The sequence below is a fragment of the Oncorhynchus gorbuscha genome, linkage group LG09, assembly GCF_021184085.1.
Source record: "Oncorhynchus gorbuscha isolate QuinsamMale2020 ecotype Even-year linkage group LG09, OgorEven_v1.0, whole genome shotgun sequence".
NCBI lineage: Eukaryota > Metazoa > Chordata > Actinopteri > Salmoniformes > Salmonidae > Oncorhynchus > Oncorhynchus gorbuscha.
The window spans coordinates 85,488,648-85,700,656 of NC_060181.1; the positions used below are offsets into that span (position 1 = coordinate 85,488,648).

General features: G+C 44.9%; 3 protein-coding genes across 3 annotated transcripts; 2 read left to right on the forward strand and 1 right to left on the reverse strand.

Annotated features, from left to right (window-relative positions):
• The first annotated feature begins 5,633 nt into the window (after positions 1–5,633).
• On the forward strand, positions 5,634–16,937 carry ecrg4a (ECRG4 augurin precursor a). The gene is made up of 4 exons (XM_046361173.1): positions 5,634–5,865; positions 8,900–8,947; positions 9,044–9,213; positions 16,011–16,937. Exons 1-4 carry the CDS (start codon positions 5,796–5,798, stop codon positions 16,158–16,160), a joined length of 438 nt encoding a protein of 145 aa, XP_046217129.1. The 5' UTR covers positions 5,634–5,795; the 3' UTR covers positions 16,161–16,937.
• Positions 16,938–21,853: 4,916 nt separating this feature from the next.
• Positions 21,854–123,140, reverse strand: uxs1 (UDP-glucuronate decarboxylase 1). Its single transcript, XM_046363743.1, has 15 exons — positions 122,279–123,140; positions 112,854–112,881; positions 107,270–107,318; positions 105,948–105,991; positions 95,393–95,453; positions 93,390–93,570; positions 85,008–85,112; positions 83,434–83,493; positions 77,157–77,278; positions 53,202–53,321; positions 41,308–41,351; positions 24,650–24,710; positions 23,990–24,047; positions 23,718–23,821; positions 21,854–22,724 (listed from the first exon to the last, which is right to left on the reverse strand). The coding sequence occupies exons 1-15, from the start codon at positions 122,367–122,369 to the stop codon at positions 22,590–22,592; spliced, it is 1,263 nt and encodes a 420-aa protein (XP_046219699.1). The 5' UTR covers positions 122,370–123,140; the 3' UTR covers positions 21,854–22,589.
• A 46,657-nt stretch (positions 123,141–169,797) lies between these two features.
• On the forward strand, positions 169,798–206,633 carry LOC124044463 (opsin-3-like). The gene is made up of 3 exons (XM_046364095.1): positions 169,798–171,192; positions 205,938–206,262; positions 206,624–206,633. The coding sequence occupies exons 1-3, from the start codon at positions 170,826–170,828 to the stop codon at positions 206,631–206,633; spliced, it is 702 nt and encodes a 233-aa protein (XP_046220051.1). The 5' UTR covers positions 169,798–170,825.
• Positions 206,634–212,009: the final 5,376 nt, after the last annotated feature.

A 212,009-nucleotide genomic window follows, 5' to 3' on the forward strand; every position in this document is an offset into this window, starting at 1 on the left:
ACCTTGTCCAGGTTGTCCATGCCTGTCCACAGTCTAGGATGATGACTGGCATCCTGTCCTCACAATCAGTGATCTCAGCTGTTTTGTGCAGTGTGCTCAGGAGGACCACATTCTTGTTCCTCTTTGGGAGGTAAGAAACTAGAGTGGTGGTGGGGTGAAGGCAAACTTTGATGAGAAGGCCTCTCTCCACCTTGTTGTGAGGAATGCAGGGGGGAGCTCAGGCTTGTTCTTTCTAACTGTGCCAACCATGGTGATCTTCCTCTTCAGGAGCTGCTGGCTGAGTGCAATCAGTAGCACACAATCGCCATTTCTCATTGTGTGTGTGTGTCTTTGTGGTTTTTGTGGTGTGTAGATGATTTTATAACTGCTGGGTCAAAATGACCCTAAGACAATCTTTGTACCCCGGTGGTGTACAGCTTTCATGGAAATATGAACACAGGAGATGTTTCACTTTTTCTAATGTTGGGGTCACTCTAGGACAAGTCATCAAATTTCAAGTTGAAAAAATATAATTTAAGGGGTTTTCTCTGCTGTTAAACATAGTAGCGAGTCATGTTTTACACGTAAGGGTTCATTCAATTCAATGGCTTTATTGGCATGGGAAATGTGTTTACATTGTCAAAGCAAGTGAAAGAACTAAAACAAAAAACAACTAATCAAATAAAAACAAAGACAAATACAACCAGACAATAACAATAAACATGAAACAATAAAAATGTTTCACAACATTTACATTTATATTATTAGCGGATAAATGTTACATAAGTGACATTATGCAAATAGTAGAATGTACGAATAATGGGGAAAAATAGGCAGATAAATATAGGTTATATTTACATTGGTTGACCTTTTCTTGTGTCAGCAGGTTACACATTTTGTGGCTGGGATTGCACACAATATAGTAGCCAGATCTAGGAAAACAGTTCCAAAGGCTGGGTATACGACCGTGGCCAAAAGTTTTGAGAATGACACAAATATACATTTTCACAAAAGTCTGCTGCCTCAGTTTGTATGATGGCAATTTGCATATACTCCAGAATGTAATTAAGAGTGATCAGATAAATTGCAATTAATTGCAAGTAATCTTTGCCATGCAAATGAACTGAATCCCAAAAAACATTTCCACTTAATTTCATCCCTGCCACAAAAGGACCAGCTGACATCATGTCAGTGATTCTCTCGTTAACACAGGTGTGAGTGTTGACGTGGACAAGGCTGGAGATCACTCCGTCATGCTGATTCAGTTCGAATAACAGACTGGAAGCTACAAAAGGAGGGTGGTGCTTGGAATCATTGTTCTTCCTCTGTCAAACATGGTTACCTATAAGGAAACACGTGCCGTCATCATTGCTTTGCACAAAAAGGGTTTCACAGGCAAGGATATGTATTGCTGCCAGTAAGATTGCACCTAAATCAACAATTTATCGGATCATCAAGAACTTCAAGGAGAGTGGTTCAATTGTTGTGAAGAAGGCTTCAGGGTGCCCAAGAAAGTCCAGCAAGCGCCAGGGCCGTCTTCTAAAGTTGATTCAGCTGCGGGATCAGGGCACCACCAGTACAGAACTTGCTCAGTTCTATCAGACAGATAGTTACACTCGACAATCTCTGCCTTTAGTATAGCATGATCAACTGTATCAAAGGAGAGATCAATAAAAAGTCAGACAGAGTGCTATTTTTTGTCAAGGGCTTCAGTGTTATCATTTAAAACCTTCATGGCTGCTGTAATTGTGATATGCGTCTTCCTGGTACATTGATAAAACTGTTTTAGCTGTTCACTCACAAGGGTTTAAAGTATTTTCACCAGGGGTGATAGCTTTGAGATTGGCCTATAATTATTGAAAAGAGTTGGATCTCCCCCTTTTAAAAGTGGTCGGACAAATGCTGATTTACAGATCTTCAGGATTTCATTCCATTCCAGGGTTAGATTGAACAGAGATGTAAGTGGTTCAGCTATGAAATCAGCTGCCAGATTTAAAAAGCAGGGATCCAAAAGATCAGGACCTGCAGGCTTTCTCTGATCTAAGGATTTCAGGGCTTTATGTACCACCTGCACTGAGAATTTGCAGGCTTCTCTGTTCTAAGGATTTCAGGGCTTTATGTACCTCCTGCACTGAGAATGATCAGGACCTGCAGGCTTTCTCTGTTCTAAGGATTTCAGGGCTTCATGTACCACCTGCACTGAGAATGATCAGGACCTGCAGGCTTTCTCTGATCTGATCTAAGGATTTCAGGGCTTTCATGTTCTAAGGATTTCAGGGCTTCATCTACCACCTGCACTGAGAATGATCAGGACCTGCAGGCTTTCTCTGTTCTAAGGATTTCAGGGCTTCATGTACCACCTGCACTGAGAATGATCAGGACCTGCAGGCTTTCTCTGTTCTAAGGATTTCAGGGCTTCATGTACCACCTGCACTGAGAATGGCAAAAAGCTCAAAGATTGACCAGCTCTCACTGGTTCATCCACACAGGGTTGTACAGAGACAGAGGACACTGAATCAAACAGCCTACCAGATGATACAAAGTGCTCATTGAAACAATTCAGCATTTCAGTTTTGTCATATACAGCAACAGAGTCCTTCAAAACACATGACGGTAATTCATTAACATTACTGTTACCAAACATAGACTTAATATCCTTCCGAAACGTTCTAGGGTCATTCAGGTTATCAGTGGTAACAGACATAAAATATTCAGACTTGGCCTTCCTGAGAAGAAAAGACGTGTTTCATAACAGCCTAAAAATAAGCCAATCAGCATCAGAACATGATTTCCTTGCTTTAGCCCAGGCTAGTTTACAGTCGTGAATAATACAAGACAGCTCAGAAGAAAACCATGGATTATCCCGCCCTTTAACCCTGAACCTGCAGAATGGGGCATGTTTGTTTACTATTGGGGAAAAACCATCAAGAAAGAATTTCCAGGCAGTTTCCACATCAGGGAAAAGCTCAATCTTGCCCCAGTCAAAATAAAACAAATCATGAAAGAAAGCCTGCTCATTAAAACACTTCAAATTTCTCTTACGAATAAAACGTGGGTTTGTCTTAGGAACCTTAGTATTTCTAAAAGCAACAACAACACAATGGTCACTTAAATCATTATAAAAAACACCAACCGCAGAATATTTATGTGGAACATTTGTCAATATCAAATCATTCAGGGTAGATTTATCTGGGCATTTAAGATTTGGGTGAGTTAATAGAATTACAAAACATTTTTTACCTGATAACTGATAACAAAATAGTGCTATATGAAGGGTAAGTAATCAGGAATGAATGAAGTCAAGGTGTGGCTGATGATGAGACGCAGGTGTGCGTAAAGATGGGTTGCCAGGACCAGTGCTTAGTAGACTGGTGACGTCCAGCACCAGGGAGCGGGAGTAGACGTGATGGTGGTGTTGATGTTTAGGCCAAGGTAGGTATAATTATTTGTGTGCTCTAGGGCATCGGTGTCTAGATAGATAGAATTAGTATTTGTTGTCCTGGCAACTGGAACTTTTTTTGGAACACCATTACTTTTGTTTGACTGAGATTTACTGGCCCAGGTCTGACAGAATCTTGCAAGGAAGATGTAGATGCTGCTGTAGGCCCTCCTTGGTTGGTGACAGAATCATCAGATAATCTGCAAACAGTAGACATTAGATGGTAGACATTTGATTTCAGTCTAGTAGGGTGAGTCCGGGTGCTGCAGAATGTTCTAGTGCTCTCGCCAAATCATTGATATAAATGTTGAATAGGGTGGGGTTCAAGATGCATTCCTGTAGAACCCACACCCCTTCGGGAAGACACACCCCTTCGGGAAGACACACCACTTCGGGAAGACACACCCTTTGGGAAGACACACCCCTTTGGGAAGACACACCCTTTAGGGAAGACACACCCCTTCGGGAAGACACACCCCTTCGGGAAGACACACCCTTTAGGGAAGACACACCCCTTTGGGAAGACACACCCTTTAGGGAAGACACACCCCTTCGGGAAGGCACACCCCTTTAGGGAAGACACACCCTTTAGGGAAGCCACAGCCCTTTGGGAAGACACACCCCTTCGGGAAGACACACCATTTAGGGAAGACACACCCCTTCGGGAAGACACACCCGTTCGGGAAGACACACCCCTTCGGGAAGACACACCCGTTCGGGAAGACACACCCCTTTGGGAAAACACACCCCTTCGGGAAAACACACCCCTTCGGGAAGACACACCCCTTCGGGAAGACATCTGTGTGTTTATTCTGATTGCACACATATTGTTTGTTTAAATTTCATAATATTGTAGGTTTCCTCCCCAACACCGCTTTCCATCAGTTTATAAAACAGGCCCTCTGCAAAAATTGAGTCAAATACTTTTTTTGAAATCAATAAAGCATGAGAATACTTTGCTTTGGTTTTGGTTTGTTTGTCAGTTAGAGTCTGCAAGGTGGTGGTTTGTTGTACGGTATTTTAGTAAGAAGACAATTTGACATTTGCTCACTGAGGAAATGTTGGAGTCTGCTGTTGATGATACTGTAGAGGATTTTTCCGAGGTTACATTTGACACAGATCCTGCAGTAATTATTTGGGTCAAATTTGTCTCGACTTTTCTGGATTGGGGTGATCAGACCTTGGATCCAAATATTGAGCAAGATGCCAGAGCTGAGGATAATATTGCAGAGTTTGAGTATATCCAAGTTGAATTTGTGGTCTGTATATTTTTTACCATCAACACCACAGGGCTTTTTGGGTTGGACAGTTTGTATTTTGTCCTGTCGTTCAGTCAATGTAATTGTAGAATCCAAGGGTTTCTGGTTTCTTTAATAGCTGATTCTAAGATGTGTTATTGATCCGGCAAATGTTTTAGAACACCTACTCATTCAAGGGTTTTATTTTTACTATTTTCTACATTATAGAATAATAGTGAAGACATCAAAAGTATGAAATAACACATACAGAATCATGTAGTAACCAAAAAAGTGTTAAACAAATCCAAATATATTCTATATTTGAGATTCTTCAAATAGCCACCCTTTGCCTTGATGACAGCTTTGCACACTCTATCATGTTTATGCTTCTGCTCTTGTCCAAAAAGGTTGGAGAAGTGGTTTATCCATAGATCTCCATGTTGCATAGCTAGTTCTTTGTGCTGATATTCTCTCTCTCTCTCTCTCTCTCTCTCTCTCTCTCTCTCTCTCTCTCTCTCTCTCTCTCTCTCTCTCTCTCTCTCTCTCTCTCTCTCTCTCTCCACTGCTGGGTGCACTTACTCGTTCCACCACTACAGCCTCCATTTTGACACTCTCAGCAACGTTAATTCAGTCGACTTAATTGGGTGGTAATAATTCAGAGGTTTATCGTTGGCTCAAGTTTGCAAGTTCACCTTTGGTATACACTGTATAAGGAGAACAGCAGCTATACGGTTAAAATTCCTCTCTCACTGCTGCTGCTGTACTTACTGGATGGAAAAGAACCCCAGGCACACATTAACATTCCTCTCTCACTGCTGCTGCTGTACTTACTGGATGGAAAAGAACTCATTAACATTAACACACGTTAACATCCCTCTCTCACTGCTGCTGCTGTACTTACTGGATGGAAAAAAAACATTAACATTAACACACATTAACATTCCATTAGAAGAAAAAACACTACTTCAGTCAGGCCTGTTTCTGTGGGTTGGATTTTGGGATAAACGACATTAAGCCACTACGGGCCAGTTTCCGATCGGAACGTTTGGCTCGCGGCCCCAACTGCGCCCCCTGTATCTGTGTGTTTGTGGTGTGTGTTGCCATTAGACGGGTCAGAACGCGAGAGCGAAGGGGACACCATGGCTTCTCAGCGGCTTTATCTGAGGTTGGTAGGGCTCACCGCTCTGCTCACATTGCTGGCCTTCGCAGGTGAGGTAACTCTCGCTTTCTCTTCCTGTCTACCTCTCTCTCTAGCTCCTTTCTTTCAACAATCTTTCTGTCTCCATCTCCTCCCATCTATCACTCTGTCCCACCAAACCTCCTACTATGCTAGATAATTTGATTTCACCCATATGGAACCAGACTTAGATTAACAAAGCTTCTGAAGCACTGAATTGTTTATTCATATAGTTATTTAAAAACTTAAAGTTTGAAGGTTGATGGTATGTTTTATGAAGTTTTATTGGGTATTTGAATTATCTAAGGTGAGTTATTTCTGCATAATGCATGAATGCGTAACACATTTCTTTCTCTTGTGTGGTTGTGGAATCTAGCTTGAAATAAATACTTATTCATGTTACTATACCAGAACTAGTTGGTATTGTTAAATCTCATGGCTCCTGGGGGGGGGGGGGGGGCAAAGGGCAACAGTCTGGTTTCAGTCACTGATAGTGTAGGACTGCCAGTGGAGTTGGGAGGAATGAGGAATTCATCCCGAGTTCTGCTGGTCTGATGAAGTGAGAAGGAACATTCCTATGACACACATATAAGAGGCAGGACCGTGACGACACTAATGAGAGGAACCAATTCATTTCCTGACTTAGCAGCAGAGATGGATTGGCTGTCTAGATGTGCAAGGAGTTGACTCCTCCTAGTAGGAGGGTATAAATATAGGTGCTTGTGTAAACATTTCTTTGTCTTTGCAGTTGTTTGAGACAGTGGGGAATAAAATTTCCTGCTGAAAGGTGAATTTGTCTCCCAGTGTCTGTTGGAAAGCAGACTAAACCAGGTCTTCCTCTATGATTTTGCCTGTGCTTGGCTCTATTCCGTTCGTTTAAAAAAAATCTTAAACAAACTCCCTAGTCCTTGCCGATGAGGAGCATACCCATAACATGATGCAGCCACCGCCATGCTTGAACATATGAAGAGTGGTACACAGTAACGTGCTGTGTTGGATTTGCCCCAAACATAATGCTTTGTATTGAGGATAAAAAGTGTAATTCTTTGCAGTATTACTTCAATGTCTTGTTGCAAACAGGATGCATGTTTTTGAATATTTTTATTCTGTACAGATTTCCTTCTTTTCACTCTGTCATTTAGGTTAGTAATCGTGGAGTAACTACAATGTTGATCCATCCTCAGTTTTCTCCACTATCACAGCCATCGAACTCTGTAACTGTTTTAAAATCAACATTGGCCTCGTGGTGAAGTCCCAGAGCAGTTTCCTTCCCCTCCCGGAACTGAGTTAGGATATACGCCTGTATTTTGTAGTGACTGGGTGTATTGATACACCATCCAAAGCGTAATTGATAACTTCACCAGGCTCAAAGGGATATTCAGTGTCTGCTTTTCTTTGTTATCTAATAGGTGCTCTTCTTTGTTATCTAATAGGAGCTCTTCTTTGTTATCTAATAGGTGCTCTTCTTTGTTATCTAATAGGTGCTCTTCTTTGTTATCTAATAGGTGCTCTTCTTTGTTATCTAATAGGAGCTCTTCTTTGTTATCTAATAGGTGCTCTTCTTTGTTATCTAATAGGTGCTCTTCTTTGTTATCTAATAGGTGCTCTTCTTTGTTATCTAATAGGAGCTCTTCTTTGTTATCTAATAGGTGCTCTTCTTTGTTATCTAATAGGTGCTCTTTGTTATCTAATAGGAGCTCTTCTTTGTTATCTAATAGGTGCTCTTCTTTGTTATCTAATAGGTGCTCTTCTTTGTTATCTAATAGGTGCTCTTCTTTGTTATCTAATAGGTGCTCTTCTTTGTTATCTAATAGGTGCTCTTCTTTGTTATCTAATAGGAGCTCTTCTTTGTTATCTAATAGGTGCTCTTCTTTGTTATCTAATAGGTGCTCTTCTTTGTTATCTAATAGGTGCTCTTCTTTGTTATCTAATAGGTGCTCTTCTTTGTTATCTAATAGGTGCTCTTCTTTGTTATCTAATAGGTGCTCTTCTTTGTTATCTAATAGGTGCTCTTCTTTGCGAGGTATTGAAAACCTCCCTGGTTTTCATTCACAGCTCGACTGAGGGACCTTACAGATAATTATATGTGTGGTGTACTGAGATGGGATAGTCATTTAAAAATCATGTTAATCACAATTATTGCACACAGTGAGTCCATGCAACTTCTGTGACTTGTTAAGCACATTTTTACTCCTGACTGTATTGATGATACTTATTGACTCAAAGTCAGTTCAGCTTTGCATTTTGTATTCATTTCTAAAAATTCCTAAAACTAAATTTCACTTTAGCATTGTGGGACCTTGTGTGTAGATCAGTGGAACAAAGTGTAAATGTAAAATCCATTTTAAATTCAGGCTGTAACACAACAACATATGGAAAACGTCAGTGTGTGAATACTTTCTGAAGACACTGTATATTCTAAAACAGGAGACACGTGACAATGGACTTAATGTGTCACTGAAAACTAGCTGGCCATGGAAATTCCATGAATCCCTTTCACCTCAAAAGGCTTTTCTAGCTGTCTCTTTCCCACCATTTTAATGAGTGAGACAGGTTGCCTAGACAGGGAAGAAGAGAGAAAGAGGGAGAGCGAGGTACGGAAAGAAAGCAGACCAGGCAGATCTCTCAGTGGAAAGTCTCATTCATCATTCATGTAAATGTGAGGTAGCAAATAGCAAACACCCCGCCTCCTCTCTAGACAGAGTACTACTGTCGGCAGATTAAAAAAAAGTTTAGTGGGGAAATCGCTGATTTGCAACTTAGACTCCTGCAAACCATTTCCTATAATCTCATCCATGTGCTCCACTTCTGGCTGTTTGTGTGTGTGTGTGCTAAGCCTTTACTGAATGAGCTGGGATTTATCACACCACAATCTAACTTTATAATCACAATAGACTTACAATGTGAATGCACCAATTTGTAAGTCGCTCTGGATAAGAGCGTCTGCTAAATGACTTAAATGTAAATGTAAATGTACAGTAGTCTCCATTACTTGCTAAAGGGATTCTAGGCTAAACATTAACCCACATTAACCCCACTAAGTGTTCTATTGACTCTCTTTATCAGATGTTTCCAGTGAGAGCAGCCTTCACAAGATCCTGAAGAAAAGAGATGGTAATATTCACAGATAGTTTTTACATACACACATTTAACACTGCACCTACTTTACATTCTACTGCCATTACAAGTCTCCTCTCTGCCTCCCCCCAGTGGTGGGTGACGGTAGCGCTTCACCTAAGTACAGGGTGGCTGTTGCTCCCGCCAAGGCCAAAGAGTTCCTGGCCAAGCTACGGCGGCCCAAGAGGAACATTTGGGACCGCAGCAGGCCAGATGTGCAGCAGTGGATCATGCAGTTCATGTACATGGGCTTCGACGAGACGGTGAGCGGGCCAAGAGGGTTGAATAATAAATAATAATAATAATTTGGCAGGTGCTTACATTTGCCGTATTTCACACATGTACAAGTGTGTACTTGTGTGAAATGGGAATGTGTTTTTTTTTGTGCATATTCCAACCCCCTGAAACAGCGAAGAGAGGGGTCACGGAATGGGGTAAGGCCTTGAGTTTAATCTGACACTGTGACCTAACCCTACTATGGGCCATTATCATAGTATTGCATATGTTATATGATTAGGTCACAAGGTTGTAAAAACTCCTGGCCCCAGATATGGGATAGGGTAAACAGTACTACGCTCCGTAGAAGAATAGGCCTATGAGAAACAGTCCACTGCACAACACACTAGTAGCCACCCACAGCTACATGGGGGAGAACAGACATTATACAAAGCACTAAGATCTAAAGTAACTGTGTGAGAAAAACTCATATTATGGCAAAATGCCAGTGTACTAAGTCGAATCAAATCTATTCATCTTATACACAGTTTACCGCTGGTAATAAAGGCCCAGCGAAATGCCTACGTGCCTACGCCCACAACAATGCAGTATATTAATCAATGACAAGTAGTAGAAGAGGCAGCATAGTAATAATGGACTGTACATACACACAGGCAACAGTGCTGTGCAATTGTTTTCTATTGATTCTACTACCGTGTGTGTGTGTGTGTGTGTGTGTGTGTGGGGGTGTGAGCAAGAGGGTTGGATGTGTGGTTAGTCAGTGCAAATCATTTTTAAGGTGCAAATTGTCTCTAAGGTACAGGTCTGTGCAGTAAAGCCATACTGCCCAGTCATAGGTGCAAGGACATACACTACGTAGGTTGAATGATGGAGGACTTGTGCAATGGAACACGTTCAACAACTAGGCAAAACTGCAAACACAAACCACATAGCTACGTCACATGACATGACGCTGGAGAGACGAAGGTACGGGGAGTAAAACATTTAATAAAGACGGACATGGAAAGAGACAGGAACAGCATCAGCAAACTAATATGAACGACAAAAACAATCCAATGCAGCAGCTGGGAACAGAGCTGAGGAACTGACAAATATAGAGGAGGAAATGAACAGAGCTGAGGAACTGACAAATATAGAGGAGGAAATGAACAGAGCTGAGGAACTGACAAATATAGAGGAGGAAATGAACAGAGCTGAGGAACTGACAAATATAGAGGAGGAAATGAACAGAGCTGAGGAACTGACATATAGAGGAGGAAATGAACAGAGCTGAGGAACTGACAAATATAGAGGAGGAAATGAACAGAGCTGAGGAACTGACAAATATAGAGGAGGAAATGAACAGAGCTGAGGAACTGACAAATATAGAGGAGGAAATGAACAGAGCTGAGGAACTGACAAATATAGAGGAGGAAATGAACAGAGCTGAGGAACTGACAAATATAGAGGAGGAAATGAACAGAGCTGAGGAACTGACAAATATAGAGGAGGAAATGAACAGAGCTGAGGAACTGACAAATATAGAGGAGGAAATGAACAGAGCTGAGGAACTGACAAATATAGAGGAGGAAATGAACAGAGCTGAGGAACTGACAAATATAGAGGAGGAAATGAACAGAGCTGAGGAACTGACAAATATAGAGGAGGAAATGAACAGAGCTGAGGAACTGACAAATATAGAGGAGGAAATGAACAGAGCTGAGGAACTGACAAATATAGAGGAGGAAATGAACAGAGCTGAGGAACTGACAAATATAGAGGAGGAAATGAACAGAGCTGAGGAACTGACAAATATAGAGGAGGAAATGAACAGAGCTGAGGAACTGACAAATATAGAGGAGGAAATGAACAGAGCTGAGGAACTGACAAATATAGAGGAGGAAATGAACAGAGCTGAGGAACTGACAAATATAGAGGAGGAAATGAACAGAGCTGAGGAACTGACAAATATAGAGGAGGAAATGAACAGAGCTGAGGAACTGACAAATATAGAGGAGGAAATGAACAGAGCTGAGGAACTGACAAATATAGAGGAGGAAATGAACAGAGCTGAGGAACTGACAAATATAGAGGAGGAAATGAACAGAGCTGAGGAACTGACAAATATAGAGGAGGAAATGAACAGAGCTGAGGAACTGACAAATATAGAGGAGGAAATGAACAGAGCTGAGGAACTGACAAATATAGAGGAGGAAATGAACAGAGCTGAGGAACTGACAAATATAGAGGAGGAAATGAACAGAGCTGAGGAACTGACAAATATAGAGGAGGAAATGAACAGAGCTGAGGAACTGGGTGGGTGGGTGGGAGGGAGGGAGGGAGGAAGTGTGGGTGGGTGGGAGGGAGGGAGGGAGGGTGGGTGGGTGGGTGGGCGGGAGGGAGGGAGGAAGTGTGGGTGGTAGGGTGGGTGGGTGGGCGGGGCGGGAGGGTGGGTGGGCGGGTGTGCGGGCGGGCGGGAGGGAGGGAGGGTGGGTGGGTGGGTGGGTGGGCGGGAGGGAGGGAGGAAGTGTGGGTGGTAGGGTGGGTGGGTGGGCGGGCGGGAGGGTGGGTGGGCGGGTGTGCGGGGGAGGGAGGGGGTGGGAGGGAGGGTGGGTGGGCGGGTGTGGAGGGAGGGTGGGTGGGTGGGCGGGCAGGAGGGAGGGTGGTTGGGCGGGCGGGATGGTGGGAGGGTGGGTTGGGTAGGTGGGCGGGCGGGCGGGCGGGAGGGAAGGAGGGATAATGCCCAGGCTAATTTGTTGTCGTTATTAGACTGGATAAAAGCAGATGGATGTTTCTGTCACAGCGGGACCTAGAGACTCTATTCAAAGAAGATAATTATTCTCCACCACTATGGACATCACTGGGCCTGACACACCTTGAATACACACACGCACGCAAACACTTTCAAGCTTTTTTTCCCCTCTCTAGCTATGTTTCTTCCAGATCAATGATTCCAATGGAGATCTTTAGAAACACCAGGACCAGGGAGAAAATCTTTGGCAAAAACAAGTCAGAAAGATTGACAGAGATTGGGGGAGACGAAACAGAGAGACAGACAGAGAGAGAGAGAGGTATTGAGAAGTAGAGGTTATGAATAAAGTAAAGGAAGGAGAAAGTTGTTTGCTCCTCAGTTTTGTAGACAGTTGACAGCTGCTGTAGACAGTTGACAGCTGCTGTAGACAGTTGACAGCTCCTGTAGACAGTTGACAGCTCCTGTAGACAGTTGACAGCTCCTGTAGACAGTTGACAGTTGCTGTAGACAGCTGACAGCTCCTGTAGACAGCTGACAGCTCCTGTAGACAGCTGACAACTCCTGTAGACAGCTCCTGTAGACAGCTCCTGTAGACAGCTGATAGCTCCTGTAGACAGTTGACAGCTGCTGTAGACAGTTGACAGCTCCTGTAGACAGCTCCTGTAGACAGCTGACAGCTGCTGTAGACAGTTGACAGCTCCTGTAGACAGTTGACAGCTGCTGTAGACAGCTGACAGCTCCTGTAGACAGCTCCTGTAGACAGTTGACAGCTGCTGTAGACAGTTGACAGCTCCTGTAGACAGTTGACAGCTGCTGTAGACAGTTGACAGCTCCTGTAGACAGCTCCTGTAGACAGTTGACAGCTCCTGTAGACAGTTGACAGCTCCTGTAGACAGCTGACAGCTCCTGTAGACAGTTGACAGCTCCTGTAGACAGCTCCTGTAGACAGTTGACAGCTCCTGTAGACAGCTGACAGCTCCTGTAGACAGTTCCTGTAGGCAGTTGACAGCTCCTGTAGACAGTTGACAGCTCCTGTAGACAGTTGACAGCTCCTGTAGACAGCTGATAGCTCCTGTAGACAGTTAACAGCTCCTGTAGACAGTTGACAGCTCCTGTAGACAGCTGACAGCTCCTGTAGACAGTTGACAGCTCCTGTAGACAGCTGGCGGCTCCTGTAGACAGTTGACAGCTCCTGTAGACAGCTGGCAGCTCCTGTAGACAGTTGACAGCTCCTGTAGACAGCTGACAGTTCCTGTAGACAGTTGACAGATCCTGTAGACAGTTGACAGCTCCTGTAGACAGCTGACAGCTCCTGTAGACAGTTGACAGCTCCTGTAGACAGCTGACAGCTCCGGTAGACAGCTGACAGCTCCTGTAGACAGCTGACAGCTCCTGTAGACAGCTGACAGCTCCTGTAGACAGCTGACAGCTGCTGTAGACAGTTGACAGCTGCTGTAGACAGCTCCTGTAGACAGTTGACAGCTCCTGTAGACAGCTGACAGCTCATGTAGACAGCTGACAGCTCATGTAGACAGTTGACAGCTCCTGTAGACAGTTGACAGCTCCTGTAGACAGCTGACAGTTCCTGTAGACAGTTGACAGCTCCTGTAGACAGCTCCTGTAGACAGTTGACAGCTCCTGTAGACAGCTGACAGCTCCTGTAGACAGCTCCTGTAGACAGTTGACAGCTCCTGTAGACAGTTGACACCTCCTGTAGACAGTTGACAGCTCCTGTAGACAGTTGACAGCTCCTGTAGACAGCTGACAGCTCCTGTAGACAGTTGACAGCTCCTGTAGACAGCTGACAGCTCCTGTAGACAGTTGACAGCTCCTGTAAACAGCTGACAGCTCCTGTAGACAGCTGACAGCTCCTGTAGACAGTTGACAGCTCCTGTAGACAGTTGACAGCTCCTGTAGACAGTTGACAGCTCCTGTAGACAGCTGACAGCTCCTGTAGACAGTTGACAGCTCCTGTAGACAGCTGACAGCTCCTGTAGACAGCTGACAGCTCCTGTAGACAGCTGACAGCTCCTGTAGACAGCTGACAGCTCCTGTAGACAGCTGACAGCTCCTGTAGACAGTTGACAGCTCCTGTAGACAGTTGACAGCTCCTGTAGACAGTTGACAGCTCCTGTAGACAGTTGACAGCTCCTGTAGACAGTTGACAGCTCCTGTAGACAGCTGACAGCTCCTGTAGACAGTTGACAGCTCCTGTAGACAGCTCCTGTAGACAGTTGACAGCTCCTGTAGACAGCTCCTGTAGACAGTTGACAGCTCCTGTAGACAGCTGACAGCTCCTGTAGACAGTTCCTGTAGGCAGTTGACAGCTCCTGTAGACAGTTGACAGCTCCTGTAGACAGCTGATAGCTCCTGTAGACAGTTGACAGCTCCTGTAGACAGTTGACAGCTCCTGTAGACAGCTGACAGCTCCTGTAGACAGTTGACAGCTCCTGTAGACAGCTGGCGGCTCCTGTAGACAGTTGACAGCTCCTGTAGACAGCTGGCAGCTCCTGTAGACAGTTGACAGCTCCTGTAGACAGCTGACAGCTCCTGTAGACAGTTGACAGATCCTGTAGACAGTTGACAGCTCCTGTAGACAGCTGACAGCTCATGTAGACAGTTGACAGCTCCTGTAGACAGCTGACAGCTCCGGTAGACAGCTGACAGCTCCTGTAGACAGCTGACAGCTCCTGTAGACAGCTGACAGCTCCTGTAGACAGCTGACAGCTGCTGTAGACAGTTGACAGCTGCTGTAGACAGCTCCTGTAGACAGCTGACAGCTCATGTAGACAGTTGACAGCTCCTGTAGACAGTTGACAGCTCCTGTAGACAGTTGACAGCTCCTGTAGACAGCTGACAGTTCCTGTAGACAGTTGACAGCTCCTGTAGACAGCTCCTGTAGACAGCTGACAGCTCCTGTAGACAGCTCCTGTAGACAGTTGACAGCTCCTGTAGACAGTTGACACCTCCTGTAGACAGCTGACAGCTCCTGTAGACAGTTGACAGCTCCTGTAGACAGCTGACAGCTCCTGTAGACAGTTGACAGCTCCTGTAGACAGTTGACAGCTCCTGTAGACAGTTGACAGCTCCTGTAGACAGCTGACAGCTCCTGTAGACAGCTGACAGCTCCTGTAGACAGTTGACAGCTCCTGTAGACAGTTGACAGCTCCTGTAGACAGCTGACAGCTCCTGTAGACAGTTGACAGCTCCTGTAGACAGCTGACAGCTCCTGTAGACAGTTGACAGCTCCTGTAGACAGCTGACAGCTCCTGTAGACAGTTGACAGCTCCTGTAGACAGCTGACAGCTCCTGTAGACAGCTGACAGCTCCTGTAGACAGTTGACAGCTCCTGTAGACAGTTGACAGCTCCTGTAGACAGCTGACAGCTCCTGTAGACAGCTGACAGCTCCTGTAGACAGTTGACAGCTCCTGTAGACAGCTGACAGCTCCTGTAGACAGTTGACAGCTCCTGTAGACAGCTGACAGCTCCTGTAGGTCAATCAGTAGGACTGCTTTAATGACTTCCTGGGTATGTGTGATTTCCTGTTGCCTGAACCTGCCTCTCTTGCTGTTGGATCCGACAGCCTCTGCATTTTAAACCATGTTGGTTTATACTCCCCATAGCAGCTGTCCTGTTCAAGTCATCTCCAAAACATCTGCTGACTAGCAAATCAACCCCATAGTCCCTTACACCCTATCTCCTTACCCCCTAGATCCTAGCTCCTACCCCCTTACCCCCTAGCTCCTTCTCCCTTACACCCTCGCTCCTACCCCCTTACCCCCTAGCTCCTTCTCCCTTACCCCCTAGCTCCTTCTCCCTTACACCCTCGCTCCTACCCTCTTACCCCCTAGCTCCTTCTCCCTTACCCCCTAGCTCCTTCTCCCTTACACCCTCGCTCCTACTCCCTTACCCGCTAAGTAATCAAGTAGATCTGAAAGGATCTGATGGGTATGAGCAACAAGTTGATTGCATAACCCTGCTCTCTAATGAGTGGAGTGGAAATGTTACGATATTTTTTGCACATTTCCAATGTTTCAGATCTTTTGAGTTGGGCTAAAGTTGAGAGGTTGTGGTCGTGTTTCCCCCACCAGAGACTGGAGGCGGACCTGTCCTACTGGATGGACCACGCGCGGTCCAGCGATCAGGGTCGCCAGCACCATTATGATGAGAACTCTCCCATTGGACCCCGAGACAGAGGGGCACACCGTCACGGAGCCGACGTCAACTACGACTACTACTAACTCAACATGCTGTCTCACTCCCCCTCTCAAAACGCAAGACTAACCTCTGTCTTCCTTCACTACTTCTAACCCCCTCTATTTCTCCCTCATATAGTGTGCAACTTCTTTTCTTTCTTTGTATACAGTTGACTTTCCGTTAAACAACACCTGGACAAACATTTTTGGGTTGTGCATCAGCTCATGCTTTTCACTCGTTTCTAACCCATCCCTTAGGGCCAAGACATCCTGTGGCGTGCCATGGGACCTTTGTACCTTTGTTATTCCTAATCTATATCAATGACCTTGCTGCTGTGTCTTCTACAGTACTTCCCATTCTCTTTGCCGAGGATACCAAGTAGATTTTTTCCACACAATCATTTGTATTCACTAATTAACGAAGCCAACTCAGGCATGGACACATTTTCTGAATGGTTCCAGATAAACAAATGATCTTTAAATGTAAAAACCTCTAACTTTATTTTATTCACTAGTAAGGATAAGAAATGTGGTTAAAATAAAGAGCCAGAATCTCAATTGGTGGGAATTAAATGGAACAAGTCACATCCACTAGATTAGCCTGAGTTATAATTGATGAACAGTTGTCCTGGAAAGGTCATATTCAGTTTGTCTGCAGCAAAGTGGTGAAATCTGTTGGTATTAGTGGTTTGGTTCATCAGGCTTGCTTTCTAACTCTATACTATATCGTAGCTTAATTTACCATATCTTATTTACTGTAATATTGTCTGGGCCAGCACATATGCCTCCTATCCACACAAATTACTCATCATACAAAATACATTTGCAAGACTAGCCTCCTCCTCTAATTACCTGGCTCCATTTGCACCTTTGTTTAAGGAACTCCAGAACTTGTATATTTACAACATTAACGTACGCAAAACACGCACTTTCATCTACAAATACTCAATCAAATTCAATCAAATGTATTTATAAAGCCCTTTTTATATTAGCCGATGTCACAACGTGCTGTACAGAAACTCAGCCTAAAACCCCAAACAGCAAGTAATGCAGATGTAGAAACATGGTGGCTAGGAAAAACTCCCTAGAAAGGCAGGAACCTAGGAAGAAACCTAGAGAGGAACCAGGTTCTGAGGGGTGGCCAGTCCTCTTTTGGCTGTGCTGGTTGAGATTATAACAGAAAATGGCCAAGATGTTCAAACATTCATAGATGACCAGCAGGGTCAAATAATAATAATAATCACAGTGGTTGTAGAGGGTGCAACAGATCAGCATCTCAGGAGTAAATGTCAGTTGGCTTTTCATAGCTGAGCATTCAGAGTTCGAGACAGCAGGTGAGGTACAGAGAGAGTCGAAGACAGCAGGTCCGGGACAAGGGAGCACATCCAGTGAACAGGTCAGGGTTGAAACAGTTGGGGGAGCAGCAACACGACCAGGTGGATTGGGGACAGCAAGGAGTCATCAGGCCAGGTAGTCCTGCGGCATGGTCCCAGGGCTCAGGACCTCTGGGAGGGGAGGGAGAGAGAGAGAATTACAGGGAGCATACTTAAATTCACACAGGACACTGGGTAAGAAATACTCCAGACATAACAGACTGATCCTAGCCCCCCGACACAAACTATTGCACCATATATACTGGAGGCTGGTACAGGAGGGGTTGGGAGACACTGTGGCCCCGTCCGACGATACCCTCGGACAGGGCCAACCAGGCAGGATATAACCCCACCCACTTTGCCAAAACATAGCCCCCACAACACTAGAGGGATATCTTCAAACCACCAACTCACTACCCGGAGACAAGGCTGAGTATAGCCCACGAAGATCACATCCACGGCACAAACCCGAGGAGGGCGCCAATCCCGGACAGGAAGATCACGTCAGTGACTCAACCCACTCAAGAAATGCACCCCTCCTAGCGATGGGATGGAAGCGCACCAGTTAGCCAGGGACTCAGCCCCTGTAATAGGGGTAGAGGCAGAGAATCCTGGTGGAGATTAGGGCTCCGGCCAGGCAGAGACGGCAAGGGCAGTTCGTTGCTCCAGTGCCTTTCCGTTCACCTTCACACTCCTGGGCCAGACTACTCAGGCTAGCACTGGAGTAAGTCAAGATTCTAGCAGCCATGTTTAGCACTAACTGAAGTTTATTTAGTGCTTTATCCGCGTATCCAGAAAGTAGAGCATTGCAATAGTCTAATCTAGAAGTGATAGAAGCATGGATTAACTTCTATGCATAATTTTTTGATAAAAAGTTTGATTTTTGCTATGTTACGAAGATGGAAAAAAAACAGTCCTTGAAATAGTCTTGATATGTTCTTCAAAAGAGAGATCAGGGTCCAGAGTAACGCTGAGGTCCTTCACAGTTTTATTTGAGACGTCTGTACAACCATCAGGATGAATTGTCAGATTCAACAGAAGATCTCTTTGTTTATTGGGATCTAGAACTAGCATCTCTGTTTTGTCCGAGTTTAAAAGTAAAACATTTGCCGCCATCCACTTCCTTGTGTCTGAAACACATGCTTCTAGGGAGGGCAATTATGGGGCTTCACCATGTTTCATCGAAATGCACAGCTGTGTATCGTCCGCATAGGAGCGAAAGTTAACATTATGTTTCCGAGTGACATCACCAAGAGGTAAAATATATTGTGAAAACAATAGTGGTCCTAAATCGGAACACCAGAACTTACAGTTGACTTTTCAGAGGACAAACCATCCACAGAGACAAACTGATATCTTTCCGACAGTTAAGATCTAAACCAGGCCAGAACTTGTCCATGTAGACCAATTTGGGTTTCCAATCTCTCCAAAAGAATGTCATGATCGATGGTATCAAAAGCAGCACTAAGATCTAGGAGCACGAGGACAGATGTAGAGCCTTGGTCTGATGCCATTAAAAGGTCATTTACCACCTTCACAAGTGCCGTCTCAGTGCTATGATGGGGTCTAAAACCAGACGGAAGCATTTCGTATATATTGTTTGTCTTCAGGAAGGCAGTGAGTTGCTGCGCAACAGCTTTTTCTAACATTTTTGAGTGGAATACCGCTCGGTCAGTTTAACTAAACCCTTCAATGGATTCTTCCAGGTTAATTACTGAGATCCATCTGTAGTCAGGTCCATAAGTATTTGCATCATTTTGGCTGTGTACGCCACCACAAAGGATTTTGAAAGGAAACAGTCAATATGTGATTTAAGTGTAGACTTTCATCTGTAATTTAAGGGTTTTGTCAAAATGATTATGAACTGTGTAGGAATTAAAAAAACATTCATACATAGCCCCCAATTTTATGGGCTCAAAAGTAATTGAACATATTAACATAATCATGAAATAAATTGTGAGTTTTAATACTTGGTTCCAAATCCTTTGCAGTCAATGACTGCCTGAAGTCTGGAACCCATAGACATCATCAGATGCTGGGTTTCTTCCCTGGTGATGCTCTGCCAGGCCTTTACTACAGCTGTCTTCACTTCCTGCTTGTTCTTGGGGCGTTTTGCCTTCAGCAAGTGAAATGCATGCTCAATTGGATTCAGGTCAGGTGATTGACTTGGCCATTGCAGAACATTCCACTTATTTGCCATCTAAAGGTATTGGGTTGTTTTCGCAGTATGCTTCGGGTCATTGTCCATCTGCACTGTGAAGCGCCGTCCAATGAGTTTTGAAGCATTTGGCTGAATCTGAACAGATAATATATCCCTAAACACTTCAGAATTCATCCTGCTGCTTTTGTCAGCAGTCCCATCATCAATATATACAAGGGAACAAGTTCCATTGGAAGCCACACATGCCAATGTAATAACACTACCTCCACCATGCTTCACAGATGAGGTGGTATGCTTCGGATCATGAGCAGTTCCTTCCCTTCTCCACACTCTTCTCTTCCCATCATTCTGGTACAAGTTCATCTTTGTCTCATCTGTCCACAGGATGTTGTTCCAGAACTGTACAGGTGTTTTAGATGTTTTTTGGCAAGCTCTAATCTGGTCTTCTTGTTTTTTGAGGCTTACCAATGGGTTACATCTTGTGGTAAACCGTCTGTATTTTCTCTGGTGAAGTTTTCTCTTGACTGTTGACTTTGACACAGATACACCTCCCTCCTGGAGGGGGTTCCTGATCTGGACAACTGTTGTGAAGGGGTTTTCTTCACCAGGGAAATAATTATTCTGTCATCTACCACAGTTGTTTTCTGTGGTCTTCTGGGCCTTTTAGTGTCCCGGAGCTCACCATTGCGTTCTTTCTTTTTAAGAATGTACCAAATAATTGATTTGGCCACACCTCAGGTGTTTGCTATCTCTCTGTTGGGTTTGTTTTGATTTTTCAGCCTAATGATGGTTTGCTTCCCTGGCAGGGACAGCTCTTTGTACTTCATATCGAGGGTTAACAGCAACAGATTCCAAATGCACACTTGAAATCAACTCCAGAACTTTTGTCTGCTTACTTGTAAATGACCTAATGAGGGAACAACCCACACCTAGCCACGGTGTAGCCAATTGTCCAATTACTTTTGGTCCCTTTAGAAGGGAGGCAAATATTTGCAGTGCTGTAATTCCTACACCGTTCACCCTCAAATTAAAGCTGAACGTCTGCACTTTCAGCTCATATTCATTATTTCATTTCAACTCCAATATGTTGTGGTAGACAGCTAAAATAATAATGACTGTATATAACACAAGACACTGCGATAACCTTTACCCCCTCCACTGCTACATCTCAGTCAATTCTCTGTCAGATACAGAGGTGCCATACTCTGAAACTTTTATTTTTACATTGCCAAAGCATAATCTCTCAATAACTTCAAGTGAAGACTGGGGGTCAGCCTGATGAACCAAACTACACAGTAATCTCCATGTATGCTAACTCTCACACATTTAAACAAAACACTTTGTGTGTGATTACTGCACATTTCATTTATACATTTATAATTAGGTTTTGTTATGTTTTAACAAACCAATTTTATTTGTGTACTTATGTCTAGTAAAACAATGTGTAGGGGTGTGGTTTTCAAATAACACATGCACACAACACCTTCCAACAACACCTGCACACAGTTTGTATTTTCTCTATCACTTGTTTATTCGATGCAAAGAAATTCAACTAAACTGTCCCCTCTCTCACACTTCTCCCCAGTCTAATCGAATGGCCCCCGGCTCCTGCTCCAGATCTGGCTTTTCTCTAAACTGTCCCCTCTCTCACACTTCTCCCCAGTCTAATCGAATGGCCCCCGGCTCCTGCTCCAGATCTGGCTTTTCTCTAAACTGTCCCCTCTCTCACACTTCTCCCCAGTCTAATCTAATGGCCCCCGGCTCCTGCTCCAGATCTGGCTTTTCTCTAAACTGTCCCCTCTCACACTTCTCCCCAGTCTAATCGAATGGCCCCCGGCTCCTGCTCCAGATCTGGCTTTTCTCTAAACTGTCCCCTCTCTCACACTTCTCCCCAGTCTAATCGAATGGCCCCCGGCTCCTGCTCCAGATCTGGCTTTTCTCTAAACTGTCCCCTCTCTCACACTTCTCCCCAGTCTAATCGAATGGCCCCCGGCTCCTGCTCCAGATCTGGCTTTTCTCTTCCTATCGCTTTACACCAGCTGCTGTTCTGTTTGTATTGTTTGTTTGTCGAGGATCAGTATCAATAAAGACTGACTCATTGCTCAGCCTCACATTATTGACTAACCTCCCCACCTCCAGATTGGAACAACTACCAGAATAGTAACACCAAGGTTTTTAGAAGTGACACACACACACACACGGGAGACATTTATTGGAAATATTTTATTAAAATACCATTTTCACCTAAAATTGATTATATAAGATTTCTGGATTTCCGATTTGACAGTAGAGCTTTCACAAAGGTTATCCCAAAAGTCACTCAGAACCACAAGACACACACACACAGTGACACAGAAACACACTCTTGAGTGGCGTGTGTGTGTCCAGGCTTACAGCTCACTGCACAGCACCAGAGCAAGTGTAGAAGGGGGCGGGGCCTAGTACACCCATCTGAGGCTTTGAACAAACCAACTCACTCTCCTTCATCCCTCCTCGCTTCTCATCTTCTCGCTTCTCCTCTCCGCCAATGTTGCAATGGTTGGAATACAAAGCAGTCTTACGTAAGAGCCAGGAATCAATGCAGGTAATAAAATAGACCACGTCAACCGAGCAAAACAAATGACAAACTGCACAGTGTAAACAATGCAACAAAACACTTCTCTCAAGCCTGATCTTAAATAACAGCCTGTATTGACAAAAAAACCCAGAGTGCAAGACTGGGTTCTGATCATTGTCAGTTTTTTTAATTATCTGTTTGTGATTCTATTCTTGCTTTCAGGCATGTTTGTGTCTGAAAACATCGCCCCGGGGGAGTGTAAAAACCACAGCAGACACAGGAACATTTCTTCTTTGCGCCAAACTCAAGAGAGTTCTGAGGGTCCTGGGTCCTCCTGTGTCACAGCAGCCTTTGGGGATGGTGTGACCCTTGACCCCTTGAGCTCAGTTGTGTTGTCTTGGTCGTCCTTTCTTCTGGCGGGCTGCCTTGGGCTTGGGGATGTACTGGTTGTTGGCCTGGTGCTCCAGCTCCCGGCTGAAGTACTGGATGGTCTTGTTCAGGCCCTCCTCTAACGGCACCTGGTAACACAACAACACACACGTGTTACAGAACATTATCGTATGTGTAGTAGACGTATGATGAAATGCATTAGGAGTGTGTGTCTAGCCACGTGTGTATTTGGCTAAGGTGTATGTAAACTTCCGAATATATATATTTGAAGTCGGAAGTTTAGGCATGTTTGCCAAATACATTTAAACTCAGTTACACAATTCCTGACATTTAATCCCAGCAAAATTTTTATTTGTCCTTTTAATTGTTTAAATTGGGTCAAATTTTTCGGGTAGTCTTCCACAAGCTTCCCACAGTTAATTAGGTGAACTTTGACCCATTTCTCCTGACAGAGCTGGTGTAACTAAGTCAGGTTTGTAGGCCTCCTTGCTCGCACATGCTTTTTCAGTTCTGACCACAAATGTTCTATGGGATTGAGGTCAGGGCTTTGTGATGGCCACTCCAATGCCTTGACTTTGTTATCCATTTGGAAGATCCATTTGCAACCAAGCTTTAACTTCCTGACTGATGTCTTGATGTTGCCTCAATATATATCAACATCATTTTCCTTCCACATGATCCCATCTCATTTGTGAAGTGCACCAGTCCCTCCTGCAGCAAAGTACCCCCACAACATGATGCTGCCACCCCAGTGCTTCACGGTTGGGATGGTGTTTTACGGCTTGCAAGCCTTCCCATTCTTCCTCTAAACATAACGATGATCACTATGCCCAAACAGTTCTATTTTTGTTTCATCAGACCAGAGGACATTTCTCCAAAAAGTATGATCTTTGTCCCCATGTGCAGTTGCAAACTGTAGTCTGGCTTTTTTAATGGCGATTTTGGAGCAGTGGCTTCTTCCTTGCTGAGCGGCCTTTCAGATTATGTTGATATAGGACTCGTTTTACTGTGGATATAGATACTGTGGTACTGTAAATACGAAGTTGTGTATGTACGCACGTTTGTGTCTAGCGTGTGTGTGTGTGTGTGTATCTATCTAGTGTGTGCGTGTTCATACTGACCACAGGTTCCCAGCCCAGCATCATCTTGGCTTTGCGAATGTCGGGACGGCGTCTCCGAGGGTCGTCCTGCGCCTCTGGAAGGAATTGGATCTGACTGCGGCTCACTAAGTGTGTGTGTGGCGGGAGGAAGGAAGGAGACAGAAAAGGGTACAGGTAGGTACAATCCAGACAGAGAACAGCAGCGATCTGGTATATTTGAAGAGAAAGGGGAAGAACAAGAGTAAGAGAGCAAAGGAAGAAGTGGATGAGTGGTCTGTTGATCTGACACTCACCGACCAGACTCCTGATGAGCTCAGCAAACTCCAATATGGTGTGTTCTTCCGGGTTCCCCTACAGGCAGATTACATGAACCAACACAGAAGATCAATACACACACAGGAAGACGAAAGTACACACACACCCTTTCAGAAGCAATTTAGCTTCTGTGTGTTGCAAACAAAAACAATAGTTGTGTCTGTGTGTGTGTGTGTGTGTGTGTGTGTGTGTGTGTGTGTGTGTGTGTGTGTGTGTGTGTGTGTGTGTGTGTGTGTGTGTGTGTGTGTGTGTGTGTGTGTGTGTGTGTGAGAAAGCAGGGCAATGTGGTGGATCAGAGCCAAAGTGTGTGTCAGTAATGCACGTCAGTCAGCCCTCTACAAGAACTCTCCTACTGCTCTGAGATCTCCATCCATTCCATTTCCAGACAGGTACTACAGAAAACTGGTTGGTTGTACTGCTACAACATGAAAAACAACTATTATACTCTGGCCTAGATAGTTGTGTGTGTGGAGAGGTCTTAGGTTACCATATAATGTATTCAATATCAAAAATTGATAAAAGTAGTACTATAATATGGTATTGTTTTTTTTAGCCAAACATCAGACATGCATCAGTTCTTTTTGACAATTTGAAATACATGTAATGACAGACAGAGGATACCGGTAGGTTGGATTTACCAGGTTGACTGGGCTGCTAATGTTACTGTTCATCAACGACACCAGACCATTCACTAGATCACTGGAGGGAGGGAGAGAGGGAGAGAGGGAGAGAGGGAGAGAGGGAGAGAGGGAGAGAGAGAGAGAGAGAGAGAGAGGAGAGAGAGAGGAGAGAGAGAGAGAGAGAGAGAGAGAGAGAGAGAGAGAGGAGAGAGAGAGAGAGAGAGAGAGGAGAGAGAGAGAGAAATAATCAGTTATAGAACCCATTGCCCTTTATGGTTGTGAGGTCTGGGGTCCGCTCACCAACCAAGAATTCACAAAATGGGAAAAACACCAAAGTGAGACTCCGCATGCAGATTTCTCCAAAACACCAAATAATGCATGCAGAGCAGATTTAGGCCGATATCCGCTAATGATCCAAATCCAGAAACAGAGCTGTTAAATTCTACAACCACCTAAAAGGAAGCAATTCCAAAACCTTCAATAGCAAAGCCATCACCTACAGAGAGATTAACCTGGAGAAGAGTCCCTATGCAAGCTGGTCCTGGGGCTCTGTTCACAAACACACCCCACAGAGCCCCAGGACAGCAGCACAATTAGACCCAATCAAATAATAAGAAAACAAAAAGATAATTATTTCCAATGTGTCAGTAATTAACAAAAAAAATAACAGAGCAAACTAGAATGCTATTTGGCCCTAAACAGAGAGTACACAGTGGCAGAATACCTGACCACTGTGGCTGACCCAAAATTAAGGAAATCTTTGACTATGTACAGAGTCAGTGAGCATAGCCTTGCTATTGAGAAAGTCAACCGTAGGCAGACCTGGCTCTCAAGAGAAGACAGGGTATGTGCTCACTGCCCACAAAATTGTGGAAACTGAGCTGCACTTCCTAACCTCCTGCCAAATGTATGACCATATTAGAGACACATATTTCCCTCAAATTACACAGGCCAAACACAGAATTCGAAACAAATTCAATGTTGATAAACTCCCATATCTACTGGGTGAAATACCACAGTGTCGAATTACAGCAGCAACATTTGTGACCCGTTGCCACAAGAAAAGGGCAACCAGTGAAGAACAAACACCACTGTAAATTCAAACCACATTTATGTTTATTTATTTTCCCTTTTGTACTTGAACCATTTACACATCATTACAACACTGTATATAGACATGATGACATTTCAAATGTCTTTATTCTTTTGGATCTTTTGTAAGTGTAATGTTTACTGTTAATGTTTATTATCTATTTCACTTTCTTTGGCAATGTAAGCATATGTTTCCCATGCCAATAAAGCCCGTTAAATTGAAATTGAATGGAAAGAGAGAGAGAAGTGAGAGGTGTGACAGAAAGATTAATACCCCCAGGCTGTGGTGTGAAAACAGAGATCACACTCAGTACAATGTTACATCAACTGCCATGGTGCTAAGATGAATACCCAGTCACTGTTTCAACGCTCCTAAACTTCATTGGCTTCGCTTTGACCAAAAAGAATCTGACAAGGCCGGTAAGAGCTTTTAATTATCTCCAGATAAAACATTCAACCATTAGCAGGTATGTAGATGGCACACAGTACATTCAGCCATTAGCTGGTATGTAGATGGCACACAGTACATTCAGCCATTAGCAGGTATGTAGATGGCACACAGTACATTCAACCATTAGCAGGTATGTAGATGGCACACAGTACATTCAACCATTAGCAGGTATGTAGATGGCACACAGTACATTCAACCATTAGCAGGTATGTAGATGGCACACAGTACATTCAACCATTAGCATGTATGTAGATGGCACACAGTACATTCAGCCATTAGCAGGTATGTAGATGGCACACAGTACATTCAGCCATTAGCAGGTATGTAGATGGCACACAGTACATTCAACCATTAGCAGGTATGTAGATGGCACACAGTACATTCAGCCATTAGCAGGTATGTAGATGGCACACAGTACATTCAACCATTAGCAGGTATGTAGATGGCACACAGTACATTCAACCATTAGCAGGTATGTAGATGGCACACAGTACATTCAGCCATTAGCAGGTATGTAGATGGCACACAGTACATTCAGCCATTAGCAGGTATGTAGATGGCACACAGTACATTCAGCCATTAGCAGGTATGTAGATGGCACACAGTACATTCAACCATTAGCATGTATGTAGATGGAACACAGTACATTCAGCCATTAGCAGGTATGTAGATGGCACACAGTACATTCAGCCATTAGCAGGTATGTAGATGGCACACAGTACATTCAGCCATTAGCATGTATGTAGATGGCACACAGTACATTCAACCATTAGCAGGTATGTAGATGGCACACAGTACATTCAACCATTAGCAGGTATGTAGATGGCACACAGTACATTCAGCCATTAGCAGGTATGTAGATGGCACACAGTACATTCAACCATTAGCATGTATGTAGATGGCACACAGTACATTCAGCCATTAGCAGGTATGTAGATGGCACACAGTACATTCAGCCATTAGCAGGTATGTAGATGGCACACAGTACATTCAGCCATTAGCAGGTATGTAGATGGCACACAGTACATTCAACCATTAGCAGGTATGTAGATGGCACACAGTACAGTCAACCATTAGCAGGTATGTAGATGGCACACAGTACATTCAGCCATTAGCATGTATGTAGATGGCACACAGTACATTCAGCCATTAGCAGGTATGTAGATGGCACACAGTACATTCAGCCATTAGCAGGTATGTAGATGGCACACAGTACATTCAGCCATTAGCATCTATGTAGATGGTGCATTCAACCACTCATGAAAACACTACATTAAAAAGGCCCATCATTTAAAAAAAAATATATCAATATTAAACTATTTGTGGGTAACAATTAAGTACCTTACTGTAATACATTTCCATTCAAATGGGTAAAAATGACCTTTTAGTAAAAAAATTAATACTTTTGGACCGTCTGGGAGTGGTCTGAGTGGGGAGGGGGAAAGTGAAAACTCGCGGTTATTGGCAGAGGTTTGGAACTCTCTCTGTTATTGGTCTATTAACTACCATGATGTCACCATGGAAAGACGAAACTCCCGCCCATGCAAACCTGCTGACGAGAAGGTTCTGTGTAGATTGTATTTTCAACCAACAACTATCAGGAAATAACACTGACCAACACTTTTCACACTTTTACAGTGTTGGTTTCATCATCTGTTGTACAATAATGATACAAAACAATTTTGACTGGACTGTGCTTTCAATGGCGTCCTAATGATACAATACCTTCAGAAATATTCACACCCCTTGACTTGTTCCACATGTTGTTGTGTTACAGCATTCAGAATGTACCATCTACAAAAAAATACCCCATAATGACAAAGTGAAAACATGTTTTTAGACATTTTTGCATCTTACTACATTGTACAGTCTGAACATTACCCCACCACCCCTCTCCGTTCTCTCACCTCACCCCCCACCTCCCTGTTCCTGTGCTGGTGAAGGACAAAGGAAGCCGCTATAGAAAACCCTCACACTCCGTCTCTGTGCTTTGTCCACAGTAGAGATGAGAGAATAGCAGAAAAGCACAAAGACAGACAGACAGGAAATACACTGAGAAAGAGTATGTGTTGTCAAGGACAGTGCAGTGGTACAGTATGTCAGGAGGAGCCAAGAGACACAAAGACACACTATTGATTTATGAGAGTCATTAGTCTGGTTCCATTTTCACCCTGAGCTGCTCATTACCCTTAAAGGAATAATCCACCCTCTAAAATCAGAAACTCCTGTCAATTTTGTGAAAGCCCATGTTCTATCAGTAGTTAAAATAAAATGTCTCCGTATGATTTAACTTCTAAGTGGTCCATCTGTGAAATCAGGAAATTGTGTAGGAATGCGTCATAGCTACATTGTTTTCATTACTGGAGATAATGGGGGATAATACACTACATTTCATAACGCTTTTAAAACAATTACCGACACTCCAGATTGATCAGTCAATAGATGGTATGGGCATGCTGTCTAGAACACATCAAATCAGTTTCTAACATTGTGACAAAGTATATATTTTGCTTTGATGTGCTCAATCTAAACAGTGTACCAAATTATTTAATTCAGTTTCTCCTACAGGTACCATCTTGCAATGTGCCAAGTGTGGAAAGGGGCCATTGTTGCCATAGCAATATAGTCTGCACTGGCTCTGGGCAGAGAGGAACTGCAAGCTGAACTCTGTGACATAGACTCCTAAATTGATAGCTGTAAAACCACCTAAACAAATTGCACTAACTAGCTACTTCAGATGCTGATATTGACTTTGGTATTATTGTGTGTAACTAGCTAGCCAGCCACCCCAGAGAGAAAGCATTGCATTGAGTTTTGCAGTCGACTTGAGCTGCAACAGATTTCCAATGATTTTCACGTTGGTACAAATCTTATCAAATCGACACAATGAAACATTTGTTGACCAAATTCAAATGAGTGGATTTGTCTATTTCAGCTAAAGTTGTTGCTGACAGGCATATAAAATCCAGCACACAGCCATGCGATCTCCATAGACAAACATTGGCAGTAGAATGGCCTTACCGAAGAGCTCCGTGACTTTCAACAAGGCACCGTCGTAGGATGCCAACTTTCCAACAGTGTCTGTTGGTCAGATTTCTGCCCTGCTAGATCTGCCCCGGTCAACTGTAAGTGCAGTTATTGTGACATGGAAACATCTAAGAGCGATAATGGCTCAGCCAGGAAGTGGTAGGCCACACAAGCTCACAGCCAAGTGGGTACAAAGTAAAATGGGACCGCCAAATGCGTACAATGTAACAATCGTCTGTCCTCGGTTGCAACACTCACTACCGAGTTCCAAACGGTCTCTGGAAGCAACGTCGGGATTAATGAAATGGGTTTCCATGGCCAAGAATCCGCACATAAGCCTAAAATCACCATGCACAATGCCAAGCGTCGGCGGGAGTGGTGTAAAGCTCGCCGGCATTGGACTCTGGAGAAGTGGAGAAGCCTTCTCTGGAATGATGAATCACGCATCACCATGTGGCAGTCCGACAGACGAAGGTGGGTTTGGTAAATGCTAGGAGAACGCTACATGCCCCAATGCATATTGCCGGCTGTAAAGTTTGGTGGAGGAGGAATAACGGTCTGGGGCGGTTTTCATGGTTCCAGTAAAGGGAAATCTTAATGCTACAGCATACAATGGCATTCTAGACAATTCTATGCTTCCAACTTTGTGGCAACAGTTTGGGGAAGGCCCTTTCCTGTTTCAGCATGACAATGCCCACATGCACAAAGCGAGGTACATACAGAAATGGTCCCCTCAGCAATGTTCGCACATCTAGTGGAAACCCTTCCCAGAAGAGTGGAGCCTGTTATACAGTGCTTTCAGAAAGTATTCAGACCCCTTGACTATTTCCACATTTTATTAAGATACAGATTTATTCTAAAATGTATTAAATTGCTTTTCCCCTCATCAATCTGCACACAATACCACACAATGACAAAGCAAAAACTTGTTTACAAACCCCCCAGAAATATCACATTTACCTAAATATTTAGACCCTTTACTCAAGACTTTGTTAAAGCACCTTTCACAGCAATTACAGCCTCAAGTCTTCTTGGGTATGACGCTACAAGCTTGGGACACCTGTATTTGGTGAGTTTCACCCATTCTTCTCAGCATATCCTCTCAAGCTCTGTCAAGTTCGATGTGGAGCATTGCTGCATAGCTATTTTCAGGTCTCTCCAGAGATGTTAGATCGGGTTCATGTACGGACTCTGGCTGGGCCACTCAAGGACATTCAGAGACTTGTCCCGAAGCCACCCCTGCGATGTCTTGGCTGTGTGCTTAGGGTCGTTGTCCTGTTTGGAAGGGGAACCTTCATCTAAGTCTGAGGTTATGAGCGCTCTAGAGCAGGTTATCAAGGATCTCTCTGTACTTTGCTCCATTCATGCTGCCGCCACCACCATGCTTCACCGTAGGGATGGTGCCAGGTTTCCTCCAGACGTGATGCTTGGTATTCAGGCCAAAGTGTTGAATCTTGGTTTCAACAGACCAGAGAATCTTGTTTCTCATGGTCTGAGTCTTTAGGTGCCTTTTGGCAAACTCCAAGCAGGCTGTCGTGACTTTTACTGAGGAGTGGCTTCCGTCTGGCCAATACCGTAAAGGCCTGATTGGTGGAGTGCTACAGAGATGGCTGTCCTTCTGGAAGGTTCTCCCATCTCCACAGAGGAACTCTAGAGCTCTTTTAGAGTGACCATCTGATCACCTCCCTGACTTCCATTTAAGAATGATGGAGGCCACTGTGTTCTTACTATTGGTCGACCGATTATGTATTTTCAATGCCGATAGTGATTATTGGAGGACCAAAAAAGGTAGACACCGATTAATCTACCGATTTTTAAAATTTATTGGAATAATGACAATTACAACAATACTGAATGAACATCTATTTTAACTTAATATAATACATCAATAAAATCCATTTAGCCTCAAATAAATAATGAACATGTTCAATTTGGTTTAAATTATGCAAAAACAAAGTGTTGGAGAAGAAAGTAAAAGTGCAATATGTGCCATGTAAGAAAGCTTTCCCTGAGGCCTGGACGGCCCCGACCTCTTTCCCTGAGGCCTGGACGGCCCCGACCTCTTTCCCTGAGGCCTGGACGGCCCCGACCTCTTTCCCTGAGGCCTGGACGGCCCCGACCTCTTTCCCTGAGGCCTGGACGGCCCCGACCTCTTTCCCTGAGGCCTGGACGGCCCCGACCTCTTTCCCTGAGGCCTGGACGGCCCCGACCTCTTTCCCTGAGGCCTGGACGGCCCCGACCTCTTTCCCTGAGGCCTGGACGGCCCCGACCTCTTTCCCTGAGGCCTGGACGGCCCCGCCTCTTTCCCTGAGGCCTGGACGGCCCCGCCTCTTTCCCTGAGGCCTGGACGGCCCCGACCTCTTTCCCTGAGGCCTGGACGGCCCCGCCTCTTTCCCTGAGGCCTGGACGGCCCCGCCTCTTTCCCTGAGGCCTGGACGGCCCCGGCCTCTTTCCCTGAGGCCTGGACGGCCCCGGCCTCTTTCCCTGAGGCCTGGACGGCCCCGGCCTCTTTCCCTGAGGCCTGGACGGCCCCGGCCTCTTTCCCTGAGGCCTGGACGGCCCCGGCCTCTTTCCCTGAGGCCTGGACGGCCCGCCTCTTTCCCTGAGGCCTGGACGGCCCCGCCTCTTTCCCTGAGGCCTGGACGGCCCCGCCGCTTTCCCTGAGGCCTGGACGGCCCCGCCTCTTTCCCTGAGGCCTGGACGGCCCCGCCTCTTTCCCTGAGGCCTGGACGGCCCCGCCTCTTTCCCTGAGGCCTGGACGGCCCCGCCTCTTTCCCTGAGGCCTGGACGGCCCCGCCTCTTTCCCTGAGGCCTGGACGGCCCCGCCTCTTTCCCTGAGGCCTGGACGGCCCCGCCTCTTTCCCTGAGGCCTGGACGGCCCCGCCTCTTTCCCTGAGGCCTGGACGGCCCCGCCTCTTTCCCTGAGGCCTGGACGGCCCCGCCTCTTTCCCTGAGGCCTGGACGGCCCCGCCTCTTTCCCTGAGGCCTGGACGGCCCCGCCTCTTTCCCTGAGGCCTGGACGGCCCCGCCTCTTTCCCTGAGGCCTGGACGGCCCCGCCTCTTTCCCTGAGGCCTGGACGGCCCCGCCTCTTTCCCTGAGGCCTGGACGGCCCCGCCTCTTTCCCTGAGGCCTGGATAGCCCTCCCTCTTTGCGTAGATCACACATATTCATTACTACAACCATGGCGACTCAGAATAACTGCTTTACATTCCTTCACGTTGTGTGTGTGTGTGTGTGTACCGATTATCCTGAACAGACTGGTGATGAGGTAACTCACATGTCGAGGAGACGGAAGTGGAAACCAACGCGAGTTTAACACACGTCTCAGAGTAATTAAGAATGATGAACGCATTAGGCACAGCTCATTAAGGACACTGGTTTGCATATGGATAGAGCAGATTATGGTGACCCCTCACTTCCCCTCCATCACTCCTTTATTCATTAGATGACTTCCTCCCCTGCTCCAGGTGCAGTTTGTCATCGTTGACAGCGGTGACAGAGGCGGCCTAGGGGAGCTGTGATGCTGTTTCGGCATATTGACACACTGATTGTGTCTATCTCTATGCCTCTCCAGACCCAGACAGCTAACCTCCGATGATAGTGTGTGTGTGTGTGTGTGTCTCCGTGCACAGGAGTCATGTGATTATTTTTAAACTAAGCTGCTTCAGTCTTCTCCTCCTCTCAGCTCTCACGGGTCAGAGAACCTGTCTAGGTCTGGCTCAGGTATCTGGGTCTGGTATCTGGGGCTTCAGTGGTCCAACAACACAGCAGTCCACTGGCTGTTATGCCAGAAGAGTCACAAGATGAGCTGAGTGCATCAGGGGGAAGTAACTCAGGCTTATTACTGCACTCTATAACACACTCTCTTAATTTAGTTGACACTTACACCATTCTAGAACACACACAGTGACCCACACAAGTGCAAGCATGTGCTAACACACAAGTTCACAATTCACACACACGTTAGTCATTTAGCAGACGTTCTTATCCAGAGACTTACAGTTAGTGTATTCATCAAAAGCTAGCTAGGTGGGACAATCACATCTCAGAGTCATAATCAGCAAGTTAAGAATTTCACTGTACTTGTGCATGTGATAAATTAATAAAACGCATGCACGCACACTCAGTCTCTCTTCCAACACAAGGGACAAATTTGGACATCCTCTGAGGGCACAGTTTTGAATACAAAATATCTGTCATTAAAGCCAGATTTATTAGTCTGATTTGTGAAGGTCTACTGAGAGATACAAAACAGGATGGACCAGAGAAGCTAACAAAATACAGAGATAATAAACAGACACGTCCATCACAGAGATCCAACACAACACAGACACGTTCATCAGAGAGATTCAACACAAACACGTCCATCACAGGGATCCAACACAACACAAACACGTCCATCACAGGGATCCAACACAACACAAACACGTCCATCACAGGGATCCAACACAACACAGACACGTCCATCACAGCGATCCAACACAGACACGTCCATCACAGGGATCCAACACAGACACGTCCATCACAGGGATCCAACACAACACAAACACGTCCATCACAGGGATCCAACACAACACAGACACGTCCATCAGAGAGATTCAACACAACACAGACACATCCATCACAGGGATCCAACACAACACAAACACGTCCATCACAGGGATCCAACACAACACAGACACGTCCATCAGAGAGATTCAACACAAACACGTCCATCACAGGGATCCAACACAACACAGACACGTCCATCACAGGGATCCAACACAACACAGACACGTCCATCACAGGGATCCAACACAAACACACACAGACGAAAGTACCAAAGGACCATGGGTGTGAGAAGTGTGTGTGTGCTCGCATGTGAGTGAGTGAGTGAGTGAGTGCGTGCGTGCGTGCGTGCGTATGTATGTATGTATGTATGTATGTATGTATGTATGTATGTATGTATGTATGTATGTATGTATGTATGTATGTATGTATGTATGTATGTATGTATGTATGTATGTATGTATGTATGTATGTATGTATGTATGTATGTATGCATGCATGCATGCATGCATGCATGCATGCATGCATGCATGCATGCATGCATGCATGTATGTATGTATGTATGTATGTATGTATGTATGTATGTATGTATGTATGTATGTATGTATGTATGTATGTATGTATGTATGTATGTATGTATGTATGTATGTATGTATGTATGCATATAAGCGCCCAAGGCCTGCTTCGGATATCACACGTGGCCAAACACATGGTGTTGTGTCAGTGAGTTAGAACACCCAGGTGGCAGACAGGCTCCTAAAGCACCAAGGGGCTTTGGGTGGAATTAGAACTCAGGGAACACACATTCTGTCGACGGGAGATAAAAACACACCCAGCAACACGCAATCTAGACAACATTTACCTTTTGTCTGCTTCTTGATCCCAGTGCAAGAAAAGTACTGTCTGGAAACAAAGCTCACGATATGCTATAAACACCTTGGACATGGAGGAAGAACCAACACCAGACAATATACCATAACACCAACACCAGACAATATACCATAACACCAACACCAGACAATATACCATAACACCAACACCAGACAATATGCCATAACACCTTGGAGCTGGAAGAAGAACCAACACCAGACAATATACCATAACACCAACACCAGACAATATACCATAACACCAACACCAGACAATATACCATAACACCTTGGAGCTGGAAGAAGAACCAACACCAGACAATATACCATAACACCAACACCAGACAATATACCATAACACCAACACCAGACAATATACCATAACACCTTGGAGATCCAATCAAAGCTTATTTGTCCCGTGTGCCGAATACAACAGGTGTAGTAGACCTTACAGTGAAATGCTTATTACAGGCTCTAACCAATAGTGCAAAAAAGGTATTAGATGAACAATAGGTAAGTAAAGAAATAAAACATCAGTAAAAAGACAGGCTATATAGAGTAGATACAGACACCGGTTAGTCAGGCTGATTAAGGTAGTATGTACATGTAGATAGGGTTAAAGTGACTATGCATATATGATGAACAGAGAGTAGCAGTAGTGTAAAACAGGGGTTGGTGGGTGGTGGGTGGCGGGACACAATGCATATTGCCCGGTTAGCCAATGTGTGGGAGCACTGGTTGGTCGGCCCAATTGAGGTAGTATGTACATGAATGTATAGTTAAAGTGACTGTGCATATAAGATAAACAGAGTAGCAGCAGCGTAAAAAGAGGGGTTGGGGGGGGGCACACCATGCAAATAGTCCGGGTAGCCATTTGGTTACCTGTTGAGAAGCCTTTTTATCCTAGACTTGGCACTCCGGCACCGCTTGCCATGCAGTAGTAGAGAGAACAGACTATGACTGGGGTGGCTGGGGTCTTTGACATTTTTTAGGGCCTTTCTGTTTCAGTTTCCTGCCAGGCACGGAAACTGCTCGGCCTCCGATCGCAAGGCACTACAGGGCAATGCGTATTGCCCAGTACATCACTGTCAGAGGAAGGCCCTAAAAATTGTCAAAGACGTCAGCCACACCAACATTTCACTGTTGATTAGGGCCTGTAAGTAAACATTTCACTGTTGATTAGGGCCTGTAAGTAAACATTTCACTGTTGATTAGGGCCTGTAAGTAAGCATTTCACTGTTGATTAGGGCCTGTAAGTAAACATTTCACTGTTGATTAGGGCCTGTAAGTAAACATTTCACTGTTGATTAGGGCCTGTAAGTAAGCATTTCACTGTTGATTAGGGCCTGTAAGTAAGCATTTCACTGTTGATTAGGGCCTGTAAGTAAGCATTTCACTGTTGATTAGGGCCTGTAAGTAAGCATTTCACTGTTGATTAGGGCCTGTAAGTAAGCATTTCACTGTTGATTAGGGCCTGTAAGTAAACATTTCACTGTTGGTTAGGGCCTGTAAGTAAACATTTCACTGTTGATTAGGGCCTGTAAGTAAGCATTTCACTGTTGATTAGGGCCTGTAAGTAAGCATTTCACTGTTGATTAGGGCCTGTAAGTAAACCTTTCACTGTTGATTAGGGCCTGTAAGTAAACATTTCACTGTTGATTAGGGCCTGTAAGTAAACATTTCACTGTTGATTAGGGCCTGTAAGTAAACATTTCACTGTTGATTAGGGCCTGTAAGTAAACATTTCACTGTTGATTAGGGCCTGTAAGTAAGCATTTCACTGTTGATTAGGGCCTGTAAGTAAGCATTTCACTGTTGATTAGGGCCTGTAAGTAAGCATTTCACTGTTGATTAGGGCCTGTAAGTAAACATTTCACTGTTGATTAGGGCCTGTAAGTAAACATTTCACTGTTGATTAGGGCCTGTAAGTAAACATTTCACTGTTGATTAGGGCCTGTAAGTAAACATTTCACTGTTGATTAGGGCCTGTAAGTAAACATTTCACTGTTGTATTTGGCGCATGTGAAAAAAATACCTTGATTTGATACTAAGCACAGATAAATAAATAAATAAAGATTCCACATATTTTCCAGACCTGAGCTATTTAATGTAGGTGTTTTATGTATTACATTTACTTGTGGAATGTTACCGAATAGATAACAACAATAGAAAGAATAATCTGGTGTCATTGGTAGAGAGCCAGGTGGAGAATGGAATGAAAGTGCACTGTACTGTAAGTACGCAACAATGCTGTGGGCCTGGTGGAACACTGGAATACAAAAGAAGCCATCCACACTTGATGGGCTATCAGCAAGACATAAGACTTGCCGAGTTTAGGGACTTTAAATGTATTAATGGATGTTTGCGAGGCATGTCACTTCACCCATCTCTTTGCATAGCCCACAACATGCACTCTTTTCTAACCCTATCTGAATGGATCCATAATAAATTACTATGGGAATAAATATCACCGAATTACATAAATATTGCAGTAAAGTAGGCTAATGCAATTGAAGACAACAAATGGCTTCTTACTGAAAAACCCCAAAGTCATCCAATTGTTCTAATAGGATTTGAAGCAATAGCTTACCCGTGTGTGGTCAACTATTTCAGCACCGTTTCGCACTGTTTTGAGACAAGCATGGAAACTGGTCTTGATAAATCAAATCAGATTCTTATTTTCACTGTATCTCCATTTGAGTATAGGTTAGCCTACAATTAGGGTGTGGAAATGTTAGGTTTATTTTGCTCTTCACTCTGAGTTGCTTAGTAGCCTAGGCCTACTCCCGACCGGTCTCGTTGTACAGCGCCATTTCCCCCCGAAAGGAAACGCTGAGGCCTACATAGGCTACTGTAAAATGTATTTTTCTTGGAATAGAAACACCATAATATTATTCAATTTAATTCAGCTATATTTCTAATTGTATAACCAGCACAACAAATACAATAATCATTTACAAACAAATTATTATCAATCCCATATAGTCTGTTGTAACAAAAACAGTTTTTAAAGTCTCTATTACAGCCAAAATGAAAAAGTCAAATGCATTCATTATTTCAATCACTTTAGCCGACATGTTGCGGTTTATTCAATGTGTAATTATTCAAGGCTCCATTTGTTATTTTGTTTTATAACTAAAATGCTTGACCCTATTTAAAGACATGGATGACTTGTATGATGTGTGATGCACAAATGAATGATTGATATACTGTATATTGATGTAGGCCTTTCTGACAATAAGTAAGTTAGGCCAAAACAGCTACAGTAAACAGGACTCCTAGGTCTACAGCTCCATGCCATTTCAATAACTTAGCTTCTCAAAGACGCCCTCTGGTGGTCAAACTAGTATTAAATGGCAACAATGGCTGACAGTAAAATACTATGACGTTGTGCCATCCCATACCGCAGCACCCTGCGCTGCAGTATGACGCAACTTTTAAAGGAAGAACCACTGTACAATATGTGCATGTTTGCACAAGAGAGTGCTGCCGTGCCTGTGAGTGAGTGTGTGGGTGCGCCTGTGCGCTCGTGCGTATCTGCTCGCACATACAGTACCAATCAAACATTTGGACACCTACTCATTCAATGTTTAAATTATTTGTACTATTTCCTACATTGTAGAATAATAGTCAAGATATCAACACTATGAAATAACACTTATGGAATCATGTTGTAACAAAAAAGTGTAAAACAGAACAAAATATATTACTTCAAAGTAGCCACCCTTTGCCTTGACAGCTTTGCTCACTCTTGGCATTCTCTCAACCAGCTTCACCTGAAAAGCTTTTCCAACCATATTGAAAGAGTTCCCACATATGCTGAGCACTTGTTAGCTGCTTTTCCTTCACTCTGCGGTCCAATTCATCCCAAACTATCTTAATTGGGTTGAGGTCCGGTGATTGTGGAGGCCAGGTCATCTGATGCAGCACTCCTTCACTCTCCTTATTGGTCAAATAGCCCTGATACAACCTGGAGGTGTGTTGGGTCATTTTTCCATTGAAAAACAAATGATAGTCCCACTAAACGCAAACCACATGGGATGGAGTATTGCTGCAGAATGCTGTGGTAGCCATGCTGGTTAAGTGAGCCTTGAATTCTAAATAAATCACAGACAGTGTCACCAGCAAAGCCCCCCAACACCATCACACCTCTTCCTCCATGCTTTACGGGGGGAAGGCATGCGGAGATCATCTGTTCACCTACTCTGCGTCTCACAAAGACACGGCGGTTGGACCCAAGGATCTAAAATTTGGATTCATCGGACCAAAGGACCGATTTCCACCAGTTTAATGTCTATTGTTTGTGGCCCAAGCAAGTCTCTTCTTCTTATTGGTGGCCTTTAGTAGTGGTTTCTATGTAGCAATTCGACCATGAAGGCCTGATTCACGCAGTCTCCTCTGAACAGTTGATGTTGAGATGTGTCTGTTACTTGAACTCTGTGAAGCATATTTGGGCTGCAATTTCTGAGGCTGGTAACTCTAATGAACTTATCCTCTTTAGCAGAGGTAAATCTGGGTCTTTCTTTCCTGTGGTGGTCGTCATGGGAGCCAGTTTCATCATAGTGCTTGAGGGTTTTTGCGACTGCACTTGAATAAACTTTAAAAGTTCTTGAAATGTTCCGTATTGACTGACTTTCATGTCTTAAAGTAATGATGGACTGTTGTTTCTCTTTATTTATTTGTACTGTTCTTTCCATAATATGGACTTGGTCTTTTACCAAATAGGGCTCATCTGTGTACCACCCCTATCTTGTCACAACACAATCTGCATTCCAGGTGACTACCTCATGAAGATGGTTGAAGAATGCCAAGAGTGTGCAAAGCTGTCATCAAGCTGTCCATCATCACCACTAACACTTTTTTTGGTTACTACATGATTCCATATGTGTTATTTCATAGTTTTGATGTCTTCACTATTAGTCTACAATGTAGAAAATAGTAAATATAATGAAACACCTTGGAATGAGTAGGTCGGTCCAGACTTTTGACTGGTACTGTATTTGCGTCTCAGCCACTGTAGCATAATTAGCGGTGGTAGGTCCAAGTGGCTTGCTGCATGGAAAGGAATGCAGTGGCATTTAAAAAGCCACTGAAGTTTACCAGGCTGTATGTCACACTAACAACCACTATGCTCCTACTGTGAACAGGCTCAAACTGGTCTGATCACATTATCAACCACTATGCTCCTACTGTGAACAGGCTCAAACTGGTCTGATCACATTATCAACCACTATGGTCCTACTGAGAACAGGCTCAACCTTTTAACATTTCACCGCTACTTAGTGCTCTGCCCGTGTTCTTTCAGAAGAATAAACATGTCACCCAAAGTCTGGACTTGGTAATGTAACGCGGGTGGGTAGGGAAATGGGACTCTTAAGTCCACCCAAATCCACTGATTCACAGACTATGGAAGTCATTAAGCAAAGTCAGGCTGTCATAGGACCTGGTTGAGAGAGGTGAAAACTTAGAGGAGAGGTTGCATCAAGCTGTTTATACAAGCCTAATTAAAGACATTCACGTTCCAGGTAAACGGTTGCCCCGAAGGATGATAGGAGAGCTTCAAATACCCATCCTCCTTTGATCTCGCTCCTTCTAAATTGCAGAATGTTTGTGTGTGTGTGTGTGTGTGTGTGTCTATGTGTGTGTGTTGTGTTGTGTTGTGAGATCAGACTGCACCGTCGATGAAAGCAGGGCTGATTAAATTATTCTCCAAAGATCATTCAAACACACACACACAGACATGCACACACACACACAGACAGATATGCACACACACACACACAGACAGATATGCACACACACACACACAGACAGATATGCACACACACACACACAGACAGACATGCACACAGCAATCGCCAAAACCTTTGAAGTCTGAGGATGTGGATGAGGCGGTGTGTGTGTGTACGTGATGAAGAGAGAGAGAGAGGGGTGTTAGCATTTTATCCCACCACCTTTGTAATCTAAAGCAAATATTACCTTTCTCTCCCCTAAAAAAACTTGTGGTCGGAGTTCCCATGTCCAGCCAGCCGCCTGTCCATTGCCTCCAGATTCCTGCGAGTGTTACAAAGTTGATATATCCAGACCCCTACACCCCTCCAACCGAGCCCAACTATCAGTCTGTGTGAAAAGCAAACACTGACGCCTTTCAAATGAACAAAGCCATTTCCACCTTTGAAATACTGTTCCTTGAATTCAATTACTAGAAAGAATTAGTGATCTTTGGGAAGATTCCCTCCCTGGTTATCCAACCTTTCCTTAGAAGAGAGAACATGCATGCTAAATGGTCTGGGCCTTCAGAGCCCATAGAATATTAACGCTACCACATACCACCACAATGTTCTGCTGAGAGACAGACACCTGCATGCACACACACCCATATCTGCACACACACACAAACACACAAAGTGATGATAACCAAATTGCTCAGGCATGGGTTTTTTGCTTCCCCTTTCCACTGAGAGACATCGTGTCTGAAAGAGAGCGCGACATTTAAGCTACCCGGCGGGCCGTCGGTCTTCTGCCCGTATCCACTGAATACAACACCTGAATACACAATTCTAATCCAATCTGTCGGACACATTCACAGAAACAGCATGCAGAGATACACAGACAACAACAAATGGAGAGCAAGATAAAAATGTAAGCTTCTGTGAACAGTGTGTTAAATGTGTTCGGTCAGGCTTACCTCACATACTGGAAGGCCCTCGTCTGGGATCCACTACCATACACCTATATAAGGTACAAGGTGATATGAAACAATCTTATTCAGAATCAGATTCTTGACAGAGAAAGACAGGCAGGTGTTACATGACTGATCAGAGAGACAAGTCTGTCTGTCCATCTGTCTGACTGAGTGAATGAGTGATGGTAATACTACAGCTGGTAGAGTGTGTGAGATTGAGAGGAAACGTATGGGTGAGGAGACCGTGAGAGTGGTAGAGAGTGATGAAGTGAGAGTGACAGAGAGAGAGAGAGAGATAGTGATTTAGAGTGAGAGTGACAGAGATAGTGATACAGAGTGTCAGTGAGAGAGATTTAGAGTGAAAGTGACAGAGAGAGAGTGATTTAGAGTGACAGAGAGAGAGTGATTTAGAGTGACAGAGAAAGATAGTGATACATAGTATCAGTGACAGAGCAAGTGAGAGTGATTTAGAGTGAGAATGACAGAGAAAGTAGTAACAGAAGTAACAGTGGCAGCAGTAACAGCGGTAACAGTGTAGTATTAGTAACAGTGTAGTAGTAGTAGTAACAGTGTGGTAGTAGTAACAGTGTAGTAGTAGTAACAGTGTAGCAGTAGTAACAGTGACAGTAGTAACAGTGGCAGTACTAACAGTAGTAACAGTGGTAGTAGTACCAGTAGCAACAGTGGTAGGTGTGGTAGCAGTAACAGCAGTAACAGTTGTAACAGCGGCAGTAGTAACAGTGGCTGTTGAAACAGTTGCAACAGTAGTAACAGTGGTAGTAGTAACAGTGGTAGTAGTAACAGTGGTAGTAGTAACAGTGGTAGTAGTAATTGTGGTAGTAGTAACAGTAGTAACAGAGGCAGAAGTAACAGTGGTAAAACAGTGGTAGTAGAAACAGTGGTAGTAGTAACAGTGGTAACAGTGGTAGTAGTAATTGTGGTAGTAGTAACAGTAGTAACAGAGGCAGAAGTAACAGTGGTAAAACAGTGGCAGTAGTAACAGTGGTAGTAATGACAGTAGTAACAGTGGTAGTAATGACAGTAGTAACAGTGGTATTAGAAACAGTAGTAACAGTGGTATTAGAAACAGTAGTAACAGTGGTAATAGTAGTAACAGTGGTATTAGAAACAGTAGTAACAGTGGTAACAGTGGCAGTAGTAACAGCGGTCACAGCGGTAACATCAGTAACAGTAGTAGTAATGACAGTAGTAACAGTGGTATTAGAAACAGTGGTAGTAATGACAGTAGTAACTGTGGTATTAGAAACAGTAGTAACAGTAGTAACAGCGGTAACATCAGTAACAGTAGTAGTAATGACAGTAGTAATGACAAGAGTAACAGTGGTAATAGAAACAGTAGTAAAAGTGGCAGCAGTAATAGCTGTAAGAGTGGTAGCAGTAACAGTGGTAGTAATGACAGTGGTAACAGTGGTATTAGAAACAGTAGTAAAAGTAAGAGTGGTAGCAGTAACAGTAGTAACAGTGTAACAGTGGTAGTAATGACAGTGGTAACAGTGGTATTAGAAACAGTAGCAACAGTGGCAGCATTAATAGCTGTAAGAGTGGCAGCAGTAACAGTAGTAATGACAGTTGTAACAGCGGTAACAGTGGTAGTAGTAACAGTAGTATCAGTGGCAGTAGTAACAGTGGTAGTAGTAACAGTAGTAACAGTGGTAGTAGTAACAGTGGTAACAGTAGTAACAGTGGTAGTCGTAATAACAGTGGTAGTAGTAACAGTAGTAACAATGGTAGTAGTAACAGTGGTAACAGTGGTAGTAGTAACAGTAGTAACAGTGGTAGTAGTAACAGTGGTAGTAGTAACAGTAGTAACAGTGGTAGTAGTAACAGTGGTAACAGTAACAGTAGTAACAGTGGTAGTTGTAATAACAGTGGTAGTAGTAACAGTAGTAGTAGTAACAGTGGTAGTAGTAACAGTGGTAACAGTAACAGTGGTAACAGTAACAGTTACCACTGTGGCTGTAGTAACAGTAGTAACAGCGGTAACAGTGGTATTAGTAGTAACAGTGGTATTAGTAATGACAGTAGTAACAGTGGTATTAGAAACAGTAGTAAAAGTGTCAGCATTAATAGTTGTAAGAGTGGAAGCAGTAACAGGTGGCAACAGTGTAACAGTGGAAGTAGTAGTAGTAACGTAGTAACAGTTGTAGTAGCAAAAGTAGTAACAGTGCTAGCAGTAACAGCAGTAACAGTGGTAGTAGTAATAACAGTGGTAGTAGTAGTAACAGTAGTAACAGTGGTAGTAGTAGTAACAGTGGTAGTAGTAGTAACAGTGGTAGTAGTAGTAACAGTGGTAGTAGTAGTAACAGTAGTAACAGTGGCAACAGTGGCAGTAGTAACAGTAGTAACAGTGGCAGTAGTAACAGTAGTAACAGTGGTTGTAGTAACAACAGTAACAGTGGTTGTAGTAACAACAGTAAGTGGTTGTAGTAACAACAGTAACAGCAGTAACAGTGGTATTAGTAGTAACAGTAGTAACAGTGGTAACAGTGGCAGTAGTAACAGTGGTAGCAGTGGTTGTAGTAACAGCAGTAACAGCGGTAACAGTGGTATTAGTAGTAACAGTAGTAACAGTGGTTGTAGTAACAGCAGTATTAGTAGTAACAGTAGTAACAGTGGCAGTAGTAACAGTGGTAGCAGTGGTTGTAGTAACAGCAGTAACAGTGGTATTAGTAGTAACAGTAGTAACAGTGGAGTAGTAGTAACAATAGTAACAGTGGCTGTAGTAACAGTAGTAACACCGCGTGGCCGCTGCCACCCTAATCTGGTGGTCCCAGCGCGCACGACCCACGTGGAGTTCCAGGTCTCCGGTAGCCTCTGGAACTGCCGATCTGCGGCCAACAAGGCAGAGTTCATCTCAGCCTATGCCTCCCTCCAGTCCCTCGACTTCTTGGCACTGACAGAAACATGGATCACCACAGATAACACTGCTACTCCTACTGCTCTCTCTTCGTCCGCCCACGTGTTCTCGCACACCCGAGAGCTTCTGGTCAGCGGGGTGGTGGCATCGGGATCCTTATCTCTCCCAAGTGGTCATTCTCTCTTTCTCCCCTTACCCATCTGTCTATCGCCTCCTTTGAATTTCATGCTGTCACAGTTACCAGCCCTTTCAAGCTTAACATCCTTATCATTTATCGCCCTCCAGGTCCCCTCGGAGAGTTCATCAATGAGCTTGATGCATTGATAAGCTCCTTTCCTGAGGACGGCTCACCTCTCACAGTTCTGGGCGACTTTAACCTCCCCACGTCTACCTTTGACTCATTCCTCTCTGCCTCCTTCTTTCCACTCCTCTCCTCTTTTGACCTCACCCTCTCACCTTCCCCCCTACTCACAAGGCAGGCAATACGCTCGACCTCATCTTTACTAGATGCTGTTCTTCCACTAACCTCATTGCAACTCCCCTCCAAGTCTCCGACCACTACCTTGTATCCTTTTCCCTCTCGCTCTCATCCAACACTTCCCACACTGCCCCTACTCGGATGGTATCGCGCCGTCCCAACCTTCGCTCTCTCTCCCCCGCTACTCTCTCCTCTTCCATCCTATCATCTCTTCCCTCTGCTCAAACCTTCTCCAACCTATCTCCTGATTCTGCCTCCTCAACGCTCCTCTCCTCCCTTTCTGCATCCTTTGACTCTCTATGTCCCCTATCTTCCAGGCCGGCTCGGTCCTCCCCTCCCGCTCCATGGCTTGACGACTCATTGCGAGCTCACAGAACAGGGCTCCGGGCAGCCGAGCGGAAATGGAGGAAAACTCGCCTCCCTGCGGACCTGGCATCCTTTCGCTCCCTCCTCTCTACATTTTCCTCCTCTGTCTCTGCTGCTAAAACCACTTTCTACCACTCTAAATTTCAAGCATCTGCCTCTAACCCTAGGAAGCTCTTTGCCACCTTCTCCTCCCTCCTGAATCCTCCTCCCCCTCCCCCTCCTCCTCCCTCTCTGCAGATGACTTCGTCAACCATTTTGAAAAGAAGGTCGACGACATCCGATCCTCGTTTGCTAAGTCAAACGACACTGCTGGTTCTGCTCACACTGCCCTACCCTGTGCTCTGACCTCTTTCTCCCCTCTCTCTCCAGATGAAATCTCGCGTCTTGTGACGGCCGGCCGCCCAACAACCTGCCCGCTCGACCCTATCCCCTCCTCTCTTCTCCAGACCATTTCCGGAGACCTTCTCCCTTACCTCACCTCGCTCATCAACTTATCCCTGACCGCTGGCTACGTCCCTTCCGTCTTCAAGAGAGCGAGAGTTGCACCCCTTCTGAAAAAACCTACACTCGATCCCTCCGATGTTAACAACTACAGACCAGTATCCCTTCTTTCTTTTCTCTCCAAAACTCTTGAACGTGCCGTCCTTGGTCAGCTCTCCCGCTATCTCTCTCAGAATGACCTGCTTGATCCAAATCAGTCAGGTTTCAAGACTAGTCATTCAACTGAGACTGCTCTTCTCTGTATCACGGAGGCGCTCCGCACCGCTAAAGCTAACTCTCTCTCCTCTGCTCTCATCCTTCTAGACCTATCGGCTGCCTTCGATACTGTGAACCATCAGATCCTCCTCTCCACCCTCTCCGAGTTGGGCATCTCTGGCGCGGCCCACGCTTGGATTGCGTCCTACCTGACAGGTCGCTCCTACCAGGTGGCGTGGCGAGAATCTGTCTCCTCACCACGCGCTCTCACCACTGGTGTCCCCCAGGGCTCTGTTCTAGGCCCTCTCCTATTCTCGCTATACACCAAGTCACTTGGCTCTGTCATAACCTCACATGGTCTCTCCTATCATTGCTATGCAGACGACACACAATTAATCTTCTCCTTTCCCCCTTCTGATGACCAGGTGGCGAATCGCATCTCTGCATGTCTGGCAGACATATCAGTGTGGATGACGGATCACCACCTCAAGCTGAACTTCGGCAAGACGGAGCTGCTCTTCCTCCCGGGGAAGGACTGCCCGTTCCATGATCTCGCCATCACGGTTGACAACTCCATTGTGTCCTCCTCCCAGAGCGCTAAGAACCTTGGTGTGATCCTGGACAACACCCTGTCGTTCTCAACTAACATCAAGACGGTGGCACGTTCCTGTAGGTTCATGCTCTACAACATCCGCAGAGTACGACCCTGCCTCACACAGGAAGCGGCGCAGGTCCTAATCCAGGCACTTGTCATCTCCCGTCTGGATTACTGCAACTCGCTGTTGGCTGGGCTCCCTGCCTGTGCCATTAAACCCCTACAACTCATCCAGAACGCCGCAGCCCGTCTAGTGTTCAACCTTCCCAAGTTCTCTCACGTCACCCCGCTCCTCCGCTCTCTCCACTGGCTTCCAGTTGAAGCTCGCATCCGCTACAAGACCATGGTGCTTGCCTACGGAGCTGTGAGGGGAACGGCACCTCAGTACCTCCAGGCTCTGATCAGGCCCTACACCCAAATAAGGGCACTGCGTTCATCCACCTCTGGCCTGCTCGTCTCCCTACCACTGAGGAAGTACAGTTCCCGCTCAGCCCAGTCAAAACTGTTCGCTGCTCTGGCTCCCCAATGGTGGAACAAACTCCCTCACGACGCCAGGACAGCGGAGTCAATCACCACCTTCCGGAGACACCTGAAACCCCACCTCTTTAAGGAATACTTAGGATAGGATAAAGTAATCCTTCTCACCCCCTCCCCCCTTAAAATATTTAGATGCACTATTGTAAAGTGGCTGTTCCACTGGATGTCATAAGGTGAATGCACCAATTTGTAAGTCGCTCTGGATAAGAGCGTCTGCTAAATGACTTAAATGTAAATGTAAATGTAACAGCGGTAACAGTGGTATTAGTAGTAACAGTAGTAACAGTAGTAACAGTGGTATTAGTAGTAACAGTGGTATTAGTAGTAACAGTGGTATTAGTAGTAGCAGTTGTATTAGTAGTAACAGTGGTAACAGTGGTATTAGTAGTAACAGTGGTATTAGTAGTAACAGCGGTAACAGTGGTATTAGTAGTAACAGTGGCAGTAGTAGTAACAGTGGTAACAGTGGCAGTAGTAACAGTGGTAGTAATGACAGTAGTAACAGTGGTATTAGAAACAGTAGTAACAGTGGTATTAGAAACAGTAGTAACAGTGGTATTAGTAGTAACAGTGGTATTAGTAGTAGCAGTTGTATTAGTAGTAACAGTGGTAACAGTGGTATTAGTAGTAACAGTGGTATTAGTAGTAACAGTGGTAACAGTGGCTGTAGTAACAGTGGTAGTAATGACAGTAGTAACAGTGGTAGTAATGACAGTAGTAACAGTGGTATTAGAAACAGTAGTAACAGTGGTATTAGAAACAGTAGTAACAGTGGTATTAGTAGTAACAGTGGTATTAGTAGTAGCAGTTGTATTAGTAGTAACAGCGGTAACAGTGTTATTAGTAGTAACAGTAGTAACAGTGTTATTAGTAGTAGCAGTTGTATTAGTAGTAACAGTGGCAGTAGTAGTAACATTGGTAACAGTGGCAGTAGTAACAGTGGTATTAATGACAGTAGTAACAGTGGTATTAGAAACAGTAGTAACAGTGGTATTAGAAACAGTAGTAACAGTGGTATTAGAAACAGTAGTAACAGTGGCAGTAGTAACAGTGGTAGTAATGACAGTAGTAACAGTGGTATTAGAAACAGTAGTAACAGTAGTAACAACGGTAACAGCAGTAACATCAGTAACAGTAGTAGTAATGACAGTAGTAACAGTGGTAGTAATGACAGTAGTAAAAGTGGCAGCATTAACAGTTGTAAGAGTGGAAGCAGTAACATATGGCAACAGTGTAACAGTGGTAGTAGTAACAGTAGTAACAGTGGTAGTAGTAACAGTAGTAACAGTGGTAGTAGTAACAGTGGTAGTAGTAACAGTAGTAACAGTGGTAACAGTGGTAGTAGTAGTAACAGTGGTAGTAGTAGTAACAGTGGTAGTAACAGTAGTAACAGTGGTAGTAACAGTGATAGTAACAGTGGTAACAGTGGTAGTAGTGGTTGTAGTAGTAACAGTAGTAACAGTGGTAGTAGCAGTAACAGTAGTAACAGTGGTAGTAACAGTAGTAACAGTGGTAGTAACAGTAGTAACAGTGGTAGTAACAGTAGTAACAGTGGTAGTAACAGTAGTAACAGTGGTAGTAACAGTAGTAACAGTGGTAGTAACAGTAGTAACACAGTGGTAGTAACAGTAGTAGCAGCGGTAGTAACAGTAGTAGCAAGCGTAACAGTGGTATTAGTAGTAACAGTGGCAGTAGTAACAGTGGTAGCAGTGGTTGTAGTAACAGTAGTAACAGTGGTAGTAGTAGTAACAGTAGTAACAGTGGTAGTAGTAATAGTTGTAACAGTAGTAACAGCGGCAGAAGTAACAGTGGTAAAATTAACAGTGGTAGTAATGACAGTAGTAACAGTGGTATTAGAAACAGTAGTAAAAGTGTCAGCATTAATAGTTGTAAGAGTGGTAGCAGTAACAGGTGGCAACAGTGTAACAGTGGAAGTAGTAGTAGTAACGTAGTAACAGTTGTAGTAGCAAAAGTAACAGTGCTAGCAGTAACAGCAGTAACAGTGGTAGTAGTAATAACAGTGGTAGTAGTAGTAGTAACAGTAGTAACAGTGGTAACAGTGGTAGTAGTAGTAACAGTGGTAGTAGTAGTAACAGTGGTAGTAACAGTAGTAACAGTGGTAGTAACAGTAGTAACAGTGGTAACAGTGGTAGTAGTGGTAGTAGTAGTAACAGTAGTAACAGTGGTAGTAGTAGTAACAGTAGTAACAGTGGTAGTAGTAGTAACAGTGGTAGTAACAGTAGTAACAGTGGTAGTAACAGTAGTAACAGTGGTAGTAACAGTAGTAACAGTGGTAGTAACAGTAGTAACAGTGGTAGTAACAGTAGTAGCAGCGGTAACAGTGGTATTAGTAGTAACAGTGGCAGTAGTAACAGTGGTAGCAGTGGTTGTAGTAACAGTAGTAGCAGTGGTTGTAGTAACAGCGGTAACAGTGGTATTAGTAGTAACAGTGGTTGTAGTAACTGTAGTAACAGCAGTATTAGTAGTAACAGTAGTAACAGTGGCAGTAGTAACATTGGTAGCAGTGGTTGTAGTAACAGCGGTAACAGTGGTATTAGTAGTAACAGTAGTAACAGTGGAGTAGTAGTAACAATAGTAACAGTGGCTGTAGTAACAGTAGTAACAGCGGTAACAGTGGTATTAGTAGTAACAGTAGTAACAGTAGTAACAGTGGTATTAGTAGTAACAGTGGTATTAGTAGTAGCAGTTGTATTAGTAGTAACAGTGGTAACAGTGGTATTAGTAGTAACAGTGGTATTAGTAGTAACAGTGGTAACAGTGGCTGTAGTAACAGTAGTAACAGCGGTAACAGTGGTATTAGTAGTAACAGTAGTAACAGTAGTAACAGTGGTATTAGTAGTAACAGTGGTATTAGTAGTAACAGTAGTAACAGTGTTATTAGTAGTAGCAGTTGTATTAGTAGTAACAGTGGCAGTAGTAGTAACATTGGTAACAGTGGCAGTAGTAACAGTGGTATTAATGACAGTAGTAACAGTGGTATTAGAAACAGTAGTAACAGTGGTATTAGAAACAGTAGTAACAGTGGTATTAGAAACAGTAGTAACAGTGGCAGTAGTAACAGTGGTAGTAATGACAGTAGTAACAGTGGTATTAGAAACAGTAGTAACAGTGGTAACAGTGGCAGTAGTAACAGTAGTAACAACGGTAACAGCAGTAACATCAGTAACAGTAGTAGTAATGACAGTAGTAACAGTGGTAGTAATGACAGTAGTAAAAGTGGCAGCATTAACAGTTGTAAGAGTGGAAGCAGTAACATATGGCAACAGTGTAACAGTGGTAGTAGTAACAGTAGTAACAGTGGTAGTAGTAACAGTAGTAACAGTGGTAGTAGTAACAGTGGTAGTAGTAACAGTAGTAACAGTGGTAACAGTGGTAGTAGTAGTAACAGTGGTAGTAGTAGTAACAGTGGTAGTAACAGTAGTAACAGTGGTAGTAACAGTGATAGTAACAGTGGTAACAGTGGTAGTAGTGGTTGTAGTAGTAACAGTAGTAACAGTGGTAGTAGCAGTAACAGTAGTAACAGTGGTAGTAACAGTAGTAACAGTGGTAGTAACAGTAGTAACAGTGGTAGTAACAGTAGTAACAGTGGTAGTAACAGTAGTAACAGTGGTAGTAACAGTAGTAACACAGTGGTAGTAACAGTAGTAGCAGCGGTAACAGTGGTATTAGTAGTAACAGTGGCAGTAGTAACAGTGGTAGCAGTGGTTGTAGTAACAGTAGTAACAGTGGTAGTAGTAGTAACAGTAGTAACAGTGGTAGTAGTAATAGTTGTAACAGTAGTAACAGCGGCAGAAGTAACAGTGGTAAAATTAACAGTGGTAGTAATGACAGTAGTAACAGTGGTATTAGAAACAGTAGTAAAAGTGTCAGCATTAATAGTTGTAAGAGTGGTAGCAGTAACAGGTGGCAACAGTGTAACAGTGGAAGTAGTAGTAGTAACGTAGTAACAGTTGTAGTAGCAAAAGTAACAGTGCTAGCAGTAACAGCAGTAACAGTGGTAGTAGTAATAACAGTGGTAGTAGTAGTAGTAACAGTAGTAACAGTGGTAACAGTGGTAGTAGTAGTAACAGTGGTAGTAGTAGTAACAGTGGTAGTAACAGTAGTAACAGTGGTAGTAACAGTAGTAACAGTGGTAACAGTGGTAGTAGTGGTAGTAGTAGTAACAGTAGTAACAGTGGTAGTAGTAGTAACAGTGGTAGTAACAGTAGTAACAGTGGTAGTAACAGTAGTAACAGTGGTAGTAACAGTAGTAACAGTGGTAGTAACAGTAGTAACAGTGGTAGTAACAGTAGTAGCAGCGGTAACAGTGGTATTAGTAGTAACAGTGGCAGTAGTAACAGTGGTAGCAGTGGTTGTAGTAACAGTAGTAGCAGTGGTTGTAGTAACAGCAGTAACAGCGGTAACAGTGGTATTAGTAGTAACAGTGGTTGTAGTAACTGTAGTAACAGCAGTATTAGTAGTAACAGTAGTAACAGTGGCAGTAGTAACATTGGTAGCAGTGGTTGTAGTAACAGCGGTAACAGTGGTATTAGTAGTAACAGTAGTAACAGTGGAGTAGTAGTAACAATAGTAACAGTGGCTGTAGTAACAGTAGTAACAGCGGTAACAGTGGTATTAGTAGTAACAGTAGTAACAGTAGTAACAGTGGTATTAGTAGTAACAGTGGTATTAGTAGTAGCAGTTGTATTAGTAGTAACAGTGGTAACAGTGGTATTAGTAGTAACAGTGGTATTAGTAGTAACAGTGGTAACAGTGGCTGTAGTAACAGTAGTAACAGCGGTAACAGTGGTATTAGTAGTAACAGTAGTAACAGTAGTAACAGTGGTATTAGTAGTAACAGTGGTATTAGTAGTAACAGTAGTAACAGTGGTAACAGTGGTTGTAGTAACAGTAGTAACAGAGGTAACAGTGGTATTAGTAGTAACAGTAGTAACAGTGGTATTAGTAGTAACAGTAGTAACAGTGGTATTAGTAGTAACAGTGGTATTAGTAGTAACAGCGGTAACAGTGGTATTAGTAGTAACAGTGGTAGTAGTAACAGTGGTAGTAGTAGTAACAGTGGTAACAGTGGCAGTAGTGGTAGTAGTAGTAATGACAGTAGTAACAGTGGTATTAGAAACAGTAGTAACAGTGGTAACAGTGGCAGTAGTAACAGTAGTAACAACGGTAACAGCAGTAACATCAGTAACAGTAGTAGTAATGACAGTAGTAACAGTGGTAGTAATGACAGTAGTAACAGTGGTAGTAATGACAGTAGTAAAAGTGGCAGCATTAACAGTTGTAAGAGTGGAAGCAGTAACATATGGCAACAGTGTAACAGTGGTATTAGTAGTAACAGTGGTAGTAGTAACAGTAGTAACAGTGGTAGTAGTAGTAACAGTAGTAACAGTGGTAGTAGTAGTAACAGTAATAACAGTGGTAGTAGTAATAGTTGTAACAGTAGTAACAGCGGCAGAAGTAACAGTGGTAAAATTAACAGTGGTAGTAATGACAGTAGTAACAGTGGTATTAGAAACAGTAGTAAAAGTGTCAGCATTAATAGTTGTAAGAGTGGTAGCAGTAACAGGTGGCAACAGTGTAACAGTGGAAGTAGTAGTAGTAACGTAGTAACAGTTGTAGTAGCAAAAGTAGTAACAGTGCTAGCAGTAACAGCAGTAACAGTGGTAGTAGTAATAACAGTGGTAGTAGTAGTAGTAACAGTAGTAACAGTGGTAGTAGTAGTAACAGTGGTAGTAGTAGTAACAGTGGTAACAGTGGTAGTAGTGGTAGTAGTAGTAACAGTAGTAACAGTGGTAGTAGTAGTAACAGTAGTAACAGTGGTAGTAGTAGTAACAGTAGTAACAGTAGTAACAGTGGTAGTAACAGTAGTAACAGTGGTAGTAACAGTAGTAACAGTGGTAGTAACAGTAGTAACAGTGGTAATAGTAATAACAGTGGTAGTAGTAGTAGTAGTACAGTGGTAGTAGTAATAACAGTGGTAGTAGTAGTAGTAGTAACAGTGGTAGTAGTAAAAGTAATAACAGTGGTAGTAGTGGGTAACAGTGGTAATAGTAACAGTATTAACAGTGGTAGTAGTAGTAATAACAGTGGTAGTAGTAATAACAGTGGTAGTAGTAATAACAGTGGTAGTAGTAATAACAGTGGTAGTAGTAATAACAGTGGTAGTAGTAGTAATAACGGTGGTAGTAGTAACAGTAATAAGTGGTAGTAGTGGGTAACAGTGGTAGTAGTAATAACAGTGGTAGTAGTAGTAACAGCGGAAGTAGTAACAGTGGTAGTAGTGACAGTAGTAACCATAGTAAGAGTGGTAATTATAGTGGACGTACGGTGAGGGGCTCTCCCTGTAGAGCCTGCAGTATGAAGTTGCTGACCACACGCCCGTCGTTCATGTGCATCCGGGACCCAAAGGTGTTAAAGATGCGTGCCACCCTCACCTCCACTCCTTCCTGTGAGCACAGGAAGAGGAAATAGAGGGGTGAGTGGAAAAGTACGCAAAAAAAAGAAAGGGGTTATGGTTTGTGTCAACGACCTACCCTAACGCAATGATGAAACAACCTCATAGGTCGAGGACATTACGCAATTCATGAGTTATTAGCATATAATTACCATTTAGTGTTTTCTAATACAAGGTGAAGAGGGAACCATAAAGTAAACAAACATAACCAAAAAAAGTCAGATTTGAGTTACTCCTAGCTCTATGATTTACAGGCTTCAGACTAGTTTCACGGACAAATACATCTTTGGGGACTTAAAATCACCAGGCACAATATTGGTACCCTTTCGAAACCTGTACGCAGAACATCAAAGATGAATAAACACAATCCGATCATTATATTAAGAAAACAACAAGCCATCTGTTGCGCTAGTTTTGCTCAATTCTACTCGAAAAGCTGATTCTAACACGCTTGCGTCATTTGGTAAAGTTTTTAAAGTCAATAGAAAAAATGTGTCTTTGCAGGATCTCTTCTTTTCTAGTATCGGTCTGTTTCTCCATCTAACGCAAAGTGTTTTGTTGTGATCTGTACACCAGATTAATGTATGTAAGCAGAAGCAGAGAACATTATATTCTGGGGAGGTGCTGTGTGTGGAGGGATTAGCAACATTTACACATAAAGCCCTATCGACTGGGCAAGCTTTATCGCTGGTACACATACACAGCTCCTTGGTCCACCAGCTGACAAACAAACAAAACGATTACAAAAATCTCACACAAACAAAAATACACACAAGAATTGTCAGTTCTGTGTGCTGGGTGATTTCTCAGACAGGTTTGGAAATTTGGCCTCCTGGAAGTGCGTGCCTTTGCTCCAGCCTTTGCTCCAGCCTTTGCTCCAGCCTTTGCTCCAGCCTTTGCTCCAGCCTTTGCTCCAGCCTTTGCTCCAGCCTTTGCTCCAGCCTTTGCTCCAGCACACTAGTGTTGGGGAGGAACAAAACTCAGTAGCTCTTCAGGACCGACACTGGACACCCGCCGGCCTACAATCTCATACTATCCCTGCATGTAAAATCCTGACCTAACCTGATGGATAGACTGAGTTGCACCTAAGTGATAACCAATCAATCACACAACTCAGGTCACACTCAGAATTAGTACATATTGATCTGATCGTTTTTTAAAACTCTGTTTGGCCCATCCTAAGCATGGTCTGGAACAACTAGGGCAGTGTATGAAATGGCACCCTATTCCTTATATAAAACCCATGTCACACCCTGGCCTGACCAAATTAATTAAGACAAACATACTATACTTCGACCAGGGCGTGACATTAGGCTACAATCAATATTTCTTTTTTCAATTACGAAGGATTTTGTCATTTTATTTTTAGGTCACATTCATATATTATAAATAGCGAAAAAGAGCGACTGACTTTGGCTTTATTATTTCTTCCTCACAGTTTACACAAACTGAAGACATTTACATAATTGACACAATCAAACATGGCATACAAAATAGCACGAAAAAACACTTAGAATAGATAACACTATTGGAAAAGAACCTCAGCAAAAAAAGAAATAGCCCCTTTTCAGGGCCCTGTCTTTCAAAGATAATTCGTAAAAATCCAAGTAACTTCACAGATTGTCATTGCAAAGGATTTAAACACCATTTCCCATGCCTGTTCAATGTTAAGACACTAACAGCTTACAGACAGTAGGCAATTAAGGTCACAGTTATGAAAACTTTTAAGGTCACAGTTATGAGGACACTAAAGAGGTCTTTCTACTGACTCTGAAACACACTAAAAGAAAGATGCCCATGGTCCCTGCTCATCTGCGTGAACATGCCTCAGGCATGCTGCAAGGAGGCATGAGGACTGCAGATGTGGCCAGGAGAATAAATTGAAATGTTCGTACTGTGAGATGCCTAAGAAAGCGCTACAGGGAGACAGGACGGACAGCTGATCGTCCTCGCAGTGGCAAACCACGTGTAACAACACCTGCACAGGATCGGTACATCTGAACATCACAAATGCGGGACAGGTACAGAATGGCAACAACAATTGCGCAAGTTACACCAGGAACGCACAATCCCCCCATCAGTGCTCCGATTTCAAGTTTTCATACATTTTTCGGAAATTCTGAAATTTTCGGTAATCGGTAATTTTGGACGCCGATTTTGCCGATTGTTCATCACCTTCTTATTTTCAATGAAGGCCTAGGAACGGTGGGTTAACTGCCTTGTTCAGGGGCAGAATGACAGATGTTTACATTGTCAGCTCAGGGATTCAAATCGTGCAACCTTACGGTTAACTAGTCCAACACTAACCACCTGCCTCACGAGGAGCCCGCCTGTTATGCGAATGCAGTAAGAAGCCAAGGTAAGTTGCTAGCTAGCATTAAACTTAATCAATCATAATCACTAGTTATAACTACACATGGTTGATGATATTACTAGTTTATCTAGCGTGTCCTGCGTTGCATATAATCAATGCAGTGCGCATTCGCGAAAAAGGACTGTCGTTGCTCCAAAGTGTACCTAACCATAACCATCAATGCCTTTCCTAATAAAATCAATACACAGAAGTATATATTTTTAAACCTGCATATTTAGCTCAAATAAATCCAGGTTAGCAGGCAATATTAACCAGGTGAACTTGTGTCACTTCTCGTGCGTTCATTGCACACAGACTCAGGGTATATGCAACAGTTTGGGCCGCCTGGCTCCTTGCGAACTAATTTGCCGGAATTTTACGCAATTATAACATAACATTGAAGGTTGTGCAATGTAACAGAAATATTTATTTTCCACCCGTTAGAACAAATACGGAACGGTTCCGTATTTCACTGAAAGAATAAACGTCTTGTTTTTGAGATGCTAGTTTCCGGATTCGACCATATTAATGACCTAAGGCTCGTATTTCTGTGTTATCATGTTATAACTAAGTCTATGATTTGATAGAGCAGTCTGACTGAGCGATGGTAGGCAGCAGCAGGCTCATAAGCATTCATTCAAACAACACTTTCGTGCATAATGCCAGCAGCTCTGCTGTTTATGACTTCAAGACTATCAACTCCCGAGATTAGGCTAGTGTAACGATGTGACGTGAAATGGCTAGCTGTGTGCTAATAGCGTTTCAAACATCACTCGCTCTGAGACTTGGACTAGTTGTTCCCCTTGCTCTGCATGGGTAACGCTGCTTCGAGGGTGTCTGTTGTCGTTGTGTTCCTGGTTCGAGCCCAGTTAGGAGCGAGGAGAGGGACGGAAGCTATACTGTTACACTGGCAATACTATAGTGCCTATAAGAACATCCAATAGTCAAAGGTATATGAAATACAAAATGGTACAGAGAGAAATAGTCCTATAATTCCTAATAACTACAACCTAAAACTTCTTACCTGGGAATATTGGAGACTCATGTTAAAAGGAACCACCAGCTTTCATATGATCTCATGTTCTGAGCAAGGAACTTAAACGTTAGCTTTCTTACATGGCACATATTGCACTTTAAACTTTCTTCTCCAACACTTTGTTTTTGCATTATTTAAACCAAATTGAACAGGTTTCATTATTTATGAGGCTAAATTGATTTTATTGATCTATTATATTGAATTCAAATAAATGTTCATTCAGTATTGTTGTAATTGTCATTATTACAAATACATAAAAATACATTAAAAAATAGGCCGATTAATCGATTTCAACTTTTTTTTGGTCCTCCAATAATCGGTACTGGTATCGGCGTTGAAAAATCATAATCAGGCGACCTAGAGTTGTAAGGCAGGTCTTCACAAGACATCACCGGCAACAATGTCACCTATGGGCACAAACCCACTGTCGCTGGACCAGACAGGAATGGCAAAAAGTGTCACGGTTTTGTCTCACCAGGGGTGATGGTCGGATTTGCGTTTATAATCAAAGGAATGAGCGTTACACCGAGGCCTGTACTCTGGAGCGGATCAATTTGGAGGTGGAGGGTCCGTCATGGTCTGGGGCGCTGTGTCACAGCATCATTGGACTGAGCTTGTCGTCATTGATGGCGATCTCAACGCTGTGCGTTACAGGGAAAACATCCTCCTCCCTCATGTGGTACACTTCCTGCAGGCTCATCCTGACATGACCCTCCAGCATGACAATGCCACCAGCCATACTGCTTGTTCTGTGCGTGATTTCATGCAAGACAGGAATGTCAGTGTTCTGCCATGGCCAGCGAAAAGCCCGGATCTCAATTCCATTGAGCACATCTGGGACCTGTTGAATCGGAGGGTGGGCGCTAGGGCAATCCCCCCTAAAAATGTCTGGGAACTTGCAGGTGCCTTGGTGCAAGAACTGGCAAATCTGGTGCAGTCCATAAGGAGGAGATGCACTGCAGTACTTAATGCAGCTGGTGGCCACACCAGATACGGACTGTTACTTTTGATTTTGACCCCCTCCCCCTTTGTTCAGGAACACATTATTCCATTTCTGTAAGTCGCATGTCTGTGGAACTTGTTCAGTTTATGTCTCAAATGTTGAATCTTATGTTCATACAAATATTTACATGTTAAGTGTGCTGAAATAAACGCAGTTAACAGTGAACGGAAGTTTCTTCTTTTGCTGAGGTTATAACACAAACACTTAAATACATGATTAGGCTACAGAACATTTCTCTTGATGGGAAAATTGTATTGTGTAATTTTTATTTTTATTTTTTTAAGATAACTGAATACATTGAACCTTTTACACTCGTGGGAATTGGCCTGTAGAGATAGGGCTATATTGAAAAGGTTCTTACAGAAGAAATATGGAGAGCATATGCATAACCATGGTAGAAATGAAAAGGGAACAGTTTGGAGATTATGGGACATTTTCTAGACTAAAAGGTGAGGACACAACAGTTCACCAGACAAGACTGAATCCAAACATTACATTTCTGTGCATTTTACATTTACTGCACTTTTCACTACACTTAAGATAAGAACATGATAAGAATATCATTGGAAAATGTGGGTTAGGTGCAACAAAAGACAAAAAAAAGAAAACCATTTTGTTGTCTTTTGTTGCACCTAACCCACATTTTCCAATGATATTCTTATCATGTTCGGGGTATTTTCAGATTTAGTCATCATCAAGTGTAGTGAAAAGTACAGTAAATGATTCAGTCTTGTCAGAGAGGTCAAACTGGTTTCTCCAAGTGGCCACACCCATCTCCAAAGTGCACAGTTCCTAAGTAATCTGAATGCACTTTTATGATTCAAAGAGTCTTCAACTATAAGGTACTATACGTTTTTTTAGTTTTTTTTAGCTCTCCTAGCTGTGTCGTTGAGGAACTAGAACAAGCACACCTGTTGTCGATTTGTTTGGAACACAGCCCTGCATTACCGTCATCACACAATTACTGATATTGTTTGCGCAAGCCACAAACGATCCATTATAAATCGCAATCTGGGTCACAATTCGAAAGCTTGTTTTATTGCCAACATGACTAGTTAAATGAGGCCTCCTGAGTGGCACAGCAGTCTACTGCATCGCAGTGTTGCAGCGTCACTACAGCACAGGGGTTCAATCCCAGGCTGTGTCACAACCGTCTGTGAACAGGAGTCCCAGAGGGCGGTGCACAATTGGCCCATACATCAAGTCCTCTTAATTTACAAAATTTCCCTCACTCAGGCAACAAAAAATGTGTAAAAGTTGCCCAATTAGCGGGAGGGATGTGGGCAACTTCTTGTCACATGCGGTTCTAAAGTTCAGAGCAGCAGTCAGTCAAAACCAGGCTGTATCACATCCGGCCCTGATTGGGCGGTACACAATTGGCCCAGTGTCGTCTGGGTTTGGCCGTTATTGTAAATAATAATTTCTTCTTAACTGACTTGCCTAGTTATTTAAAAAGGTGAAATAAAAAATAAAAAATACGAAAACATACAGTGCAGAGCTTGATCTCTGACATCATGTACTGTACAGCATGTTACTGCACAGCCACTGTAATTAAGGCACTTATCAAAGACAAAATCTGCCATTTTCAACCCATATACGGGAAGACAGAGGCTGTGAGTGGAAAGGGCTACCCAAGTATTTGGCCTCCAGCAAATCGATGACCTTAACCAGGTGTTTGGCCTCAAAAGCTTGTATGGAATTATCTTCTGGATAGTACAGACTAGATGGGAAGAATAGAAGGAAGGAACTAAAGCTGTGCACTTAACGTATTCTATATGGAAAGCAGATAACTCCTCATCCAAGAGGGGGATCTAGCTGTCCTATAGAGAAAACAAACCAGAGATCCACACACACTCATCACCACCACACACACACACTTTATATAAACCATTCAAATAAAAGCAGACAACACACACAACCAAAAACCCACATATAATTGATTATCTGTAGCCTAGCTGGTTACATCACCATCATAACAAGAATAGTCACCCCTCTTCATCTCCAAAGTTACGACACCTACGAGTTCTATTTTTAGTGTCAAAACATGAATAAAAACATGAAGACCTTATATAACAGACTACCTTGAAAATGTAGGGCATGCTAAAAGGCTGGTAATATACAGTGCCTTGCGAAAGTATTCGGGCCCCTTGAACTTTGCGACCTTTTGCCACATTTCAGGCTTCAAACATAAAGATATAAAACTGTATTTTTTTGTGAAGAATCAACAACAAGTGGGACAGAATCATGAAGTGGAACGACATTTATTGGATATTTCAAACTTTTTTAACAAATCAAAAACTGAAAAATTGGGTGTGCAAAATTATCTCCATCCCTCAGCCATTTAGCACAACAGTGGTGGGGAGAATGCTTTGCTATACGTTCCACTTCATATGGAGTGTTACCCCTCCTGCAGTGGTAAAATGGTTGGGTAGAGTTGGGCTTCATGTGCTAATAAAATCAACACTATTCACTTTCAATTGTAGATGCTCCTGCTGTCTTTCTGTTGTATTGCTCCTGTATTGGATTTTTAGACACTTTCTACTTCCACTCTACCCCTCTGTACCCCTCTACCCATGTGTACCCCTCTGTACCCCTCTACCCATGTGTACCCCTATGTACCCCTCTGTACCTCTCACTACCCATGTGTACCCCTCTAACCATGTGTACCCCTCTGTACCCCTCTCTACCCATGTGTACCCCTCTCTACCCATGTGTACCCCTCTCTACCCCTCTCTACCCATGTGTACCCCTCTCTACCCCTCTCTACCCATGTGTACCCCTCTCTACCTCTCACTACCCATGTGTACCCCTCTGTACCGCTCACTACCCATGTGTACTCCTCTGTACCCCTCTCTACCCCTCTGTACCATTGCGATGTGTGATTGCTAGCTGCTCTCTCTACTCTGGGTAATTATAGTGTACAAAGCCAGCTAAAAGGTGCCGCACAATCCCCCTTGACTCATCTAGAGAGGAAAAAGGCTAGGAACAGATAATTTAAAGGCAAGAAAGAACACACTACCCAAAGAAATGGAAATATTGTCTTGTAGAACCAAACTGATAATGAGGTGCCTGTCATGCTGTGGCCTAAGAGCTAAAAGCCTGCCTTCCCCAGTATCTCTGAATAACATACCTGTCTGGTATGGCAACTCTGCACTGGGTTTCCTATCACAACACAGGGAGATATAACCTGTTTATCTGCGGGGGAGGAGAGACAATCTCATTCTCCCAGAGAGAATGGATCCAGGACATTGCTAAACATACTTTCTTTTCACTTCTGCTCAAGTTTTGTTCCGCCCAGCTTTTAGAACCTGCACTCTGATGTGGTGCCGTGTACACACACACAAACACACACACTGGCAAAACTATGTAAATGTAAATAACAGCAATAAGGTCTGAGGTAACTGCAGTGTTTTAATACCATCCTCCAAAAACACACACCAATCCTAAAGTACCGGCACTTACACCTGAGGAATGGAAATGAAGGGGACGACACTGAGGGAACATTAATAGAACAACAAGAGAACAATAAGAGTACAATCTGTCATTAACCACCACGCAAAAGCTAAGTCGCCCGCATTGAGGAAAACATTGAGCCGCCGACCAAGTTCCCCTCCGCTCACGAGGATTATGCACTCTCATTCTCCATAGCCGACATGAGTAAGTCATTTAAGCGTGTTAACCCTCACAAGGCTGCCGGCCAGAAGGCATCCCAAGCAACGTCTTCAGAGCATGTGCAGACCAGCTGGACATATTAAATCTCTCCATATCCCAGTCTTTTGTCCCCACCTGCTTCAAGATGTTCACCATTGTTCCTATACGCAAGAAACTGTACTAAATGACTATCTCCCCGTAGAACTCACGTCATCATGAAGTGCTTTGAGAGGCTAGTTAAGGATCATATCAACTCTACCTTACCTGACAACCTAGATCCAGTGTGCAGTGCAATAGCCATTGAACTGAACACTGCCCTATCCCACCTGGACAAGAGAAATACCTATGTAAGAATGCTGTTCATTGACTTCAGCTCAGCCTTCAACACCATAGTACCTTCCAAGCTCATCATTAAGCTCAGGGCCCTGGGTCTGAACCCCTCACTGTGCAACTAGGTCCTGGACTTCCTGACTAGCACACCCTAAGTGGTGTGGGTAGGCAACAACATCCCCGCCACGCTGTTCCTCAACACTGGGGCTCCGCAGGAGTGCATGCCCAGCCAACTCCTATACTCCCTGTTCACCTATGACTGCGTGGCACCGCACATCTCCAAATCAATCATCACGTTTGTTGACGACACAGCAGTGGTGAGACAGCCTACAGGGAGGAGGTGCCAGGTAAATAAATAACCTATCTGTCCTCACATTCCTGTTGTCCAGGAGGTGAGGGCCCTGGTGAAGTGATGCCAGGTAAATAAATAACCTATCTGTCCTCACATTCCTGTTGTCCAGGAGGGTGAGGGCAGTGTGCAGCGCAATGGTGATTATGTCATCCATGGATCTGTTGGGGCAGTAGGCAAATTGGAAGGTGGAGTGTGTTGGGGAGGGAGGTGGTGTTGTGGTCTTTGACTTGTCTCTCAAAGCACTTCATGATCCCTTTACACTTGTGTGTATAAGGTAGTAGTTTTGGAATTGTTAGTTAGATTGTTAGTTAGATTAGATTACTCGTTGGATATTACTGCATTGTCGGAACTAGAAGCACAAGCATTTTGCTACACTCGCATTAACATCTGCTAACCATGTGTATGTGACAAACAAATTTGATTTGATTTGTGTCGGGGAGGGAGGTGGTGTTGAGGTTGACTTCATGATGACAGAAGTGAGTGCTACAGATTGGTAGTCATTCAGTTCAGTTCCTTTCCCTTTCTTGGGTATGGGGATGATAGTGAATATCTTGATAACGGCCTGAGCTAGAGAGAGATGGAAAGTGTCAGAAAACACAACAGCTAGGTGGTCTGCACATGCTCTGAGGGTGCGGCTAAGGATACAGTCTTGGCTGGCAACATTGCGAGGGTTGGCACGTTTGAATGACTTACATAGGTATCCCCATTACCTTTCCTTACTTACGTCCTCTGTGGAGCCGGTAAGCACAAAGCTCACGTGGTCCTCAAAGTCTCTCCTCGGCAGCTCAGAGTCGTTATGTTTGAAGCGTGAGAAAAAAGGCGTTTAGCTCGTCCGGTAGGTCGGCATTGGTGTCCGCGACGTGACTGGCTTTCTTTTTGTAATCCGTGATCGTTGGAAATCCCTACCACATACGCCTTGTGTCTGACCTGCTGAATTGAACTGTTCTAGCTATACTTGTGTCTCGCCACCCTTGATCGATATGCGTAGGTCGTATTCGTGCCGTTTAAACATACGGCAAAGTGACCGGTGACACCTTGTGTTTATAAGCAGCATCTCTCTCCTTCAGCTTCCCGACAAGGCCGCCATCAATCCATGTTTTTTGATTTGGGGAAGTTTTGAAAGACACCATTGGTATCATAACAAAGCTTTTTTTTTATGAATCCGATGAGTCGGCGTATTCATTGATGTTATCCCCAGGAGCGACCTGGAACGCGGTCCAGTCCACATGATGACAACAGTCTTGGAGCATGGATTCTGATTGGTCAGAACAGCGGTGTACAGACGCCAGAACATCCCTCGAGTATTTGTAGCCAGGAAGGAGCAAAATGAAGTTGTGGTCCGATTTGCCGAAAGGAGGACGGAAGAGGGCTTATACCTGTGTAGAAAAGACATGCAGCAGTGGTCAAGCTTGGAGTTTCCGCAAGTTGAATAGTCAATACATTGATAGTAAATCAGGAGCACAGTCCTCAAATTACTTTTGTTAAAGTCCCCAGAGACAATTAACGCTGCCTCTGGGTACGTTGTTTCTAGTTTGTTCAGGGTCCAATGAAGATGTTTGAGAGCATTTTTGGTTTCAGCTTGGGGAATGATGTACACAGCCGTGGCGATAATAATCCCTGAGAAATCTTGTAAGGTAAACTCTCCGGTAGGACTCCCAGGCATCTCACCGAAGAGGCTAGACCATCAAGGAATTCTGGAAGGTGTGATGGACAGTGGAGACAGGAGGAGAAGACAAGTAGGAGGAGGTGACAGTACAGGTGCATCAAAGCTGGGACCGAGAGACTAATAAACAGCTTCTACCTCCAGGGCATTAGACTGTGAAACAGTCACCGCAAACCAGCCTCCACACAGATCCCTGACCTGAACCTTAATCACTGTTACTAGCCGGCTACCACCTGGTACTCTACCATGCACTATAGTGATTGCTTTGCCCTATGTACATAGAGTCATTGAACACTAGTCACTTTAATAACGCTTAAATACTGTTTACACATTTTATATGTACAGTCCATTCGGAAAGTATTCAGACACCATGACTTTTTCCAAATTTTGTTACGTTACAGCCTTGTTCTAAAATAGATTAAATCGTTTCCCCCCTCATCAATCTACACACAATACCCCATAAGGACAAAACAGCCTTTTTGAAATTGTATCAACAAAAAAATAAAACAACAGAAATATCACATTTGCATAAGTATTCAGACCCTTTATTCAACCCTTTGTTGAAGAACCTGTGACAGCAATTACAGCCTCGAGTCTTCTGTATTTAGTGAGTTTCTCCCATTCTTCTCTGCAGATCCTCTCAAGCTCTGTCAGGTTGGATGGGAAGCGTTGCTGCACAGCTATTTTCAGGTCTCTACAAAGATGTTCAATTGGCTTCAAGTAACAGGATCTGGCCAGGCCACTCAAGAACATTCAGAGAAGTCCCGACGTCATTCCAACGTTGTCTTGGCTGTGCTTAGGGTTGTTGTCCTGTTGGAAGGTGAACTTTTGCCCCAGTCTGAGGTCCTGAGCGCTCTGGATCAGGTTTTCATCAACGATCTCTCTGTCCTTGGCTCATCTTTCCCTCGATCCTGACTAGTCTTCCAGTCCCTGCCGCTGAAAAACATTCCCACAGCATGATGTTGCCACTACCATGCTTCACCGTAGGGATGGTGCCAGGTTTCCTCCAGACATGCCGCTTGGCATTCAGACCAAATAGTTCAATATTGGTTTCCTCAGATCAGAGAATCTTGTTTCTCATGGTCTGAGAGTCCTTTAGGTGCCTTTTGGCATACTGTAGTGCCTTTTACTGAGGAGGGTCTTCCGTCTGACCAATCTACCATAAAGGCCTGATTGGTGGAGTGCTACAGAGATGGTTGTCCTTCTGGAAGGTTCTCCCATCTCCACAGAGGAACTCTGAAGCTCTGTCAGAGTCACCATTGAGTTGCTCAGATCTAGGTAGAGTTTGGCCGCCCGGCATTAAATGTCACTGTGTTCTTGGGGACATTTAATGCTGCAGAAATGTTTTGGTACCCTTCCCCAGATCTATGCCTCGACACAATCCTGTCTCTGAGCTCTACGGACAATTCCTTCAAACTCATGGCTTGATTTTTGCTCTGACATACACTTTCAACTGTGGGATCTTATATAGACAGGTGTGCGCCTTTCCAAATCATATCCAATCAATTGAATTTACCACAGGTGGACTCCAATCAAGTTGTAGAAACATCTCAAGGATGATCAATGCAAACAGGATGCACTGAGCTCAATTTCGAGTCTCATAGCAAAGGGTCTGAATACTTATATAAATATGGTATCCGTTTTTTATTTTTAACACATTTGCAAAATATAAAGCTGTTTTCACTTTGTGATTATGGTGTTTTGTGTATAGATAGATTCATGACGATTAAAAATTAAAAATAAAAATCATCCATATATTTGGAATAAGGCTGTTAAATAACAAAATGTGGAAAAAGTTAAGGTTGTGAATACTTTCTGAAGGCACTGTATAAGCAGTGGCGGAACACGCATCTACAACATTGTGTTTTTTTCCTCCGGTTTTGACAAAATACATCAGTATACAGTATATCACCAAGCCGAACGCATACTCTCCTGTAATATCACACATTACATCATATTTACATTACACCAACCTGACACTAATGCTTTCGTCTCATGCTATCTATTAGTGCCAATTACAGAGGTGACTGAGAAGTGAGGTTTTGAAACCCTGGGGGTCAAACCAATAAAAGTCCATACCCTGGTGAATGTCTGGTCTGGTCAGAGTCTAACTAACCACCATCTACCATATAACCAAAGAGAGACCACTCGGCGACACGTCTGTCCAATCATCCACTACCACTGGCTCAGTTGGTAGAACATGGCGCTTGCAACGCCAAGGATCCTGGGTAAGCACGAGGTAAGTCGCTTTGGATAAAACCATCTGCTAAACGGCATGTATTATCACTGATAACCATCTGTCCACGGAGGTAGAGAAACATGCCCTTCCCAACCTATACTCATCTCGTCTAAAATGTCGGCTGACAAAAACAGGGGGCCGGCTGACAGGTGTAATTTGCCATATTCAAATTCCACCTGCCTCCGAGAAGGAAGACAGCATAATGGGAGGCAGGCATTTTCTTGAAATCCTCCCATGCCAGGGATGAGGAGAGGGATGGAAGGAAGAGATAAATAAATATCACCTGGCCCACATGAAAGGCCAGCAGCATCAATGGAATAAGATAGTCAAAGGCTGGTGTCAATCAGGAGGGAGAGAGAGAGGGGAATATTCATAAATCTGTCCAAAAGATGGTGTGCTAATAGCAGAGGAAAAGTGAGGGTCTAATTATCCATCTGTCCATCTATCAATACATCTGTCCATCTATCAATATATCCGTCCATCTATCAAAAACTAAAAACTTTAAGTGAGAAGTAGGCATTGGTCTGAAGCCAAAAAATAAAAGAAATTCACGAGCCCCACAATGCGTACTCCATCCATGCTCTTTCAAGGTTTGTTTTTAGCACATTGCTTTGACTTACTACAGTAGCTATGTTGGTCTATGTCAGGCTTTCCCAAACTCGGTCCTCGGGACCCACAGGGGTGAACGTTTTTGTTTTTGCCCTTTGCACTGCAAAAATGATTTAGATAATCAACTAATCATCAAGCTTTGGTAATTTGAATCAGCTGGGTAGTGCTAGGGCAAAAAATAAATAATAGGTGCACCCCTTGGTGTCCTGAGGACTGAGTTTGGGAAACGCTGGTCTGTACTATGGTTAAAAAAGTTTGAGTCCTAAGCAACCTGCATACACATTGTTTTTTGACTTTAGACCAATGCCTTCTCACTTAAAACTTAGTTTTTATTTTATTTTAAATGTCCACGGTTTTTACCCCGGACTGTGATTTTCTGTTGAAAGGTGCATTTTACAACATTTCCAAATGCATAGGCTGACTTTGTTCTAGCATCCAAAAGTCTGTCCTTGGCAGTGCTGTTGTAACCTTTACATCAGCCTCTGTCAAAAGGTCTGTATTGTAACCTTTACATCAGCCTCTGTCAAAAGGTCTGTGTTGTAACCCTTACATCAGCCTCTGTCAAAAGGTCTGTGTTGTAACCTTTACATCAGCCTCTGTCAAAAGGTCTGTGTTGTAACCCTTACATCAGCCTCTGTCAAAAGGTCTGTGTTGTAACCTTTACATCAGCCTCTGTCAAAAGGTCTGTGTTGTAACCTTTACATCAGCCTCTGTCAAAAGGTCTGTGTTGTAACCTTTACATCAGCCTCTGTCAAAAGGTCTGTGTTGTAACCTTTACATCAGCCTCTGTCAAAAGGTCTGGGGCCCCATTTATAACTGTTGTGTAAATTTTCCACTAAATATCTGCGTGTGCATTTCTGAAAAACACTGCACACTTGCAAAAATATTGAGATTTATAAAAACTTGGCGCATGTCATACATACGCATGTTTCCCATTATAAAATCAGATTCGCCCTGAAACGGCGCATGTCATACATACGCATGTTTCCCATTATAAAATCAGATCCGCCCTGAAACGGTGCATGTGTGAACAACCATTATTACTCCACATCATTCCCCATTTATGATGACAATCACACCCTTATTTGCTATATACTTTGAAAGCATTGGAAATAGGCCGAGGCAGTTTCTAAAAGAAATAGCAATGGCGAACTTGATCAAATGTCTGTGGAGGTTTGATGGCAGAATGTTAAACTTTTGCAGGGACATTTGCGGTTGGCCTAGGTTATCTGACAGACAAAAAAACATCTGAAAAACAATTGCAAATTGCTGTGGACCTGTGAACAGATGGTTTGATCGTTTGTAAGGGCCTAATGTTTCGCATGTACTTTTTCTCAAACATATACTGTATGCTTCACCCTGCCCACGAATTCTGAAACATTGTCCATTTACAGTGGTAACCTACACACTTCAATGCAAAATATCAACTGTCTGTGCACCTGTAAATTTCAACTCTGTTATAAACCATGCTACCCATCTTATTTCTAGAGAAAAATACTTGAAATAAATAATTTCATCTAATAGGCCTAATTAAATGGTAGATGTGTCTGGTAATTTGTTGTAGTATACATTGGGAATATGCCAGAACATATTAGGAATTTATTCTGAAAATATGTATTATTTTTACAAATGAAATATTTTCTACTCACGAAATTTGAAATGACAGTATTCTGACATACAGAAAGAAACAGTCTCCAATCATCCGTTGTATCGTTAATAAACTGCGGCCCAGATCGGATGGCCTAGAGCAAAATGCTTGAAAAACGTAACTATTTACTACTGTGAAGTGGGTACAATGAAATGAGAGACGGGAAGAATGGTATCTGAACTTGTTGAAGACCTATAGGCTACCTCGTGTGAAAGATTATTCTGCAATGATGGGAATAACATAGCCTAGGAAATAGATGCCTATTTCTAATTATTTTAGAATACAAAGAAAATAAAGTGATGTTCTCGCTTCTCACTATGGCAAACGATTGCATTTTGTTATTAACCTGTTATTTGATATGAACAAACATGTCCATCTTAACCCCCATCTGCACAAAATACTAGACTACTTGCCTGGTTGCAATGCAATACTTAAACCACTAGAAACTGTGTGTGCGCATAGAGTTTGAAATTCCCATTGAACGCAGGGTAAAAGAAAACTGTTTTAAGTCATTTACTTTTGAAGGCCATTTAACTCGAAGGCCGTTTAGCCATCAAATACAATTGTATTCGTCACATGATTCGTAAACAGGTCTAGAAAACACTTGCCAGCTGGTTAGAGCATGCTCTGAGTACACGTCCTGGTAATCTGTCTGGCCCTGTGGCCTTGTGAATGTTAAACTATTTAGGGGTCTTCCTCACATGATCTACAGAGTGCATGGTCACACAGTCATCCTGAAACAGATATCTACATACGGTTAACAGTGGAGAAGACGACATTGATGCACTTACAGTGCCACATTTTGTTGTGTTAGAGCCCAAGATTTTGGGGTCAATGGACTCCACACAATATCCCATAATGTCAAAGTGGAAATATGTTTTAGAAATATTTAAAAAATGTATGAAAAATGAATGTTTTGGGATTATTTTAACAAGTCTCATAATAAATTTGAGTGTTGAACATGATTTTTGAATGACTTCCATGGGTTGATAAATTTGATTTCCATTTATTATTTTTGTGTGATTTTGTTGTCAGCACATTCAACTATGTAAAGAAAAAAGTATTTAATAAGAATATTTCATTCATTCAGATCTAGAATGTGTTATTTTAGTGTTCCCTTTATTTTTTTGAGCAGTGTATTTGATACGGTGCCTTTATATCATTGAATCACAGCCTACTTTGCCAACAGGTGATTTAACAAGCTCATTCGTGAAAAAAGCACTGTCGTTGCAACAATGTACCTAACTATAAACATCAACACCTTTTTTAAAATCAATACACAAGTATATATGTTTAAACCTGCATATTTAGTTCATATTGCCTGCTGACATGAATTTATTTTAACTAGGGAAATTGTGTCACTTCTCTTGTGTTCTGTGTTCAGAGTCAGGGTACATGCAGCATTTTGGGAAGCCTGGCTCTTTGCGAACTGTGTGAAAACCATTTCTTCCTAACAAAGACAGCCAACTTCGACAAACGGGGGATGATTTAACAAAAGCGCATTTGCGAAAATATCACAATAGTTGCATGAATGTACCTAACCATGAACATCAATGCCTTTCTTAAAATCAATACACAGAAGTATATTTTTTTAAACCTGCATATTTAGTTAAAAGAAATTCATGTTACCAGGCAATATTAAACTAGTGAAATTGTGTCACTTCTCTTGCGTTCATTGCATGCAGAGTCAGGGTATATGCAACAGTTTGGGCCGCCTGGCTCGTTGCAAACTAATTTGCCAGAATTTTACGTAATAGTGACATAACATTGAAGGTTGCGCAATGTAACAGCAATAGTTAGACTTATGGATGCCACCCGTTAGATAAAATACGGAACTGTTCCGTATTTCACTGAAAGAATAAACGTTTTGTTTTCGAGATGATAGTTTCCGGATTTGACCATATTAATGACCTAAGGCTCGTATTTCTGTGTGTTATTATATTATAATTAAGTCTGATTTGATAGAGCAGTCTGAGCGGTGGTAGGCAGCAGTAGGCTCATAAGCATTCATTCAAACAGCACTACTGCATTTGCCAACAGCTCTTCGCAATGCTTCAAGCATTGCACGGTTTATGACTTCAAGCCTATCAACTCCCGAGATTAGGCTGGCAATACTAAAGTACCTAATTCGAACATCCAATAGTCAAAGTTATATGAAATAAAAATGGTATAGAGAGAAATGGTCCTATAATAACTACAACCTAAAACTTCTTACCTGGGAATATTGACGACTCATGTTAAAAGGAACCACCAGCTTTCATATGTTCTCATGTTCTGAGCAAGGAACTTAAACGTTCTTTTTTACATGGCACATATTGCACTTTTACTTTCTTCTCCAACACTTTGTTTTTGCATTATTTAAACCAAATTGAACATGTTTCATTATTTATTTGAGACTAAATTGATTTTATTTATGTATTATATAAGTTAAAATAAAAGCGTTCATTCAGTATTATTGTAATTGTCATTATTACAAATACATATTTAAAAAATAAAATAAATAAAAATCGTCCAATTAATCGGTATCTGATTTTTTTTGGTACTCCAATAATCAGTATTGGCGTTGAAAAATCATAGTCGGTCGACCTCTAATACTATCCATGTCCTTTTTCAGCAACGACTCCGAGAAACATAGGACATTACCGTTTTTTCAGGTCCTGTTGATAGGATAGTCTTGAACAGAGCTTGTCCAGTTTGCTCTCCAATGATTGTACGTTCCCCAACGGAAAGGAGGGAAGGGGCAGTTTATGTACTCGTCGACATAGTTTTGTCAGGGTGCCTGCATGTCGGCCTCTTTTAGGACAACTTTTTATATTCTGAGTCTAGGGGGTTAGGTCCTGGTCCGGGGTGAGCAGTATGTCCCCCTCCCCCCAGCCGTGATATTGACAAATATCCAACACGTGGGCTAGTTCGGCATCAAGATCGGAGCTGTAAATACTATCAAGATGGTCAAATGGCTGTTAGTTTGGAACTGTTGGTCAGCACACATTTGGATTAAAATGTCTTGAAGACAGGAGAAAGAGTGTACTGGAATTTATTATGCATGTTAGAAACGATTGAGGGAAATTACCATGGCTTGGACTATTTAGTAACTAGCTAGCTAGTGTTGCAAAAGCCCATTGCATACATTGAAAAGGTAGCAGCGTGACAATTTTCACAAAGTTTGGGGTTGGTTTTGAACCGACGTAGCTAGCTACGTTTTGTGGAGAAAAAACAACAACTTAGGACTGGCATTTGGATGTGAGCTAGCTAATGTTAGCTAGCTTCTCTGTCAAGGTCAGCTGTTGTTGTCTGGTTCTAGCTAGCTAGCCTGCTAATGGCTGAAGTAATTTGTGTAAAAATCTTCCATAACCAAATATAGGTAGTTACTTTCTTTCCCTGTTTGTTTTTCAGTTGACTGGTGTTAGCTAACCAAAGAGGCTAGTTGCTGTACTTTGGATAAGCAAGCTAATGTTAGCTATCCAACGTAAGACTGTAAAGTCAGCTAATGTTACCTAGCCATCTAGCAAACTGGCTATCATAGCAGCCAAGGACATTCGCTAGCTTATTTGAGCATATTTGTTTGTGCTGTGATCACACACACACACACACACACACACACACACACACACACACACACACACACACACACACACACACACACACACACACACACACACACACACACACACACACACACACACACACACACACACACACACACACACACACACACACACACACACACACACACACACACCTAGGTCAGCAGTTTACATAGATGACTTCAGACATATATGAAAAGCCTTCCTAGCTTGATTTCCTTGCGTGTTGGTTAGCTACTTGGCCAACTTTAGCTTTCTGACTAATATATCAATACGTAGCTACCTAGTTAATCATAACATAACCACATTCACTAAATTATCAGACCAGAAACCGCTCACAAATAACAACCAACTCATTTTTTTTGTCGGACAATTATCTGTATGCATTTACTGATTAACCTCAGCTTGAATACCAAAATATAGCTACAGTAGCCTAGCTGTGTTCTAAAAACATTTCTTATGGTTTGTGCAGGCAGCCAGATGTGTTATTGAGTTGCTGAGCAACTGTGTTGCAGAGCCTGGTTTTACATATAACTCTGATATTCAGCTGAAAAATATGTTAGCACCTTGTTGGCTCTCTATTGGCAGGTGAGAGCAAAACATTATACAAACATTATATAATTTATAAAAACTGTTATAAAACCTGTATTTGGTTATAAAGTCTAATGGTCACGTTATGGACGCTGTAGTCTCGTTCACATCCAAAGCCTAAATATTAGAGCTAGGTCGGGGCAAGAAACAGTATATTTTTCCTAATGCTAACGACCCTGTTCAAAATCTGGTGTGGTTCTCCGTAATAGCCGGATGGCTCAGGATGAGAAGCAGAGTGTGACGTGTATCTCCAATCAAGGTGATTTGTGAATTTTCATCGACATTGGTGTCATGCAGTGCATTCGGAAGGTATTCAGACCCCTTGACTTTATCCACAATTTGTTATATTACAGCCTTATTCTAAAATGGATTAGATTTTTCTCCTCGGCAATCTACACAAAATAGCCCATAATGACAAGAAAAAACAGGTTGACATTTTTGCAAATGTATTTAAAAAAAAACTGAAATATTACATTTACATAAGTATTCAGACCCTTTACTCAGTACTTTGCTGAAGCACTTTTGGCAGCGATTACAGCATCGGGTCTTCTTGGGTATGATGCTACAAGCTTGGCACACCTGTATTTGGGGAGTTTCTCCCATTCTTCTCTGCAGATCCTCTCAAGCTCTGTCAGGTTGGATGGGGAGCGTTGCTGCACAACTATTTCCAGGTCTCTCCAGAGATGTTTGATCTGGTTCAATTCCAGGCTCTGGCTGGGCATCTCAAGGACATTCAGAGACTTGTCCCAAAGCCACTCCTGCGTTGTATTGGCTGTGTGCTTAGGGTTGTTGTCCTGTTGGAAGGACACCCCAGGCTGAGGCCCTGAGCACTCTGGAACAGGTTTTCATCAAGGATCTCTGTACTTTGCTTCACTCATCTTTCTCTCGATCCTGACTAGTCATCCAGTCCTTGCTGCTGAAAAACATCCCCACAGCATGATGCTGCCACAACCATGCTTCACCGTAGGGATTGTGCCGGGGTTCCTCCAGTCGCGGTGCATGGCATTCAGGCCAAATAGTTCAATCTTAGCTTCATCAGACCAGAGAATCTTGTTTCTCGTGGTCAGTCTTTAGGTGCCTTTTGGAAAACCAAGCGGGCTGCCATGTGCCTTTTACTGAGGAGGGGCTTCCATCTTGCCACTCTACCATAAAAGCCTAATTGTTGGAGTGCTGCAGAGATGGGAGAACCTTCCAGAAGTATAACCATCTCCACAGAGGAACTCTAGAGCTCTGTCAGAGTGACCATCGGGTTCTTGGTCACCTCCCTGACCAAGGCCCTAGGTGGTTCCAAACTTCTTCCATTTAAGGTTTTGGGGACCTTCAATGCTGCAGACCTTTTTTGGTACCCTTCCCCATATATATGTCTTGACACAATCCTGTCTCGGAGCTCTACAGACAATTCCTTCGACAACATTGGCTTGGATTTTGCTCTGACATGCACTGTCAACTGTGGGACCTTATATAGACAGGTGTGTGCCTTTCCAAATCATGTCCAATCAAATGCATTTACCACAAGTGAACTCCAATCAAGTTGTAGAAACATCTCAAGGATGATCAATGGAAACAGAATGCACCTAAGCTCAATTTTGAGTCTCATAGCAAAGGGTCTGAATAGTTATGTAAATAAGGTTTTTTATTTTTTTATAAACTTGCATTTTTTTTTTTTTTTTTTTAAAGTTCTCTCTGTCATTATGGGGTATTGTGTGTAGGAATATGTTTATTTTATTTGCCCTTTTTCTCCCCAATTTCATGGTTTCCAATTGGTAGTTACTGTCTTGTCTCATCGCTGCAACTCCCGTATGGACTCGGGAGGGGCGAAGGTCGACAGCCGTGCGTCCTCCGAATCACAACCCAACCAAGCCGCAATGCTTCTTGACACAATGCCCGCTTAACCCAGAAGCCAGCCACATCAATGTGTTGGAGGAAACACAGTAGACCTGGTGATTGTGTCAGCATGCACTGCGCCCAGCCCGCCACAGGAGTTGCTAGCGCGCGATGGGACAATGACATCCCTGCCGGACAAACCCTCCCCTAACTCGGACGATGCTGGGCCAATTGTGCACCGCCCCATGGGGTCTCCCGGTCGCGGCTGGCTGGACTCAAACCCAGGACTTCAACCCAGATACTGCGATGCAGTGCCTTCAGCCTCCCGAGTGGCGCAGTGGTCTAAAATGTTTTATTTAATCAATTTTAGAATAAGGCTGTAAATGTAACAAAATATGGAAAAAGTCGAGGGGTCTGAATACTTTCCGAATGCACTGTATTGGCTTAGATATGAATGGTAGGGAGATTTAAATGTAACATTAAGCTCTGCGTGACAATAATCCATCGATCGGTCTATCTAGAATAAAACATGACCTATCTAGAATAAAACATGACCTATCTAGAATAAAACATGATCTATCTAGAATAAAACATGACATTTTTGGACATTTTTGATTCTCCCCGACTGTTTAGTTTTTATTTGGTGATTGTTAGTTCTTAAAGGTGATCTTATATACATATATTTTTTTAAATACTCCATTATCTTTTCTACATACTTTATATCTGGTTTTAGTCATGTAAGTTTACACTGAAACCATTTGAGCCGCTGGTAAATGCATATAGTGGAAACACTGCATTTGTGTCAAGTCACCAAGACAGAACTGAGCAACTGACCACAGTCAGCAAACATCTCACACAATCCCACACAGTGGCGAAGACGCACTGGCACGTGTCTCCATGTATGCTCTCCCGCCAGTTGAGTGCGCTTTGTTTCCACATTGAACATTTTTGCAAGTTAAAAAGGATATTTGATAAATCCATATCATACTACAGCAGTTGTCACCATTCCATTCCCTTACTGTTTTATTGCAACATTTGAGACATTTCTGATTGATCTTTGATAGAGGCTTGAGATGTTCCCGGGTCCAAACAAATGAGACTGAGAGATCTGTCAATCACAGATCTGACAATCACAGATCTGTCAATCACAGATCTGACAATCACAGATCTGACAATCACAGATCTGACAATCACAGATCTGACAATCACAGAGGGAGGAGGACTAGGAAATGGAAGAGAGCAGTAGCATTCAGAGAGGAGTGTAGAGGAGGACAATGGCATCACAGCCTTCTCATCCTACAGTATAGTTCCTACAGTGTTTCTACAACAATACAGCTTCTACATCTGCATTGCCCTCTGTTTGGGGTTTTAGGCTGGGTTTCTGTATAGCACTTTGTGACATCTGCTGATGTAAAAAGGGCTTAATAAATCAATTTGATTGGCTTTATAAATATTTTTCCCCTTATTTGATTTGTCCAGCTCTTTAGATACAGTGCTCTATGCCACACTTCAACTCTGCAGGGAACTCCAAATTAAATCCTACACAGTGAAGAAAACCAACCATCTACATGGCAATCAGAAATGTAATGGTCATGCAAAGACAGAACTTCATCTGGGGGGGAAAAGGAAATAACAGAAAATGATTGCCTTCTGCCAGTTTGTCAGCTCAAAGAACAGTACAATAATACACTCCAATCACAATTCAATCACAGCCGAGTGCTCTGAAGTGTCGTTAAAATGCATATACAAATATCCATACATTTCACAGCCTGGGTAATAAACATAGAAATACCAATTTCATAGCCTGGGTGGATGTTATCTTTCTCTAGACGTACCTGGGTTTACTGCCCACTCTATGTCATGAGAAACCACAGTAGAAGTCTGGACAGCAGTTGTTCAGTGTAGGTTTGTGTGTGTCCACTTGTGTGCATGTGAACATGTGTGTTTGGGACTGTGTGTGTGTGTGTGTGTGTGTGTGTGTGTGTGTGTGTGTGTGTGTGTGTGTGTGTGTGTGTGTGTGTGTGTGTGTGTGTGTGTGTGTGTGTGTGTGTGTGTGTGTGTGTGTGTGTGTGTGTGTGTGTGTGTGTGTGTGTGTGTGTGTGTGTGTGTGTGTGTGTGTGTGTGTGTGTGTGTGTGTGTGTGTGTGTGTGTGTGTGTGTGTGTGTGTCACATCCAGGCACAATGACAGAGGTGTTACAGGTTTGATATATTCTCCTTTGTGCAGTAATACCAGCCGTAGGATAACATCAATTAGAACACTAGTCATACCAGCCGAAGGATAACATCAATTAGAACACTAGTCATACCAGCCGTAGGATAACATCAATTAGAACACTACAGTCATACCAGCCGTAGGATAACATCAATTAGAACACTACAGTCATACCAGCCGTAGGATAACATCAATTAGAACACTACAGTCATACCAGCCGTAGGATAACATCAATTAGAACACTACAGTCATACCAGCCGTAGGATAACACATCAATTAGAACGCTACAGTCATACCAGCCATAGGATAACATCAATTAGAACACTACAGTCATACCAGCCGTAGGATAACACATCAATTAGAACACTACAGTCATACCAGCCGTAGGATAACACATCAATTAGAACACTACAGTCATACCAGCCGTAGGACAACACATCAATTAGAACACTACAGTCATACCAGCCGTAGGATAACATCAAGAGAAAAAAAGAGGAGGAAAAGAGAGTAAGAAAGCCAGAACTGTTATGAAAAGTATATTAGTTCAATTCTACACAGCAAAGTGATGGAATATTACACAAGGCTATTTCATAGATCTAGTGTTCTATTACACACACACACACAACCTATAATACTTAGCTACCAGTGCCAGTCTACCTTCTCATAGTTCTGCACAACATATATTTGTTATAGCACACAGATCATACTCAGAAGTGGGAGTGTCTCACGTACCTGCTTCATGTAGGCGTAGCACATTGTCTCAGCGACGCGTTTGCCCTCGTCGTAGCAGGCCCTGGGTCCGATGGGGTTCACATGACCCCAGTACTCCTCATTCTGGGGGTGCACTTCTGGGTCTGGGGGGGGGACAGACATAAATACAGGTGTAAGTCACCTGTTATTTATGATGTCAAATCCACTGAAACACAATCATCCCATTAGTAGTCGTCGTTCAGGATGAAAAATAAATAAATCATTCTTGCAACAAGCTCAAATGTATCCTACATAAACAGTAAACAGGATCTATTTGATTGAAGGACACGCTTAGGGAAAAGTAATCTTGTGAGAAGTTGCACACACTCACACGTACGCAAGCATATATACAGTTGAAGTCGGAAGTTTACATACACCTTAATCAAATACATTTAAACTCAGTTTTTCACAATTACTGACATTTAACCCTAATAAAAATTCCCTAGTCTTAGGATCACCACTTTATTTTGTATGTTTTTATTTCACCTTTATTTAACCAGGTAGGCTAGTTGAGAACAAGTTCTCATTTGCAACTGCGACCTGGCCAAGATAAAGCATAGAAGTGTGAACAGACAACACAGAGTTACACATGGAGTAAACAATTAACAAGTCAATAACACAGTAGAAAAAAAGGGGAGTCTATATACATTGTGTGCAAAAGGCATGAGGAGGTAGGCGAATAATTACAATTTTGCAGATTAACACTGGAGTGATAAATTATCAGATGGTCATGTACAGGTAGAGATATTGGTGTGCAAAAGAGCAGAAAAGTAAATAAATAAAAACAGTATGGGGATGAGGTAGGTGAAAATGGGTGGCTATTTACCAATAGACTATGTACAGCTGCAGCGATCGTTTAGCTGCTCAGATAGCAGATGTTTGAAGTTAAGTCTCCAACTTCAGCGATTTTTGCAATTCGTTCCAGTCACAGGCAGCAGAGTACTGGAACGAAAGGCGGCCAAATGAGGTGTTGGCTTTAGGGATGATCAGTGAGATACACCAGCTGGCGCGCGTGCTACGGATGGGTGTTGCCATCGTGACCAGTGAACTGAGATAAGGCGGAGCTTTACCTAGCATGGACTTGTAGATGACCTGGAGCCGACTAGAGCATACAAGTCGCAGTGGTGGGTGGTATAAGGTGCTTTAGTGACAAAACGGATGGCACTGTGATAAACTGCATCCAGTTTAGAGTGTTGGAAGCTATTTTGTAGATGACATCGCCGAAGTCGAGGATCGGTAGGATAGTCAGTTTTACTAGGGTAAGTTTGGCGGCGTGAGTGAAGGAGGCTTTGTTGCGGAATAGAAATCCGACTCTTGATTTGATTTTCGATTGGAGATGTTTGATATGAGTCTGGAAGGAGAGTTTACAGTCTAGCCAGACACCTAGGTACTTATTGATGTCCACATATTCAAGGTCGGAACCATCCAGGGTGGTGATGCTAGTCGGGCGTGCGGGTGCGGGCAGCGACCGGTTGAAAAGCATGCATTTGGTTTTGCTAGCGTTTAAGAGCAGTTGGAGGCCACGGAAGGAGTGTTGTATGGCATTGAAGCTCGTTTGGAGGTTAGATAGCACAGTGTCCAAGGACGGGCCGAAAGTATATAGAATGGTGTCGTCTGCGTAGAGGTGGATCAGGGAATCGTCTGCAGCAAGAGCAACATCATTGATATATACAGAGAAAAGAGTCGGCCCGAGAATTGAACCCTGTGGCACCCCCATAGAGACTGCCAGAGGACCGGACAACATGCCCTCCGATTTGACGCACTGAACTCTGTCTGCAAAGTAATTGGTGAACCAGGCAAGGCAGTCATCCGAAAAACCGAGGCTACTGAGTCTGCCGATAAGAATATGGTGATTGACAGAGTCGAAAGCCTTGGCAAGGTCGATGAAGACGGCTGCACAGTACTGTCTTTTATCGATGGCGGTTATGATATCATTTAGTACCTTGAGTGTGGCTAAGGTGCACCCGTGACCGGCTCGGAAACCAGATCGCACAGCGGAGAAGGTACGGTGGGATTCGAGATGGTCAGTGACCTGTTTGTTGACTTGGCTTCGGAGACCTTAGATAGGTAGGGCAGGATGGATATAGGTCTGTAACAGTTTGGGTCCAGGGTGTCTCCCCCTTTGAAGAGGGGGATGACTGTGGCAAGCTTTCCAATCCTTGGGGATCTCAGACGATATGAAAGAGAGGTTGAACAGGCTGGTAATAGGGGTTGCGATAATGGCGGCGGATAGTTTCAGAAATAGAGGGTCCAGATTGTCAAGCCCAGCTGATTTATACGGGTCCAGGTTTTGCAGCTCTTTCAGAACATCTGCTATCTGGATTTGGGTAAAGGAGAACCTGGAGAGGCTTGGGCGAGGAGCTGCGGGGGGGCTGTTGGCCGAGGTTGGAGTAGCCAGGCGGAAGGCATGGCCAGCCGTTGAGAAATGCTTGTTGAAGTTTTCGATAATCATGGATTTATCGGTGGTGACCGTGTTACCTAGCCTCAGTGCAGTGGGCAGCTGGGAGGAGGTGCTCTTGTTCTCCATTGACTTCACAGTGTCCCAGAACTTTTTGGAGTTGGAGCTACAGGATGCAAACTTCTGCCTGAAGAAGCTGGCCTTAGCTTTCCTGACTGACTACGTGTATTGGTTCCTGACTTCCCTGAACAGTTGCATATCGCGGGGACTATTCGATGCTATTGCAGTCCGCCACAGGATGTTTTTGTGCTGGTCGAGGGCAGTCAGGTCTGGAGTGAACCAAGGGCTGTATCTGTTCTTAGTTCTGCATTTTTTGAACGGAGCATGCTTCTCTAAAATGGTGAGGAAATTACTTTTAAAGAATGACCTTGCATCCTCAACTGACGGGATGAGGTCAATGTCCTTCCAGGATACCCGGGCCAGGTCGATTAGAAAGGCCTGCTCACAGAAGTGTTTTAGGGAGCGTTTGACAGTGATGAGGGGTGGTCGTTTGACTGCGGCTCCGTAGCGGATACAGGCAATGAGGCAGTGATCGCTGAGATCCTGGTTGAAGACAGCGGAGATGTATTTGGAGGGCCAGTTGGTCAGGATGACGTCTATGAGGGTGCCCTTGTTTACAGATTTAGGGTTGTACCTGGTGGGTTCCTTGATGATTTGTGTGAGATTGAGGGCATCTAGCTTAGATTGTAGGACTGCCGGGGTGTTAAGCATATCCCAGTTTAGGTCACCTAACAGAACAAACTCTGAAGCTAGATGGGGGGCGATCAATTCACAAATGGTGTCCAGGGCACAGCTGGGAGCTGAGGGGGGGTCGGTAGCAGGAATGTAAAATGTCAGAATAATAGTAGAGAATTATTTCTTTCAGCTTTTATTTCTTTCATCACATTCCCAGTGGGGCAGAAGTTTACATACACTCAATTACTATTTGGTAGCATTGCCTTTGAATTGTTTAACTTCTGTCAAACCTTTCGGGTAGCCTTCCACAAGCTTCCCACAATAAGTTGGGTGAATTTTGGCCCATTCCTCCTGACGGAGCTAGTGTAACTGAGTCGGGTTTGTAGGCCTCCTTGCTCGCACACCCTTTTCAGTTCTGCCCACATATTTTCTAAAGAATTGAGGTCAGGGCTTTGTGATGGCCACTTCAATACTTTGACTTTGTTGTCCTTAGGCCATTTTGCCACAACTTTGGAGGTATGCTTGGGGTCATTGTCCATTTGGAAGACCCATCTGCGACCAAGCTTTCACTTCCTGACTGATGTCTTGAGATGTTGCTTCAATATATCCACATAATTTTCCTACCTCATGATGCCATTTATTTTGTGAAGTGCACCAGTCCGTCCTGCAGCAAAGCACCCTCACAACGTGATGCTGCCACCCCCGTGCTTCACGGTTGGGACGGTGTTCTCTGGCTTGCAAGCATCCCCCTTTTTCCTCCGAACATAATGGTCGTTATGGCCAAACAGTTCTATTTTTGTTTCATCAGACCAGAGGACATTTCTCCAAAAGGTACGATCTTAGTCCCCATGTGCAGTTGCAAACCGTAGTCTGGCTTTTTTATGGCGGTTTTGGAGCAGTGGCTTCTTCCTTGCTGAGCAGCTTTTCAGGTTGTGGATATAGATACTTTTGTACCGGTTTCCTCCAGCATCTTCACAAGGTCCTTTGCTGTTGTTCTGGGATTGATTTGCACTTTTCGACCCAAGGACCGTTCATCTCCAGGAGAAAGAATGCTTCTCCTTCCTAAGCGGTATGACAGCTACGTGGTCCCATGGTGTTTATACTTGCGTACAATTGTTTGTCTAGATGAACGTAGTACCTTCAGGCATTTGCAAATTGCTCCCAAGGATGAACCAGACTTGCGGAGGTCTACAATTTGAGGTGATGGCTGATTTCTTTTGATTTTCCCATGATGTCAAGCAAAGACGCACTGAGTTTGAAGGTAGGCCTTGAAATACATCCACAGGTACACCTCCAATTGACTCAAATGATGTCAATGAGCCTATCAGAAGCTTCTAAAGCCATGACATCGTTTGTTTTGAATTTTCCAAGCTGTTTAAAGGCACAGTCAACTTAGTGTATGTAAAGTTCTGATACACTGGAATTGTGATACAGTGAATTATAAGTGAAATAATCTGTCCGTTGTTGGAAAAACGACTTGTGTCATGCACAAAGTAGATGTCTTAACCGACCTGCCAAAACTATAGTTTGTTAACAAGAAATTTGTGGAGTGGTTGAAAAACAAGTTTAAATGAGTCCAACCTAAACGTATGTCAACTTCCGACTTCTACTGTACATACACAAAGTTAAGTGGGCGAAGTGGAGTGTGTTGTGCTCTCTGGCTTTGACAGCAGCCCTACAGCTGGCCTGTTCATAGGTTCAACACTGTGGGGAGCATGTGCTGTACACAGCTGACCTTTCTCATTACAACAAAACCCAACACACCATATACACCATATACTGGGGCATTTGGAAATAGCCACGGGAATGTTTTTCAATACCATCAAAACTATTTTATAGATATGAATATTTGTAGCCACCTTTTAAAGTAAATACCTGCAGTAAACTGTGCAGTACGTTAGGCGACAAAGAAGATTGTGTTTTTCATTTCACCTGTCACATCATTGTTCATACTGAAGCGTACTGGTAGTCTCCAGTCACATAGTGTTTGTTTACAAGCACACAACAACGAGAGACCGGAGCCTTGCTAGTCACTCACTGTTATGCAGCACTCGGCATGTGATCTAGTTACAGTATAGAGTTCACAACTTAATGTTTTCCAGCTAGATATCATAATTCATTATTATAACTCTGGTACCCCAGGGAAGGCTCACACGAACGCATGCATGCGTGCAATGCTGTTATTGGCTCCTCAGGACACTGTTGTCTTTATCCAGAGGCGTGGTGAGCAGAGTTGAGGACAGTCACAAAGGAATTACCACGCAAACAAACAATAACAGCTGCAACAGCTTCTTCTTTCCTGTTACTGCTGTGGCTAAAACTACTGAACTGTAGGAAAACAAAACAACGCTCATTTGCATAAGAAAGCGACATGTTGGCAAGCTTTAACTAAGGTTTGAGGGGATTAACAGTCATAACTCCATGAAAACACCCAGTCCTCCAGGCCTAGCATTGCTGTTAGCTCTTTCTGTCAACAGTTGGCACCAGTAGAGGAGGCTACTGTAGTGGTGGTGCGATAAAGGTCTGTCTCGCTCGAGTAGCCTATCACCTCTAGCTTCGCATAAATCATTAATAATGAGTCCGGCAGCGTACCTAAGCCTAGAGATCAATAAAGGAGGCAGGCTGAAGGCTCTGGCCATTAGCAGTAAACTATCTAGGCAATGGGTTCATGTCAGCCACTCGCGTAGTCGACAGAGGGTGGTAGACAGAGGGAGAAGGAAATAGAGTGAGAAAGAGAGTTCATCGGAAGATTGACTAAAGCGATCATTGTCTTTGTGTGTGCGTGTACTGTATGCTCATTGGTGCGTACATGCGTATGAATTCAGGGTGTTTATGGAGATAGCTGGTAGCTTGGAGACCCTGAGGACCTTGATCCGGCCAGGAGTGGACAGCAGCCCAGCCCAGATGCATTATCCTCCCTCCCCCAGAGACATCCCGCTGACCTGTGGCTGAACCACAATTAGCCACAACAACAGCAGACACTGTCTCACCAGTTGTCTGTAAACAGAACACCAGTTGTCTGTACACAGAACACCAGTTGTCAGTCAGGGAGAGAAAGATGATGGCGTAATAAAATGTCCATGCTGGTTAAACGTGTGTGTGTGTGTGTGTGTGTGTGTGTGTTACCTCCGTACACCTCAGACGTAGACGCCAGCAGCAGACGAGCTCCAACACGCTTCGCCAACCCTGGAAACATACAAGACAAGAGCAATAAGACCCAGAGCCAAAAACCATGGAGAGGCAGACCAGATCAATCAAGCCCAGAGCCTGTCCTGGGGAGAGCCACAGACTAGATCAATCAAAGCCAGAGTGGAGCCTGGGGAGAGTCAGGCAAGAGTAATAAAGCCAGGCATCACACCTGTGGAGAGGCAGACCAGATCAATCCAACTCAGAGGGGATCCAGCAGTGGGACAGAGCAGAGCAGGGAGAGGTTGTTGTTGATGAGAGCAGGATGAGTATAGAAGGAGAATCTGGGAGGGGTAATAAAAACCAAAGCAATGGGACTGGAACCAGATACAGACAGTGGGACAGAGCAGAGCAGGGAGAGGTTGTTGTTGATGAGAGCAGGATGAGTATAGAAGGAGAATCTGGGAGGGGTAATAAAAACCAAAGCAATGGGACTGGAACCAGATACAGACAGTGGGACAGAGCAGAGCAGGGAGAGGTTGTTGTTGATGAGAGCAGGATGAGTATAGAAGGAGAATCTGGGAGGGGTAATAAAAACCAAAGCAATGGGACTGGAACCAGATACACTTACAGACAGTGGGAAAAGGACAATCCAGCATATTGTATCTAATCAAAGAGTTAAACTTCACCAGCCTGGTCCCAGATCTGTACGTGTTTAAGCCAACTCCTCTGACTATACATGTTGGCAAAACACTTCCCAGCCCAGATCTGGGACCAGGCTTTCACTTGGCAAGGAAGACTTCCAAGTCTGTGGAGAGAGGAATCTAGGCCCCTCATATGTCCTATTAACCTGCTGTATATTACACCCCAATTACCCAACAACCTCCGATGCCACTCTAAAACACTGAGAACTACATGCACAGTAAATTGGTGTGGGGGTGATGGCATGAGATGTTCAAAGTGAAAATGCATGTGATAAAAATGCCATGCTGGTGACAAATACATCCCGGGGCCTCCAACCTCTCACACGCAATGCATTTCATAGTTTTCTGTGCCATAAATGTTTCTACTAAGATAATTACCAGACAGTTATGGTCAGTAATTGTCAGAGGATGAATGACACCTGTAAATGCACATGAAGGTGCCACACAGTGCAGACAATACATCGAATGCCTCTTCACTCTCAAGGGAGGTGAATGGAAAGGTAGGTGGAGGGAGAGAGGGAGGGAGAGAGAAGGTAATTAGAGGGACCAGTCTTCCATGTTATTTGTTAACTTTCCTCCCTCATGTTCCATACCCCCTGACGGCTGACTGTCAGAGAAACCTGCCTCGTCACCAGTCCATTCATTATAATCATCAGCCAATCATATCTGCCTGTCAAACAGTGACAAGGGAGTTTCCGTGAAGATGGTTGTCACCATCGTTTTGAAGATATAATCAGAACTACCATTCAAATCTGTAGAAATGACAAAACCACAAAACAAAAACTATGCAAAGAAAAGTCCTTCCTGATAGATCCAAACTAGACTAAAATAGGACTGCACTGCACCCAGTCAGTGTAATTCTTGACTCACCCAGCATGTTGAGGGTTCCTATAGTGTTAGTCTTCAGGGTCTTGATGGGATTGTACATGTAGTTGGGAGGAGAGGCAGGAGAGGCCAGGTGATAGATCTGGTCCACTGTAGGGGGGAGAAAGCGCGAGAGAGAGAGAGAGAGAGAGAGAGAGAGAGAGAGAGAGAGAGAGAGAGAGAGAGAGAGAGAGAGAGAGAGAGAGAGAGAGAGAGAGAGAAAGTGAGCGAGAGAGAGAGAGAGCGAGAGAGAGAGCGAGAGAGAGAGAAAGCGAGAGAGAAAGCGAGAGAGAGAGAAAGCGAGAGAGCGAGAAAGCGAGAGAGAGAAAGCGAGAGAGAGAGAGAAAGCGAGAGAGAGAGAAAGCGAGAGAGAGAGAAAGCGAGAGAGAAAGCGAGAGAGAGAGAAAGCGAGAGAGAAAGCGAGAGAAAGCGAGAGAGAGAGAAAGAGAGAGAGAAAGCGAGAGAGAGAGAAAGCGAGAGAGAGAGAAGAGAGAAAGCGAGAGAGAGAAAGCGAGAGAGAGAAAGCGAGAGAGAGAGAAAGCGAGAGAGAGAGAAAGCGAGAGAGAGAGAAAGCGAGAGAGAGAGAAAGCGAGAGAGAGAGAAAGCGAGAGAGAGAGAAAGCGAGAGAGAGAGAAAGCGAGAGAAAGAGAGAGCGAGGGGGAGGGTGGAAAGAGAAAATAGGAGGGGAGAGAGATTAATGTAATTATTATTTGCACACCTGCAGAAAGAATACATTAAGGACATGGTATTGTAAAGGCACAATGAATAACAGTGGTTGGTGTCTGGTAGAAAAGAACATCATAGTGAAGGATGTTATGATCAGCTGCTACTGCATTAGAAGGATGTTATGATCAGCTGCTACTGCATTAGAAGGATGTTATGACCAGCTGATACTGCATTAGAAGGATGTTATGATCAGCTGCTACTGCATTAGGATGTTATGATTAGCTGCTACTGCATTAGGATGTTATTACCAGCTGCTACTGCATTAGGATGTTATTACCAGCTGCTACTGCATTAGGATGTTATGATCAGCTGCTACTGCACCAGAATGATGTTATGATCAGCTGCTACTGCATTAGGATGTTATGATCAGCTGCTACTGCATTAGAAGGATGTTATGATCAGCCGCTACTGCATTAGAAGGATGTTATGATGAGCTGCTACTGCATTAGGAGGATGTTATGATCAGCCGCTACTGCATTAGAAGGATGTTATGATCAGCCGCTACTGCATTAGAAGGATGCTCAGCCGATGTGAGCTTAGCATCTGCTTCATCTGACCACTTTTTCATTGATTGAGTCACTGGTGCTTCTTGCTTTAATAACACTGAAATATGCATGAGAGCACCAGCTGTTCTGGAAGACTGTGATCATGCTCTCCACAGCCGATGTGAGTAAGACCATTAAACAGGTCAACATTCACAAGGCCGCAGGGGTTACCAGGAGTCGTACTCAGAGTATGAGCTGACCAACTGGCAAGTGTCTTCACTGATATTTTCAACCTCTCCCAATCCGAGCCTCTAATAACATGTTTTAAGCAGACCGCCATAGTCCCTGTGCCCAAGAACACTAAGGTAACCTGCCTAAATGACTACCTACGCGTATCACTCACGTCTGTAGCCATAAAGTGCTTTGAAAGGCTGGTCATGGCTCACAACACCATTATCCCAGAATGAGAGGGGAAATAGAGAAGGAGAACGAGAGGGGAAATAGAGGAGTGAGAAAGAGGGGAAATAGAGGATTGAGAAAGAGGGGAAATAGAGGAGCGAGAAAGAGGGGAAATAGAGGAGCGAGAAAGAGGGGAAATAGAGAAGGGAAAAATACATTGATAGATCGCCCTTATACAACCAGTATTCAACCTGACGTCATTGCAATCAGTTTCGGCCGCTGACATGGGATAGCTCTATGGAGAGAGGGGACAGAGAGAGAAGGAAAGAGGGGAGAGTGAGGACAACAGGGAGATGAGGTGGGTGAGGGATCACCATGGCTAGAAGGGTGAAAAGAAGTGAGGGAATAAACAGGTGAGAGGTGTGACTAAGGAAATGAGAAAGAGAAGAGTTGAGGTGGCAGGTGAGAGGCAGAGAGAGAGGGGGCATAGAGATAGAGAGAGGGCAGAAAGAGAGAGAGCAGAAAGAGAGCAGAAATAGCAGAAAGGTAGGGCAGAGTGAGGGTGAGAGAAAGGGCAGAGAGAGTGAGAGAGAGAGGGCAAAGAGAGCGAGAGAGAGGGCAGGGAGAGCGAGAGGGCAGAGAGAGAAGAGGGCAGCGAGAGCAGCGAGAGCAGAGAGAGGGCAGCAGAGAGAGGGCAGCGAGAGCAGCGAGAGGGCAGAGAGAGGGCAGCGAGAGGGCAGAGAGAGGGCAGCGAGAGGGCAGAGAGAGGGCAGCGAGAGGGCAGAGAGAGGGCAGCGAGAGGGCAGAGAGAGGGCAGAGAGAGGGCAGCGAGAGGGCAGAGAGAGGGCAGAGAGAGGGCAGCGAGAGGGCAGCGAGAGGGCAGCGAGAGGGCAGAGAGGGGGCAGCGAGAGCAGAGAGAGGGCAGCGAGAGCAGAGAGAGGGCAGCGAGAGCGAGAGAGGCAGCGAGAGCAGCGAGAGGGCAGAGAGGGCAGCGAGAGAGAGAGAGGGCAGCGAGAGCAGCGAGAGAGAGAGGGGGCAGCGAGAGAGAGAGAGGGCAGCGAGAGAGAGAGAGGGCAGCGAGAGAGAGAGAGGGCAGCGAGAGAGAGAGAGGGCAGCGAGAGAGAGAGGGCAGCGAGAGAGAGAGAGGGCAGCGAGAGAGAGAGAGGCAGCGAGAGAGAGAGAGGGCAGCGAGAGAGAGAGAGGGCAGCGAGAGAGAGAGAGGGCAGCGAGAGAGAGAGAGGGCAGCGAGAGAGAGAGAGAGGGCAGCGAGAGAGAGAGAGGGCAGCGAGAGAGAGAGAGGGCAGCGAGAGAGAGAGAGGGCAGCGAGAGAGAGAGAGGGCAGCGAGAGAGAGAGAGGGCAGCGAGAGAGAGAGGGCAGCGAGAGAGAGAGAGGGCAGCGAGAGAGAGAGAGGGCAGCGAGAGAGAGAGAGGGCAGCGAGAGAGAGAGAGGGCAGCGAGAGAGAGAGAGGGCAGCGAGAGAGAGAGAGGGCAGCGAGAGAGAGAGAGGGCAGCGAGAGAGAGAGGCAGCGAGAGAGAGAGAGAGGGCAGCGAGAGAGAGAGAGAGGGCAGCGAGAGAGAGAGAGGGCAGCGAGAGAGAGAGAGGGCAGCGAGAGAGAGAGAGGGCAGCGAGAGAGAGAGAGGGCAGCAGCAGAGAGAGAGAGAGGGCAGCAGAGAGAGAGAGGGCAGCGAGAGAGAGAGAGGGCAGCGAGAGAGAGAGAGGGCAGCGAGAGAGAGAGAGGAGCAGCGAGAGAGAGAGAGGGCAGCGAGAGAGAGAGAGGGCAGCGAGAGAGAGAGAGGGCAGCGAGAGAGAGAGAGGGCAGCGAGAGAGAGAGAGGGCAGCGAGAGAGAGAGAGGGCAGCGAGAGAGAGAGAGGGCAGCGAGAGAGAGAGAGGGCAGCGAGAGAGAGAGAGGGCAGCGAGAGAGAGAGGGCAGCGAGAGAGAGAGAGAGCAGCGAGAGAGAGAGAGGGCAGCGAGAGAGAGAGAGGGCAGCGAGAGAGAGAGAGGGCAGCGAGAGAGAGAGCAGCGAGAGAGAGAGAGGGCAGCGAGAGAGAGAGGGCAGCGAGAGAGAGAGAGGGCAGCGAGAGAGAGAGAGAGAGGGCAGCGAGAGAGAGAGGGCAGCGAGAGAGAGAGAGGGCAGCGAGAGAGAGAGGGCAGCGAGAGAGAGAGAGGGCAGCGAGAGAGAGAGGGCAGCGAGAGAGAGAGGGCAGCGAGAGAGAGAGGGCAGCGAGAGAGAGAGGGCAGCGAGAGAGAGAGGGCAGCGAGAGAGAGAGGGCAGCGAGAGAGAGAGGGCAGCGAGAGAGAGAGGGCAGCGAGAGAGAGAGGGCAGCGAGAGAGAGAGGGCAGCGAGAGAGAGAGGGCAGCGAGAGAGAGAGACCTAACCCACACTATTCAATTAGTCGAGAGTAACATTTTACATCTGGCTAGAAATTAATAAGGAAATTGTATATCTATATCCCTCCAGTAGAATCCCCATACTTTGTCGATGACAGCTTCTCCATCATAGAGGGAAATCAACCGACTAGTCAGTTGTGACCTAAATGCAAGAAGTGGACAAGAACCTGACACTCTCAGCACACAGGGGGAAAAATACCTACCTGGAGGTGACAGCATTCCCTCCCAAATATGCCCCCCTAGACACAACTATGACAAAACAACCAACAAAAATGGGTCACAACACCTGTATCTCTGTCGCAGGCTAGGTCTGTACATAATCAATGGTAGGCTTCGAGGTAGGTACACCTATAGCTCATCCCTTGGCAGTAGTACTGTAGATTACTATCACTGACCTCAACTCAGTCTCTCACACCGTTCACAGTCAGCCCACTGACACCCCTATCAGAGCACAGCAAAATCACAGTCTACTTGAACAGTGCAATAGTCAATGAGGTTTCAAAGCCAAAGGAATTACATAACATTAAGAAATGCTATAAATGGAAAGAAAGTAGTGTAGAAACCTACCAAAAAAACAATTAGGCAACAACAAATTCAACCCCTTCTAGATAACTTCCTGGACAAAATGTTTCACTGTAATAGTGAAGGTGTAAAGTTTGCAGTAGAAAACCTAAACATTTTTTTGAGCTCTCAGCTTCCCTATTAAATCTAAAAATGTCAAGCAGACAACCTAAGAAAATTAACAACAATGACAAATAGGTTTCTGCATCAAACTAAGAAAGAAATTGAGAAACCAACCAAAAACAGAGACCCAGAAAAACTTGAGCCTTCACTATGGTGAATCACTAAAACAATACAGAAATACACTACGTAAAAAAAGAAAGAAAGAAGGAACAGCACGTCAGATATCAGCTCAACGTATGTGAAGAATCCATAGACTTTAACCACTTCTGGGAAAATTGGAACACATTAAACAAACAACACAAAGAGCTATCTATCCAAAATGGAGATGTATGGATAAACCACTTTTACAATCGTTTTGTTTCTATAACAAACAACACAAAGAGCTATCTATCTAAAATGGAGATGTATGGATAAACCACTTTTACAATCGTTTTGTTTCTATAACAAACAACACAAAGAGCTATCTATCCAAAATGGAGATGTATGGATAAACCACTTTTACAATCTTTTTGTTTCTATAACAAACAACACAAAGAGCTATCTATCCAAAATGGAGATGTATGGATAAACCACTTTTACAATTGTTTTGTTTCTATAACAAAAAACAAACAGTAAAAAAACATATACATGATCAAATACAAATCTTAGAATCAGCTATTAAAGACTACCAGAACCCACTGGATTCTCCAATTACATTGAATGAACTACAGGACCAAATACAAACTCTCCAACCCAAAAGGCCTGCGGTTTTGATGGTATCCTAAATTAAATGATAAAATATACAGACCACAAATTCCAATTGGCTCTACTTAAACTTGGTAACATCACCCTCAGCTCTGGCATCTTCCCCTATAGTTGGAATCAAGGACCCCAATCCACAAAAGTGGAGACAAATTTGACCCCAATAACTTCCGTGGGATATGCGTCAACAGTAACCTTGGGGAAATCCTCTGCATTATCATTAGTCACATTGGCGTTTTACCAAATTACCGTACGACAGAACACGTATTCACCCTGCACACCGTAAATGGCAAACAAACAAACCAGAACCAAGGCAAAGTATTTTCATGCTGTCACGAATATTAACGAAGGTGACTCCCCTTCTTGTTCGGGTGGCGCTCGGCGGTCGTCGTCGCCGGTCTACTAGCTATCGCCGATCCGTTGTTCTGTGTTCGTTTAGTTTTGTCTAATTGGTAGCACCTGTTTCTAGTTTGGTTGTTAGGATAGGGTTATATATAGTCTGTTCAGCCCGCTTCTGTTTCGTGCGGGCTTGTTCGTCTGTTTTGTTGTTTGAGTGTATTTTTGTTGGCATTTGGGTTTCACGCTGTCCGTTATATTCCTGTTCATTTGTGTTTCCACTTTTGTACACGTTATGTTTCCAGGACATTAAAGTGTGTTGTTTTTCCCACATCTTTTGCTCTCTGCGCCTGACTCCACACCTCTTCACTCATTTACCGTAACACATGCTTTGTTGATTTCAAAAAAGCTTTTGACTCAATTTGGCACGAGGGTCTGCTATTCAAATTGATATAAAGCGGTGTTGAGGAAAAAACAAAAGATATTCTAAAATCCATGAACACAATCAACAAGTGCACATGTAAAATCAGCAAAAAAAAAACGTTATTTACACAGGGCCGTGGGGTGAGACAGGGATGTAGAGAGATATATATATATATGAAGTGAAAAGTCTACTGTTTGGTGCTTCTGTCCCTAACCAAGGAGGGCCTACAGCAACAACTAGATCTTCTGCACAGACACTGTCAGACCCGGGCCCTGACTGTAGATCTCAGAAAGACTAAAATAACGGTGTTCCAAAAAAGGTCCAGATGCAAAGACCACAAATACAATTCCATCTAGACACCATTGCCCTAAAAAACACAACAACAAAAAACTAGACTTACAGTTGAAGTCGGAAGTTTACATACAATTAGGATGGATGGACTCATTAAAACTTGTTTTTCAACCACTCCACAAATTTTTTGTTAACAAACTATAATTTTGGCAAGTCGGTTAGGACATCTACTCTGTGCATGACACAAGTCATTTTTCCAACAATTGTTTACAGACAGATTATTTCACTTACAATTCACGATATCACAATTCCAGTGGGTCAGAAGTTTACATACACTAAGTTGACCGTGCCTTGAAACAGCTTGGAAAATTCCAGAACATGATGTTATGGCTTTAGAAGCTTCTGATAGCCTAATTGACATCATTTGAGTCAATTGGAGGTGTACCTGTGGATGTATTTCAAGGCCTTCAAACTCAATGCCTCTTTGCTTGACGTGGGAAAATCAAAAGAATTCAGCCAAGACCTCAGAAGAAAATGTAGACCTCCACAAGTCTGGTTCATTCTTGGGAGCAATTTTCAAATGCCTGAAGGTACCAAGTTCATCTGTACAAACAATAGTACGCAAGTATAAACACCATGGGACCACGCAGCCGTCATACCACTCAGGAAGGAGACGGTATGATACAACCACCTAAAAGGCAGTGATTGCAACACTTTCTTTCATGTCTACTCCCCCTCACCAGCGCTCGACGTCACTGGTCTAACCACCGGTCGTGGCAACAATCATTGCGCACACATAAGTATTCAGACCCTTTACACAGTACTTTGTTGAAGCACCTTTGGCAGCGATTACAGCCTGGAGTCTTCTTGGGTATGATGCTACAAGCTTGGCACACCTGTATTTGGGGAGATTCTCCCATTCTTCTCTGCAGATCCTCTCAAGCTCTGTTAGGATGGAAGGGAGCATTGATGCACAGCTATTTTCAGGTCTCTCCAGAGATGTTCGATCAGGTTCAATTCCAGGCTCTGGCTGGGCCACTCAAGGACATTGAGACTTGTCCTGAAGCCACTTGAGCAATGTATTGGCTGTGTGCTTAAGGTTGTTGTCCTGTTGGAAGGTGAACCTTCGCCCCAGTCTGAGGTCCTGAGCCCTCTGGAGCAGGTTTCCATAGAGGATCTCTCTATACTTTGCCCTGTTCATCTTTCCCTCGATTCTGAATAGCTCTAGGGGCTCTAGGGAGAGTCTTGGTGGTTCCACTTATGACCGAAGTCAGTTTGCATGTGCCCGGCCGCCACAATGAGCCGCTAGAGTACGATCGGACAAGGACATCCCAGCCGGCCAAACCCCCCCCTAACCCGGACGACGCTGGGCCAATTGTGCACTGTCCCATGGGTCTCCCGGTCGCTGCCGCCTGCGACACAGCCCGGGATTGCAACCGGATCTGTAGTGACATCCCTAGCACCGCGATGCAATACCTTAGACCTCTGCACCACTCAGGAGGCCCTATTAATTTGGCACTGAATAAGCAGTTACTATAGTCATTTATTGAACCTCTTGGTGGGAAAACCTTGAACATTTGCTCTTTATGACAGAATGTTAAAACTAGATGAAATCAAACTTATTTTTTCACCAAGTTACACATCTCGAAAACCACCGAATTGGTGGAACAGCCCAGAAGCCTGTTGGACAGACTGACTGATGAAATATTACAGGGGGCAGAGAGAGAGGTTTCAGTCTATCTAGTGGTATATTCTCACACCTGGTCTTCTAACACCAGTTCAGCGAAGCAGGAGATTACAGTACTGTGTGGCAATCCGTGTCTATTCAGTGTCCCTATTATATGTGCCACTATATGAGATTGTGCGCGCGCGTCTGTGCGCGCGCGCGTGTCTGTGCGCGTGTTCACTCACCCTCGATGTAGAGCGGCTCCACCACGTCGTGGTTGATGAGCTCAAAGTTCTCGTGGCCGATCCAATGCTCCACGTTCCTCTTGCGGCCAGTGAAGAAGTTGTCCACCACCGTCACCTCATGGCCGTCCATCATCAGCTTATCAGTCAGATGGGAGCCAACAAAGCCTGCGCCGCCCGTTATCTAGGGGATAGAGGGTTACACCATGAGGGAGGGAGGGAGACAGAAAGAGACCCCACGAAGTCACCCTGCCTATGATCTAGACCGGGGCATAGAGGATCACACCATGAGACGGGGAGGAGACAGAGGGCACCAAAACCATCTCGACAGAGTAACATGGATCTAATTCAGGATAACCATTTCAGAGTAACATGGATCCAATTCAGGATAACCACGACAGAGTAACATGATCTAGTTCAGGATAACATGGATCTAGTTCAGGATAACCATGACAGAGTAACATGGATCAAGTTCAGGATAACCACGACAGAGTAACATGGATCAAGTTCAGGATAACCACGACAGAGTAACATGATCTAGTTCAGGATAACCATTTCAGAGTAACATGGATCTAGTTCAGGATAACCATTTCAGAGTAACATGGATCTAGTTCAGGATAACCACGACAGAGTAACATGGATCTAGTTCAGGATAACCATTTCAGAGTAACATGGATCTAGTTCAGGATAACCATTTCAGAGTAACATGGATCTAGTTCAGGATAACCATTTCAGAGTAACATGGATCTAGTTCAGGATAACCATTTCAGAGTAACATGGATCTAGTTCAGGATAACCATTTCAGAGTAACATGGATCTAGTTCAGGATAACCATTTCAGAGTAACATGGATCTAGTTCAGGATAACCATTTCAGAGTAACATGGATCTAGTTCAGGATAACCATTTCAGAGTAACATGGATCTAGTTCAGGATAACCATTTCAGAGTAACATGGATCTAGTTCAGGATAACCACGACAGAGAAACATGGATCTAGTTCAGGATAACATGGATCTAATTCAGGATAACCACGACAGAGTAACATGGATCTAGTTCAGGATAACCACGACAGAGTAACATGGATCTAGTTCAGGATAACCATGACAGAGGGAAGACTGGAGAGAGAGCAAACTTTCAGTGTGTCTGAATTCTGGTAAAATCTTAACTTCAGATACAAGAGACAACTTGGGACATCTAACTTGGGGGAGAATAACATGGGGGAGAAAGAGAATAATAGTATAGGCTGAGGTGAATAGAAAGCTGTTTATATTGAGATTGGGAAAGCACCATTTCAGTCAGACAGACCTGCCTTCAAGCTAGTTGCTGTTAGTTGTCCATTAAAGAGCAAGTGTAATATGTTTGGATACGGGTCTAGCAGTCAGCCAACCAGCTGCACAGACACAACAGACCTGTCCGAAAGTGTAATCCCTAATGGGAAATGATCAGATGTATACGAGAGGATGTGTTTAGTATGAAAGTAGGTTTGCCAGCCAGACAGCTCAGTGGGGAGTCAACTCAAGTGTCCAGTGAGTGGTGGCTTATGCAAGCCCAGGAAATCATGACCCTGTTGGGGCTCTCAGCCTCAGAGCAACACGACAGGCACTGAAGTTACTGCCACAGGCACATAGTAACGTACACACACATTTCACACACACACATTTTCTCTGACATGGTTTCAGAGCAGAGATCTGATCAAAAAGGTATGATTCTCCACAGGGCAATATATGTTATATATATATATATATATATATATATATATATATATTTTTATTTTTTTTTAAAGAGTGTCAAGCCAGGGAAGAATGACGACCAGAGAGAAAATTGAAAAGTAATTGGACGTCTAAGAGGGCTGACTGACTGAGGGCAGCAGGAAAGGAGGATGGGTAGAAGAGGTGGAGATGGAGCCATGAAACAGATTCATGCTTTAAGTCCAGGGTTGTGATCTCAGAGGTAAGAGAGGAACGTGTGTGTTTGTGTGTGGGGTGCTTGCATTTTTGAAACACTCACCAAAATCCTTTTCCGATCCTTCTCCGAGAGGAACTTCACAGGGGGGTATTTCTGAGAGAAACTGGAAATCAGGATAAACATTCCAGAAATTAAACCTTTGATTGGAGGAAAGTACATGAATACAAATCAAAGCCATGAAATCCATCTATAAGTCATGTGTGAGCATCATGTTGATGAGAGCTGTAAGGCTACTGGGTCTATCATGCTGAGAGATGGTCCTTCTGTAGCTCAGTTGGTAGAGCATGGCGCTTGTAACGCCAGGGTAGTGGGTTCGATCCCCGGGACCACCCATACGTAGAATGTATGCACACATGACTGTAAGTCGCTTTGGATAAAAGCGTCTGCTAAATGGCATATATTATTATATATATTATTATTATTATTATTATTATGAGTAACAGTCCAGAACAGAACAGTAGAGGACCTCTTTAGGGACATCATCTGGGCTTATTATTAGGCTTGGCCCCTCTGGCCTGTGGGTTAACACTGATTGTGGCAGGGAGCAGTGTGATTGTGACAGGGAGCAGTGTGATTGTGGCAGGGAGCAGTGTGATTGTGGCAGGGAGCAGTGTGAGTCGTGGCAGGGAGCAGTGTGAGTCGTGACAGGGAGCAGTGTGAGTCGTGACAGGGAGCAGTGTGAGTCGTGGCAGGGAGCAGTGTGAGTCGTGGCAGGGAGCAGTGTGAGTCGTGGCAGGGAGCAGTGTGAGTCGTGACAGGGAGCAGTGTGAGTCGTGACAGGGAGCAGTGTGAGTCGTGGCAGGGAGCAGTGTGAGTCGTGACAGGGAGCAGTGTGAGTCGTGACAGGGAGCAGTGTGAGTCGTGACAGGGAGCCGTGTGAGCCGTGTGAGTCGTGGCAGGGAGCAGTGTGAGTCGTGACAGGGAGCAGTGTGAGTCGTGGCAGGGAGCAGTGTGAGTCGTGGCCGTGTGAGTCGTGGCAGGGAGCAGTGTGAGTCGTGGCAGGGAGCAGTGTGAGTCGTGACAGGGAGCAGTGTGAGTCGTGACAGGGTGCAGTGCAGGGAGCCGTGCAGTCGTGGAGCAGTGTGAGTCGTGACAGGGAGCAGTGTGAGTCGTGGCAGGGAGCCGTGTGAGTCGTGGCAGGGAGCCGTGTGAGTCGTGGCAGGGAGCCGTGTGAGTCGTGGCAGGGAGCCGTGCGAGTCGTGGCAGGGAGCCGTGTGAGTCGTGGCAGGGAGCCGTGCGAGTCGTGGCAGGGAGCCGTGCGAGTCGTGGCAGGGAGCCGTGTGAAAGGGAGCAGTGTGAGTCGTGGCAGGGAGCCGTGTGAGTCGTGAAAGGGAGCGTGGCAGGGAGCCGTGCGAGTCGTGGCAGGGAGCCGTGCGAGTCGTGGCAGGGAGCCGTGTGAGTCGTGAAAGGGAGCAGTGTGAGTCGTGGCAGGGAGCCGTGCGAGTCGTGGCAGGGAGCCGTGCGAGTCGTGGCAGGGAGCCGTGTGAGTCGTGAAAGGGAGCAGTGTGAGTCGTGAAAGGGAGCAGTGCGAGTCGTGGCAGGGAGCAGTGTGAGTCGTGGCAGGGAGCAGTGTGAGTCGTGGCAGGGAGCAGTGTGAGTCGTGACAGGGAGCAGTGTGAGTCGTGGCAGGGAGCAGTGTGAGTCGTGGCCCTCCATATCCCCCCCAGGGAAGACTGGGCCACAGGGGAGACTGGGCCACAGGGAGATGGAAAAAACACATAACCAGCGTGACAACACACTTTTCTTTGGGGAGTTGCAAACTATCTACCTCCTAAACCATTCAGGAAAAGAGGGAGACATATTCACTATTTCACCCCAATCACACAGCCCATTCAGGCCATTGTGGGGCCGATATGTTACCTAACAGAACAGGAGTCATTCCCCCCTCCAAGAACTGATTGAGGTCAGGGCTTTGTGATGGCCACTCCAATACCTTGACTTTGTTGTCCTTAAGCCATTTTGCCACAACTTTGGAAGTATGTTTGGGGTCAAGACCCATTTGCGACCAAGCTTTAACTTCCTGACTGGTGCCTTGAGATGTTGCTTCAATATGTCCAAATATATATTTGTGAAGTGCACCAGTCCCTTCTGCAGCAAAACACCCCCACAACATGCTCCCACCACCGTGCTTCACGGTTGGGAAGGTGTTCTTCGGCGTTCAAGCCTCCCCCTTTTTCCTCCAAACATAATGATGGTCATTATGCCCAAACAATTCTATATTTGTTTCATCAGACCAGAGGACATTTCTCCAAAAAGTACGATCTTTGTCCCCATGTGCAGTTGCAAACCGCAGTCTGGGTTTTTGTGGCGGTTTTGGAGCAGTGACTTCTTCCTTGCTGAGTGGTCTTTCGGGTTATGTCGATATAGGACTCGTTTTACTGTGGATATAGATACTTTTGAACCTGTTTCCGCCAGCATCTTCACAAGGTCCTTTGCTGTTGTTCTGGGATTGATTTGCAAAAACCGATAGATTTTTTCCTGCTTCTCAGTCCTTCTCCCTCACTACCGATTTTTCCTGCCGATTTGTCTACCATTTGTCCTTCTCCCCCCACCCTCCCCCCCCCCCCCACTACCGATTTGTCCCCCCACTACCGATTTGTCCCCCCACTACCGATTTGTCCCCACCCCCCACTACCGATTTGTCCCCCCACTACCGGTTTGTCCCCCTCACTACCGATTTGTCCCCCTCACTACCGATTTGTCCCCCTCCCCGATTTGTCCCCCTCACTACCGATTTGTCCCCCTCACTACCGATTTGTCCCCCTCACTACCGATTTGTCCCCCTCACTACCGATTTGTCCCCCTCACTACCGATTTGTCCCCCTCACTACTTATCTCTGAAAAATGTGCCGTTAGGGCGAAATTAGATTTCCATCCAATTTGGCCGTGTTTAACGTTGAAACTACACTGAACCAAAATATAAACACAACATGTAGAGTTGGTCCCCATGTTTCACTAATGTGTTTACTTCCCTGTTAGTGAGCATTTCTCCTCTGCCAAGATAATCCATCCAACTGACAAATGTGGCATATCAAGAAGCTGATTAATGACCATGCTGTTTACACAGGTGCACCTTGTGCTGAGGCCAACAAAAGGCAACTTTAAAATGTGCCGTTTTGTCACACAACAATGCCACAGAGGTCTCAAGTTGAGAGTGTGTGCAATTTGCATGCTGACTGCAGAAATTTCCACCAGAGCTGTTGCCAGAGAATTTAATGTTAATTTCTCTACCATCATTTTTGAAAATTCTGCTGCATGTCCAACCCACCTCACAACCACAGACCACGTGTATGGCGTCGTGTGAACAGAGTGCCCCGTGGTGGCAGTGGGTTTATAGTATGGGCAGGCATAAGCTACAAACAACGAACACAATTGCATTTTATCAATGGCAATTTGAATGTAGAGATACCGTGACGAGATCCTGAGGCCCAATGTTGTGCCATTCATCTGCCACCATCAGCTCATGTTTCAGCATGATAATGCATGGCCCATGTCACAAGGATCTGAACACAACTCCTGGAAGCTGAAAATGGCCCAGTTCTTCTATGACCTGCACACTCACCAGTCACCCATTGAGCATGTGTGGGATGCTCTGGACCGACTTATACGACAAGTGTGTTCCAGTTACCGCCAATATCCAGCTACTGCACACAGTCATTGAAGAGAAGTGGGACAACATTCCACAAGGCACAATCAACAGCCTGTTCAACTCCATGTGAAGGCGATGTGTTGCGCTGCATGAGGCGAAAGGTGGTCACATCAGACACTAACTGGGTTTCTGATCCACCTCCCTACCTTTAATTAAGGTATCTGTGACCAACAGATGCATATCTGTATTCCCAGTCATGTGAAATCCATAGATGAGGGCCTAATTTATTTATTCCTTATATGAACTGGAACTCAGTAAAATCTTTGAAATTGTTGCATGTTGCATTTATCTTTTTGTTCTGTACATTGTCTTAGAAGTTTTGTTTATATAAATATATATATATATAAATGTGAATATTTGTAGCTACCTTTTGAGTAAATACCTGCGGTCAACTTGTGCAATACATTAGGAGATGACATTCTTCATTTCACCTGTCACATTGTTCATACTGAAGCGTACTGGTAGTCTCCAGTCACATCATTGTTCATACTGAAGCGTACTGGTAGTCTCCAGTCACATCATTGTTCATCACATCATTGTTCATGTACTGGTAGTCTCCAGTCACATCATTGTTCTGGTAGTCTCCAGTCACATCATTGTTCATTATTGTTGAAGCGTACTGGTAGTCTCCAGTCACATCATTGTTCATTATGTAGTCTCCAGTCACATCATTGTTCACTGGTAGTCTCCAGTCACATCATTGTTCATTATGAAGCGTACTGGTAGTCTCCAGTCACATCATTGTTCATTATGAAGCGTACTGGTAGTCTCCAGTCACATCATTGTTCATTATGAAGCGTACTGGTAGTCTCCAGTCACATCATTGTTCATTATGAAGCGTACTGGTAGTCTCCAGTCACATAGTGTTTGTTTACAAGCACACAACAACGAGAGACTGGAGCCTTGCTAGTCACTCACTGTCGTGCAGCACTCGGCATGTGATCTAGTTACAGTATAGAGTTCACAACTAAATGTTTGCCTGCAAGATATCTCATAACTATCAAGTTAACTGTATGAAAATGTGATAAATGCTCTGCAGTTGTGCATTTGGTATGCTAATTTAGTAAATAGTTAGATATCTAGCTAAGTGGTTAGCTTCTTCTAAAACAAGGGTGGGAGAAACTCATTCCATGGAGGGCCTGGTGTCCACGGATTTTTGTTTTTTGCCTTTCAATTAAGACAGACAACCAGGTGAGGGGAGTTACGTAATAACTAGTGACCTTATTTCATTTTTTAAACGTTTTTATTTAAGTCCAAGGAGGAGAGAAGACCGCAGACCCTCACCCCTCTGTGGGACACGTGTTCTAAACTCAAGCGTCATGGTAACATCAGAGAACCCCCTCCTGGATCAAGAGCCTTGCGGTCTAATATTTGTTTTGTCCGTGCAGCAAACTGTGAGTAGCATTTTTTTAAACTTACTTGTATAAATTTGACCTGGAATGCCTGTCCTTAAAATACTTTAGGCCAGAGACTGTTAGCATTTAGCATTCTCTGTAGGATTTTACAAGTGCTTGTTAGCATTTAGCGTTCTCTGTGGGATTTTACAATTTAGCATTCTCTGTGGGATTTTACAAGTGCTTGTTAGCATTGCTAACTTTTAGATTCTTGAAGGCTCATTGGTGGTTGAAAATAGCGCATTTTGTGTTCAGTGCCGGTATTACCGAATATCCCGGTATGGCACAAGGTCATTATGAAGGTATGGAAATCTGGATACTGACCAAACCTAGTGTGTTTGTGTCTCTGTGTGTGTGTGTGTCTCTCTGTGTGTGTGTGTGTGTGTGTGTGTGTGTGTGTGTGTGTGTGTGTGTGTGTGTGTGTGTGTGTGTGTGTGTGTGTGTGTGTGTGTGTGTGTGTGTGTGTGTGTGTGTGTGTGTGTGTGTGTGTGTGTGTGTGTGTGTGTGTGTGTGTGTGTGTGTGTGTGTGTGTGTGTGTGTGTGTGTGTGTGTGTGTGTGTGTGTGTGTGTGTGTGTGTGTGTGTGTGTGTGTGTGTGTGTGTGTGTGTTCATTCACTCGTTCATGAGTGAGTGAGTCTGAAGGAAATAGAAGGAGGTAAGTGACTATAACTTCACAGGTAAATCTCATTGAGGTTGTAATGAGGTACAGTGCCCAACTCAAGGACTCTGCACAATGTGTCTGGAGGGCTGAACAAGTATGCCCTTATAGATGGAGCAGTGTGATCGATGACCAAGTTTGTCCTTCACACCTGATAACCTAGTTAGTGGAATCAGATCTCTCTGCCTCAAGAGACTACACTGCACAGGGGACTTGGGAGTCACACACACCCCAATGACAGAAAGATACATCAACACCGCTATCTGTTACCAAACTCCAACATGATCTTACCCCAATATTAACATTAACACCTACTATCGTCCAGAATGATTTAGGGTAGAACACCCACTATTCTCACAGGGCTTTAGTTTGCAGATTCACACAAACAGACCGGTATCCCTTTCTTTTTCTCTCTAAAATAGTCTTTGCATTCAGTCTTTGAACATCTCTCTCAGAATGATCTTCTTGACCCTAACTAGTCAGGCTTCAAGATGGGTCACTCAACTGAGACTACTCTCCTCTGTGTCATGGAGGTTCTACACACTACCAAAGCTCACCCTCTCTGGTCTGGTTCTCATCCTCCTAGATCATGGAGACCTGCACTGCCAAAGCTGAACGTCTCTCCTCTTGTTCTCATGCTCCTAGATCAGGGGCCTCCAACAGGTAGAACGCGAGCTATGAGTAACTCATATCCCCACTGTGAGTAGCTTGCCAATCTAATCTGAAAGAAAGTACATGCGTTTTTCTATGTGTTCCATCGCAAACTGGCATACACATAAAGCTCCTGGCTACTTTCCAATCAAAGCCACATTGACATTATCCCAACCCTGGTTAGCCACTACTGGCATAAAAAGCCAAACTTAACACAATATATGCCAATTCATTTCCAGCAATATTGCCCGTCTGTCTGTTTTGTGCGCTCGTTTGTATCAGTCCGTATGTAGCCAGGTAGCGATGCTAATGATAACTGGCATCTTGTGGGTAGACAGAAATACATTCCCCATAAACCTTCTAAATGAAATGCAAACAGCAAAGTAGGCAGAACAAGACTATATCATGATTAATTGTATCAGTTGGGTGGCCATTGTTTTGCAAAGATGACATGTTCTGCAGCAGAATCATCGCCAGACTGACACATTTCGCTCTTGCAGGATGTACAATTGGGCGGCAGATCCCTAAGCTGACAAGGTCAAAATCTGTCGTCATTGAAAATAAGAATTTGTTCTTAACTGACTTGCCTAATTACATGAAAGTAAAATAAAACATTTTTTTTTAAATTACAAAATTAAAAAGGGGAATTTTATCCCTCCTTCTCGTTGTTGTGTTGTGCACGTTCCTCTCTCATGCGGTCTGTGTGCATCAAACCTAGTTGTAGTTGTAAAAGTCTCTGTCCGAGCCTGAAAGAACGGGCGCAATGGATTATGGTCATTGTAGTTAATTACCACGTTTCTGCAATGAGCTAGGTTGAATATTTTGCTTTATGAAAACTACAACTCTCTTACATAGTTCTTGATTTGATTTCTCTCGTGAATGATCCGATTTCTCTCTAGAGAAACAGAACATTGGGCTCTGGACAACAAATCAAATTTCATTGTTCACATACACATGGTTAGCAGATGTTATTGCGAGTGTAGCGAAATGCAACACCCTGTCATTCTCTGCAAACATCAAAGCTGTGACTTGCTCCTGCAGGTTCATGCTCTACAACAGCTGCAGAGTAGGACCCTACCTCACACAGGAAGCGGCGCAGATTTGGTCAACTCCCGTCTAAACTATTGCAGCTCTCTGTTGGCTGGGCTCCCTGAGCTACCTTGTGCCATCAAACCTCTGCAACTTATCCAGAACGCGACAGCCTGCCTGGTGTTCAACCTTACAAAGTAACCCCATGTCACTCTGCACACACCACTGGCTACCAGTTCAAGCTCACATCCACAACAAGACCACGGTGCAAGAGAAACTGACCCTCCCTACCTTCAGGCTATGCTCAAACCCTACACCCCAACCACTCCGTTCTGCCACCTCCAGTGTCTCAGACACACACACACACCCAACCTCTTGACACACACACACCCAACCTCTTGACACACACACACACCCTCTCTCTCTCTGAGACACAGTCCCTCTCTCTCTCTCTGAGACACAGTCCCCCTCTCTCTCTCTGAGACACAGTCCCTCTCTCTCTCTCTGAGACACAGTCCCTCTCTCTCTCTCTGAGACACAGTCCCTCTCTCTCTCTCGGAGACACAGTCCCCTCTCTCTCTCTCTGAGACACAGTCCCTCTCTCTCTCTCTCTCTGAGACACAGTCCCTCTCTCTCTCTCTCTCTGAGACACAGTCCCCTCTCTCTCTCTCTGAGACACAGTCCCCCTCTCTCTCTCTCGGAGACACAGTCCCTCTCTCTCTCTCTCGGAGACACAGTCCCCCTCTCTCTCTCTCGGAGACACAGTCCCCCTCTCTCTCTCTCGGAGACACAGTCCCCCTCTCTCTCTCTCGGAGACACAGTCCCCCTCTCTCTCTCTCGGAGACACAGTCCCCTCTCTCTCTCTCGGAGACACAGTCTCTCTCTCTCTCTCGGAGACACAGTCCCCCTCTCTCTCTCTCTCGGAGACACAGTCCCCCTCTCTCTCTCTCGGAGACACAGTCCCCCTCTCTCTCTCTCGGAGACACAGTCCCCCCTCTCTCTCTCGGAGACACAGTCCCCTCTCTCTCTCTCGGAGACACAGTCCCTCTCCCTCTCTCTCTCTCGGAGACACAGTCCCCCTCTCTCTCTCTCGGAGACACAGTCCCCCTCCCCTCTCGGAGACACAGTCCCCTCTCTCTCTCTCGGAGACACAGTCCCCTCGGAGACACAGTCTCTCTCTCTCTCGGAGACACAGTCCCCTCTCTCTCTCGGAGACACAGTCCCTCTCTCTCTCGGAGACACAGTCCCCCCCTCTCTCGGAGACACAGTCCCCCTCTCTCTCTCTCGGAGACACAGTCCCCCCTCTCTCTCGGAGACACAGTCCCCCTCTCTCTCTCTCGGAGACACAGTCCCCCTCTCTCTCTCTCGGAGACACAGTCCCCCTCTCTCTCTCTCGGAGACACAGTCCCCCCCTCTCTCTCGGAGACACAGTCCCCCTCTCTCTCGGAGACACAGTCCCCCTCCCCTCTCGGAGACACAGTCTCTCTCTCTCTCGGAGACACAGTCCCCCCCTCTCTCTCTCTCGGAGACACAGTCCCCCTCTCTCTCTCTCGGAGACACAGTCCCCCTCTCTCTCTCTCGAGACACAGACACAGTCCCCCTCTCTCTCTCTCTCGGAGACACAGTCCCCCTCTCTCTCTCTCGGAGACACAGTCCCCCTCTCTCTCTCTCGGAGACACAGTCCCCCTCTCTCTCTCTCGGAGACACAGTCCCCCCCTCTCTCTCTCTCGGAGACACAGTCCCCCCTCTCTCTCTCTCGGAGACACAGTCCCCCCCTCTCTCTCTCTCGGAGACACAGTCCCCCTCTCTCTCTCTCTCGGAGACACAGTCCCCCCTCTCTCTCTCTCGGAGACACAGTCCCCCTCTCTCTCTCTCGGAGACACAGTCCCCCCTCTCTCTCTCTCGGAGACACAGTCCCCCTCTCTCTCTCTCGGAGACACAGTCCCCCCTCTCTCTCTCTCGGAGACACAGTCCCCCCTCTCTCTCTCTCGGAGACACAGTCCCCTCTCTCTCTCTCTCGGAGACACAGTCCCCCCTCTCGAGACACAGTCCCCCTCTCTCTCTCGGAGACACCCCACAGTCTCTCTCTCGGAGACACAGTCCCCCTCTCTCTCTCGGAGACACAGTCCCCCCCTCTCTCGGAGACACAGTCCCCTCTCTCTCTCGGAGACACAGTCCCCCCTCTCTCTCTCGGAGACACAGTCCCCCTCTCTCTCTCGGAGACACAGTCCCCCTCTCTCTCTCGGAGACACAGTCCCCCTCTCTCTCTCGGAGACACAGTCCCTCTCTCTCGGAGACACAGTCCCTCTCTCTCGGAGACACAGTCCCTCTCTCTCGGAGACACAGTCCCTCTCTCTCGGAGACACAGTCCCTCTCTCTCGGAGACACAGTCCCTCTCTCTCGGAGACACAGTCCCTCTCTCTCGGAGACACAGTCCCTCTCTCTCGGAGACACAGTCCCTCTCTCTCGGAGACACAGTCCCTCTCTCTCGGAGACACAGTCCCTCTCTCTCGGAGACACAGTCCTCTCTCTCGGGAGACACAGTCCCTCTCTCTCGGAGACACAGTCCGGAGACACAGTCCCTCTCTCTCGGAGACACAGTCCCTCTCTCTCGGAGACACCCACCCATAGCTCCATTTATGTATTACTATATATGAAATATTATAATAGCTGTTTACCAAAACTGAGGCGGGGTGTTCTGCATTATTATTGTTTGAACTGTAGATTGCCTGTGTAAGATATGGAGCATCTGCAGCACAGCAGACCAGGTATGAATAAGCATTCCACTGCTGGGAGATTAACTCTGCATGTGTGTGTGTGTGTGTGTGTGTGTGTGTGTGTGTGTGTGTGTGTGTGTGTGTGTGTGTGTGTGTGTGTGTGTGTGTGTGTGTGTGTGTGTGTGTGTGTGTGTGTGTGTGTGTGTGTGTGTGTACTGTATTCTAGTCAATGCCGTCCTGACATTGCTCGTCCTAATATTTATACATTTCTTTATTCCATTCTTTTACTTTGAGATTTGTGTATTGTTGTGAATTGTTAGATATTATTTCACTGTTGGAGCTAGGAACTCAAGCACTTCGCTACACCCACAATAACATCTGATTAATAAGTGTATGAGACCAATAACATTTGATTTAATGTGTGTGTGTGTGTGTGTTTGTTTACTTGCGTTTGTGTGTATGTGTGTTTGCTTGCAGGTGTGTGATGAAACAGACATACCTCAGCTCCAGATCCCGGATCTTCTCTCTGAGGGGAGCAACTGCCTGTGAGAAAGAGAGACAGATAGAGAGAAGAATATAAAGACAGATAAGACTGATCCTGCAGGGATAATGTGTTACCATGGTATTATCCTGCTGTAAGGACACACACAGTGTAAAGGTAATGCTCATCTGCTGAGGAGTGATGTCATGTGGAACTGTTTTGCCTGTCGGGTTTACAAACGCACCCGACGACAAGACTAAGTGACACATCAATCATTTCGTTTGTTGTATTCCCTTAAGCTTGCATTGTACCCGCACACACACACGCACGCACACACACACAGTTTTGCTTGTTACATTCCCAGACAACAACACACCCCCCCTAATGGCATGAGAGGTCTAATCAGAGATCAGTGTGTCTGGGGAGAAATGTCACCCTGGATAAAAGCCTGCGCAGACACCCAGAAATGAGTCTTCAGAGCCACTTTGAACCGTAAGATACAAAAGAGCCCTATTCTAATGAGGAAATTGACAGAGATAAAGATGCCATTCAGTAACAGACTGATAATTGTCTCTCTCCCACACAGTGATAGCCAATCCATATTCACTACCTTGTAGTAACACTTGTAGTAACAAACCGTACGCATTGCTAAACACATCCCAGGGTGACACAGTGTTCAGTATGAGCTGGAACAGAAGCACAGTGTGGCCTGCCAGGAGGAGGCGTCTCCAGACATCCATTCCTGCTCTAAATCATCACTTGTAATGCCTCCCATTGGGCCTGTGAGTCTATCTATATCTGCATCATTTACAGCTCTACCTCAGCAGGTGTTTGGGCCTTCAGTTTGGACCTTCAGGGTAAATATAACAAAGACACAGATAAAGAGGATAAAAACTGAACTTCGCAGCACAACGAGAAAAGTGGCAAGATGGTTGAACACCTCAGGTGTCAGGCCTCTGACTGGGAGTATGAATTAAAATGCCTTCACACACAGAGTCATGTCAGTGTGTGTGTGTACTGTGTGTACTGTGTGTGTGTGTGTGTTGTGTACTGTGTGTACTGTGTGTGTGTGTGTGTGTGTGTGTGTGTGTGTGTGTTGTGTACTGTGTGTGTGTGTGTGTGTGTGTGTGTGTGTGTGTGTGTGTGTGTGTGTGTGTGTGTGTGTGTGTGTGTGTGTGTGTGTGTGTGTGTGTGTGTGTGTGTGTGTGTGTGTGTGTGTGTGTGTGTGTGTGTGTGTGTGTGTGTGCACTGTTGGACGGAGGATTTTGTGCTGGGGACATATTATTCATATTGATCATACATTGCATGATGGGAAAAACAGTGAGGAAGAGAGCACTCACCTCGTCAATCCTTTCCTCAATCTTCATCTCTCCATGTTCCTGTATGGATCTAGAGAGATAGACATACAGTGAGGCACGAATGAAACTCTAATCACTTCAGCCCAGAGTCAATAGCTCACCACAGGAAGCCCACTTTTAGGTACCCACGCTGCCTCAATATGTCTGTCTGTCCCCCACTCCTTCACCCCCGTCTGTCTGTGTCTGGTTGTCTCTGTCCCCCACTCCTCCACCCCCGTCTGTCTGTGTCTGGTTGTCTGTCTGTCCCCCACTCCTCCACCCCCGTCTGTCTGTGTCTGGTTGTCTCTGTCCCCCACTCCTCCACCCCCGTCTGTCTGTGTCTGGTTGTCCGTCTGTCCCCCACTCCTCCACCCCCCCGTCTGTCTGTGTCTGGTTGTCTGTCTGTCCCCCACTCCTCCACCCCCGTCTGTCTGTGTCTGGTTGTCTGTCTGTCCCCCACTCCTCCACCCCCGTCTGTCTGTGTCTGGTTGTCTCTGTCCCCCACTCCTCCACCCCCGTCTGTCTGTGTCTGGTTGTCTCTGTCCCCCACTCCTCCACCCCCGTCTGTCTGTGTCTGGTTGTCTCTGTCCCCCACTCCTCCACCCCCGTCTGTCTGTGTCTGGTTGTCTGTCTGTCCCCCACTCCTCCACCCCCGTCTGTCTGTGTCTGGTTGTCTCTGTCCCCCACTCCTCCACCCCCGTCTGTCTGTGTCTGGTTGTCTGTCTGTCCCCCACTCCTCCACCCCCGTCTGTCTGTGTCTGGTTGTCTCTGTCCCCCACTCCTCCACCCCCGTCTGTCTGTGTCTGGTTGTCTCTGTCCCCCACTCCTCCACCCCCGTCTGTCTGTGTCTGGTTGTCTGTCTGTCCTCCACCTCCTCCACTCCCGTCTGTCTGTGTCTGGTTGTCTGTCTGTCCCCCACCTCCTCCACCCCCGTCTGTCTGTGTCTGGTTGTCTGTCTGTCCTCCACCTCCTCCACCCCCGTCTGTCTGTGTCTGTTTGTCTGTCTGTCCCCCACTCCTCCACCCCCGTCTGTCTGTGTCTGGTTGTCTGTCTGTCCTCCACCTCCTCCACTCCTGTCCGTCTGTGTCTGGTTGTCTGTCTGTCCCCCACTCCTCCACCTCCTCTCCCCCGTCTGTCTGTGTCTGGTTGTCTGTCTGTCCTCCACCTCCTCCACCCCTGTCTGTCTGTGTCTGGTTGTCTGTCTGTCCTCCACCTCCTCCACCCCTGTCTGTCTGTGTCTGGTTGTCTGTCTGTCCCCTACTCCTCCACCTCCTCTCCCCCTTCTGTCTGTGTCTGGTTGTCTGTCTGTCCCCCACTCCTCCACCTCCTCTCCCCCTTCTGTCTGTGTCTGGTTGTCTGTCTGTCCCCCACTCCTCCACCTCCTCTCCCCCTTCTGTCTGTGTCTGGTTGTCTGTCTGTCCCCCACTCCTCCACCTCCTCTCCCCCTTCTGTCTGTGTCTGGTTGTCTGTCTGTCCCCCACTCCTCCACCTCCTCTCCCCCTTCTGTCTGTGTCTGGTTGTCTGTCTGTCCCCCACTCCTCCACCTCCTCTCCCCTTCTGTCTGTGTCTGGTTGTCTGTCTGTCCCCCACCTCCTCTCCCCCTTCTGTCTGTGTCTGGTTGTCTGTCTGTCCCCCACTCCTCCACCTCCTCTCCCCTTCTGTCTGTGTCTGGTTGTCTGTCTGTCCACCCCCTTTACTCCTCCACTTCCTCTCATTCCCTATATTGCATAATTTGCTCCCTCCAATCCCCCTCTTTCTCTCCCTCCAATCCCCCTCTTTCTCTCCCTCCAATCCCCCTCTCTCTCTCCCTCCAATCCCCCTCTCTCTCCCTCCAATCCCCCTCTCTCTCCCTCCAATCCCCCTCTCTCTCCCTCCAATCCCCCTCCCTCTCCCTCCAATCCCCCTCTCTCTCCCTCCAATCACCCTCTCTCTCTCCCTCCAATCCCCCTCTCTCTCTCCCTCCAATCCCCCTCTCTCTCTCCCTCCAATCCCCCTCTCTCTCTCCCTCCAATCCCCCTCTCTCTCTCCCTCCAATCCCCCTCTCTCTCTCCCTCCAATCCCCCTCTCTCTCTCCCTCCAATCCCCTCTCTCTCCCTCTGTCCCCCCCTTCCTCTCCTTTTTCCCACATTATGTTACAGCCACATAAATAATCAGCAATCACTACACTATACCCCCATAATGACAAAAGCGATGTACTCAAAATAAAAAGATACTTTATTTACATACAGTGGCTTACGAAAGTATTCACCCCCTTGGCATTTTTCCTATTTTGTTGCCTTACAACCTGGAATTAAAATATAATTTTGGGGGGGTTTGTATCATTTGATTTACACAACATGCCTACCACGCAAAATATGTTTTATTGTGAAACAAACAAGAAATGAGACAACAACAAAAAAACAGAACACTTGAGCGTAACTATTCACCCCTCAAAGCCAATAGAGTTACACCAGGAATGCAATAGGCTGAGAGAAGCTGGACTGAGGGCTTGTAGGCCTACTCTATATTCTAACTATTCACCCCTCAAAGCCAATAGAGTTACACCAGGAATGCAATAGGCTGAGAGAAGCTGGACTGAGGGCTTGTAGGCCTACTCTATATTCTAACTATTCACCCCTCAAAGCCAATAGAGTTACACCAGGAATGCAATAGGCTGAGAGAAGCTGGACTGAGGGCTTGTAGGCCTACTCTATATTCTAACTATTCACCCCTCAAAGCCAATAGTGTGTAGAACCACCTTTTGCAGCAATTACAGTTGCATGTCTCTTGGGGTATGTCTCTATAAGCTTGGCACATCAAGGCAGAACTGCTCCAGCTCCTTCAAGTTGGATGGGTTCCGCTGGTGTACAGCTATATTTAAGTCATACCACAGATTCTCAATTGGATTGAGGTCTGGGCTTTGACTAGGCCTTTACAAGACATTTCAATGTTTGGACTATTTTGTTACATGAAATAAAAATAAAAATCCACTTAAATTACAGGTTGTAATGCAACAAAATAGGGAAAAAGCCAAGGTGTGAATACTTTTGCAAGGCACTGTAAGTATTCAGACCCTTTGCCATGAGACTCCAAATTTAGCTCAGGTGCATCTTTTATCCATTGATCATCCTTGAGATGTTTCTACAACTCGATTGCATTCCACCTGTATTAAATTCAATTGATTGGACATTATTTGGAAAGGCACACACCTGTCTATATAAAGGTCCCTCAGTTGACAGTGCATGTCAGAGCAAAAACCAAGCCATGAGGTCGAAGGAATTGTCCGTAGAGCTCCGAGACAGGATTGTGTCGAGGCACAGATCTGGAGAACGGAGCTCTTCAGACAATTCCTTTTGTACTCCCAGTTTATAAGCCTATGCAGAAGCTCTAACATGCATATGGGTGTCTGAATTAGTCATCACTTTTGAAAGAGCTGTCTATTTTGCTGTGTTAGGCTTTGAAACAACATCCACAATAACGGTTTCAACCTCTTCAAATTGATCATCACAGTGAGGGTTTTAAAAGCATTATACTGTTTTGATGATAAGTGTTTCATGTGATTTTCCATTGTATTTCCATTGATTTCAGAGTGGTTAGAGGGAAAATAGAGCCCTGAGTACCAGGCCATTAGCGACCTGACGGTTGTTAGCAAGTTGGGTGCTACCAACGCATGTTCAGAGTGCATAAGAGGAGATTACCGTGACTCAACGGTCACGTGGAATTTGACTGCGGTCAGGAATCTTGACTGCCAGGGTGGCGGTAAGATGATCACAGCAACAGGCCCATGTCAAAACAGTCACAGTGAAAGACCCACATCACCCTCCCCTCGGCATGACAGTGCAACTTTCCATCCCTGACTTCGGACCGACCCACAGACACACCTAAGAATCAGACACACATAATACACACACACAGAAAGGCTATGAACGCACATGGATCAGGAGAAGGAGACAGAGAGAAAGAGCGAGAGACCCACAGTGAGACAGAGAGAAGAGATAGAGAGAACATTAGACAGAAAAACAGGGAAACCCAGAGTGCATCCCCGCGTGTGCTTTCTACACCCCTAGTTATATCATCTGCACTGCTGGTCCTACATGGTTGCTCTTCTCTCTCCTTTGTCCATTTATATATCAAACAGTAGCTCACCTGGTTGCTCACATCAACAACCAACGCAGTGATGTAACATGGTGAATTGGCTAGCTAAGCCAACTCAGTGATGTAACATGGTGAATTGGCTAGCTAAGCCAACTCAGTGATGTAACATGGTGAATTGGCTAGCTAAGCCAACTCAGTGATGTAACATGGTGAATTGGCTAGCTAAGCCAACTCAGTGATGTAACATGGTGAATTGGCTAGCTAAGCCAACTCAGTGATGTAACATGGTGAATTGGCTAGCTAAGCCAACTCAGTGATGTAACATGGTGAATTGGCTAGCTAAGCCAACTCAGTGATGTAACATGGTGAATTGGCTAGCTAAGCCAACTCAGTGATGTAACATGGTGAATTGGCTAGCTAAGCCAACTCAGTGATGTAACATGGTGAATTGGCTAGCTAAGCCAACTCAGTGATGTAACATGGTGAATTGGCTAGCTAAGCCAACTCAGTGATGTAACATGGTGAATTGGCTAGCTAAGCCAACTCAGTGATGTAACATGGTGAATTGGCTAGCTAAGCCAACTCAGTGATGTAACATGGTTAATTGGCTAGCTAAGCCAACTCAGTGATGTTACATGGTGAATTGGCTAGCTAAGCCAACTCAGTGATGTAACATGGTGAATTGGCTAGCTAAGCCAACTCAGTGATGTAACATGGTGAATTGGCTAGCTAAGCCAACTCAGTGATGTAACATGGTTAATTGGCTAGCTAAGCCAACTCAGTGATGTAACATGGTTAATTGGCTAGCTAAGCCAACTCAGTGATGTAACATGGTGAATTGGCTAGCTAAGCCAACTCAGTGATGTAACATGGTTAATTGGCTAGCTAAGCCAACTCATGTTCTGTTTACAGTCTAAATCCAACCCCGATTACAAGCTATAAGAATCAAAACATGAACACTAGGATCCAGGATAAAAATCATTTAAAGTGCTTTTGGTGCAGAGTCCATCTAACGGAAAACAAGATTGTTGAGACTTAGTATAACTCCCGAACAGTCCTGGGTTGTTGAGACTTATACTATATATATATATATATAATCTATAATATATATATATATATATAGAGAGAGAGTATAACTCCCGAACAGTCCTGGGTTGTTGAGACTTATACTATATATATATATATATAATCTATAATATATATATATATATATATATAGAGAGAGTATAACTCCCGAACAGTCCTGGGTTGTTGAGACTTATACTATATATATATATATATATAGAGAGAGTATAACTCCCGAACAGTCCTGGGTTGTTGAGTGTGTTTTTAGTCTATCCAATGCAATTAAGGGTGAAGGGAGTAAAGTGGGTAGGGAAACAAGTTAAATGGATTGCAACAGAATGGATAGAAAAGGAATGGCATGAAAGAGGGGACAGACAGTGTAGTAAGTTCATGGTAGCCATGCATTTGTTTTATGAAGAACGGAAATCGTCATTAAAGCATACTGTACCTCATATTGGTGTAGGTTCCCCAGACAGCTACAAGGATGAGAGAAGGGGAAGAAAGCATTAACTAAAAGGTGCTTTTCAAAATGTCTTTCCACACAATGACATGGTGTAGCCTTAGTACGTCCACATCTCTCTCTCTCTCTCTCTCTCTCTCTCTCTCTCTCTCTCTCTCTCTCTCTCTCTCTCTCTCTCTCTCTCTCTCTCTCTCTCTCTCTCTCTCTCTCTCTCTCTCTCTCTCTCTCTCTCTCTCTCTCTCTCTCTCTCTCTCTCTCTCTCTCTCTCTCTCTCTCTCTCTCTCTCTCTCTCTCTCTCTCTCTCTCTCTCTCATCTGTTCTCTCTCTCTCTGAATCTCTCTCTCTCTCTCTCTCTCTCTCTCTCTCTCTCTCTCTCTCTCTCTCTCTCTCTCTCTCTCTTTCTCTCTCTCTCTCTCTCATATATCTGTTGATGGGGTAGTATTGGCATGGGGTTCGTGATGTTTTGACCACTTATTTGGATTCCCTCATGTCTTACTCATTGTTAGAAAATTGAATGTTAAATTAATCCTATCATTTAAAAATGGCCAATTTAGGTGCAATCAATTAGCTTAGTTTCTCAGAGTTCAAAATAGATTTCTACAAGATAATGTTGCAGGAAGGCTGATGTTATTTGTTTCTAAACTATTGGGGATCATGGATAGACAGCAGTTGTCAAGTCTTGCAATAGATTTGTAAAGCAGATATAAGTCCAATCTGTAACTTTGGTGGTAAGCAACTCCAGTGTAGATGTGGCCTTGTGTTGTAAATGACTGTCCTGTTGAAAGGTGAATTAATCTCCCAGTGTCTGGTGGAAAGCAGACTGAACCAAGTTTTCCTCTAGGATTTTGCCTGTGCTTAGCCCTATTCCGTTTCTTTTTATCCTGATAAACTCCCCATTCTATGCCAATGTCAAGCATGCCCCAAACACAAGGATTCGTTTGCATTTCATGTCATTAAAAAGTCATGTCAACCCCTATTAATTCATACTGAGTCCATGGAACTTATTATGCGATTTGTTTAGACAAATTTTACTCCAGAACTAAAATAAGCTTGTCTAAACAAAGGGGGTGAATACTTGAATACTTATATATATATATATATATATATTTTTTACAAAATAATACAAATTAAATATAAAAAATATAGTATATAGAAATATAATATATATATAGAAATAGAAGGAAAAAAACAGAATGAAATTTAATTGAATCCCACTTTGTAACGCTAAACAAAATGTGAAAAAAATCTGAGGGGGGTGAAAATAGTTCTGTTACCCTGTTCTTTAATTGGACTCCTCATGTCCTCATTATTAGGAATCATTAAGGTCCAAATCAGATGTTCGGTACTATATTTATTTACGATTATATGAATCCAATGAATTAAAATGGCCAATTTGAGTGCAATCAATTAGCTTAATTTCTCAGTGATAAAATTACATTTCAGCAAAATATTGTTTCAGAAACGCTAATCTTACCTAACTACAGAAATCTGAGATGGTAAATGTCAAAATCCTCTGTAAATACATCAATATGTCTAGGAAAAAGGAGAAATCTCCCCCAACTCTCTTTCTCTCGTTTGTGTATTTCTAAGTGTATCATATAGGTACACACACACACTTGCTACAGTATGACCTGCTAGTGGCCTGTGACAGTTTGATAGCCTTGTTCGTATGAACAGGGATACTCTGTATTCAGCTCGCCTGCAGTTCACTCTCCTCCGGTCTCCGATTCTAGCCTTCTCTTGTGCTTCTCTGCCTCACAAAACCAGGAGACACAGTCTAGTCCATTCTTGGTGCCAGGGCATGCCTGAGGCAGGCAGGGAGAGAGAGAGAGAGAGAGAGAGAGAGCGAAGGAAACAGGGAAACATGAGAGATAGCAACAGCCTACTGTTACAAATAGCCAAACTCCAGGAATCTGTAGCAATAACTGTCACTTATACTTATCTGTCATACCCATCTATTCATCTCTCTCTCCAGTCATAAACAACCCAGGGCAAGTGTGTCTCCTGCCAACCAACCTGCCGTCCAACTGGGGCTTATCTATCTGGCCTACTTGGAGTAGAGTGGCTGGCCCTGAACTTGATCTAACTCCATCTCTAGTCTCTTCCATGGCCAGCGGCTAACCTAGCTTATGCTGTATGTGTTGTCGCAGCCAGCCACTTAGTGTACAAGCAGCAGTTGGCCTTCAGGACCTCCACGCTAATGGACTAGAGCCTCAAAAGGAACGGCAGAGACATGGAGAGGGCGAGAGAGCAAGAGAGATGATATCCAAGGGAAAAACCACACTTTGTACCCTGGGACTTGGTGACAATCATACGCCGTTGACTAGCCTAAGTCTTAGCGGTGTGTGTGCGTGCACGCATGAGAGAGCGCAAAACAATAAAAGACAAAACACTTCCATTGTAGTGCCAACTGGATCAAAGTGGCTTCGGAACACCCTCAATTGTGATCGATGTCACACATTCACAACGCATTCAACCAGAATGAGTGCAAGCAAATATTGATTGAAGCATACAATGTCTTTAATTGAAAGAGGAAAAATCCTTTGCGATGGGTTGTTGAATGAGACTCCCAAGGGCAGTAAGAAGCTGTCTCACACAAACACTGGCTGACTGGGTGGCTGTTGGAGTGAGTAATTCTGAAAGTGCTAGCGGGGTATGTATGTTTTATGATTAATGACTCATGGTGTAATTGTAACAACATACAGGAACTCTAGTCCTTTTGGTCACCTGACCTAGAATTCCTCACAATCAAATACCGACCGTATTATCTCCCAAGAGAATTCTCTTCCGTTATTGTCACAGCTGTGTATAACCCACCTCAGGCCGATACCAAGGAAGGAACTTCACTGGACTCTATGCAAACTGGAAACCATATATCCTGAGGCTGCATTTATTGTAGCTGGGGACTTGAACAAAGCTAATTTGAGAACAAGGCTACCTAAATTGTATCAGCATATCATCTGTAGCACTCGCGCAGGCAAAATACTGTACCACTGTTACTCTAACTTCCGCGATGCATACAAGGCCCTCCCCTGCTCTCCTTTTGGCAAATCTGACCACGGCTCTATTTTGCTCCTCCGCTCCTATAGGCAGAAACTCAAATAGGAAACACCCGTGCTAAGGACTAGTCAATGCTGGTCTGACCAATCGGAATCCACGCTTCAAGATTGTTTTGATCAGCAGACTGGGATATGTTCCGGGTAGCCTCAGGGAATCATATTGACGTATACACTAATTCAGTGAGTGAGTTTATAAGAAAGTGTATAGGAAATGTTATACCCACTTTGACTATTAAAACCTACCTTAACCAGAAACCGAGGATAGATGCGTACCGCCGCATTTAACCATGGAAAGGCAACTGGCAATATGGCCGATACAAACAGTGTAGTTATTCCCTCCGCAAGGCAATCAAGCAAGCACAATGTGAGTAGAGAGACTAAGTGGAGTCGCAAGTCAACGGCTCAGACACGAGAGTCATCATGAAGTGCTTTGAGAGACTAGTCAAGGTTCATATCACCTCCAACTTACCGGTCACCCTAGACCCACTTCAATTTGCTTCAATTTGCTTCAATTTGCTTACCGCAGCCCCCTCCTGTACTCCCTGTTCACCCATGACTGCGTGGCATGTATGACTCAAACTCAATCATCATATTTGGGGCGGCAGCGTAGCCTAGTGGTTAGAGCGTTGGACTAGTAACCGGAAGGTTGTGAGTTCAAACCCCCGAGCTGACAAGGTACAAATCTGTCGTTCTGCCCCTGAACAGGCAGTTAACCCACTGTTCCCAGGCCGTCATTGAAAATAAGAATATGTTCTTAACTGACTTGCCTGGTTAAAAAAATATATAAAAAAATATAAAAATATTTGCAGACAAAACTGTAGTAAGGCTTGATTACCAACAATGACGAGACAGACTACATGATATGGAATTATTAAGGTCATACCAACACCTATTAGGTGTTCCTAAGGAGTTGATACAGTAAAATAATGTCTTAATGTGTTTCGGTGTCCATATGACCAAACCTCAAATAGCAAGTTGAAACTGCTTGTTTTGAGAGAAGAAGAAGTGAACTTTGTTGTTGTGTGTCAAAGGGGGAGGAGTTTGGTATGAGTGGGAAGGTGCACACTTCGCACAGCACAGAAGTAGACGAGAACAAAAATAATGAAACAATCATAAAAACAGAAACTTAATTCTTGTGATACGGGCAATTGGTTCATTGCGCCAAATTAACCTAATGACCCTTACGAAAAAAGTGTGCAGTAAGAGTGCAGTGTAAGTAACTGCAGTATGCAGCAAATACTGGGTCCAAAATACCAGTCGACTCAACTGCAGTTACTGCACTTTTACTGCAGTTTCAAAACGGCAATCTTTTTTTGTAAGGGTTTGCCCAGCCCTAGTCCTAAGAGCAGCTGGGACTTTACTCTTCCTCCAAAACCCTGGCAACTTTCCAAAGGCCACACTCAGTGGCTAATTGGAAAATACATGTTCAAATAAAAATAATTGAATGAATCTTCTTCTGTGAATGTGACTGTGTGTTTTTTCAATTTGATCCATTTAAAAGGCCAGGGTATGTGATTATAATGAGATGGGTTCCAATGTTCTCTTAATTCAGAGGTTTTGTTTTTTTACATGAGCTGTGGAGAACAAAGCAGTAGGCAGTAGCATTAGGCCTAGAGGCAAAAACAAAACAAGTGTAACAACAACAAGCCTAATTAACACCCAGATACTGCCACACTTTTTATTTTAGGCAAAATATGAATCCCTACGCTTCCAAGGCTAACTCCTAAACAAATCTCTAAAAATATGTGAAAAACTATAACTAGCTTTACATCCCCATCTTCCCTGTCCAGATAGACACCCTGGTAAACAGCTGGCCAGGGGACAGCAGCCAGCCTGGTTGTGCCTCGTCAATACTGGATGTCTCTGCTCTGCTCCAGAGCCCTGTGACTGGCATTTTGTAGAGAATGGAGCAGAGGACCGTGTCAGTGTCGATCTTTGTCTACTCTATAGAAAATCAATTGGAGGAGTGGACTGTAGGAGGGCAGCGACAGGCAAGAGAATTGACGGATTTGGGGCACTTCTGGAAAAAGTATCAATAAAATCTCTCTTCTAAATTATCTTGAAAGGATTGGCATGATGACAACAAGTACACAACAGAAGTAAGAATTCTCAGACAAAGGCTTGTTAAGTAAGGACAGTAAAGTAGGACCCAAACTAAAACTTAATAGCAAGTCACCATTAAGTTGTTCTACTACAGCTAGTAGTGATGTCATTTCTATGACTGATCAAAAATCATTTTCTCGTGCTCTCTTTGGTCTCTCTGCAGCAGACATATAGTGAGCAATACGTTTGGAACATCAAATTGCAAGCAGTATCGAATCGCAATACATATAGAATCAAATCATATGCTATTAGTCCATTGTAAACTACGGGTGAAGACTAACAGTGAAATTTTTACTTACGGGGGCCCTTTCCAACAAACCAGAGAGAGCGAAAATAGAGATATAATAGACAAGTAATAATAAATACACAATGAGTAATGACAACTTGGCTATATAGACAGCGTACCAGTACAGAGTCCATGTGCCGGGGTACGAGGTACATGAGGTACATAAGTACAGTTGAAGTCGGAACATTACATACACTTAGGTTGGAGTCATTAATTTTTCAACCACTCCACACATTTCTTGATAACAAACATTTCTAGATGTCCAAACAAGTCTGTTAGGACATCTACTTCGTGCATGACACAAGTCATTTTTCCAACAATTGCTTACAGATGGTGAATTATAAGTGAAATAATCTTTCACAACTCCGGTGGGTCGGAAGTTTACATACACTAAGTTGACTGTGCCTTACAACAGCTTGGGAAATTCCAGAATATGATGTCATGGCTTTAGAAGCTTCTGATAGGCTGATTGACATCATTTGAGTCAATTGGAGGTGTACCTGTGGATGTATTTCAAGGCCTACCGTCAAACTCAGTGCCTCTTTGCTTGACATCATGGGAAAATCAAAAGAAATCAGCCAACAACTCAGAAAAAAATGGTAGACCTCCAAAATGTCTGGTTCATTCTTGGAAGCAATTTCCAAATGCCTGAAGGTACCACGTTCATCTGTACAAACAATAGTATGCAAGTATAAACACCATGGGACCACGCAGTCGTCATACCGCTCAGGAAGGAGATGCATTCTGTCTCCTAGAGATGAACACACTTTGGTGCGAAAAGTGCAAATCAATCCCAGAACAACAGCAAAGGTCCTTATGAAGATGCTGGAGGAAACCGGAAAAAAAGTATCTATATCCACAGTAAAACGAGTCCTATATCAACATAACTTGAAAGGCTGCTCAGCAAGGAAAAAGCCACTACAAAAAAGCCAGACTATGGTTTGCAACTGCACATGGGGACAAAAATCATACTTCTTGGAGAAATGTCCTCTGGTCTGATGAAACAAAAATAGAACTGTTCGGCCATAATGACCATCATTATGTTTAGAGAAAAAGGGGTATCTTGCAAGCCGAAGACACTAGAGGGAAGTGCGTAGTGTACATCACAGGGGCTAACCTGCCTGCCATCCAGGACCTCTACACCAGGCAATGTCAGAGGAAGGCCCTAAAAATTGTCAAAGACCCCAGCAACCCTAGTCGTAGACTGTTCTCTCTACTACCACATGGCAAGCGGTACCGGAGTGCCAAGTCTAGGACAAAAAGGCTTCTCAGAACCCCCCAACCCCTCTTTTTACGCTGCTGCTACTCTCTGTTTATCATATATGCATAGTCACTTTAACTATACATTTATGTACATACTACCTCAATTGGGCTGACAAACCAGTGCTCCTGCAAAATGGCTAACCGGGCTATCTGCATTGTGTCCCGTCACCCACCAACCCCTCTTTTACGCTATTGCTGCTCTCTGTTCATCATATATGCATAGTCACTTTAACCATATCTACATGTACATACTACCTTAATCAGCCTGACTAACCGGTGTTTGTATGTAGCCTCAATACTTTTATAGCCTTGCAACTGTATATAGCCTGTCTTTTTACTGTTGTTTTATTTCTTTACATACCTATTGTTCATCTAATACCTTTTTTGTACTATTGGTTAGAGCATGTAAGTAAGCATTTCACTACACCTGTTGTATTCGGCGCACGTGACAAATATTTGTACGTGAAAGATGTTTGTGATGAAAGAAATAAAAGCTGAAAGAAATACTTCTCTACTATTCTTAAAATAAAGTGGTGATCCTAACTGACCTAAAACAGGGAATTTTTATTAGGATTAAATATCAGGAATTGTGAAAAACTGAGTTTAAATGTATTTGGCTAAGGTGTATGTAGCACCCACCACTGCGACCTGTATGCTCTAGTCGGCTGGCCCTCGCTACATGTTCGTCGCCAGACCCACTGGCTCCAGGTCATCCACAAGTCTATGCTAGGTAAAGCTCCGCCTTATCTCAGTTCACTGGTCACGATGGCAACACCCACCCGTAGCACGCGCTCCAGCAGATGTATCTCACTGATCATCCCTAAAGCCAAAACCTCATCTGGCCGCCTTTCCTTCCAATTCTCTGCTGCGACATGAACAAATTGCAACAATCTCTGAAGTTGGAGACTTTTATCTCCCTCACCAACTTTAAACATCTTCTATCTGAGCAGCTAACCGATCGCTGCAGCTGTACATTGTCCATCGGTAAATAGCCCACCCAATTTAAATACCTCATCCCCAAAATGTTTTTATTTTATTTACTTTTCTGCTCTTTTGCAACACCAGTATCTATACCTGCACATGTTCATCTGATCATTTATCACTCCAGTGTTAATCTGCTAAATTGTAATTATTCACTCCTATGGCCTATTTATTGCCTACCTCCTCATGCATTTTGCACACAATGTATATAGATTCTTTTTTTCTGCTATGTTATTGACTTGTTTATTGTTTACTCCATGTGTAACTGTGTTGTTGTCTGTTCACACTGCTATGCTTTATCTTGGCCAGGTCACAGTGAGAACTTGTTCTCAACTAGCCTACCTGGTTAAATAAAAAAATAAAAAAATGTTAACTTCCGACTTCAACTGTACATATACAGTGCCTTCAGAAAGTATTCACACCCCTTGACTTGTTCCACATTCTGTTGTGTTACAGACTCATTTTTAAATGGATTAAATTCAGATTGTTTTGTCACCGGTTTATACACACTACCTTACAATGTCAAAGTGGAATTATGTTTTTTGAAATTGTAACAAATTAAATTAAATATTTAAAGCTGAAATATCTTGAGTCAATAAGAATGCAAACCCTTTGTTATGGCAAGCCTAAATAAGTTCAGAAGTAAACATTTGCTTAACAAGTCACATAAGTTCCATGGACTCACTCTGTGTGCAAGAATAGTCTTTAACTTGATTTTTGAATGACAACCTCAACTCTGTACCCCATACATACAGATGGTCCCTCAGTCAATGGCAAGGTCCCTCAGTCAATGGCAAGGTCCCTCAGTCAAGCAGTGAATTTCAAACAGATTCAACAACAAAGACCAGGGAGGTTTTCCAATGCCTCACAAAGAACATATTGGTAGGCGAGTAAAAATAAAAAAGCAGACATTGAATATCCCTTTAAGCATGGTGAAGTTATTAATTCCACTTTGGATGGTGTCTCAATACACCCAGTCACTACAAAGATACAGGCGTCCTTCCCAACTCAGTTGCCGGGGATGAAGGAAACCGCTCAGGAATTTCGCTATGAGGCCAATGGTGATTTTAAACGTAGAGTTTAATTTCTGTGGATGTTAACCTGTTTCAGGAATTGTAAGAATGTCAATACATATCGGGGACCTAAGTAAAGTGATAATATTGCATCTTTAGGTCCCTGGCAGTTCTATCACTGAATGGGACTAGTGTACTCTGCTCACACCCTCAAACAACCCTCCCAGTCATAGAGCTATGAAGGGGAAATAACAAGGCCTATAGCCTTCTATTGATTAGACCTATAGTGTTATTCATGTGAGAGCGCTCTGACCCTGCCCATTGACCTTCCAGCAGTAGAGACTTGAGATGAGACCCATATTAGCCTACTCACTGCACTCATACTCCATTGCATAGACACTCAGGATTAAATATTCAGACCGTTAGACCTGAATTGTCTTCATCGTCATTACCACCATAACTAGTCACCACCACCATCATCAAAACTAGCATCACCAGCATTATTGTCATCCTGATTATTGTAAGTAAGTGGGATACTACCGCCTACTTTTCAGGCCATTTTGGCAATGTAAACAAAAGTTAGTCTTGCCATTAAAGCCTGTTGTTGGATTCGAGAGACTGAGAACCAGACACAAGAGGTATTGATTGAGCTGGGCAACTGCAACACAGTAGGCCGACACAATAGTATTGCAGACATACTGTACTCACAGGCAATGTAGGCGATCAAAGCGAGGGCGACCAGTAGCTTCATCATCCTTCTGTTTAGTCCTGAGATCACCCAGATGATCCGCTTCATCATCTGCTCAATGCAACATCGAACCCGGAAGCACGCGAGGCTCCGGTTTATAACATTTCAGAACTATGGACGCGCGCTCATTCTAGATTAAGACTTGTTTTGAAAATCTAATAAATATCCTGCTAAAGGAACACTTTTTAGCTAGTATATTACAAGCAGGAATTAGGCACCTACGACTGGACAGAGGTTCGTTCATACGTGGCTACCTCCTGTCCTGTAAAAGCACAGCTAATTGTTAGCTAGTTAGCTTAGTATGCTATGTTAAACTCACTGCCACTTGTGGCTATTCTACTCTCTGGGTCGTAGTACGTCTTTCATTATCAATGCCGCAAACCCTCGCCAGTTCTCAATTCAAAATGTACTTAATACACACAGTAGATTTCTGTACAACCACTGAATATTAGCTAGCTAGCTATCTATCTGCCTGGTCACACACAACATTAGCAATTTCTTGATGAGCGAGACCTGCTATCTTTCATTACCATTACTTCCGCATAGTTTTCTAAAACATAACAACCTTATAATCAAAACAAGTTAGGAAGAAATATAATATCTTCCTAATGTTTAACTTATCCGGATAAAATTGTGCGAAATTCAGAGTTTATTCCCCTACTTGGCCGATAGCTGTCCAGGGTGATCGAGTATTCCTGACCTTGATTGAGCAGCCTGCCGCGATAGCACATATTCAACCTCTGATTTTGTAAGTGAAGACGTGGCATTTTTTGCATTTATCTGCGTACATACATATCTTAGAATGATATTATACATGTACAATATTACCACCCAAAAGTTACAACTTCTCTATTTAAAAAACAAATCGCGATAGAGTATGATGAACTTTAACCTTAGGCGTTAATCACGCAGAGAATGTCGATCACAGAATCATTCACCGCATGCACAGTGGCTCATTCATAAACCTATGCACAGTTGAGTAATTGTCCACACCCATTCAAGGAGCTTCTCTGTTCCACGCGTCATTATAAAATATATTTTCTTTCCCCTGTCTATACTCGTAAGCGTCTTACGATGGTCCTAGTACCCCTGGTTGGGACCAACTGCTTTAGTTCATGGTGGCTGCTTTTTTAAAGGAGACATTACTGTCTGGTGGTGATGTGGATGTGTGTTCTCTGTGGAAAGTGATCCAGTTTTAACACTGGGTCTATTGCAATGAACATAAAAAAGAAAAGGAACTAGCTATGAAGTCAAGACATTGAATAGATCTTCAGCAAAGCAGAATGAGATTAAGTGTTTTCTGAATATCACTTCTACACAGAGAGAGGTTGTGTGTTTATATAACCTTCATATCTATTACATTTATATTTGCAGAATAACACTTAATGAATGATCCGTGGTTCGATTATTTCAACAGATAACAAATTAAACCTATCTATGATTAAGCCATTTTATTTCCTACAGTGATATTTTCAACTCCAGAGTTATAGTTACAGTGCATTCGGAAAGTATTCAGATCCCTTCACCTTTTCCACCTTTTGTTACATTACAGCCTTATTCTACAATTGATTATATTTCCCCCCCATCAGTCTACACACAATGCCTCATAATGACAAAGCAAAAATAGTTTTTTTGAAATTTGTGCAAATGTATAATTATTATTATTTTTACTGAAATATTACATCTACATAAGTATTCAGACCATCTACTTAGTACTTTGTTAATGCACCTTTGGCAGCAATTACAGCCTTGAGTCTTCTTAGGTATTATGCTGCAAGCTTAGCACACCTGTATTTGGGGAGTTTCTCCCATTCTTCTCTGCAGATCCTCTCAAGTTCTGTCAGGTTGGACGGAGAGCGTTGCTGAACAGCTATTTTCAGGTCTCTCCAGAGATGTTTGTTCGGGTCCAAATCCAGGCTCTGGCTGGGCAACTTAAGGACATTCAGTCATTTGTCCCGAAGCCACTCCTGCGTTGTCTTGGCTGTGTGCTTAGGGTCGTTGTCCTGTTGGAAGGCGAACCGTCGCCCCAGTCTGGGGTCCTGAGAGCAGTTTTTCATCAAGTATCTCCGTTCTTTGCTCCAGTCATCTTTCCATTGATCCTGACTGGTCTCCTAGTCCATGCCGCTGAAAAACATCCTAATAGCATGATGCCGCCATGACCGTGCTTCACAGTAGGGATGGTGACAGGTTTCCTCCAGACGTGGCACTTGGCATTCAGGTCAGAGTTCAATCTTGGTTTCCTCAGACCAGAGAATCTTGTTTCTCATGGTTTGAGAGTCTTTAGATGTATTTTGGCAACCTCCAAGTGGGCTGTCATGTGCCTTTTACTGAGTGGTGGTTTCCATCTGGCCACTACCATAAAGGCCTAATTGATGGAGTGCTGCAGAGATGGTTGTCTTTCTGGAAGGTTCTCTTTCTGGAAAGAGAGAATTAGAGAGAGCATATGTGGGGTGGCCCGTCCTCTTCTGGCTGTGCCGGGTGGAGATTATAACAGAACATGGCCAAGATGTTCAAATGTTCATAAATGACCAGCATGGTCGAATAATAGTAAGGCAGAACAGTTGAAACTGGAGCAGAAGCATGGCCAGGTGGACTGGGGACAGCAAGGAGTCATCATGTCAGGTAGTCCTGGGGCATGGTCCTAGGGCTCAGGTCCTCCGAGAGAGAGAAAGAAAGAAGGAGAGAATTAGAGAACGCACACTTAGATTCACACAGGACACAGAATAGGACAGGAGAAGTAATCCAGATATAACAAACCCTAGACCCTAGCCCCCCGACACAAACTACTGCAGCATAAATACTGGAGGCTGAGACAGGAGGGGACAGGAGACACTGTGGCCCCATCCGAGGACACCCCCGGACAGGGCCAAACAGGAAGTATATAACCCCACCCACTTTGCCAAAGCACAGCCCCCACACCACTAGAGGGAAATCTTCAACCACCAACTTACCATCCTGAGACAAGGCTGAGTATAGCCCACAAAGATCTCCGCCACGGCACAGCCCAAGTGGGGGGGGGGCGCCAACCCAGACAGGATGACCACAACAGTGAATCAACCCACTCAGGTGACGCACCCCCTGCAGGGACGGCATGAGAGAGCCCCAGTAAGCCAGTGACTCAGCCCCTGTAATAGGGTTAGAGGCAGAGAATCCCAGTGGAAAGAGGGGAACTGGCCAGGCAGAGACAGCAAGGGCGGTTTGTTGCTCCAGGGCCTTTCCGTTCACCTTCCCACTCCTGGGCCAGACTACACTCAATCATATGACTCACTGAAGAAATTAGTCTTCAGTAAAGACTTAAAGGTTGAGACCGAGTTTGCTTCTCTGACATGGATAGGCAGACCGTTCCATAAAAATGGAGCTCTATAGGAGAAAGCCCTGCCTCCAGCTGTTTGCTTAGAACATCCTAGGGACAATTAGGAGGCCAGGTCCTAATCCAGGCACTTGACCGTAGCTGCAACGCTGTAGGCTGGGCTCCCTGCCTGTGCCATTAAACCCCAAATCATCCAGAAGATAGGTAGTGTTCAAGCCCATGTAATTCCTTTCTCCACTGGGTTAGCAGTAAAACCTTGCCTACGGAGCTAAAATCAGCCCAGGCTTTGACAGGAAGGGCCAGTGTCAGAGAGGCCTCCCTACCACTGGAGTAATATGATCAAAACTTTTTTGGTTCTAGTGGAACAAATTCTAGCCAGACAGCGTCAATTTAGCACTAACTGAAGTCAGGCAGTCGCTCTGGAGCGTCTGCTAAATGACTTAAATGTAAATGTAAATAGGAGAAAGCCCTGCCTCCATCCGTCCCCATAGGTAGGAGCAAGCCCATGTAATTCTTTGTAGGTTAGCAGTAAAACCTTAAAATCAGCCCTTGCTTTGACAGGAAGCCAGTGGCGATCAATTTTTTGTCAGGGATTTACGGGGCGTGTCGGGGATTTAATGTCACCTGGGTCAGCTCTCCATACTCGTCCTGAGGTGCATGCTAGTCGTCTGGTGAAGACTGTGCCAGCCTCACGCACCAGGCCTCCTGTGCACCTCCCGAGCCCTGCACGTCCTGTGCCAGCTCAGCGCTACAGCGCTCCTAGCCGTGCTAACCGTGGCGGGCATTGTACTGGTCAGGCACCGTGTTATGCGGTGTCCCCAGTATGCGTGCTTAGCCCGTTGCACTACATCCCAGCTCCCCACATCTGCCGGGCTAGGGTGAAGATCCAGCCAGCGTGGATGGTACCTGCTCTCGAGATCTCCAGTGCGCCTTTACGGTCCGGTCTATCCAGTGCCACCTCCACGCACCAGCCCCCCGCACCAGGTTGTCTCTCCGTTTTTTGCCTACAGGTGCTCCCGTCTGTCCTGCGTTGCTAGAGTTTCCCGTCTGTCCTGAGCCGCCAGAGTCTCTCGTCTGTCCTGAGCCACCAGAGTCTCCCGTCTGTCCTGAGCCGCCAGGGTCTCCCGTCTGTCCTGAGCCACCAGAGTCTCCCGTCTGTCCTGAGCCGCCAGGGTCTCCCGTCTGTCCTGAGCCGCCAGAGTCTCCCGTCTGTCCTGAGCCGCCAGAGCCGCCAGTCAGCCAGGAACCGCCAGAGCCACCAGTCAGCCAGGAGCTACCCCTCAGTCCTGAGCTACCCGTCAGTCCTGAGCTACCTCTCAGTCCTGAGCTACCTCTCAGTCCCCCTCAGTCCTGAGGTACCCCTCAGTCCAGAAGTGTCCTTCAGTCCAGAGCAGCCCCTCAGTCCAGTGGGGCCCTTTAGCAGGGTTGCCAGTCCTAGGTCGGCGGCAAAGGTCGCTGCTCAAAGGACGCTACTAAGGTGGACTAAGACTATGGTGGAGTGGGGGCCAAGTCCAGCGCCAGAGCCGTCACCGCGGACAGATTCCCACCCAGACCCTTCCCTATAGGTTCAGGTTTTGCCGCCGGAGTCCACACCTTGGGGTGGGGGGGTGTTCTCTGTTCATTAAATTCACGATGAGAACATACCACGCCGCATTTTGGTCCTCCGATCCTTCCAACCACTCCTCGACGATCGTGACATTTCTTCCTTTCTTGGGAGTTTTTTATTTATTTTTGGATTATGTGGATTATTGTTACTGTTTATATACTGCACTGTTTGTGCTTGAAACATAATAATTTCGCTGCACTTGCGATCTTCAATTCTGTATACGTAAATAATCAACTTTAATTTGATTTAATCCATTGCTGAAGAACATTATTTGTGCAGGGCTCCCTTGTAAAATATACCTTGGTCTTAATGGTACTCCACGCTGATAGGATGAAGGTCAAATAAAGTATTTTGAAAATGTTTTTGTCCATAAATATCATTTGCAATGCCTTATCACATTAGCCTTATGTGGGCCAATATATTGAGTGCGGTTTTATACATGCATGATATTCCCTGCCTATGGCAGCAGTGGGAAGTCCATTTCAGCTCTGCTCTGACTGCTACCTCATTCACCTACCTCTCTCTGTCCTGGGTTTACCCTCTGGGGATTAAGAGACAGAGTAGGAATGAGTGTTGAGTAAGAGTTGTCTTCGTCTTCAACATTGTTTGGTGAAGAGCTGAGAAGGGCACTTGTGGAGGACCGGTGGTGAAGAACATTCAGGGAAACAGTGAAACAGGCGAACGATATCATTAGCGACGGAGACATGGAACGCTGGTGAACTTCAGAGTCCATGCTGTATTCAACCCTCCTCGTTGTGTTGTGACCATCCATCAGGAGGGGCCAGAATTGTGTCTGGAGAGCCATTATATTAAACCCTTAACAAACGTAGAACATCAAGTATGCTTCAACATATCAACTCATCGTAATCTTAGTTGTATCAGGTGTGTTTGCGCTGGGTTGGAAGAAAACCTGCGTTTCCTAGTGTGATATTTTCCAATGTGAAAATGTTCTAATGCAACATCATAGAAAGAATCGCTCACAAATAGTTAATACACGCAAGCACACACGATAACACTTGCATGACTGTATTCATCTTCACCTTGAAACCAGGCCAGCCATAATATAAAATAAACTATAGAACTGAACATAAGGACTCTCATCTAAAATGTAATTACACTGTAAGAGAAGTAAGAAGTCTCAAGAATGGGTACATCAAGCACTGCTCCAGCACCCCTGAAACCCAGGTGTAATAAGCAAGCTGCTGCTGTCGCATTTCTCTCAGATGTGTCATTTACAAACCACACATGTTGAGCCTTTGTACAGAACATGCCCTAAACTACTGAGAATAAAAATCTATTCACTAAATTATGATCCAGGTTGCTTTATTGAGAGGTAATGCATTACCAGTTAGGTAGCTGGCTTTTTCTATATATGAATCAAGCAGCCCACCTTAATCACACACACTTCAAATTTGCAGACATTTGTTGTGACAGTTTTGGCAGGACAGGAGGGGAAACAAATGATGTCAGTCTCTTTTCAAAGTCATGGATTGTGTGGTAAGATTGTCACTTGACTGGTGGTATTTAAAAACACACATAAACACGTCACCTACACTGACTTGCATTGATGTGAAATGCATATGTTTAATCTCAAACACACACACACACACACACACACACACACACACACACACACACACACGCCTATTTACTCCCATTTATTTCTTGGCTTCTGCTCGGCTTCCCGCTGCGAGGCAGGTGTTTGATTTAATTTGTTTTCGCGAAGATTCCCCCTGTCTCTATTTATAATGTTTACACCCCTCCAATAAACCTGAATTATTCCATTTGATTTGCAGGGAAACTATTGTACCCTAATATCATCAGAAATGTATCACGAATCCAATCTCTATTAACAAGAATACTCCAATGCACATCTGGAACCCGGTAACATGGACTTCTGCTGCTAACAGCTTCCTTTTTTCCCTCATCTTGTTCACAAGTCGCCAGCAGACCAGCAAATAAGCGTGAAGCTCCTTGGAATCGTCCCAAGACACTTCCTTGGAGTGTTTACAAGCAAATAATCAACAAAATAACTTTTAGAACTTTGAACGATGTCCTTAAGTGTACAGCAGAAACCAGGTTTCCATCCAACTTTTTTTATGCGAGTAAGGAAGGCCTACATGTCGGATAACAAATGACACGACAGGCTTAATGGAAACAGTAGATTTGTCTATAAACTTTCCAAATGTCTACAAAACTGTCATGCAGGTGAAAGAGGACCCAAAAGCGACTTGGCGAAAACAGAGTCTTTAATCCAGTAAAGTAAATACAATCAAAAACACAACTTTCACTCGAAATGACGAGGACAAACTGGAGACTCGATCTTGAACAGCAGGTGAACAGCAGGTTGCCTCGGGAAGGCACTTGAACCAAACAGACTCAGACACCTGCTCACCACGCAGCATCTGAGGAAAACACGACACGACAGGGCGATACACAAACACAGCACGGTGAATTCTAGACAAGGAACCGACAGGGCAGAAACGAATAACAAGGAGAGAAATAGGGACTCTAATCAGCGAAAAGGATCGGGAACAGGTGTGGGAAGACTAAATGATTGATTAGGGGAATAGGAACAGCTGGGAGCAGGAACGGAACGATAGAGAGAAGAGAGAGCGGGAGAGTGAGAGAGGGAGGGGGAGAGAGAGGGATAGAAAGAGGGAAAGAACCTAATAAGACCAGCAGAGGGAAACGAATAGAAGGAGAAGAACAGGGACAAGGCATGATAATCAAAGACAAAACATGACACAAAACAAAATACGCTAGACAAGGTGGGATTTTCTTGTGTCAGTAAAATTTATTATGTGAGAAATTGCAGTGGAAACGCCGTTATGGGCAAATATTGATATAATAAACATTATATCGAAGTAAACTTGGAGTCACGCATTGATAATATGTGTGGAAAGCATGCAATTTCTATTAGGCAACAGATTAAATCGTTTATAATGAACTTCACACGGTGATGAGCTTGATGCTCCTTTCCAATAAATATTGAGGGTCTTAATCATGTGACATGATGATTGATGCTTGGCAGCCGTTTGACAAATTGTCACGATCGTTATAAGGACTAGACCAAAGCGCAATGTGATCTGGGTTCCACATATTTTTATTACTAAGTGAAACACACAAATAAATAATAAACTCAAACGAAATGTGAAGCTAACATAGTGGTCACAGGCAACCATACAAAGTCAAGATCCCACAAAGCACAAAGGGGAAATGGCTGCCTGAATATGATCCCCAATCAGAGACAACGATAAACAGCTGCCTCTGACTGGGAATCATACCAGGCCAACATAGATATATAAGTACATAGATGACTCACACCTGACCTAACCAACATAGAGAATAACAGGCTCTCTATGGTCAGGGCGTGACAGCCCCCCCCCCGCCCCCCTCAAAGGTGCGGACTCCGACCGCAAAAGCTGACTCAATAGGGGAGGATCTGGGTGGGCATCCCCAATCAGAGACAACAATAAACAGCTGCCTCTGATTGGGAACCATATCAGGCCACCATAGAAATACAATTTCCCTAGATAACCCACCCTAAATCACACCCCGACCTAACCAACATAGAGAATAAACAGCTCTCTATGGTCAGGGCATGACAAATAAAACCAATCTCGCTCTTTTTGTCCTTAATAATCTCATCACGTAGGCTATACCCGAAGTGTGTCTGCGAGCTGTTGGTGGAATTGTATGGTGGAATTGTAAGCCAATTGTATGGAAACCTAGCTAGAGATAGCAACATTTTCTGTCCACTGAAATGCTAAGAAAATACCACATTACAGGCCAAAGACCATATAACAGGCCAAAGTTGTGTGATTTATCTCAAAAGTTTCTGTTTTTAATATGTCCAAGAGAAGGGAGGGTTTAGACCGATTTTAACAAGTAAACAGTGCGACAATGCACTGCAAACAAAATCACACCATGCATTCACAAGCCATAGTTCACACCATTACATTGTTTATCAGAGTGTGTGTGTGCTTGTGTGTTTATCTGAACTGTCTTTCTCATTATTATGACACAACAGGAAACTCTTTAGGTGATATGCAGTGAAATATGAATGAGTGGGAATTAGCCTTCTGAGACATCATACACACATAGACACAAACACCCCTACACACACAAACATAAACACACATACTCCCACAGTAGACTTGATCTGAAACTCAAGCTACCAGTGTTTATCATAACGAGACCAAAACACACACTCGCCAACAAAAGATGTGATCTGAAACTCAATCGTGGTTGTTGTTTACAGAAAAACAGGAACGATGGGAGTGGAATGGCATCCGATGTCGGAGCAGAGCGGCAGAGAATGATAAGGATTGAGAACACCGCCTGCTCGCTCCTCGTGGGAAATCCTCCATCTGATTGGTAATAAGACAACAGTTTGTCACAGAGCAGAAAACAAATCAGAGAAATGAGGAGCCTCATTTTTATGCCTGTCCTGTCCACCTGTTGAATGGTAGCACAAGAGGAATGATGTATGGTAATGGTGGAGTGTGTGTGTGTGTGTGTGTGTGTGTGTGTGTGTGTGTGTGTGTGTGTGTGTGTGTGTGTGTGTGTGTGTGTGTGTGTGTGTGTGTGTGTGTGTGTGTGTGTGTGTGTGTGTGTGTGTGTGTGTGTGTGTGTGTGTGTGTGTGTGTGTGTGTGTGTGTGGTAATGGTGGAGTGTGTGTGTGCGTATGTGTGTGTGTGTGTGTGTGTGTGTGTGTGTGTGTGTGTGTGTGTGTGTGTGTGTGTGCGTGCGTGCGTGCGTGCGTGCGTGCGTGTGCGTGCGTGTGTGAGAAGCGGCCCTCTTCCGGGGGTCCGGAACTGTTTGAATCGTCCCAGAATCGGGTGTCGGACTCAGCCCGGAATCAAAATGAATGTCTTCCCAGAGCCGGCCCAAGTACATCGGCCGTTTCCGTCTCCCGGAATTCAGCCGACTTTGCAGACATCTTACCAGAATCCCCCCCAGAAGCGGCCCGATGCAAATTTAAATAAATGTATTAGTAATTTTAGATATTACTATTTTACATTTTATACATACAAATTATACACATTCACAAAAAAAGATTTTGTGTCGGAGGAAACACCATACACCTGGTGACTGTGTCAGCATGCAGTGCGCCCAGCCCGCCACAGGAGTTGCTAGAGAGCGATGGGACAATAACATCCCTGCCGGACAAACCCTCCCCTAACTCGGACGATGCTGGGCCAATTGTGCATCGCTTCATGGGCCTCGGGGGGAGGTGTGGGCGAGGACAGGAGCAGCACAGTTCTGGACATATTGTAGCCTGTTTAGGAACTTGGAAGATGTGCCAACAAACATGTCCATTACAATAGTCCAGATGAGATTAAAGGCATGGATGAGTCGCTCCGCTGCAGGTTGTGATTGCATGGGTCGTAACCTGGCAATGTTCCGTAGATGGAAAAACTTGACTCTTGATGTGTGCCTCAAACGAGAGCTGACTGTCAAATATCACACCCAGGTTGACACCATCCATATTGGGGCTGTAGTTGCTGAACATCCTGCAGGGGAGGACCTTGACACCATCAGTATTGAGGCTGTAGCTGCTGCTGTTGTTATGATGGTGCGAGGGCCAATCAGTACGACCTCCGGCCTTCTTGCAGTTTAACTTCAGGAAACTCAACTGCATCCACGCTTTGATGTCCTGCAGGCAACTGACCAGGAGTGCAGTGTTATTAGCAGTGATAGTGTTTGTGGAGACATACAACTGAGTGTTATTAGCAGTGATAGTGTTTGTGGAGACATACAACTGAGTGTTATTAGCAGTGATAGTGTTTGTGGAGACATACAACTGAGTGTTGTCAGCATAAAAGTGAAAGCCCAGTCTGTGTTTCCTCAAGATGTTTCCCAGTGGCAACATGTAGATACAAAACAGTAGTGTCACCATGACCACAACTGTGTCTGACCTAATAGAACCAATGGCTACAAACTGGTTGCGATCAGTGAGATAGGACCTGAAACAGTCTGGGACAGAATGGCATGGCTGACCATGTCGAATGCTGCACTGAAGACAAGCAGTTTGAGGATGCCCGCAAGCCCAGAGTCAGCATTCATGAGGAGGTTATTGGTGACGCTTACGAGGGCAGTCTCCATTACATTGACAATCATCATCATGATCTTCATCATCATCACCGTCACGTCAAACATCCTTCACCAAACAGCCTCCATCAAGATACCTCCATTACATTGACAATCATCATCATGATCCTGTGAAATACTGTTTATCTTGCTGTCATGGCAAACGCTTCAAACATCCATTTCCCCTGGAAATCTATTTCTCCTGCTAAGCAGCTTGAATCCCATTTTTGAAATAGTCTTTCCACAGGACTTAAAATCATCTTAAAAGCATCTTTAAAATAAATAAAATAATGAAATATAAAGTGAGGCCTTCCAACGTAGAACAATATTCTGTGAAGCGTGGAAGCAATTTGTCTTAACATCTTCATGTAATTCAGTCTGAAAACAAGGATGAGAAGTTTTAAATGTGCATTGATCATGGTTAGGAGTTATAAGTAGCCCTCCAGAGCATTAGTCTCCTGACCCCTCCTGTCTCAGCCTCCAGTATTTATGCTGCAGTAGTTTATGTGTCGGAGGGCTAGGGTCAGTTTGTTATATCTGGAGTACTTCTCCTGTCCTATTCGGTGTCCTGTGTGAATCTAAGTGTGCGTTCTCTAATTCTCTCCTTCTCTCTTTCTTTCTCTCTCTCGGAGGACCTGAGCCCTAGGACCATGCCCCAGGACTACCTGACATGATGACTCCTTGATGACATCTTGGCCATGTTCTGTTATAATCTCCACCCGGCACAGCCAGAAGAGGACTGACCACCCCACATATGCTCTCTCTAATTCTCTCTTTCTTTCTCTCTCTCGGAGGACCTGAGCCCTAGGACTATGCCCCAGGACTACCTGACATGATGACTCCTTGCTGTCCCCAGTCCATCTGACCGTGCTGCTGCTCCAGTTTCAACTGTTCTGCCTTATTATTATACGACCATGCTGGTCATTTATGAACATTTGAACATCTTGGCCATGTTCTGTTATAATCTTCACCCGGCACAGCCAGAAGAGGACTGGCCACCCCACATAGCCTGGTTCCTCTCTAGGTTTCTTCCTAGGTTTTGGCCTTTCTAGGGAGTTTTTCCTAGCCACAGTGCTTCTACACCTGCATTGCTTGCTGTTTGGGGTTTTAGGCTGGGTTTCTGTACAGCACTTTGAGATATGAGCTGATGTACGAAGGGCTATATAAATAAATTTGATTTGATTTTGATAGGGGAATATTGTTAAAAACGTCTTCATTCTAGGGTCTATTTTTCTCAATTTCCACCTGACTTGCCCAAAGTTAACTGCCTGTTGCTCAGGCCCTGAAGCCAGAATACGCATATAATTGGTACCATTGGAAAGGAAACACTCTAACGTTTGTAGAAATGTTAAAATAATGTAAAAGACTATAACACAAGAGATATGGTATCAAATCAAATCAAATCAAATTGTATTTGTCACATACACATGGTTAGCAGATGTTAATGCGAGTGTAGCGAAATGCTTGTACTTCTAGTTCCGACAATGCAGTGATAACCAACAAGTAATCTAACTAACAATTCCAAAACTACTGTCTTATACACAGTGTAAGGGGATAAGGAACATGTACATAAGGATATATGAATGAGTGATGGTACAGAGCAGCATACAGTAGATGGTATCGAGTACAGTATATACATATGAGATGAGTGTGTTCCAAAGAAAAACCAACCATAATTCTTTCTTTTTGAGACCCCATGGTCTTCCAATGGAACGTATAGGGAAATAATTAAATCTAGCTCCCAGTACGCAATTCCTATGGCTTCCATAGGGAGTCAGTAGTCTTCGTTCAATGTTTCAGGCTTGTTTCTTTCAAAACGAGTAGGAAATATGAGTTTTACTACAGGGACACAGACTATGAAATTCATGAATGCGCGCGATGAAGAGGACGTGCTAATATCACTTTCCTATTGAACATACTTCTTTCCGAAATTAAATATTATAGTTTAATTACATTTAAGGGTATCTGAGGATTAAATAGAAATGTATTTGACTTGTTGAAACAAAGTTTAGGGGTACATTTTCGGATTCCTATCTTGGCATATTGAACATGTGGATTACTCAACTCGATGGCACCAACTAAACTGACTTTTTGAGATATAATGAAGGATTTTATCTAACAAAACGACACTACATGTTGTAGCTGGGGCCCTTTGGATGACAAATCAGAGGCAGATTTTCAAAAAGTAAGTGAATATTTCATCGCTATTTGTGAATTTATGAATCCTGTGCCGGTGGAAAAACATTTTGATTTGGGGCGCCGTCCTCAAACAATCACATGGCATTTTTTCGCTGTAAAGCCTACTGTACATCGGACAGTGCGGTTTGATTAACAATAATTTAAGCTTTTAACCGATATAAGACACTTGTTATGGTCCTAAATGTTTAATATCCATATCCATGAATTGCGTGCCCTCCAGTTTCACCAGAAGTTGTCCCGCTCGTGGGATGCCTTTTCAGGATGCAAAACTGTTGACTTGTAATTTCAGATGGGTATTTGGTCCAGTACATGCTGTACACAGACTGACTTAGCTATGTTCTCCTATACGCAGTGCAGTGATTGTGCATAATTCGTCCAAATTAAATCCAACTTCATACATTTCACTTGTTTTTCATAGAATTTCAAGAGAAAGGCAAGAGTATGTGATCTCAAATCTGGGTTTACACTGAAGAAATGCATATTTAAAATAAATACATTAATGTACAGTACAAAATATACATATTTTTAAAAATAAAATTAATAAAACTTTAAAATTACCATTCATAGGCAAAGTTCAAAACCTTAGAACCTGTTGTTTTTTAAACATTAGCTAACATGAATGGTTTTATGGACTGGCACTACATAGTGTAATAACTCCTGTACACATCAAAGGCAGATGTCTCTGTAGGAACATAGGCCTCTGTGATCAAAGGGTTTACAATCTGCCATTTTGTTGTACCCCAGTAACAACAATATCTATCTTTAACCTCTGACCTCTGACCACATTCAGCTCTCAGAAAGGAGGGAGTGTTTTTTTTGAAGGGCCATTAAAATAGGGGAGGTGAAGGCGAGAGGAAGATTAGGGCCAACAACAAAATCATCCTTTCATCCATGCCGTATCCTGAAAAGCCAGAGAGAGAGATAGATGGAAGGAGGAAGAGAGAGAAAAAGAGAGAAAGAAAGACAAAAAGGGTCAGGCGAGAGGGAGAGAGAAAGAAATATAAAGCTTACATGAGTGCAGATTGTTCCTGTAAAAGAGCAGATCCTGTGTGTTTGTGTGTGACCTGCAGTTGATTGACCTTATCCAACTATTGTATTTACTGCAGGCAACATCCTCCCCCATCCATCCCCACCGGATCCCATTCCCATCTCTTCTATCTTCATTCCACTAACCAAACCATGTGCAAATCAATTCCAAAATCCAACTATTTTAGCACTTTGACTCACGCTGTCTGTTGGATTACAGCATCAAGTTGCAGTTTGGAACACAAGTACTGGCACACATTTTTACATCGCTGTCTCTCTCTATCATTGTTCAGAGTGGTGTACTACGAATCTACTGTAAACAAATGATAGTGTTCAGAAACTATATTATTAGACCGCATTTTATGAATAATGTTTTGCTGTTGCATTTGAACTCAGGGATGATAGACGAGTTTCCCACTAGAAATGGCCAGTTAGAGGGGTGTTCAAGTGGATGTTTCCCAGTCGTATACGGTCTTAGCACTTGGTTATGGGCACAGAATGAAGAGGTAGAGTGTGTTGTCATCCCTTCATTCTCCCTTCATATTTTATTAACCAAATATTCTTGTGTTTTAAAACTAGCAATATTCAAATACATATCACACAACACAAGTTAGTAATGAAAAGGTGAAATACAATTATTGTATTGATTAGCACACGAAAGCACACTAAAGAAAGAATATAGAAAGACTCAACTTCTAATAGCTCATTTCACACCATAGCCTGATCAATTTGCAGGTTAACTTCTCTTCCATTTTGATTCCGGCAAAAATGTTCATGTGGCACTGACTCGCCCATGGATTGATGCTACAGCATTGTCTCAATAAAGATATTTACCTTCGTAACATGGATGAAGCCTGAGCTGGAATGTGAGTCTGACTGAAGCTCATTTTAGCAGCATAGGAGCACAGGAAATATACCAAGACAAACACAAAACCACAGTCATGGAAAACAACCAATTACTCAGTAAAGAGGTCCTCAACCAAGTGAATTGCCCAAAGACCACCGATGCATCTGTAAGGTCGGAAGGCCACCTGTTCCTACTTACAACAGCTGCCATGAATGCAGAGGAAGCTGAAATCATTTAGAGCTTTGAAAATAGCTTAACAATATATATATATATTTAAAAACCAAATGAATGATAACAACAATACCTCAGCTCAGAAAGAAAACCTACAGTACCGTCACAAGTGTTAGAGGCTGTAGTCTTCTACTGGGGACATACAGGGCCCGCGGAAAGTATTCAGACCCTTTCACCTTTTCCACCTTTTGATATGTTACAGTCTTATTCTAAAATTAATTAAATCGTTGATTAAATGAAACCATTTCCTCAGCAATCTATACACAATACCCTATAATAACGAAGCTAAAACAGTTTTTAGACATTTTTGCAAATGTATTAAAAACAAAGAACAGAAATACCTTATTAAATAAAGGTTCAGTTTAATTTTTTTTTTAAATATAGGTTAAATAAAATTTTAAAAAATATGTTTTACTTCTTAGTTTTAATGTCTTCACTATTATTCTACAATGTAGAAAATAGTAAAAACAAAGAAAATCCATTGAATGAGTAGGTGTTCTAAAACGATCGACCGGTAGTGTATTTAAATATCATAATATAAATGTATTGGTCAATTGTACAACCAAAATGTTACCTCCGCTTTTAAATTATTTCTTATTTTACTTTTGATACTTAAGTATATTTTAGCAATTACATTTACTTTTGATACTTAAGTATATTTAAAACCAAATACTTTTAGACTTTTACTCAAGTAGTATTTTACTGGGTGACTTTCACTTTTCTCATTTTCTATTAAGGTATCTTTACTTTTAGGTACTGTACTTTTTCCACCACTGCTGTGCACCCGGGGAGCTGTTGTTGTGGGGGGGTTAAGTGCCTTGCTCAAAGGCACAATGGCAGGCAATGTCATCTAGGAGTTGTCATTAAAGGGTTATGTCTACATCCATCTAAACACAAAGTCCCACAGTAGATCACAGGACAGGAATGAACTGAAAGTCAGACGAGGATGGAAATAAAAACATGACTCTCTCTCTCTCTCTCCGGCTAGTTCGTCTTTCTGGTATGTTACCATTAGTGCTGGAGAGAGGGCTCATTAATCAGATCGGTTAAATCTGGAACGGCCCATCTGTCTATTTGTGTGGTTAGTAATGAACCAGTAGACAGCTGCTAATGGCAGGATAACACCAAAGTGGAGCTTCACCAAAGGCCCTGCTCCCTCAGCCCTGTGCAGATTGAGCCGGGCATAATTAAAATGGATTAAATCATTTTTTTCCCTCATTAATCTACACGCAAACCTCCTTAATAACAATGAAAAAAAGGGGGGTTCGAATTTTTTGTACATTTATAAAAAATAAAACACTGAAATATGACCTTTACATAAGTATTCTGACCCTTTACTCAGTACTTTGTTGAAGCACCTTGCAGCTTCAGGTCTTCTTAGGTATAATGCTACAAGTTTGGAACACCTGTATATCTGACACACCTTGGCACTCCATATCTTCTCTGCAGATCCTCTCAAGCTCTGTTAGATTTGATGGGGAGAGTTGCTGCGCAACTATTTTAAGGTCTCTCCACAGATGTTAGATCGGGTTCAAGTCTGGGCTCTGGCTGGGCCACTCAAGGACAATTAGAGACGCGTCCCGAAGCCACTTCTGCGTTGTCTTGGATGTGTGCTAAGGATCGTTGTCCTGTTGGAAGGTGAACCTTCACCCTAGTCTGAGGTCCTGAGCACTCTGGAGCAGGTTTTCATCAAGGATCTCTCTGTACTTTGCTCCGTTCATCTTTGCCTCGATCCTGACTAGTCTCCCAGTCCTTGCTTCTGAAAAACATCCACACAGCATGATGCTGCCACCACCATGCTTCACCATAGGGATGGAGCCAGGTTTCCTCCAGATGTGAAGCTTGGCATTCAGGCCAAAGAGTTCAATCTTGGTTTCATCAGACCAGAGAATATTGTTTCTCATGGTCTGAGAGTCTTTAGGGCCTTTTTGGCAAACTCCAAGCGGGGTGTCTTGTGCCTTCTACTGAGGAGTGGGTTCCATCTGACCACTTTACCATAAAGGCCTAATTGGTGGAGTGCTGCAGAGATGGTTGTCCTTCTGGAAGGTTCTCCCATCTCCACAGAGGAACTCTGGAGCTCTGTCAGAGTGACCATAGGGTTCTTGGTCACCTCGCTGACCAAGGCCCTTCTCCCCCGATTGCTCAGTTTGGCCGGGTGGCCAACTCTAGGTGTCACAGATCCCTCTGGGTCTTTCATTGTGAACACCTGGCCCCTATTACCACTGATTGTATTTGTATACAGTTGAAGTCGGAAGTTTACATACACTTAGGTTGGAGGCATTAAAGCCCGTTACTCAACCACTCCACAAATGTCTTGTTAACAAACTATAGTTTTGGCAAGTTGGTTAGGACATCTACTTTGTCCTTGACACAAGTAATTTTTCCAACAATTGTCAACAGACAGATTATTTAATTTATAATTCACTGTATCACAATTCCAGTGGGTCAGAAGTTTACATATACTAAGTTGACTGTGCATTTAAAAAGCTTGGACAATTCCAGAAAATTATGTCATGGCTTTGGAAGCTTCTGATAGGCTATTTGACACTATGAGTCAATTGGAGGTGTACCTGTGGATGTATTTCAAGGCCTACCTTCAAACTCAGTGCCTCTTTGCTTGACATCAGAAAAAAATTGTAGACCTCCACAAGTCTGGTTCATCCTTGGGAGCAATTTCCAAACGCCTGAAGGTACAACGTTCATCTGTACAAACAATAGTACTCAAGTATAAACACCATGGGACCACGCAGCCATCATACCGCTCAGGAAGGAAATGTGTTCTGTCTCCTAGAGATGAACGTACTTTGGTGCAAAAAGTGCAAATCAATCGCAGAACAACAGCAAAGGACCTTGTGACGATGGCTGGAGGGAAAAAAAGTACTTTATTTTAAAAATGTGAAATGTCAGAATAATAGCAGAGAGAATTATTAATTTCAGCTGTTATTTCTTTCATCACATTCCCAGTGGGTCAGAAGTTTACATACACTCAATTAGTATTTGATAGCATGTCTTAAAGTTGTTTAACTTGGGTCAAACGTTTCGTGTAGCCTTCCACAAGCTTCCCACAATAAGTTGGCTGAATTTTGGCCCATTTCTCCAGGCAGAGCTGGTGTAACTCAGTCAGGTTTGTAGGGCTCCTTGCTCGCACACACTTTTCAGTTCTGCCCACAAATCTTCTATAGGACAGAGGTCAGGGCTTTGTGATGGCCACTCCAATACCTTGACTTTGTTGTCCTTCAGCTATTTTGCCACAACTTTGGAAGTATGCTTGCGGTCATTGTCCATTTGGAAGACACATTTCAGACCAAGCTTTAACTTCCTGACTGATGTCTGAGATGTTGCTTCAATATCTCCACATACTTTTCCTCCCTCATGAAGCCATCTATTTTGCGAAGTGCACCAGTCCCTCGTGCAGCAAAGCACCCCCACAACATGATGCTGCCACCCCCGTGCTTCACGGTTGGGATGGTGTTCCTCGGTTTGTAAGCCTCCCCCTTTTTCCTCCAAACATAACGATGGTCGTTATGGTCAAACAGTCTATTTTTGTTTCAATTCAAGGGCTTTATTGGCATGGGAAACATGTGTTAACATTGCCAAAGCAAGTGAGGTAGATAATATATAAAGTGAGTATATAAAGTGAAATAAACAATACAAAATTAGTTTCATCAGACTAGAGGACATTTCTCCAAAAGTACCATCTTTGTCCCCATGTGCAGTTGCAAATCGCAGTCTGGCTTTTTTATGTCGGTTTTGGAGCAGTGGCTTCTACCTTGCTGAATGGCCTTTCAGGTAATGCCGATATAGGACTCGTTTTACTGTGGATATAGATACTTTTATACCTGTTTCCTCCAGCATCTTCACAAGGTCCTTTGCTGTTGTTCTGCGATTGATTTGCACTTTTCGCACCAAAGTACATCCATCTCTCACAATAGATTGTGTAACATATGGCAGGATATGATAAGCAATGTATTGGTCTGGATTATTCTTGTATACAATTGATGTATCAGTGTGTGTTATTTAGTCATTAAGTGTGGATTGTTAATGGGATTGATCTGTTAATTGAATGATTAGAATATTCCACCCTGAAACCATATAATTGTATGGAATTGATTAGAATGTACAAAATTATAATCAATAAATGTGTAGTTCTAATCAGAATTATGGTAAAACAATGTAGCTAATGTTTATGTCTTTATGTTTTTATTTTAAACACAGACTGTCTGAGCTCGGTGCCGACCTGACTAGAGATTTGGGAGAGAACGGGGAGTACGTCTCAAGGACAAGGTCTGTTGGCTGGGTAGTGAGACAGTATGTGCGTAGGATACCTTCTGTTAGTGTGAATGTGTGTGGTGTGAATGGCTGTGCGTGAGAAGTCAGTATAAAATTAATTGTTTTGTATTCTTGACTTCAGAACGTTCCCGTGAATAAACCTTTTTGACTATTTTAGCTGGGCCTCCGTCTGTTTTGTCGCAGACTGAGTAGTATAATTGAATTGGGTTATGAACATTGAGAACATAATTCTCTTAACAGAGACAGAACGCGTCTCCTTGCTGAGTGGTATGATGGTTGCGTGGTCCCATGGTGTTTATACTTGCATACTATTGTTTGTACAGATGAACGTGGTACCTTCAGGCGTTTGGAAATTTTTCCCAAGGATGAACCAGATTTTTTTAAATGAAATTCAGCCATCTGTTGCATTGTGTTGTGTGACATAACTGCAAATTTTAGAGTTGCATTTTAATGTCCCCTGCACAAGGTGCACCTGTGTAATTATCATGCTGTTTAATCAGCTTCTTGATATGCTTCACCTATTAGGTGGAATGAATATCTTGGCGAAGGAGAAATGCTCACTAACAGGGATGTAAACAGATTTGAGCACAACAATTTAAGAGACATTTATGGGATGTTTTATTTCAAAACAAGGAAAGATGTGACCAACACTTTACATGTTACATTTATATATTTTTTGAGTATACAGTGCCTTGCGAAAGTATTCGGCCCCCTTGAACTTTGCGACCTTTTGCCACATTTCAGGCTTCAAACATAAATATATAAAACTGTATTTTTTTGTGAAGAATCAACAACAAGTGGGACACAATCATGAAGTGGAACGACATTTATTGGATATTTCAAACTTTTTTAACAAATCAAAAACTGAAAAATCGGGCGTGCAAAATTATTCATTATTCAAGGTTTTACTGCTTACCTACAAAGCATTGCATGGACTTGCTCCTACCTATCGCTCTGATTTGATCCTGCTGTACATACCTACACTTACGCTAAGGTCTTATCCAGTTTCAACTGTTCTGCCTACAGCTATGGAACACTGACCTGTTCACCGGAAGTGCTACATTGTCCTGAACCTATTGTTTTCCACGCTCTCTCTCTCTCTCTCTCTCCCTCCCTCCCCTTCTCTCTCTCTCTCTCTACCGCACATGTTGTCTCGACCTGTTGTCTCGACCTCTGAATGGCCGGCTATGAAAAGCCCATTTACATTAATTCCTGGCGTGCTGACCTGTTGGCAATCTATGAACGTTTGAACATCTTTGCCGTGTACTCTTATAATCTCCCCCTGGCACAGGCAGAAGAGAACTGATCACCCCTTAGACCCTGGTTCCTCTCTATGTTTCTTCCTATGTTCCTGCCTTTCTAGGGAGTTTTTCCTAGCCACCGTGCTTCTACATCTGCATTGCTTGCGGTTTGGGGTTTTACGCTAGATTTCTGTAGAAGCACTTTGTGACCTGCTGATATAAAAATGGCTTTATTAACAAGTGTGATTTGATGTGAATGACATGTTCAGTCAGCTGTTATCACAGATAAATAACCTTAAAACACATTGAGGTCCGTTTATGATGCTCATAGAGGTATACTATATCTCTGGGTATCATAAACGGATGTAATCTATTGGATGTTGACGCGGTCCTGTCACTGTATGAGCACATGAAGGCCACTTTAATGATATGTTTCATGTCGTACAATAGGAGCATGACTCGCCAGCGAACACTGGTCTACTAATATAACATTACAACTCCCACGTGGAATATAAAACACATTCTCTCTCACATTCATCTCAATCACAACAGCAAGAATGAATAGTAGAGAGGTTTAGGGGTTTATATCACACACTGTGCCATTTCTCCATTGTAATTGGGGGAAGGCGGATACCTAGTCAGCTGCACAACTGAAGGCATTCAACTGAAATGTGTCTTACGCATTTAACCCACCCCTCTGAATCAGAGGAGTGCAGGAGCCTACCTTAATCGATGTCCACGGCACCCGGGGAGCAGTTGTTGTTCAGGGTTAACTGCATTGCTCAAGGGCAGAACGGCAGTTTTCCACATCGCTGGCCCAACACTCTTAACCCCTAGGCTCCTTGCAATGTAACGCAACGTACATCTAATCGATTCTAAACGAGCATGCCTAACGAGCACTAACAAGCAGATGGCTCAGCTTTGAGGAAAATGGAATGAAAACTGGATGAGACATTACTCACAGATATTCTAATGTGCAGGCATTAAGAAATCTCTATTGGGAGATTGAGGGAGAAAGGGTCCCTTGGTTGTGAGATGTTAGGCTGAGGTTGTGATGAGTTGTTGTGGGACTCATCTTTTATGATGTTGATGATGATGATGTATTTCTTATTTTGTTCAGCTGTTTTTGTCATGCTCAGCCCAGCTGCAAATGGAACAAAGAACTTTGAGTGAAAAGAATGAAATTGAAGGTTATTTAAATGCGTGTGTCAGTGAGGGATCTGTCTATGTGGGATGATGTGGCTGTCAGAGGGTCAAACTTTTGCTCAGAGTAGGTTTTTTGTTAATCTCTGAAGAAATATGAGAGATCTCAATTTTGTATCATTTAGTGATCGCGTATATCTGTTTCTTCTAAGGCTCTTATGAAAAAGATAATTCATTATTGGATTGAGACTTACAGTACAGTCAATAGTTTGGACTTACCTACTCAGGATTTTTCTTAATTTTTACTATTTTCTACATTGTAGAATAATAGTGAAGACATCACAACTATGACATAACACATGGAATCATGTAGTAACCACAAAAGTGTTAATCAAATCAAAATATATAAAATAGTCCCAATAAAGTAAAAAGCCTTGAATGAGTAGGTTTGTCCAAACTTTTGACATATCTGTACATAAAAGACGGCGCCGGAGAACAAGGCTGACATTTTACGTATTCCTGACCAATTGTGTTTTTTTGTTTGTTTCTTTACATCGTTTGTAACTTATTTTTTAAACGTATTTTGTACATAATGTTGCTGCTATCTTATGACCGAAAATAACTTCTGGACATCAGAATATGCATTACTCGCCATGGACTGGCAGAACCCTTTTTTTCTTTTAACGAGTCCGACGAACCCGACATGAATAATATACTGCTTTCCCGGAAAAAATGCCCAGATCCCCGTCATTTGCGTGAAGAGAAGGCGAAGAAAAAGGGTCCAGGGGGCGGGCTGTCTTCTGAGAATTCATAGGTGATCGCATAAACCCCCACTTCCTTCCATTCTACTAGCAAACGTGCAATCTTTGGAAAATAAAATCGATGACCTACGCAGAAGATTAAAATACCAACGGGACATCCAAAACTGTAATATCTTATGCTTCACGGAGTCGTGGCTGAAAGACGACATTATCAACATACAGCTGGCTGGTTATACGCTGTACCAGCAGGATAGAACAGCGGCGTCTGGTAAGACAAGGGGTGGCGGACTATGTCCACTGCTCAAAAAAATAAAGGGAACACTTAAACAACACAATGTAACTCCAAGTCAATCACACTTCTGTGAAATCAAACTGTCCATTTAGGAAGCAACACTGATTGACAATACATTTCACATGCTGTTGTGCAAATGGAATAGACAACAGGTGGAAATGAGAGGCAATTAGCAAGACACCCCCAATAAAGGAGTGGTTCTGCAGGTGGGGACCATTACATTTACATTTACATTACATTTAAGTCATTTAGCAGACGCTCTTATCCAGAGCGACTTACAAATTGGTGCATTCACCTTATGACATCCAGTGGAACAGTCACTTTACAATAGTGCATCTAAATCTTAAAGGGGGGTGGGTGAGAAGGATTACTTATCCTATCCTAGGTATTCCTTAAAGAGGTGGGGTTTCAGGTGTCTCCGGAAGGTGGTGATTGACTCCGCTGTCCTGGCGTCGTGAGGGAGTTTGTTCCACCATTGGGGGGCCAGAGCAGCGAACAGTTTTGACTGGGCTGAGCGGGAGCTGTACTTCCTCAGTGGTAGGGAGGCGAGCAGGCCAGAGGTGGATGAACGCAGTGCCCTTGTTTGGGTGTAGGGCCTGATCAGAGCCTGGAGGTACTGAGGTGCCGTTCCCCTCACAGCTCCGTAGGCAAGCACCATGGTCTTGTAGCGGATGCGAAGCTTCAACTGGAAGCCAGTGGAGAGAACGGAGGAGCGGGGTGACGTGAGAGAACTTGGGAAGGTTGAACACCAGACGGGCTGCGGCGTTCTGGATGAGTTGAAGGGGTTTAATGGCACAGGCAGGAGCCCAGCCAACAGCGAGTTGCAGTAATCCAGACGGGAGATGACAAGTGCCTGGATTAGGACCTGCGCCGCTTCCTGTGTGAGGCAGGGTCGTACTCTGCGGATGTTGTAGAGCATGAACCTACAGGAACGGGCCACCGCCTTGATGTTGGTTGAGAACGACAGGGTGTTGTCCAGGATCACACCAAGGTTCTTAGCGCTCTGGGAGGAGGACACAATGGAGTTGTCAACCGTGATGGCGAGATCATGAAACGGGCAGTCCTTCCCCGGGAGGAAGAGCAGCTCCGTCTTGCCGAGGTTCAGCTTGAGGTGGTGATCCGTCATCCACACTGATATGTCTGCCAGACATGCAGAGATGCGATTCGCCACCTGGTCGTCAGAAGGGGGAAAGAGAAGATTAGTTGTGTGTCGTCTGCATAGCAATGATAGGAGAGACCATGTGAGGTTATGACAGAGCCAAGTGACTTGGTGTATAGCGAGAATAGGAGAGGGCCTAGAACAGAGCCCTGGGGGACACCAGTGGTGAGAGCGCGTGGTGAGGAGACAGATTCTCGCCACGCCACCTGGTAGGAGCGACCTGTCAGGTAGGACGCAATCCAGCGTGAGCCGCGCCGGAGATGCCCAACTCGGAGAGGGTGGAGAGGAGGATCTGATGGTTCACAGTATCGAAGGCAGCCGATAGATCTAGAAGGATGAGAGCAGAGGAGAGAGAGTTAGCTTTAGCAGTGCGGAGCGCTCCGTGATACAGAGGAGAGCAGTCTCAGTTGAATGACTAGTCTTGAAACCTGACTGATTTGGATCAAGAAGGTCATTCAGAGAGATAGCGGGAGAGCTGGCCAAGGACGGCACGTTCAAGAGTTTTGGAGAGAAAAGAAAGAAGGGATACTGGTCTGTAATTGTTGACATCGGAGGGATCGAGTGTAGGTTTTTTCAGAAGGGGTGCAACTCTCGCTCTCTTGAAGACGGAAGGGACGTAGCCAGCGGTCAGTGATGAGTTGATGAGCGAGGTGAGGTAAGGGAGGAGGTCTCCGGAAATGGTCTGGAGAAGAGGGGAGGGGATAGGGTCAAGCGGGCAGGTTGTTGGGCGGCCGGCCGTCACAAGACGCGAGATTTCATCTGGAGAGAGAGGGGAGAAAGAGGTCAGAGCACAGGGTAGGGCAGTGTGAGCAGAACCAGCGGTGTCGTTTGACTTAGCAAACGAGGATCGGATGTCGTTGACCTTCTTTTCAAAATGGTTGACGAAGTCGTCTGCAGAGAGGGAGGAGGGGGGAGGGGGAGGAGGATTCAGGAGGGAGGAGAAGGTGGCAAAGAGCTTCCTAGGGTTAGAGGCAGATGCTTGGAATTTAGCGTGGTAGAAAGTGGCTTTAGCAGCAGAGACAGAGGAGGAAAATGTAGAGAGGAGGGAGTGAAAGGATGCCAGGTCCGCAGGGAGGCAAAAGTTTTCCCTCCATTTCCATTTCGGCTGCCCGGAGCCCTGTTCTGTGAGCTCGCAATGAGTCATCGAGCCACGGAGCGGGAGGGGAGGACCGAGCCGGCCTGGAGGATAGGGGACATAGAGAGTCAAAGGATACGGAGAGGGAGGAGAGGAGGGTTGAGGAGGCAGAATCAGGAGATAGGTTGGAGAAGGTTTGAGCGGAGGGAAGAGATGATAGGATGGAAGAGGAGAGAGTAGCGGGGGAGAGAGAGCGAAGGTTGGGACGGCGCGATACCATCCGAGTAGGGGCAGTGTGGGAGGTGTTGGATGAGAGCGAGAGGGAAAAGGATACAAGGTAGTGGTCGGAGACTTGGAGGGGAGTTGCAATGAGGTTAGTGGAAGAACAGCATCTAGTAAAGATGAGGTCGAGCGTATTGCCTGCCTTGTGAGTAGGGGGAGGGTGAGAGGGTGAGGTCAAAAGAGGAGAGGAGTGGAAAGAAGGAGGCAGAGAGGAATGAGTCAAAGGTAGACGTGGGGAGGTTAAAGTCGCCCAGAACTGTGAGAGGTGAGCCGTCCTCAGGAAAGGAGCTTATCAAGGCATCAAGCTCATTGATGAACCTCCGAGGGAACCTGGAGGGCGATAAATGATAAGGATGTTAAGCTTGAAAGGGCTGGTAACTGTGACAGTATGGAATTCAAAGGAGGCGATAGACAGATGGGTGAGGGGAGAAAGAGAGAATGACCACTTGGGAGAGATGAGGATCCCGGTGCCACCACCCCGCTGACCAGAAGCTCTCGGGGTGTGCAAGAACACGTGGGCGGACGAAGAGAGAGCAGTAGGAGTAGCAGTGTTGTCTGTGGTGATCCATGTTTCCGTTAGTGCCAAGAAGTCGAGGGACTGGAGGGAGGCATAGGCTGAGATGAACTCTGCCTTGTTGACCGCAGATTGGCAATTCCAGAGGCTACCGGAGACCTGGAACTCCACGTGGGTCGTGCGCGCTGGGACCACCAGATTAGGGTGGCCGCGGCCACGCGGTGTGGAGCGTTTGTATGTAGTGGAGCAGGTTGAGGGATTCAAGGTCCTTGGTGTCCACATCACCAACAAACTAACATGGTCCAAGCACACCAAGACAGTCATGAAGAGTGCATGACAAAACCTATTCCCCCTCAGGAGACTAAAAAGTTTTGGCATGAGTCCTCAGATCCTCAAAAGGTTCTACAGCTGCGCCATCGAGAACATCCTTACTGGTTGCATCACTGCCTGGTATGGCAACTGCTCGTCCTCCGACCGCAAGGCACTACAGAGGGTAGTGTGTACGGCCCAGTACATCACTGGGGCCAAGCTTCCTGCCATCCAGGACCTCTACACCAGGCAATGTCAGAGGAAGGCCCTAAAAATTGTCAAAGACTAGCCACCCTAGTCATAGACTGTTCTCTCTTCTACCGCACAGCAAGTGGGACCAAAGCTCCAAGTCTAGGTCCAAGCGGTTTCTAAACAGCTTCTACCCCCAAACCATAAGACTCCTAAACATCTTATGAAATGGCTACCCAGACTACTTGCATTGCACCCCCATTTATGCCGCTGCTACTCTCTGTTGTTATCATCTATGCATAATCATTTTAATAACTCTACCTACATGTACATATTACCTCAACTAACCGGTGCCTCTGCACATTGACTCTGTACCGGTACCCCCCTGTATATAGTCTTGCTATTGTTATTTTACTGCTGCTCTTTAATTACTTGTTACTTCTATTTATTATTCTGACTCATATTATTTTTTAAACTGCATTGTTGGGTAGGGGCTCGTAAGTAAGCAGTTCAATGTAAGGTCAACACCTGTTGTATTCGGCACATGTGACTAATAACAGTTGATTTGATTTGATTTGACATACATACATAGCATAACATTTACAGCAAAAAAAATACAGATAAATTAAACAGAAGGCATTTCAACCCATTCTGGCACAAACAGAAGATTAGGTTGTTGATTTCCCATGGAATTCACTTCAGTTGACAACTCAACGAAATGTAAATTCAAAGTAGACGTTGAACTGATGTCTGTACCTGTTATGCCCGGGGTGTAATGGAGGAAGGAGTCAGATGCAGGAGACAGATAGTTCAGAGTAGCGCTACTTCTTTATACACCGACCAGGTGAAAACAGACGCCACTCAAAACAAATACCCCAAAACACAGGGGAACGAAACAGTATCAAAAACAGCTCACGTACACGAACAACCGTGACATACATGCGTGTACAACGAGTACACATGAAACAATCCCGCACACCCAGCAGGATGGCCGGCTGGCTAATAATGCCCAACTAATAACCTAATTGATAACAGGTGTAACTAATAAACAGACAAGGAGGGGGAGGGAAAAATCAGTGGCAGCTAGTAGGCCGGTGACGAAGGGGAGCCACCTTCGGTAGGAGTCGTGGGAGGGCTTTGTGGATCAATCAGTGGGAGGGCTTTGTGGATCAATCAGTGGGAGGGCTTTGTGGATCAATCAGTGGGAGGGCTCTGTGGATCAATCAGTGGGAGGGCTCTGTGGATCAATCAGTGGGAGGGCTCTGTGGATCAATCAGTGGGAGGGCTCTGTGGATCAATCAGTGGGAGGGCTCTGTGGATCAATGTCCGTGGATCAATCAGTGGGAAGGCTCTGTGGATCAATCAGTGGGAGGGCTCTGTGGATCAATCAGTGGGAAGGCTCTGTGGATCAATCAGTGGGAGGGCTCTGTGGATCAATCAGTGGGAGGGCTCTGTGGATCAATCAGTGGGAAGGCTCTGTGGATCAATCAGTGGGAGGGCTCTGTGGATCAATCAGTGGGAGGGCTCTGTGGATCAATCAGTGGGAGGGCTCTGTGGATCAATCAGTGGGAAGGCTCTGTGGATCAATCAGTGGGAATGCTCTGCATTGTAGTATTTACTCAATAGCTATTTTGCCCAATGTCAAGTAAAAGTACAGACTGGTTACTGTAAAAATCCATTAGTACCAGGTGGTAGACTCTGGCCACAGATACAGTAGATGTTTCCAGTAGATGTTTCCAGTATACAGTAGATGTTTACAGAGTAAGAAGAGTAAGTGTGCTGGTTGTTGTTTCAAACCAGGACACTGCATAAACATTATAAGTTTAATGGAATAGCACAGCAAGATCTCACAATTTGACACGGTTTGACTTCAGTATTCGTTTGTCCGTTTGTCCATAGCACTGGGATTGAACACTTGACCCAAATGGGATTGAACTTTTGACACTCAGAGCCAGTGCTCGCAGCTTACGCCATCCGTCATCCCCATCCACAGCACCCTAGCAAGCCGAAAGCATACTTGATGGTTATAGCACTCACCGTTGCCCCTAGTGACCGGTTTTGAAGGCATCTCCTGACATCCTGGGGAATTGGACAAACGTTGAATATCGCCTTGGATCTCTAGTGACCTGGCTGGAATATGTCAAACTGAGCCACTACGCCTATACCTCTCTGCTCTTACCTCATGCAGTTAAGACCTGACAGGATAGATAGGGATAAGCAACATGGTGGAGAATCCACTCAGCCTGCCACAAAACTAGATTGAGTCAATACCTATCCAGGCCTCTCATATCCTGGAATGGGAATCCAGAGGTGCAGCATGTGTTGATTTGACATTGGACCAAAGACAAAGTACAACTTCCTGTCTCTGTCCCTCATATCTCTCTCTCTATGACTTGCCTAGTTCAATAAAGGTTCAATAAATAAATAAAATAAAATCTGTCTCCCCCTCTCTCTCCCTGGCACAGACACACACTTCATCTCAAACTCCCCACCCCTCGTTCTCTTTATTTGGTTATTCATGTCAATCCCTATTGACCTTAACATTCAAAAAGCACTCACACATCTGAGTTCTCATTGCAGGTACATGGAAATAATGTGATAACTTCAGAGAAAAGAGAAACCTGCACACTGCTCTTGCTTGTACCACTTATTTTATTCAACCTTACATGTTGGCCTCTTGGCCTTCTTCAGAGACCTTCCAAGAGGCTGACGTGTAAAGCTTTAATCAAATAAGTGATACGAGCAAGAGCAGTGTGCGGGTTTCTCTTTTTATTTTAAATCCCTTTTAACGTGCTTGACTTTTAGATACAAACGGGAGGATGATGATGAGGTGAGCGTCATTCCTCCTTGTTCTCTCTCTCTCTCTGTAAGGCTTACAGCTGGGGATGGAATTCACAGCAACACTGGCACCACAGCCTCTGGCAAGACCAGCTCCCAATCCTCTCACATCTGAGAGCTCACACTGACAACTGTGAAACCAGAAAGATGCCCTAAAAGCTTCCAAGGCAAGTATTTCCTCAGAACATATCCAAATATGGCCAAGAAAGCAAAACAATTGATGCCATAACATGTCAACGAAGACCTCTCAAATGAGTTGGTTTTCGAGAATAGTCCACTATCTTTCTCCGGAATTTCAATGGAAATGGTTCATGGAATGGTTCATGGAATGGTTCATGGAAAACTTGATGTGGAATGTAACACAATAAAATATAAAGGAATAATGGAACAGAGAGGGTTTAATTAATTGAAAAGGAATCGATTGTATGGCCAGGAGCATATCCAAACACTGATTACAGTTACAATTGAAAATGTACAGCATGCACAGATTTACAATTACACTTATTATCAAATCAAACAGCTGGCATTGAACCTTGAACCAACCACTGTGCATTAACAAGGCAAGCGCACTACCCCCTGTGCTATAAAGCACCAGACCTCTCAACAGAGACCAAAATGTATAGTACACAATATAAGATGCAAGTGGTTATTTAGAAGATCATTCACTTAAATTACTTCTTTGAGATCGACAACATCCGATGAAATTGCAGAGCTCAAACTTCTAAATGCAAGAATCGGAATATTAAACATTCATGAACATACAAGTGTCTTACATCATTTAAAATCTTAACTTATTGTTAATCCAACTGCGTTGTCAGATTTAAAAAAGGCTTTATGGCAAAAACATACCATGCGATTATCTGAGGACAGCGCCCCACACATACAAGCATTAAAAACATTTTCCAAACCAGCAGAGGCTTCACAAAAGTATTTTAGCGATAAAATAAATCAATTACCTTTGAAGATCTTCCTCTGTTTGCAATGCCAAGGGTCCCAGCTACACAACAAATGGTTGTTTTGTTCCATAAAGTCCTTCCCAAAATTGTTTAGTTGGCTCGTTTGATTCAGTAATCCCCCCGTTCCACTCGTTCAACATGCATACAAAGGAATCCCAAAAGTTACCAATACACTTCGTCCATACAAGTCAAACAACATTTCTAATCAATCCTCAGGTACCCTAAAATGTAAATAAACTATCAAATTTAAGACGGAATGTAGTATGTTCAATACCGGAGATAAATCAAATCAAATCCAATTTATTTATATAGCCCTTCGTACATCAGCTGATATCTCTAAGTGCTGTACAGAAACCCAGCCTAAACCCCATAACAGCAAGCAATGCAGGTGTAGAAGCAAAGTGGCTAGGAAAAACTCCCTAGAAAGGCCTAAACCTAGGAAGAAACCTAGAGAGAAACCAGGCTATAATGGGTGGCCAGTCCTCTTCTGGCTGTGCCGGGTGGAGATTATAACAGAAAATGGCCAAGATGTTCAAATGTTCATAAATGACCAGCATGGTCAAATAATAATAATCACAGTAGTTGTCGAGGGTGCAGCAAGTCAGCACCTCAGGAGTAAATGTCAGTTGGCTTTTCATAGCCGATCATTAAAAGTATCTCTACCACTCCTGCTGTCTCTAGAGAGTTGAAAACAGCAGGTCTGGGACAGGTAGCACGTCCGGTGAACAGGTCAGGATTCCATAGCCGCAGGCAGAACAGTTGAAACTGGAGCAGCAGCACGGCCAGGTGGACTGGGGACAGCAAGGAGTCATCATGCCAGGTAGTCCAGAGGCATGGTCCTAGGGCTCAGGTCCTCCGAGAGAGAGAAAGAAAGAGAGAAATAGAGAATTAGAGAGAGCATACTTAAATTCACACAGGACACCGGATAAGACAGGAGAAGTACTCCAGATATAACAAACTGACCCTAGCCCCCCGACACATAAACTACTGCAGCATAAATACTGGAGGCTGAGACAGGAGGGGTTCAGGAGACACTGTGGCCCCATCCGATGATACCCCCGGACAGGGCCAAACAGGAAGGATATAACCCCACCCACAATGCCAAAGCACAGCCCCCACACCACTAGAGGGATATCTTCACCCACCAACTTACTATTCTGAGACAAGCCCGAGTATAGCCCACAAAGATCTCCGCCACGGCACAACCCAAAGGGGGGCACCAACCCAGACAGGAAGATCACATCAGTGACTCAACCCACTCAAGTGAGGCACCCCTCCTAGGGACGGTATGAAAGAGCCCCAGTGACTCAGCCCCTGTAATAGGGTTAGAGGCAGAGAATCCCAGTGGAAAGAGGGGAACCGGCCAGGCAGAGACAGCAAGGGCGGTTCGTTGCTCCAGAGCCTTTCCGTTCACCTTCGCACTCCTGGGCCAGACTACACTCAATCATATGACCCACTGAAGAGATGAATCTTCAGTAAAGACTTAAAGGTTGAGACCGAGTTTGCATCTCTCACATGGGTAGGCAGACCATTCCATAAAAATGGAGCTCTATAGGAGAAAGCCGTACCTCCAGCTGTTTGCTGTCATGTTTTGTCATTTATTATCTTGTCTTGTCCCTGTGCTTCCCATTCTATTCGTTTCCCTCTGCTGGTCTTATTAGGTTCTTTCCCTTTTTCTATCCCTCTCTCTCCCCCTCCCTCTCTCACTCTCTCGCTCTCTCTTCTCTCTATCGTTCCGTTCCTGCTCCCAGCTGTTCCTATTCCCCTAATCAATCATTTAGTCTTCCCACACCTGTTCCCGATCCTTTCCCCTGATTAGAGTCCCTATTTCTTCCTTTGTGTTCCGTTCCTGTCCTGTCGGTTCCTTGTCTAGAATTCACCGTGCTGTGTTTGTGTATCGCCCTGTCGTGTCGTGTTTTCCTCAGATGCTGCGTGGTGAGCAGGTGTCTGAGTCTGTCTGGTTCAAGTGCCTTCCCGAGGCAACCTGCTGTTCACCTGCTGTTCAAGATCGAGTCTCCAGTTTGTCCTCGTCATTTCGAGTGAAAGTTGTGTTTTTTGTTTGTATTTACTTTACTGGATTAAAGACTCTGTTTTCGCCAAGTCGCTTTTGGGTCCTCTTTCACCTGCATGACAGAAGGAACCGACCAAGGAATGGACCCAGCGACTTCAGACGCTCGTTACACTGCCGTCGAGATCCAAGGAGCCATGCTCGGCAGACACGAGCAGGAATTGTCTGCTGCTCGCCATGCCGTGGAGAACCTGGCCGCTCAGGTTTCCGACCTCTCTGGACAGTTCCAGAGTCTACGTCTCGTGCCACCTGTTACTTCCTGGCCTGCCGAGCCTCCAGAACCTAGGGTTAATAACCCACCTTGCTACTCCGGGCAGCCCACTGAGTGCCGCTCCTTTCTCACGCAGTGTGAGATTGTGTTCTCTCTCCAACCCAACACATACTCTAGAGAGAGAGCTCGGGTTGCTTACGTCATTTCACTCCTTACTGGCCGGGCTCGAGAATGGGGCACAGCTATCTGGGAGGCAAGGGCTGATTGCTCTAACAAGTTCCAGAACTTTAAAGAGGAGATGATTCGGGTTTTTGACCGTTCAGTTTTTGGTAGGGGAGGCTTCTAGGGCCCTGGCTTCCTTATGCCAAGGTGAACGGTCCATAACGGATTATTCTATTGAGTTTCGCACTCTTGCTGCCTCTAGTGAGTGGAACGAGCCGGCGCTGCTCGCTCGTTTTCTGGAGGACTCCACGCAGTGGTTAAGGATGAGATTCTCTCCCGGGAGGTTCCTTCAGATGTGGACTCTTTGATTGCTCTCGCCATCCGCATAGAACGACGGGTAGATCTTCGTCACCGGGCTCGTGGAAGAGAGCTCGCATCAACGGTGTTTCCCTGCTCCGCATCGCAACCATCTCCCTCCTCTGGCTCAGAGTCTGAGCCCATGCAGCTGGGAGGGATTCGCATCTCGACTAAGGAGAGGGAACGGAGGATCACCAACCGCCTGTGCCTCTATTGCGGAGTTGCTGGACATTTTGTTAATTCATGTCCAGTAAAAGCCAGAGCTCATCTGTAAGCGGAGGGCTACAGGTGAGCGCAACTACTCAAGTCTCTCCATCAAGATCCTGTACTACTTTGTCGGTCCATCTACGCTGGACCGGTTCGGGTGCTACATGTAGTGCCTTGATAGACTCTGGGGCTGAGGGTTGTTTCATGGACGAAGCATGGGTTCGGAAACATGACATTCCTTTCAGAGAGTTAGAGAAGCCTACGCCCATGTTCGCCTTAGATGGTAGTCATCTTCCCAGTATCAGATTTGAGACACTACCTTTAACCCTCACAGTATCTGGTAACCACAGTGAGACTATTTCTTTTTTGATTTTTCGTTCACCGTTTACACCTGTTGTTTTGGGTCATCCCTGGCTAGTATGTCATAATCCTTCTATTAATTGGTCTAGTAATTCTATCCTATCCTGGAACGTTTCTTGTCATGTGAAGTGTTTAATGTCTGCCATCCCTCCCGTTTCTTCTGTCCCTACTTCTCAGGAGGAACCTGGCGATTTGACAGGAGTGCCGGAGGAATATCATGATCTGCGCACGGTCTTCAGTCGGTCCCGAGCCAACTCCCTTCCTCCTCACCGGTCGTATGATTGTAGTATTGATCTCCTTCCGGGGACCACTCCTCCTCGGGGTAGACTATACTCTCTGTCGGCTCCCGAACGTAAGGCTCTCGAGGATTATTTGTCTGTGTCTCTTGACGCCGGTACCATAGTGCCTTCTTCCTCTCCGGCCGGGGCGGGGTTCTTTTTGTTAAGAAGAAGGACGGTACTCTGCGCCCCTGCGTGGATTATCGAGGGCTGAATGACATAACGGTTAAGAATCGTTATCCGCTTCCCCTTATGTCATCAGCCTTCGAGATTCTGCAGGGAGCCAGGTGCTTTACTAAGTTGGACCTTCGTAACGCTTACCATCTCGTGCGCATCAGAGAGGGGGACGAGTGGAAAACGGCGTTTAACACTCCGTTAGGGCATTTTGAGTACCGGGTTCTGCCGTTTGGTCTCGCCAATGCGCCAGCTGTTTTTCAGGCATTAGTTAATGATGTTCTGAGAGACATGCTGAACATCTTTGTTTTTGTCTATCTTGACGATATCCTGATTTTTTCTCCGTCACTCGAGATTCATGTTCAGCACGTTCGACGTGTTCTACAGCGCCTTTTAGAGAATTGTCTCTACGTAAAGTCTGAGAAGTGCTCTTTTCATGTCTCCTCCGTTACTTTTCTCGGTTCCGTTATTTCCGCTGAAGGCATTCAGATGGATTCCGCTAAGGTCCAAGCTGTCAGTGATTGGCCCGTTCCAAGGTCACGTGTCGAGTTGCAGCGCTTTTTAGGTTTCGCTAATTTCTATCGGCGTTTCATTCGTAATTTCGGTCAAGTTGCTGCCCCTCTCACAGCTCTTACTTCTGTCAAGACGTGTTTTAAGTGGTCCGGTTCCGCCCAGGGAGCTTTTGATCTTCTAAAAGAACGTTTTACGTCCGCTCCTATCCTCGTTACTCCTGACGTCACTAGACAATTCATTGTCGAGGTTGACGCTTCAGAGGTAGGCGTGGGAGCCATTCTATCCCAGCGCTTCCAGTCTGACGATAAGGTTCATCCTTGCGCTTATTTTTCTCATCGCCTGTCGCCATCTGAGCGCAACTATGATGTGGGTAACCGTGAACTGCTCGCCATCCGCTTAGCCCTAGGCGAATGGCGACAGTGGTTGGAGGGGGCGACCGTTCCTTTTGTCGTTTGGACAGACCATAAGAACCTTGAGTACATCCGTTCTGCCAAACGACTTAATGCCCGTCAAGCTCGTTGGGCGTTGTTTTTCGCTCGTTTCGAGTTTGTGATTTCTTACCGTCCGGGTAGCAAGAACACCAAGCCTGATGCCTTATCCCGTCTGTTTAGTTCTTCTGTGGCTTCTACTGATCCCGAGGGGATTCTTCCTTATGGGCGTGTTGTCGGGTTAACAGTCTGGGGAATTGAAAGACAGGTTAAGCAAGCACTCACGCACACTGCGTCGCGCGCGCTTGTCCTAGTAACCTCCTTTTCGTTCCTGTTTCCACTCGTCTGGCTGTTCTTCAGTGGGCTCACTCTGCCAAGTTAGCTGGTCATCCCGGTGTTCGAGGCACTCTTGCGTCTATTCGCCAGCGCTTTTTGGTGGCCGACTCAGGAGCGTGACACGCGCCGTTTCGTGGCTGCTTGTTCGGACTGCGCGCAGACTAAGTCGGGTAACTCTCCTCCTGCCGGTCGTCTCAGACCGCTCCCCATTCCTTCTCGACCATGGTCTCACATCGCCCTAGACTTCATTACCGGTCTGCCTTTGTCTGCGGGGAAGACTGTGATTCTTACGGTTGTCGATAGGTTCTCTAAGGCGGCACATTTCATTCCCCTCGCTAAACTTCCTTCCGCTAAGGAGACGGCACAAATCATTATCGAGAATGTATTCAGAATTCATGGCCTCCCGTTAGACGCCGTTTCAGACAGAGGCCCGCAATTCACGTCACAGTTTTGGAGGGAGTTCTGTCGTTTGATTGGTGCGTCCGTCAGTCTCTCTTCCGGGTTTCATCCCCAGTCTAACGGTCAAGCAGAGAGGGCCAATCAGACGATTGGTCGCATACTACGCAGCCTTTCTTTCAGAAACCCTGCGTCTTGGGCAGAACAGCTCCCCTGGGCAGAATACGCTCACAATTCGCTTCCTTCGTCTGCTACCGGGTTATCTCCGTTTCAGAGTAGTCTGGGTTACCAGCCTCCTCTGTTCTCATCCCAGCTTGCCGAGTCCAGCGTTCCCTCCGCTCAAGCGTTTGTCCAACGTTGTGAGCGCACCTGGAGGAGGGTGAGGTCTGCACTTTGCCGTTACAGGGCACAGACTGTGAGAGCCGCCAATAAACGCAGGATTAAGAGTCCAAGGTATTGTTGCGGCCAGAGAGTGTGGCTTTCCACTCGCAACCTTCCTCTTACGACAGCTTCTCGTAAGTTGACTCCGCGGTTCATTGGTCCGTTCCGTGTCTCCCAGGTCGTCAATCCTGTCGCTGTGCGACTGCTTCTTCCGCGACATCTTCGTCGCGTCCATCCTGTCTTCCATGTCTCCTGTGTTAAGCCCTTTCTTCGCACCCCCGTTCGTCTTCCCTCCCCCCCCTCCCGTCCTTGTCGAGAGCGCACCTATTTACAAGGTACATAAGATCATGGACATGCGTTCTCGGGGACGGGGTCACCAATACTTAGTGGATTGGGAGGGTTACGGTCCTGAGGAGAGGAGTTGGGTTCCGTCTCGGGACGTGCTGGACCGTTCACTCATTGATGATTTCCTCCGTTGCCGCCAGGATTCCTCCTCGAGTGCGCCAGGAGGCGCTCGGTGAGTGGGGGGGTACTGTCATGTTTTGTCATTTATTATCTTGTCTTGTCCCTGTGCTTCCCATTCTATTCGTTTCCCTCTGCTGGTCTTATTAGGTTCTTTCCCTTTTTCTATCCCTCTCTCTCCCCCTCCCTCTCTCACTCTCTCGCTCTCTCTTCTCTCTATCGTTCCGTTCCTGCTCCCAGCTGTTCCTATTCCCCTAATCAATCATTTAGTCTTCCCACACCTGTTCCCGATCCTTTCCCCTGATTAGAGTCCCTATTTCTTCCTTTGTGTTCCGTTCCTGTCCTGTCGGTTCCTTGTCTAGAATTCACCGTGCTGTGTTTGTGTATCGCCCTGTCGTGTCGTGTTTTCCTCAGATGCTGCGTGGTGAGCAGGTGTCTGAGTCTGTCTGGTTCAAGTGCCTTCCCGAGGCAACCTGCTGTTCACCTGCTGTTCAAGATCGAGTCTCCAGTTTGTCCTCGTCATTTCGAGTGAAAGTTGTGTTTTTTGTTTGTATTTACTTTACTGGATTAAAGACTCTGTTTTCGCCAAGTCGCTTTTGGGTCCTCTTTCACCTGCATGACATTTGCTTAGAAATTCTAGGGACAATTAGGAGGCCTGCGTCTTGTGACCGTAGTGTACGTGTAGAGGTATGTACGGCAGGACCAAATCAGAGTGATAGGTAGGAGCAAGCCCATGTAATGCTTTGTAGGTTAGCAGTAAAACCTTGAAATCAGCCCTTGCCTTGACAGGAAGCCAGTGTAGGGAGGCTAGCACTGGAGTAATATAATCACATTTTTGGGTTCTAGTCAAGATTCCAGCAGCCGTATCTAGCACTAACTGAAGTTTATTTAGTGCTTTATCCGGGTAGCCGGAAAGTAGAGCATTGCAGTAGTCTAACCTAGAAGTAACAAAAGCATGGATTCATTTTTCAGCATCATTTTTGGACAGAAAGTTTCTGATTCTTGCAGTGTTACGTAGATGGCTGTCCTTAAAACAGTCTTGATATGTTCGTCAAAAGAGAGATCAGGGTCCAGAGTAACTCCGAGGTCCTTCACAGTTTTATTTGAGACGACTGTATAAATAAATAACGAAGTGCCCGCCCTCATCCACGCCCTCATCCACGCCCTCATCCACGGGTGCCACAAGACTACAGTCCAAAATGAGAGCCACCTTGAGAAACTACAATTACTAAGCCATTTTTCAAAAAACAAGCCTGAAACCCTTTCTAAAGACTTTTGCCATCTAGTTGAAGCCATAGGAACTGCACTCTGGGACGTATTCTTTTGAATCTCCCATAAACAAGCATTTGAATGGGCTGTGACCTCAAAAAATACATTTCTAGATGGATTCTCCTCGGGTTTTCGCCTGCCCTATCAGTTCTGTTATACCCACAGACATTATTTTAACAGTTATGAAACTTCAGAGTGTTTTCTATCCAATACTACCAATTATATGCATATCCTAGCCTCTGGGCCTGAGTAACAGGCAGTTTACTTTGGGCATGTCATTCATCTGAATTTCCGAATACTGCCCCCCTATCCCTAAAAAGTTAAATTAGGAAAAAACATTTGTGTATACAACACATCCAGCGAAAAAGAAAAGTAAGAATATGACATACAGTATTTTTGTATTTGAAAAGAGCTAATCTGGCAAGCAGGACTATTTAAATCCAAACAAATCAAATCAAATTGTATTTGTCACATACACACGTTTAGCAGATGTAATTGTGGGTGTAGCGAAATGCTTGTGTTTGTGAAATGCTTGTGTTTCTAGCTCCAACAGTGCAGTAATATCTAACAATTCACAACAATACACACAACCTAAAAGTAAAATAATGGAATTAAGGCTAAATAAAAATATTAGAATGAGCAATGTCGGTGTCATGTTTGTCATTTATTATCATGTCTTGTCCCTGTGCTCCCCATGCTATTCGTTTCCCTCTGCTGGTCTTATTTGGTTCTTTCCCTCCTTCTATCCCTCTCTCTCCCCCTCCCTCTCTCACTCTCTCACTCTCTCGCTCTCTCTTCTCTCTATCGTTCCGTTCCTGCTCCCAGCTGTTCCTATTCCCCTAATCATCATTTAGTCTTCCCACACCTGTTCCCGATCCTTTCCCCTGATTAGAGTCCCTATTTATTCCTTTGTGTTCCGTTCCTGTCCCGTCGGTTCCTTGTTTTGTATTCACCATGCTGTGATTGTGTTTCGCCCTGTCCTGTCGTGTTTTTTGCCTTCATCAGATGCTGCGTGTGAGCAGGTGTCTCGGTCCACTACGGCCTGCGCCTACCCGAAGCGACCTGCAGTCTGTGGCCGCTTCTCCAGTTATTCCCTCTACAGACTAGAGGATTTCTGTTATTCCCTGTTTGGACTTAAATAAACTCTGTTTCTGTTAAGTCGCTTTTGGGTCCTCTTTCACCTGCATGACAGAAGGAACCGACCAAGGAATGGACCCAGCGACTTCAGACGCTCGTTACACTGCCGTCGAGATCCAAGGAGCCATGCTCGGCAGACACGAGCAGGAATTGTCTGCTGCTCGCCATGCCGTGGAGAACCTGGCCGCTCAGGTTTCCGACCTCTCTGGACAGTTCCAGAGTCTACGTCTCGTGCCACCTGTTACTTCCTGGCCTGCCGAGTCTCCAGAACCTAGGGTTAATAACCCACCTTGCTACTCCGGGCAGCCCACTGAGTGCCGCTCCTTTCTCACGCAGTGTGAGATTGTGTTCTCTCTCCAACCCAACACATACTCTAGAGAGAGAGCTCGGGTTGCTTACGTCATTTCACTCCTTACTGGCCGGGCTCGAGAATGGGGCACAGCTATCTGGGAGGCAAGGGCTGATTGCTCTAACAAGTTCCAGAACTTTAAAGAGGAGATGATTCGGGTTTTTGACCGTTCAGTTTTTGGTAGGGAGGCTTCTAGGGCCCTGGCTTCCTTATGCCAAGGTGAACGGTCCATAACGGATTATTCTATTGAGTTTCGCACTCTTGCTGCCTCTAGTGAGTGGAACGAGCCGGCGCTGCTCGCTCGTTTTCTGGAGGGACTCCACGCAGTGGTTAAGGATGAGATTCTCTCCCGGGAGGTTCCATCAGATGTGGACTCTTTGATTGCTCTCGCCATCCGCATAGAACGACGGGTAGATCTTCGTCACCGGGCTCGTGGAAGAGAGCTCGCATCAACGGTGTTTCCCTGCTCCGCATCGCAACCATCTCCCTCCTCTGGCTTTGAGACTGAGCCCATGCAGCTGGGAGGGATTCGCATCTCGACTAAGGAGAGGGAACGGAGGATCACCAACCGCCTGTGCCTCTATTGCGGAGTTGCTGGACATTTTGTTAATTCATGTCCAGTAAGAGGCCAGAGCCCATCAGTAAGCGGAGGGCTACTGGTGAGCGCTACTACTCAGGTCCCTTCATCTAGATCTTGTACTACTATGTCGGTCCATCTACGCTGGACCGGTTCGGGTGCTACATGCAGTGCCTTGATTGACTCTGGGGCTGAGGGTTGTTTCATGGACGAAGCATGGGTTCGGAAACATAACATTCCTTTCAGACCGTTAGACAGGCCTACGCCCATGTTTGCCTTAGATGGTAGTCATCTTCCCAGTATCAAGTTTGAGACACTACCTTTAACTCTCACAGTATCTGGTAACCACAGTGAGACTATTTCTTTTTGATTTTCCGTTCACCGTTTACACCTGTTGTTTTGGGTCATCCCTGGCTAGTATGTCATAATCCTTCTATTAATTGGTCTAGTAATTCTATCCTATCCTGGAACGTTTCTTGTCATGTGAAGTGTTTAATGTCTGCCATCCCTCCCGTTTCTTCTGTCCCTACTTCTCAGGAGGAACCTGGCGATTTGACAGGAGTGCCGGAGGAATATCATGATCTGCGCACGGTCTTCAGTCGGTCCCGAGCCAACTCCCTTCCTCCTCACCGGTCGTATGATTGTAGTATTGATCTCCTTCCGGGGACCACTCCTCCTCGAGGTAGACTATACTCTCTGTCGGCTCCCGAACGTAAGGCTCTCGAGGATTATTTGTCTGTGTCTCTTGACGCCGGTACCATAGTGCCTTCTTCTTCTCCGGCCGGGCGGGGTTCTTTTTGTTAAGAAGAAGGACGGTACTCTGCGCCCCTGCGTGGATTATCGAGGGCTGAATGACATAACGGTTAAGAATCGTTATCCGCTTCCCCTTATGTCATCAGCCTTCGAGATTCTGCAGGGAGCCAGGTGCTTTACTAAGTTGGACCTTCGTAACGCTTACCATCTCGTGCGCATCAGAGAGGGGGACGAGTGGAAAACGGCGTTTAACACTCCGTTAGGGCATTTTGAGTACCGGGTTCTGCCGTTCGGTCTCGCCAATGCGCCAGCTGTTTTTCAGGCATTAGTTAATGATGTTCTGAGAGACATGCTGAACATTTTTGTTTTTGTCTATCTTGACGATATCCTGATTTTTCTCCGTCACTCGAGATTCATGTTCAGCACGTTCGACGTGTTCTACAGCGCCTTTTAGAGAATTGTCTCTACGTAAAGGCTGAGAAGTGCTCTTTTCATGTCTCCTCCGTTACTTTTCTCGGTTCCGTTATTTCCGCTGAAGGCATTCAGATGGATTCCGCTAAGGTCCAAGCTGTCAGTGATTGGCCCGTTCCAAGGTCACGTGTCGAGTTGCAGCGCTTTTTAGGTTTCGCTAATTTCTATCGGCGTTTCATTCGTAATTTCGGTCAAGTTGCTGCCCCTCTCACAGCTCTTACTTCTGTCAAGACGTGTTTTAAGTGGTCCGGTTCCGCCCAGGGAGCTTTTGATCTTCTAAAGAACGTTTTACGTCCGCTCCTATCCTCGTTACTCCTGACGTCACTAGACAATTCATTGTCGAGGTTGGCGCTTCAGAGGTAGGCGTGGGAGCCATTCTATCCCAGCGCTTCCAGTCTGACGATAAGGTTCATCCTTGCGCTTATTTTTCTCATCGCCTGTCGCCATCTGAGCGCAACTATGATGTGGGTAACCGTGAACTGCTCGCCATCCGCTTAGCCCTAGGCGAATGGCGACAGTGGTTGGAGGGGCGACCGTTCCTTTTGTCGTTTGGACAGACCATAAGAACCTTGAGTACATCCGTTCTGCCAAACGACTTAATGCCCGTCAAGCTCGTTGGGCGTTGTTTTTCGCTCGTTTCGAGTTTGTGATTTCTTACCGTCCGGGTAGCAAGAACACCAAGCCTGATGCCTTATCCCGTCTGTTTAGTTCTTCTGTGGCTTCTACTGATCCCGAGGGGATTCTTCCTTATGGGCGTGTTGTCGGGTTAACAGTCTGGGGAATTGAAAGACAGGTTAAGCAAGCACTCACGCACACTGCGTCGCGCGCGCTTGTCCTAGTAACCTCCTTTTCGTTCCTGTTTCCACTCGTCTGGCTGTTCTTCAGTGGGCTCACTCTGCCAAGTTAGCTGGTCATCCCGGTGTTCGAGGCACTCTTGCGTCTATTCGCCAGCGCTTTTGGTGGCCGACTCAGGAGCGTGACACGCGCCGTTTCGTGGCTGCTTGTTCGGACTGCGCGCAGACTAAGTCGGGTAACTCTCCTCCTGCCGGTCGTCTCAGACCGCTCCCCATTCCTTCTCGACCATGGTCTCACATTGCCTTAGACTTCATTACCGGTCTGCCTTTGTCTGCGGGGAAGACTGTGATTCTGACGGTTGTCGATAGGTTCTCTAAGGCGGCACATTTCATTCCCCTCGCTAAACTTCCTTCCGCTAAGGAGACGGCACAAATCATTATTGAGAATGTATTCAGAATTCATGGCCTCCCGTTAGACGCCGTTTCAGACAGAGGCCCGCAATTCACGTCACAGTTTTGGAGGGAGTTCTGTCGTTTGATTGGTGCGTCCGTCAGTCTCTCTTCCGGGTTTCATCCCCAGTCTAACGGTCAAGCAGAGAGGGCCAATCAGACGATTGGTCGCATACTACGCAGCCTTTCTTTCAGAAACCCTGCGTCTTGGGCAGAACAGCTCCCTGGGCAGAATACGCTCACAATTCGCTTCCTTCGTCTGCTACCGGGTTATCTCCGTTTCAGAGTAGTCTGGGTTACCAGCCTCCTCTGTTCTCATCCCAGCTTGCCGAGTCCAGCGTTCCCTCCGCTCAAGCGTTTGTCCAACGTTGTGAGCGCACCTGGAGGAGGGTGAGGTCTGCACTTTGCCGTTACAGGGCACAGACGGTGAGAGCCGCCAATAAACGCAGGATTAAGAGTCCAAGGTATTGTTGCGGCCAGAGAGTGTGGCTTTCCACTCGCAACCTTCCTCTTACGACAGCTTCTCGTAAGTTGACTCCGCGGTTCATTGGTCCGTTCCGTGTCTCCCAGGTCGTCAATCCTGTCGCTGTGCGACTGCTTCTTCCGCGACATCTTCGTCGCGTCCATCCTGTCTTCCATGTCTCCTGTGTTAAGCCCTTTCTTCGCACCCCCGTTCGTCTTCCCTCCCCCTCCCGTCCTTGTCGAGAGCGCACCTATTTACAAGGTACATAAGATCATGGACATGCGTTCTCGGGGACGGGGTCACCAATACCTAGTGGATTGGGAGGGTTACGGTCCTGAGGAGAGGAGTTGGGTTCCGTCTCGGGACGTGCTGGACCGTTCACTCATCGATGATTTCCTCCGTTGCCGCCAGGATTCCTCCTCGAGTGCGCCAGGAGGCGCTCGGTGAGTGGGGGGGGGTACTGTCATGTTTGTCATTTATTATCATGTCTTGTCCCTGTGCTCCCCATTCTATTCGTTTCCCTCTGCTGGTCTTATTTGGTTCTTTCCCTCCTTCTATCCCTCTCTCTCCCCCTCCCTCTCTCACTCTCTCACTCTCTCGCTCTCTCTTCTCTCTATCGTTCCGTTCCTGCTCCCAGCTGTTCCTATTCCCCTAATCATCATTTAGTCTTCCCACACCTGTTCCCGATCCTTTCCCCTGATTAGAGTCCCTATTTATTCCTTTGTGTTCCGTTCCTGTCCCGTCGGTTCCTTGTTTTGTATTCACCATGCTGTGATTGTGTTTCGCCCTGTCCTGTCGTGTTTTTTTGCCTTCATCAGATGCTGCGTGTGAGCAGGTGTCTCGGTCCACTACGGCCTGCGCCTACCCGAAGCGACCTGCAGTCTGTGGCCGCTTCTCCAGTTATTCCCCTCTACAGACTAGAGGATTTCTGTTATTCCCTGTTTGGACTTAAATAAACTCTGTTTCTGTTAAGTCGCTTTTGGGTCCTCTTTCACCTGCATGACAGTCGGAGTGGCATAGACTAAAATACAGCAGAATAGAATACAGTATACACATATGAGATGAGTAAAACAAATATATGTAAACATTATTAAAGTGACTAGTGTTCCATTAATAAGTGGTCAGTGATTTCAAGTCTATGTAAATGGGGCAGCAGCCTCTAAGGTACAGGGTTACGTAACTGGGTGGCAGCCTCCTAGTGAAGGCTATTTAACAGTCTGATGGCCTTGAGATAGAAGCTGTTTTTCGGTCTCTCAGTCCCAGCTTTGATGCACCTGTACTGACCTCGACTTCTGGATGGTAGCGGGGTGAACAAGCAGTGGCTCAGGTGGTTGATGATCTTTTTGGCCTTCCTGTGACATCGGGTGCTGTAGGTGTCCTGGAGGGCAGGTAGTTTGCCCCCAGTGATGCATTGGGCAGACCGCACCACTCTCTGGTGAGCCCTGTGTTTACGGGCAGTGCAGTTGCTGTACCAGGCTGTGATGCAGCCCGACAGGATGCTCTCAGTTGTGTAATTGTATACCTGATTGCTGGATGTTCGTTTCGAACTCAGACAATATATTCATGAATCCTTCAGCTCACAGCATCTCCAGAATTTTATTTTGGATGAGGTTACCCGTTTTTAGCTCTAATTCTGCTGTTACAGAAAGGCTTATGTCCGTCCATAAGCTGGCCAAACCCTTTTGGGGGAATTGATCAAATAATCATTCATATTAATTGTACATCTCTAGATTGGTTTCTCTCATTCTATCCACAAGTCCAAATTCCACTTTATTATGACAAATACTTAGGTTGTTTTCACACTTGGTCCCTTTCAGCCATTTCTTGTGTGTTTTGTGAACAGTGTGGTTGGCTTAATTTTTTTGTGCAGTGTGAACACTCCAAAGGAACTCAGACCCCTCAAAAGAGCCCCCAAAGCTAACCGAACTGAGACCCTCTCCAGAGGTGGTCTGAGGGTGGTCTGAGATCAGTTCGCTTGAATTCCGTGGTCTGTTTCACTTTTTTAGGACAATGTGAACACAAAGCTACCCAGGTTCGCTTGTTATTATTCCCACACCACACACTTGATGCACCACACACGAGACTACTGCCAGTGGTGTAAAATACTTCAAATACTTCAATAAAAATACTTCAAAAGTACTACTCAAGTAGTTTTATGGGGTATCTGTACTTTACTATGTAAATGTTTTAGCAACTTTTACTTTTACTTCACTACATTCCTAAAGAAAACAATGTAGTTTTTACTCCATACATTTTCCCTGATGCCCAGAAGTACTCGTTTTTGACAGGAAAATTAGCCAATTCACACACTTATCAAGAGAACATCCCTGTTAATCCCTACTGCCTCTGATCTGGCGGACTCACTAAACACAAATGCTTGTTTGTAAATTAAGTCTGAGTGGTGGAGTGTGCCCCAGGCTATCTGTCAATAAAAACATATTTTAAAAGTTGTCCTGTCTGGTTTGCTTAGTAATGTAAGGAAGTTGAAATTATTTATACTTTTACTTTTGATACTTAAGTACATTTTAGCAATTACATTTACTCTTTATACTTACGTACAGTGGGGCAAAAAAGTATTTAGTCAGCCACCAATTGTGCAAGTTCTCACACTTAAAAATATGAGAGAGGCCTGTAATTTTCATCATAGGTACACTTCAACTATGACAGACAAAATGAAAAAAAAAATCCAGAAAATCACATTGTAGGATTTTTTATGAATTTATTTGCAAATTATGGTGGAAAATAAGTATTTGGTCAAAAACAAAAGTTTATCTCAATACTTTGTTATATACCCTTTGTTGGCAATGACAGAGATCAAACGTTTTTTGTAAGTCTTCACAAGGTTTTCACACACTGTTTCTGGTATTTTGGCCCATTCCTCCATGCAGATCTCCTCTAGAGCAGTGATGTTTTGGGGCTGTTGCTGGGCAACACAGACTTTCAACTCCCTCCAAATATGTTCTATGGGGTTGAGATCTGGAGACTGGCTAGGCCACTCCAGGACCTTGAAATGCTTCTTACGAAGGCCTCTCTCGTCTTTTTAAGTGGGAGAACTTGCACAATTGGTGGCTGACTAAATACTTTTTTGCCCTACTGTATATTTAAAACCAAATACTTTTAGACTTTTACTGAAGTAGTATTTTACATGGTGACTTTCACTTTTCTATTAAGGTATGTTTACTTTTAGTCAAGTATGACTATTGAGTACTTTTTCCACCACTGACTACTGCAACACCGTTTCCTCTGCCATATACCCTCACATTGGTGCCACAAAACAGAGACGATGATTTGGAGGTTCGTGGGAAAAGATGTGTGCTGTTTTTGCATATTGACTAGTGATTGTCAAGGACGCACAGAAATTCCATGTGTGGAGTTTTTGGTTCTTATTTGTTTGCAATATGTGATCTAAAGGCTAAGAGAGCTTCATAAACTAAATTGGTTGTGGAGTTTGAATAGTGTGAAAAGACAACAGATTTGGTGAGAATCACATAGGGTACAAAATCTATTCTAGCTCTTAAAGGGGCATTAGTCTACTTTGGGTGTACAAGTTTCAATTACAGCATGATTTATTCTGCAGTTATTCTATTGTTTTTTATTCTGTTACAAATCAAATTGACATGTTAATAGTATCTACTGATTACAATTATGATGTCTTATATTTTTAAATGTAAGTAGGCACAGTATATCTAGCTGTCCATATAAGGCATTCTGATTGAATGGCTTGTTCTGCACTTTGTAAAATCCCAGGGGGCATCTTGGGAAAAGATCTTGGTTCTATTGTAAACATAGCAATGTGAATGCAAAGAGGACTAGGTCCACAAAATAGTTGAAGTGAAAAGAGTTGAGTCTTCATTTAAAGGCAAGGGCCGTGTGAATACAAAGAGAACTGCGTTATTTTCCTTCCAGTGTTATTTTCCTTCAGAGTTCACATAGAGTGTTACGGAAGCCTTCTTTTTTTATATACCCATTTTCATGATTTCATTCTTGTCTAATCGCTGCAACTCCCGCATGTCCTCGGGAGAGATGAAGGTCGAGAGCGTGCATCCTCCAAAACACAGCCCAGCCAAGCTTGAAACAATGTCCACTTAACCAATGTGTCGGAGGAAACACCTTGCAACTGTGTCAGCGTGCACTGCGCCCGGAGCGCAGGAGTCGCTAGTGCACGATCGGGCAGGGTCATCCCTGCCCTCCCCTAACTCGGACAACGCTGGGCTAATTGTGCGCCGCCCCATGGATCTCCCGGTCGCGGCCGGCTGCAACAGAGCCTGGACGCGAATCCATAATCGCTGCGCCACTCGGGAGCACCATCACCGAAGTTTTTTGTCAATGTTCCCAGTGGGCGCACATTGATTGAATCAACGTGGTTTCCACTTTATTTCAATTAAATTGTTGAACCAATTTGGAAAGATGTTGAATTGACTGACGGCTGTGCCCAGTGGGTTATTATTGTCACACAATTAAACTGACTTTCCTATGTTTACAACATTTAACCATGGATCATTTGGATTTGGAGGTAAAGTGTCAATTTATGCTTTGTATTGGAGAGCGCTGACGGCTAGGGTTCGATGCCAGTCGATTACTCGAGCAGGACGATTCTCTCTCTCTCGTGACGTAAAATCTGGCTATAATAATCTGCACTGTACTTGGAACGGAGGACTCTCAGGCTCGCGCGCCCTCATTGATCACTAAATTCAACAGTAGCAAAGGAGCGAGGTACACAAGAACTGAAGATGGGATTTAGATCACAAAGACAAAAGAGAGCCACTTTTTACAGTCGCCTGGCCATTGAATCAAAAAATATAAATTGTATACTATCTTGAACAAAAACATAATATTGTAGGCTAAATCTAAAAGTATTTGGCAAGAAATCTGCCAAATTAAGATAAATGGTTATTGCGCTCTTAATGTATGTCGGTCAGCGATAATATAATGAACAATAATTAATCATGTCTTTTAGTAATTTCCTAGCAATTGGGAACAGTGTGTGAAACACGTTACGCACCCACCCTGTGACATTCGAGATTTGTGAATGAACGGTGAAACCCACGCGTAACGGCGATGTACACCCGGGACGAGCCTCGCTGCACACCCCGGGATTGCCTTGCACCATCGCCACGCAGTTGAGATATCACCTCCTCCAATCTTCAGTAGACTTGATGGGACACAGTATCACCACAAGTATGTTGTGAGCTTGCACTTGTAAGAACGTTATTTGAAAAACACATTTTTTTCCCCCAGTGAAACTCAAAGCTAGAGAAAACTACCGCCGCGCAGTAGTCTAGTGGATGTGTTTTTGACGTAACAAAATTGTACTGATGGAAAGAGTAATATTTCACCGTGATTAACGGCGTGGATTAACGCGACAAGCTGTAGACTAGTCTATTAAACGGAGGTCTGGACATTATGTGAAGGGCTGACATGGGGGCGAGAGATAGAGAGACACATGGCCAGGTAATAATGGTATGAGCTCCGCGCGCACTGCATGCTCCAACTCTGCCAAACGTCTCGCGGCCTGAGTAATATGAGCGTTCGTGAACATCATCCAGGATGTTTTCTGATCTGGCTGGCCTCAACTACACCTACAACGTGAGCGACGACCCGTTCAGTTTCCTGGACCGGGAGTGGCGCGACGCGCCGAAAGAGACTCTGTCCAGGACTGGCTTCATCGTGCTCTCTGTGTTCCTGGGCTTGATCATGACCTTCGGCTTCCTCAACAACTTCGTCGTACTGCTTCTCTTCTGCAAGTTTAAAACTCTGCGTACTCCGGTCAACATGCTCCTACTCAACATCAGCGTGAGCGACATGCTGGTGTGCACGTTCGGCACCACGCTCAGCTTCACCTCCAGTATCAAGGGAAAGTGGCTCCTGGGTCGCCACGGCTGCTTGTGGTATGGCTTCATCAACTCCTGCTTCGGTGAGTCGACCCTAGATGCGGCTCTACAGCCTAATAAAGGATGTTAGTGAGAAATTAGAGCAAATTGATTCATGTATATTGGCAGTAAATCTGTTACCAATTTATTACTTGGCCACAGACCTGGTGGCATAGCAGGATTTTCCAGTGGCTTTCACCAAGAAAGGTTCTGATTTCAAACTCCAGATGAGGTTTAGTCCCAATTGTGCTTGCTCATGGTGAATCATTTTACAAGAATGTTACATTTGACTAAAAGTATCAAATTCACTCAACATGTCATTGAAAACACATTTGTCAGTTTCACTTACTATACTAGGTTGAAAATACTTTAGATGAAGTTAACGTAACATGACTTTCAGATATTATTTAACTTAAACTTTTAAGGCAGCAGGGTAACAAACGTTTTTAAGTTGACTCAACAAATATTTTTTTACAGTGTAGTAGGGCTGCTGTATATTTACTCAGTTAATGGAACTTTAAACTTTTATCATCTTTAAAAAGTAATTTCATAGACCTTATTAAATGTTTAGCCTGAACTAAAACCTTCAGATGGTTTAACATGCCCTATTCATGTAGGTTCGTTTTATCTGGTCTTACTGCAAGAATTTCAACCGCTCAGGCAACTAAATCACTGGGTAGCAGCTTCTTATACTCAAATCAAGTTTTATTTGTTTAACTAGGCAAGTCAGTTAAGAACAAATTCTTATTTTCTATGACAGCCTGGGAACAGTGGGTTAACTGCCTTGTTCAGGGGCAGAATGACAGATTTGTACTTTGTCAACTCGGGGATTCGATCTTGGAATCTTTCGGGAAACTAATCCAACGCTCTAACCACTAGGCTACCTGCCTCTAACCACTAGGCTACCTGCCTCTAACCACTAGGCTACCTGCCTCTAACCACTAGGCTACCTGCCTCTAACCACTAGGCTACCTGCCTCTAACCACTAGGCTACCTGCCTCTAACCACTAGGCTACCTGCCTCTAACCACTAGGCTACCTGCCTCTAACCACTAGACTACCTGCCTCTAACCACTAGGCTACCTGCCTCTAACCACTAGGCTACCTGCCTCTAACCACTAGGCTACCTGCCTCTAACCACTAGGCTACCTGCCTCTAACCAGTAGGGTACCTGCCTCTAACCAGTAGGGTACCTGCCTCTAACCACTAGGCTACCTGCCTCTAACCACTAGGCTACCTTCCTCTAACCACTAGGGTACCTGCCTCTAACCACTAGGCTACCTGCCTCTAACCACTAGGGTACCTTCCTCTAACCACTAGGGTACCTGCCTCTAACCACTAGGCTACCTGGCTCTAACCACTAGGCTACCTGCCTCTAACCACTAGGGTACCTGTCTCTAACCACAAGGGTACCTGCCTCTAACCACTAGGCTACCTGCCTCTAACCACTAGGGTACCTGCCTCTAACCACTAGGCTACCTGCCTTTAACCACTAGGCTACCTGCCTTTAACCACTAGGCTACCTGTCTTTAACCACTAGGCTACCTGCCTTTAACCACTAGGCTACCTGCTTTTAACCACTAGGCTACCTGCCTCTAACCACTAGGCTACCTGCCTCTAACCACTAGGCTACCTGCCTCTAACCACAAGGCTACCTGCCTCTAACCACTAGGCTACCTGCCTCTAACCACTAGGCTACCTGCCTCTAACCACAAGGCTACCTGCCTCTACCCACTAGGCTACCTGTCTCTAACCACTAGGCTACCTGCCTCTAACCACTAGGCTACCTGCATCTAACCACTAGGCTACCTGCCTCTAACCACAAGGCTACCTGCCTCTAACCACTAGGCTACCTGCCTCTAACCATTAGGCTACCTGCCTTTAACCACTAGGCTACCTGCCTCTAACCACTAGGGTACCTGCCTCTAACCACTAGGGTACCTGCCTCTAACCACTAGGCTACCTGCCTCTAACCACTAGGCTACCTGCCTCTAACCACTAGGCTACCTGCCTCTAACCACTAGGCTACCTGCCTCTAACCACTAGGCTACCTGCCTCTAACCACTAGGCTACCTGTCTCTAACCACTAGGCTACCTGCCTCTAACCACTAGGCTACCTGCCTCTAACCACAAGGCTACCTGCCTCTAACCACTAGGCTACCTGCCTCTAACCACTAGGCTACCTGCCTTTAACCACTAGGCTACCTGCAGCCCCAGTTTTTTTGGAATATTATTCTAAATGTCTTCGAATTAGTTATTTTCACAAAAACGAATAGCTAAAAGTTGATTTCTAAATGTGTCCCCAACTTGTCACAATAATGTCACTGGAACATTTCGAGTTTGTCTCTGTGTTGATGTCCAGATGCGCAATGTGCGTAATAGCCTACCCACTTAGTTGACTAAATTCTGACGGTGAGACGGGGTGTCGGCTAGTGGTTTTTGAAATGCGCTAAAGCAGAGCATAGGTTACAATGCACGGAGTAGTGAAGAAGGCATAGTCTACATCAAGCATACAATATCATCAACACACTGTACTATAAGCACACAATGCACGGAGTAGTGAAGAAGGCATAGTCTACATCAAGCATACAATATCATCAACACACTGTACTATAAGCACACAATGCACGGAGTAGTGAAGAAGGCATAGTCTACATCAAGCATACAATATCATCAACACACTGTACTATAAGCACACAATGCACGGAGTAGTGAAGAAGGCATAGTCTACATCAAGCATACAATATCATCAACACACTGTACTATAAGCACACAATGCACGGAGTAGTGAAGAAGGCATAGTCTACATCAAGCATACAATATCATCAACACACTGTACTATAAGCACACAATGCACGGAGTAGTGAAGAAGGCATAGTCTACATCAAGCATACAATATCATCAACACACTGTACTATAAGCACACAATGCACGGAGTAGTGAAGAAGGCATAGTCTACATCAAGCATACAATATCATCAACACACTGTACTATAAGCACACAATGCACGGAGTAGTGAAGAAGGCATAGTCTACATCAAGCATACAATATCATCAACACACTGTACTATAAGCACACAATGCACGGAGTAGTGAAGAAGGCATAGTCTACATCAAGCATACAATATCATCAACACACTGTACTATAAGCACACAATGCACGGAGTAGTGAAGAAGGCATAGTCTACATCAAGCATACAATATCATCAACACACTGTACTATAAGCACACAATGCACGGAGTAGTGAAGAAGGCATAGTCTACATCAAGCATACAATATCATCAACACACTGTACTATAAGCACACAATGCACAGAGTAGTGAAGAAGGCATAGTCTACATCAAGCATACAATATCATCAACACACTGTACTATAAGCACACAATGCATTGTGTAATAAAACATAGAAGGCAAAGGCTACATATACTAAGGCATAATAATGATTATTTATTGGACTTATATATAGTATATATACAGTAACGGTTAGATACATTATACATTATATGGATAAATGTTTGGATTATATATAAATCCATATAATTATTGGATATATATTTGCAGTGCCTTTGGAAGGTACTCAGACCTCTTGACTTTTTTCAACATCTTGTTACTTTACAGCCTTATTCTAAAATGGTTTAAATAAATAAAAATGTCCTGAGCAATTTACACACAACACCATATAATGACAAAGCGAAAACAGGTCTTCAGAAATGTTTGCAAATGTATAAAAAAAAAAAACTGAAATACTTTATTTACATAAGTATTCAGACCCTTTGTTATGAGACTTTATCTCAGGTGCATCCTGTTTCCATTGATTATCCTTGAGATGTTTCTACAACTTGGAGTCCACCTGTGGTAAATTTTGTTGATTGGACATGATTTGGAAAGGCACACACCTGTCTATATAAAGGTCACACAGTTGACAGTGCATGTCAGAGCAAAAACCAAGCCATGAGGTCAAGGGAATTGTCCGTAGAGCTCCGAGACAAGATTGTATCGAAGCACAGATCTGGGGAAGTGTACGAAAAAATATTTGCAGCATTGAAGATCCCCAAGAACACAGTTGCCTCCATCGTTCTTAAATGGAAGAAGTTTGTAACCACCAAGACTCTTCCTAGAGTTGGCCACCCAGCCAAACTGAGCAATCGGGGGAGAAGGGTCTTGGTCAGGGAGGTAACCAAGAACCAGATGATCACTCTGACAGAGCTCTAGAGATCCTCTGTGGAGATGGGAGAACCTTCCAGAAGGACAACCATCTATGCAGCACCACCAATCAGGCCTTTATGATAGAGTGGCCAGACGGAAGCCACTCCTCAGTAAAAGGCACATGACAGCCCGCTTGGAGTTTGCCAAAAGGCACCTAAAGACTCTCAGACCATGAGAAACAAGATTCTCCGGTCTGATGAAACCAAGATTGAAGTCTTTGGCCTGAATGCCAAGCGTCATGTCTCGAGGAAACCTGGCACCATCCCTATGGTGAAAAATGGTGGTGGCAGCATCATGCTGTGGGGATGTTTTTCAGCGGCAGGGACTGTGAGACTAGTCAGGATCGAGGCAAAGATGAATAGAGCAAAGTACAGAGAGATCCTTGATGAAAACCTGTTCCAGAGCGCTCAGGACCTCAGACTGGGGCGAAAACTTTTGACCGGTAGTATAAATATATATAGATATATATGTGAATTTATATATAGTCCAATAATTTATCCAATAATTTATATTGTTCGGATTGATATTTACATATTAAGTAAACATTTAATTTAATGGTCAGAGGTTTCTGTCCTCATTCTCCCAGGGACCACAACAACACAAAGGTGCCATGTGGACTGAGGTTAGAGCTCCAACATAAGACATATTTCCTGCTGAGGAGCTTTTAGCCATGTGGGCTGCAGTCTGCAGACTCTTAAGTCTCTTTGAACAGATGTATTTTCTCCTCTTTTGAAGTGGCCAAGAAAATCCTAAATTATTCCCAGACCTAGTGCTGTTGCTATAGGTCTGGGATGTCTGAGATGACTCCCTTGCTATAACAAGACACGTGGTTCTGGCTGAGATGGCAAATGTCACAACGAGTTATCTGAATTCTGTGATAACCGTCCCGGCCATTTCCTGAACTGAGATTGTCAGTAACATGGCCATGGTCCGTTTACATACACAAATGCTATGGGCTCACTGTGGGTGGGATAAGGGATTGAGGAGTGTGGCGTGAAGAAAGAAACTCCACATGGCCATGCTTTTCAAGTGGACTACTGACTCTTTCATTTCATTTATTTCGGTAATGTTATGCAGAAAAACCCATCCACTCTTCCGTGTGATGTGTTCAACTCCATCTAGGCTTTGAAGTAAAACCATTTGCTTTGGGTCATCCGAATTAGCAAACAGGCTAATCAAAGGAATAGCTATTTGTAACGACATCCGTTACTCTGAGGAGGGTTGCTGGGGAAGCCAAACCACTGGGCACACACTGGTTGAATCAATGTTATTTCCACGTCATTTCAATGAAATGATGTTGAACTAATGTGGAATATACATTGAATTGACGCCTGTGCCCAGTGGAAAGGGTCCTTCTGTCTCAAACAGAGTGCAGAGATCATTGGTAGGAGGTGGCAGAGTGAAGTGAAGAAGTCTTAATGAGAGATTGAGAAAAAATTATGTTCTGGAACATAGCGTACAATATAGCAATTTGAATGCACAGTATTGGAGTAGGAGAAGTACTTGGAAAAGGAAATTCTCACTAGAGTAAAAATGCATTCCTGTCATATTAAATGGAGTTATCAAATCAAAATGTATTTGTCACATGCGCCCTCAACCAACAGTGCAGTTCAAGAAGTACCGTTAAGAAAATATTTACTAAATTAACAAAAGTTTAAAAAATCGAATCAGTCAAAAGGCAACACAAGAACTGTACATAACAATATACAGGGGGTACCGGTACCGAGTCAATGAGCAGGGGTACAGGTTAATCAAGGTCATTTGTAAAGTGACCATGCATAGATAACAAACAGCGAGTAGCAGCAGTGTAAAAACAAAGGGGGGGGGGTTCAATGTAAATAGTCCGGGTCGCCATTTGATTAGTTTAGTTGTTCAGCAGTCTTATTGCTTGGAGGTAGAAGCTGTTAAGGAGCCTTTTGGTCCTAGACTTGGCACTCTGGTACCGCTTACCGTACGGTAGCAGAGAAAACAGTCTATGACTTGGGTGACTGGAGTCCGACAATTCTTTGGGCATTCCTCTGACACCGCCTAGTAATATAGGTCCTGGATGTCAGGAATCTTGGCCCCAGTGATGTACTGGGCCGTACGCACTACCCTCTGAGGCGCCATACCAGGCGGTAATGCAACCAGCAGGATGATCTCGATGGTGCAGCTGCAGAACCTTTTGAGGATCTGGGGACCCATGCCAAATCTTTTCAGTCTTCTGAGGGGGAAAAGGTATTGTCGTGCCCTCTTCACAACTCTCTTGATGTGTTTGGACCGTAGTTTGTTGGTGATGTGGACACCAAGGAACTTGAAACTCTTGACCCGCTCCACATCAGTCCCGTAGATGTTAATGGGGCCCTCCTTTTCCTATATTCCACAATCAGCTCCTTTGTCTTTCTCACATTACGAGAGAGGTTGTTAACCTGGCACCCCTCCTGTGCTCCCTGGTCACCCACGATTATTAAGGCCAAACACCAAACACTAAGCAAGCACCCCTGATTGCCCCAGTGTTGAGGATCAGCGTGGCAGATGTGTTGTTGCCTACAATTACCACCTGGGGGTGGCCCATCAGGAAGTCCAGGATCCAGTTGCAGAGGGAGGTGTTTAGTCCCAGGGTCCTTAGCTTAGTGATGAGATTTTTGGGCACTATGGTGTTGAACACTGAGCTGTAGTCAATGAACAGCATACTCACATAGGTGTTATTTTTTACAGGTGGGAAAGGGCAGTGTGGATGTGTGGATGTGAGCCATGACCAGCCTTTCAAAGCACTTCATGGCTACCGACGTGAGTGCTACGGGCAGTAATCATTTAGGCAGGCTACCTTTTCTGTCTTGGGCACAGGGACTATGGTGGTCTGTTTGAAACATGTAGGTATTACAGCCTCAGTCAGGGAGAGATTGAAAATGTTAGTTGGTCTGCACATGCTTTGAGTACACGTCCTGGTAACCCATCTGGCCCCGCAATATTATTTTGAATGTTGACGTGTTTAAAGGTCTTGGTCACATTGGCTACGTAGAGCGTGATCACACAGTTATCCAGAACAGCTGGTGCTCTCATACATGTGTCAGTGTTCCTTGCCTCAAAGCGAGCATAAAAGGCATTTTGCACATCCCGTAGGCGTGAGTGACTGTGCAGCTCATGGCTGGGCTTCCCTTTGTAGTACCGAATCATTTGTACGCCCTGCCACATCCGACGAGTGACAGAGCCGGCGTAGTAGGATTCATTCTAGGAGGCAGTTAACATTATTATAAAGATTTATTTTCTTCTTGCTCAGCTCATCTCAGGCCAGTGTATAGATCCCGCTGCCTCAGATTTTCATGTTTCTGTGGACTTGAATTCTTGATCCACAGTCACTAAATATGTGTCAGATATTTTTGTAACACAAAAGTGGAGAGAGAACTACATAAGTGAGATTGGAAAATCTTTTAAGGTTGTGTGTATTTTAAAATCATTCAAGGCTATAACGAGTGCGCTGAGAGTCAGGAAGCGAGTTCAGGGAGTAAGTGTTTTATTAAATAAAAGAAACAATGAACACGAAACAAACAATGCACCGACATGAAAACAGAGTCAATAACACCTGAGGAAAGAACCAAGGGGAGTGACAGATACAGGGAAGATAATCAAGGAGGTGATGGAGTCCAGGTGAGTGTCATGAGGCGCAGGTGTGCGAGACGATGGTGACAGGTGTGCAGGATAATCAGCAGCCTGATGACCTAGAGGCCGGAGAGGGATTATACGTGGCAAAGGCAGTGTACCGGTGAATTTTCTGTCCTTCAGTGAAATTGATTCGCATCTCAACTACACACACACACACACACAGGAGGAGGAATAATGGTCCAGGGCTGTTTTTCATGGTTCGGGTCCCTTAGTTCCAGTGAAGGTAAATCGTAACATTAGAGCTTACAGTGACATTCTAGACAATGCTTCCAACTTTGTGGCAACAGTTTGCGGAAGGCCCTTTCATGTTTAGGAATGACAATGCCCCTGTGCACAAAGCGAGGTCCATACAGAAATAGTTTGTCGAAATCGGTGTGGAAGAACTTGACTGGCTTGCACAGAGCCCTGCCCTCAACCCCATCTAAGATCTTTGGGATGAATTGGAACGCCGACTGCGAGACAGGCCTAATCGCCCAACATCAGTGCCTAACCTCACTAATGCTCTTGTGGCTGAATGGAAGCAAGTCCCCTAAGCAATGTTCCAACATCTAGTAGAAAGCCTTCCCAGAAGATTGGAGGCTGTTAAAGCAGCAACAGGGGGCCAACTCCCTATTAATGCTCATGACTTTGGAATGAGAGGTTCGACGAACAGGTGTCCACATACCTTTGGCTTTTGTACATCCCTGAAATTGCAACCGTGAAGAAACAGCAGGTGGATGTCTTCATGAAGAATGAGGAAAGGTTTGAAGTGAATAAAAAAATGTCCTTCCCTATTCGTTTCCACTCCGCTATCTAACTCAGACAAGCAGGGAATATCTCATTCTTTCCATAAGGCCAACCCCAAGGCTTTAAGAAGGAATATTTGAAGATATTCTTGGTTATATCCTCCTTTCTCATTATTCTCACTTCCACTGTGAACGGATTGGACTTTCTCTGAACTCAGAGAACATGTCTTTGGGTCTGGCTGCTTCTTGGATTTCTACTCTCACAAACATGTGTTTGACTGTCTCTCACTGACATGTCTGTCTGGGTTTGACTGTCTCTTACTGACATTTGTAAGTCGCTCTGGATAAGAGCGTCTGCTAAATGACTTAAATGTAAATGTAATGTCTGTCTGGGTTTGACTGTCTCTCACTGACATGTCTGTCTGGGTTTGACTGTCTCTCACTGACATGTCTGTCTGGGTTTGACTGTCTCTCACTGACATGTCTGTCTGGGTTTGACTGTCTCTCACTGACATGTCTGTCTGGGTTTGACTGTCTCTCACTGACATGTCTGTCTGGGTTTGACTGTCTCTCACTGACATGTCTGTCTGGGTTTGACTGTCTCTCACTGACATGTCTGTCTGGGTTTAACTGTCTCTCACTGACATGTCTGTCTGAGTTTGACTGTCTCTCACTGACATGTCTGTCTGTCTGTGTTTGACTGTCTCTCACTAACATGTCTGTCTGTGTTTGACTGTCTCTCACTAACATGTCTGTCTGGGTTTGACTGTCTCTTACTGACATGTCTGTCTGGGTTTAACTGTCTCTCACTGACATGTCTGTCTGGGTTTAACTGTCTCTCACTGACATGTCTGTCTGGGTTTGACTGTCTCTCACTAACATGTCTGTCTGTGTTTGACTGTCTCTCACTAACATGTCTGTCTGTGTTTGACTGTCTCTCACTAACATGTCTGTCTGTGTTTGACTGTCTCTCACTGACATGTCTGTCTGTATTTGACTGTCTCTCACTAACATGTCTGTCTGTGTTTGACTGTCTCTCACTAACATGTCTGTCTGGGTTTGACTGTCTCTCACTGACATGTCTGTCTGGGTTTGACTGTCTCTCACTGACATGTCTGTCTGGGTTTGACTGTCTCTCACTGACATGTCTGTCTGTGTTTGACTGTCTCTCACTGACATGTCTGTCTGGGTTTGACTGTCTCTCACTGACATGTCTGTCTGTGTTTGACTGTCTCTCACTAACATGTCTGTCTGTGTTTGACTGTCTCTCACTTACATGTCTATCTGTGTTTGACTGTCTCTCACTGACATGTCTGTCTGTATTTGACTGTCTCTCACTAACATGTCTGTCTGTGTTTGACTGTCTCTCACTAACATGTCTGTCTGTGTTTGACTGTCTCTCACTGACATGTCTGTCTGTGTTTGACTGTCTCTCACTAACATGTCTGTCTGTGTTTGACTGTCTCTCACTAACATGTCTGTCTGTGTTTGACAGGTTCCTCCAGGGGGAAACGGCTCAAACACCCAATGAGCTGTGTCTTGCTAAAATAAAAATAGTATGAAATAGTGTCGTGAAATTGTAAGAAGATGTGTGTGCAGGCTTGCGTGTGAGCTATAAATCAAGATAATTCAATGTATTTTGAAAGATGAGACATTGATGATTCTGATAAATACCGCTTTGATGTAGGTTTGTGTTCCAAACAAAACAACTATAAGTGTACGTGCTCTAGTTCCTCAACAACACAGCTAGGAGAGAAACAAATATATAGAGAGTTGAAGACTCTTATTTGAGTCATAAAAGTGCATTCAAATGACTTAGGAGCTGCACACTTTGGAGAGGGGTTGTCACGTATACTCCCTCTCTGACCTCTAGGTCACCAGACTGCTGATTGTTACACACACCTGTCACCATCGTCACCAGCACCAGCTCTTATTGACACTCACCTTGACTTCATCACCTCCTTGTATTACCGGTCCTCTGTATGTCACACCGTTTGGTTCCTTCCCCAGGTGTTACGGTTTCTGTATCTGTTTCATGTCGGTGCGCTGTTCGTGGTTTGTTCATGTTCATTTATATATTAAATGTATTCACTTCCTGAACTTCCTTCCCTAGTGTCAGCATGCATCTTTATAGGGGTGTGGCCACTTAGTACTCAAACCCTCGTAATTGTTTTGTCTTATGTTACACCCACCCCACATGTTGCAGGTTATTGTTATCATGTTACTGAATGCATCCAAAGTAGTTTCAGATTTTGTTATCATCATATGCGGCAAAAAGTACAGTAAATGTAAAATCAACAGTGTAGAGTTTGGATTCAGTCCTGTGTCAGGTGAACTGTTGTGTCCTCACCTTTGGTCTAGTAATTTCCCCATTATCTCTAAACTGTTGCCTTTCAATTATTACCATGGTTATGCATATGCTTTTCATATTTCTTCTGTAAGAAACATTTAAATATAGCACTATCCATATAGGCCAAGAGTAAAAGGGTTAATGACTTCTAATTACTTAATGACTTGTAAATACTTAATGACTTCCCACAATTTAATGTCAGATATAATAGCGCCTCTGGTCAGTATTGACCAATTACAGACTTTGGAAGTCTATTACAGTCTATTGACCAATTACAGACTTTGGAAGTCTATTACAGTCTATTGACTCTGAACGTTGATTGCTTGTTGAGAAGCAGAAATATGGCATTCATATCTGAAGTTGGCCAAGTTCATATATATGTATGACTTATCCAATGTTTGTCTCTCACACTGTCTTTTCCCACCAATAAAACATTTCTCACTTCATCACTCCACACTCTCCCCTCCCTCACTCTTGGCTCTTTCACATGAAGAAATGAAACATTTCACACACACACATCACACACACACTCACACCCTCCCACACACTTGGCTCTTTACACACACACATTTCATTTACTGTTCATTTCTTCATGTGACACACACACACACACACACACACACACACACACACACACACACACACAGAGTTTTGGATGGGGATTGACTGAAGTGGGTGGGAGAGATGGAGAAGAAAGAGATGGAGAAGAAAATGAAAAGAAAAGGGTTGAGAAAGGTAGAGGAGTGGTTCGAGGAGATGGGTGGTTAGAGGAGATGGGTGGATAGAGGAGATGGGTGGTTAGAGGAGATGGGTGGTTCGAGGAGATGGGTGGTAAGTGGAGATGGGTGGTTGGAATTGATGGATTTTTAGAGGGGAGGGGTGGATAGAGGAGATGGGTGGTTAGATGAGATGGTTGGATGAGATGGGTGGTTGGAGAAGGGTGGTTAGAGGAAAGGGGTGGTTAGAGGAGAGGGTGGTTGGTGGAGAAGGTTGGATATAGGAGATGGGAGGTTGGAGGAGATGGGTGGTTAGAAGAGAGGGTCTGGATAGAGGAGGGGTGTGGTTAGAGGAGATGGGTGGCAGACAGGGAGAGGAGTGGTTAGAGGAGATGGGTGACAGAAAGGTACACAGGGGTTAGAGGAGATGGGTTATTAGAGGAGATGGGTGGTTGAGGTGATGGGTGGTTCGAGGTGATGGGTGGTTGGATGAAATGGGTGGTTGGATGAAATGGGTGGTTGGATGAAATGGGTGGTTGGAGAAGGGTGGTTAGAGGAAATGGGTGGTTAGAGGAGAGGGGTTGGTGGAGAAGGGTGGATATAGGAGATGGGAGGTTTGAGGAGATGGGTGGTTCGAGGTGATGAGTGGTTGGTGGAGATTGGTGGTTAGATAAGAGGTGTGGTTAGAGGAGAGGGGTGGATAGAGGAGCGGGGTGGTAGGAGTATATGGGAGTTTGGAGGACATGGGTGGTTGGAGGAGAGGGGTGTTTGGTCGACATGGGTGGTTAGAGGACATGGGTGGTTGGATTAGATGGGTTTTTAGAGGGGAGCGGTGGATAGAGGAGATGGGTGGTTAGATGAGATGGGTTTTTAGAGGAGGTGGGTGTTGGATGAAATGGGTTGTTGGAGGAGATGGGTGGTTGGAAGAGATGGGTGGATGGAGGAGATGGGTTGTTCGAGGAGATGGGTGGTTGGAAGAGATGGGTGGATGGAGGAGATGGGTTGTTCGAGGAGATGGGTTGTTCGAGGAGATGGGTTGTTCGAGGAGATGGGTTGTTCAAGGAGATGGGTTGTTCAAGGAGATGGGTGGATAGAGGTGATTGGTGGATAGAGGTGATTGGTGGTTGGTGGAGATTGGTGGATAGAGGAGAGGGGAGGTAAGTGGAGATGGGTGGCAGAAAGGGAGAGGGGTGGTTAGAGGACATGGGTGGTTGGAGGACATGGGTGGTTAGAGTGGGTGGTTGGAGGAGATGAGAGAGGGTGGTTGGAGGAGATGGGTGGTTGGAGGACATGGGTGGTTAGAGGAGATGGGGGTGGTTGTTTGGGGTGGTTGGAGTATATGGGAGTTTGGAGGACATGGGTGGTTGGAGGACATGGGTGGTTAGAGGAGAGGGGTGGTTGGAGGAGAGGGGTGTTTGGACAACATGGGTGGTTGAAGACATGGGTGGTTGAGGAGATGGGTGGTTGGATTAGATGAGTTTTTAGAGGAGAGGGGTTGGGTGGTTAGATGAGATGGTTGGATAGAGGAGGTGGGTGGTTGGAGAAGGGTGGATAGAGGAGATGGTTGGTTAGAGGAGAGGGTGGTTGGTGGAGAAGGGTGGATAGAGGAGATGGGAGGGTTGGAGGAGATGGGTGGTTAGAAGAGAGGGTTAGATAGGAGGTGTGTGGTTCGAGGAGCTGGGTGGTTCGAGGAGAGGGGTGGTTCGAGGAGATGGATGGCAGAAAGGTAGATTGGAGATTAAAGGAGATGGGTGGTTAGAGGAGATGGGTGGTTTGAGGATATGGGTGGCATAAAGGGATAGGGGTTGTTAGAGGAAATGGTTGGATAGAGGGAATAGGTGGTTAGAGGAGATGGGTGGATAGAGGAGACAGGTGGTTGGAGGAGATAGGTGGTTAGAGGAGATGGCTGGCAGAAAGAGACATGGGTGGTTAGAAGAGAAGGTTGGTTAGAGGGGGTGGTTAGAGGATACAAATGGCTGTTGGCTGTGAACAGCAAAAGGTGAAGATCTCTCCTACACACTGCACTCTACATGGTAAGACAGAGGGGAGAGCCAAGTACAATGCCCTTTTTACAACACACATGCAAGCACACACAGACACACACAGAGACACGTGCGGCAGGGTAATCTCTGTTTTTTAAATCCAGATTATAGGCAGAATAGGTCTCAGCTGCAAGGGAGGCCAGATAAATCTCTATGATGATCAATTTTATTGCCTTAGATATTTACACTAAACCTCTTCCAGCCAGCTGTGGCAGAAAAACAGATTTTTTTCGGATTCTGATTTGCTGGAATTCAATTCAATTTGCATAGTGGGAGACCTGGCACTGCCAAACAAATCACATTATTGCCTGCCCAACATCAAAGTGCATTTTTAGTAATCAGAGCGAGTCAGGCGGAGGCATAGGTTTTAATAGCCAGATGGTGGGACAGAGACCTTCCCATCAAAGAGTAGCAGATATACATCCTGGTTGTTTATTTCAGGCTATATATACCACATTTAAGGTGCAGGCTAAATAACTGCTTGGATGCCCATAGAATGTTAATGAAGATCCCTTTGAACCACTGGTAACCCAACAGAACCCCACAGTGCTGGAGGATTTGCTGCGGTAAAACTCTGCAGAGAAAAACTCAGAGAACAAAAAAACTGTGTCACATCTGTTACATCACTCCTTAAAACAGAGTTAAGTAGTCAGGAGGAATGAACATTGAACAAGGACAAATAAACACAAACAAAGTTAAATAAACGCCAATTAAAGTTGACATGTACAGTCGTGGCCAAACGTTTTGAGAATGACACAAATATTAATTTCCACAAAGTTTGCTGCGTCAGTGTCTTTAGATAATTTTGTCAGATGTTACTATGGAATACTGAAGTATAATTACAAGCATTTCATAAATGTCAAAGGCTTTTATTGACAATTACATGAAGTTGATGCAAAGAGTCAATATTTGCAGTGTTGACCCTTCTTTTTCAAGACCTCTGCAATCCACCCCGGCATGCTGTCAATTAACTTCTGAACCACATCCTGACTAAAGCCCATTATAGCATAATCAATGCTTGGAGTTTGACAGAATGTGTGGGTTTTGTTTGTCCACCCACCTCTTAAGGTTTGACCACAAGTTCTCAATGGGATTAAGGTCTGGGGAGTTTCCTGGCCATGGACCCAAAATATTGATGTTTTGTTCCCCGAGCCACTTAGTTTTCACTTTTGCCTTATGGCAAGGTGCTCCATCATGCTAGAAAATTCAATGTTCGACACCAAACTGGTCCTGGATGGTGGGAGAAGTTGCTCTCGGAGACGTGTTGGTACCATTCTTTATTCATGTCACGCCCTGACCTTAAAGAGCCTTTTTATGTTTCTATTTGGTTTGGTCAGGGTGTGATTTGGGTGGGCATTCTATGTTCTTTATTTCTAGGTTTTGTGTTTCTATGTTTTGGCTTGGGTATGGTTCTCAATCAGGGACAGGTGTCTATCGTTGTCTCTGACTGGAAATCATACTTAGGCAGCCTGTTTTGCCACCTTAGGTTGTGGGATGTTGTTTTTTGTTAGCTCTGTGTCGCCTTCAGAATGTGATGTTCTTTTGTTTGGTGTTTGGATTAAATAAAGAATCATGAACACGTACCACGCTGCACCTTGGTCCACTTCTTCCGGCGAGCGTTACAATTCATGGCTGTGTTCTTAGGAATAATTGTGAGTGAACCCACTCCCTTGGCTGAGAAGCAACATGAATGGTCTCAGGATGCTTTACTGTTGGCATGACACAGGACTGATGGTAGCACCTTGTCTTCTCCGGACAAGCTTTTTTCCAGATGTCCCAAACAATCGGTAAGGGTATTCAGAGAAAATGACTTTACCCCATTTCTCAGCAGTCCAATCCCCGTACCTTTTGCAGAATTTCAGTCTGTCCCTGATGTTTTTCCTGGAGAGAAGTGGCTTCTTTGCTGCCCTTCTTGACACCAGGCCATCCTCCAAAAGTCTTCTCCTCACTGTGCGTGCAGATGCAAGCTCTGTACTGATGGTGCCCCAATCCCGCAGCTGAATCAACTTTAGGAGACGGTCCTGGCGCTTGCTGGACTATCTTGGGCACCCTGAAGCCGCCTTCACAGCAATTGAACCGCTCTCCTTGAAGTTTTTGATGATCTGATAAATGGTTGATTTAGGTGCAATCTTACTGGCAGCAATATCCTTGCCTCTGAATTGTAGTGTCATCCATCATTACTATTTAGGGAGAGATGCTATGGCTTCAGGTGTACCACAACTGATCTGTTGGTCTTTGAGAGTGCTGCGTAGTTGGTGCAGTGTTCCAGGGGTGGGCAAAGTGTTTGGCTCGAGGGCCACATGGGGATTTAGAAACAGAGGGTCACATGGGGATTTAGAAACAGAGGGTCACATCGGGATTTAGAAACAGAGGGTCACATCGGGATTTAGAAACAGAGGGCAGCATGTATTTTTTCTTTATCGAGTTGTTAGTCAAAATCAGTTTTCAGGCCAGAAAAAGGGAAGTTATTTGAAAATACACAGAGTATACCAAACATTAGGAACACCTTCCTAATATTGAGTTGCAACAAGGATGCTGGCCCATGTTGACTCCAATGCTTCATACAGTTGTGTCAAGTTGGCTGGATGTCCTTTGGGTGGTGGACAATTCTTGTTACACACGGGAAACTATTGAGCGTGAAAACTCCAGCAGCGTTGCAGTTCTTGACACAAACCAGTGTGCCTGGCACCTACTACTGGCATACCCCGTTATTAACGGTACATAAATATGTTGTCTTGCCCATTCACCCTGAATGGCACACATACACAGTCCATGTCTCAATTGCCTTTATCTATACTGATTGAAGTGGATTTAACAAGTGACATCAATAAGGGATCCTAGCTTTCACCTGGTCAGTCTATGTCATGGAATGACACAATTAAGCAATATAATACATTCATATGTAGTTTTGTTAAGTATTTTAAAGTATTTAAAAGCTTCCTGAAGTATTGGACAGGAGTACTCTGTATTATGTAGTATTACACACAGACTAAGGACTCCTCTGTAATAGAGTTCCATTTCCCTGTTTGACTGCTAGGTTTTATGGGTATTATAACACCTCTACTGTTAATTTGAAATTTTTTGATTTCACCTTTATTTAACCAGGTAGGCCAGTTGAGAACACCTTTATTTAACCAGGTAGGCCAGTTGAGAACACCTTTATTTAACCAGGTAGGCCAGTTGAGAACACCTTTATTTAACCAGGTAGGCCAGTTGAGAACACCTTTATTTAACCAGGTAGGCCAGTTGAGAACACCTTTATTTAACCAGGTAGGCCAGTTGAGAACACCTTTATTTAACCAGGTAGGCTAGTTGAGAACACCTTTATTTAACCAGGTAGGCCAGTTAACATTTACATTACATTTAAGTCATTTAGCAGACGATCTTATCCAGAGCGACTTACAAATTGGTGCATTCACCTTATGACATCTAGTGGAACAGTCACTTTACAATAGTGCATCTAAATCTTAAAGTTAAGACCAAGTACAGTGTGGCTCTATGGACACTCACATTCTCTCTGTTTCCCTGTATCTTTTATCTTTATTAATTTACTGTTTCACTAACTTAATAATCAAATATAACCAGTATTTAGGTTTTGAATGCCCAGTGTAGAAAACATTTCATCACAGGTAAGACATTTAATTTGTTTAGGATAGTCCATATGTAACTGCACTCACTACTTGTAGCTGTATAGTCCATGTGTTTGTGTTGTTGGTCTTGGTTAATGATCTGGTCGGTAGCTAGCTAGCACATGGCTACTAGCCCCGTCATGAAAGGGGCATGAGGGAAGGCATACAATGTTATGTTTTTCTATTTCTAAGTAATGACAACGCTCTGCAGCAGGCAATGTTCAAAAGTAATCTTTAGAAATTGTGTACTTTTCTTAAATGAAGTTTTGTAATTTGCTAAAACAACCAGACAAGAAAATTGTGTTAACCTAGATAACCACAGGTTGTTTTCCCTACTTACTGGGACTATTCTATACATTTTTCAAAATGTATTTTACCTTTATTTAACCTGGAACAAATTCTTATTTTCAATGTTCTTATTTTCAATGACATTCTGCCCCTTGTTCAACACTCTAACCACTAGGCTTCCTGCCACCCGTATGCATAGCAGGGGGTACCGGTACTGTGTAAAAAACAACTGTCAATATGCCAACAAGCCATTCAAACAAATTTTAAATGCCAAAACAAATTTTACAGTGAAATGCTGAATCACAGGTGTAGTAGACCTTACAGTGAAAAATACAACAGGTGTAGTAGACAGTGAAGTGCTGAATACAGTGAAATGCTGAATACAACAGGTGTAGTAGACCTTACAGTGAAGTGCTGAATACAACAGGTGTAGTAGACCTTACAGTGAAATGCTGAATACAACAGGTGTAGTAGACCTTACAGTGAAATGCTGAATACAACAGGTGTAGTAGACCTTACAGTGAAATGCTGAATACAACAGGTGTAGTAGACCTTACAGTGAAGTGCTGAATACAACAGGTGTAGTAGACCTTACAGTGAAATGCTTACTTATAAGCCCTTTAACCAACAATGCAGTTCTAACAAAATACCCCCAAAAAGTTAAGAGATAAGAACAAATAATTAAAGAGCAGCAGTAAAATAATAATAGTGGGACTATATTTGTATTTTTTACCTTTATTTTACTAGGCAAGTCAGTTAAGAACAAATTCTTATTTTCAATGATGGCCTAGGAACAGTGGGTTTACTGCCTGTTCAGGGGCAGAACAACAGATTTGTACCTTGTCAGCTCGGGGATTCGAACTTGCAACCTTTCGGTTACTAGTCCAAAAACTAGGCTACCCTATACAGAGTCAATGTGCGGGGGCACTGGTGTGGAGGTAATTGAGGTAATATGTACATGTAGGTATAGTTGTTAAAGTGCAGTCAATGCAGTCAAACCACAGCCATACACTGTCTTAAATCAGTTGATGATAGGACTTAGATTTTCTGATATTGTATCATATAATAACACTCACAGCTTTCCAAGAAAACAAAACATTTCGGCATTTATGGTCTGTTACATATATTTTAGAGGATATTTATGTAGAACATTTGTATAAAACCTGTATAAACAGTATTACTAATTATATGATAATATTTTAGGTTGGCAATAACTCTAACACCATTTCTGATGCATCAGATGCTCTATTGTATGTTTCCTGCATCAGTCAAAGCTATTGCTGTTCATTCCAAATAGACTGTGTAATCAAATCAAATCAAATTGTATTTGTCACATACACATGGTTAGCAGATGTTAATGCGAGTGTAGTGAAATGCTTGTGCTTCTAGTTCCGACAATGCAGTGATAACCAACAAGTAATCTAACTAAAAAAAAAACTTATAGTTGCACATGAGTCCTTCTCTAACTCTCAAAGTTTAAGACACTTTATTACATGTAGGTAGGGGGATGGGCATTCCATTGTTTACAGTCACTCAGCCCCCAACTTTCACACCTTTTCCCCTGGAACACTCTGTTGCTATGGGTAACCAGAATCATGTGACACCCGGTTAGCCAATCAGTGGCCAAGCCTGGGGTTTCAGCTGCACCTGAATAATTTAGTTGCATCCAGGAGCCCAGGTTGACTACAGCTCTATAAACTCCAGGGCTCCACACCAACTCATCAGCTGGACACTTCCTATCACTTTTGTGGTCCAGCTCAGTTGGTAGAGCATGGCGTAACGCCAGGGTGTGGGCTGACCATGAACCATGACTGTAACACTAAATCACTTTTGCCACTAATCTGCAGGGCTGTAACCACTGTTTAAGTTTTTGTGGTGTCCGGAAGGGGACATTTTTTGAAAGTTGAAGCTCATTCACTGCATTTCTATACAATTAAAGAATGTCAAAATGTGATTTGGAGAACAGAAAAAAAGAACATGAATAAATGACCCCAGCCATTATCAACTGGGCTGCTGTAGGTTCATTCACCTCAGTCCATCTACAAACACATCAAATCTAACTTTATTCGTCACATGCTACTCTGTCAATATGTGGGGGTACAGGTTAGTCGAGGTAATTTGTACGTGTAGGTAGGGGTGAAGTGACTATGCATAGATAAACAGCCAATTAGCTATGCAGTTGAAAGGGGGGAAATGTGATAAATGAATCACACTGAGACGTAGAATCAGCTGCTGCTCAGTCAGCTGTAATGATGAATTGCTCATCAACTCTTTACATAGATCTCTCCTTTCTCAAATTACATAGCGTTCACATTTGTATTACCAGTCAGTACTAATCAAGCACTGCACAAACAAACATCAATGGAGCACACAGATGATCGTATTATCACATTAATATGAATTATTAGAATATTACTTACTATTCTGTATTAATATCAGTGATGTCCTTACTTGTTTGATAAGAGTAGTACAGATTTTCTCAGGGGTCCTAACATGGGCTCCGACCCCAAGTTTGGGAACCACTTTACTAACCTCTCTCTGCTTGCTTCCTCTCTCTCTCTCTGTCTGTCTCCTCTTCTTCCTCCTCGGCAGTGGAGATTTGTGGGGCAAAAAATAAATAAAAAGTGGGATGCATGCCAGCAAAGCCATTACACAACACTAAACAATACATGAATTGCACTGTAACGGTGACAAACGGTGCCCACAAACGGTCTTGATCTTCTTCATTGATCTTCAGGTCGTAGCTCTAGAAAAAGGCCGGATTTATCATTCTGAGTTGGATGTCCGTTCAAAACGTCTTTTCCAAAACAGTTTTCACAATTCCGAGTTAACAGTTGTTTTGAGCGCGGCACAAATCATGCTTCATTGACAGCATGGCCAATGTTGAATGTTTATCATTTTAAACTTGGAAAAGAGCCCCTTAATCCCAGATGTGGGACCACACAGCCACTCTACTGAATAGCAGGCTAGTGATCGCTTTGCAATGCTTGCAGTTACTCACTGTCACTGATCCCTTCCAAACCACTCATTGTTGAATTTACGTGTAATGTTTAAGTCCAATGGCAGATGAGAACCGATACATTTTATTTATAATTTCTCTTCATTATTTCTCTTCATATGACAAGGATTAAAAAGGATTCGCCAGTAGATTGTCGACATGATTCATGATGATGACTGCTAGTTAAGATTTTGAAAGTATGATGTTGACATGATCAGTCCAATCAAAGCTACTGTACATATAATGTGATTTGACTACATTTTATCTGTGGCCAATGACCTTGAGCCTTCTTTGATGGGCGCTACTAATGTAACTCTATGGCAGCACCTAAGAGGCTAGGATTTTCTAGCTCTACCCTTATACTTGGCGGTGACGTAGTGTCCCCATGAGTGACAGAACACTGAGCCAATCACTGCGCAATGCTCTGTATTTTCTGCTGCTTTGCCCCACCACCACAGAAAGCACTGAGCTAAACTGCAACACCTGCATTTTGGAGCTGCCTTCTCAAGAAAACAACGAAGTGACAATGTTTGTATGCAGCTTTATTAACTCAATGATATATATTGTACATTGTTTGCAAACTGATATGTTACATGTATTAATGCCAAAATAACATGCAAAACAGACAAACCCCACCCAAAAAATAATAATAAAAAAATAACAAATAAATATTGTGCTAAAAATGTTGAAGAGCTCCACCTGGCTCCTGCTCCATGGTGCATTGCAGCCTGCCTCAGCCTCACCACTGAGCACCACATCTGTGGCTGTCATAATAGCCTAACCCCATAAAGCAAAGTTATTATGAGAACTTAATAGCCTATTTTTTTGCCCCTGCTGAGGTAGACTTCGTTTAATGTTAGCTTTTTACTTCATCCTTCTAGCTGGCTAAGTAATACTAGCCAATGTTAATGCAATAGAAGTCTCTGCTGGCAGCTAGCCAACTAAATGACTGATATATAAGTGACTATTTACCAGGTGTGCACTCATTCTCTGTTGACATGTAAGTAATTGCCGGACGGTTTTAAAATGGCCGTTTGTCCGGCATCTCAAAATCAAATCAAATCAAATCAAATTTTATTTGTCACATACACATGGTTAGCAGATGTTAATGCGAGTGTAGCGAAATGCTTCTGCTTCTAGTTCCGACAATGCAGTAATAACCAACAAGTAATCTAACTAACAATTCCAAAACTACTGTCTTATACACAGTGCAAGGGGATAAAGAATATGTACATAAGGATATATGAATGAGTGATGGTACAGGGCAGCATACAGTAGATGGTATCGAGTACAGTATATACATATGAGATGAGTATGTAGACAAAGTAAACAAAGTGGCATAGTTAAAGTGGCTAGTGATACATGTATTACATAAGGATGCAGTCCATGATATAGAGTACAGTATATACGTATGCATATGAGATGAATAATGTAGGGTAAGTAACATTATATAAGGTAGCATTGTTTAAAGTGGCTAGTGATATATTTACATAATTTCCCATCAATTCCCATTATTAAAGTGGCTGGAGTTGGGTCATGTCCTTGATGTCCTTGATGATCTTTATGGCCTTCCTGTAACATCGGGTGGTGTAGGTGTCCTGGAGGGCAGGTAGTTTGCCCCCGGTGATGTGTTGTGCAGACCTCACTACCCTCTGGAGAGCCTTACGGTTGAGGGCGGAGCAGTTGCCGTACCAGGCGGTGATACAGCCCGCCAGGGTGCTCTCGATTGTGCATCTGTAGAAGTTTGTGAGTGCTTTTGGTGACAAGCCAAATTTCTTCAGCCTCCTGAGGTTGAAGAGGCGCTGCTGCGCCTTCTTCACGACGCTGTCTGTGTGAGTGGACCAATTCAGTTTGTCTGTGATGTGAATGCCGAGGAACTTGAAACTTGCTACCCTCTCCACAACTGTTCCATCGATGTGGATAGGGGGGTGTTCCCTCTGCTGTTTCCTGAAGTCCACAATCATCTCCTTAGTTTTGTTGACGTTGAGTGTGAGGTTATTTTCCTGACACCACACTCCGAGGGCCCTCACCTCCTCCCTGTAGGCCGTCTCGTCGTTGTTGGTAATCAAGCCTACCACTGTTGTGTCGCCCGCAAACTTGATGATTGAGTTGGAGGCGTGCGTGGCCACGCAGTCGTGGGTGAACAGGGAGTACAGGAGAGGGCTCAGAACGCACCCTTGTGGGGCCCCCGTATTGAGGATCAGCGGGGACGAGATGTTGTTGCCTACCCTCACCACCTGGGGGCGGCCTGTCAGGAAGTCCAGTACCCAGTTGCACAGGGCGGGGTCGAGACCCAGGGTTGAGACCTTGATGACGAGCTTGGAGGGTACTATGGTGTTGAATGCCGAGCTGTAGTCGATGAACAGCATTCTCACATAGGTATTCCTCTTGTCCAGATGGGTTAGGGCAGTGTGCAGTGTGGTTGAGATTGCATCGTCTGTGGACCTATTTGGGCGGTAAGCAAATTGGAGTGGGTCTAGGGTGTCAGGTAGGGTGGAGGTGATATGGTCATTGACTAGTCTCTCAAAGCACTTCATGATGACGGAAGTGAGTGCTACGGGGCGGTAGTCGTTTAGCTCAGTTACCTTAGCTTTCTTGGGAACAGGAACAATGGGGGCCCTCTTGAAGCATGTGGGAACAGCAGACTGGTATAGGGATTGATTGAATATGTCCGTAAACACACCGGCCAGCTGGTCTGCACATGCTCTGAGGGCGCGGCTGGGGATGCTGTCTGGGCCTGCAGCTTTGCGAGGGTTAACACGTTTAAATGTCTTACACACCTCGGCTGCAGTGAAGGAGAGACCGCATGTTTTCGTTGCAGGCCGCGTCAGTGGCACTGTATTGTCCTCAAAGCGGGCAAAAAAGTTATTTAGTCTGACTGGGAGCAAGACATCCTGGTCCGTGACTGGGCTGGGTTTCTTCTTGTAGTCCGTGATTGACTGTAGACCCTGCCACATGCCTCTTGTGTCTGAGCCGTTGAATTGAGATTCTACTTTGTCTCTGTACTGACGCTTAGCTTGTTTGATAGCCTTGCGGGGGAATAGCTGCAGTGTTTGTATTCGGTCATTCAATGCACGTTCTAATGAACTCGCACACCGAATCAGCGTATTCGTCAATATTGTTATCTGACGCAATACGAAACATGTCCCAGTCCACATGATGGAAGCAGTCTTGGAGTGTGGAGTCAGCTTGGTCGGACCAGCGTTGGACAGACCTCAGCGTGGGAGCCTCTTGTTTAAGTTTCTGTCTGTAGGCAGGGATCAACAAAATGGAGTCGTGGTCAGCTTTTCCGAAAGGGGGGCGGGGCAGGGCCTTATATGCGTCACGGAAGTTAGAGTAACAATGATCCAAGGTTTTACCACCCCTGGTTGCACAATCGATATGCTGATAAAATTTAGGGAGTCTTGTTTTCAGATTAGCTTTGTTAAAATCCCCAGCTACAATGAATGCAGCCTCCGGATAAATGGTTTCCAGTTTGCAAAGAGTTAAATAAAGTTCATTCAGAGCCATCGATGTGTCTGCTTGGGTGGGGGGATATATAAGGCAGTGATTATAATCAAAGAGAATTCTCTTGGTAGATAATGCGGTCTACATTTGATTGTGAGGAATTCCAAATCAGGTGAACAGAAGGATTTGAGTTCCTGTAAGTTTCTTTCATCACACCATGTCTCGTTAGTCATGAGGCATACGCCCCCGCCACTCTTCTTACCAGAAAGATGTTTGTTTCTGTCGGCGCGATGCGTGGAGAAACCCGTTGGCTGCACCGCCCCGGACAGCGTCTCTCCAGTGAGCCATGTTTCCGTGAAGCAGAGAACGTTACAGTCTCTGATGTCCCTCTGGAATGCTACCCTTGCTCGGATTTCATCAGCCTTGTTGTCAAGAGACTGGACATTGGCAAGAAGAATGCTAGGGAGTGGTGCACGGTGTGCCCGTGTCCGGAGTCTGACCAGAAGACCGCTACGTTTCCCTCTTTTACGACATCTCGCAAACACTCGGTGTCAGCAGCGTCTCTAGTTGCTTAATTGAGCCGATTCCAAGCTGGGGTAGTTCGTTTACTTCTCAGGCCCTAGGGCCTTGGCTGCGAGAGGGTGGAGTTAGCTGTTTGAGAGTGTTAGGCCGATACCCACTCATTATCAAATTCCAGAAAAGAGCCATTAAATTCTACAACCACCTAAAAGGAAGCGATTCCCAAACCTTCCGTAACAAAGCCATCACCTACAAAGAGATGAACCTGGAGAAGAGTCGCCTAAGCAAGCTGGTCTGGGCCTCTGTTCACAAACAGACCCCACAGAGCCCCAGAACAGCAACACAATTAGACCCAACCAAATCATGAGAAAACAAAAAGATAATTACTGACACATTGGAAAGAATTAACGAAAAAACAGAGCAAAATAGAATACTATTTGGACCTAAACAGAGAGTACACAGTGGCAGAATACCTGACCACTCTGACTGTCCCAATGTGCTATGTGCACATTGCACACAAAATGAGGTGGAAACTGAGCTGCACTTCCTAACCTCCTATGACCATATCAGAGACACATATTTCCCTCAGATTACACAGACCAACAAAGAATTAGAAAACAAATCCAATTTTGATAAACTCCCATCTATTGGGTGAAATACCACAGCGTGCCATCACAGCAGCAAGATTTGTGACGCGTTGACACAAGAAAACAGTGAAGAACAAACACCATTGTATGTACAACCCATATTTATGTTTATTTATTTTCCCTTTGTACTTTTTATTTGTACATAATGACATTTGAAATGTCTTTATTCTTTTAGAGCTTTTGTGAGTGAAATGTTTACTGTAAATGTTTTATTGTTTATTTGTTTATTTATTTAACTTTCTTTGACAATCTAAACATATGTTTCCCATGCCAATAAAGCCCCATAAATTGAAATTTGACTGGTGAATGTGCCGCTAAATAGGAAAATCCTGGGGACACAGGTGAAAATATCTAACAAACCACTGTTGATGATTCCACTCGTCCGCAAAGAGGGAGCCGCGATCAGAACTCAGTCAGATCAAGAATATAAGCGTTCTGAGCTTTGATCTACACTGGAAGCAATATTTACATGATGACCCGTAAATTGATCTTCTTTATTGTGTACAAAATGTATTTTTTTCATGGTAATATATTTTTCCAAATTAGAACAAACATTCTGTGTCCTCATATGTAGTTATGTCCCTGCTTCTCTCCTCTTCCTGTTTTCTGTGTGTGTGTCTGTTTGGTCTATGGAAATAAAGTGTGAATTATATCCCTGTTTCCTACTGGTGATTTAGGTTGTCTAACCGGGGCGCTTGGACAGTTGTATCTATAATCTAAAGCGGCACCTCTTTCAGAGACATGGTGGCTCTGTCTTTGACACTGCTTTTGGATTTCATCCCTGACCACAATAGCTGCCATTTTCAGACCATTCTGGAACTTTTGGGTTTATGACACAGCCCCTCTAGTAATTTAATAGGTCTCTATAATCCTAATCTTTATGACATCATCACATTCTGAACTCACCATGTCTCTATGACATTATCACATTGTTACCTACCTTATCACAGTGCCATCCGTTTGGTCACTACAGCACCTTATACTACCCACCACTGCGACTTGTATGCTCTAGTCGGCTGGCCTTCGCTACATATTCGTCGCCAGACCCACTGGCTCCAGGTCATCTACAAGGCCATGCTAGGTAAAGCTCCGCCTTATCTCAGTTCACTGGTCACGATGGCAACACCCATCCGTAGCACGCGCTCCAGCAGGTGTATGTCACTGATCATCCCTAAAGCCAACACCTCATTCGGCCGCCTTTCGTTCCAGTACTCTGCTGCCTGTGACTGGAACGAATTGCAAAAATCGCTGAAGTTGGAGACTTTTATCTCCCTCACCAACTTCAAACATCAGCTATCTGAGCAGCTAACCGATCGCTGCAGCTGTACATAATCTATTGGTAAATAGCCCACCCATTTTCACCTACCTCATCCCCACAGTTTTTATTTATTTACTTTTCTGCACTTTTGCACACCAATATCTGTACATGATCATCTGATCATTTATCACTCCAGTGTTAATCTGCAATATTGTAATTATTCGCCTACCTCCTCATGCCTTTTGCACACATTGTATATAGACTCCCCTTTTTTTCTACTGTGTTATTGACTTGTTAATTGTTTACTCCATGTGTAACTCTGTGTTGTCTGTTCACACTGCTATGCTTTATCTTGGCCAGGTCGCAGTTGCAAATGAGAACTTGTTCTCAACTAGCCTACCTGGTTAAATAAAGGTGAAATAAAATAAATAAAAAATCAATGTCGTCACGACATCATCATAATCCTGTGTCAACAAGGCAATTAAAATAATGATAGTCAGAAACATTTCCACATTGTTGAACATAACAGAAAGGCTAGATGTTGTAATTTTAATACGCTTGCACATAAATTGATTTAGAAAGCATAAAATTACCACATGGTCTTCCAAATTAAAGCAAGGTAATAAAATCTTTGATCTGGCCAGTGACACGCCACAGTAGACAGTCACCAACAGCTCTCTAGGCAAATACTTATTTTCCACCATAATTTGCAAATAAATTCATAAAAGTCCTACAATGTGATTTTCTGGATTTTTTTCCTCATTTTGTCTGTCATAGTTGAAGTGTACCTATGATGAAAAGTACAGGCCTCTCTCATCTTTTTAAGTGGGAGAACTTGCACAATTGGTGGCTGACTAAATCATTTTTTGCCCCACTGTATACTGCAAATCTACCATTCCAGTCTTTTACTTGCTATATTGTATTTACTTTGCCACCATGGCCTTTTTTTGCCTTTACCTCCCTCCTCACCTCATTTGCTCACATCGTATATAGACTTGTTTATACTGTATTATTGACTGTATGTTTGTTTTACTCCATGTGTAACTCTGTGTTGTTGTAAGTGCCGAACTTGTAACGTCGTTCGTCTGTCGAATGAAGAGAGTCAGACCGAAATGCAGCGTGTAGGTTACTCATGACTTTAATGAATGAAAAGGTACATGAAATAACTGTATATGAAAACAACAAACGATACGTAAAACCTATTACAGCCTATCTGGTGAACACTACACAGAGACAGGAACAAACACCCACAAAATACAAAGCGAAAGTCAGGCTGTCTAAATACGGTTCTCAATCAGAGACAACGACAAGCACCTGACTCTGATTGAGAATCGCCTCAGGCAGCCAAGCCTAACTAGACACACCCCTAATCAGCCGCAATCCCAAATAATACAAACCCAATACGAATACAACATATAAACCCATGTCACACCCTGGCCTACCCAAACATATAACAAAAACACAAAATACAATGACCAAGGCGTGACAGAACCCCCCCCTAAGGTGCGGACTCCCGGACGCACCTCAAGAGCATAGGGAGGGTCCGGGTTGGCGTCTGTCCATGGTGGCGGTTCTGGCTCGGGACGTGGACCCCACTCCATTAATGTCCTAGTTCCTCCCCTTCGCGTCCTGGGATAATCCACCTTCTCCGGCGACCATGGCCTAATAGTCCTCACTCAGATCCCCACATAACTGAGGAGCAGCTCGGGACAGAGGGGCATCTCAGGACAGAGGGGCATCTCGGGACAGAGGGGCATCTCGGGACAGAGGGGCATCTCGGGACAGAGGGGCATCTCGGGACAGAGGGGCAGCTCGGGACAGAGGGGCAGCTCGGGACAGAGGGGCAGCTCGGGACAGAGGGGCAGCCCGGGACAGAGGGGCAGCCCGGGACAGAGGGGCAGCCCGGGACAGAGGGGCAGCCCGGGACAGAGGGGCAGCCCGGGACCGAAGCAGCCCGGGACTGAGGGGAAGCCCGGTACTGAGAGGAAGCCCAGTACTGAGAGGAAGCCCAGTACTGAGATGAAGCCCATGCAGGTAGTAGGCTCCGGTAAATCCTGGCTGGCTGGCAGATCAGGAAGAGACTGGTTGTCGAGCAGATCTGGAAGAGACTGGTTGTCGAGCAGATCTGGAAGAGACTGGTTGTCGGGCAGATCTGGAAGAGACTGGTTGTCGGGCAGCGCTGGGCTGACTGGCGGCACTGGCGGCGCTGGGCAGACTGGGAGCACTGGCGGTGCTGGGCAGACTGGGAGCACTGGCGGCGCTGGGCAGACTGGGAGCACTGGTGGCGCTGGGCAGACTGGGAGCACTGGTGGCGCTGGGCAGACTGGGAGCACTGGCGGCGCTGGGCAGACTGGGAGCACTGGCGGCGCTGGGCAGACTGGGAGCACTGCTGGCGGCGCTGGGCAGACTGGCGGCGCTGGGCAGACTGGGAGCACTGGCCGCGCTGGGCCGACTGGGAGCACTGGCGGCGCTGGGCAGACTGGGAGCACTGGCCGCGCTGGGCAGACTGGAGACTCCGGCAGCGCAGGAGAGGAGAAAAGCGCTGGCTGCGCTAAACAGGCGGGAGACTCCGACAGCGCAGGAGAGGAGAAAAGCGCTGGCTGCGCTGAACAGGCGAGGCGCACTGGAGGCCTGGTGGTGCTGGAACTGGTGGTACTGGATCGAGGACACGCACAGGAAGCCTGGTGCGGGGAGCTGCTACCGGAGGACTGGTGTGTAGAGGTTGCTCTGGATAGACCGGACCGTGCAGGCGCATTGGAGCTCTTGAGCACCGAGCCTGCCCAAGCTTACCTGGCTCGATGCCCACTCTAGCCTGGCCAATAGGAAGGGCTGGTATGTGCTGCACCTGGCTCTGCACCCGCACTGGAAACACCGTGCGCTCCATAGCATAACACGGTGCCTGCCCGGTCTCTCTAGCCCAACGGTGAGCACAGGGAGTATGCGCAGGTCTCCTACCTGGCATAACTATTCTCCCTTCTAGCCTCCCCCCCCAAAACATTTTTGGGCTGCTTTTCCGGCTGCCTCCTCATACCTGCGCCGCTCCGCTTTAGCCGCTTCTATTTCTTCCTTGGGACGACGATATTCTCCAGGCTGAGCCCAAGGTCCTTTACCGTCTAATTCCTCCTCCGATGTCCAAATCTCCAAGTGGTGCAGCCTCTCCCACTGCAACTGCTCTTCACGATTAACAGGGAGAGTAGGCTCAGATCTGACTCCAGACTCAGCCACTCTCTCTCTGCGCTCTCCCCCGTTACTTTCGGTTTTCGCTCTGCGTCGCCGTGTTTTCCTTTTTGACTCCATTAGCCTGTAGCCCTCTTCGCACTGCTGAAGCGAATCCCAGGCGGGCTCCTGCACTCGCTCTGGGTCGGCCGCCCACCTGTCGATTTCCTCCCACGTCGTATACTCCATGCTTCTGCTGTCCATAACGTCCTCCTTTAACTCCTGCCAGTTCACACGCTGCTCGGTCTGTGAGTGGTGGGTGTTTCTGTAACGTCGTTCCGTCTGTCAAACTTTGCTTTATCTTGACCAGGTCACAATTGTAAATGAGAACTTGTTCTCAACTTGCCTACCTGGTTAAATAAAGGTCAAATAAAAAATATAGCACCTCCTATTTACTGCTGCTCTTTAAATATTTGTTATTCTTATCTCTTACCCCCCAAAAATGTATTTTCTTAAAACTGCATTGTTGGTTAAGAGCTTGTAAGTAAGCATTTCACTGTAAGGTCCCAACCTGTTGTATTTGGCACGTGACAAATAAAATGTATTTGATTTGACACGTTTCCCATGCCAATAAAGCCCTTGAATTGAATTGAATTGAAAGAAAGATAGATAGATAGAGAGAGAGAGAAAGAAAGATAAACAGAGAGAGAGAGAGAAAGAAAGAAAGAGTGTGTGCGTGTGCTTGTGGTATGTGTGTGTACATGCGTGTGTTTAGTCAGTGACGTGCCTAATAGAATCTCATTGTGTTCTGTTGATGTGAGACTTTATGCGTTATTAAATCAGTTCAGAACCTTCCTAGAAGCACTGTTACATAACTATGGAGATAGCTATTTTGTTCATGTTTATATTCAGTACATTTACATGTGTTCTCTATGTGTTGTTTCACGTTCAGATGTTACAATAATACACAACGTTGTGCTAGATTAGACTGTGGCTGAGATCAAAGCCTCTTAGAGAAGCGATTTGTGAATTCGGCAGCTCTCTGATACGAAAAAAGCAGAGAAAAGAGGGAGAGAAAGACTTCCTCACTCGCTGTAGGTCAGAATCTGCCTCCAAGGCCAAGGTTAGATGGAGTTTACAGACAATCCCACCTCTGTAGAGGGAAAGCTGGGGTGGTAAACTCAACTCCTGAGGGACAGCAGCAGTATTGCAGATTTTAATTATTTCCCTTGACTCTAACACACACATACACAGAGCAAAGGTCAATGTCCCCAATGTGTTGCTTCTTGTGATCCTTTCCACTTGTTTCTCATTAAAAAGTCTAGTTCAAGCTGTGGGTGTTGGTATTCAGAGCAGAACCTCCACGTATCGAGATAGGAATAAACAACACATTTTTTCACCAATTAGTACGAAATGATGTATCCAGACCCTCCAGGATTTAGTGGGGATTTCTAGTGACATTTGCGGGCAAAAATGATTGATTTTGGTGTGACAAGTCTGACAATTTGTAAGGCACTTTGCAATGAATTTGTTGCGAAAATGTATTGATGTGGTGTGATTGGTTGAAAATACAACCCCTCTGTTTTGTACAGTGGTGGTGGGTCAGTTTTATGCAATATATATTGCAATGATTTGACAATTTTATGCAGAAATAGTGTGGGGATTTTTAACACTTGCAGGCCCTCACATAATATGCAGGAAGTTCTTGATTTTGTAGAAGGAATCCTGGAGGCACAAATATTTTCACAATGTCTGTAAACGTTCAGTCTTTAAGCACAAAGTCGGTAGAAAGAGGTTACCAATAGAGATCTTTGTGCAGAGCTGTGCTGGGGTGGTAACACTCCCCACTCGAGATCAGGGTTCAATCCCAGCATCCACTGTTTATCCCACTTGCTTGTGTCCCCACCTAATTTCCTTACTGTCTGCCTGAGTGTTAAAACACCTCAAATGTGTTCAAGCACCAAAAATAAAAAAGAAGTGTAGAGAGACGTGCTGCCAGTCAGACATGTCAGTTAAGATTTATCAAAGCGGCTAATACAAATGCTAGGGGATCACTGTGCTAATACAAATGCTAGGGGATCACTGTGCTAATACAAATGCTAGGGGATCACTGTGCTAATACAAATGCTAGGGGATCACTGTGCTAATAGAAATGCTAGGGGATCACTGTGCTAATACAAATGCTAGGGGATCACTGTGCTAATACAAATGCTAGGGGATCACTGTGCTAATACAAATGCTAGGGGATCACTGTGCTAATACAAATGCTAGGGGATCACTGTGCTAATATTATTATTATTATTATTATACAAATGCTAGGGGATCACTGTGCTAATACAAATGCTAGGGGATCACTGTGCTAATACAAATGCTAGGGGATCACTGGGCTGTTAAAATATCACCAGAGGGATCAACGAGCAGACATCTATGTATCTGTCGTCTCATGCAGCTCCTATGTTTAGTGCACACACTGATTTTAGAAGGTCCCATATGGCTGCTGTCCAAACACTTAAAAGACACACCCTCGTCCGCATACCCTCACCTTATTCCCATTGGGGGAATCCCCGTCGCCATCTTGGAGGGCGGTTCAAATGATTAGCCAAACAAGGGAAGTTTACAACATAAGCCCCTCAGCCCTCGTTTTTAGTCGGCTTTGCGAGTGTACAATTATGTTCACTCCAGGACCTGAAAGTCCCCATAATTCAATTTGTGACTATTGTACATCCGCTAAGAAAAGTCAATGAAAACTTAAAAACAACATCAATGGAGAAGTCGGCATACAAGTGTAAGTAAAAACGAATGCAAATAAGTTGGAAATGTTGCTACTACGTAAAAAGTAAATATGTTTTTGTTTGGTTAGCTTTTGGAAATTGTAGAAATAAAACATTTGACTTCTTCAGAAGTTCCAGCTAGGCAGGCTAATGTTATTTATCTAATGAATTTGCTAGCTATCATACATTAGGCGTATATTAATATTGATATATTTAGTATAAGTAGACATGCACTCATCATTAAATGTAGCGGATATAAAGCACCCACAAGCTAACGGTTGCTGAAAACACAATCATGATGAACGAGTGACCAATTTCTCGGCCAAGGGTGGTCCATTTAAAAATCATTCCTTCCTCCCTCACCCCTTGCCCTGTAAGTGTATACTCGTCAGACGTCATGATACATCATCAGAAGTGTCCACTTAATTTGAGGGCCGAGGGGAGAGTGTTTTAAGTGTTTGGACCGCAGCCCATGTCTCCCCAAGGCCCTGTTTACTACTAATCCTTCATGAGTGTATTGATCTCCCAATAGATCAATCTGTGGAACTCTTCAACTCAATCTGTTTTCTCATTTAGTCAGCCAATAATTGGTCAATGAGTCTCTCTTTCTCCCCCTTCCTCCTTCCTCACTCTGTCCTTCTGTCTTCTCTCCTCCTTCCCCTCCTCACTACCACCCAATGTCTCTCTCCTTCCTCACTACCACCCAATGTCTCTCTCCTTCTTCCCCTCCTCACTACCACCCAATGTCTCTCTCCTTCCTCACTACCACCCAATGTCTCTCTCCTTCTTCCCCTCCTCACTACCACCCAATGCCGCTCTCTTTCTTCCCTTCCTCACTACCACCCAATGTCTCTCTCCTTCCCTTCCTCACTACCACCCAATGCCTCTCCTTCCCTTCCTCACTACCACCCAATGTCTCTCTCCTTCCCTTCCTCACTACCACCCAATGCCTCTCTCCTTCCCCTCCTCACTACCACCCAATGCCTCTCTTTCGTCCCTTCCTCACTACCACCCAATGTCTCTCTCCTTCCCCTCCTCACTACCACCCAATGCCTCTCTCTTTCTTCCCTTCCTCACTACCACCCAATGCCTCTCTCTTTCTTCCCTTCCTCACTACCACCCAATGTCTCTCTCCTTCCCTTCCTCACTACCACCCAATGCCTCTCTCCCTCCCCTCCTCACTACCACCCAATGCCTCTCTTTCTTCCCTTCCTCACTACCACCCAATGCCTCTCTCCTTCCCTTCCTCACTACCACCCAATGCCTCTCTTTCTTCCCTTCCTCACTACCACCCAATGCCTCTCTCCTTCCCTTCCTCACTACCACCCAATGCCTCTCTTTCTTCCCTTCCTCACTACCACCCAATGCCTCTCTCCTTCCCTTCCTCACTACCACCCAATGCCTCTCTTTCTTCCCTTCCTCACTACCACCCAATTCTTCCCTTCCTCACTACCACCCAATGCCTCTCTCCTTCCCTTCCTCACTACCACCCAATGCCTCTCTCCTTCCCTTCCTCACTACCACCCAATGCCTCTCTTTCTTCCCTTCCTCACTACCACCCAATGCCTCTCTCCTTCCCTTCCTCACTACCACCCAATGCCTCTCTCCTTCCCTTCCTCACTACCACCCAATGCCTCTCTCCTTCCCTTCCTCACTACCACCCAATGCCTCTCTCCTTCCCTTCCTCACTACCACCCAATGCCTCTCTCCTTCCCTTCCTCACTACCACCCAATGCCTCTCTCCTTCCCTTCCTCACTACCACCCAATGCCTCTCTCCTTCCCTTCCTCACTACCACCCAATGCCTCTCTCCTTCCCTTCCTCACTACCACCCAATGCCTCTCTCCTTCCCTTCCTCACTACCACCCAATGCCTCTCTCCTTCCCTTCCTCACTACCACCCAATGCCTCTCTCCTTCCCTTCCTCACTACCACCCAATGCCTCTCTCCTTCCCTTCCTCACTACCACCCAATGCCTCTCTCCTTCCCTTCCTCACTACCACCCAATGCCTCTCTCCTTCCCTTCCTCACTACCACCCAATGCCTCTCTCCTTCCCTTCCTCACTACCACCCAATGCCTCTCTCCTTCCCTTCCTCACTACCACCCAATGCCTCTCTCCTTCCCTTCCTCACTACCACCCAATGCCCTCTCCTTCCCTTCCTCACTACCACCCAATGCCTCTCTCCTTCCCTTCCTCACTACCACCCAATGCCTCTCTCCTTCCCTTCCTCACTACCACCCAATGCCTCTCTCCTTCCCTTCCTCACTACCACCCAATGCCTCTCTCCTTCCCTTCCTCACTACCACCCAATGCCTCTCTCCTTCTCTTTCTCGCTCTTACCACTCTTTCTCCTGCTCCGCTTCTCCTCTCTCCCACTCCTCTCCCTCCCCTCCCCAGGTATCGTGTCGTTGATCTCCCTGGTGGTCCTTTCATATGACCGCTACAGTACCCTGACTGTGTACAACAAGCGTGGTCCTGACTACCGCAAGCCCCTGCTGGCCGTGGGGGGCTCCTGGCTGTACTCCCTGATCTGGACGGTGCCCCCCCTGCTAGGCTGGAGTAGCTACGACCTGGAGGGGGCCGGCACCAGCTGCTCCGTGTCCTGGACCCTGAGGACGGCTCAGTCCCATGCCTATATCATCTGTCTGTTCGTCTTCTGCCTGGGCCTGCCCATCGCCATCATGGTCTACTGCTACTGTCGGCTACTGTGGGCAGTCAAACAGTGTGTGTGTGTGTGTGTGTGTGGGGGGGCACAGATACTGTTGACTGATGGGAGGGAGGGAGAGGGACAGAGACAGATGCGGAGAGAGTAAAGTGTTGACATTGAGAGATGCACAATGTACTAAAAGAGAGACTGAGAGAAAACAAAATAATGTGTGTTTGTAGATAAATAAATATCTAATTTATTGGTCACATACACATGGTTAGCAGATTATTGCGAGTGTAGCGAAATGCTGAGTTGTGAAAGAGTGTGTGTGTGTGTTAGAGAGCCCTCCAAATTGAATTGAATCTGACTCACTATTGAGATCAATTTCAGCACTATACTCACAACTAAACTAAACCCTTATTGTGTTTTAATCAAGATTGGTGTGATTCATGCGCCTGCCCATTCAATTTATTCTGGGGGGTCAATTAACTCCAAGATCACCCTGGTAGAACACCTTGTGAGTCTGGAGAAAGAGGTCGTGGGAATTAGGGCTGGGAATTGCCAGGAACCTCATGATACGATATTATCATAATACTAGGTGCTGTCAGGACCCGGTTACGAACCCGGGTCTCTGGAGTGAGAAACAGTCACTTAACCAACTGAGCCACGAATAGTCGGCAGAACCCAGAAGATGAGGCAGACACAGCAGTACTTGAGACGGTGTATTTAATGAAGTAAAAAGTGAAGTTCAGGAAAACATGTAACTCCACAACCTCAAAAGGAATTCCACAAGAACAAAGGCAATCCTCCAAGACAAAAAGGCAGATGCGGAGAGAGTAAAAGCCTCAAAAGATACTCAAAAAACAAACAAACAAGAACAAAAAACAGAATTCCACAAGAGAGTCCACCGGGATCAACAAGAGTTCTCAGAGTACTAGGGCTGGGTGCTAACATACAAACACAGAGCAAAGAACAGAGGAAAACAAAGGGTTTAAATACAATCAGGGGAAACGAGGCACAGGTGCAAATAATAATGGGGATCAAGGGAAAACAAAAGGTCAAAAGGCACAATGGGGGCATCTAGTGACCAAAAACCGGAACAACCCTGGCCAAATCCTGACAGAATCCCCCCCCTAGGAACGGCTCCTGACGTTCCTACCAGCTCTCTCAGGGTGGAGGGCCCTGAAGTGACGAATGAGGTCAGGGTCCAGTATGTCTTTGGCAGGAACCCAGGAGCGCTCCTCAGGACCGTAGCCTTCCCAGTCCACCAGATACTGCCAGGACCGCTGCACCCGACGGGAATCCAGTATCTGATGGACGGTATAAGCCGGCTGGCCTCCAATGACACGAGGCGGAGGGGGAGGTCTGTCTGTCGGGACAAGGGGAGAACAAACAGGTTTTAATAAGGAAATGTGAAACGTGGGATTAATCTTAAGGGATCTGGGTAAGTGTAGGCGATAAGAAACTGGGTTAACTCTCCTGGCAACTTTAAAGGGACCGATGTATTTTTGGGACAGCTTGCGAGACTCCACCCGTAGTGGTAAGTCTCTTGTGGAGAGCCAGACTCTCTGGCCGGGGCGCAGGGTAGGCCCGGGACGGCGACGTCTGTTGGCTTGTTGTTGGTCCTTCTGTGAGGAACGCATAAGATTAAGACGGGTCTTCCTCCACATAAGCCGACAGCGTCTGACGAACTTCAAGGCTGAAGGCACTCTGACTTCTGCCTCCTGGTCCGGGAACAATGGAGGGGCATAGCCAAACTGACACTCGTGCGGGGACATACCAGTGGAGGAGGAGCGCAAGGTGTTGTGCGCGTATTCGGCCCAAACAATGAAGGACGACCACGTGGATGGGTTGTTACGAGTCATACATCGGAGGGTGGTTTCCAGCTCTTGATTCATCCTCTCAGTTTGGCTGTTGGACTCCGGATGGTACCCTGAAGATAGACTGGCAGAAGCCCCCATGAGTTGGCAGAAGGCCTTCCAAAACCTAGAGGCGAACTGGGGACCTCTGTCAGAAACCATATCTTGAGGAATGCCGAAGACTCGGAACACATTAATTACCAACTCAGCCGTTTCCTTGGCAGAAAGGAAGGCCAGTAATGAAGTCCAACGAGATATGGGACCAGGGTCTGTGGGGAACAGGTAAAGGGTGAAGGAGTCCTTGCGGGCGGAGGTGAGAAGATTTGCCCTGGCAGCACACGGGGCAGGCATTGACGAAAGTGGCAATGTCTTCTCTTATGGTAGGCCACCAGAACTTACGCTGGATGAACTCCAAGGTGCGACCTACGCCCGGGTGACAGGTGAGGCGAGAGGAGTGCCCCCACAGAAGGACCTGAGTCCTCACTGCCTTGGGGACAAACAACCGATTGGCAGGACCTCCTTTTGGGTCCGGTTCAATAGCTTGAGCTCGTCTCACGGCATCCTCAACTTGCCACGAGATCGGAGCCACGATCTTAGCAGCAGGAAGGACAGGCATGTCCGTGTCATCTCAAATGGCAGGAGCGTAGACTCGGGACAGGGCATCCGGTTTGAGATTCTTTGACCCGGGCCGATAGGTGAGGATAAACTGGAATCGATTGAAGAAAAGAGACCATCTAGCTTGTCTAGAGTTCAACCGCTTCGCCTGCTGGATATACTCCAGATTTTTGTGGTCCGTAAGCACTTGAAACGGGTGAGAAGCCCCCTCGAGCCAGTGTCTCCATTCCTTCAATGCCATCTTAACCGCTAGGAGTTCACGATCCCCCACATCGTAGTTCCTCTCAGCCGGGGTAAGCCGGTGTGAGAAGAAAGCGCACGAATGAAGCTTCTTGTCTTCACCCCTCTGAGACAGGACAGCTCCAACACCAACCTCTGAGGCGTCTACCTCCACCACAAACGGTTCATCCGTAGTCGGTAGTATCAGGATGGGAGCAGAGAGGACGCGCTGCTTGAGCCCTTGGAAGGCCGTCTCAGCTTCTCTTCCCCACAAAAACCTTGCATTGCCACCTTTGGTTAAAGCTGAGAGAGGGGCTGCCACCAAGCTGAAGTTCTTGATGAACTTGCAGTAAAAGTTAGTGAAGCCCAGGAAACGCTGAACTTCTTTAACGGATTTGGGGGTGGGCCAATCCGCTGCCGCCCCTACCTTCCTGGGGTCCATTTGGACTCGACCGGGTTCCACTACAAATCCCAGGAATTGTACTCGGGATGAATGGAATTCACATTTTTCCGGCTTAACGTACAGATGGCTGTCTAGTAGGCGTTTGAGTACTTGTCTGACATGCTTAGTGTGTTCTTGAAGAGAGCTCGAAAAGATGAGGATGTCATCCAAGTAAACGAACACAAATATGTTAAGCATATCCCTATGCACATCGTTTATGAGCGCTTGGAACACCGCTGGGGCGTTGGTCAGGCCGAAGGGCATCACCAAGTATTCATAGTGACCAGTAGGCGTGTTGAAAGCGGTCTTCCACTCGTCACCAGGTCTGATCCGCACAAGATGGTATGCGTTCCGCAGGTCAAGCTTAGTGAAAACAACTGCTTCCTGGAGCAGCTCGAAGGCTGTGGCCATAAGGGGTAGCGGGTAACGGTTACGGACGGTATGGAGTCCCCGGTAGTCGATGCAAGGACGTAATCCACCGTCTTTCTTGGCCACAAAGAAAAACCCTGCTCCCGCCGGGGAGGTGGATGGACGCATGAGGCCTGCTTCCAGAGCGTCCTTGATGTAGGTATCCATAGCAGCTCGTTCGGGTGGAGATAGGGAAAAGATCCGACCCCTGGGAGGGCAAGTGCCCGGAAACAGTTTGATGGGGCAATCATAAGGTCTATGGGGTGGTAGCATGGTGGCCCTCTGTTTGCTAAATACCAGTTTGAGGTCATGGTAACACTCGGGAACTCGGGTCAGGTCGATGGATTCTAAAGACTCGGGAGTAGAACTCGGGGAATTCGGGAAAATACAAGTAGCTTGGCACGTAGGACCCCACTGCTTGATAGTGCCCACAGACCAGTCGATGTGAGGGTTATGGCTGTGAAGCCAGGGGTATCCAAGGAGGAGAGGGAACTCGGAACAGGAGATCAAATGAAAGTTCATCAATTCCTGGTGTTGTGAAACTGAAAGTCGCAAGGAGGTAGTGACATGAGTGACAAGTCCAGATCCGAAAGGGCTTCCATCCAATGTAGTAACCCTCATGGGTTAGAAGTTCAGAGGGGAACGCCATTCTCCTTCGCCCAGACACCATCTATGAAGTTACCTGCGGCTCCAGAGTCTACCAAGGCTTGAAGGTGAAGCTTGTGGTTGTCCCAGGAAAGGGTGACTGGAATGAGCAGACGGGAGTTGGACGGATGGGAGGAGGTTATGTTTCCCATTACAGTTCCCCCCCTGGCTGTACGGGACAGAGCGTTTCCCTGGAGCCCGGGACACGTGGAACGGAAATGGCCCGGTTTGCCGCAATATAGACAGCGCCGCTCCCTCATCCGGCGGTCTCTCTCAGCCTGGGAGATGCGTCCAATCTGCATGGATTCCGGTGGAGCCAGCGAGGATAAAGGTGGGGACTCGGAGCTGGGACTGATAGGGGCTAGAGGTCTACGGTTGAGTTCTCTCTCTCTCAGACGCTGGTCAATGCGTGAGGCCAACTTGATCAGGGACTCGAGATTGTCTGGTGGTTCCCGAGTGGCCAGTTCATCTTGGATAGTGTCGGAAAGGCCTTTCAGAAAGCACACCATGAGCGCCTCGTTGTTCCAGCCACTCGCTGCTGCCACCGTGCGGAACTGGATGGCATAGTCCGTCACGCTGCGCCGACCTTGGTGGAGAGTCAGGAGCTGTTTGGCTGAGTCAGGACCACTGCTTGGGCCTTGAAACACTCGTTTGAATTCCTCAGCAAAGGCAGAGTAGCTGGCACAGCAGGAACTATGGGCATCCCACACAGCAGTAGCCCAGGCCAGGGCTTTTTCCGAAAGCAGGGTGATGATATATGCGATCTTAGACCGGTCGGTGGGGAACGACAAGGGTTGCAGCTCAAAGGAGAGAGAACATTGGGTGAGAAACCCTTTACAAGCACTTGGATCACCTGAGAACCGTTGGGGAGGTGGAAGACGAGGTTCAGCCAGAGGGTTAACTGCCATGGGTACGTGAATCTGAGGTACTGGGACGGGAACTGTTGCCGGGGTAAGTCGATCAGATATCTGCTTTATGGAAGTCAGCATCTCCGACAGAAGATGAGAATGTCTAGCCATTAAGGCCTCTTGCTGAACCAGGGCGGCTTCGTGGCGTTGGACAGTCTCCTGGTGGTGGGACAGCATGGCAACAAGGTCCTGGGAACTGGCTGCCTCTGGGTTCATTTTTGGCTCTGTGTTTCTGTCAGGACCCGGTTACGAACCCGGGTCTCCGGAGTAAGAAACAGTCACTTAATCAACTGAGCCTCGAATAGTCGACAGAACCCAGAAGATGAGGCAGACACAGCAGTACTTGAGACGGTGTATTTAATGAAGTAAAAAGTGAAGTTCTTCAGGAAAACATGTAACTCCACAACCTCAAAATGAATCCTACAAGAACAAAGGTAATCCTCCAAGACAAAAAAGGTAAATCCACAAGGTGGAAGGTAAAGCACAAAAAGCCTCAAAAGATACTCAAAAAACAAACAAACAAGAACAAAAAACAGAATTCCACAAGAGAGTCCACCGGGATCAACAAGAGTTCTCAGAGTACTAGGGCTGGGTGCTAACATACAAACACAGAGCAAAGAACAGAGGAAAACAAAGGGTTTAAATACAATCAGGGGAAACGAGGCACAGGTGCAAATAATAATGGGGATCAAGGAAAACAAAGGTCAAAAGGCACAATGGAGGCAT

Bases quoted from the DNA above. Each gene is read 5' to 3' on its own strand.
- ecrg4a (XM_046361173.1), top strand. From the start codon at position 5,796: ATGGCTTCTCAGCGGCTTTATCTGAGGTTGGTAGGGCTCACCGCTCTG. The intron at 8,948-9,043 runs GTAATATTCACA...GCCTCCCCCCAG, and splicing joins GATCCTGAAGAAAAGAGATG to TGGTGGGTGACGGTAGCGCT. The intron at 9,214-16,010 runs GTGAGCGGGCCA...TTCCCCCACCAG, and splicing joins ACATGGGCTTCGACGAGACG to AGACTGGAGGCGGACCTGTC.
- uxs1 (XM_046363743.1), bottom strand. From the start codon at position 122,369: ATGATGAAGCGGATCATCTGGGTGATCTCAGGACTAAACAGAAGGATG. The intron at 107,319-112,853 runs GTACAGTATGCT...CTATCTCTCTAG, and splicing joins GGAACCTACACCAATATGAG to ATCCATACAGGAACATGGAG. The intron at 23,822-23,989 runs GTGAGTGTCAGA...ACACACACTTAG, and splicing joins GCTCATCAGGAGTCTGGTCG to TGAGCCGCAGTCAGATCCAA.
- LOC124044463 (XM_046364095.1), top strand. From the start codon at position 170,826: ATGTTTTCTGATCTGGCTGGCCTCAACTACACCTACAACGTGAGCGAC. The intron at 171,193-205,937 runs GTGAGTCGACCC...TCCCCTCCCCAG, and splicing joins CTTCATCAACTCCTGCTTCG to GTATCGTGTCGTTGATCTCC.